The sequence below is a fragment of the Cylas formicarius genome, unplaced genomic scaffold (assembly GCF_029955315.1).
Source record: "Cylas formicarius isolate icCylForm1 unplaced genomic scaffold, icCylForm1.1 PGA_scaffold_10__41_contigs__length_53128322, whole genome shotgun sequence".
NCBI classification, from domain to species: Eukaryota; Metazoa; Arthropoda; class Insecta; order Coleoptera; family Brentidae; genus Cylas; species Cylas formicarius.
Genome location: NW_026844214.1, coordinates 33326806 through 33615163, shown reverse-complemented (window position 1 = coordinate 33615163; position 288358 = coordinate 33326806). Strand labels below are relative to the sequence as shown.

General features: G+C 33.4%; 10 protein-coding genes, 5 long non-coding RNA genes and 1 pseudogene across 16 annotated transcripts; 9 read left to right on the top strand and 7 right to left on the bottom strand.

The window, feature by feature from the left end:
- Window positions 1-4969: 4969 nt before the first annotated feature.
- Window positions 4970-11068, bottom strand: LOC132699481 (BSD domain-containing protein 1-like). Its single transcript, XM_060666230.1, has 8 exons — window positions 10930-11068; window positions 10767-10812; window positions 10600-10716; window positions 8737-8794; window positions 8489-8589; window positions 8222-8433; window positions 6122-6249; window positions 4970-5928 (listed from the first exon to the last, which is right to left on the bottom strand). Exons 1-8 carry the CDS (start codon window positions 10938-10940, stop codon window positions 5654-5656), a joined length of 948 nt encoding a protein of 315 aa, XP_060522213.1. The 5' UTR covers window positions 10941-11068; the 3' UTR covers window positions 4970-5653.
- Window positions 11069-11956: 888 nt separating this feature from the next.
- LOC132707301 (uncharacterized) lies at window positions 11957-13175 on the top strand. Its single transcript, XR_009619726.1, has 4 exons — window positions 11957-12084; window positions 12419-12558; window positions 12650-12873; window positions 12933-13175. It is a non-coding gene; the product is annotated as an uncharacterized LOC132707301 (long non-coding RNA).
- Window positions 13176-13753: 578 nt separating this feature from the next.
- Window positions 13754-15710, bottom strand: LOC132698513 (uncharacterized; annotated as a pseudogene).
- Window positions 15711-16073: 363 nt separating this feature from the next.
- LOC132707291 (U6 snRNA-associated Sm-like protein LSm6) lies at window positions 16074-16444 on the top strand. The gene is made up of 2 exons (XM_060679087.1): window positions 16074-16207; window positions 16296-16444. The coding sequence occupies exons 1-2, from the start codon at window positions 16117-16119 to the stop codon at window positions 16442-16444; spliced, it is 240 nt and encodes a 79-aa protein (XP_060535070.1). The 5' UTR covers window positions 16074-16116.
- Window positions 16445-16507: 63 nt separating this feature from the next.
- On the bottom strand, window positions 16508-18647 carry LOC132697419 (RAB6A-GEF complex partner protein 2). Its single transcript, XM_060662919.1, has 5 exons — window positions 17952-18647; window positions 17625-17899; window positions 17462-17573; window positions 17154-17369; window positions 16508-16810 (listed from the first exon to the last, which is right to left on the bottom strand). The coding sequence occupies exons 1-5, from the start codon at window positions 18295-18297 to the stop codon at window positions 16596-16598; spliced, it is 1164 nt and encodes a 387-aa protein (XP_060518902.1). The 5' UTR covers window positions 18298-18647; the 3' UTR covers window positions 16508-16595.
- A 3281-nt stretch (window positions 18648-21928) lies between these two features.
- LOC132697425 (uncharacterized) lies at window positions 21929-22614 on the top strand. The gene is made up of 3 exons (XR_009618150.1): window positions 21929-22019; window positions 22094-22403; window positions 22476-22614. It is a non-coding gene; the product is annotated as an uncharacterized LOC132697425 (long non-coding RNA).
- Window positions 22615-23699: 1085 nt separating this feature from the next.
- Window positions 23700-27730, top strand: LOC132697399 (protein-cysteine N-palmitoyltransferase Rasp). 2 transcript variants are annotated; one of them, XM_060662887.1, is made up of 6 exons: window positions 23700-23839; window positions 23901-24088; window positions 24888-25421; window positions 26139-26356; window positions 26416-26750; window positions 27511-27730. In XM_060662887.1, the coding sequence occupies exons 1-6, from the start codon at window positions 23728-23730 to the stop codon at window positions 27603-27605; spliced, it is 1482 nt and encodes a 493-aa protein (XP_060518870.1). In that variant the 5' UTR covers window positions 23700-23727; the 3' UTR covers window positions 27606-27730. The 2 variants fall into 2 exon arrangements, with proteins under 2 accessions (XP_060518870.1, XP_060518879.1); XM_060662896.1 differs by having other exon boundaries at window positions 23711-23843.
- A 135-nt stretch (window positions 27731-27865) lies between these two features.
- Window positions 27866-29622, bottom strand: LOC132697410 (uncharacterized). The gene is made up of 4 exons (XM_060662908.1): window positions 29461-29622; window positions 28419-29408; window positions 28228-28323; window positions 27866-28173 (listed from the first exon to the last, which is right to left on the bottom strand). Exons 1-4 carry the CDS (start codon window positions 29513-29515, stop codon window positions 27992-27994), a joined length of 1323 nt encoding a protein of 440 aa, XP_060518891.1. The 5' UTR covers window positions 29516-29622; the 3' UTR covers window positions 27866-27991.
- A 363-nt stretch (window positions 29623-29985) lies between these two features.
- LOC132702637 (non-structural maintenance of chromosomes element 4 homolog A-like) lies at window positions 29986-31072 on the top strand. Its single transcript, XM_060671408.1, has 2 exons — window positions 29986-30287; window positions 30341-31072. The coding sequence occupies exons 1-2, from the start codon at window positions 30083-30085 to the stop codon at window positions 31024-31026; spliced, it is 891 nt and encodes a 296-aa protein (XP_060527391.1). The 5' UTR covers window positions 29986-30082; the 3' UTR covers window positions 31027-31072.
- A 1075-nt stretch (window positions 31073-32147) lies between these two features.
- Window positions 32148-47026, top strand: LOC132705999 (enhancer of polycomb homolog 1). The gene is made up of 11 exons (XM_060677069.1): window positions 32148-32529; window positions 32820-32958; window positions 36980-37221; window positions 37321-37538; window positions 37792-38008; window positions 38073-38279; window positions 38466-38659; window positions 40661-41062; window positions 41289-41773; window positions 41946-42090; window positions 43102-47026. The coding sequence occupies exons 1-11, from the start codon at window positions 32377-32379 to the stop codon at window positions 43298-43300; spliced, it is 2601 nt and encodes an 866-aa protein (XP_060533052.1). The 5' UTR covers window positions 32148-32376; the 3' UTR covers window positions 43301-47026.
- A 126-nt stretch (window positions 47027-47152) lies between these two features.
- LOC132706070 (translin) lies at window positions 47153-51054 on the bottom strand. The gene is made up of 5 exons (XM_060677194.1): window positions 50919-51054; window positions 50737-50830; window positions 49223-49435; window positions 48218-48291; window positions 47153-47521 (listed from the first exon to the last, which is right to left on the bottom strand). The coding sequence occupies exons 1-5, from the start codon at window positions 50997-50999 to the stop codon at window positions 47267-47269; spliced, it is 717 nt and encodes a 238-aa protein (XP_060533177.1). The 5' UTR covers window positions 51000-51054; the 3' UTR covers window positions 47153-47266.
- A 1044-nt stretch (window positions 51055-52098) lies between these two features.
- Window positions 52099-61242, top strand: LOC132706135 (uncharacterized). The gene is made up of 3 exons (XR_009619553.1): window positions 52099-52229; window positions 53170-53310; window positions 60531-61242. It is a non-coding gene; the product is annotated as an uncharacterized LOC132706135 (long non-coding RNA).
- Window positions 61243-69937: 8695 nt separating this feature from the next.
- Window positions 69938-73193, bottom strand: LOC132702858 (uncharacterized). Its single transcript, XR_009618977.1, has 3 exons — window positions 72890-73193; window positions 71980-72783; window positions 69938-70054 (listed from the first exon to the last, which is right to left on the bottom strand). It is a non-coding gene; the product is annotated as an uncharacterized LOC132702858 (long non-coding RNA).
- Window positions 73194-78415: 5222 nt separating this feature from the next.
- On the bottom strand, window positions 78416-84134 carry LOC132698042 (uncharacterized). The gene is made up of 4 exons (XM_060663881.1): window positions 83894-84134; window positions 81440-81696; window positions 80498-80581; window positions 78416-78749 (listed from the first exon to the last, which is right to left on the bottom strand). Exons 2-4 carry the CDS (start codon window positions 81642-81644, stop codon window positions 78445-78447), a joined length of 594 nt encoding a protein of 197 aa, XP_060519864.1. The 5' UTR covers window positions 81645-81696; window positions 83894-84134; the 3' UTR covers window positions 78416-78444.
- Window positions 84135-88407: 4273 nt separating this feature from the next.
- Window positions 88408-209127, top strand: LOC132698450 (T-lymphocyte activation antigen CD86-like). Its single transcript, XM_060664543.1, has 5 exons — window positions 88408-88584; window positions 91101-91268; window positions 130298-130479; window positions 171593-171803; window positions 208982-209127. Exons 2-5 carry the CDS (start codon window positions 91208-91210, stop codon window positions 209125-209127), a joined length of 600 nt encoding a protein of 199 aa, XP_060520526.1. The 5' UTR covers window positions 88408-88584; window positions 91101-91207.
- A 51580-nt stretch (window positions 209128-260707) lies between these two features.
- On the top strand, window positions 260708-274542 carry LOC132698050 (uncharacterized). The gene is made up of 3 exons (XR_009618332.1): window positions 260708-260866; window positions 261193-261361; window positions 273807-274542. It is a non-coding gene; the product is annotated as an uncharacterized LOC132698050 (long non-coding RNA).
- The last annotated feature ends 13816 nt before the right edge of the window (window positions 274543-288358 follow it).

The following is a 288358-nucleotide window of genomic DNA, read 5'->3' as shown; positions in this document are numbered from 1 at the left end:
TCTAATAATTTACTTATCAATTCCAGTCGTAGAATTCCAAGAATTAATATAACGCTTTTTTATAAATATGTTGCTAAAACTAAAAAGTTCGGGGTGTTGATCGAGTCTTAGAAAATTTATGCATTCACTCTTTAAGATTAAATAGTGATGTGAAATGTATGCGAATTTTTCGCTTTGGCCATTCACCGATCACTGCAAAAGTTGCCATGCTATAAAACTCATGTTTCAGTTGTCCATAAGAACATATAGATTTAAAAGTAGAGAAGTAATTATCAAAACCACCTATATAAGCGTTATCAACATTTTTCTTATCGAGGGAAGGATAGAAACACTGGTATCTCCAACGTTACTGAAGGATAACTTATCACCGCTTTTGCAGTGGATGATGCCTTCAAGATCTGCTTTCTCAAATTTGAGGTCCACATTCCAGTGTTTTTTTTGCCCAGCATTAGACTATGTAAATGGTGGTCGAAAGCTAATTTCACATATCACAAAAATGATAAAATTGATGAACTCGACAAGATCAGAAAATTCTGAATAAACACGAATGTCGTTCACAGATTCACATTCCAGGATAGAGCTTGGTAGAAGAGTGAACAACCTTTTTACACGCGTTGATAACAACGAACAAGTCATTGTTTCAGTAAAACACGTGCGCTTACTAAATACTGTTCAAAAATTTTCAATTACACATTAGCTAAAAGGGTGAATTTAAATAAAATAAAAAACATAACAGACGTGTCGCACAGTACTTTGTTTACTGGGAGTTCTACTGAATGCAAATGCCGGACATTATCGCCTACAGTCTGTATGCACCTTGAATTTTTCGATTTATTTTGTCTTGGCACGCGAATATGTGTGGTATGAATTAACAATAACCACAGGGCAATCTAAATAAAAGGTGTTTTCAAATGAATTTTGTAATATATAGAGCATAGGTATAGATGTATCACGTACTTCGGTAGGTAAATAAATAAATATTGATACTATACAGTAGTAAATGCTGTGCTCCTCGTAGTATAACTTAAGTTTTAAGTTAGTTTTATTAAAAACATTGTTAAAAATATAAATCAAAATAACAATAATTATTATAACGCATAGAAAAACTTACTACTAATTTAAACTTCACACACGTTTGTCAAGCGTAATCTAGTACCTATGGCACACATAGGAGGGTATATATGGGGGAATGTTTTCGATTTGGATCTTTCTACAAGAGATGTTGGCTCATGACTGCAAGAGCCAAAGATATTGTTTTTTTTATGATTTCGGCCACTTTCATTACATTTCCTAAAATAAATTGAGTTTATCATGGAACATTTCGTTATCAATTTGCCTCTTCACCTTGTGTGAGTGAATATCATTTAAGCTACTAAGCGGATATAACATTTTCGTACAGTACTTGCCTGCATATAAATTTTACACTTAATTAAATTTAACTGCAATGTCCACACACTTTACACACCTCGTTTAATGGCATCGGACACGAATCACCAACGGTCATGTTGAGCGCCAACGTCCTTTATTGGTTGTAATCGAGGTTTGAAAGTAATCTCGCATGCGCACATTGAATAAATATCCTTTCTCGACAATTTTTAGTGTTGGTTACAAAAATGCCTGTATCAGCATACATAGGGAAGTCTGTCCGAATGCGCCAAAAAGCAATCCTAAATTAAACTCGTGAACATTAATGATAGTGAGCCGAATGTGCCTTAGTAAAATGTTAATCATTAGTCAGATACAGGGTGTTAAGATTGAGGTCGCGAAATTGTTATTTCGCCATGAGTCATGCAGTTTTTGACGTATAAACATGAAAATTTCGGAGTTTGTCCCTGCCATAACTTTATTGTTAGTACCATTGCGTTACTTTTTTTCGCGATATTTGCAGCTGAATACACTCACTTCCACAAGAAATCGGTCACTATAAACAAAATACAAACCACAAAATTGACTCGCAAATCGTTCGTTGAATTTGATGATCTGTTTTTTTGTAAATTGTCACAAACATTTATTCAGAATTATTTGGACATACACATTTATTTCAAATAAAATATGTTGTCCAGATATTTTCGTTGCAAATCAAATAGCTGACTGAAAAACAGTTTATAAAAATGGGTGGGCTATGGATTAGAAATCAACAGATTCACATTAACAGTAGTGCTGATCTTCATTAATGTAAATAAAAAATTCTTTAACGTTATTTTAAAATGAATATTCAAGTAATTAAAACATGCGTCAGTAAAATGTCACTCATTGAGATAATACAGGATTGCATATATGTTCAAATCAAATTCTGTATAAAAGTTGTGATATTATGGCGTTGTTTCCCAAGAATGAATTAAAAAATGACCATCAAAATCAAACGAAACGTTCACAATTTTAAAATTGAGGTCAGTTTTTAGTGCCGATTTTTTGTGGAGCTAAGTGTATAAAAATATATTAAAATCTCTAAGACGGTGTGTTTTATCGAAACAAATGTAATCGTCACTGTATCATAATCTTTAAAAAAAAAACTAAAATCGATACTAACAAGAAACTTATGGGATGAAATAGAGAGACTGTAGGAAGTAACTAGAGCCCACTACATCTTATGAGAAACAATATAATCTAATCGCCACCTAGAAAATCCCCTAAATCTAAATTTTAGTTTCATCAACTGCTTGAGCTATAGACAAATGACAACCTCGAAATAATATATTATGCAACAAGTGCGGTAAACGGCATTTGACTCACGAGTTTATTTGACACGAGCGGAGCGAGTGTTTAATAAACGAATGAGTTAAAAAAAATTTCTACGACCGTTAGTTTTATTATTTATTAGTTATATTTCCGCAAAACAACACGAATACATTCACTGACATGACTGTCAGAATTGACAAACGTCAAAATTCAAAGCGTGGGAAATATCTCCGAAAACATCCGATTCCTCCCAAACAAGTGCGGTAAAATCCCGGAAATGTCCGAAGTGGCTCGGATTCGTGGGAAACGAAACTGACGTGGTAAAGTGGTGCTTCCCGCACGCTAGATTCGTGCGTAATTAAGTATTTTACAGACGGGAGGAGAAAAACTAAATTTTAATATCCAGAATCTCAGTGACCAATATTTTACTAAGATATATCTGGCTCAATATCATTATTTTCACGCTTTTGTAAAACGTACGTTAAAATCAGTACACTAATAGTTTGTTTATATTTTATATGATTGACAAAAAAGGAATTCCGCTTTGGTTTTAAAGAAACTACTTAGCAAAAGATATATATAGTTCTTTGACGACCAAATGAACGATCAATACATTTTATATAAAGCTGCTATCCGAAAATGTTATTTGTGATATCCACAAAAACCTAGTAACCCAGAAACAAAAAGTTACATATGCCGAGTGAATATTCATTTATTGCTTCTCGGTATGACTAATTGCAAAATTTCGGCAAAATTTTATCCTTAAAAAGGATCCTATTAGTATTCAAAGGTCATCTCGGCGAAAAACAATAGGACTTGAAGTGATTGGAAAAACCTGAAATAAATGTGGTATTTTAAAATGCATATCTGACACTCGATGTAATCCGTTCGAAAGAACTATGAGAGTGCAAACTTGGTGTATATAGATATCCCCAAACGTGTTTCTCAGAAGACGTATGAGACACGCCGCCAAAAGCGTGCTAAAATTTGGTCATAGTTTATCGTCTACATATTCTTCGCTTTAATTCGACAAGAAAATGTTCCAAATAGTAGCCGAAGAGGTTAACTAACTCTAAACTCTTTCTAAAATCGTTATTAGTTTTTGGGCATTTTTTTGCAGAACAGCATGCTATACGTATCCTAAGATTGCTTTTTGATATAATAAATCTATTAACCAGGGTTTGGATTGAGATAGTTTAAAAATAAACTTTTTCTACTCCCTGCTCTAAACTATCAAATTATGCAAGGATGGTTTTGATAGTCACGTCGTACACCTTATTGAATATTTTTGTGTTTTGCAACAATGTACCCACAAACTAATGGTCGTAGAAAAAGTATAGTATGCATCATATTGATAAACTTCTTCAGCCAATCGCTTGTTAAACACTGGCTTTGCTCCGTTTGTGGCAAATCAAATTCGTGACTAAAGTGATCAATAATCAAACGTGAATAATATATTTTTTATTATAGCTCGTATACCGATATTTAATGTATATCTTATGCATGCCCATAGAAACAACAGAATTAATATGATTAATTAATTAATATGAGAATATGAGCTCGAGTTCATTATTTAATGATTTGTCGTATGAGAAGGTGCACGGACCTGCCTGACGGGCGGACATTTCCAAAATTTGTTATAGTCTACTTTTCAATTTAATATATTGTATCTAGAAAAGTCTGCATTTCCGGATCCATATCCATAAAAACTTTCTTCACATATTTTAACAAGGAATCGCCTTCTAAAATACCTTCGTCTATATTTCGAATAAAATGTCCATTAACACGCAAAATCATCCTTATTAGTCCTGAAGAAAACAATAAAATTGCCGAAATGTTGACCACATAAAATGAATTTTAATTTTCATAAACCCAACCCAAAACCCAACAATTCCTTGGTATCGAAAGGCAGGCTGTTATATTTTTCGTTTTTAAGTTTTATTCTTTTATTTTATTAATTTTATTTCTCAATAATAGAGAAAGTTTTAATAGTACAATTATAAAAATTGGTAGTTTTAAGGTTTTTTGACATGACAATTACGAATTTGAAATTTATTTAGACGTTGCTTCTATAAATCGAATCATATTTGTTTATCTGTCGAGTTTTGGTTGATGGTAGTTGTTTAGATCGTCTAAGTCTGTCGCGTTCTGACTTATTTGCATTTAAAAAGTCGAAGATATTTTTCAAATTTTTGTAAATATTTTATTTAATAAATTTTAACAATAAAAATTTTGGTAATAATAATAAAAAAAAATAAATCAAATATCTACCTCAATACAAACTAAACAATACTTTGGCGATTAATGAGAAAATCCAAAACAAACAAACAACTCAACGCGCACTATCTCCGAAACCAGCGGCAATTGTAGGAATCATGTTAATTTCAATCAATAAGTGAGAAATTCTGACTTGTTTTTCAGAAATTCTGACTTTATTTAATAGAAATTCTAACTAAAGTTAGAAATTCTTACTTATTTCTTGAAAAATTGCCTTATTAAAATAAAACTAATATTTTATTTTAGGTGGCCTTTCGGCGCTTTTGTAGTATCGTTTCATGCAGCTCAGTATTAATGTTAGACATCTTATTTTTATTTTTCAAGCAATTGTGCAACCGAAACTAATTTAGTAAATTATATATTTTTTTTCTACTTCCTATTTTAAAATACCCAACGGTACGTTTGTCAATTCTAAAGGTCACGTGTCACTTAGTTAATGTTTTACTAAAAGCCTAGCATGCAACACGTTGATAAAGTTTGTTAGTCATGGGTTTCATTTTGTACGAGCGGGGCGAGTGCTTAATAAACTAAATAAATGGCATTTATCAAACTTATTGAAAAGAAAAAAATAACTAACTAACCAACCTAACCCTATTATCTAAAATTACAATCGTGGATAGGAAAGGAAACCCATACTTCAAAACAACTCTTTAATATACTAAGAAAAAAATGGTAAAAAATCCTTAATGTTGCAGTTCTATTTCTCGACATCACTAACTCTTTCCCAATCGTCGTCAACACTCGAGTTACTACTGGGTGTATTTAAACTTAGGGTAGAATCAGTGTCATTTAACTTTTCTGACTTGTTTTCCTCACTTTTTTTTACTTTATCCACAATTTCTTTCTTAAGAAATCTCTCATCCTTAATGTCTTTTGTATTCAACTTTTTCTTCTCTTTAGTTTCGTTTTCATATTCTTCTAAAAGTTGAATTTGCTGTTCCTCTGTTAACTCAACATTTTCGGCAAAATCTTCTGCAACATAAGAATGAATCTGTACTTATTTCTTTTCCAACCAAAAATTTTCTATATCTCAGACGCGAGGGAAAACAATATACATTGCTTAAAACTGTGGTTTGGTAACCCACAGGTGTGCAATTTTCCTAATTTATCTGCGCAAACAAGTTATGAAGCCTTTGGTTTCAAAGCCAAAAATAATAAAAATTACCTTGCTCCCATGTCAAGTTTTGGTGATTTTTGTTCAGTGACTTTTCGTGATATTCCAACATCTCGCGTTTTTCTAACATTTCTTGCCTTGCCATTTCATCTTCTAATAAAGCTTTTTTGAATAGATACCTAAACAAAAATCACTGCTTATAATAATATTAAAGGCACTATAACACATAAAAAATACAATTTAATTTTGTAAGATATCTATTTATTGATTCTGTAATACACTATAACACTTGTAATAGTTTAAGAATTAAAGGAATAGGTTTTTTTCATAAACGCTTTTCGATTTTTAATTATGTGTCTATTAATAAGAACAAAAATTTTAGTCAAAGGTGCAAACTAATATAGCATATGTATCTGTAAGTAAACAAATAGAAAATATTACCAAGAATATCAGTACGGTCTGTCTGTGCAAAAAACAATCAACGAATTTTACTGGGTTTCAAATTCCCAAATTTAGATACTTTGGATTAAGTATCTCACTGAATATAAAGCAAAATTATCTACCACCTATCTATCTAAATAGACATATAGAGGGCGAGTCAATGATAGGGTAAAGCTCATTAACTAATAGGTTCCAAAAGTTATGAGAAAATGGTAAATGCGAAAGTTGTAAAGATTGTTAGGATGCACAATTTAAAATTATTTTACAGTATAAACTATACCTTTAAATTTTGTTTGAATTCATTCTGAAATTCTTCTAATTTTTTGCAATATTTTAATTTTTCTAAAAAAATACTAATTCCGCACTTGCAAAAAAAAATTTACGATAGTATTATAATATTTGGTATTAGTGTTATTCGAAGATGACGTATAAGATATATGCAACGGAATTTGAATTGAATGCTGAAGGGTAATCAAAATAAACAAACAACGAATTTTCAATTGAGAAAACTCAATTTTCTTAAATGGCATACCATATATATTATTATTTCTGAAAGATCTTACAAAAACCTACAACTTTTTTTAAGTATGTGGTATACCTATTTTTAATACTTTGCGATTTAATTTAACTTTTCCAGTATTTACCCTTCTTTTTAAAGGGTTTCAACTTGTGGTTTCAGCAAGGTGGAGCTCCTCGGCATTACTCGCAGAAATGGATCAGTAGAGGTGGATTCATTGGATGGCCTCCTCAGCTTAACACCACTCACTAGATTTATTTTTGTGGGTATATTTTAAAGGTCGTTTGGTCATGTTTATGCAAATACCCCTACAACACCAGGAGATATGGAAAATAGGATTCGGGACGCGTGCAGGAGAATAACAAATAGGAGGCCATATTTTTGAACATTCATTGCACCATAATAATTACAAATAAGATAAGTCAATTTCCTTTTTCTGTTAATTTAAAATTTAACTGTTATTTTCACCAAAATTGCTAATAACTGTCTGTTGCTTTATCTACGGCTCCAACAAAAATCTTTCTCCTATTCATTTTTGTCTTAGTCTTAGACAGAAAGAAGGGTCTATATTGGAAAAGTTAAAATAAAGTGCAAAGTATTAAAAATAAGTATACCACATACTTTACAAAAGTTGTAGGTTTTTGTAAGATCTTTTAGAAAAAATAGTAATATATAGATTTTTCAATTTAAAATGATCCAAATATATTCGATTATTTTGAACACCTTCTAGTATCAAATTCAAATTCCGTTGCATTTATCTTTTACGTTAATTTTCGAATAACGCTTATATTAAATATGGCGTTATTATATATTTTTTGCAAGTGTGAAAACTAGTTTTTTTTAGAAAAATTAAAATATTGAGAAAACTATTAGGGCTAGGTATGTATTATTAATATTATATTAATAAAATAATATAATATTAATATTAATAAAAACATTGAAGACCTTGAAAATGAATTGAAAATTAATTAAATTAATCAGACAATAAACTTTAGTATATCAATGACTCACCTTGTCTTCCTTGCTTAAAAGTTAGTAAGCTTTCAGTATATTTGAAGCATTCAGGAATTGTAATTTATCAAAATCGTCAGAACTTCATTCAAACATAAATGATCTCATTTTGTTAACAATAAACTTAAGTATCATGTAATTTAATAATAAACTGATACATCATAATTTTAATGAACATTTACCTTTTCCAAAATACATGATGCTCAATAATGTCTGGCACTAACTTTGCATATTGCTGCTTAAGAACTTCCGAACTGTTTACTTGTTTGACAATTTTGTCATCTGATAGTTGGTCATCAATAATTTCTAACCAGCAATCAAATTGTTTCTGTAGATGAGGCTCGGGATCGCAAAGGTAAGTTTCTGGATTTTTTTGCAGTTCATACAACAATTTCTGAAAAGAATCAAGGATATCAATCCCAAAAAATCAAATTTACCTATTGCTTTACCTGATACTTATTCAATTTTACTGTTTCAAAATTTTCAACCACAAGCATAGGTTCAGCATCACTATCATCAGGACTGGGATTTAGGACAGTATTCATTTGGCCTAAATGACAACAATTCGTGAAGAATTCAATTCAATCATGTGTGTATATCAGTTTTTGAAAAAAGTTGTTACTGTTTAGCATTCTTTGTGTTGGTAAATATTTCTAAGTCATTAACTTATAATAAAACTTGACTGAATTGAACTTACCTAGAAACATGCTGAAACTGCGCTTAACAGAACCAACTGCTGAGACTGGCGACTCCAGCTAAAAAGACTTGTGGTTTTATCATTTTTTATCACTATTTTGTATCATTTACACCTCATATGATCTATCTTGACGATGAAACAGTAATTGCTAGTTTCATTGGAACTTCTATTTAGTGTAGAAGGTTATGTGATTTATTTTCAATAAAATATGTGTTTATGAATAAAAACACTATAGATCAAATCAAGTTTTTCTACATTTGCAAATAAACAAAATCAATAAATTACTGAAAACATGTTTGCAAACCTCTCTCACAGTTAGGAGTAAGAAACTTCAGGTTACTGACAAAGCAAATAGATGATGCATACTCCTTGTAAAATTGGTGGCTCCCATAACTTTAAGTAAGCAAAATATTATATATTTTAAAAATTACTATTTAAAAATTTTTCGAAGAAACTTTCACAGGCTACTGTAATGCTTTTTACAAAACTTCTGGATTCCTCCGTCAGTCGGTTTTTGTTTAGTCGAAATTGCTGACGTTTCGCCAATCATCCTGTTGGCTTCTTCTTCTCCAGTTTCAGTCAAGCTCTGAAGAAGCCAACAGGATGATTGGCGAAACGTCAGCAATTTCAACCAAACAAAAACCGACGCAGGAGGAATCCAGAAGTTTTGTAAAAAGCATTAGTATTTAAAAAACATACACTCTTTAATTTAACTTTTATTTGAATCTTTTAAATATTCTTAATGACTAGGATTCGATCCTACAGCAACATGTTATGATCTTGCTACCATTTTCCAGTTAATGGGAGTGAAACCAAATACGGGATTTTGTATAGGTGCAGACACATATTTTGGTACCAAACAATGGATGGGATTTTCGTTATAGAGAATATCATCAAAATCAAAAAATGTGGTGTCGCATATTACCTATCAATATGAGATATACTTGATTTTACACTAAATTAGCGACCAGAATAGAAGCGCCGCGTTGAATTTAATGACAATGACAGATGACAATTTGCCTGAAATTTTATTAACTAAAATTCAGGCAAGACCACCTTTGTGGAACACTTAATTTTCGTCATACATGCTAGATAACTGAATTTTATAACAGAAACTCCCATGTATCGAAGGAATCTGTCATGACATATTTTCAGTTTTCAATAAAAAGTGTCAAACTTTATCTATTTCTTCTCTTACACTCCTGTTTTCTAACTTATACTGGAAATGCAATGGCAATGATCTTTTCTTAGAAAAGGAAATGCCTCTAAATTTCACACACTGCAGATCTGCTACATCTAACCAAAAACCTATCCGATTAAGAAAACTGTCAGCAGCCATGTTGATTGTTGACTGCACATGCGCAGATTGAACAGACATTTAAAAAATATACATATCCTGGCTTCCCTATACTATCAGCATAGGCAGGCCCACTTATATATTTAGAAACTCTATGGTTTCTAGGAACAAGCAAACTGCGTTCGTTGCTGACATTTTCAATACTAAAAAACTCATCATTGGTAGTACTTGATGGCTACTTCTTTGAAACCTTTAACGCAACTCTAATAAAACGCAAACGCGACGCATCACTGCTACTCTGATTGCTATTTTATAAGTAACATTGGCAAAATATGCTGACTTTGATCAGTGTACACAAGGATATTGGTAAATAACTACTTCGGAATAGATACTTAAAATTTATAAGAATTTAGACTTTTTGGAGAATATGAAAAAATAAAAAATTGCATGCAAAGTTAAGATTGTAAAAATAGAGAATAAAATAAAAAATAAACCTATTTAAGAAATTATGTTCCCAAAAACAGAAAACATCCTCTGTTTAACTAGTTTCTAAAGAGAATATTTACATTTAATGTCTTTTCCACAACTGTTCCTGCAGAAGACACAACATTTGATGCTTCATTTTTTACCACAGAGCTAAACTCCTCTAAATCCTTTTTGACAAATTCAAAAACTTCAGAGCTCTGGAAATACAACATTCAAAGTAACAATTACACCATCTGCATATTATCACCTTATCTTTTGCAGCCTTCAACCATGATCCAAACCAAGTGTCAGTTCTGAAAGAGGATAGTTATTGGGAAATCATAAATCAAATTTGAAAAAAAAAAGACAAATATGGTTCACAAAGTGGGTTATTACCACAGATTTTAGTCCGTGAATTTGTATTTACTTACTTTTCTTCCATATTCGGATAATCTAATATACCATTAAATGGAAGTACGAGAATTTTTTTCTATAATAGCCAATTTACTTTTTGTTTCGAATTGTTTATTAATCAACATCAACACCTTGTCAAATTTAAATGGTGACAACCACAGAATACTAAGGTAAGTTGTGACAATCATAGAAAGAGCCTTTCCTTAACATGGGCACGTCAACCAAGGACATTCGCCCATTTCCGACTACCGCCGAGGAATGCTCCTAAAAGTCCACACAATTTTTAAATAGGGCAGTTACATTACTCACCATGCACAATAAAGTCTATTTTAAAGTGCCACTAAGCAGTCTCAAATTTATGCACACAAGTCTATTTACAAGCGTTTATCACATGCACTAATAAAGTTACATATAGCCCTGGCAACGCGTTCCAAATTATTCACAAAAAATATAGCAGGTACCAAGGAAATAGGAGAGGGAACATGGGAATTAATCAGGTCTATATAAAGGGATTGAGAGTAATTCCGATGCTTCACACAATCAAAAAATATGTGATTGAGGTCTCCTACTTCTCCGCATTCAATCATAGAAGGAAGAACTTTCTACTTTGGGGATTTTGTCGTGAGCATTGCATATGTCGGTTTAACTTCCGTTCAATCCGGGGCCGGCAGAAACCTGTGTATTGATCCTAAAAGCTATGATATCCAATCGCTTTTGTTTTCAAAATATTTCGTGAGCGTTATGCAGTGAGTGTTGCCAGTACAGTTGTTTTTGCCAAACGCTCCGGTCAAAGGCCAACTGGTCCCGAATAATCCTTGGTGGAAACTTTTTTTTTTGCAACCACAGTACAAGCGTTAGAATATTTACTTTTTGTGTACGTGTTACTCTGTGACTAAAAGGAAAAAATAATGGGCTGATAGAAATGGGCGAATGTCCTGGGTTTAGTTGCTCAGTTCTTCTTCTTCTTCTTTTACTTCTTTTGGCCAAGACTGCTAGTTGCACAATTAAAGCGGAGTAGGAAGTCCGTCTCAATGCCCAGTAACAACAGATTCGAAGAAGACGAATTAAAACTGCAATCAGCAATCGTTCGAAACTGCCGGTGAGTGGGTGCTTATATTGCGTTCATTTTTATGGACTATTATTTTCGTTTTGGTTGCAGTATCTTTGGTAAGGTAAGGCATTTTAATGAAATAATATTATTTGCGCCAAACCGCTACAACTATATAATAATAAATTTAATAAGCCAGATAATTTACATGACCATATTTGCTAAATTTTCACAAAGATTTAATTATTAGCAGTAGTATACACGTTTTGCTTAAAATTAGGAAGTAAATATAATATGTTTTTCTTTATAAATCAATTCAAAATATAAGCCGGAACTAGTGCTTGAAGTAAATTGTAATTTTGTGACAGTTTTTTTTATTAAATTTAAGTACCTGTTCTACTTACTGAAAAGCAGTGTGCTTTATATATAAAGTGAGTAAACATAGGTTTTCTTTTTAGATTATTTCTTTAAATGTCGCCAAAGAAACTTGGAAGGAAGGGCCAAGGAGACCATAGTCAGTGAAGGAAAATTGTGGCCAATGTATCGAATTTTGGCATATGGAAGCAGAAGGATTAAGTATTCCTTTAAAAAACCAGAGGTAAATAATTTTGTTTCTTTATGTCAGATGTAATTAAAACATCCATATCTTAAAATTTGTTGGCTTAAAATAATATATGTATACTTTTCAGAGAACATAGTTTGGCAGTTACAAAGGTTTCCCCCTCTATTTACAAAGGGATTTTAAAAGAAACGTCAAAGATTGCAGACAACCTCAGTTGCTCATACAGCCCTCCACAAAAAATACGTCCCAGAGTTTCTAGAAAACTCGACTTAATTCCTAGTCAAATAAAATATATTGGGGAACTGGTTTATAATTTTTGTATAGTGGAGAAAAGAAGACTGACTCTTAAATGTAACACATTAAATTTGCTGCTATGCTTGAATGCTTAAAACTGACTGTGTTTTTTTTAGTAATCTTGGAAAAACTAGAATAGCAGTCAGTAATTCGTGAGCCCATAAGCAAAGCGTCCATTGGGAGACTATTAAGACAGATTGGATTCAGGCAATTAAGTACAAAGTTTCTCCAAGTTTGTTGTTATATCAAATTTCAAGAACTGCATTAAATTGTTTGTACTGGTAAAGAACAACTGAGAAATTTAGTTAATTCTAAAACTATTGCAAAGGCATCATCGATAATTTTATTGGGAATTGCATTGGGTAGTAAATATCAGACAACAGAATATTTTATTAGTATTCATAATATGTAAAAAAAATATATTTTCGAGGGATTGACCTTTATTCATAAAAAATGGTATTCAACTTTTTTTTTGTAGATTGAGGAAGACTGATGAATAGAATAGAAAAAACTAATGGAATCACATGACATTCAATTAAAAAGGGTCAAATTCAAAGAAGGAAGGTATATTGTCTACACTGATGAAACATACATTTATAGTGGACACACGTCTGATAAAAGGATGGTTTGATGAAAGAGATTATTTTATTAAAAACCCAATTTTAACTAATTTAAAACACATTTTAGGTTCAAAGAGTGGTGATTACCATGACGACATGAACCATGCGAATTTTATGCTGTGGGTGGAAACTAAGTTGCTTCCCCGCAATTTACCTCCTAGATCTGTCCTAGTGGTAAATAATGATTGCTATCATAATGTGACAGTCTCAAAAAATATAACTTCTGCAACGATGAAGCAGAAAATGAACCAATGGCTCCAAAAAAAAAACATTCCTTTTCACAAAAACATTAGCGAAACCCGAATTATATGATTTAATTTTCAAAAATAAGTTTAAATACCCAGCCAAATATAAACTCAATGAGGTATTGGAACTTATGCGATTACCACTGAAGTTATTATATGTCTTTCATTATGAAAATTTGCTTACTGGCCAGTAAAATTACACTTTCGGGACTTAAGTAAAATACCTATTTCCATTCGATTAAATAATTTAATATTTTTCCTGTCTTTGGTCGGTAATATACTACCCCGTTAAGCTGAAAAATCCTATCAGACTTTTGGAAAGTTTTGGAGATATTGACGACTTGTTTTATTTTTGACAATGTACCTACTTGTACATTCTTTGCAATAAATAATTCCTGGTTTTTTATGTACGGAAAAAAATCTCTATAAAAAGGAAATATTGTAGCCTTAGAAAATCTGATAATTCGAAGTGAATAAACCAAACTAGTTAAAAGTACTTTAGTTGACAAAAAAATAAATATACAAAATAACTTTAAATTACAAATAGCAGTTTGCAAAATGGTTGCTTATAATAACATTTCTAAAATCATACAATACATTCTGATGAAAGTTGGTAGCAGGTACTTTCCCTTGGTCAATTAAACATTGTAAATCCTCAGCATTTATGCCTAAAGGAGGAGGTGAAACATCATGTATTGTTAAGGCAATATTGTGCAGCACTGCTGTAGCAATCGCACTTAATGCATTATTAAGACGGTATTGAAGTCCAAAACAGACAGCTGGAAACCTTTTAATATGTACTATAATTGCTCGTTCGATGCAGTTGCTTGTAGGAATATGGGATTCATTGAACAGCTGCTCTGCATATATTAAAGGATTCCCAAATGGAGTAATTAAATATGACCTTAGTGGGTATCCACTATCACCTAGAAATCATGATAAATCATACACAAACATTATCAAGAATTTTTAAAGATAAAGATAGCTTTATTTCCATAAAACTTGAGTTACAAGTGTTGGATATTGTTAGTATAACACGAATATAAACTTACCAATTGGGGTTCCATTTCCAAATTTACCAACTTCAAATCTTGTTCTTAATCGGCTATTGTTAAAAATTGTGGCATCATGGACAAATCCTGGCCAACGCGCTACAATGTTTCTTATTGTGAAATACTTCTGCATCCTCACAACCTATAAAACAATACATATTATCAATTTAAATTTAACTGAAATAATTGCTTAATATTAAGCACTCTTTAACAAGGCTTAATTACCTGGACAACAAATTTTAATATTTGTTCCACACATCCTATAACACCAGAAAATATGCAATTTTATAAAATTAAGTTTGAACAGACAGTATTTTCTCAGGTGTGTCAGGCATTGTAATGATTTGATTTCTTAATGGTTTCCGAAACTTTGGTAATTACTCCTAATATTGTCCATAATGTCCCCAAATGTTTACTAGATGAGCACTATTTGCATAAAATAATAGTGCAGTCAAGAGTTGATTAATTGGGGACACACTATGGTTTCCAAAATTAAAGTGAAATGTTAATTATATATATATTTATATTTATATATATATATATATATATATATATATATATATATATATATATATATATATATATATATATATATATATATATATATATATATATATATATATATATATATATATATATATATATATATATATAAATTAGTTTCACAACTGGAGATAAATAACAATTGATGAGCCTTTTAGTTTGATTAATTTCCTTGTATCCCTTTTTCCAGATTTTATAAATAAGCTAAATTCTTGCACTTGAAGTACTGCACCATAATCTATACCTACAGATCATTATCAAATTCCAGCTTATTCTCTATCATTTGAAGAATGCATATAATAGCTGGTTCTGTAAATTTAAATCGGCAAAAGAAACTTAGATGATCTATCCTAATAATATGGTGTGTTGTAAATATGTCTTGGAAAACTAAAGGCCACTATATCTAAGATTTCTATGTTCAACACAAATTTCATCTTCTATTTCCATATTTATGGATTTCTTTTTTACAATTCAGTTAGCATGTGAGAACGTGACAAATGCAAATAATAAAAAAATCGGTTATGTCATCTAATAAGCCAGGCTTAAAAATCTAAGACGCCAAAATTGGGGGTTTAATTTTAAGCGAGCTTAGGTGTTCATTTACCGCCGCTGCAATAAGTTAAGCGGGCTTACTCTTTCTACAAACGACGAATATGGCCCTAATTATCCTTGGTGTTTAATTCTCTAATTTGGCCAAATGATGCTTGTAGTTTTACCCAACAGCTGTTATTCAAAAAAAAAAAAAATTGAACAACCATCTGTGGTCTGTGCCATATAGAAGATATTCATTTAAAATTTACATTAGTTGTATTTTTTTCTACCGTTGCGTTGTCAAGGACAATGAGCCGCAAAGAAGCTTTATCGTCATTCATTCAGCAAATTCACGCTAGACCTGTAGTTGTAAAGTTAAATAGTGGAGTTGATTACAGGGGTAAGTGCCACTGTGATGTTTTCTATTTATTACTCCAATATCCAAAATAAGGGAATTTTGGAATTTCAACTTGATATACCTATTTTAGGTGTACTGGCATGCCTAGATGGTTACATGAACATCGCCTTGGAGCAGACTGAAGAGTATGTAAATGGACAATTGAAAAATAAATTTGGAGATGCATTTATAAGAGGGAATAATGTATTATATATTAGCACGCAAAAAAGAAGATATTAGGCTCTTTTTTGTTGATTAACAAATAAAAATTAATTTTATAAAAAGATAATTTTTATTTTCCTTACTTTTACCACTTCTATACATTTATAAATTCGGTATAAAATTGAAATAAACAAATTTTTGACTTATACACATTTGCACAGACAAAATGTTATCTAATTATTAACTTTTGATCACCATTTCCTTGAATACTCTGTGCGACATGTATTGGAGCTGTGGAATACAATCGAATTGGCAAACTCCAAACCATTGTTTCAATTGGTACTTCTGAAGGAGCACGCCAGTAGTTGTCATCAAGGACTGGTGCATTAAGGCCTTTACTTGTACTTGTTACAAATTCAAAATGAAGCCTCCATTTTAAAGTCACTGCAAACATATGTTCTCAAGATAGAACAATCTAATACTTTTTACAAAACTTCTGTAAGTGCTTGACTCAAAAACTAAAGAAGCCAACGGAATGATTGGTGAAATGTTAGCAAGTTCGACTCAAAAACAGAGAGTTTTATAAAAAGTATTACAGTTGCTTGTGAAAGTTTCTCTGAGCAATAAATATGTGAAAAGTTGTCCCTGTATGGATCTATAAAGAGATTTCTAGTATTATAATTCACAATTAAGTGTGGTGAATAATAATAAGTAGCAGTTGTAAACAATAGTAAAGTAGAAGTTGCAAATTAGTACTTTTGTTGCCCTGGAGTATAAATTAACATACCTAAATCAGTACCAAATGCTGGAGTTACATGCAATGGGATTGGCAGAACCAATTGGGTGTACTTGTAACCAAAACAAACTTCATGATATTTGCTAAATGTAATTATTCGGATTTGTTTTGATTGTTCAGTGTTTCGAATAATTGTTTCTTCCTCACATTGTAAAGATACTGATACCTGCATGCAACTAACTGTTGCAACAGTAAAATCAAATGTACCTGAAAATAACTAATTCCCTAACAGTGCCATCATGTCATATCAGAATTGCCTTGATTGTCTTTTGTTTTAATCCTCTGTTCTTTCAACTTACCAATAATATCTTCTCCTAGCTTGTAGGCAGGTTTAAATAAACAAAATCTTGCTACTCGTCCCCATGTGTTCGAGATCATGTAAAAGTTTGGATTACGTCTGGCTGTTATGTTCTGTAAATTAAGGCAGATGTAAAATCTACATACCCCCACAATGTTTTTCACCTGCAAACTCTGCAAAGCTAGATCAATGGGTTTTTCTCTGTGGCGTATTTCCAAAAATGGATTGGTGGGGGTTAATTCTTCTATAGTTTCATTACAGAAAGCTCCTCCTTCACTCAGAACAGTTTCTGGTAAAGGTAAAACTCTAATGTGAAGTCTTGTCAACTTCACTGGACAATTTACTTTTTGAGTTCCTATTACTATTTTATATGAATATTTTACAAGTTGTCCTCTGTAAGATGGAGGTGAATCTGTTGGAATCTTTTCTTTGTAAACAACTAAAACAACCACGTGTTTAAACAAATGAAAAAAAGCACACCCTGCACTTACAAGTTTTGGTTTGACCTGGGCACAACCTCAAGTCACAAAAAAGTATTTTAGGTTTTGTGGAAAAAACAAGTTTCGCATTTTCCCCCGTTAGAGTTCCCAATGATGTATCTGCCAATGCAATTGGAGAATGCTTATTGACTCCCTTATCTTTTAGGATTTTGGTATCAGTAAAACACTGGCAGTGAATTTGAGCAGAAGCCCATGCTAAACATTCAAAAACATCTGTGTGAGACTGTGAAACTTTATGTGAGGGCGTAACTGGGTGGCTAAAGGATATGATGCACTCGATAAATTCACCCGAAAGAAAAACATGTCCTCGCAATAATTTGGCTCTAACTTCAATCATTTCGAAATATCTGCATCACTACTAATTTTAATAACAATAAAAACAAAACTATAATTCTACACTCTCAATAAATATCTCTCCCACTCATAAATAATTGTTCACTCGCTCTTCCATAGGTCTCACTCAGCGGACGTAGCAAAACACTCCCCATACGTAGCATTAGCGATTGCGATTGGGAGCGTGCTGGGCATTTAAATCATAGACAACTATATTATATTGGTTGGTATGTTTGAATTTATAACGCCGTAGCGAAAACGTCCGGTGGCACATGCGCTACAAATCCAACATGTGGAGTGGACGCCATTTTTAGTAGCAAGTTTATTTTGTGCTAGGTAACGGTAACGAAGTAACCGGTATTGGCAACCTTTGGTCTTGAAAGAGGAATTTGGTTAGTTAGTTAGTTTGGACAGTGATGGTGAATACGAAATTCCAGCATATATATATATATATATATATATATATATATATATATATATATATATATATATATATATATATATATATATATATATATATATATATATATATATATATATATATATATATATATATATATATATATATATATATACTTAAGAAATGGTTCTTGGGTTTTTTTTGGTCCTTTTTTAGTGAAATTAAAATAAGTTTCCGTTACTTGTGAAACATTTTATTTTTTGTGACGTTTCGGCCTTCAAGACCTTCTTCAGACATTTAATTTTAACCTACAAAAATGTGTTTTTAAATAAAATTATTTATAGCATTGTTTGCCTGGTCATAATTAAAACATAGATAAAAATTTGTATAGGAGTCAGCATTGAAATGATTAAAAATTACTAGTGCAAGTCAATAGAATAAACAAAGTGATTAAAAATTGCATAAAAATAGATGCACAACAATAAAACATACATAATTTTTATATTACGATTACATACATACCTTAAGCCAAAAATCAACGGTTCACTATATAGTTGTTTGGTAATTTACAGTTTTACAACATTCACAACAGATATATTGAATATGTAAATCGACAAGCCACATTGATAAGACGACGAACCAAAACAATAATGCGAAGCCCGGATGTACGTTTGTTCACAGTAGGACAACGGAGTTTTTTTTTTTTTTCTAAAGCTTTTTTTTTTGTTTGTGTGAGATTCACGGGTTAATGTGTCTCTTTATTTAATTAAGTTGTGATAAATTTTGCTGAGATTTTTTGTGTCAGTCTTAGAGTTTATAGCGTTTGGATTTTTTTGGATCTCAATCATTTCATAAAATTCCCGTCTTTTTGTGTGCCTTTCTGAGCGTAAAATTTTCACACTTTGAAAGTCAAACGAGTGCTGATTCTCCCTGGAATGGCTCGAAAGAGCAGTGTTATTTTTTTTGTCATATTTATGGCCGTTTAAGCGACTTTTTAAGTATTGACTAGTTTGTCCGATGTAGACACCGTTACAATTTTGGCACGGTATTTGGTACACCACGTGGCTTTTTTTCTCGTCAGGGATTTTTGATTTTAATTTACTAAAGTTTTGTGCTAATAGATTATAACCTTTGTGTGCCACAGTAAGGTCGTGTTGTTTGAACACATTGCACAAATTTTCCGATAGCCCTGGAACGTACGGTAATGGGAGATATTGTTTTTGAGTATTTTTCTTCTCGGATTTGTTACCAGCATTTTGATTGTAAAATTTATGTATCCGTTTATTGAAAATTTTATTTATTAATACATCCGGATAACAGTTTAATTTTAGGGCTTGTTTTGCTTTTTTAATAGCTTGCTGTCTGTACTCAGGATCGGACAGTTTAATAGCTCGGTCGGCTAAACCTATTATTACGGATTTTTTTTGGGTGATGGGATGTTGGGAGTTGAAACTTACATACCTAGATGACCAAGTATCTTTGGTGTACCATTTGGTTTTGATGTGATCTTTGCTGTGGTATAGAGTCAGGTCTAGAAAGTTAATGACGTTATTTTTTTCGATCTCTATTAAAAATTGAAGTTTGTCGTTGTATGAATTAAAATTCTCTAGAATATCATCGATTTCAGTTTTTGGGACAGCACTTACGCAGTCATCGACATAACGATAAAATAGGGGGATATGAAGATTTATATTTTTTAGTACGGATTCTTCCAAATCTTCCATTACTAACTGTGCAATAACACTGGAAATCGATGCTCCCATTGCACAACCATCGACCTACCTGTAATATTTGTCATTGAATAAGAAATAGGTTGATGTTAATGTTAATTCTACAGCTTCAAGAAAGTGATTTAACGGAATATCTGTGAAATGTTTAATTTTTGGCCATTTTTTCTTTATTATATCTTTAGCTAAAGGGATGGGAATATTTGTGTATAGAGAAATGACTTCTAACGAGATCAAAACATAGTTTTCAGGTATTCTGACATTTTTTATCTTTTCTTTAAAATCGAAAGAGTTTTTGATGTAATATTGATTTTGATTTATAACGTTTTGTAGTATATTTTTAAGGAACTTTGACAATTTTTCACAAGGGGATTGAATGCATGACACTATGGGTCTTAGAGGTACGCCAGGTTTATGTAGTTTAGGCAATCCATAGATTCTAGGAGGTAGTGCATTCTGTATTTTAAGATTTTTGGCTATATTCGGTGAAATAAAAAGTTATTTTTCCCATTTTGATACCAGATCGTTATTTATTTTTTGGAAAATGTTTGTAGGATCATTATACGAGAAAAAAAGCCACGTGGTGTACCAAATACCGTGCCAAAATTGTAACGGTGTCTACATCGGATAAACTAGTCAATACTTAAAAAGTCGCTTAAAAGGCCATAAATATGACAAAAAAAATAACACTGCTCTTTCGAGCCATTCCAGGGAGAATCAGCACTCGTTTGACTTTCAAAGTGTGAAAATTTTACGCTCAGAAAGGCACACAAAAAGACGGGAATTTTATGAAATGATTGAGATCCAAAAAAATCCAAACGCCATAAACTCTAAGACTGACACAAAAAATCTCAGCAAAATTTATCACAACTTAATTAAATAAAGAGACACATTAACCCGTGAATCTCACACAAAAAAAAAAAAGCTTTAGAAAAAAAAAAAAAACTCCGTTGTCCTACTGTGAAGAAACGTACATCCGGGCTTCGCATTATTGTTTTGGTTCGTCGTCTTATCAATGTGGCTTGTCGATTTATATATTCAATATGTCTGTTGTGAATGTTGTAAAACTGTAAATTACCAAACAACTATATAGTGAACCGTTGATTTTTGGCTTAAGGTATGTATGTAATCGTAATATAAAAATTATGTATGTTTTATTGTTGTGCATCTATTTTTATGCAATTTTTAATCACTTTGTTTATTCTATTGACTTGCACTAGTAATTTTTAATCATTTCAATGCTGACTCCTATACAAATTTGACCAGGCAAACAATGCTATAAATAATTTTATTTAAAAACACATTTTTGTAGGTTAAAATTAAATGTCTGAAGAAGGTCTTGAAGGCCGAAACGTCACAAAAAATAAAATGTTTCACAAGTAACGGAAACTTATTTTAATTTCACTAAAAAAGGACCAAAAAAAACCCAAGAACCATTTCTTAAGTATATATATATATATATATATATATATATATATATATATCTTGTTATTATTTATATTATCATAAGTATTTACAAAATTTACAACAAAAAATTGTCAGGGTACCAACGGGAAAGGTTTCTCGAAAACCCCTCGACTTTTCGAAGATGGTATCAAGGTATATCTTTTTTCACTTTTTAAACTCAAAATACACTCACAGGAAATGGAGATGCAATTTTAAGTTATTTGCAGAATGTATTTCCACTAAACTGAAGAAATATTGGATAGGAAATGCAGAAACCTGAAAAAAAACTACACAGGCATCAAAGACAAAATAGGGAAAACTGGAAGGGGTAGAATTTACTAGGAATGTTATCACCAGGTTGATGAAATACATAGGGAGGACAAAACAGTTAACCTCCCTAACCTAATAACCTTGACAGCAGTTCCTGTTATAAGGAAAGCCCCCCCTGCCAAAAATAAGAAAGGCCCACCCGCTATCCCAGTGATTTAGCACATGGAAACCACCCCAATCAGAGCAACACCTGTGTCCCCGCCACAGGTTAGGTTTCAACAATTTTTTTTATTGGTATAATTAAAAAAATCAAAGACTTGTAACATGTTTTCATTTTAGAAGTACCAAGACTAGGGGTCAAAGAGTGGAATATGTTATTTCTATGAAGAAGGCTGACAAATATTGAGGAAGCTCGAGTACAAGAAATTAACCTCTTACTAAATGATATTGAAAAAAGCAAGAATATGCAAGAGGAAAGAAATAAAATTTTGCACTTATGTGAATTAAAAAAAAAGAGCAATAATTCAAAAACATATTTTTATTTGTTAAAATGCTATTTGGATCCTCCTTATTTCCACCTTCATCTGCAATATCTACTTCCATCTGTGGTAGTTCCTTTTCTAGCACCTTTTCTAAACATATCAAATGTCTCGCTGCTACGAAACATGCTAGATGTGGTAAAGTCTAAAATAGACCTCCTTTAACCCTACAGAAGTGGCGCATTATCTTGTGTCACAATTAGTGGCGCCAAGTCTCACAGACCCATCCTGAAAAAAAATATTTAAGATATTTTTTTGACAAAAATAATAACAAATATGTATTAACTATTTATTTAAGTATAAGAAAAAAAATATTTATCTTCAACATACGAAATTAAAACATATTCCTTCAAATGCAAAAAGAATAAGAATAAAATTCACTTAAAAAAAACACTTTAAGTATGAAAATTACAAACCTAATTAGCTAAATCTACCAACATAGTTGAAATTTTGTTTTTTATTTGTTTTCCAAAGACTCGACGCAAGGAGCACACCAAGCTACGAGATGAAACAAGCATACAAATTTTTTTATAGAAAAAATATCTTTTTCGAGTTCCTGGAATAATTTCCTGTTGTGGTTGGATATTTGTCGAAGTTCCAGCATAATCCTGTATTCTGTCTCGTACAGCTCTTTATAAACACCATGAGATTGCTGTCCTACATAAACCTCTGAATTAGCGCAGTATGTCGTAGCAGCATCAACCAAGACAAAAAATCTTTATTCCATATTTATTGGGATTACTTGCTTGCTTAAGCTTACTGCTTAAACCCACAGCGTCCTCGAAGAGCCTCAAGTTAATCAGCAGCACAACATACAAACACTGAATAGGATAAACCTTCGAAAAAATCTAAATGTCAATATCAACAACACCCAACAATAATAAGACACCATAACCTCTAACCTCTACATACACGTTCCCAATCGGTACCGCTACGTATCGGGAGCCCTTCGCTACGTTCCCTGAATGCGACCAATGTGGTAAATTTTCTTTAGTGAAGAAGAGAAAAAAAAGTTCATAATTTAAATGTGTGGCTGGTTACGATGATTAATAATGTTAAGTATTTTAAGAAGGTTCGATCAAACCCGGAAAAGATTATTCCTCTTCATCTGGGTCAGTTCTGTATTTTTTGCACTCTGGCGTTTTAGCAGGGTTACACAAACTTGTAGGTATATTACGTGCTACCATATATTACAAGTGTATTTCGTTTGTGTTTTTCTTTACAGTTTTTATGAAATACACTGATGATTATGGCGATTTTGAACCAGGGTGGTTGATTTTAAATTCTCATAAAAAGGACAAATCAGATTTTGAATGGGAAACAATATCTTTTTTATTAAAAACAAATTATGTGCACATAATTGTATATTTAGTTAGTTTTGAATGTTTAAGAGTTTCCCACATTAGTGAAAAGGTAAGATATTTAATCCTGGACATGTTAATAGATAATCAATTATTTATTTACTGTTGTGCCCAATAGAAGTCATTACTAACCATCTGGTTCCTCACTGTACTATTATAAAAAAGCTTTTCAAAAATTATATCTACAGTAAATATATAAGAAGAAAACAATCACAGAAATTATTGTCTAGAAACAATACATGCACATGCAAGGAATCTTAAGTAACTTTATTGGAAACCACAATTAAAATATTCTCTTAAGGAATAGAAACTGTTTTAACTAATCAATAATTTTAAAGGGCTATACTATGGACCATATTTTGCTTATATTTGAACAGGGTGGCTCTCTAACAAATTTACATACGAAATTTATTTTATTTACCAAAGTAAGTGTATTCCTCTAAAATATATAGTTGCCCCATAGAAGAATTTAGTGTAGAAAAACTACCATTTAATTTTGAGACTCTACCTTCATATAAATTACCTAATGTAGTTCCCACCTCTAACTTAAAGGAGATTAAAATGACTGCTAATATTAAATAACTATTAGGAGAAATATGGAGTAATTCTCAAATTTAAAGATCAAAAACTGGTAGGGAATGGGTAAATGTTTTTTTTATATGCTGATTTTTTTATGTTTATTTTTATTATTATTTTTTTTAATCTAAAATTTTAAAAAATTCTAACTTATATAATCTTCAAGCATTAATAATTAACTCAACTGCAATTATTTTTAATACCTATGAAACATTGCAAGCTTGTTGGCCCTGTGTTTTAGTTGATTAAAATAATATTTATGTTATTTATTTTAGAGTCTACAATATTTCCAAATAACTTTTTCGGTGATGTATTTATTTTCGCAAATGGGCTACCTATTGACCTGGATTTTGTTGATCCAACCAATTACATTTATCATAGTTGGTGCACTGCATAGCAAATTGTGTATTTGGATTTGCAACCTGACATTCATAGGACTAAGTGCTGTCTTCAAAAAAATAAATTCAGATGAAACATTTTTAAAGCAATATAGAATTAACCACTATGAAACTTACATTAGTATATTGATATTGAGTTGGATGAATCTCAGATGTACAAGTTATTACTTAACTACTTCAAAAGAAGATATTAGAAAGTTCTTAGCATATTGTTTATACTTTCCTACAATGTGCACAGGACCATTCCTATCATTTAAACATTTTGATGGAATGTATTGCAAAAAATTTGAACCTATTGCGATACGAATAAAAAATCTGATTTTAAACATTTTGAGGTGTCTTATATGGTTTACCTTTGGAGAGATATGTTTGCATTATATTTACGTTAATGCTACAGGATTTCAACCAGAGGTAAGTTGGTAGTACATCTTCACCATCTTCATCATATTTATTTATTTATTATTAAAATTGAAAAATAGGTGGAGGCTTATAGCTTATATTATTATAGAAAAATTAACAACTTACAATACAATACAAACGGATGCCTTTGTCTATAAACATTAATTTTCTGCTTCTTACAGCTTTCTACTTCTAATATGTTAGTTCAAAATGCAAGTGCTTAGGCGAGTTACTTTGTTAAGGTGGCGCCGTTTCTGCTATCAATTGTAAATTTAATTAGAAGGACCAAAAAAAACATTCTTCAAGTTTCATCTGTCTGCCACTTTTCTTATATCACAGAGAAGTTGAGTTAATTTTGTAAACCGCATATTTGACAATATAAAACTAACTATGGTAAAATGAACCTGCTTGTTCTGAATAATAGTTTAATTATTTACTTTAATAGTTGTTTATTCTTAGTTAGAATTTGTCTTTATAAACACATCACAGGATATATCTGCGATATTTATTACCTTAATGAATTAATTATCTTATTTAATTCATTTTCAGAGAGTTGAATATCATAGTTACTTTACACAAAAGAAGGATACGTAATTATTATTACTAAATTATTTAAATATAAATATTAAATAAATAAATTATTAAATTATTATTAAATCCTAGTCTTATTTTCTGATTTTAAAATGGTATTATAAACTTGACATTTTTTTAATTGAGTGCAATTTTTAGTTTGTAAAACAATTTGATATGTGGACTCTTTGTGGGTATGGATATGCAATGGGTCAGTTTTTCCATTTAAAATATATTGTGATTTATGGGCTAAGTACAAGCATTGCTTCTTTCGAAAATATCACTACACCTAGTTTGCCTAGATGCATTGGCAGGATTCATCTGTACTCTGAAATGTGGAAATATTTTGATCCGGGATTATACGATTTTCTGAAAATGTAAGGTTTTGATATATCTCAAAAAACAGTTTTTAAAACGAAGATTTATTTTTTTTCAGGTGTATATATATCCCTTTAAGACGATTCCATCTGAACAAATTTCTGTCTTCATTGTTATGTTTTTCGTTTATATTTATCTGGCATGGAATTGCCCAACACATTTTTATTTGGGTAGTTGCAAATTTTATTGGTATCAATTTAGAATCTTTGGCAAATATTATTTATGAGTCTTGCTTAAAAAATACCGAAATTGTAAAAAGTTTAGGCTCAACCAAATTGCAAATTTTGAAAAACCTTTTAGCATCACCATTGTTAGCTGCCTCTGCCGTTTCAAATTTTTATTTTTTTGCTGGAGTTGATATAGGATATATTTTTCTTCAAAGTTTTTTAACAGGTTAGTATGTTTGGTTTGTAATATGTTTAAATTTCCGAGCTGGAGGTGGTTACTTTCAACAGTTTTTGTATGATAAATATGAAGTTATTTTTAGTCAAATTGTTGGCAAATATTATTGGATTGCGGTTAAATATTTTTATGGTTTTTTTTATCTTGCAAAAGAAATCAAATATGAGAAACATTCAAGAGACGAAAAAATGTAGGTTCAGTATCAAAATTAAATTAAAGTCAGTGGCGACATTTTTATCAATAAATTTTAAGTTTTCTCCCCACCCACCAAACACCTCTGTTTAAGTTTTATTTAGTTAGAGCCAAATCGGCCCCTTACCACTAGAAAGGACGCTGAAAAATTTAACATTAACATTAAAGAAACTGTACACCCTGTATCTTGGAAACAATGCATTTCCAGATCTATATTTATGGGATTTTTACATTTTTGAAAAACTGCACAATGTGCCGAGGTAGTACTTACCCACAGTTTAGTTGTATTGTCTTAACTATAAGTTTTGGATTGATTTTTTATATTCAACTTTTAATATAACCTATGTTTAAATCGGTTTTATATTTTGACTGTTTTATTTGTCTAAAACGCGATCAATTGTACAAAGTCTTTTTTATCTATGAGATTTTAACATAAAAACCTTCCAAAAAAATTGAAATAATAAAATTAAAATGTCAAAAGACTATTCTTAACCACTGATGATTAATGTATTTTTATAATTAACATTGTCTTGCCTCCTAATGCAAAATTTTGTTGCAGAGACTTTTTTCAACAAAATGGTGCTGTTGTCTATATTGTATTGCTGTTGTGAAGTATCCATTAGTTTGAGAGACATGAAAGCGAGAAGTTTGTAACTTAAACCGAGGTCAATAATTTTGTTTACTCAGTGTAAAAACACAAAATTATAACTATAGGACACTTTGCAATTAAAGCGAATAAAGAGAATTCATATTGTATACTTATTTTTATAGCAAGAGATGCTAGCCTTCAACATTGCTTTTGCAAAATAGTCTTGACAACGTTGTCCCTATCTAAAAAGCACTTAAGATATTCAAAGTAAAAAAGAAATTCTCAAATTAAATTGATTCGATTTTCACTTGCACCATCATAAATATTTGTTAGCTTTCATTCTGGAAACACAATGAAAACTCTACTGAACCACAAAAAAACTGTAGGGATGATAAATTTGTTCTATTGCCACAGCCAAATGGTATTATAAACTCAAATTTCAGTCTTAGATTCACAACCTTTTTGTAAGGGAACTTTTTACACTAACAGCATTTTTTTTACGACTTTGGGCCAATCTGTGCAAAGCTTCTTGCTTCTTTCTTTCAATTATTTCTTGTTGCCTTTTTGATTCTCTAATGGCAAGAGCTTGCAACCTTTTCTTCTCTACTTCTTCTGGAGAACATTTTATTGGAGCTGTAAGTACAGAATGTAATTGGTTTTCAAAATATTTAATTAAAAAATACTTACAATCAGAACACTCTTCAAATTTTTTTGTCTTTAATTTTCCTTCAGCTTCCATCCTTTTTTTCTGGATCTCATTTAACTTATCTTGCGACAAAATACCTAAAATTATCTGTATCTATATATCACAATTACATTAAAAAAATGTGAGATTCCTAATGTTATGTGTTAAATATGATCTGTTAAATCAGTCTTACCATTACAAATTTCAAAACTTTGTGTTCTGTAGAACTCAACTTTTCTCGCCGCAATATTACTTGTACTATTACGTGAGAAAAAAGTTTCAGATTGGGATGTGGGAAATACAGTTTTAGTTTTATTGATATGACTTGCTACTCTACATGAGGCTATATCAACTACTTGAGTTAATAGGTCAAGGTCTTCAATTGGTATTTGAGAAGCAACCCCTTCAAATGAATCATCAAAAATTCCATCTTCGGATTTGTTCTTGAGCACTACGCTATTCGCTACCTTACAAGAGGGTTGTTCAAGACCATTATTTGAAAATGGCTCTGCTTTTAAATTATTCTCTTTAGATAAGAGAGAAATTGGAGGAACTGCTTTAGTGTGGGGGTAATTATTTGAAGAACTTTTAGGGTCACTGTCATGACAAATTTTGTTAATTTTTTCATCTATAGTAAGATACTTAGTTTTACAATTGTCATTTATTTTTATTAATTCATTTTCAACTTGCTGGCTAAACTGGATCATTTGTTCATCCAAAGAGTCATTAAAAATGTCTTCTGGGTCACTATTGCAAGAAGTTTGGTTACTTTTAATAAGAATATCAATAGCACTGAGATTTGTCATTTCATCTTTATAGGCAGCTTCTTCCCTTGGAGACAAAATTAGACTTTCCTCATGATCTGGAGCTGCCAGTTCTTGTTTTAGTGCTGTTAAATCCTCTTTCAGTTTATCAAAATCATGTTTAAGTTGGTTATTTGACGGATATCTTTTAAAGGAGATCTGATGTGAGTTTGTCATATTTAGCCTTTTTTTATGTTTTTTTGTTTTTTGTTTGGACTGTGGTGAATTCCAGTCCCAAAGGACATCAACTTCATGTTTGATTTCTTGTGTGACACATGGAAAATATGGGCTATCCTCATCTTCAGTGGCAAATGAATCTCTAGTGGGTGTAATGCTTGATGAATTGATGCCTTGTTGATAGTTTTTAGTTACGTCTTCATCTAAAACACAAGAAAAAAACTTCTTAAACGTTTAACTAGTTGTATCACGTACCAGATTTAGTTTTTATAGAAGACAGTTTGCGTATTATTCCTTGTTTTTTGTTCATGGTACACGCAATTTAATTTTCTGTACAAAATACAGAAAACTAAGGTTATATAGTTTTTCTTCGTCTTACAATACGATTGTGAGAAGGTTATTATATTACCTTGGGGCAGTTAACCCATAAATACCGCTTTCTTTAGATTCTGGAACTACAAGTCCCCGCGACCCAAAGATTCGGGATTGCTATTCAATTTCTGTAAATGTCTGTGAAGCATATAAGTGCAATGATATTTACAAAATCATAAATGAAGATGGACTAAACTACACTCTTAATTTAAAAACTTAATTACCTCTATTTACTGTTCTTTTTACGTTTTATTGTATATAGTAATAGGGATTTAATTTTTTTTTCTTTATATGTACAGGTAAATTTTGAAAAACATAATGTTTGATTAAATGTTTCTCAAATTCTTTTACTTTCTGTGGGACTCATAGTATGTTATTAGTCGAACACTTATAACCACAGTTCAGGAATAATGTTAACATTATTTAAAAAAGATGTCTCTGCCCGTTTTGATCAATGTGGCTAAATTTTATTTGCGTTTAGTTTATTGGTAAAATAATTCAAAGAATGAATACTGACCAATACACGCGAACTACTCAAAGAAAAAGCCATTATAAAGAACTATTAAACAAAGTGGAAACCATTGAGGAAAGTAATGATGTGGGTTTAGCAGCTGTAAATGAAGTTGGAGAGATTCTAAAAGAAGCCAACATTTTGGATAATGAAATTGCAATTGAAGAGAGGGTTGGAAATGCAGATGAAACTGTTTTAGGTATTTGATATGAAATTTAAATAAAATAAAAACACAGGTTTTTTTGTTTTTAGATTGTTTAGTTCTTTCCTCTGCAAGTGGAATTTTAAAAAGATGTATTGAGGCAGTTGATGTTTTTACTTCCACTTATGATGGAAGGGACTTTGCAGACAAAATATTGCATCAAATATGTGATCAAGAGAGAGAAAATATTGACCCTACAGTTACTTTAAAATTGCTTGATGAATCTAGAAAAACCATACCCAACCTACCAGAGTATAAAACTGCATATGGATCATATGATTTAAATGCATCACCACCAGTTCCTAAACAAAGAAAAGAGAATTCGAGAGTAATAAAAGAGAAGTTGCAAAAGAAGGAGCCTGAAAAAATTAATAATTTAAATAAAGAAGAAAGTATTGAAAAGATAGTTAAGGTTTTGTTTGATGTACTGGCTGAGGCTTATATTGCAAATCAAGAAGTACCTATAAGCTATTATGATTACATAATTGACACTAGTAGCTACCCAAACACTATCGAAAACATATTTTATTTTGCATTTTTAGTACGAGATGGAAAAGTTAAATTAGATTTAGATAAGAGTGGCAGTCCAGTGATCCAGCCAATAAAAAAGAAGGACTTAAAAGCATTTCGTGATGAAGGGGGGAAAAACTCACAAATAATTTCATCTATAAACATGAATGTGTGGAAGAAATTCAAAAAAGATGGACTAATCCAGAGACACAAAACAAATGATTAAATTACAATTGTGTTATGAGTTCAGTAAAATATGCTTTTTCAAAGTTTTGTAAGACTTTTATTTCCTTGATATAATTTGGTGGTGGAGCTACATTGTGCATTTAAAATGTTGGTCAAATTTTCAATCCTAAAATTTTGACTTAAGGCTTGATCTAACTTAAAGAATAATTTATAATAATTCTTACAACAATAGCTATTTGAAAGTAATTTTTATCTCTTTTTGTGCACAACAATAATACAAAACTATTTTGACTAAACATTCAGTTATAGTCTAAAAAATAATTGAAGGACTCCTAAGTGTTTTACCTAACTTTCAATGGGTATGTAAAAAAAGTTAAAATGGCTAAAACCATAATCTACTATTAAAAAGCGTTGACATTTACTAAGTGTTACATTACAGGGCAGGTAACCAATATTTGTACTGTTTGAACCACAAAAAAAATCCGGAGAGTGGCAAATTAAATACACATTCATTACGCCACAATATATTGACTTCATATATTATTCCGTTGAAAAACCAAAGCAAAACTATTTTCCATTTTTCGTATGTAGCAACAGAAATAATAAAAAAAAACATGCATAAAATGTCTGGTTTTCAAATAAAAATTAAAATTAAATACCAACACGTGGGTACACGTCACTTCCGCACTATCCCCACTACTATTTCTGTTTATATACTTTTCTATTCTGTTTATAAACTTTGTTATATTTTACGCCCTTGTGTTCTTCAAGAAAAACATGATTTTTCTTTAGTTCGATTTACCCGTATCATTCGAATGTTGCGTTTAAAAACAAAGCAGATATAACTCGTCGGTATTTATTTATTTTCCTCGAACGCAAAAACCCAATCGGCATTTTGTGAACACTTGTTTGACGTTCTGATGTCGGTGCTAGTCAATGGAAAAACTTTCAAGCAACTGGAAATATAATTATATAATTCATTTATTACTTATATCACCTGTTTTATTCCATGCTATATTTTTCAGCTCATTGTATTTTTTTAATTAATTAATATAGCGAAAATCTTTTTAAGCCACGAAATTTTATATGAATGAATTGTCCTCCCGTCCCTTGCGTAAACGGTTCCCGCGCACTGCACGTTACTGGTAAATTTCTATGGTTCCATGGCATAGCCGCCATGATGGCTTTCTGTATTACACGCTTAACATGGAAAGTTTCAAAGTTGTTTTATTGTATTTGTGACTGAGTGCGTGTAAATAAAAACAATGGGAACGTACTAAGGAACACGAAGATTCGTTTAGTGTCCGTCTCGGACGGTCCGAGTAACAGAAATCCTGTATTCACAAGTTTTTATGTTGGCCTTGTCGTGTGTTTTGTGCTGTCAACAAATATGTCGAAGCTTTCGTTTAGGGCGCGGGCCCTGGATGCCAGCAAGCCCATGCCTATTTACATGGCAGAGGAGCTCCCGGACCTTCCGGATTTTTCAGCAATTAATCGAGCAGTTCCTCAAATGCCATCGGGAATGCAAAAAGAGGAGGAATGCGTAAGTCCTTTGATACTGACATCGGACAATCGTTGATTTAATCTGTCGCCATGTTGATTATTTTTGACGTCCAGGCACGTAGCCGGTGAAATTAATTTTGAAATTTATTTCTGAGGAATTTTGCACTCTATAGTTAAAATTCAACTAATTTTTCGAGCCAAATTCAAAGTTACGTCGGATTTTGGGTTGTCCCTGCGTCGTCATGTGTTTCCGTCATTTTTGAAAATACTGTGTTGTTATGTTCATTACATAGGTTTAATACAGTAATGCCAAATGCAAAATATTGACAGGAGCATCATCTACAAAGGGCAATATGTGCTGGACTCATCATTCCTACTCCCGAAGTCACAGATGTACCTCTCAAAGACTTCTACGACAGGGTTTATCCTTCAAACTACAAGATGCCTCGACAACTTATTCACATGCAACGTAAGACTTTTTACTGTAATGCCTTGTAAAGCATTTTAAACATTTTGTCCTAAGTGCTATTTATTCAAAAACAACAATGTTGATTTAAAAAAAAATGGTAGTAAAACTAGTATGAGATGTTCCATCTTGTCAACCACCCTTTGTTGGTTACTAAGGGTTCACATTCCATTTTCAGTTTCAAATGCTACAGAATAATGTGCCATCATGCCTGTAAAGTGTTTATATTTCAGAAATCCAGTATTATTCTCCATTTGAATTTGATATTCACATAAATACATGATTGTCTATATGTACAGAAAAAAAAAGGGAATATATTCGAGAGAGTCAAAAAAAATATTTTATAAAAACTAAGACCCAATACTAGCATCAAAGAGAAAAGTATGTAATTTAAACAAAGATTAGGGATGGTATATTTTTATTTAAAGGTGTAATTAAAAAAACAGTTATTGCATATTTGATAATAAATTTAAAAAATAGTAAACAAAATCTGTTGCTTTTAAATTCGTTCCCTGTAAGGAAAAATAAAAGTATAACAAAAAATATACTTATTATATATTATACCAGGGATCCAAAAGTATGGAAATTGGAATATATGAAATGTAAATATTGAATTTAAAAAATGTTCCCTAAAACCAAAATATTGGGGGAGGCAATTTTTTAAAGAAACTTCCACAGGCTACTGCAATACTTTTTACAAAACTTCTGGATTCCTCCTGCGTCTTTTTGCTGAGTCGAAATTGCTGACGTTTCGCCAATCATCCTGTTGGCTTCTTCAGAGCTTGTCTGAAAACTGTAAACAAGAGGAATCCAGAAGTTTTGTAAAAAGGGAGGTAGCAACTTTGACATCTGAAATCGAAACCCCCATAAAAATGACAGTTTTTATCCCAGCTCTTTTTCCATAATCTCGGTAGATGGTGTCATAATCGCAAAAGAACGATTTATCCGTTTTCTAAAGAAATACAGGGGTTAATATTATCAGACTTTGGTCTTACCATACATTCATTTTAACATACTTTTGCTACTGGCTACTGTAAAGTACCCAATTTTGCACCAATCATTTTTAAATGAGATGATCGCTCTTAACTCGTGAAGTAGTGGAAACTGACGGGTTAAAGTGAGACTTTGCGCACGATTGATTCGCACATAATTGGGTATTTTAAAATATCTTAAAACTAAGGTGTGATAACCAAGAACGCAAAGAATTTGGCATAGAATTTAGAATAAAAAATGGCAGTGGCTATTAGGTTTGGGGTAGGTTTTATATTCAATATTTAAAGCGATTTTTTTATATTTTTGATCAATTTTTAATGCTCAAGATATTCCACTCTTTCCATATTTTTTTTTGACACTTGGTATACTAGATCATATTTTAGATCTAATAAATAATTTTCAAACAATGCATTAACAGTATATTACGCCACAAGTTTAATAAACGCTATTTTAGTCCCTAGTTTTATTTGTGATATGGGGAGCGAGTGCTTAATAAACGAGTGACTGAAGAAGTTTATTAGCGTGTTGGCATTCTATATTTTTTCGACGACCATTAGTTTTTGTGCACATTTGTGAGTGACCTTTGATGTCAGTATCGACAAAGTTCAAAATAGGATCTGTGGCTAAATTTACTAAAAACATTTGACCGCTCCCAAGCCCCTTTCTAAACTACCGGAAATGTTGGAAGTGGGTCGCTACTTTGAGTGACAAAGCCGACGTCTTAAATGACAGTTTCCGCACTCTTGATGGGTACATAATTAGGCATTTAAACTATATGTGATTTGATATGTTTTCATGGCGGACTAAACTAAAAGCAATGTAATATATTATATACATGCATCTGGTGCTAAAAAATTGGTCAAACATAGAAAAAAAATCAATCAAATAAAAGAGTAAATACCTTATGCGCTTGAATATTTTTCTAAGAAACTTTCACAGGGTGCTGTAATACTATTTGCAAATCTTTATTGCTTCTGCGTCCTGCAGGAGGAATCCAAAAGATGTGTAAATATTGCGTTTAATATTTAAATGTAAGATAACTTATTTGTCTACAACATTCAAAGATCTATCTACATTTTAATTTTGTTTGTTTGGTTTTATTCTATATTCGTTTAAAAACGTGCTTCACAAATCTTCAAAAATTATATTCGCGTCTTTGGATTGCTAGGAATATTTAAAAATTATCATATGAAGTCCAAAACTAAAATCTAATTTTGAAAAAATAAGTCTATATTTTGCAATGGACTTACAAACATTGCCGGATTGCCTGATTTGAACTTGTATTAGACTTGTGAATTATTTGAATTTGCAGAATTTTAATAAGATTTCGGCCTATTTTGGGTTAGTTTTTTTGTTTAAATACTGATTCCAAGTAGTGATCAATCCCTTGTCAGTGTGCAACAAAAAAGTGCGCGGCTGCCCGAACACTGGCTGTGTACTAGCTTACTTTAACATACTCTTCAACTTAAACAACACTAGAACACCGAACTATGCTTCGGTGGTTGTAGTGAAATTTGCACTTTGTCACGTTTAATTTTTATGAATGCGAAACCGGAAATTTTCAGAGCAAAGCTTCATATGTAATATGGTAGACGGGATTGACGTTTAGGATAAACAATTTAACAGACGCCCGTTTTTTTTTGAGGATTACTCATAACGGCACCTAATAATTTAAAAATAAAGTAAATTATTGAAAATGCTTAATTTTCAGTTTTTTAAGTTTTTGAACCTACTTTCTTGGATTGATAGTTGGTTTTTCTTCCATTTTTAAAACAGATTCCAGTCAAAATCGGCTCCTCCGACACATCGAACCTAAAAGCGCATCAAAACTGCAGATATCAGCTCAAACTATCGTTTTTTGTACCAGTTACCTTTTGTTGTCAATATGTTTCAAATACTAGTCAAAATTGGCGTCTTCGGGCATTAGAGTAACGCAAACCTTTGTAAACCATTAGATATCGACGTAAAACCCCCTTTCTGAGTTGTAAATACCTTACTTTTCTAATACGTCCATATTATTCTAAATCCAAATAAAAAATAATAAAAATAGTGATCCATTAAAAATTTGGTGTAAAGGTTATCTTTTCGATAACAATGAAATAAAAAATTAGGTTTTCTGTAAAGCTGTTTTTAATGTGACAAATATTCTTCAAAACTTACCCCAAAACAGTCCACGAGTGTAAAAGTCAAGTATTATTTTAGTATGTGTTTAGTATAATATGTATCAGTTAAAAAAATTAAACGAAAAAAAATAATTATAAACATTCATTGACATTTTTTTTTATAAAGAACCAACTTTACTTTTTGTAAATATAAAAAAGTTTCCCATGTTTTACAAACTGCTATTTACAAAATTTCTGGATTCCTCCTCGTCGGTTAGTGTTGAATTTTACTTGCTGTCGTTTCGCCAATCATCCTGTTGGCTTCTTCGGAGCTTAACTTCAGAATCCGAAAGCAACCCATAATTCGCACTGTTGACCCTTAAGACTAAGACAAAAAAACTCATAGTAAATGGTGTACACAGTCATGAAACTGGTCATAAAATTCTTCTAACAAAGAAAAATCCGAGAATCTACTCCTGTCACCAATATGCCCCTTCTTTAGCTCCTTCCCGCTCAAACAGTATATAAGCAGGTACAGAGTAAATTGCGAGGCAGCTTCAGTTAAGCTCTGAAGAAGCCAAAAGGATGATTGGCGAAACGTCAGTATGTTCAATTCAACAACTGATGCAGGAGGAATCCGGAAGTTTGGTAAATAGCGGCCTGTGGAAGTTTCTTGGAAAAATATTACAAACCTTTAAGCCATACATAAAAAATTGCAAAATTTAAGCTTCAATTCAATTTTAGTTTGTGTAGATTGATTGAATTATAGAATGATTATCCGATAAATATATTTCATTATGTATATATGTTTCGGAGATTTATATTTTTACTTACAGGTGGGTTGAACTTGTGATCAGGTTAATGGCCTTATGTCATTGTAAAAAAATCATTTCTAACCATCCAATATTCTAGTAATGAATAATTTGCAGCTTTTACCATGGAACAAGACATCCCCGATTACGACATGGATTCTGATGATGAACGCTGGCTACAAACACAGGCACCGAAGTTGGATTTAAGTCCCGCTAAGTTTGAAGAAATGATGGACCGACTTGAAAAGAGTAGTGGGCAAACGGTCATTTCTCTGAATGAAGCCAAGGCTTTGCTGAAAGAGGATGATGATCTGATCATTGCAGTATTTGATTATTGGTTAAATAAACGACTTAAGACGGTATAATTTTTGATTCTTGAATGAATAAATAAATATTGTTTAGTTTTCATCATTGTTGGTTATATGTGCACAATTTATAGTGCTTTTTATTACTTGCAGAAACATCCTTTGATTTTGTCAGTTCGTAATGAACATAGAGTGGGTACTGCTCCAAGTAATCCTTACTTGGCTTTCCGACGGCGCACTGAAAAGATGCAGACACGTAAGAATAGGAAGAATGATGAGGTGTCATATGAAAAGATGTTAAAACTTAGAAGGGATCTGTACAGAGCTGTTACGTTGTTGGAATTAGTCAAAAGAAGAGAAAAAATCAAACGGTTAGAGTATTAAAAAAGTCATTTTTACCATAATTATTTGGTTTTTGTTAGTCGATGATATAAAAGTAAATAAAATTCTACATTTAAGGGGGGTAAAAGACTGGAGAAGTTTGACAAATGTACTCTTTCTTTTATTATAAAATTTAAAATTAGTTGGGCAAGGGGAACTATCAAAACTTTCTGTAACTAAGTTTGAACTTTCTTAGCTACAATTTCCGTGCTGGAAATATAATATTGGTTTTGTTCTTGTTAGGGAGTATGTGCATTTAACAGTAGAAGTTTTTGAGAAGAGGTTCCAGGCACGTGACTTCAGTGGTTCTATAGTTGCTGAGGCAGCAGCTTCTAAGCCTGCTACTCAGTCTCTGCGCCCTGCTTTTACACCTATATTTCACAATCATTACCCCAACCAGGGCTGGGCGGGTACAACGCAGGCCATTCAATCGATACCCAAGAATACAATTAAAGATGAGGCAAGCATATTTAGATCACCAGCTAATATTACCTTTGATATTAACTCTGTTATTTATTTTATAGCTGGTACCTAGACGGGAGAAGCGGCAATATAAAAAACGTAAGCACAAAAGTATGACAGGGCGCGGCCTGTCTGATAGTCTCGCTTTATCATCGGATGAAGATGAGGCGGGACCGGCCCAAGAGTCTGTTTCTTCAGAACCAGGCGAAGAGGGTGATTTAGATGGGCAGTATGCTTTCCGAAGAAACAAACTGTGTTCATACCACATGGTAAGTTAACTTAAATTTAATTATTAGTGTTAGTGAAGTTAATATCAAATAATGTCAACAAATAAGTTTTTTGTAAATTTTTCCGTAAATTAAGACCTAGTGAACCCTCAAATGGATAGATTATATAGCTGTTAATTTGGGGTCACTAAAATCCAAACAGCAAATTTAAAGTTTTTTTTGTTAAAGCCCCTTCCAACATTGGGTAACTGGCCTTGGTGTTCGCAAGGGGAGAGTGGTTTAGGCGACAAAAGGTTTCGTTTTACCTTAACTTCGCTTAGGAACCCCAAACGATGTATTGGTTTTGCTCGACGGAGAGTGGGAAGAGGTGGAAGGATTATTTTAGACAGGGTATCAACGGAGTACGATGATTTTTGGCGCGGGTGAGTACCCTAAGCTTAGTGTTTTCATTAATAAAAACATTACAACATGGCAAAACAGTAAACTCCTGGAAAACAGGAAAATTGTCAAAAAAAAGTAGTCTGAACAACATGAAAAATGAAATGAAATGAAAAAGTTTTTAACAGGTACACAAGTTTTGTACTGTTACATAGTCAAATTCTAGCTGAAATTTTAGTAAATTTCTATTGAATGTTTCAACAAACTTCTCAATTTTGCAGACGTTTAAAAGTGTCATTATTTGACATATATCTTGAGAGTTAGGTCGCATTCTCAGAACTACATAGTCTCGCAAGCTACACTGCTCAAAAAGCGGCACCAAGTGGTTCAGCGCCCCTGTTGGGGTTAGCTTTTGTGTATAAATATATTTTATACACACAGTTTATAAAAAACCTACAAGAACTATGGATAAGCCATTGAGAACAACCTTAATTGCCGTTGCTATATTAAATTGAACACAGGCGGAGAAAAAAGAAATATTTGTAAAAGGAAGTATATGTCTCATTTAAAAGTATTAGCTTTTTGCAGTTGTAGATAATATCTATTAGCGGTAGTTATATAATGCTTTAAATTAAATAATATAATGGTAATATTGAAATAAACTGCCTCTAAATTCTGGAACTTTGGTGATTGAAATCAAAAACAATCTCTACAATCAGTACCATAATTTTTTCAAATGTTGATTTGATAAGTTTTTTAAAACTTTTAAGTTCCAAGTAAAACCAAATAAAATCCAAAGCCGCTGACAGAAAAAAATGTAGCAACAACAAACAACACCTCCAGCAACAGCATAAAAAGTTAAAAATAAATGGACCTCCCATCGTGTCACTGGCGACAGAAGGGTGGGAAGAAGCAGAGGTAAAGCTGTTGATAAATGCTCAGTTCCTATTGGTAACCAAAGTGTCGCTGGCAATAGGACATAGTTCTGGAAACGAGGCTTTAGGGCGTTATTGAAATGACATCTGGTCGCCATCCTGACGCAAAATCGATATTTTGTTTTCGTTATGTGCCCAATAGATTATAGGTAATGTCACTGTCAGACTGGCAATCCAAGTTGCCAAATGATTGAATATATTTACCCCAAATATTTAATATCAATTTAGAGAAAGTGAATTTTCTTTATAAACTGCAACAATTTCAATTGACTTCAATAATTAACAAAAGGGAACAATAATTTTTTAGATGATTATTAGGTTGGATGGCAATGGCTGATGCTGATGATGTTTTCCAATACATAGATGGATAGATAGTTAATTGGTAAAATATACAAAGTCAAAGACAAACCAGTACTTGCACAAACAATTTCAAATGCAAAAATTAAATGTTGAAGTATTTAAAAAAAAAAAACTATTAAAATGTGCATAATACCAATACATTCATTGACTGAAGTTGATTAGCTCGAATCCAGTTGTAAAATTTAAATGCCAAATATCTGAGTTCCATTTGTAAACATTTTACTTATAGATTTTATTTATATGTTAATTGCCCAGATGGGACAGACTATCCTCACCTATTGGTCTCTACGCCCGGGATTATACAATGCGTTTTTGCAGTGATACATTTCCGCAAAAAATATTTGTAATTCTATGTTTTATGGTCAAAAGTGGAATTGTTATTTATGTAAATGATTTCTGCCTCACGAAAGTTGAGTAACTGGTGTTCAAGCAAATCCGACGTTTTTGAAAATGTTGTACAACTACAACCGAGCAGGCACGACGTAGTTCCCGTTCTACCGCAATATGTATAACCTCAAGACTGCCTTCCCTGAATAATCATCGCGTAAAGTTAAAAAAGAGATGAAAGCCAAAAACTCGATTGAAGGAAGCTCCCTTGTTCCATTGTTTAGGTTAATTATGTTCGCTGTTAATACAGTTTTTACAAGTTAAAAAATATAAATTTGTGCACAATGGGATTTCAAATTTTGTGGCTGTAAATTAAAGTTTGTAACCAAATTTGCTTAGGCACATAAATTTCATTATTTTTAGGTTGGATTTTACGATAACAGAACCGGCGAAGAAATTATCTGCAGTATCCAAAGAAGAGGAACATTTGCGGGATAGTGGTGTTGATCTCGGAAATGTTTCTTGGTCTCTAAAATCTAGAAGTGATTCTCAACGAACAGGGGACAGTGTTTTATTAAATTGCGGTAGTGAATCGTTCACAAGTGATTTTGTGGGGAGTAATAGTTCTAGTTGTGGCTTAAGATCAAATTCCTTATCGTCAAGTGTTAGTGGCGTTAAAGTGGAGTACAAAATGGAACATGTAGAAGAAGATGGTGTATCAAATTTGGAAGATGCAGGCGTCATAGGCAGTCTGCAGGAGAAACATGTGAATCAGGATGATAGAGACAATATGGTGGAAACGTTGAGATCAGTGAGGAGAAATTGGTATGTGGTAACATCTACTTTCCAATAATGAGACCAGGGTTTATAATTTTCTGGAAGAGAGTAATTTAATTATAACGAATCACTGAATATTATCTAGCATAATGGACTTTGATGTTTAATGATTTCCTAATTTCAAGACTAGGTATATGTTATGTTATTGATTTTTTTCCCACATCTTGTGTTAAAATTGAGGTTGCCGAAACAATGGGGTTAATTTTCTTTCCAGGTTACATTTTAGACCAAAAACCCCTTCTCCGACTTGGGAACCACCATGCTTTATGTTACCTCCCGATGATCCTCCTTTCACCTCCACATCGATACCTCCCTTTTCTATGGAAGTACAACCCTTGGACCCTTCAAGTTCAAGCCTCCTTCAAGACCAATCGCCTTTCTTTACTGATTTGTTTGATTTGGAGAGGCGGTGGGTTGATGCTGATGTAGCAGACACTGAAGGGTCTTCTTCCCCGTACAATCAAGATTTTTACCTTGATTATGCAATGGAAGATAGCAACGTGGATACTGTAGGTGTTTCAAAATTTACGCTTATTGATGCTGGCGGGATGCAAATACCAGCTTTTGAAGACAAGCCACATCGAATACAGAAAAAACTTGGTACTGAAAAAATCATGGGATCAGTGGGTACTCACCAGGCGCCAACAGAAGTTGGCAGTACAAATGGATTAATCACTCAAGTTGAGTTTCCAACTGAAGGTAAGGATTATTTAACTTCATCATGACTTGACTATCCGGAAACACCAGTTTTTCTTAAGATAAAAGTAATATTTTTTATATTTGAATAATAATATAAATCAATAATAGAACCATGTAAACAAATAATTGATGCTATTAATGGCAATATTAAATCTATACAAATTGTTTTCAGCGCCTAGTTCCAACTGTTCCAGGACTAACAAATTAACCAGTTACGCTTATAGCAACCCAGCACGAGGTTCTTCTTACTCAGACACTGCTCCAAGTATCTTAAGTTTACTCACGTCAGCACAATCAGTTACGCTTAATAGTCATAGGTAAGTTTCTTTTGTGTAAAACAATCCCAACAAACTAGTTAATCTAGAAGTATATATTGGAAATTGTCTTAGAAACGACAGTGTGGAAGTTGTCCAGTTCCATATGAGCAATGTCTTGAAATAAACGCTCCAGTATTTGCAAAGGAAAAAGTACATTATGCAACAAGTGTGGTAAATGGCATTTTGAATCAGCATAATGAGTGTTTAATAAGCGAGTGACTTAAAAAATTAACCAAACCTGTTGTATACTATACTTTTTCTACTACCATTATTTTTTGGGTACATTTTTGCAAAACAACACGAATACATTCATTGACAAGCCGTGAGGTAAAATCTCCGAAAACATCCGATTGCTCTCAAACCCAGAAATGTCCGAAGTGGCTGGGATCGGTGGGACAAGAAACCACATGGTAAAGTGACACTTCCCGCATGCTAGATCGGTGTATAATAGGGTATTTTACGGAAGGAAGTAGAAAAAAGTATTTTTACGAATATTCTTCATTGGACAAATAAGGAAAAAATGTTGAACTACATAAAGAACACTTATTTTCCATATAGTTTCTCTTACACATGGTATTCTGGTGTCTTGTTCTGTGTTTATGAAAGTCCAGACCTCTACAGATTTTTCATTTCACTAAACGCTTTTGTTTGATTCCTTTTAAAGCATTTTTTTTTGGCGCTTTATGTAGGTGGTTGCCACACCCCTTGAAAACATTTTCTACCATATTTTAAGTTTTCTTTGATTCTTTACATTCTCCCTACCTTAGGTATTCCACTTCTGCGGCATAGCACAGTTGTAAAACAATCGTATCCTGTGTGATAAACCTCATCAAACTTAACATAACATTAACATTATTCTTCTATTGCCAATTTGGGAGCAAGAGGATGAACGAACAGTTTTCATGCCTTCTACATTTAATAAATAGTTGTCAATATTTATTAACCAATTGTTTTGTTCAGACTTGAAGAACTTTTTATTAATGGGTTTTAATTTTCAAATATAACTTCTAGTGCCAACAGTTTACTAGACCTTCCCATGGATGTAGATGATTCATCCAGTGATCCGCTTACCGGCGTCAGCTCGACTGGCGTAAACCATTCATTAAGCCCCACTTCTAAAACTAACGGCGGAGCCACCGCTCCGGGCAACTCCACAAAACCGTCTCTAGTAAGAAACAACAAAAATAATATTGTAATGGAGGTGACGTGATGCAAATCGAGGGGGCGGAGCCCCGCACGGAAACGAGGTTAGTTTGTCATGATCCTAATATATGCAGTCATGCGGCCCGCTGGTGATTTTGCATAGACACAAGATAAGAATTGGTTAGAGTGGTAATAGATTTTGATTGCGGATTGTTTTGTTTCTCAGTTGATAGTTATTCCGACAACTAAAGAGAGTTAGGGAAAGCATGCAATAGGCAAAAAAACAACATAGTAATATGTAAGTAGACTGAACATTTCTCTGAAAACCATTTTGCAATTGCTTCTTTAAACGGATGTTCTTTTTAACAAAAAATACAAAAAAAAAATTTTTTTTAACAAGCGAGTATTTATAAATTGCGTTTTTGTGCCTCTATTAATGGGATTTTAAAGTTATCATATCCCCAAATATAAATCAGTTTTTGAAAAACTAAGTATTACTATGCGCATCATCTACACTTTTGTAGTTTCAGTAACTGTGTTTTTATCATACTTTAAGTTAACTGGTTTTGTTTAAGTCCATGACAGAAAAATGTGGTTTTCGTAAAATTGCTTACATTTCCCGGAACAGTTTATGGTAATTTCTTTATATCAGCACTATATCAATTCTGAAAAATTATAATGACAAAATTAGAAAAAATTAAGTTTTACACAACTTCTTCAGTCTTCTTCATTTTTCTTCTCCAAGATCTATGTATGTGAGATAAGTAATTGTGATTATTAAAATTGGAAAGTGCATATTGGCAGATTGAGATATGTTATATTTCAAAAACTTCGTTTTAAAAGTTGGGCAGGATAATAAAGCAGTCTTTTTGTTGAGTACCTCGGCTTCTATCGTACGAAAAAAAAGGAAGACTTGGTAAGGTTGAGTAATTTATTTCTGTAAACATATATATGTATATATATATATTTACATATATATAACTTTTTGTAACATAGTATACATATTTGTAATTATATTGTAGTTAATATTGTACCGTAAATTAAGAAATTCGTAAAAGGCTGTTATAAAAACTAATTTCTAGTAACTTATTAATTTTTGTAAATGAAAAATGAATAAAATGTGACATTTTTTACTAATTTGGTTTTTCTCGAGACGTGTACTTAAATCAAAGGTCCCTGGGTTTAACAACTTTGATAGATGTTGCACAATCTGAAGAAATCATAATTACATTATTGATTTAGTCATAGTTTCATCTCAATACAATAATACCTATACCAACTCAGGAGTTCTTATGAACTACTATATATATATTTGTAAACATCAAATTTGTAATATTCCATTTGAGTTGGAGTTTTAAGAATGTTTTTTTTGTTAAAGTTTTTAAAAGCCAAGCAATAGTATTAAAAAAAAATTAGATACAGGTGCAAGGATTCTACAAATATCTATTGAAATTATCTTTTTTTTTAGAAAACCACCGGCATAAATTTACATAAAATATATGTTGCAATAATGCTTAATAATTTATAAATCTACAATTAAAAACACTTGTTTATACGTTCATTCTGGAAGAATCAGAGATTTAGGACATTTTTATACCACTCACATTGTAAAATGGTTTTGCTGTTTTGGTATGCCATGTATGCCATATCTATTACTATTACCAAAAATGTGAAGTTTTAAGAAAATTTTGGCTGTGTGTATTAAGTCTTATCAAGTATGGGTTTATGTGTCTTTTTGGAAGTCACCAAAACCTTTCTAGTTTCCATGACACTGTTGATACTGAACAACCGACTTGTGTGAGGTACCTTATTTTAATACTGTTAATATGCACAACAAGATTCAGATTCAGTTTATAATGGTCGCTGTGAATAGGACTTCACATATTAGGGGATCAATAATGCAACTTTTAAAAAATTATAATGAACAAATAAAATATAAAGAGTAACAACTTACCTACTGTTTTCCAGAAGAAACTTGTATAACAAAGTGCAATTAATTTTTTGGTAACCCGGTTATTTTAAAGTAAATTTATAATCTGTTATAAATAAACATAATGTTAACAAAAATTTTAATTCTAAAAACCAAAGACGTTATATCCAAAATGTCGTTGAACTGAACAAATATTTTTTTTACTGTATTCATTACTAACAGTTACCTCTTCTCTCGCGGTTTCAATGTTTGTCAAAGTTGAAAAATAAAGTGCCTTTGATGATTTGAAGGTAACAATTCAACAGATATTGGTCAGTTTGTCCAAAATGTACACGGGATGAAAAATCTAATTCTTTTTGTAAATACATATTTTTAAAACGCTTGTTGTAAAATATATATTTTCAGTATTTTCTCATCTTTTCCTTTGTTGTTGCTTTGTAGTACTTACATGTTCCAAAAATGAACTTGTCGATTTCCAGACAAATAATTTTATCGAAATTTATTTCAGAACATTAACATTTTTTTCGAATTTTTATTGATGGGTCACATGAAAACAGATTCATTTTTGGATATCTATTAAAAGACCTGTTGGTATGTTGAAATTTTGGTCAAATCTGACTCAAATATATAAGAATCAATGGTGCAAAAATAAAGATCTAGATTTGTAAGTCACATTCCCTTTTTCTTGCAAATCAATCGTTTCTTTAAAATAAATAATGAATTTAACAGTGTAAATCTCACAAAAATATATTTGTATAATAATTAAACAAAAGTGAAATGTGATTGAACTACTAATTTTAGGTTCTTTAGTGTAATTTAAGTGTTTATACTGTTAAGTTCATTAATGCTAGGTTATATAAATTGAGGATATTGCAAATAAAATTAAATATAATTTATTCACAGCTAATGAGTAAACTATTAATATATCTGTGGTAAAGTAATAACAGTTTAATGAATAACATATGACAAGTGCTTCTCAATGTAACACCCAGTGAATATAGCAGAGTAGATATTTTTCAACGAATATTAGCACACTTCAATAAATTAGAAAGATACTATAATTGACAGTTATTTCAATTCGCCATTATGTGGGTTTTAATTTGTTTCTTGATGTTAAGTTTCTCGCTTTTGGTTAATTTTTGACTAAAAGTGCCCATTTGTCATTTGCAATATCCACAATATTACAATAAACAAAAGTTACGCTTTGAATTTGTGCTGTCGCTTCCAATTGCTGAACCTAGTCTCAGTGAAGTGGTTTATTTGATAGCTACTAATGTGTACATGGATGTTCCTCACAACTCCCTCATGTGAGCTCATACACTAGTGAAAAAAAAACTACTAGATAAAAGATTAAACACAACATGCTCTATACATCTTCAAAATCTGAAAATCTTATTGAAGTCATTTTGAATGTGCTATGTTCGGCAATTGCTAGAGAGAACATTAGATTGTGGTAATTTATCCATTATGCGATATTTCTCTATACGGGTCTTGTAAAAAAAATAAAAAAAGTGTATGCAACACTATTGTTGTGGTTTTTTCATTAGAAAATCTAAATGTGAATAACTTGTAAATATTTTAGATATGTGTAAGGAAATTCAAGAAACCGACAAAAAAAGGAAATAAAGATGCTCGCGGGGCTATTAGAAAGACCGCAATTAAATTGACTACTTTGTTTTATTTATAAAATATACACAGTTACTATTAGGAGCCACAATTGGAGTAGATAAACCTGTAAACCTGGATGTGTTTGCAAATGGCATACGTCTGCATCCTTCATTTAGTGGTCTCCATAAAAGCCTCTGGGCCTGGCATTCGTAATGTTTATACCTAATCCCTCCCCGAGTTCATATTGATCTGAATTATATTAAAGGAAACCATAGAACGAAATAACTGGCCTTACTTATGTAGGTTGTTCAGTAAAATATAAAACTAATTTTTAAATCTTCCTTTTCTGATGTCACCGCAAAAGAATCAAAGCTGAGACCATAAGTTCTAAAATATATTCGCAATGCTACATATACAGTGAATAAACAAATATATTTAATCTAGACTTGCTTTAGCAAGCAAATTATAATGTAAGAATCACTAATTTGTAGTATACTATTGCGCCACTGATTGATTATCGTTTTGGGTGCTATCTGCATCGCTAGTCTGTACAAGGCCTCTTATAGATAAATCGTAGACCACTTCTTCAATCTTCTTAACATCATACTTTAAGGCATCGAATCTCTTACGGAGCGAATCATTTTTCAAATTTAATAGTCGAAAACCAGCGTTTAACTGAGCAACAAACCTGGATATTTGTAAGGGTCTACTGTAATCGCCATATGTTACTGAATTGACAGCAAGTCTAGACTGAAACAATTGGGTTTGATAAGTATACACATTTTTTTCAGGTTATAGAAAATTCTAGGTACAAGCCTTTGTGATTTCAGTTATGTTGTTAGAATTGTTTACTTACACTGTATGGTATTGAAAGGCTAAGAACATTCTCATTTAAATGTATAAATACCCAATTGTTCGAGCCACCAAGAATTTGCCGACAACAAAAGGCTTGCACAATAAGTCGGCCATCCCGCATTTAGAACAACTTACATTAGCTCTAAATTTAAGTGTTTAGCTATTTGAGTTACAAAATTGCGCAAGAACACATTATAGTCTCACATATAGAGAATTCTGCGTTGCATTTAATATAAAGCAAACTAAATAGTTAATAGCTGTTACTAACTAATAATTGTGAGGGCGCCTATCCACATTTGGAAGGAAAAGATAAAGATTGATGTGAACATAAGTCACTTGTAAAATCTTTTAAAAAGGTGAGTATTTGTCAACTTCAACTCATTATTAACAGAGACAAATGTTAGATTACATTTTTGAAAAAAAAAAAGAACAGCCAGTAAAATATTGTTCCCTCCTTTTTTTTTTAAATTATAATTTCCATTTTCAACAGAAATGTTTTCAAACGCTTTTTGTGAAATACATATGAAAAAATTTATAAGCTTAACTACAACTAATCTTCAAAATGGCAAAAAAAAGTAAAGTGTTACTAACCAGCTCGGTTGCCAGGTTGAGCATGCCCATTAGGTAGTCCTCCAGATCTAAATGAATGTTTTGTTTCTCGTGAACTAAAATAAAAAAAACTGCATTAAGATTTTGATAATTACTATAATCAAACACGATCTTCTTTTATAACACCAATTACACCAATCGATACAATGAAAATTACATCTTAACTTAAAAATAAAAACAGTGCTTTAATGGATCAACTGATTTACTTAAAGTCTCTTTGGTTAAACCTTTACATAAGGCGACAAAACATTGATTGAAAACTCTAGAACTATCGATGTGTTACCAATATTTTTTGAAGTTTTGGTGATTGCCATGTGCACAATCCTTAATTTTTTTTATCCATGAAAACATATCACAATCAACACGCGAGTACTTTACTAAGTCTGTTGGGACTACTACATATAATTTTGTTGAGAAAATTCTAAATGGTTCAGAGGAAATGAACATTTCAATGGCAGTGTTCTTAAACTTATTAAAAGCATTGGGAGACGCCCTGCCTTAGAATGGCTCACAAGTTACATCTTCGATAGGCGCCAGAAAGCCATCATAGTGAGCAATGGAAGACAATATTTTTGAGAAGCAAGTAATCTTCAACTCTGCGACTTGGCTCAGTGTCATAGGTTCTTTACTTTTTCATGTTTTATTTATATACTATTTAGCCCAACAGCAAATCAAACTTTGAAAAATGTTGCCGACTATTCTAATTTGTTAATGATTAGAGCAACTCTTGTCAGAGCTTGTTGACATTTTTTCAGATCGGTTGACTAACCAACTGGTTTTAAATTGTTCATAAAACTAATTCTATGTGCTTCCGTACCAAATGGAATTATACTACCCTGGGTCAGAAGCAACAAATTTGTTGGTATTTAAGTTGACCATAACTTAGATTGGTCAGGTCATTTAGTGACTGTAAGACAATAAATACAGCTTGTAATCCTTAAAGAGTTTTATTAAACGAAATTCTGTTTAATTAAAATATAAACTTACCTCCAAGAATCTTTGCTGCAGTAACTTTGTCAATTAGAATCCCTTGCTCTAAAAACACAACCAGGGCAGCCAAAAAACAGAGTCTTTGGGTGGCATATCTCCAATGGTCATTATATCTATAATATTGCCCACTTGGGATGATTTTATCTAGATTATCAAACTCTCTAGTAACTTCTTCAAAAAGTTGTCGTGCTTTCAGACAAGATGTATGTACTAAAAATAATATTTACAGAATTGTCCTTCACCAACATGTTCCTAACAAAACCAGAGGAATTTATGCTGAATGAACTATCTAATCTAAAGCTGTACTTTTAAAACTAAAACCCTAAAGTAAAACTTTTAGAAAGATGTGATGAATTACTCTGTCACTGATTGTAAAATTTATTGCTGGGAGCTCTGATTTTATGCTACCTCTTAATAAATAAATAAATAAATAAATAAATATATATATATATATATATATATATATATATATATATATATATATATATATATATATGTGATGACACTATATTCCGGAATATCATCCGTTCACTCGTTGACCTCCGACTGGAATCCTGCAAATCCTGCATCCGACTGTGTTCGAAGTGTTTTCGGAGCGCGAGCATTGAAGAAGCCAAGTGAGATTTTGGCGAAACGTCTGCAGGATTCCAGTCGGATGAAGGATTTGCAGGATTCCAGTCGGAGTTAAACGAGTGAACGGATGATATCCCGGAATATAGTGTCATCACATTTTTCCATCCGTGAATCAATATGTGAGAATATATATATATATATATATATATATATATATATATATATATATATATATATATATATATATATATATATATATATATATATATATATATATATATATATATATATATATATATATATATATATATATATTATATGATATATTATATATATATTCACGTATTGATTCACGGATGGAGAAATGTGATGACACTATATTCCGGGATATCATCCGTTCGCTCGTTTAACTCCGACTGGAATCCTGCAGACGTTTCGCCAAAATCTCACTTGGCATCTTCAATGCTCGCGCAAAACACATATATATATATATATATATATATATATATATATATATATATATATATATATATATATATATATATATATATATATATATATATATATATATCCGAGTGTTCGAAGTGTTTTCGGAGCGCGAGCATTGAAGATGCCAAGTGAGATTTTGGCGAAACGTCTGCAGGATTTGCAGGATTCCAGTCGGAGTTCAACGAGCGAACGGATGATATCCCGGAGTATAGTGTCATCACATTTTTCCATCCGTGAATCAATACGTGAGAATATATATATATATATATATATATATATATATATATATATATATATATATATATATATATATATATATATATATATATATATATATATATATATATATATATATATATATATATATATATATATATATATATATATATATATATATATATAATACTATATATACTATGTATATATAATACTATCTACCTAGACAATACCTTGTGCACAATTCATTTCACAGTGAATTATTTGTAATGATGTGTGTATTTCTCTGAGAAATTTCTCAATACACTTTAATATGTTTCTAATTTCCTAAAACATTAAAATATGAATTAAATTAATAATCAAACTTTGAATATTACGCCTTTAACGATATTTACTACACACTATATTGTTTTACCTCTCGAATATCTTGTTCCGCGTTAATGTAATCTTGGAATGGAGCAAAAATGTCCGTTACAACTTTATTTGGTTGTGCCATTTTCGAATTTAATCAGGAACTATTTTCGGATATTTACATTTTCTTTATTCGAAAAATAAAGCTTAAAAAATAATGGGAATAACGCGGATGTTAAATTTGGAAGAGATAGTAAAAAAAATACTTTATAGGTTGGAATTGATTTTTCTTCTTCATTGTTGCCGGTTTTAATTTGGTTTTACAGAAAATTCTCGTGTCACCTAGGCGTCCACCAGAAGGGGGATGGCCCATTTCCGGCGTACGTGCTTTGGACTTTTTCCAGACTAGAGAGATTTCTTCATCCTCGCATAGTCATTAATAAAATGGCTCACATCGACAGCGATTTCAAGTGAACACCACAATTGATCTAATGTTCAAATGTCCAAAGACCCCGAACGGCGTTCGGTCCTGTTTCGGAAAGTCTCGGTGAGTATTCTCTCGCGAGGTATCTCGATGTAGCAGAAGGTCAAATGGTATACTTTGCAATTTGCCAGTCGATGCTAGATGTGTATAATGCGAATACATATTAGGAAAAGGGTGCTTGTCTCAAAGATACAGGACGTACATTGGGTGCTAAATCTGCACAGTACACATGAATTCCTATGTATACGGTCAATTATAGTTTCCAAAAATATATAAGTTAATTTTATTGAAGGTTGTTGCAACGAACATTTAAAAGAATATTTTTTATTAACTCGTGAGTATCTTTTGAATATTTTGTTGTCATTATTGCCCCCTATTTATTACAGCCACCGGTAGGTAGGTAGGTAGGGTTTACACCTGATGATGGGAATAAAACTGATTATAAGCTGTGCAATTTGTCCTAGCCAGTTGCGAGTGAGCTTTGGAGTAACATCCACGTAGCTATTAGATACTATAGTGGCCCTACTACGGTAAGAAGTGATGCGCCGCAGGTGGCTGTGATATTCTCATCGAGAAGGTCTGGATCTTATGCGCATGCGTCACTTGCCAACTGACTGATTTGACACGTAGCCGTAATTTTTCTGAAAAAATTGAATAATTTTTATGAGGGCCAACCTGTCTCTGAAATCCGAATATAATTGGCAACGCCGAACTAGGTAATTACTATTGTCAGAGAATACTAACAGTCTACGCCATTGTTGTTTTAACTCTTGGTGTTTGTGTTTATCTCCGTACCTTTTCCGTGTTTTTGTTGATAAAAATGCCCACCCATTGGAAAACTTGTTGTGTTTGTGGTCAAAGCTGTAAGGAAAGGAATGTGCCTATACACAGGTAAGTGTTGTCTTATGTACAAGTTAATTTAAAAGATTTAAAGGTGGTTTATAGGGAACTTGAACTCACACACTTGTATAATTTGTACTTTTAATACTTTGCTCTTTCACAAAATTACAGCAAATGTGGCAAATATGAGGATCTAATAGGATCTTAGACAAACCCAAGGATGCCTATTTATTTTTCATTTAACTGCAAAATTGACTTGCACATAATTGTTGACATGTCCGTTTACTACACAGAATTCAGTACATTTAGATAGTTACATAGGAAGGATGTTTGGGTGATATAAGAAAACAATTAAGCTGCAAGTTTTACTAGAACAAGCACAGGAAATACCCCTTGATAACCACAAAACCTTGTAAAACTTAATATGGCCTTTCAGTTGGTAAAAAATTACACAACTCATTACCGCAGAAAGGGGGAAATTACCAGAATCGGTTCGGTTGCAACAGGAAAAATTTAAACAATATTTCTTCAGGATATTTTTGAGAAGTCTGAGGGCATTACAGAAACGTTTTGGGAATTATAAGGAATTGTAGGCAACTATTTAAAATGTGGGGGTATTTCATTGGTAGGTCACCTACCTCCTTAGGGAGGTAAGTGAATACTGCAGTACATACACACACAATTTGATATTGATTAAATAGAAACAGTTCTATCAATAAATACTGATTTTGTAAATCTACTACTAAAACAAATCTTGATTAGTCTCGGATTATTTTCCCAACCCTTGCTTGGATTGAGAGTAAACTATGTAGTTCACTCGTATCACCCAGCTTCCTTGTGTGAATAACTATTTAGTACAACAAGTTGTTGGGTTATATTTTATCAGTAACTTAGGATCATTCCCAAGTTATGGGACTGATCAATGGTTCCTATTTTTGATATAATATTCGCTTATGCAGGTAGTATCATCAATTTACATTTCATTTTTTAGTTTACCAAAAGATGAATTTGTATGGAAACAATGGATAACATTCCTTGTTGAAAATAGGGCTGTCAGGGAAACTGATAACTTTGCCCAAGCATCCATATGTGGGGTCACCTCACTGCTTTAAGCTACCGGAGCTGTTTTTAGGTAGATATGTGATGAGTTATATATTGGGTTACGTGTTTTCTGGTCCTTCTAGTTGTTGATGGTACTTAACACTCCATATTTACATTGCTTAATGGTACCTTTTTTTCTATTTTTTTTTACATATTTAACTGTTTCATTTCTGGCGCATTTTGAACCAGACTGAAATTTATCAAATAATTTCTGACGTCTCAGAAATATTATTTTGTCGGTAATATGTTACTAACTTTCTTTCGGTCTAAAATATTGATATTTTTCTTGCTAATTTCAATATAAGAAAAATTTTTGTTGTTCGGGTACATTTTTGAGTTTTTTAAGTTGTTAGGTTGTTTATAGATTTCTATAGTCTCTCGGATTTTTCGCTGGTAGCAGAACGGATTACATTCAAGAATTTTAGTTTTATCGAATAAAATTTTATGTCTGGTTTCATGAGTGTGTTCGGCAACAGCTGATGAGTTTATTTATCTTAGTCGTAAGGCTCTTTCGTGTTCTCTGAGCCTAGTTGATATTTTTCATTCGGTCTCTCCAATGTATTCTTTGCCGCATATGCATGGAATGCTGTAAACTCCTAGCATCTCGAATGGAATTTTGTCTTTGATGGACCGAAGATGTTGAAAGATTTTTGAACAAGTATCATCCCAAAAGAGGAAATCATTTCAAATGTCGAGTCTATCCTAAACAAAAAAAAAATCCTTAAAAAATCTAAACCTTCTAAATCCAATATTGTATAGCCTGAACGCATCGCCTTAAAATCTGTAAAATCCAATCCAGACATCGTAATGCAGATAAAGGAAACGCTATGGTAGTCATGGACACAAATGAATATTAGGAAAGATTCTTACAGACGGATCATATTGTCAAATTAAAAAAGATCCTACGTCATCTATGGAGCGCAACCTTAAATCTGTTATTAAGGCTTTTTTTCTATCAGACTCCGTGAAAAAATCTGTTACCCCTAACGACCCTAAAATTCCTCGTCTCTACGGACTCCCAAAGATTCACAAACCAGGATTACCCCTTCGACCTATTGTCAGCACCATTGGTTCTCCAACATATTCTCTAGCAAAATATCTAGCTTCCTTATTAAAACCTCTTACAGGGAAAACTGACACTTTCGTACTTAATTCCTTTCACTTCATTGAACAATTAAAAAACATTACATTAGATACACAAGATATTCTAATTAGTTTCGAAGTAGAATCCCTCTTTACCAAAGTTCCTATTCCTGAAACTCTCCACATCATTTCAGATATATTAAAATCCGAGAATCTGGACCCAAACCTTCTCACCTTAATTGAAAAATGTTTATCGGGAACATATTATTCTTATAACGGACAAATTTTTGAACAAAAATTATGGAAACGCTACGTCGATGATACTTTTGTTATTTGGCCTCATCGTCAAGAAACCCTAGCAGATTTCTGAACTGGCGAGGTCGCCTTATCAAAATATGTTCCTAAAAACAGCAGTCAAGTCAGAATTCTAAATAACATAGAAATATCTCAAATAAAACATGACAATCTTGAGAAAGAAAATGTTGATCGTTTAATTAAATTACTAAATACTAAACAATCATGCTTTGCACAGTCTACTGTGGAATTAGGTCCAATTAATCATGTCGAATTTACTATAACTCTAAATTCTAAGCAATCAATATATTATAGACCCTACAGACTCTCAGAAAAGGAAAAGAAATTATACGTGAAAAAGTAGATGAATTATTAACTGCCGATATTATACAAACTTCACAGTCGTCATATGCAAGCCCTGTAATCTTAGTTAGATTATACGAAATTAAATGCTATTACAGTAAAAGACAAACAAATTAGGCGGAAATAAGTATTTTTCTAGTTTAGATATGAAGCACGGTTATTACCAAATTCCTTTAAATAAAGATTCGGTCGACAAAACGGCATTTATAATTCCGGACGAACAGGACAGTAGAGTTTCTTCGCTTACCATCCGGTTTATGTAACGCGCCATCAGCATTCAAAAGATGGGTAAATAATATAATGGGTCCATTACGCCATTCCGAAATATCAGTTTATTTAGATGACATTTTAAGTCCATCGAAATCTATAATATTATTTTAAATATATGCGAAGAAAAAAATTTAAAATTAAATCTAGAAAAATGTTATTTTTAAAAACTAAAATTGATTTTCTAGGTTACGAAATTAGGGCAAATGAGATAAAACCCGGTTCAAAAAAAGTAAAAGCCATACAAGATTTTAGAACCCCTTGAAACGTGCATGAAGTAAGACAGTTCTTAGGCTTAAGTTCATACTTTAGAAAATTCATTAAAAATCAGGCTGATATAGTTGCACCATTAACGAAATTACTAAGAAAATATGTAAAGTGGGAATGGGGTGAAATTCAAAATGAAGCTATTTCAAAAATTAAATCAATTTTAATCAACGAACCTATTCTAACCATTTATAACCCAAAATCTAAAACCGAACAGACGCTAGCTCAAAAGGTATCGCAGGTATTCTCTTTCAAGAATCAAATAATGGATTAAAACCAATGGCATCTATAGTAGAACAACAACCGTTTTCATCATTCATATGAATTAGAAACATTAACGGTAATCGAATCTATAAAACGATTTAGAATCTATATTCATGGTATTCATTTTAAAATAATTACGGATTGTAGCGCCGTGCGAAGTACATTTGTAAAAAAAGAATTAGTGCCCAGAATAGCACGTTGGTGGTTCGCTATCCAAGATTTTGAAATTCAACATCGGACAGGGAGCAAAATGTCGCATGTAGACGCTTTAAGTAGGAACACTGAAAATATTTTTAAAATAGGAATCAACGACTGGCCTATATGCAAATGAAAGACGAACAAATACGTATAATTTATGAAAAATTAAAATCTGGAACAGCCGATAAAGAAATAAAACTCACTTATTGTCTTAAAAGTAGTACCGGAAAATATTAAATGGTGAACTGACTTGTAGTACCGAAAATATGTAGATTTAATATAATGAGAAAATATCACGATGAAATAGGTCATATTGGTTTGAAAAGATGTGAATCTTTAATAAAAAGTAAATTTTGTTTTCCGAAAATGACCCGAAAAAAGAACGGTTTCTTTGTCCAATACCTAAATCAAATGAACCACTTTACACGAGGCATATTGACCATTTGGGACCCTTCTGTAAAACAAGCAAAAATTATGCATACGTTTTTATGATAGTTGATTCGTTTACTAAATATTGACCAACCAAGACCAACCAAGACAACAAATTCAAAAGAAGTTATTTATTGTTTAAAAGACGTATTAGTATGTTTGGAACACCCAAACGAATTATTTCAGATCGTCGCAAAGCTTTTAAATCTAAAACATTTAAAGAGTTTTGCGACGAAATGAAAATTAAATTAATTTTGAATGCAGTAGCGTCACCACTTTTCAATGGTCAAGTGGAACGTTATTACCGCACTCTCTTAGACGGTCTAAATACTAGTATGCAGGACGAAAATGAATGGTATGAAAAACTGGCAGATGTTGTTTAGGGAATGAATAACACTGTACTGGGTACACTCCACACGCATTAATGTTTGGATTTGATAAACATCGATATGGAAATTTAGACCAAAATGACATAATGCCTGAAAATAGGGAATATATTGCTGGAAAATATAGATAAAAAATGGACTTACAAAGTTAAAAAAATGAAAAAGCAGTTTGATAAAAAACGAAAACAAAGTACTAAATATCAGGTAGGAGATTTGGTACTTTGGTAGGGGGCAACGAAAAGATTCCAAAGAAGTCGGGCGTAAGACCGGAATAAAATTTGGAGGTCCTTACAAGGTATCGAAAGTGTTAGAAAACGATCGATACGAAATTATAGCTTTGAAAGGACTAAAAGGCTATCCACGGTACTCTGCAATTGTTGCTGTAGTACGTAACGAAAATACAAATCCGGTGCTCTAACCGAATCTGATACATCGTCTGATTCGGAAGTAAATAGCACCGATGAGTTAATTGATTTATTGGAGTCATAAAAAAATGGAACACCAGAATTAATATATATATATATATATATATATATATATATATATATATATATATATATATATATATATATATATATATATGCATATATATATATATATATATATATATATATATATATATATATATATATATATATATATATATATATATATATATATATATATATATATATATATATATATATATATATATATATATATATATATATATATATTTAATTCTGGTGTTCCATTTTTTTATGACTCCAATAAATCAATTAACTCATCGGTGCTATTTACTTCCGAATCAGACGATGTATCAGATTCGGTTAGAGCACCGGATTTGTATTTTCGTTACGTACTACAGCAACAATTGCAGAGTACCGTGGATAGCCTTTTAGTCCTTTCAAAGCTATAATTTCGTATCGATCGTTTTCTAACACTTTCGATACCTTGTAAGGACCTCCAAATTTTATTCCGGTCTTACGCCCGACTTCTTTGGAATCTTTTCGTTGCCCCCTACCAAAGTACCAAATCTCCTACCTGATATTTAGTACTTTGTTTTCGTTTTTTATCAAACTGCTTTTTCATTTTTTTAACTTTGTAAGTCCATTTTTTATCTATATTTTCCAGCAATATATTCCCTATTTTCAGGCATTATGTCATTTTGGTCTAAATTTCCATATCGATGTTTATCAAATCCAAACATTAATGCGTGTGGAGTGTACCCAGTACAGTGTTATTCATTCCCTAAACAACATCTGCCAGTTTTTCATACCATTCATTTTCGTCCTGCATACTAGTATTTAGACCGTCTAAGAGAGTGCGGTAATAACGTTCCACTTGACCATTGAAAAGTGGTGACGCTACTGCATTCAAAATTAATTTAATTTTCATTTCGTCGCAAAACTCTTTAAATGTTTTAGATTTAAAAGCTTTGCGACGATCTGAAATAATTCGTTTGGGTGTTCCAAACATACTAATACGTCTTTTAAACAATAAATAACTTCTTTTGAATTTGTTGTCTTGGTTGGTCTTGGTTGGTCAATATTTAGTAAACGAATCAACTATCATAAAAACGTATGCATAATTTTTGCTTGTTTTACAGAAGGGTCCCAAATGGTCAATATGCCTCGTGTAAAGTGGTTCATTTGATTTAGGTATTGGACAAAGAAACCGTTCTTTTTTCGGGTCATTTTCGGAAAACAAAATTTACTTTTTATTAAAGATTCACATCTTTTCAAACCAATATGACCTATTTCATCGTGATATTTTCTCATTATATTAAATCTACATATTTTCGGTACTACAAGTCAGTTCACCATTTAATATTTTCCGGTACTACTTTTAAGACAATAAGTGAGTTTTATTTCTTTATCGGCTGTTCCAGATTTTAATTTTTCATAAATTATACGTATTTGTTCGTCTTTCATTTGCATATAGGCCAGTCGTTGATTCCTATTTTAAAAATATTTTCAGTGTTCCTACTTAAAGCGTCTACATGCGACATTTTGCTCCCTGTCCGATGTTGAATTTCAAAATCTTGGATAGCGAACCACCAACGTGCTATTCTGGGCACTAATTCCTTTTTTACAAATGTACTTCGCACGGCGCTACAATCCGTAATTATTTTAAAATGAATACCATGAATATAGATTCTAAATCGTTTTATAGATTCGATTACCGTTAATGTTTCTAATTCATATGAATGATGAAAACGGTTGTTGTTCTACTATAGATGCCATTGGTTTTAATCCATTATTTGATTCTTGAAAGAGAATACTTGCGATATATATATATATATATATATATATATATATATATATATATATATATATATATATATATATATATATATATATATGTATGCATATATATATATATATATATATATATATATATATATATATATATATATATATATATATATATATATATATATATATATATATATATATATATGTATGCATATATATATATATATATATATATATATATATATATATATATATATATATATATATATATATATATATATATATATATATATATATGATGACACTATATTCCGGGATATCATCCGTTCGCTCGTTGAACTCCGACTGGAATCCTGCATCCGACTGGAATCCTGCAAATCTTGCATCCGACTGGAATCCTGCAGACGTTTCGCCAAAATCTCACTTGGCATCTTCAATGCTCGCGCTCCGAAAACACTTCGAACACTCGAACACTTCGGAGCGCGAGCATTGAAGATGCCAAGTGAGATTTTGGCGAAACGTCTGCAGGATTCCAGTCGGATGCAAGATTTGCAGGATTCCAGTCGGATGCAGGATTCCAGTCGGAGTTCAACGAGCGAACGGATGATATCCCGGAATATAGTGTCATCACATTTTTCCATCCGTGAATCAATACGTGAGAATATATATATATATATATATATATATATATATATATATATATATATATATATATATATATATATATATATATATATATATATATATATATATTCTCACGTATTGATTCACGGATGGAAAAATGTGATGACACTATACTCCGGGATATCATCCGTTCGCTCGTTGAACTCCGACTGGAATCCTGCATCCGACTGGAATCCTGCAAATCCTGCATCCGACTGGAATCCTGCAGACGTTTCGCCAAAATCTCACTTGGCATCTTCAATGCTCGCGCTCCGAAAACACTTCGAACACTCGGAGCGCGAGCATTGAAGATGCCAAGTGAGATTTTGGCGAAACGTCTGCAGGATTCCAGTCGGATGCAAGATTTGCAGGATTCCAGTCGGAGTTCAACCAGCGAACGGATGATATCCCGGAATATAGTGTCATCATATATATATATATATATATATATATATATATATATATATATATATATATATATATATATATATATATATATATATATATATATATATATATATATATATATATATATATATATATATATATATATATATATATATATATATATATATATATATATATATATATATATATATATATATATATATATATATATATATATATATATATATGGAATAACATACTATAATTGTAAATAGTTGCGGTTACTATAATTAAGTTAAAGACTTGAAAATGTAAAAAAAAATGTTTTTGTAGGCAATGGATCGTCCTACCTACAAAATAATAAAGTACAAAATATAAATTCTTACTGAAAGTTACTTTGTTTTATGTTCCAGCAATAAGAAGACACAGATAGATGACATCTACACGCGAGGACGCGTAGAATGACAGGATGGCCGAATGTTACCAGTTATATTTATTATATAAAATATGTAGAATATTGTAATATAAACTATTACTATTATTCTTCAATTAATATTGTTTATTTCAATGGCTTTTATAATGTGATTTATTATTTATTATAGCATTACTGTTGGACGTACCTACGTAGTTCCCAGGGTGACTCATAAATATTCATACACACGAACTAATCATCCTCGCACCACGTGTTTATTATTAAGGTGGCGTGACTAAGCGCCGACAAAGCAAAAATGCCGACGAGGGCCACAAGGGTGACAGGGGGTTTGCTTTTCGATATCATAATCTTTACGATTGGTGGTACGTTCGACACGCCCGCGATATATCGAAGTGAAAATAGACAGTTTGAGTGAATTTGACTATTATTTGGTATCCCATTAACAATATAGAACATCTTCCTTTTAGGATGTTTCACGTGAGATTTTTAAAACATTCCAAGCATTTCTGGAGAAGTAATTTTTAGTTATCTACATGCAAAGCCCGGTAGAGAAAATGCAATTTCTACATGTATTTTTAGCAGATTACAATTGCTGTTCAATATTTTTAACTGGGAATTTTTGGCGGTAGCCACCATGCAATTTTTGCGAGCAAAATGTTTTTAAATTTTGCGACAATAAACGACAATTTTGTTTTCACCACGTATACATAATAACTTGTGGGTGTATTTGAAAAATCCATAATCGCAATACTAGAAACGAAAGAAATGAAGATGCTTGTTTGAAGTGCTGAATCAAGTACAATATATACTAATTATTGACTTGTTTTACACTAGTTTTTAATTTTCTTGGTTATATTTTGCAATACCTACAGTTTGTTAACGAAATCCTGTGCGATATCTAGAACCTCAAAGTTATTTACACTTTGAGTCACATTTCGACAAGTCGACTTTATTTACATTTTCAGTATAAAAACAAACTGTTTTCGTTGATTTATGGGCACAAGTTCTGGAAAAAACAGCTGTCTATAGGGCTTGAAGAATCAAAACGCCAAATTACTTATGGAATTATACTAAGAACGCCGATCCGTATGTCCGCACTATAATAATTTTTTTAACAGCGTTTTCCACACCTTAATTCCATTTTTTGCCTGAAAATTTAATGTGATTTCGTCATATTTTGAGAAAATACTAGCATAAAAATGCAGCACCCAAACTTTGACGACCTGACAGCCGCCATGTTGGTTGTTGGAAGCCGCAAGGCCTTATGGGTCGAACATCAGAATTTGCAATTAGAGCTCCCATTCGTTAAAACGAAATTTCAAATCTCTCGCATGCGCATATTTAATGGTGTTGGCTATTAGACATATAGAGGCCCTGCCTATGCTAATTGTACAGGAACTGTGAAAGGAAATTTTGAGAAGGTCTGTTAAATATGCGCATGCGCGAGATTTGAAATTTTATTTTTAACCAATGGCACCTCTAATTGGAAATTCTGACGTTCGAACCATAAGGCCTTGCGGCTCCCAAGAACCAACATGGCCACTGCCAGTTCTTCAATGTTTGGATGTTGCATTTTTCGCCAGTATTTACTCAAAATATGTCGAAATCCCATTAAATTTTCAGGCAAAAAGGAATTAAGGTGTAGAAAGTGGACAAGGGCAGAGTTAATATTATGCTGAATTACAGCAGACGGATTGGCGTCCTTGGTATAATTTTGGTACTTTAAGCGCTATAGACACGATAGCAGCTATTTTTTTCCCGAATTTGTGCCCGTAAATCGACACAAAAAGCTTGTTTTTATAAACTTATTTCGCGAAATGTGACCCTAAAAGTGTAAATATAACTTTGAGGTACTAGATATCGCACTGGAAACATCTAAATGGAAAAAATGTTCAACAAGCACCTCATAGAGACAGAGTGCTCATTATTTCATCGCAAGTCTAGTAATTGCAGACAGTTTCGCCTCCCAAAAATATTATTATGAAAAGCACCAATGGACAATTTCATTAGATATGTAGGTATTGGAAAATATAACCAAGAAATTTAAAAACTAGTATAAAACAACTCAATAAATAATTAGCTCCAAATGTAACAGAATTAACATTACCAAACACTAAAGAGTATCGTTTATTGTCTCAATGAAAAAAAAAACATTTTGCTAACAAAAATTGCATGGTGGCTACTGCAAAAAATTCCCCCTCAAAAATATTTAACAGCAATTGTAAAATGTTAAAAGTACATGTAGAAATTGCATTGTATCTACCGGGCTTTAAGTACTAGTATTAATTCACACAATAATTTACCTATATTTTATTACCATCTGAATTCAATTGCAATAACCAAAAATTACTTTTCAAGAAATGCTCAGAATTTTTTAAAGGTGTAAGCTCACATGATAAATCCTAAAAGGAGAATTGATTTATTAAGAAATACTTTTTTCCAGATGTACACTCCAGTCCTGTTACGACGACTTATTCTTAATTATAATCACATTTTATATAGTGTTTTATTAACTCGTTTTGAAGTTCACAGAAGATATAGTTGGAGAATGAACACAATGTAAAAATATAAATGAACAAATACATGAATTATTTAATAAGGCCTTTATTGAAAAGAATGAAGTACAATGTGTTGAATGTATTAGTGCAGAACGCAGTTAATTTGCTTTGTGTTAAAATATACATGATCTGTATGGGTGTTTTAGTTATTGTCACATAGTATTGTTTTGTAATAATACTTTCTTTTGCGTACGTGACTCGAAAAAAAAAAAAACACACACACACACAGTAAAATGCCCGACCAAATAGTTTAAGTGTAGAATGAATTTTGTCAGTTTTCTTATACAAAATTCCAATATTTAATACATCCTTCTTAAATAAAACGCTTCAGTGTGTGTTATTAAACCCACATAATTCAAGAGGTTGTGGGCTAAGATTCCAGAAGCGAAGGATTGTAAAATAAGAGCTGTAAACAGTTTGGAATTTCGTACTTTTAGCTATGGCTGGAATACACAGCGATACAGTGCCAATTTTAGAAGCAAACAATTTTAATAATTGGCAATTCAAAATGGTAACTTTGCCTCGAACGGAAAACTGCCAGGAGGTCATCCAAGGTAATAAACCAGGAAAAAGTGCTACTTCGAATGAAAAGGAGGAATGGGAGAAAAATGATTATAAAGCACAGTCAATAATAGTTCAAGGTGTGTCGGACAAACACTTGGATATTATTACAAGATTGTCCTGTTGGAGAAACCTGTTAAATCTAAAAACTACCGTGAATGAAAGGCTTGAAGACCATTTTTTAAAATTTAATACAATTATCAGGGAGCTTAAAAAGCATGGATCAGACCTAAGTGAGAGTGATAAAGTTTGCTATTTACTATTGTCACTGCTAGTACAATATGATACAGCTGTAACAGCTTTGGAGACACTTTCAGATGTAAAATTTGATTTTGTTAAAGCGAGGTTATTGGACGAGGAAATAAAAATGAAATCAAAAGCTAACTGTAGCAATGAAGATAGCGAAATGGGTTCGAATGTAAGTAGCAAGAAATGTTTTGCGTGCGGTAGTCCCCAACATTTTCAAGCGCAGTGTCCACGAAAAAAAGGGAACTTTAGAGGCAGGCAACATAGAGGATTCAGAGATAACTCACGTGTTGATAGAGGAAAAGGAAGTGTACAAACGTCGGGAGATAGAAGGATAGAAGGAAAAATGCCTAGTGTGCAGGAGCTACTAAATTATGTGTCAATACATATAGCCAATGGAGAAATTTTAAGGTCCAACAAGACGAGAGTATTAAAAGCAGAGTGTCAAGGGGTCAAATTGTCAGTTGAAGGACTCATTATTCCAGGTATAAAGCACAATTTGTTGTCAGCCTCAAAGCTACAAGGGGGCATAAGAATGTAGTCCAAAGAGAAGGCACAACCATAAAGGGTAGAAATTTTGTGTCGAAGTGTGAAAACAAAAATGAACTATATGTGTTACCAATGAACAAGATAATAGAACCGTTGCCTAACCAGAGTTACATTTCAGTGGAGAATCTATGGCACAGAAGGTTAGGACATGCAGGTGGTGACTCACTTGTGCAGTTAGGTTTATCAAAATCTAACCAGGTATGCAGCAGTTGTATGGAGGGCAAGGCAAGGAGGTGTCCGTTTGAGAGAAGTAAAAGGACAACCACAGCTATAGGAGAGTTAGTACAAAGAAGTCTACATTTTCTGTATGAGTGTCTTAGTTATTGTCACATAGATAGCACTACATGTATTGTTTTGTAATAATACTTTCTTTGGCCTACGTGACTCGAAAAAAAAAACACACACGCAGTAAAATGGCAGACCAAATAGCGTAGAATGAATTTTGTCAGTTTTCTTATACAAAATTCCAATATTTAATACATCCTTCTTAAATAAAACGCTTCAGTGTGTGTTATTAAACCCACATAATTCAAGACATTGTTGCTTGTAAAATCACTTTTAAATTAACTTGTACATAAGGCAACACTTACCCGTATATAGGCACATTCTTTTCCTTACACTTTTGACCGCAAACACAATACAAAAACACGAAAAAGATAAGGAGAGAATCATAACCACCAAAAAGGTAAACAATGGCACAGGCTGTTAGTATTTTCTAGTAATAGTAATTTCTAGTTCGGCCTTGCCATTTAGATTCGGATTTCAGACTGATTTTGCGTTCTTATTAAAATTAGTTAATTTTTTCAGAAAAATTACGGCAATGTGGCAACTCAGTTATTTGGAGGTGACGCATGCGCAGAAGATCCACACCTTCTCTACGAGAATATCATAGCCACGCGGCGCATCGCGTAGTAGGGCCAGTATATTACCTAATAGCTATGTGGGTAACACATATTTATGGGCCCCTACCCCTAGCCTACTTTACAGATAAGATGGGGCATTTCCCATGGCCACATGAAAATCACATAAAAATGTACTTATGGTGATACAAAAGTACTTTCAATCTACAGCATCGTGAATCTGGCTTCTGGACTCCGGGATCCAGAGCGGCCCAGAAATGTCCCTAATGGCCCCAGCAAATCTTTTGTTGTTGCATTGGTGTAGCAGAAAATATTTATATATATATATATATATATATATATATATATATATATATATATATATATATATATATATATATAAAGATGGAGGTTACCTTTGTCATAAAAATATAAAATATTATTATTATTATAGGCTTTTACTTGGACAAGGCACTGTAGATTGTACGTCAAACACAAGCAAATGTAAATGGAAAAAAATTATTATACGATGTTTTGGGAATTATTATTAAAATGCTTGTGCTTAAAATTTTTGTTTCATTTCATCTATTTCAACAGTTTCACATCATAAAAGAGAACAATCAGTCTAAATATTTTCTGCTACACCAATGCAACAACAAAAGATTTGCTGGGGCCATTAGGGACATTTCTGGGCCGCTCTGGATCCCGGAGTCCAGAAGCCAGATTCACGATGCTGTAGATTGAAAGTACTTTTGTATCACCATAAGTACATTTTTATGTGATTTTCATGTGGCCATGGGAAATGCCCCATCTTATCTGTAAAGTAGGCTAGGGGTAGGGGCCCATAAATATGTGTTACCCACATAGCTATTAGGTAATATACTGGCCCTACTACGGTAAAAAGCGATGCGCCGCGTGGCTATGATATTCTCGTAGAGAAGGTGTGGATCTTCTGCGCATGCGTCACCTCCAAATAACTGAGTTCCCACATTGCCGCAATTTTTCTGAAAAAATTAACTAATTTTAATAAGAACGCAAAATCAGTCTGAAATCCGAATCTAAATGGCAAGGCCGAACTAGAAATTACTATTACTAGAAAATACTAACAGCCTGTGCCATTGTTTACCTTTTTGGTGGTTATGATTCTCTCCTTATCTTTTTCGTGTTTTTGTATTGTGTTTGCGGTCAAAAGTGTAAGGAAAAGAATGTGCCTATATACGGGTAAGTGTTGCCTTATGTACAAGTTAATTTAAAAGTGATTTTACAAGCAACAATGTCTTGAATTATGTGGGTTTAATAACACACACTGAAGCGTTTTATTTAAGAAGGATGTATTAAATATTGGAATTTTGTATAAGAAAACTGACAAAATTCATTCTACGCTATTTGGTCTGCCATTTTACTGCGTGTGTGTTTTTTTTTTCGAGTCACGTAGGCCAAAGAAAGTATTATTACAAAACAATACATGTAGTGCTATCTATGTGACAATAACTAAGACACTCATACAGAAAATGTAGACTTCTTTGTACTAACTCTCCTATAGCTGTGGTTGTCCTTTTACTTCTCTCAAACGGACACCTCCTTGCCTTGCCCTCCATACAACTGCTGCATACCTGGTTAGATTTTGATAAACCTAACTGCACAAGTGAGTCACCACCTGCATGTCCTAACCTTCTGTGCCATAGATTCTCCACTGAAATGTAACTCTGGTTAGGCAACGGTTCTATTATCTTGTTCATTGGTAACACATATAGTTCATTTTTGTTTTCACACTTCGACACAAAATTTCTACCCTTTATGGTTGTGCCTTCTCTTTGGACTACATTCTTATGCCCCCTTGTAGCTTTGAGGCTGACAACAAATTGTGCTTTATACCTGGAACAATGAGTCCTTCAACTGACAATTTGACCCCTTGACACTCTGCTTTTAATACTCTCGTCTTGTTGGACCTTAAAATTTCTCCATTGGCAATATGTATTGACACATAATTTGGTAGCTCCTGCACACTAGGCATTTTTCCTTGTATCCTTCTATCTCCCGACGTTTGTACACTTCCTTTTCCTCTATCAACACGTGAGTTATCTCTGAATCCTCTATGTTGCCTGCCTCTAAAGTTCCCTTTTTTTCGTGGACACTGCGCTTGAAAATGTTGGGGACTACCGCACGCAAAACATTTCTTGCTACTTACATTCGAACCCATTTCGCTATCTTCATTGCTACAGTTAGCTTTTGATTTCATTTTTATTTCCTCGTCCAATAACCTCGCTTTAACAAAATCAAATTTTACATCTGAAAGTGTCTCCAAAGCTGTTACAGCTGTATCATATTGTACTGGCAGTGACAATAGTAAATAGCAAACTTTATCACTCTCACTTAGGTCTGATCCATGCTTTTTAAGCTCCCTGATAATTGTATTAAATTTTAAAAAATGGTCTTCAAGCCTTTCATTCACGGTAGTTTTTAGATTTAACAGGTTTCTCCAACAGGACAATCTTGTAATAATATCCAAGTGTTTGTCCGACACACCTTGAACTATTATTGACTGTGCTTTATAATCATTTTTCTCCCATTCCTCCTTTTCATTCGAAGTAGCACTTTCTCCTGGTTTATTACCTTGGATGACCTCCTGGCAGTTTTCCGTTCGAGGCAAAGTTACCATTTTGAATTGCCAATTATTAAAATTGTTTGCTTCTAAAATTGGCACTGTATCGCTGTGTATTTCAGCCATAGCTAAAAGTACGAAATTCCAAATTGTTTACAGCTCTTATTTTACAATCCTTCGCTTCTGGAATCTTAGCCCACAACCTCTTGAATTATGTGGGTTTAATAACACACACTGAAGCGTTTTATTTAAGAAGGATGTATTAAATATTGGAATTTTGTATAAGAAAACTGACAAAATTCATTCTACACTTAAACTATTTGGTCGGGCATTTTACTGTGTGTGTGTGTGTTTTTTTTTTTCGAGTCACGTACGCAAAAGAAAGTATTATTACAAAACAATACTATGTGACAATAACTAAAACACCCATACAGATCATGTATATTTTAACACAAAGCAAATTAACTGCGTTCTGCACTAATACATTCAACACATTGTACTTCATTCTTTTCAATAAAGGCCTTATTAAATAATTCATGTATTTGTTCATTTATATTTTTACATTGTGTTCATTCTCCAACTATATCTTCTGTGAACTTCAAAACGAGTTAATAAAACACTATATAAAATGTGATTATAATTAAGAATAAGTCGTCGTAACAGGACTGGAGTGTGCATCTGGAAAAAAATATTTCTTAATAAATCAATTCTCCTTTTAGGATTTATCATGTGAGCTTACACCTTTAAAAAATTCTGAGCATTTCTTGAAAAGTAATTTTTGGTTATTGCAATTGAATTCAGATGGCAATAAAATATAGGTAAATTATTGTGTGAATTAATACTAGTACTTAAAGCCCGGTAGATACAATGCAATTTCTACATGTACTTTTAACATTTTACAATTGCTGTTAAATATTTTTGAGGGGGAATTTTTTGCAGTAGCCACCATGCAATTTTTGTTAGCAAAATGTTTTTTTTTTTTCATTGAGACAATAAACGATACTCTTTAGTGTTTGGTAATGTTAATTCTGTTACATTTGGAGCTAATTATTTATTGAGTTGTTTTATACTAGTTTTTAAATTTCTTGGTTATATTTTCCAATACCTACATATCTAATGAAATTGTCCATTGGTGCTTTTCATAATAATATTTTTGGGAGGCGAAACTGTCTGCAATTACTAGACTTGCGATGAAATAATGAGCACTCTGTCTCTATGAGGTGCTTGTTGAACATTTTTTCCATTTAGATGTTTCCAGTGCGATATCTAGTACCTCAAAGTTATATTTACACTTTTAGTAAGGGCCAGTATATTACCTAATAGCTATGTGGGTAACACATATTTATGGGCCCCTACCCCTAGCCTACTTTACAGATAAGATGGGGCATTTCCCATGGCCACATGAAAATCACATAAAAATGTACTTATGGTGATACAAAAGTACTTTCAATCTACAGCATCGTGAATCTGGCTTCTGGACTCCGGGATCCAGAGCGGCCCAGAAATGTCCCTAATGGCCCCAGCAAATATTTTGTTGTTGCATTGGTGTAGCAGAAAATATTTAGACTGATTGTTCTCTTTTATGATGTAAAACTGTTGAAATAGATGAAATGAAACAAAAATTTTAAGCACAAGCATTTTAATAATAATTCCCAAAACATCGTATAATAATTTTTTTCCATTTACATTTGCTTGTGTTTGACGTACAATCTACAGTGCCTTGTCCAAGTAAAAGCCTATAATAATAATAATATTTTATATTTTTATGACAAAGGTAACCTCCATCTTTATATATATATATATATATATATATATATATATATATATATATATATATATATATATATATATATATATATATATATATATATATATATATATATATATATATATATATATATATATATATATATATATATATATATATATATATATATATATATATATATATATATATATATATATATATATATATATATATATTCTCACGTATTGATTCACGGATGGAAAAATGTGATGACACTATATTCCGGGATATCATCCGTTCGCTCGTTGAACTCCGACTGGAATCCTGCATCCGACTGGAATCCTGCAAATCTTGCATCCGACTGGAATCCTGCAGACGTTTCGCCAAAATCTCACTTGGCATCTTCAATGCTCGCGCTCCGAAAACACTTCGAAGTGTTTTCGGAGCGCGAGCATTGAAGATGCCAAGTGAGATTTTGGCGAAACGTCTGCAGGATTCCAGTCGGATGCAAGATTTGCAGGATTCCAGTCGGATGCAGGATTCCAGTCGGAGTTCAACGAGCGAACGGATGATATCCCGGAATATAGTGTCATCACATTTTTCCATCCGTGAATCAATACGTGAGAATATCATACACCTTTACGGGAAGGAGATCTTTACAGCCACCAAGTGTTATGAAAAACTAAGACAAAGGCAGTGTTCGAAGTGTTTTCGGAGCGCGAGCATTGAAGATGCCAAGTGAGATTTTGGCGAAACGTCTGCAGGATTCCAGTCGGATGCAAGATTTGCAGGATTCCAGTCGGATGCAGGATTCCAGTCGGAGTTCAACGAGCGAACGGATGATATCCCGGAATATAGTGTCATCATATATATATATATATATATATATATATATATATATATATATATATATATATATATATATATATATATATATATATATATATATATATATATATATATATATATATATATATATATATATATATATATATATATATATATATATATTTCACGTATTGATTCACGGATGGAAAAATGTGATGACACTATATTCCAGGATATCATCCGTTCGCTTGTTGAACTCCGCCTGGAATCCTGTAGACGTTTCACCAAAATCTCACTTGGCATCTTCAATGCTCGCGCTCCGTGAGAGTTCGAAGTGTATATATATATATATATATATATATATATATATATATATATATATATATATCCTGCAGGATTCCAGTCTCGGATGCAGGATTTGCAGGATTCCAGTCGGAGTTCAACGAGCGAACGGATATCCCGGAATATAGTGTCATCATATTTTTCCATCCGTGAATCAATACGTGAGAATATATATATATATATATATATATATATATATATATATATATATATATATATATATATATATATATATATATATATATATATATATATATATATATATATATATATATATATATATATATATATATATATATATATATATATATATATATATATATATATATATATATATATATATATATATATATATATATATATATATATATATATATATACATACAGGGTTTTTCACTTAAAACTCCGCACGCCAATAAGTCCAAAACGAAAAGAAAAATTTAATTTATGTAAAAAGTAGTCAAAGTGTGGGGTCAAGTAGATATTTAAAGTTTAAAAAATTCGACGCCTGCAAATAGCTGGGCGTCGCGACGCGTCGATTGCAGAGACTTTGGAAATACGCGCATACAAAAGTACATATTATTTAAAAATTTTTTTGTTATTCACTCAAACTTATTTACTTTACCCGTTTCTAAGTTATACCGATTTAAAGTAAACATTTCTTGATTAATAAAAAATGTGATTAACGCTTATTTTTACAAGTATGCCATGAATGTTAGTTACTATGGCAACCATTGTTATCGCAGTTGTTTTAAGTGCAATTACAAACAATAGATTTCAACTATTTTAGTATGATTTTATTTATTACTTTTTATCGATTTAGTTCTGATAACATGATAAATAAATGAAAAAACAGTAAAATACCTACAAGTTAATAACCAAAATTATTATTGCAATTAACTACATAATAAGACATTTCAAAAATTTTGTTCAAAATTATGTCCATCTGCTCGAACACAACTATCAAAAACTTTTAACAGATGAGCTTGGGTCACTTGTAGGAGAGTCCTTCTTGTGATAGCGGCACACGCTGCACTAATTTTGTTAATGAGATCAGCTATATCTTTGATAGGTTCTTCATAGATAACGTTTTTTAGGTAGCCCCAAAGAAAATAATCTGGTGGTGTAATGTCCGGGGACCTCGCCGGTCACCTTACCGGTCCATTAGTACCAAACCATCTATTGGGATATTCTCGGTTCAAATACCTCGTTACTATTTGGGCATTATGTGCTGTAGCCACATATCCATTCTAGAGTCAAGAGGCACTTCTTCTAATAGTTCCGGAAGTGTAGTATATAATGTATAATTATTTTAATAAACGGCAAATATATTTATTTAAGACTTCAAAAATTACCAAGAAAGATCATATGCCTACTGCCACAAAATTAATGCCCATATTTGATGAAGGGCAGGTCCAACAAATTGGTTAATATCCTTTCATACAGGGCCTTGTGACAAAAATGGCTCATGCCAAGCTTTTGTGCCAAACTGTATAACCAAACTAATATCTAGGTCACTCGCTCCCAGAACTCTAGTCAAGTCTTTCAGTTCTGCAGGTACATTCAATTCCCTTCAGCTCTGCATAGAGGCACAAACTGAGTTGAACGAAGTAAGGCACCTTTGGCAGTTCCAAAAATTACGTTAACATAATTAAAATTTATTAATACTTACATAGTTTCAGTCATACAGTGTAATGTACTACACATTTCTACAAATATTTTTATTACTAATAACTTCTTTACCTTGTTGCAAGTGTATTCTTTTGGCCTCCTTTCTTACACATGCTTGCAACTCCTGTCTCCTATTTGGTCCTTCAAGTGTTCATGATTATGTTGTCCCTTCCTTAATATGAATACACCGTTCTCTTCAACTTTTCCTGATGCTTGATATTTTGTTTCTGTGCTTCTGAGATATCTTTTTGCAAAAACTCGAATATACATATATTTATTAACCTTTAATCCTATAAATTGAATAAATTGAATAATATTATAAAATACGACGTTTTTGCACTAAACATGCAAAACGAATTTTTTGTGGGCTACTATAAAATATTAAATCAATTTTACCTCGTTCCGTTACACCTTCTGCATGAATAATACATAAAGTCGTCGTGAAAAACTATTTGTTAAGGGGTTATGTTCCTGTTCTGCATTACGTTATGAATTTACTACCCACAATTAACTGAATTTCTGTTTAAAAAAGTAATAAAATGTTAACTTGATATCCCTGTATAAATCACTGGTTCTAACCTAACATTCTGTCAGTGGATCACATACACGTCACGTCTCAGCTGTTGGCGGTTTGGCTGTTACAAACCACCCCCCGCCCGAACCCGAACGCCGGACCGGATTTTCGACCATTTGATCATTCGATCATTTGCTACCATCTCGATTTCAACACTTTTAACTCCGCCTGTGGAGGGGACAAAAGTGGTTCCAATTCTAATTAGCTTAAATACAAATTATTTTTACGAGAGTTTCCAAGTAAGTTTTTTTTCTCAGAAAATAAGCAATGTCATTTAGCTAAAATAAAACTACCGCAGTAGGAATTAGATATCGGATGTCAACATCATACTTGCAATAGTGGGCAGAAATGCATTAGCAGCTGTTCATTGCCAATTGGATTAATTTTCATCTAAGACAACATTTTACTATATTATTTAGATTATTTGGCTGTTTTGCTGTTCAGGAGAAAATATTCAAAGAAGTTACTTTTATTTTGAATCTCGATTTTGAAGAAATGCTTTTATTGCCGTCTCCTAGATTGGCATTGATAAAATTAAATCAGTTTTTTCTGCTTCAAAACAGATTAATTTGATATATTCCACATAAATCTGTCTCTTTTCCACATTTTTGAAATCTGACTCTTTGGAGTATCCAACCTAAATTAGATCTCTAATCATTATTATCTTTATTACCTCTTCACTTTTAGAAGGTAACTTTTCTCATTTTTTACAAACCATTATGTTAAAAAAATGATTATTATAATAATTACTGTTTAACGAAATAATAGCAAGATATTTTGTTAATGCATATTGAGTTAAGTTTTTAATTTTCAGTGTAGAGTATATTGTTAAAAAACCTGGCAATTTTCAATACTCGCAACATTGTCTCATCCCGTCAAGTTATGTACATCACCTTAAAATGTAAACAATTGCATATCCCTTGATTATATCTATTAAATTGAAAGAAACCAAATTACTGTCAATGGAAGTACTGTTTTGATGCGTCTGACAGCCATCTTCAACCGGAAGAGCAAACACCTTTAAACAAAAAATTGTAAGCATAAGTGCAATCCCTATTTTGTTGATGCAAAAGGTCAAAGTTAACCTCAACTGGGCTATGTCCACTAATTATAGCACAGACAAAGCCTAGGAGAGGCTAGCTCTAAACTCTCTAACAATCGGTGCACCTACTAAATAATAAAATCGGAGATTGGTTGTACGGAGGGTGTTCCAGACTTAATGGGACAATAAAATTCCTTGGACAGAAATATCAATTTTTGATACAAATTCAAATTGCTTAACGCACAGTTTGCATTTTACTAACTGCAGAATAAGTATCACATTTGTATTTGTACGGTCCAGAGTCAAGAAGCAAAAATACGATTTATACATTAATTAGAAAAGAAATTGAAATTATAGTTCGTCAATATTAGACTCCATCAATCACAAATAACAATAGGACATGCCGTAGGGAATTATTAAATTGCAACATTAAGATGGTAAGCACGTAATTGTATGTAATACAGTGTTAATGCAATATACTGATATAATAAAACAATAGGACATGAATGTGACTATAAGTATTATAAATCATAAAAATGTAAAACTTATTTGAAAAAAAAATGACAACTTAATTAAGATTAATCTTGAACAACTAGCTAAAATAAACTTACTCGGCAATATTCGAAAGGAAACATACAACCTGATAAATTGTAAGCCTCATTTTTAGGTAAATTGTACAAATGATTGATTTAAAACTGAATTTTAGACATATCATGTACACGTACCCTTCTTGCACTCAAATCGACTAGGTACTGCTATTTGAAATTCGCTGACTAAATATATCCTATTAAAAATGATTGCTATTAATTCTTCCTCATACACCCCTTATTTCCGTTAATAATGTTATTAAAAACATTACTTTGATTATGTTCCACTAAAAGCACGCGGTACAGTGCCATTCTAGCCGTTGTAAAGTATGTGCCGATATACATGATGTTTTGGAATAATTGATGGATGATGTTTAATTTTTAAGTGTAAAAGGTAAATTTTATCATCAAGAATAAAAACGACATAATTGCGTTAAACTAATTAAAAATAAGCAGAATGAACGTAATTAATTTATTAGTTAATTCAAGTTTTAATTTAATAATCTGTATACGAACTATTAGGCTTAACAATAAATTGTTAAAAAATTGTTTTACTCTTATTACACTTATTTTATCTTTAGGATCTAATTTACTCTACTTGTAGGTAGATACTAACTATGTCACATATATTATTCCATGTAATTATTGTATTAAATTCATTATTTTTGAATTGGTCAGGGTTACTATAATATTCACATGCGCAATTGGAAATGGATTTCTACAATTATAATGCATAAACACAAGTTTAGTTGCATGAATATAAACACTAATAAAATGCTAAATTACTCACAAGAAATATATAGAAATTCTTTTGATATAGCGCAGCCGAATATGCAAATTGTACCAAAAAATATTATGAACTGCGGCTCGAATTATTATAACACAGATTAGTGAAAACAATCATCAAATAAACAAACCAGATTCAGGTTTTTTGGTGGTGGGAGGGCGCTCTCTTAACCCATTTTACTCTTATTCCGAAAACTTTTTTTTAGATACGATTACGTCGGCAATATTTTCCTATGCATTGCTAAAATAAAGATAACTATATTCCTGGAATCTGATTTGTTTCCTTTAAGAAATATATGGAAACCGTGTTTCGTCTCGTAACACAATAAAGACTATTACAATGATAAAAGAACTAACCAAAAAAAAAATATTTTAAGAAAATTGGATATTTGTTTTTTTAAGCTTGATAAAATTTTCGATTTTTCTTAGACCATATAATTAGTATTATATTCTCATAAAAGAAGGTATTTTGAAGATCTCAATGGACGAATTGAAGGTAAATAAGAGATACAGGACAAATACTATTAAAAATCGCAGACGCTTACTGTACTTACGGTACTAATATCAAAATTTGTGTAACGATATTATTTGCTTGATATTAATAAAGATCAGATATTTAAAAGATTCATTTCAATAAAATTGGATAATATTTCTTACAATTTTTTTTTCTTTTCTTATACTATTTTTTCTTATACTATACAGTTATTATTATAATCTTACAAACAAATTTTTGAAGGTCTACTTTAAAAATATCTGAATTTATGAGAAAATATTTACTTGATATACATAAAGATCACTGAAAAATGAGATTCATTAAAAAAATTGAATACTATTTATTTTAGATATTAATTATTAATTTTTTATAAGTTGAATAGATTTTTTAGAATTTATTTATACCACACAATTTTTATTGTATTCTCATAAAATAAAGGTCTTTGAGCATCCCAACGGAGATGTAGAAGAAATACTGTTAATAATCATAGGCGATTACTTGTTAGTACCTACTTCAAAAATATGTACCTTGTATATGAGTTTGAGGAATTATTAAATATAATAATTATTATGTAGGGAAAACATTTGTGACGTGCTGCCGCCGATCTAAAAAATGCGGAAACGAGACTGTTTTGGCAATGGGATATCTGCGAATTAGATCCGTGTTCAGGCGCCAGTCAACCGCCTCGCCGCAGCGCTATTTGAACTTTCGCAGTCGTTTTCTGTAATAAAATTGTTTTTTAGTAGCTGATTGTAGACAGCTCTCCGGCTAGTAAAGGTTGTCATTTGATTTTTAATTTTTATCATTAAGCGGTCCAAATTCGTTCGTTTCGTACATTCTGAATGAGAAGTTTACTATATTTGTAAAGTAATCAACTTTTCAGAAATTTGGAAAGTTTGAATATCTATTTTATATTTTACGAAACGTCGGGTCGGGTCGATTCCGTCCGAATGAATTTTCTATCACACTTGAAGGATCGGCCATTTACTCCTTTGGCATTTTTGAGATTCTGTTTCATCTATACAAGGAAGGTGTTCCTTAATGGTGTGTCGACACGGCAGGGGACAATTCTGAAGCTTATTTTTGCGAAAAAACTTTATGCGAACGTTCCAATGTCCCAAATCTTTAAACTTTTGAGACATCGCGTGTTGTTATTTCCGCATTTGTATTCACCATGTTGACAGACTTTTTTAAATCGATTCACCGAAAACACAACGAAAGAGATTTGACGATGAAGTTTATAAACTATAATGTATTTCAGGTTAACTAAAATAATAAAATTGTTGGTCGGTTTGGCGAAATGAAACATTTTTAATGTTATTATTTTAATTATTTTAATCTGACCAGAAAAATGCTAGAGGCGCCTTTTATACAAAATCAATAGCCATTCCAAAGAAAATATCATTTGGAAACCGTTTCTTGTACTTTAGTCATGACAGAGAATAGTTGTTTTTTCTGTGGTCATACGCTGATGCTATTTGAGCTGTTTTGCAAATATGTATCCAAAAACGTAGAAAATCCATGGTATACCACATTGAAAAATTTCTTCAAATACTTGTTTATCAAGCATTCGCTCCGCTCATGCCGAATGAACTCGTGTCATTTATAAAACTTATTGCATAATATACTTTTTAGAAAGTCAATCAAAATCTGCATCTGCTACTAGCCCTGCCTAATGCATGTCCATAACAGAGATTTAAATGTTTTTTAAACTATCAGTGCCGCCTGCGGCACATCAATTTTAACCGTAGTAGGGCCACTATAGTATCGAGGCCCTGTCTAATGTAACTAAGTAACTATGAAACAAATGTTTAAGAAGGTCCAGTCAACATGCGCATAACCGAGATTTAACTGTTTTTTAAAATATCAATGCCGCCTGCGGCGCATCAATTGTTACCGTTCATTAATATGCTTAAATTATTTTTGTAAAATTATTAGTGATCGGTACGATTCGCACGTTGCTTTTCGAATTTTACTTTTTCTTCTAAGATCCAATTAATTCTGAGGATTTACGTTTTTTTTTTTGTTGTACGCTTATGATGGATGGAATAAACACTTCTTGCTTTCACATGTACAGGTAAAAAAATAGCTTTGTAAGCTGTATACAGCGCAAAATGATTTTCTACCATCGAGAACGGTAAATCAAGAAAAAGGATTTCATAGTAGGTTGGGTTGTCTCAGTACAAATTCAATAATGGAGAAAAAAATGGGCCTATGTTACTTAGTGGTAGTGTTTTAAAACTTGAGCATTTATTCCGTTATTTGATATCAAAAATTGTTGTTTTTAGCCCTGGACCTTCGGCATTTAATAAAAGTTGGAATGGAAGAAATCGTAACCGCCATAATTTCACCGCTTCGCTATACCTACTTTTCGATGTCCCTAAAAGTCTATCCGGAACAATCCAGATTTTTGATAAAAAATTTAATAAAATGTGTAAATAGCTTTAATAATTTATATTAACAAATTAATTACTTAAAATTATTTGCCCCTTTGAAATCTTGTTCCCGAAGCTTGTTATACAAGTTGTAGAGATCACTTTTCTTCCAGTAATGTGGTCCGCGATCGCTTTTGTCGTCCCATTCTCTCAGATAACTTTCATATTCATCATGGTGACTCTTTCCTGGATTTACGTGGAAGTGAATATTTTGAGGGCTTTTTTGCTCTCCGTGTTTAGAAAATATCGTTGCGATTTTTGCCGAGGCTCCCGCTACATTCATAAATAGAAGCAACAAAAGCAGTCCGATCGTCTTTAGCGAGAACAAGGTTAAAAATCCTGTAAAGATATAACAAAGTTAACATATAATTAACCAAAACAACCCATCCAGCTTTCATCACCTAAAATGTCTAAATTATTTACTATTTTCGGATTCTTAATTTTTGTTGTTTATCCGTCAATTCGTTTCAAGTGATTTAAAGAAATTTTATATTCTAAGTGATAAATTTACTTAATAACAATTAAGATGACACTAAAGCTCATCTCATCTCAAAGAACCTACAACTTCAAATTGTCAATGTTGTTTTCATTTTACTGCGGTCTCCAATAAATTTGTGTGATAGGTTATTGATGAAATAGCTAAAAACGCAAAAGCTGTTTATTTGCGGAATAAACTTTGAGTTAAACCACTTTTTTCTTCAGTTTGAATCACCAAAGGGACAGATAAGATAATCATTTGCTTTTGTTCGTTTGCTACCGCTTTTAGGAAATTTGTCCATCATTTGTGGGAGGCCTCTCTCAGTGCGCTACAGTTACCTACACAATTGCGAAAAAATTATTCAAAATAAATACGGCGGAAAAATGTATGTAATGTATCGAAAAAATCGAAAAGAGGGAACAATAACTTTTTATGGGAGTATTACTATTATAAAAATTTCCTATTTTTTCACTTTTTTAGCATTAAAGCATTAAAGAACATTTTTTTAGAAATTTGATTTCTTTATTTGGAAAGTTTTATAATCTCACTATCAAAATTTATTTTTGTCCATATCATCGAGTAAGTTATTCCTTAAAGCTAATTTTGGTTAGTTTGTAGGGCGAGATGATGACTTTTAATATAATGTTTACTTAATCAACTAATCCTTATTTTGAGCACAGAAACGCTCTTTTTGTTGTGATTACTTGTCATTCATCCACTGTAAAAGGAGAAGAGGAAACGTTGTTGAATAGAACCTAACTTAACATGAGAGAGAGTGTTAATTTAAAATCAGTGTATTCATTACTAATAAAGTTATTTTAGTTTAATACATCCGTGTGTTGGTAAATTCACAATACTTTTTTCTATTCCCTTCTCTAAAATACCTGAATATACACCTACCGAGCGTGCGGAAAGTGTCATTTTACGATGTCAGTTTCGTTATTTCCTGGGAGCCACTTTGGTCATTTCCGGGATATTATCAACGGGTTTGAGAGCAACCGGATGTCACATGTCACTCAGTGAATGTTTTTTTGTTGTTTTGCAAAAACGTAGGTATAGTAAAAAGTAGAGTATGCAACAAGTTTGCGGACCTGAGCGTATGTTTAATATACGTGTGACGTAAATATACTATTAAGGTTTTTGCTTTTGCTTTGAATGTCGTTGATTTGAAGGGTTATTTTGACAAATGTTTTTAAAATGTGAGCTTACTCGTGGTCATGTTATTGCCACAGTTGCGATTAGCAAGTAGAAATTTGTATTTTTTTTAACTGTCTGTAAATAATTTAAAGAGAACAATAGAAAATTTGTTCAAATCGTCTCTAGATATTACCCACACTTCTAGAAAAACGTGCTGTAAAATCGTTATTTATTGCATTTTGGATAAACGCTGAAAGGGATATAATCTAGTAAAGTTTGTTTTCCATTGCATATTTCGACATCGTTCCAGATAACTACAGATTTTAAAATTTTCATTTTCAAATTAGCATAAATTATGAGTTTTCCAGAATATGATGAGGGTTATTCGTTTTATATTATTATTGGTATATTACGCGATTAAACAAGTTTGGTTGTTAATTTATCGATGCATTTGGTTATAAATAATTAATACCTAATTTCGTTACTATAACGCCCAATAACAACATTAGAATCGGAAGCAGTTGCTTTATCTTCTTGGCCACTCCGAAACAGCGACCTGCAAAACAAAAAGGTTGGTTAATATATTTTGATGTGATTAATAATTTGGATTTTCTATTCTTAAAAATGTTGTTACCAATTTTTTTGATATCGCAACTTTTTCAGTATTTAAGTAAAAATAAATACGTTCCTCTTCACCTATTTGGTAAGTGAATTGTTTCATCATGTTTTCATTGTTCACATTTACACCATTTTTTATAATTTGGAAGAAGGCGAGTATGGAACCAACCTTTATTACCAAATACCAAATATTTTTGCATATTAATCTTAGTGATAATCCAAAGATGAATTTGTTATATTATTCTAAGTACATACTATTACTACTAGCAGTGGTATTTATCAATCGTTTTATCTTTGTTGTCTTAGGTATGGGTATCATCAAAACTTATATTTATGTTCTGCCCCGTTATTAAAAACATAATAATATATCCAAATAAACAATGTGACAAAACAAACAAATAGACTAAATTAATTATAAATATTCTACTTATGCAAATAGATTCACAAGAATATAAGAAATCAAAAGAATAGGCAGTTCGATTATAATATAAGTTTTATACAGCGTGTTAAGTAAATATAGCAAAGGAACGAAAAATTACAATATATTTTCTACTCCATAATACTATATATATATATATATATATATATATATATATATATATATATATATATATATATATATATATATATATATATATATATATATATATATATATATATATATATATATATATATATATATATATATATATATATATATATATATATATATATATTTCGTAAATTATAATTTTATGGCAATATTTGGCCTATTTTTGACGAATCCAATTTTTCACCGAAGTTCAAATATATTTACCTATAAAATCACTTTGGGGATAAGCCATAATACTCGATGTAAAAAAGGAATACATTTGCTTTCTCACGTACTCCGCCGCTTCCATGTTGTTAATTGGTTCCAAGTCAGTTACTCGGAAACTCGATTCTGTTACAGTATAGGGAACTATAGTCGAGGTGACACTGGAGGAAAAGTTCGTTTTGACTAGAATATCGAGAGCAACCATTAGAGTTAAGTTGATGCAATTGGAGGAGCCAACATTATTGTGCGAGTTTAGTCTAGAATAAAAATATAAAATTAATACACTATTATTATTATTATTATTATGATAATAATAATTATTGAGTTTACAGTAGCAACTGAAAGTAGCCATAACAAACATTTTTTTCATCATCAATCATCACGAGTTCAAAAAGTTATATTATGTAGTATATGGTATATGTGTAGTGTATCATACAGGGTTTAATCAAGATGTGGCGGAGAATCGCGCTTGAGAAGGATAGAGTGGTATAGTGAAAAAGCTTTTTGCTACTAGTGTCACTTTAAGCCATCAGCTTTGTTGAATACTGTCGGGAGATACTTCTTTTTCAGGGGTTATTTGAGCGCGATCGGATGTTTTCTGCAGATTTAAACATGATATTTTAACGTTTGATAGTCCTTATTATGGTCGTAGAAAAAGTATAGTATGCAATAGTAAAGTTCATAAAACTTGTATAACATAAAATTATTGAATATGTTTATTATTATAAATGTTAGACCTTTCTAAAATAAAATGTTACTGCCATCTATTTAAGCCAATAAAGTAAACATTGAATTGATTGAAATATTTTATTTTGAAGGAGACCCCTTCAAAATCAAATATTTACATTATAAATTAAATCTGAACTCATTTATATGTGATAAAAAATGAACTGGTTTAATTAATACTTTTAGAACTCAAACATTTCCTTGAAGAAAAAATTATCTGTCCAAAATCTGTTCTGCTTTAGTTGCTCCGCCCGATATAGAAAATAATTCTTAAAATTTACAACAATAATAACAATATGTATATTCTGACAAATAAAGTTATTATTATTAATCAGCTGCAACCCATTTAGTGCTAACATGACTGCTTGCAGAATATGTACCATAAAAATTTCTTCCAAGTTATTAATGGTATGATATGAACTTAAAACTTGAACGCCCTGTAGCTTTCAAGTTGGGAGATTTGAGATTTTTTTTTCTTAAAAACGCCCTTAAGGATCACTACCCTATTCTGAAACACATTGGCTTTGAGCTCAATTGTAGATCAGCATTCCCACGAAATTCGATTGAATTTTATCAGATATTTTGCAACTATTTGTTTTCCTTGGGTCCAATTATATCGCATAAAATAAAACGTGCGAGTTTTTTGCCAAAGTTGATTTTTAACAATTCAAATTGATTTACTAATTACCAGATAAAGCAATAATTCATCATTTGTTTCGTTTTGATTCATAACGAGGGCACTTATTCAACTTTCTCCAAATATTCTCCGTTATATTTTCTCGCAAAATAAACTTAATTGTCTTTTCGACCGGAAAGGGAATCTAATTGGTGCTTGCGTGTCTCAATGACCTTCTTTCGGTGATTGGTGACGGTTTTTTTCTATGAGTATGTTTCTCTTTTTCGCCCAAAACGTACGCAAATAAAACGGATCATAATTAATATTACTATGGACATAAAAAACTCTTCGAAGGTGTTTCGCATTATTATTCCACGTGCTCGTATACTTCGTTAACAGTTATTGAGAATTATTTCAGCAATAATTACTATGGGCATTATAAAAATGACCATCAACTGTTGCTTCATTAATAAAAGCGTGTAGACAATGAAATACAAAAAAATCGAATGAACGCCAATATAATTTTAAATATAGAGACCACCAAATCTTATTATCGTGGTAACAAAAATTCTGATTACTATCAAATGCGAGTTCGATTAGTATCGAAATTTTACTCCGCATGTTGTGTCAAAAATATTCAAAAGGAACGAAATGTTGACATTTTGGCATCACAAAAGCAAAACATTCTCCAGCAGAATATATGTGAAAATATTCTTCCGAAGATTTAAGATTAAATAGTAGGCAAATAAAAATATTTTGACAATTATAAAACTAAAATAAAAATTGATTAATAACTTAATATGTTTTATGTTGGCATTTTAAATTCTAAATCTAAGCTTTGGATTGTCACAGAGCGTGTTTTATGAACGCACTGTACAATTTTACAACCATATTTTAGAAGAATGAATAACATTTTAAATATGGATTTAGTTTTATTTATTTAATTTAAGCCTTTCTTTTGTGTTCTTTGTGAATTACCTACGCGTAATCCGCATTTATAAATTTAAAAATTTAAATTAATTTCATTTTATTGGGAAATATAGTAAAATATTATTATGATAATTGGCAAATGACATACACTCTCCACGAATACACCACTAAGCTTTACTTACCAAGTCATGAAAGATAATATTTTTATTCCGTTCTGCTCAACATTTTTCCTTCATCGCGATTAGCACTCACTATATTTCTATTTAAAAATACATTAACTTTTCGAATAGAGGGGTAGAACAAAAGATTAAATTACAATTTGCTTTCAATAGTCCTTTTTGTAGGAGTTTATCCTAAATGTAGTGTGAAGACTGTTAAACGTTCAATATTTGATTTTACAGTTATGTCTTCCGCCAGTTCTTAGCTCTGCCAATCTGACCGAAGAAAGTATGGGCATAAGTGGGGAATACCGATGGTATGTTTAACGTGTTCGTTGTATCAAGCTAGTGACGTCATTTGGCAATAAATTGGGGACACCGTTGTAGTTTTGTTGATTTTGTAGGAGTGTCAAAACATGTCAGTCCCATAAAACGTTCGAGATCAATTACGAATTTTAACTAGTATAACTTCTCCCGATAACTTTGTTTAAAAAATTGATTCGATAAAATGCTAAAGGCTTTGTTATCTTTTTGATTATTAGAAAATAACTTTAGACATAGCGACGCGTTAGAAGTTATCGATTATATTTTGTATGTCTGTGTTCTGAAGAAAAATTAAGGAATATTAAGTAAACAGCGCGTAATCCTGATTATATTGCCCATCCTAAAATTTATTTAATATTTTTTGAGCATATTTATTATTTACTGATAGCTATTGCTCATATAATTGCAGTCAATAGGTAGTGTGAGTAAGTTTTTGTAAAAATCAGGATGATAATCGAATGTAAACTTTTAACCTTTTTTAACAGTTTTTGACGCTTTTCGAAAATATTTGTCTGTTAATTTTTTGACGTAAATGATCAATGTCAATGCGAACCCTGTAGGCGCTTAGCGAATCGAATTAATATTCTCTCTTTATTTTGGATCCATTTAGAAGACGTCCAGGAGAGTGTCTCTTTAAGAGAGTCACTTTAATGGAAAGGCGGGACTGAACGAATGTATCTATAGGAGTAAGGTCAAAAACAGAGTTGTTTAAAAATGGAGGGGCTCACTCTTATATCTCAGAAAAGCGCAGTCAACTAGTGATCAATGATTCTAAATTAGAATGAATACTATTTAAAGACATAAGTGTTAAACTTCACTTCTTAATTTTTCAAAGAAACTTCCACAGGCTACTGTAATGCTTTTTACAGAACTTCTGTTTTCCTCCTGCGTCGGTTTTTGCTTAGTCGAAATTGCTGACGTTTCGCTAATCATCTTGTTGGCTTGACTGAAACTGGCTACTACAGTTTCAGTCAATGATTGGCGAAATGTCAGCAATTTCGACTAAGCAAAAACCGACGAAGGAAGAATCCAGAAGTTTTGTAAAAAGCACTTCACTTCTTTTTAAAACTAGTTTTAAAACAAAATATTTTTTCACTGAAATTTTTGGTAAGGAATTTCGTAACTGTTTTTGAGACTTTTTGTGGCATTTAATTGATATAGTTCAGTTTCAGGTTTTGTTAAAAACTTGGGAGTTATGGATTATACCGCAAGTCGCCGTTACCACCCGATATATTGAGTATTGTCCTGTATCTATCTTATGTAGAACACTCTCTATACTTAACCACAGTTAGTAGTTGTGGCGACCCTGTTCTATTTAACAGACGTTAAAATCTACAAATCTAAATTAAATGACTGCAAAAGTGTTCTGCTACAGTTTCAGTCTCGCTCAATTGAGAGGTTATAAGTGTTCTTCCCTCAAAAGATTGTCAATACTCAGTAATTTTTAAACGTCAATAGTTAATTTGATTATCACAGCTTGAAGTTAGAAATAAATGCTAGTTTATTAAAAATCGCTTAGTATGTTTTGTTTGCACTGACCACAAGAGCATATTTGTTTCTGTTTACTGCCCTGCTAAATTAAATATTGATTTCCAATAAAAACCTTCAAACTTAAGTTAAGCAAATACGAACTTTTGTTTTAAACATTTTGCGTCCCCGTGCTTGTCGACGTTGTAGAAGTTTGTATGTGAATCCATGACAATTTGACGAAAAATGGATATTTTGGCAATTTTATTAACAAAGAATGTTTCATATTGGAAAAATAGACGCAGCTGCTCTAAAAAGAATGTGTTTGTGTACTTTGGGTATTGTGCAACTAAATATCTTCTTGTCCAAATTTGCTTGTATATTTTTTTACATTAATTTAATGTGTTGTTCACACAAATCTGTACTTAATTTTTAGTGTATATTTACTGTACTTTTAATTGACGCAATCAAATGTATAATATTAATGTATAAGTATTCTATTAAAAAATGTGACATGGTAGATGTAAGTATTTTTCTATAACATTTTGAACTGGGATTAACCATTTTAGATTATCGTTGTGAAAAATTTACAAATATTTTTCCTGCTCGTGTACTTTTTAGATCAATGCGTACAAAAACCCGTAGTGAGAACAACCTTAAAGGTTATAAAAAGTTTAAATATTAGTCGTTCAATTCTCTAAAATGCGCTGATATTTTCATCTACATAAATTGCAGGAAAATATTTATGCGATCAAAGCAGAAAATATGTTGTCCAAAAAATAACCGGTTCCCTTTTGTCCGCAAAAGCATGATCTGCGATTGTCTATCTATGGCGAAGCTTTTTCGTTTTTCCTTTACTGACAATCGGCTTTTGCACGGTTTTACCGTACATCGCTACGACACTAAATAGCGAACGAATAAAGTGACGCACCCACAACCATTGTGGAACAAAATATCGTTTCCTTTTTAGGATTTTATTCCAATTGTGGCATATTGCAGGTTTATTGCAGATGCTGTTTCCTGAAGAACCTCGTTACCTTTAGGATTTATTTGGTTGAGGCTTGTTACCGTCTCGCACCCTTCGCAGACTCTGTTGTTCAGAATGTTGCACTCGCTATTGACGACTTTGTTAACATAGTAAAATGTGCAGTGCTTAACGTCAACGAACAGATATCTAATTATCTATGGTGTTCCGTCAATATTCGTTACGTATGGGCAAATTTTTATTTGTGTGGTCAATATTGGCTCTGTGTTTGTTGTTTTCTTTATTATACACTAATGGTTGTAATAAGAGACTGTTTTTACATTGTTCTATTCTATTCTATTGATTCTATTTTTGGGAGTTTTGTTATTGAGTACTTCGTGACATCATTCAATCGTTTATATCCTTCTTTGAGCCAAGTGGCTGTGAAATATTTTGACTATTTTTGAGGGTGGCGATTTTGCGTATATATTATATAATTTATTTTCAGCGATGCGACATTGTCGTTTTCTCGACCGTTTCGCCTTTTATTTATGTTTATTTTAATTAAATTAATTATTTTACTTATTTCTGGTTAAAAATATAGCTTCAAATAAATCTTTAGTACAGCTATGTTTGAATACGTAGATAGCTGAAATTTTTTGTATAGTCTGCGAAGATCTCACGCAATAGTTGTATTCGCGTGGAAACAATCATAATGGATATTTCATTGCTTCAAACGGAATACCCTATATTTTATCAAATTTCCAAGAAAACCTTCAATGGATTATTTGCTTAACGTTGCCAATTACTTCGAATGAACATTTAGAAAATTTGACAGTTAATGAATTATTATTAATCGCTATATAGTGATAAATTTTGCTCAATTTGTTTATTTTCCACGAATAATGGTAAACAACATTTATTCTGATTGACAACCAATGAACGAGATGCGTGCACCAATCATAAAATAAATTCATAAATTTCCAATCAAAACTAAGTTTAGTTGCCGCGTTAAGTAACAGATACGGAGGGGAGGGGGAGAAACATAACAGTCCTAAACTGTCACTATTTCATGTGGTACTTTTTGATATTGCTACCACAAAAACTGATGGAAAAAAATGCCGTAAATGCAGTTTGCAAAACACTCATATATATTGCTGCATTGTATGTGCTGTTAGGCTTAGGATTATCTATTGTAAATTTCCAAAGAGCGCTTAATATCTCACATTCCAATAATTGATAGCTGCTATCGGGAATTATTTTCTTCCACCTGACATGGTTACCATAGCAGCTATTCATATTTACCATATAGCTATTAGATAATACAGTGGTTCTACTATGATAAAAGTTAATGCGCCGTAGGCGGCATTGATATTTTCGTATTTTTTTCATAGTTGCTCTATATCTCCAGTAGCTATAATGATATTTACGAGTGTTGACTCATCCCTTGCATCACAACAAGTCAAAGTCAAAGGGATAATTGCAATTTTTACGTAATCGAAAATAGCAATAGTATGATTCGAATCAAACTGTACAACTTTTAAAATAATTTCGTGTTTTTAGTACCGTTTACCAATAAACTAATAAATTAAGTGCGGTTTTGAGTATTACAATCGCATTTTTAGATAAAAATTGTCCTTCTCTCGATTTTCGTGAAACCAGATCCGCGAAATTCGAGGAGACTCCTCTCGGACAAAAAACTCGTCCTCGGCCGGAGGCGCACGCTCTGTGGCGTCGCATTATCAAGTGCGCCGGGACGCCGCAGTTTGTCGGCGAAGCGCGAACTTGGGGCATCCATACGTGGCGTTAGTGACGGGAAAAAAATCGCGTTCCAATTTCGAAGTTTAGCAGTCCGCTGACGAATTGAAAAAAAAGTCAACTATGACGTTTTAGAGTAAAAATTTTTTTTTTGACGTCGCTGTAGAGTGCGCGCCGGGGTGTGTAAAGAAAGTGGCGAGAGGTGGGTTTTCCGACGTGTTTGGAATTTCCAGAGATTTTATTTGTCTAGTGCACAAATTTTTTCAATTTTTTTTTGTTTTGAATTAAGTAGATATTTACGACGACAAAAATTATGAAACCTAACAATATGGGGAAAGAACTGCCCGGGATTCATGTTAAAAAACTTATATATTAACGGGAAAAAGTGCCACATCAATAAGCAAAGGAAAAAATCCCTCACCTGGAAAATTTATTGGAAATTGTTACTGAGTGTAATGTCGATCGGGAATTTTATTGATATTGTAATCTATTATTACTCTAATGTTTGAGTTGGCATTTCATATAGTCACGCCCATGATTAAACAGTTTCGATAAAACGTTTTAATGGTACTTTTAATATGCAATATCATTTTTAGTATGTATTACAAATTCGAAACTCAAGCCTAAGAGATGATTCGCTCAACAACATCGGTTATTCCGACTATTTTCCGAGTGAAATAAAAACAGGTCTATCTATCTATTTCTAATAATTTCTTATCAACCAATCATTTGTTTTTTAAATTTTTGTTTCCTTGATTATTAGTGTCAACGTTCAGAGATTAGGGACCAGATTTGTTCTCTTTCTAATATTTTGGCCTTTATCTTGGTCGAAGTTAAAAATGTTGTACGACGTTTTGATTAGATTTCTTTACCCTTGTAGTTATTTGACCGTCAATTTTTGAAAATCATCCACTCGGTGTAGATTTCATTCAACGCGTTCGAGAAAGTTCGGTCTCTCGGGAAACCTCTTCAAATGTGTACAGGGTGTTTCAAAAACCGTTCCGCTCCGTTGGTTTGGTGTCCGAAAACTCCTTCTGTGTATAAGGGGCTTCAAAAAATCGTTTTTTAAATTAAATAATTAATTATTTAAGTAATTCCGTCAGCCTTACTTGCCAAAACCTAAAATAACTTCTTTTCTATGGACATTTTTGTCAGCAGTACCTTTTACGACTCAATTAAAGGGATAAGAGTACAGGGGTAAAACCAGATTTATCCATTTAAATTAAAACGGAGAAAAGACCGTTTTCAAGTCAGATACTTACACTTAAACATGCAATAATGTGCGAAATATTCAATGTATTGGCTGTATGTACGATTTTTTTGCGGGAAATTTGATTACCGATTACCCATCTTTAGATATATTATGACGACAAACAATGGCAAAACCGATTACTTAGGCTGTTGAAAATAGATTAAAATTTACGAGTCCCAATTTGGTTGGGTTGTATGTATCAACATACCTTGTTTTTCCCATGTACGCATGGACTATCCCAGTTTTTCTTCTGTGTGGTAGAAACAAAATATATAGGAACAACTGTCCTGATTTTTGTATCTTTGAATCACATAGAATATTTGCCTACAAAATGGCACTGACATCCTGTTTTTCATATAAAAATGTGACAAACGTTATTTTTTATTATTCTATTTACCCTAGAAATTAGCGGAAAGTTTTGTGAAACACGATGTTTTGTAAAATTGTCATTTAAGGTGCGCGCTAAGTTTCTAATCAGTTAAAGCCTAGTAGACACGATGCAACTTCTACATGTATTTCTGCATGTATTTATCAGATACAAATTGCCGTTAAAAATACATGATGATAGACATGATGCAATTTTTTCGAGCAAAATTCACTTTATTATTTTGGTGAAAATTTATTTTTATAGGTTATTTTTTAATTCTGGAAAAATAGCTGCTAATTTTATCTGCCAAATTCCTTGCATTTGATAGTAGAGATGTTGCAATATTTACTTCAAAAAATATATACAGAAATACATGTAGAAATTGCATCGTGTCCACTGGGTTGTGAGTAGCGCTGCGTTAAAGCCTGTCATATATCTTCAATTCAATTATAAATTTGATACTGTAGCAACTTTTAAAGTTAATACGTTAATTTAAACAACAACAATTGCTTAAAAATGTTTTGCTTAAATTTCGGATTACGAAAGGACATGAATATTTAAGAAACATCAACTGAGTGGAAATTGTGGAAATATCAGATATACAGAATTAGATTCAGATCACAATTTGTTTGAAAATGAAAAATTTACTCTTACGAAGCACCCTCTAATGGGATTTGCAATTCTTTTTAGTCATCTGTAGTATCACTGGATATACCAACGAATCGATCGAATGGTATTTGTGTTTCTTTATACTATACATATACGATTATTAAGACTAGACACAGGATCGTTTCGAAAATTTAGTCATTTAATGTTCACGTCAGAAAGTTTGGTTCAATTTTTATGTGCAATAAAATTTAAGTGACACTCTTAGCCATAAAACGCTTCCATAAATTAGCTGTCTGGTAAACCTCTATTAAGTAAGATCTGCTTTAGTATATACTCTCCTAAAAGTACACATACGGACTTTGCGTTTGGAATAATACTTTTGCAGTTCTGTTTCCCTTTTACTGTTGTTAACTATTATGGGTCAAGCTAAACAATGTTAGATCGTATAATAACTGCTAAACTATGTATTATCAGTTGTTGTTTATTTCAGATGAAATGAACTGAAGGAATACGAATCGTCTCGTTACATCTACTGGAATAAATGTGAAAGTTAAGTGATCATTATTGCCAAAGTGTGGTGACTCATCAAAAACTGCAATGCTTCCGCCTGAGGGATTCATAATCAAAATCGTACTCATCTCCTTATTTGCATCACCAGGTAACTTCTAAACATTTAAACTGAGTTGTTCGTTTCTCTTTTCTTCTATATTATATATAGGGTTAGTGTGAATTGGTGTTTCACAAGACAATAATATTTCATTACTATACTCGTCCACTTCGGAAACGGCGACTCTAAACACGCTAAAGGTTTTATAATTCCTCGGTAGCGGACAGCGCATGACAAAATCATTAACAAATGAACCTTTTGCTTACATTTCTCTTAAAGACTAGTCAAGCGTTGCGATCATTATGATTTTGGGCCAACGTTTTTTTCTCATGAACCCATATGTTGGCGTTTCTGGAAAGGTCGCCATTTTTTACAATTAAAAAAACGCTACCCTAAAGATCTCTGCAAACAAAACTAACGAGATTATTATTAAAATTTGGTGTTATTAAAATTAATATTAGATATGAATTATATACTATTCAGAAATGTCCTTTAAATTTCATATTGTTCTACAGGCCTGTATGCTATTATTATACCCATATTTTATAATTATGTAGGGCTTATATTTCACCACAATTTTGATTAGAAAAATACAATACTATTAGAGAATACAAAGAATACCACGCCAAATAATATTATTGTCGAGATCACTGGAATCAACTTGAATTAAAAGCTATAAATGTTTCCACTGAATCCAACCAATATTTTCTGAATACTGCAATAACGCTTTAAAGAAAAATTCTGGAATTTACCTACTCTTTCAGTAAACTCGAATTTTCGAGACTTATTAAGCAAACTACTATTCGCACTAATTATCCGTCAAAGTATTAGCCAATAGTCAGCAAGTACTGCCTAGTAGACTTCCAGTCAAATTTTGTCGATTGGTCCAAATCAACAGTTAAGGGAAATAGAACAGAAAACTAAACAAAATTGCGCCAATATCAGAATTAACAATTAAAATATACCTAACGAAACAACCACTTTACAAAATTTTTGAATTTTGCTGAGTAAATTTTGCAACTATTTTTATTGAATCTTGAAAACCTGTTTCTCTCTTGTCGCTGTCATATATAGTTCTTTGAATAGGTGAGACAATGTTCAGACAGAGGGATCACTGTCCGTTAGCAATTGTAAACTAAACTAATCCTGAAGACTACTGCGGTTATGCAGGATGTTTAAAAAAATGCTCCACTATTTTTTAGAGTAAACAGAACATTAAAAATTAATGCTAGTTTGGTTAATAAACACTTTCGGAAGATCGCAACTCTGTAAAAGGGGTCCCAAAAAATAGTTTTTTAATATTTCTGAAACGGATTCGATTTTGTCATAAAGGTTTTTTTGGACATGCATAACGTTTTTTAAACATTTTTCTACAAAAAGGGTACTCTTGTCAAAGTAAAAAAATACTGGATCTGACGTAATTAAATAATTATTTCATTATTATTAATAATTCATTAATGCATAATCAATTTAATAATTGTCATTACGTGAGAATGAACTTATTTTAGGGAATAAATATTGCTTCACAAAGAACAATGATGTAAAAATTTTGCCAATTTTTATTGTTTCAGAATTATAAAAAAAAAATTCTTGTAACTCCTTATACAGCCGTGTGAATTTTTTGAAGAACCATGGCGTTATTTTTTAATATTATATCCGGTATCCCTATCGTGTAACCCGTCTATTAGTTTAAACTCTTCATCCTTGACCGAGTTTTGTGCAATCAACCATGAATCTATCCACGAAGGACGCAAGCACGCTTGCTTATATTTCTCTTTCGAGTGACCAACATGGGGGATCATTTTATGTTGTGTTGCTTGAACCAGACATGCTCTGCTAGCCCAGGTATTTGCTTTGTGTTTTTGTGTCCTTCTATATTCTACATTTTGTCTCTCTAACATACATACATTTTTTTTGTTAGTTGTCTTCATTTTTTCTTCATTTCTTTTATACATACGGAATTGTTAAGAGTAAGGTAATGTCTTCGTCATACGGAATTGTTAAGGGTAAGATAATGTCTTCGTCAGGTGCACACGAAAGGACGAAACGGATTCCCAGAGCACATTGGGTTCAAACAAGACAAGAGGCCTGTGTTGTGTGCAGAGAATCGCACAAATTTAAAAAGCTATATTCGTAGTAACTATCCCATATTAAGTTAAATAAACAATACAAAAATACTATGTCAATAATATTAATAAAGACAATGAACAAAATTCTTAATCAATTAAACATGTATGTCTGCATTTTTGTGATTTACAGCACTCTCCTTATGTCGTTCATTCTAATACTGAACTGATAATGCCATCCCATAAAGTTGCACCTTGATATTGCGGTGCGTTATTTGCAAAACGGTCGCTCAGAGAGCCTTGGTTACATAATCATATTTGTCGAGCCAACCATAATTTCGGAGTTTCGAATGTGAGTTTATAATTGAGGGCTACGGTTGCAGATAGTTAAACACAATTAATGAACTGCTTGAAAGCTATGTCGTTGCGACACTCCCAAGTAATAATGCATCCAGAGCGTTACATAGATTGAAAGAATGATTTTTTTCCTAAATGGCAATATATATTATTTGGCTTCTACATTGAGGCAGCCTGCAGAGGAAGAAATGAATTTAAAATGTCTACATTTTTATCCCGTTTTGCTAGGCCGACCAAATGTAATTCTCACTACACTACTGATATCAGAAATATGTTGTTGTAATAGGCATGCAAATTAATCGCAAAATTGATGTATCAGAGCAACCTACATAAAATAATCAACTGTAAGTATTATAGATTGTTGGGTAATCAATAGCTAGCGGAAATTCAAAATTTGTGAAAAACTTTAAATATTTCATCATGGTACCAGTAATGTTAGGCAAAGTGGTTAAGGCCTTCGTAGCCAGTTGATGAACTGTTGTCTTGGTTAGGGTCTAAAGGCTGTCGTCGCGTGGAATTCCATTCCACCAGACCACTCGTGTTAGCGAAACGTTAGGAAGCAATAGGGTACGTTCAACATCAGGAAGGTTCTCTCAAGAAGCTTGCCATTCGTGCTAGCGAAACGTTAGGAAACAATTCCATCCGACGGCAGTCTTTAGACCCGAACCAGACAACAATAATGTTATATTTAATAAGCAATATAAACACAATAAATTAGAACTAAATGTTCAGATTTTCACGAAATTATATATATTCACATGACAATTGTTTCGACAACACCGTGTCTTTATCAAATGAAAAGAAACATAAAGTTTTATTATTTTGGTACTTTATACCATTATAAAAATTTCAACATCAACATTCAAAAACATTGGCTCTCAGTTTGTTAATTCGACGAGTTTCAGTTTGGTTTGATATTTTCTGAATGCTATATTTTCAAAATGTGCTCAATTATATTTTTAATCAAACAACGAGTGTGTGTGTAGATGTCGTTGATTAAATGAAACAGTAGTGTGGAATTTATATTTATGCGTGGATCCTGGGTTAGAATTTCATAGTCCCATGAGGTCAAAGTCTGTAAACACCCTTGGTGCCCCGCAAGTACTGGGGTGTGACGTCATTCGGCGACCCAGTTCTCTTTTCAACTCCCTTTAATGGTTTTTAAAAGAAAACATTTTAAACAGACTTAATTTTGTTGCCAGTTTTTATAATGAAAGTATCCATGGGCAATTGCGCGGCCAATTTTTTCCGAATTGAGAGCACGTTTCCGCTATTCCACCAAGAATTATTATTTGAAAAGTCAATTTTCACTCCAGAACGGGTTTTCTAGATGGCGACCAACAGCTCGTACCCATTACTAGATGCGTAGGGTAACCTATTGTGTTCACGGATCATGCCATGAGGTGCGAGAATTTATTCAATTTATCCAGTAGGTATATGTTTCCTACTAAATAATAAAGGGTGATTCAATAAGGGTTTCCACATTAAAACAATAAAAAAACACGGAATAATACAAAAATATACAAACATTTTTATTTGCCATTTTAGATTACTGTATTACAATTAGGTATGAAATTACGCCCGCGACTCATGTGGCATGACGTAATTCGTTAATTGAAATTTCTTATCTCTTTTTGACACAATTCAGGTTCTATGCCGGCTATTTCGCGTCTAATCTCTTGTTTCAGCTCTGGAATAGTGTTTGGTTTATTTCTATACACTCTGTTTTTTAGATACCCCAAAAAAAAAATCTAGGGGAGTATGATCACATGATCGCGGCGGCCAATTGATGTCGCCGTTACGTGAGATAATCCGACCAGGAAACTTTCTCTGGATGTGTGACATGGCTCCATCCTGTTGGAACCACAAACCTTCCAACTGCTCCCAGAAAAAATCAGATATCATGTTTCGATAGCGAACACCGTAACAGCGTTTTCCGCATTATCCTCGAAAAAAAAGGGCCAATTATTCCTCCGCAACAAAATCCACACCAAACAGTCACTTTTTGAGGATGCATTGCTTTTTGAACAACCTGTCTGGGATTTTGTAATCCCCAAATACGAGCATGAACCACATTCCAAATTGTCCTCTCAGAAGGTCGATTTTGCGCGCCGAAAAATTCACGTAGAGCCCGAAATGCATTTTTTCTTGATCGAGCATTTTCATAATAGGCTTGCACAATTTTTACACGTTGTTCAGTCGTATATTGCTCCATGACTAATTTTGTTTATGTTTTGAGGTTAGAAATCTCATATGATAATTAACAAATACAGTGGTGTTTCAAAAATATTTCAGATTGTAATGTGGAAACTCTTATTGAATCACCCGTTAAATATCAATCAGAGCCTCTTGCGAAGAGGAGTTGAATAACCTTCTGTTAATTATAATTAAAAAGTTAATTTAAAGTCAATGAAATTGACATACCTTTAAAGATTGTCATCAACTTTTAACATCAATTAAATAGATTTTTAGTTTGATTCCAGAATTATTTTTACCCAGTCGACGGACGTCATTAGTTTCAGCATGTAAAGGTACAATCTGAAATATTAAATAAAAGTATAATATGAAAAACGTGATTTTTTTGAATTGAAATTTCCAATTTTTTAAAAATGTCGAAAAGCAACAACAAAATGAGCAAAAGCAAAATAATTGATCTTAAAAAACATTGTTAAAATAAAGTGCAGACAAAATACAAAGAACTCCCAAGCAATCCACATGATTGGAGTAAAATAAAACAATTTCCGAAATTTAGTATTGAGGCCAATTTTGGGACATTAGTCCCAACATAAACTTAAAAAGAAAATGGCAAAAAAATAATACCCACCCTTGATAAAGCAACACTAATTAAACACGAGGGTAAAATTTTAAAATTAAAAGCTACTACCATGTTACGAAGTTGATAGAATTATACCCGTAATTTTAAAAACGTATTACGTTAATTTTAGTCGAGATTACTTTATTTTTCAGTTTTCCATTTGTGTCAAAATTGTGGTTAAATATTTTATGTTTAATCCTAGAAAATACTTGTTTTGTATATCAACATTAGAAATGGAGCAAGTGCACTTTTTAAAAATACAAATCTATATGGATCGCGTTGACACTACAGTGAAATTTTGAATTGCATTTTTTGCTTATTATGAAATGTTGACATTAAACTGAAACGTGATATGTCTAATAATAAATTTTCGTCTCCCTTTTCCTAACACATTTTCTTTAATCTGTCATAATATATCATATATCACAATATGTTCAATAATCACTGAATTATAAATATTTATATTTAAAAATTAAAAAAAAAACAGGTTATATAGGAGCAAACGTATATTCCAAACAACAGCGACAAACTGTTTTTTGTTAGGTTTTAAGATTAATATGTTAATTAAAAGTTAACCATTAGTTTCGATAATTTCCTAAACGGTCTCAATATGATATAAATTATAAATTTCAGTAGATTTGATTAGAGTTGCTTTTTGAGTCTACCAAGTCGCTAAGATTCCATTTTTTTTGCATTACGGTTTTTGTTATTACAGAAATTTAAGAAGCAAATATCTAATATTCAAATTGTATGTCTTATTAGATTTTTTTGACAAAAACACGTACTTGCTTTTCATTCTCTCGCAAATATCTTGACGAACCGCAACTAGAAGTGACCTAGTGTATGTAATTGCTTACTTACATTAGTAAATTCCCTTAAAGCCAAATACGTCTATATAATGAAAATAGAAATTTTCACTTAAATTAATGAGAAAAGCAGACAGGCGAAAGGAGATACAAAAAAAGCAAGAACTTAAGAGCTCGTCACGGCTTTTACTTTGGACTGACTATCAAACTTAATGAGTTTTTTTTATATCGAAATAATGTTTTTTCGTTAATGTGGATGCCCAATCGTTAGCTTAACAACTTATTAGAAAGTTTCAGGCGAGGGGTTGGTAGGCCTGGTCCGATGTCCATTTTTTTCAAGAAATTTAGTAATCTTTCACGAAACACGGCTGCATTTAGAAACCATTGGTATTTAATTCACAGTAGAATCATTAATATATATGAATATATATATATATATATATATATATATATATATATATATATATATATATATATATAATATATATATATGAATGCATAGATAATAAAAGTTAAAATGGCAATATGGACACTAACTTAGTATTAAATAGATGAAAATTATTATTTCCATTCACGTCCCGGGGGATATTTAAATTTCCATGGGCTACTATTCTTCTTTCTTCCTCCGTCGGTTACGCCAATAATCATGTTGACTTCTTCAGAGCTTAATTGAAACGGTTTCAGGAGGAAGATTTGTAAATAGTAATATATATATTGTTTTGCATATTTTTTATATGGTTGACTAGATATATTTTAGCAGATTTTTTTTTACTCTTTGCTAAGCAATTTCTTTACATTTAACAGAAAATGCCATGCTATGTATATATAAAGCAGAAACCTTATACAGAGTGAATAATTAATAATTATAAATATTCAAACTATAAAATCTTCAGCTCAAAATATTAAAATTTTACTCAAATCATGCGTCTCCTTGGTAACTTAGAAAAAAGTATACTTTACAACTATATGTTTGACGTATCCTTGTCATACTGGGTGTAAAGTGTAAGTCAGGCTAAATAAACGTATTTACTTACTACCAGAGACGTACAACGGGGCTCGTTGACCTTCCCGAACTTCAAAGTCACTGAGTTGACTTTCCAAAACTTTATATGTAAATAACATAGCCTTTCTTTATAACGACAAAATACGAGATCTGTATTAACAAAAAGGCATAATTTTGTTTATTGCAATTTAATCCAACAAACATACGGGTTCAACTTTTAAAAACAATTTCTGGTTCTAAATGGAGCTATTTTGTTACAGTCTACATAAAAAACGATTTTAATAAGACCAATAATCAAAAAACACATTTAATCTCGATTTGGGCTAAATTAACAAATTTTGACCTCAGAATTCTACAGTTAAAATATTTAAATGTTTTATTTAATCCGAAACAAACAAATTAGTAAACATATAAAATCAAATTAATTTTTTGAAAGACGTCCCCTACCTGTTTGAACACGAAACGCAACGATCAATTACAAAGTAATAACCATTTTCGAACAAAAACACAATTTGAACGTTGGTATTAAAGAATAACATTAATCGAATATTTCCGCCCAAGTGTGACTGGTTAATTCCTGGCTTTCGTTAATTTCCTTGAGCTTATCAGGTTTAATGTTATCTCATCTTATCTGGGAGTGTTGTGTTTCTACCAAAGGGGAAGCACCGAGTAAGAACATCTAAACTTTAAAAGTAGACTGTAAAAGAATTTTCGGGTCCTACCTAAAGTAGTACCCAAGTCATGGCAACAGGTAAGGGTCCTATACTTGCCAAAAGTAGGCAGGATAATGGACCGCACTCCAAAGGCAAATAGACCCGTAAGCCTATCCTCATTTATGCTGAAAACCATGGAAAAGGTATCTCAGGGACAACGTAATACAGAATTTCCCGCTAAGCGAGCGGCAATACGCTTACCAACCGGGAAAATCAACGGATCTAGCTCTGGATGACCTAAATAGGCTGCTCTCCAAGACACTGGAAGACAAGGAGATAGCTGTGGCAACCTTTCTAGATATAGAAGGGGCGTTCAACCACGCCTCAATAAACTCGATCACAAAAGCCTTGGAAAGGCGAAGAGCTCCAAAAACGCTGTGCAAATGGGTAAAAAACAGTCTAAGGAACCTGACCATAATATGCACACAAGGACAGACCACCATAAAGGCAGCAGTGGGGAGGGGATGCCCACAAGGGGGAGTACTCTCTCCTCTGCTATGGGCCATATTGGTGGATGACCTACTGCAAAAACTCTCTGCAGAAGACTGCCTAGGATATGCAGGCGACGTAGTGATTGTGGTACGAGGAAAATTTACCAATACCCTGTCAGAGAGAAGTCAGGAGGTTATTAAAATCGTTGAAAACTGGTGCCAAAACGAGCGGCTAACAGCTAACTAACCAATAGGAAAATCTTCACAGAACTGAAACCGCCGGTGGTAGATGGAACAAGGCTACACTTCTCCAGGGAGGTAAAATATTTAGGAGTCATATTTGACCAAAAACTTACCTGGAGAGCGCACATTCAAAAGATCACGCTTAGGACAACAATTGCACTAGGTAGATGCAGAAGCATGTGTGGAAAGAACTGGGGCTTAAACCCAAAAATTACACTTTGGTTGTATCTAGCAGTAGTGAGACCAATGTTAGCGTATGGGGCGATTGTTTGGTGGACAAGAACCATGCAGGGGGAGGCGATAAGGCGACTGAGTAGCGTGCAACGACTAGCGAGTCTGTTTGCTACGGGGCCATGAGCACAACGCCCACTGCAGCGCTGGAGGTCCTAATGAACATCCCACCAATACAGATCTATATACAAGGGAAAGCAAGATCCGGCGAATATAGATTACTGCAAGGCCAGTCACATAGCACGAAACAAAACAAGCTTTACTTGGAGGTAAGGGCGGACAATGTCCTAGGGCTGCCTACGGACATCACAACACCTAAGTATTGCTTCGTTAACCACTACAGGACTCAAATCCCTGCCAGAGAAGACTGGGAAAACGGGCCACCAATCAAGGCAGAAATAACCTGGTATGCTGATGGCTCAAAAACTCAAGAAGGAGTAGGAGCCGGAATATATGAACTCAGAACGAAAAGGAAAATCTCTATTCCAATGGGTAAGCTAGCAACAGTGTTCCAAGCAGAGATCACTGCACTAGAACACTGGGCAAGAGAAATAAAAGCGAGGAAGATCTGTAACAAATCAATTGCAATTTACACCGATAGTCAAGCGGCTATAAAGGCCCTGCAATCTAATAAAATAACATCCAAGTTAGTTCTGGACTGCCATAAGGCATTAAGCAAGATAGCAAGCCAGAACAAAGTTACTCTATCATGGGTACCGGGGCACGGAGGGCATAAAGGTAATGAAGACGCAGACGACGCAGCCCGCGAAGGGTCGTCAATGCGCCTGATTGGACAAGAACCCTTTTGTGGGATGGTCAAACCCGTTGCAAAAACAGCCATCAAAGATTGGATGGACCGAGAATCCCGACGATGATGGAAGGACCTGCTGGGGCAAAGACAGGCCAAGGAATTCCTAAGGGGCCCATCGGCCAATTTTACAGCGGACCTACTAAGCTACAATAAAAAAGCCGTAAGAATAATGGTAGGTCTGCTGACGGGCCACTGCAGGCTTAAGAGGCATATAAGCCTGATGGAAGTGGAAGAAAACACAGAATGTAGATTCTGTCAGGAAGAGGAGGAAACAGCCGCACACGTACTGTGCCACTGCGAAGGCCTAGCGAGAGTGCGTTTCCATCTGCTGGGCGATACCAAACCAGAGGCAGAGAGCTATACGAGGGAGCCATTATCGAAGTTGATAAAGCCCTATAGCTATGGAGAGAGTCATAATAGATCCTCTGGGTCGCAGTGACGTACAGGCTGACTGCTAGCTCTCCCAACTGTTAATCTAATCTAATCTACCTAAAGTATATTAAGAAAACGGACATCTTTTTTCCATAGCCTAGTTATAACAAAAAACAAAAATATATGCTCCGTTGACCACAAGGACCTCAACGAATATGCTTTGGCATATACGAGCCCTAACAACTAAATGTTCGGACGATATAAAAAATGATAAAAAAGACATTTTTATATCTATTTAAAAAAAATTTTGTTTTTTCAATTGAATAATCAATTTACGCACATTACGATAGCACAGAAAGTGCTATCGTAATGAATTATTTTTTATTTCGCATGAATTACATAGCAAAATAACGGAAACATACCAAATTTGCTGACAAATAAATATTCGGACGCGAATGTTTATTGCCAAGAAATCAATGCTACTACATTGCTACTACATGCTACTAAATGAGATGTCAGTTCGGGTTGTATCTTTCAAGTTTGTATAATAGTTGATAAGAAAATGACGCGTGGTGTTGCAACAAACAAAAAAGGGTGAGAAATTATCATTTCTCAGTACTGCAGCGGTAAATCAATGCAAAATATTTCAAATAACTTGAGTATTGCAAAATCAACAGTCGGGGATATTATAAAAAAGTATGGAGAGAGAGCTATTGTTAGCGTTCGTGGTAAAAATTCAGGCCGACTACGTAAAATCACTGAAAGAGATCGTCGTATTCTGGTCAAGATTTGTAAAACTAGCAGACGAAACGTCCTACGACAAATTCAAGCCCAATGGAATCAATCAAACTTAAATGTCTCCAGGGAATGTTGTAGACAATGGATGCATAAGTCTGGTGTGAGTTTTTATAAGTAAGTTTACAATTTTTCCTGTTTCAATATAAAAATTATTAATGTTCTATGATCTACTTTTGTTAAAGGCAAAAAAAAACCATTATTAACGTCTATTCAGAAGAAAAAACGTTTGGATTGGGCAAAATCTAAAATATCTTGGACACCGGAAACGTGGAGTAACGTTATCTTCAGCGACGAATCAAAATATGCTGTGTGTGTAGACGATTCGAAAAAGGGCCTTTCACAAAGATTGTCTAAAGCGCACGGTAAAATTTCCCCAGGGTGTTATGATATGGGGGTGTATGAGTGGTAACGGGGTTGGCAACTACGAGTTCATTGATGGTACTGTAAATGCAGAAAAATACCAACAAATTTTATTAAGAAGTTTGATTCCATCAATAGAACGTACTTTTGGAAATGAAAATTTTATATTTCAACAAGACGGTGCGTCCTGCCATACTGCGAAAACAACAAAAAAGTGGTTTGGGGACCATAATATGAAAGTTTTATCGTGGCCATCAAGTAGCCCCGACTTGAATATTATTGAAACTTTATGGCATCGGATGAAAAAAACTTTGCGTAACAATCCTCAGCATACGGTTCCAGCATTAAAGGCAAAAATCACCGAAATTTGGAACACTTTCACCCCCGAATATTGCAAGACTTTGGTAGATTCCATGCCAAAACGCATAAAAGCTGTTATTGTTGTTATAGGTGATGTTACTTCTTATTATTGTTCGATTTAAAGTAAAAGATTTAAATTAGTTGTTAGAGCTCGTATTATATACACGGTCGTCGTTCGTCGTGCTTCGCATCTGAATCTGTTGGTTTCATTTTATATATCGTACCCATATAGTGGGACAGAGTTTTATCACCTGCGTAAAATCTTCCTTTTATATAAATTTACACCGATATTATCAAATATTTGTGTTCTCGTTGCTTGCATATATCGTGGCGTAGACTGTGTTTAGTGAGCGGAAACTATTTTTCATATGTGGCCGTACTTTACAATACTTCTTATTCAGAACGTGACTTCGCTCAAAATATATTTAATATATAAATACCTATTGCTAGCATAGATTGGGTGCCGTAGTCTGTTTATTTTTATGGCGGACGACTTTTTCCAATTCCACAAGGTTTTGCAACCCAACGGAAGATACTTCGATTGCTATTTGCAAAAACCCATTTGTTGTTAGATTTGAGAATTGGGCAATACTGTAATTGGTTGGTATATGAGATCCGTACAAGGATTTTGGAAGAGAAGTAACTTGTGCAAAAAAATCAAAATTTTTTCGTACAGCTAGGCAGGCAGAAGAAATCAAAATCAGCTCGGTGCTCCTTTAAAACTGTAAAATGCATACATAATGAGGTAAGCCTACATGAATACCCGGAAATGACGAATTAAATGCGAATGAAAAGGAAACATCAATAAACACAGGAAATATTGGTTGATTAGGTATATCCTAGTAATTAGCAAGGAATGCAATCGATTGCTAGAGTTTTCATGGTTGACGATGGTCGGTTACACTTGTAGAACAAAGAAAGTGCAGACAATACGCCGATGTCTCGGATTTGGCCATTTTAAATCTTAACAAATTTCGTCTTCATGTCGATCAACATTTCAATAGTAGTTTACACCTAGTTTACGGTACACGATTAATTTGCAGTAACTATGAACTCTGTAAGGTAGACCTTTTACACATCGAGGTCTATGGTAAACACTGATGCACCGCAGAGAGGTTATGACTTTCCGCGCATGCATTTTTTTGTCATTTTCTTTCTAAATAGCGATTTACACACAGTTAACTCGTTTTCCTGGAACATTTAACGAGATCTAGGCACGTTTTAAGAAAATACTGCCGTAAAATTCATATCCTAATTGAAACTTATTCACGATATCTCAGCGGCCATGTTGGTTGTTGAACGTCACTTTTATTTTTTGTTTTGCTTCTTTTTAAACGTTTTCTAAGTCCTATTAAGGAAAATTTGCCTCAGTAACTATCACCTAAATATTAACGATCCTTTAAAACGGCAGACAAAAGGACCCCCTTGACCGCACGGGCTTAAATGGCTGTTTAGGAGTCTCTAAAGTTCACTTACTGGCTTTCAAGATGCGGGAAAATGGTTTGCCCCTAATATAGGATCAATTAGCAGAGAGGATAACAATGGATTGTGTTTCGGAAAAGATCATTGAAAACAATAATAAAGTTGTTTGCAAACATTCGTCAAATCTTATTCAGTTGTTTGGCGATAATAAAAAGTGCCCATATTTTCGGATTTTGGATCTGATAACTTTGTGTTGTAACTATAACTCTTTTGAGGGGAAAGTATATAATTTTGAGTGCTGCGAAATGTATGGGTTTAATTTCTTCAGGGAACAATAACTGCTTTTCGATTGGTGGCGATAGGCTAGCATTAAGAAAAATATTGTCCATTGACCATTTTTATATTTTAGGTTAAATTTTCTCATCTGGCGTTATACTGGGTGATTCATAAACAATGGACAATCTCTGAACCGGAAATACTGGACATCAAAATATTATGATTGAGCTCAACGTGCTCAAACAAATGGAGATATCAGCGTTCAACATTTAATTCGAAATTTTCTCACTAGTTGAGAAAGTTTTTATAATATAATAATAAAAAGTGTCAGTTTTTACGTGTTTTGACATGACATGCAATTATGCGTTTGGAGGTTAATTGGACGTTGCTCTTAGAGGGCGCTAGTTTCACCGTATTGTTTAGATAAATCGAATCATTTTTTTGTCTGTCGAGTTATGATGGAAACATGATGAAAATGTTCAATTTTCCACTTCCCTTTTTTAATTTAAAAAGTTCAAGGCATTTTTTCTAATTTTTTTTATACCTACATACCCAAAAGATGGATAGGAAGAATAGAAGAAATAAAAATAACAATACTTAACAATAACAATTTTGAAATAGTAATAATAAGAACTTCAAATCAAATGTCCATCTAACTCAAAACATTTTACAATGCCACTCTCTTAAATAACTTTTCGTGTTAAACAACACTTGTCCATTATTATTTTTTGCCGCAAGTTTTGCAAGGAATTAACTTCTTCAGTGTATACCATATTCTTCAAGTAGGTGATGTCCAGATAATTTAATTCTGAAATCCTTGGTGGCCAGATTCTCCAAACCCAATCTACCGATGAGGAAACTGACCACCGACTGTGGCGTGGGGCCAAGATAATAGCAAATTGAGTATTTTGATTCGTGCTTTCATCGTCGCGTACTTTTGTAATCTGGCAAAGCGGCATTAGGGAATTTTGAGCTTGTACATCTACATAAAATAACGAAAACAAACGCGAAATAAAAATAAAAACCATACCTAATGACGTCTTGTGGATTAGCGGGTTTTGGAAATCAAAATTTTTGTAAGTAATACAAGGGAATAACTATTTTTACACCTAACAAACTAAATGATTGGAAAGTTCCCTGTTGTCGAGTTTACCATTACTAATGTGCTGGATATCAATTTGTTGTGGTAAAATTTACTAAGTTTTTGCAAGAATATACAACAGATAAAAAAAACTTAATTAAACCTCACCGAGTTATATAACTGAATAGAATTTCGAACTTTTACACTTTGTGTAATTAATTGCTTGCCCGGTATATAAAGTTTTGCGAGAGGGTTTAATTGGGACGAAATTTTATGCAAATCGACTTTATCGACGTTTTGCCGCCTCATATAGTCATGAACGACTGATGCGTGGACTTTTCTTCACACATATTTTACTCTATCATAAGTTTTAATTGCGTTTTAACTATTTGCATAATCTATGTGACTACTTTTCATAAATACAATTTAGAGCATCTGCATTTAATTGCGAAAATTTATCTCGTTCAAAGAGATTATTGCAAAGTTAAGAAGTTTTCGCTAAAACTTCTGTAAGTTGAAACGGAAGCTCTCAAGCATTTGGAATGAAATCGGAGAAGCAAGAATGAGATGAATTGATTTTACTGATATCAGCTTATCGTTAAGGAAATTGGTAACTATTGAAGCAGCTTCTTTCAAATAGGAGAACTAACATTACGAAGTTCCTCATGGTAAACACCTTGCTTATCACTTTTATTTAATATTTTCGAAAATAATGGTTCTGAATTACTGTGAAACGCTTTACGAATTTACACTGGCCTAAATGTGTAGACGATGAAACATCTTGATCTTGATACTGGCATAAAAAGTTTTAGTTTACATGTAAAAAAATGTTGTGTATGAGTCTTCTCGAAAAGTCAATGCGCATGGTTTAACAGCTTAAAAATAATTGGATTTGTTATCAATAATCAATCAGGAGGAAACGGCAAGGCAATTACCAAATTGCCGCTACCGTTGGCATAAAAAACACGGGAAAAATATTGTACATTACGTTTCGCCTTTATGCCGGTAACGTGGATATAAAACAACTAAAAAGGAGCTTCCCAATGGCTTCAATAAAACTTTTTAAGCACTGATTTTGCTTTGCTGTGAAGTGCGTGGTCGAGAATTTAAGAACTTTTAACGGTGTTTTCGAAATATCGTCGCTCGCTATAAAGTGGTTAATATATATATGACATCAAAGGAGTGGTGAGAATATTTTTTTTTACTCCCGTCTCTGAAATGCCTAATTGCTCGCCGATCTAGGGTGCGGGAAGCGTCACTTTACCATGTCAGTTTCGTTTCCCACGGATCCGAGCCACTTCGATCATTTCTGGGATAATACTGCACGGGTTTGGGAACAATCGGATGTTTTCGTAGATATTTCTCACGCTTTGAATGTCATGTCAGTGAATGTATTCGTGTTGTTTCGCCAAAATGTATCCAAAAATTAACGGGTGTAGAAAAAATATAGTATGCAACACGTTCGGTAAAATTTCACTCGTTTATTAAACACCCGCTCCGCTCGTGTCAAATAAACTCGTGAGTCAAATGCCGTTTAGCGCACTTGTTGCATAATATACTATAAATCACTCGTTTATTAAACACTCGCTCCGCTTGTTTCAAATAAACTCGTGAGTCAAGTGCCCTTTACCGCACCTGTTGCATAATAGTCTATTATTTCTTTTAAAAATACGTCTGCAAAGCGACGAAGTTGTGGAACTCTCAAGGTGAACGACTAAAAAGGTGTTGAAAGGCATTTTTAAATTTTTAAAAAGAGAGAGTGTTCTAAACTTTCACTTTGCTTCTAGCAAGTATACAAGCAAGAGCGTTTTTCGTAGTCTTTAAGTAAATACTGTTTATTCGCTTTTGGTGAATTGACCAATTAGTAGAAATGATCTGGGAAGATTCCGCCTTTGCTATTCCATTAAACTTTGAATAATTATTAGAACATATATCTTTATTTGGCCGATTTATTATCATATCATATCATTATCATATTAACCAATATGGGTCTTTATTAGGTACACTAACTGGAGATACTATTGTGTTTTTGTAAATCTGACATTTTGACTGACACAGTTGTTACACCTTACTTATTTTAACAACTGCGGGGAAAAAATAAATGTTGATTCCACACGCCGACTGTCACAGATTACCACTCCCGCTAATCCTAATCCCTACTGGTCCGTTTTTGCCATTTAAAAGCATTATGTAAATGAGCGATGTCAAAATACTGGCTCCAAACAGCTTTTCTATAAAGCCGTAAAACTAATTAATATTTTATCTTTTATCAACTACCAGCGACGGAAATTTCGTATTGTGCGCTGCAAAACTTAAGCTTGTTTCTTAGTAACATGTGGATACTCTAAATGTGCTGGCAAATGTTAGTTGCTAAAAAGACACGGTGTGTTAAAAGTGTAATTTTTAAAAAATAGCAAAAATTTGCGTAGTTGCATACAGATTTCTAAAAGATTTTTTTTATATACTGCAATCTTAAAAATTGGCAAAGACAAAAAATTTGAAAAATGTAATTTATGCTCAATAAAAAAATAGTAAATTGTACAAGAAGTTTTGAAAAAGGCTACCCGTTTCACTCGATATCATTTAGACAACTGCAGAAAATAAAAAAAATATTGTGGTGGAAAGTATGGAGACTTTTTAATGTCATGAACATAACAAATTATGACACCATTTACATGATTATTGAAGAAGATTTTGAAGAAGTTTCAAATAAAAACTGGAAATAAGTATGGAAATTTTAATTAGTCTATAGGAAAATATTTTACAAAAATATGATTTATTATTTTGCGAATTTGCGACCACCACTCAATGATATTAAAAAGTTCCTGTTGATTTTTAACATTGGGTATCGTAAGGTAACAATGGACTGGATAGTTTCAGTTTTGGGGTTCTTGTTGGATCCAAAGCAATACACCATTTTACTGAATGATTTCATTTTTTATTTACACGAGCGACTTAAAAAGTTTACCAAATGTGTTGCATACTTATACTATACTTTTTCTACGACCTTTAGTTTTTGGGTACATTTTTCCAAAACATCATTCACTGACTTGACCGTCAGAATTGACCAACTTCAAAATTCAAGCCATGCAGTAAAATGTCCGAAAACATCCGATTGCTCCCAAACCCGTGCGGTAATATCCTGAAAATGTCCGAAGTGGCTTGGATTCGCGCGACAAAAAACTCACGTGGTAAAAACGCTTTCCGCACGCTAGATCGGCGTGCAATTAGGTATTTGAGGCAATTGGGATGGTCAGTCAAGAACAGTTGTTTTTCTCTTCAAACCATTCTGTCACTAACTTGGATGCGTGTTTCGGATCAGTGTCCTGTTGGAATCGTCATCGTAATGGCATATCTTCTGCAAACGGTAACATGGTATTTTACAATACCTTTGTATTGAATTAGGCCCATTTTGTTACCCAATAAAATGATAAGCCCTGTTCCAGCTGTTCGTTTCTACATGTGTCACAGTAGGAATTTGGTACTTTGCCTTGAATCTTGTGTCAACGGGTCTTCTTACATATTGACATGACATGACATGGAATCAAGGAAAAGTCCATTTTTCTCTTGACTAATGAAATGAGCTCTCGCAAACTCCATTCGGAGCTTTCTATTCTTCTTTGAGAGAAGCGGTGTTTTCAAAGCAATTCTTCCACTTCGTTGATTAAGCAGTTTTTTTTATCGCTCCACTAGATACTTCAATACCAAACTGTTCCGAGATTTGGTTTTTAATTTGTCTGGATGATTTTCTGGATGAGGTCAAGTTTCGATATTCTTGGAAAGGTTTTATCATTCCTGGGAGTATTTGTACGAGGTCTTCCCGACTTGAACGCATTTCTTACATTATCACGACTTCCATATTATTGAGATATTTTCGTTACAGAAATAATAGAAATATTTAAAGAGTTTTCTTCCACTTTAAATAAATCTAAATATTTTTTTCTGAAATCTGAAGAAAAGTAACAGCGGCTAAGTAAATAACTATTTTTACATGATTTTGAAATATCCCCTTCTAGTGTTCGATTGTATTCCGCACCCAATATGCAACACAAAACTATATTTAGTCTTTACAGGCACATCCCGTATAATCTAAAACTTAATTGAATTCGATATGAAATCGTCCAGTGCAGGCTTTAATTCTGGCAGAGAATTCCTACACATCAAATTGCGACATTAAAAATAATGGTATCACAGCCGAAGTGGAAAATTGCATTCAGAAAAGCGCGACAATTCATATCTTCCAGGATGTTATCCTGACTTATATTAATGACGGAAAGCTTTCCGAGGTAGTGACTTGAATCTTCAAATGGTCACTGCGTTGTATGAAAACTTGATCTGTCAAGCATATGAGAAGCGTTTAGTCTATATATCTAGCCTTGGTTGTAATTTACATCAGTGGAAATCGAGTATAAGTTTGTATCGGGTCCCCTTGATCCTTCGTTATAAAGAAAAAACATTTTATTACAAAATATTTTTATTCACGCACTTAGGTAACTAAATTCAATATCTGATAAGTAATTTACAGTAAGTAATCGGAAATAATATTAGGCTGAAAGAGATCGAGTTTTCCCGAACTTTAGTTTTCAGCTATTTTACATTTATTTGGCTTGGTTTTAGTAGATAAAGTTCAGTCGATGTAATTCTGATGCTGACCTCTACAATTAGAAGAGGATACCAAAGTTATTGGGTGCAAGCCAAGATGATTCTGCGGATTCTGCGGAAGTTTACAAACCTCAGACACTGATTACCAGCGGGACTAGAAAACGGTCATACTAAGCTATGTCCATATTACCCTTCACGCACCCTCTATGATGTTCCTCTTTCTTGGCACCTAAACACCGGCGAAAAGTCAAAAGCTTGCCCGTTTTCATGTATAACGCACTGTCTGTGAAATGAATAAAGGAAAATATCTCGTCAAGCGAAATTAAAACAAAGTAACAGTGTTTCCACCAAAATGAAAACAATACTAAACAATGTTTTAATGATTAAAGACATTACACAGATATTGTTCCATGCATCTTTTTGAGTTAAACATGTCAATAATTGAACAGTGGAATTCCAAGAATCAACTAATATAAGTTAAATAATTATTGTTGCAAATAATATAATGCAAATATTTCTTAATCTGGTTCTATTATTCTACCAGCGGTTAACACAAAATGAAGCGTGTGACGTTAGATTATTGCAACCTGTAAAACAAAGGTCTCAACAAAGATAGAACAAATTATTGTTCATTGAATTTTGATTAAACTATCGACTGGATTGGCAAGAACAACATTGCGCTGCGAACATAAACACTGCGAGTAAAGTATAATGTATCCCAGATTCGCTTCTCTATACAGGGATCTTCGTTCCTATTGTGCCTACAGCAAAGGTTAAATGGGGAAAGTTTTATTGGAAAGTTAGTGCATTTGCTAGCCGACTTCAGATCCACGATCGGTCAATTGATTTAGGAAATATCGGCGAAAAACCGAAAGTGGCGGATTTTGTTTTTCGGCAATAAACCCAAAACGGTTAAATTATCAGCTGCCAAAATGTGACATTATTCAGACACTTTTTTAAGTCGAGTAAGATGGCGTATATAAAATGACTCGATCATCTTTTGTTATCTCGCAACGCGCCTTAACTTTTAGTTTTCTTATGCCTGCCATATTATATTTTTTGATATTTTGAAAAGCGTAAAACTTCCAGTTCAGTGATTTCTCACAAGTTCACATAAGATTTTGTCACAATTGGCAAAGTTGAGTCTTAATTATGTTATCATTTGTCACCTTTTTCCATCTAAGGACGGCGCTGACTTTGACGTTAAATAATTCACAGTATTATAGTTGTGTTTTAATTTTCTACTCTTTTCTCTCATTAAAATCATAAATGTAACAAACAAATGTTGAAACTTCTTGAAAATGGGCGGTATTCCCTATTCAAATGAAGGAAAATTTTACATTTTAGCGTTGTATTTGCAGTCATACAGAAACGGCAGCATTACCTCAGGAGGTATTTGGAGATGTATCGCGAACGATCTCATTAAACCCAATTTAGAAAAATCGTAGTTAATTTAATGAACCATGAGATCTTTGAAGAACCTAGAATCGCATACACTGAATCTGAAAATCGCCACAGAAACATTTTACAAGCTATCAACGAAAGCCTTAGTGCATCGGAAAACGGGAACTTCAAATTAGTGTGTCAAAATCAACGGTACAGAGAGCGTTAAATAAGAATAAAAAATTCACATATAAGCTCCAAGGACTTAAGAAAACTGATTTTCAAAAAAGAATGGGCTTCTGTGTGGAATACTAGGCAGTGTAGTGAAAATTTCGATTTTGTAAATTTGTATTTAATGTGTTCCGAATGCAGTGGCGTAGCTACCTAGGGGCTAGGCGGGGCAGCACCCCGGGGCCCTCAAGCCCAGGGGGCCCTCGAATCCTTACCAGAAATGTCGATAGAACTGAACTTTTGGAAATTTCTCCCATTTTCAAAGTAAATATGACAGGTTGCAACCCCACTTTAATCATGGCAACTCAGTTGAGAGAAATTCAAAAATTATGCCTAGGGAATTCCCCTAAATTCTTTCTGTAGGTTGGCAGTGTTACACAATTAGAACGGTTAAACAATTAATGCTGTGCCAGTAGTAAGTAACCTAATGTCAATAAACTTTTTTGTACTGATAAATATAGTGGTTCAATTTTATTTGATTTTACCATTCATATTTCTGCTAAATCTCATTGAATAACGCGAAATATTGTGAAAAAATGCAAGTCACCTGTTAGTCTAAGAGCCAGTGGGCGACTAGCTGCATGTATTTGACCAGACCTGGGTTTTTGTACATTGAGTCCAAAGCGGTGTACCCAGATACTGAGACAGGTATTGTTTTTTGGATAATTTTAAATATATTTGACCACGGCTGCTGTTTTGAAATCTTAAAATATCTTATTATTATTATTATCGAAAAATACTAATGTCAGACCATTAGCATGCGGTTGACATTATGGCAGACAGTTTTGAAAGTGCTCAAAGAATTAAAATTTTGAAAGTATTTGACCAGACCTGCCATTGAGATATATTATTCGTTAGAGTCTTAAAAACGTATACTAATAACGACAGACGTTTTTATTGGTACACCCCTCAGTAGATAACAAAATCCTTACTACTACCCGGAGAGATGTATGCATACACTGCATATAGCTATCTATTTTCTTTCTCCTATGTGTTACTATTCTACTCATTCCAGCTTATAGTATTTTATTTTATAGCTACTGCCATTTAAATAATTTAGGGTTTATACCTCAGATGGCTCTGTTATAATCTCAATCTAACGGTTTTTGTCAGATGTTTTCAGTATGTTTGTGAATCTCTATACAGATGCCTCGTGTTTAGTGAATTTAATAAAATACACAGTGTTGCTTTCTGTTATTTTTCTTTAATTAAACTATTTTCGTTAAATATCTCTGACATTATGGACAAAATTTGTGATTCTGTATATCACAGTAGTTGTTACAAAACGTTTACGGCTTTAAAAAAAATTGCAACCAATCTCAACAAAGAAGCTGTATTACAACGCATTACGTCGTCGTCTGCAACTGAGCAACCATCAACATTAGCTGATAGCTCAATAACTGATGATACAATAGTACTTGATAATCTTGTAAAAGACGTAAACGTTTCTGAGACAGATGAAGTTGTACAAAAAGATATTGGCGCTGAATTAGATCAGTCGTTGGAGGAAGGACCCTCTGTAGTACGGTGAGTACTTACAAAGCTTCGGATGTGTAAAAAAATACAAAATTTTGACGCAACCTCAATATCCCCATGTAAGAGTGAGCTCTACCAACAACTTCTGAGAGCTCATTACATTTCAACTATTTGGAAAAACGCTTACAAAAAGCAAGCTTCAACCTTGGACCCATTGGAGTATGGTTGGATTGTGCAGGACAACACATTTGTCTTTAAATGTTCGATGGAGATCAACTTCCATCTTTTGTTAGCGACTTAATTACCAATGTCCCTGGTAAGTTGATAAAAATTAATTCTTTATCAAATATATTGGGATCAATTTACTAATTATTTATATTTTACAATTTACGGTTTATTTTTACAGAGTCTGATTCAATGGATGATAAAGAAGAGTTAACCTACAACAAAAATGACTCCTACACCTTTCAAATTTTGTGTTAAATAAATAAAAAAAAATGAAATACAGATTTGAATTGTTTTTTGTTACTTGCATTATACCCCAAGATTTCAGATTATTTCGTAATATATCTACTTCATTTATCATCAAACCTATAAAGTTTAGCATATAAAGTACAAAAAAAGTACGAATTTCTATACATATACTGATAAAATTAATTATAAGTGAGTTAAATTTATGTAAAATAGCGATCGTATATCGTATAGCGATATATGTATATATATATATATATATATATATATATATATATATATATATATATATATATATATATATATATATATATATATATATTATATATATATATATATATATTACGATCGCTATTTTACATATATATATATATATATATATATATATATATATATATATATATATATATATATATATATATATATATATATATATATATATATATATATATATATATATATATATATTACGATCGCTATTTTACATATATATATATATATATATATATATATATAATATATATATATATATATATATATATATATATATATATATAATATATATATAGTATATATATATATATATATATATATATATATATATATATATATATATATATATATATATATATGTAAAATAGCGATCGTAATATATATATATATATATATATATATATATATATATATATATATATATATATAATATATATATATATATATTATATATATATATATATATATATATATATATATATATATATATATATATATATATATATATATATATATATATATATATATATATATATATATATATATATATATAGTTTTTTAGTCAGTCTTCGACAAGTAAATAATGCGGTAACTGCAGTCTTGGTTGAGAAGCCTACTGAAGAAGATTCGACAATTATTGCCGCCGATCATGTGAACGTGGATGATGTTTGCATGACACACATAAGAGCCAGCGGTTTGGAGGAACCACAGACTTCTACATTTTTCAAAAATGTGTACGACAAATCTTCTTATGACTTGGGAAACTTCACGAACAAAATATGGGGGTCTTTACAGGTTTCAGGACCTTTTCCAATAGGTGTTTTTCAAAATCGAACTACGATTCGTGTTCTAAATATGGGTCAGTTAACCGTTTTTGGTTGTGTTATTCTATAATATTAGATGTTGCGTATTGTCAACCTTGCTGGTTATTTGCTTCACAAAGGAATAATGTTTGGTGTACGGGAATTCGAGATTAGAAGCAATTATCAGAAAGAATTAAACAACACAATTGTTGAGTGGTCATTCGAAAGCATGTTCTGTGTATGAATTTTGGAAAAAAACGAAACTATTACTATCGACAAGGAACTTGAAAATGAAATTCGCAAAGAAGATCATTTTCGAAAGTGGTTCTTCAAATGTTATTCGGTATCACACTTCCCTAGCAAAGAAGTCTTTGGCTTTGAGAGGACATCAAGAAGACTTAAATGAGGAAGGATACCACGGAACTTTTCTGTCCTTTGTAGAGCTTGTCGCCTGATGTGATCACATTTTGGGGCAAGTTTTGGATATGCACAAAGGTAATAATAATTATTTCGTAAGTTTTTTTTATCGTTTTGTTTATAATTATTAACTGTTTAATATCAGGACTTGTGTGTTTTTATGTTTTTAGGATCTACAAGACATCTGAGTGCAGCAATGCAAAAGAAATGACTGAGAGCTCGGGGACCAAACTGGAAACCCATCTACTAGAACCAATTAGAGCGTCACCTGTTTTTGTCACTATAATGGATACGACACAGGATATACCGAAGGGAGATCATTTTTGTGAAGTATGCAGTAATAACCAGTTTGGAAAATTGGCAGTCAATTGATATAGAAGTAAAAGAATTGTTTCTAGGCTTTTAAGGAGCCATCAAACATGGCGCAGTAGATCAACCAAGTAACAACATTACTTATCGACAAAAATATTGATTTAAAAAAATGTGAGAAGCAAAGCTATTATGGAGCCAGATGTAATGACTGGTGTGTATAAAATGGTGTAGAAAAACATATTAACAATATCCAAGTCTAACGCGGAAAAACGTTAATTTAGATACACGTTTTATTGGTATGAGTGGTCATATATTCGATACATGTTGATGAAGCAACTTTATTACAAAAATGTGACGAATTCCAAAGAAAATATTCAGATATAACTTTTCACTTCAATTTATTAATATTTACCACCTAGTTTTACCTCAAGTAACTCAAGTACGGACTGTTCACCAATTATGTAAGGAAATAATGAGCAAATATGGAGTGCTAGAATGCGACCTAACGGAAGTATTTACAGCAATGTTATTATTCTTTACAATTCCTGTCATTTCTGCAGCAGCCGAAAGGTCATTTAGTAAATTAAAAATAATAAAACATTATTTAAGAAATAATATGGGCCAAACTCGACTCCCACATTTATCGCTAATAGCAATTGAAAACAAAACCGCATCAAGCCTGGATTTAAACGAAGTCATTGATACTACGAAAACTAAAGCTAGGAAAAAATTGTAAGTTTAATTGTAATTTAGTCAGTTGGTTTGCCAGACCTTTATATAATAAACCCTTGAATCATTTCTATTTCGTTTTATTAGCCACACCTACACCAAGTATTAATTGTAATTGTTGTTACTGTTTAATATTTTTATTACCTGCCCTGCAGTGCACAAAAAAGAGCTGAAGTAGCTTAGCATTTTTAAAGTACTTTTACATTCCAAATTTTTATTTGACAAAACCGGGGTTTCATTTTTTAATTTGCCCCAGGACCCTGGGTTACCTATCTACGCCACCGTCCGAATGAGAGTAGGTTTACGAATTGTGGAGTTTTTAATAAACACAAAACTCATCATTGGACTGTGAAAAACCCGCATCAAATGACAGAAAGACGTTTACAGACTAGATTTGGAATTAACGATTGGTATGGGATCATTAGTACTTTACTTTTTTAATTGAGCACCATCATTTCAGAAAATCGACTTATAGGGCGATTTTTGTTTGATTACAGTCTAAACGGACAGATGTACCTAGAGCTATTACGAAATCAAATTGTGCCAGCCTTACAACCTACTCTAACTGAAGATGAATTTAGAAGACCGTGGTTTCAGCAGGATGGATATCGGCTCAAAACACTATTCAAGTTAGGAACTCTTCGACTTGACGAAAGAATTATTTCATTAAATTTTCCAATGTCTGGCCTAAATAGACGTCATTTTGCAAATCTGTAAATAATGACCAGTTACCAACACATTTAGATTTCACAGTAAATGATTTGTAAGTTTGCGATTTTGTTTTTCAATTTGTATTTGTTCAAGTATTAATTAAATTAACGACGACTTTTCTGACTTTTCTTTTTTAAAAAAACACAGTTGGTAATTTGCCCAAAACATATGACCTGTTGAGAAGACGTTCTTTACGTTCATGTTCTATTGGAAATTCAATGCGTTTATGCGTTTTTTTATGTGTTACTTAATAATAATAATAATAATAATAATAATAATCATTTATTGTCTAACAGATTCTACATCTATTTACAAGACAATCTGACAAGCATATGATACATCATTTAAATACAATATAGCAAAATGTATAAACAAATTAAAGAGCTCACACTTGTACTCGTACCTTAGTGCCTATGCGTGATTTCAATTGCCTAAACAAAAAATTTTGTTTTGAGAATGTTTGATAACTGATTATAGAAGAGGTTGAAAATGTCAATATCACTACAACGGTCATTGAAAAGATACATAGCATTGTATAAGGGGGTTTTTATAAGGAAATTTGTAGATGGGGTAGGCAGGTGGAAAATCGGCGAACTGCGGACAGATCTTTGAGGAACATGGAGAGGTAATTGCATTAAGAGCTCCGAGCAGTCAATCCTGGATAGAATAATTTTGCAGATGAAGATAACCGCTAGATAGTTTCTTCGCCATTTTAAAAACGGGAGTTCAAATCTTTCCAAAAGTAATGACTGTTCAGCACCCCGCGCCGGAAACACTCCGTCAGTTTTAAATGCCAGGAATTTAACGAACTTTCTCTGTATACCCTCCAATTGGTCTATATATTTAGCGTGAATGGGGAACCAGATTGTCGCGCAGTACTCAAGCTTGGATCTGACATAGCTAAAAAACAATGTTTTAAGAGCCTGAATGTTCCGAAACTCTTTAGCGTTACGAAATATAAAGCCCATCGATCTTGTTGCATCTTTGCAAATGGTTTCAATATGAGAGGCAAAGGACAGTTTAGTGTCGTGAAAGAGGTGCATCTGGTAATTGGAGTAGTTTCCAGGCTGCAGTTAAAAACTATTGGGCGCTGTCTGTTACAAAACGTCATCACAGAACACTTATCCGGATTCAGATGAAGATTGTTTGCCACACACCAGTTATTCAACGATTCTAGGTCCCTCAGCAATGGTGTACAGTCGGCAATGCCCACCACAATCCTAAGCAGCTTCAGGTCATCGGCAAACAATAGGGCGCAGCTAGTTATGTAGTCGGCTATGTCGTTAACGAATAATAGGAAGATCAGTGGAGCCAGATTACTGCCCTGAGGTGCCCCGCTTGCACATACTGATGTCTATCCTGTAGATATGAAGCAAAAAAGTCTACCAGTTTATTGCTGAATCCCATTGCCTCAATCTTCTTCAGGAAGATAGACAGATAGGAAGAAATCTGTGTATAGTACATCAACTTGAGATTTATTATCTAGGGCCTCTCCAATATACTGAGTAAGACATGTTAGATTGCTGGCAGTACTTCTATTGGTAAAGAATCCGTGTTGTTTATGGGTATTAACATGCTTCACTTGTCCATAGATGCACTCGTACACAGAAGATTCAAAAATCTTAGCGAAGACCGATAGGATGGAAATGGGTCTGTAATTAGTAATATCGTTTACACAGCCCCTCTTGAATACAGGAGTTATTCTCGCCTCTTTCCATACTCTAGGGAAGGTGCTTGACTTGAGACAGAGGTTATATATGTAAGGTCTAAGGACAGCATTAATACAATCTCTGGCAACAAAGCATGGTACTCTATCCGGTCCCTGGGTAGCCTTATTTTTTAACTTCTTTGCTGCTCTTAAAATAGCTCCGTCCGAGAGATAGCTTATGTTAATACAGGAACTGAGTTTTGTTTTGTTCACAGAGATGTTCTCAGTGGTTGGTGCCATATAGACATCTCCAAAAAATGTGGCAACTGCGTTAACAATATCTTGTGGGTCCGAGTATTGCACACCCTCATTGGACATAACTTCAGGCAACGGCGTCGAGGAGCGCTTTGCATTAACAAAGGACCAGAATGTCTGGGGATCAGCAGCAAAGCTTGGCCACATAGTTTTTGTAGGATGTGGCAATCATAGATTTAATTTGCACACGTAAAGTACTGTATTGCGCTTTAAGATGTTGTGAGTCACTTTTTCTCATCTTCTTGAAAATTCGGTGTTTTCGTTTGATATTTAAGATAATATCTGAAGTAAACCAGGCCGGATAATTTCTCCGATGGATAACTGCCCTCGGGACACAGGTGTCAAATATAGTGTATAAAATCTGATAGAACCTGTCACAAACTAGGTTAACCTCATCTATGCCATACAGTGCTGACCAGTCAGTATTAAGAATTGTGTCATAAAGCAATAGAAAATTTGTTTTCCTGAAGTTGTATCTAGACACTTCTGCGTTAACTGGAAAGTTGCACTTCCCGCTTTTACTCAATGAGAAGGTAATGTTGAGCGTTGGATGATACTGGTCCTTCCTAACTATCGGGATGGGCTCTTTGCTAACAGAACACTCAACGTTTGACAACACCAATTCAAGTATCCTGTCATCAATATTAGAAACGACGTTGTACTGCTCTAGGCCAAGAATAGTAGTGAAGGTCATTAGGCTTGCGGCCCTTGGATCAGATTCACCGGGGTCCGTAAGTGCGGGCATATTAAAGTCGCCAATAAGGAGAACATTGCTATCGTATAAATAATAGAGCATTCCAGGAGGGATTCACTCTCCAGAAGGGTGGTATTAGGAGGGATGTAAAGAGCGAAAACGTATACAGTCGCATGATCAACGCGTAACTTACAACCGACTATATCCACCTTGGTGACGTCGCTATTTATAGACTGCAAATTGAAAGAAACTGCTCGAAATCTCTTTTTGATGGTTAGAATGATGCTACCGCCCCTTCCAACGCCCGTTCCGGTCAGATATCGATCACAGCGAAAAACAGAGTACCGATCATCAAACAGTTCACTCGACAACACATTGTCCTGCAGCCAGCTTGCGGTGATAACAATTATGTCGTAATTATTGCCGCTTATAGAGTTATAGAAATCAGTAGTTTTTGTGTTAAACCCTCTTACGTTCTGATAGACACATGATATGCCAGAGTGAAAGGATGCTGGAACGCTGTCAGACAAAGGTATTAGTTTAAATTGTTGGCTATCTTGATTATTCTTGAAGCGCCGTTGATGTATAATATCCGCAACATCTCTCGATGATTCCATGATGACTTTAAGAGGTCTAGTTTTTGTAGGGCGTTCTCGCCCAATGCAAAATACTCTGATAGAGTTTAAATTTGCTTGTGGATAGAATTTTAGGATTACATTAGAGGCCGTAGCAATATCCTGTTGAGATCTTCAGAAGGAGCAATGTCGCTCACACCAAAGATAATGAGGTTTCTCTGTCACAATTGTCTCTCACTCAACTCACGAAGAGACTCCTTAATAACATCCCCCGAATCTACAGCCGCAGGAGCACTACGAGAGGCTAATTGATGCCGTAAATCCGCAATCTCAGCTTGCATGGTATTGTTAATGTTTATTTGGTCTTCGTATTTGGCCATAGCTTCTCCATTATGTCACTTAGAGAGACTTCATTCCTGGTTTGAGCCGGACTAATTTGCGTGGGGCTATCAGTACCTGGGCCGATAGATAATAGATTTCGCGGTTGACGATGACTGGTGGTATATTTTTCATCGGTTGTGGCCCTCTGGGACTCGTGGGACATAAGTCCTCTGTGCAGAAATTGCAGCTCCAGGTCGATGAATTTGATTTTTTCCACATAGCCACATGCTTGTTGAACTCTTTGGCAGTGGGGCCAGATCAACCTTTGTGAAACCAGGACATAGGCAAATATGACAAGAGATGGCCGGCGAACTAATTCTAATGCTAACCTCACATGCTGAACATCTAGCTAATTTACTATCATTTGACGACATGGTAGCACGCGGTCTCAAGTTCACAAAAAAAAATGCTAATGTTAAATAAGTCATGCCCGATTTATAAAACAATAAGAGCTAACTTTACGAAGTGTGCGAAATATTTTGTACGCTTGTGAGATATCACTGAACTGGAAATTTTACGTTTTTCCCAAAAATCAAAAAATCCAGTATTGTGGCCATAAAAAAAAGTTAAGGCAGGTTGCGAGATAATAAAAGACGATTAAGACATATCATACACGCTCTCTTCGTCATCTTAAAAAGTGCCTGAAAAATGTCACATTTTGAGAGCTGTCAATTTAACAGTTTTGGATTTACCGGCGAAAAACGAAATCCGCCATTTTCGCGTTTTCGCCGATATATTCCAAACCAATTGACCGATGGTAAGTCTGCAGTCGGTTATCAAATGCACTAAGTTTCCTCTAAAACTCTAACTCTAAAGTCTCAAAAAACGAATCTGGGGCACTTTTTATATATATTTTATATGGACTCGAAAGGCAACGTGGAGCGAAATTATAAATAAAAACTACAGCACGGTTAGAGATAGTAACTTTTTGCGTTTGCACAATTATGCAAACAGCAAAAATAAATGTCCAAGGGAAACTGGAAACAACGATACGCTTTATTTGTGCTTCATTTTGGAGACTGAAATTTGTTGTTCTTATATGTTGGTAGCCATATTTATGTTATTAAAAATGCACCGAGACGAATGTTATAAAAAATATAAAGATGGAATGGAATATTTAACGGTAATAACGGTTTACGCACTCTACGTCGTGTGTTGTTTTTCAAAGAGACTTACGTAGACTATGGAGCTTGTAGGTACATATTTTATGTTTTTTCTGCGTCCTGTGATGACTTGATGTCGTTGACGTTTCTCCAAACATGCTGGCAAATAAATGCTCCGTGTACGCAAAGTACAGCTTAAATACTTCACTAATGAGAAACGCCGTTAAAATAAATATTACAATTAACCTTATTTTGTTAGGGGATATACAGGATTGCCGAAAAATAGTAATGAAGCAAAATATATATAAAGTGACTCACAGCTTAAATGATGCAGTCGCTATAACAAAAACTAACTGGTCTGAATGTCTCTTTATTTATTTGGCAAAAAACAACTTGAAATTAAGTTAGTAAAGAGCCTTCTAAAAAAGTGTGTACTACTTTTTGTCTTAAATATGCCTTACTTAGTTAAAAATAAAGAATTAATTAAATTATATGCAATATTAACGTCACAGCTTAAATGATGCAGATATAATAACCGGGGTAAAAAGTTATACGTTTGAAATTTACGAAGGCGGAGTAAAAGCCGTTCAGTAAAACGATTTTTTTTTTAAAATGGTCGTCGGACAACAATTTCTGAAAGAACTTTAAATATTACTCATCACAGAAATGGATACAGCCAAAGATACAGCCAAAATTGTAAATAAAAGTCACCAGCCCTAAATATATTTGAAAATTTCTGGTTGACATTCAAAAACAAAGTAAATAGTGCCCCAATATCTAACAATAATAAATTAAAAGTAAAAATTACTGGAACACAATTTCCCCGGGGTATACTAGAAAATTAGTTGAATCAATACGCAGAAGACTACAAGGCGTTATCGACTAAATATTAAATATTAGCAGTATTTCAAATTATGCAGTTTTTTTTCTCTATTGATTTAGTTATAATTTGTTTTGCTTCATTTAAGCTGAGACGTTAATATTGTATATAATTTAATTAATTCTTTATTGTTAACTAAGTAAGGCATATTTAAGACATAAAGTAATTCACTCTTTGTTAGAAGGCTCTTTACTAACTTAATTTCAATCAGTTGTTTTTTTTTTCAAATAAAGCAAGAGACTTTCAGACCAGTTTCAGTTGTTATAGCGACTGCATCATTTAAGCTGTGAGTCAAATAAATATAAAATAAATATAAATGATAAATAATAATGAAATACGGATCATCTAATGGATATGGGTAATAGGTATTCCCTCGGATAATAATTTTACCGATCATACTGATTCATTAAGTTTGACACCATTCACCGTCACACAGATATGAATAATAAACCCATCCTAACGAAGGTATATCTTTGTGGAGAGTACGGAGGCGGTGGTATTCCTGAGTGGAGAAAAAGGTGACCAATGATAATAATAGTTTTTTCAAAATGTAGCATATTCGAAAATACGACAATAATATTATACTTTTTCCGGAGACATTTATTTTAAAGAATGGCAACACCTGCCACCATTTTATATTTGTTGAGCACTGACGTGCCCACTAATATAAGGACTTGGCTCCTGGAGGAGCAGCTCGATTTCTAGGTTAATGGACTTTTAAAACTGGGACGGCTATTATCGAATAAAAGCATTATATCAAAAACCCATAAAATTAATTTTAATTTGACAAATTCTTAAATAACAAGTTCAAAGTTAAAAATTATAATTTTTAAATGATAAACATAAATTGAAATAAATATACCTATTAACATTAAGACGGCTTCTTTCTATGCTTTTAGGCACTGCTGCATATATAAGAGATGTTTTTTGCTAAAAAATCGATAGACAACTCTTACAAAAGTTTTCCTCGGAATGGTAATTTTCATTGGCTGGAGCGTAACGAAATATCCAGGGGTTAATTCTGTTAAACAGTTTGGGTTAACTTTAATACTACCTTGGAGTATTTGAGAACTGTCCTAGTTGACGAATTCATCGGAATACATCTGAAATGGCGGAGTGCCACATAAACACTTTAGAGGTTCTATGTGTGGGTTAGTTTAATTAAAGTAGTAAAATGAATTACTTTTATGGTTTATCATCCGTTTTTGTTCAAACAAAGTATCGCCCAAGCATTAACAAATTTCTTGAAGAAAATATAAGGTTGTAGGTCTTCTGGATTTCTCCTGCGTCGGGTGTTGACTTTGTCTCGATGACGTTTTGCTAAACATGCTGCTGACTTCATCAGAGAACTTTTGAAAAATCTAAATATCAAAGATGGACTACGCCATTATGTAAAAGTTCTAATATGAAATGTTTTTACGTATTTGATATGTTGTCAAACGACGGAGATACAAGGGGTTTCGTTTCACAAAATAGCAGGTCAACTTCGCGAAAATCGCAAGATTCTATCTGTATTAATAACGGAAAGCAAAATGAAACTCACTGTCCATAGACAGTGGGCGTAACAGCAAGGTTTTCACGGAAAAACTCGTTTTCTAATTAAGATAGGAGCAAAATCGACCAGTCGAAAAATGCCGAGATATAAGACCTTTTTAATGTATAAATAAGCTGTGCATATAGCTGTCAGTTTAAGTAATTGTGGACGTTTTAAAAAAGCTAACAAATTTTAATTATTATTAAATTTTTATTTCTTAAATTTAAATATTTTACAAATCTTAAGAAACACCCAGTGTTTATTTTGTACTAAGCGTGGTAAACGAAATGACGAAATACAATGATCATTAGAATACAAAGTGATACAATTTAACGTAAACATTAAATAAAAGGGGCCTAATAATGTTTTTATTTGAATCGATTTGTAAGTTCATTTTGCTACCCATATGTACTTTATAAATAGGTTTTGTTCTCTTAAAACACTACAATTACGACCACTCTGTACATGGCTGGCTGTAGCATATGCAAATTACGTACGTTTATATTTAATAGAAAATGTAGTAAAACTCGCACCAAGAACGACATTAATAATTGACGAGGATTAAAATTACTTTATGCCTTTGTATCTGCTGTGTAAATAATAGGTAAGATAGCACATGAAAGCTACGATTATTAGTGAGGTATATGAGAATTTACCATTTTGTTTGAAACTAGAGCATCCCTTGCTTGTTTAACACTATAAATAATGTTGGAAAACACCGCAGCGATTTCACTTTGAGTCAATCAGCAGGAAAAGTTGTTTTGCCTAATAAAGACTTTCCGTTTCTTTATTTGACTCGGTTAGCCTTTCGTGATGCTCTATAATAATGTAGTTTAAATAAATATTTAACTCATTTAGGTTTTTTCAAACAATCTTCCTTTGACCTTAACTGTTGCGAGTCTTTTTCAATTCTCTTACACTCAGCTCAAGACAATTAAGTACATTCATAATAAATGAAAATAAAAAATAAATAAATAAAAATGTAAAGAGATAAGAATTATATCAACCGAGGCAAATAATTGAAAATTGGAAGAATTGAAAAGCGTGTTATGGACCAACAAGCCATCCTCTTTAAAATATTATTAAGTACAAAAGCGCCCTCTAGGTTGGTTTTATACCGAATTCACTTAAATGGCTAACCACCATATTTATTGAAAATCTCCTTATTTTGTTCTGTTCCTTTATAGTGGATAAGATATAAGACACCCAATATAAATAGGTAGGCTTACGATTAACGATGTTAATTCATTGGCGGTTTCCCAGAAGGAGCTTAAATTTTAACTTCGATTTTTACTCACGATGCATATAAAGCTGTCACCTGATTATTCCACAGCATGGCTGACCAAACAACGATAACGTAGTTATATTGAGGATTAAGATAAAAAATTTGTTGTTTGTGTTGGTACCGTTCGTTAACGTGTACTTGAAACTAGAGATCGGAAAGTGTGTGTGACAAGATTGAACCTGAAGGTTGGACCTAACACGTAATAAACGTGCGACCTGAGCTTTGTACCGTGAGTTTGGGTAAACGTTATGGAAAGCTGGTTATTTTTCTTGAATAGCCTGATACGTTTCCACATCCAATTTAGGAAAAGCGATTTCTCACTTGATAAGACACTCGGCAATGAACAATTTGTTAAAGAAAATAACTTGTCTAATAATTTGCTTTATTTCATATAATAAAGAAATAGTATACTAATGCAATAACTTTTAAAAAACGACACTTTCGTTACTGGTTTGTTTAGCCACGAACGTAGTGCACTGGAGGTAGTGTTTAATAAACGAGTGTTTGAAGAGTTTATAAACTTGTTGAATATTATATTTTTTCTACGCCCATAAGTTTTAGGGTACTTTTGGTGCAAACCGGCACGAATACATTTATTGTGTCACGAGACTCTCAGAATTGACAAACGCCAAGATACCTTTGGTCTCAGAAATCTACCGAAAACATCGCTTCCAATCCGGGACAATGGTCAATGAAGCTGACACCTTAAAGTTACCCTTTGCACACGTCTGATCAGTGCATAATTTGGCATCTTTATGTAGGAAGTAGAAAAATGAATACTGGATATGTGTCACAAGAGCAGGAATGAGTTGCCCAGTCTCTGATATAAACAAGAAAAGAATCATGAGTTTAGCTGTATGTGGTAGTAACAGTTGGGTTTTCTTTGTTGGCCTTTATCCCATAATCAAGTAAAGGATCAATAATTTGAGTCGAAATGCAGAGCCAACTGTAATCAGTTAGCTAATGGTCAGTGGTTCTGTATGAGTGCCGGTTTCATCAACCGAAGCTCTACATCCCTTACTTGGATATTTATGAAGGTCAGCAAACCAGAAACTCGTCTGGCACTAAACACAAATGTACACCATCTTAAAATATATTTTTTTTAATCCAGAACGTGACCGTGTTTTAATTTATATCACCTCGATTAAGGATCTAATAAATTTCTCTTACTACGATCCGCGTCGTATCTAATTAAAAACAAACACATAGTTGCGACAGAATTGGAAAATTAAGCGACGAACCATATCCTTAATAGGCATGCATTTTAGTGCGCAATATATTCTACAAATGTGCGACTTTACTCGATAAATGACTAAGGGACCTTATTTTAATTAACATTCGCTCACTAAATATACGCTTGACTTGGGTAGCTCGGTTGTATACTACGGAAAGACAAAGTGATACCAAGAGTAAATTTACTGTAGCACTATGCGATTAAACACTTTGGGAGTCGTTGTTCACTGAAACGGACAAGGGCGACGTATAAATTAAAGTGATTTAGTTTGCATAAGATTTATTTAGGTAGATACGTAGAAAGATAAGGTTTTTGTAGCAGGTGGATTTTAAAATATGGGGGTTGAACTTTTTTATTAAAATGAATTGCTATACCCTTCAAGTATTGGAAATACAATAGTCATAAACTAACTAAGCAACAAATAAAAGGAGTTCTTAAGGACAGGTTTTTCAATCTCTATTAAACTACCTTCACCATTAAGTTAAAGTTTTTTTTAAGTGTTCTTCAATTGTCCGTTAAGAGATAATCAGATCTATTTTTTTTAAATAACAATATTGTTAAAATCTTAAATGATAGCAATATGGATATATAAAATTTTATTCCGTTTCCTTCATATTACTAGTTGTGGTTATTAAATAAGACTTGGTATTGGCGTTATTAATTCGACATACTATATAATTATGCAGTACTCAACGTCGGAGTATGTTACTGGCACTATTCCCAATGGATAGTTGGATATTTCAACTTAACTTCCATTCCGGAACGCGCTCTGTGTGTAACAATCACGTTAAGGCAATTAGAAAATGTGATCATGTAGATTAGCAAGTGATATTAGCTAACAAATATGAGATATGATTGGAAGTTTGAAAAATCTATAAATAAACTGCTGCGGAACACTCGAAATCAAAAAACAAAAACTGTGGACTGTTTCCAGAAGACAGAAAATGACAGGCCGTTAAAGCAGGCACTGAACGGGACATTTGTAGCTCATGTCAAATAAACTTTTAGTCACGTTATCGAGCTCGGCTGGTACAGCATATCTTCCTTTAATCAAAATATTTTATATTGTAAAAGGGTAATCAATTGTTACTTACAATATAAACAATGTTTCAATGCTTGACTTTATAGATATCTATTTAATTTATTAACAACTCGATTTTATTTGTTCATTTGTTAATCATTCCTTTGAATAATAATGAGATGCTATGAATATTTTTTATAACATCGAAAATATTTGATTTACTAAGTCATTGAAATTACTAGAATAACTAGAGTCGTCGTTAATATTAATAATAAGTGGAAGAATCCCTTGATTGTTCACTACTCCCTATTATACCAATCGTAAATTATTGCTTCTGTTTGTGAATTTAACTTTTCCAAATTTCAAATATTCAGATGTTTCTGTGCCACTTACCACATTTTTGTATCGTTTCTTAGAACGCGATTTCAAAACTTGTTTTTTTGATTGCTGTTGAATTAAAAAAATCCTATTTGGTCACACGATATCATTATTGATATGAATTGTCAGTATTATCGAGATCTCTTTTGAAATATTGTAACAAAGATGCGATGAGTTCTTCGCAACGACTATTAAGTTGCTTTGGCACCTTGTACAGGTCGCATTACAAGTTACTATCAAGTTGACAACTATATAATTTTAAGCTTAAAATAGCACAAAATTCATCTAAACACACACATATACACATAATACATCCTACCAAATGCAATTAGTGAACCCGTTACCGAATATTTCGATGGTTGACGATGATGGTTTTAAAGATTATTTGATATGAGTTATATATTGCAATTACAACAGAAAAGTGAGGCAGATTTTACAATAGAAAAAGACAAATACTAATGCTTTTACATTATTATTTGGTTATCAAATATATATATTATAGCATTATAATTAACGCGAAAAGAAAACAATCCGAATTGCTTCAAATAAAAAAAAACATATCAAAAACCATATCGCCGGATGTCGGTGCATTACCGTTTACAGATCCATTCCAGTTCAATTGATTGAGTTCATTGGAACCAGATGATACATACAAAAAATGTTCTTTGTATTTTAGATGCATTGCTATTGTCCTCGTGTTAAAAGTAAATTCAGACGATTTTTGATATCTTTACCAGTTTTTAATATATTAATTTACAATGTGGATATTAATTTCACCTTTTCAACAATCAATTTTATCTATTTTTTCATCTGGTTGAATTAATTTTAATTAACAAAAAACTACTACCGATTGGTATCGGTCAAGTATACTTATACCAAAATAAATTTGTTTTTCTGATATAGACGTCCGAAAAAGTTCAAAAAATGTTGTTTATCCATTTTGAGCATCCAGCAGTTCGCTTTACTGACTCCTAACTCTCTTTTTTAATTTATCTAAAATGCGAAGTTTTATTTCGGTATCAGTGTTAGTACCAAGTAGTGACATTTGTAAAGCGAGTCTTCATGATCTAGTGATAATATCAGACTTATTAGACAGACAATTTAATAATTTTTCGTCGAAATCATAGAGAAATATACTAGAAGAATCAATAACATCTTAATTACTGCTCTAAAATGTCTCATATATCTGTGAGCAGTCATCGCTCTTCCACTACAGCAAATTCTGTGCTGACATTCAATAAAATGACTAACCATACTTCCCATGGTCTAATGTTCCCTAGCAAACCTCAAAGGGGCCCCCTGATGTGCTCTGGTGAGGTGAGACACTGAGACTTAACTTATTACGTACAGTTTGGCTAATTACGCGCATATTTCGCACATTGTTTAGGTATTTTGCGGTTGTCTTAATCGCTTGTGCGGCGAGCTACTTCAAAAACAGGCCTTCTCCTGTTATTTCTAGTTACTCTTTAACTTGTAACAATAATTGACGTAATATCGTATTTTCAGAAATGTTTGCTTCTGCTTTCCGTAGGATCTGGACATTCTACATGAACAAAGGTTTTTTTTTTTAAACTAGAATTAAGTTACTTGGTTATAAGACTTGTGTTGCTTTCACCAGTCTTGGTAAAATTTGTGTTGCTTGTTATCGTTTTCCTGGGCAGCAAAACATATGTCGTTTTTTATAGTTTGCGTTCATACAATACAAACATTTTTTCTTCTCATTGGAATAATAAATTTGTTAACTTCATTAATATTTCCCTCGGTACAATATGAAACAGTACAGGTGTAGCACGCTTTATGAATATAAAATTTGCACATGATTTATCGCCAACCGGCGTTTTTCTAGTTTCCTGCAAATGGTTCCCCGAGGTATTAGTCGGAAGTTTTTATTGTACTTTTGCGACTTGTCCGCCGAAACGCAATCCTGGCCCCGTTCTTAAGGCAAAAATGTTTTTTTTCTTCTAGAGAATGGAATGAACAGCAGTGCGCAAACTTTCAAGTAAACAATTTTGTTAGGGGATGATTAGCTTTAAGTTACGTTTAAATTAAGTATATGGATAGAGAAAACGAGTCGACTACCCAAAATATCATGGGAGTATTAAAAAAATGTTACAGTTTGTGCCACTGGGCCACAAAACTCTTCCGTGTACGATTATTTTTAATAAATCACAAATTACCTTGTTTCCTATCTAGAATATTGACGTGTACATAAACTCTGGGAATCGAAAAACAAATGCTGCACATGGTACATTTGGAGAAAACAAACAATACTTAGGAAAATATGACCTAGTTTTTTCTTGTTACGTAATTTCGTTTAAATGGTTATATTCTTAATTCACAATTGTAATTTATATGATTAATTCGTAATTTTAAAATACTCTTACTCAGCTCATTTGCAACTTAGTACACGGAATGTAATTAATCTGTTAATTTAATGTGGTGTTTTTTATTTTTTGACTTTTCGTTTACCTTCTTTTAGGGCTAAGTCGGATGAAAAGGCAAGAAGATTCTGAGGGCCGGTCAGATAGTGAAAATGAAGTAGAACCTCTCATAATCGATCGAGGTCCTTACTTTGACAAAAACGTTTCGAAAAATGTTACAGCTTTAGTGGGCAAAACCGCTTACTTGGGCTGTAAAGTAAGGAATCTTGGCAATCGAACTGTAAGTATACATAATGAAAGTTTTTTGAAATATATCCTCAATTTCTTGGTTTTCTTAGCTTCTCGTATATGCGACTGACAGAGTTTGAAATCCAGGATTGTATAGAATAAATTACGTATTTTATAGAATACACAACACTGACAGACATTTTATGAAATGGACTATATTATATACACATCTTAGGTCTTTTTTAAAATACCGATTTAATAATTGATAATATATCGAATATTATGGGTAAATTTAACAGAATATGCTTATTATACTACTAGCTAGCTCCCTCAGGTAAACGGAAAAGTAGTTGATTTGTTTAATGTTAATTCGCCCTGACCTTTCATATATTCTATACGGTAAGTTCATATAGCTACCAGAGAGATCCTGGCTATGCTGATAATATAGGAACTTGTGAAGCAACTGTGTAACAAGGTCCATTCAACATTCGCATGCGCGAGATTCAAAATTTCGTTTTTAACCAATGTTATGATCTTGCGTCATTTAACAACCAACACGGCCTCGACAGAACATCAATAAATTTGGATGCGGGATTTTTGCGGCAGTATTTTCTAAAAATATGTCCAGATGCTATTAAATCTCAGGGCACAATGGAGCGAAGTGTGTGGATATCGCTGTTTGGAAAGAAAATGGCGCTGTGTGTTGGTTAGTGCGTGAAATGTAGAGCGCGGAAGATTATTTCCATCTCTACTAAAATATTATAGCCCCCTGAGGTACATCCATTTTTACTGTAATAGGTCCACTATATTATCTAATAGTTATATCCTCTGACTCACTGTACCTATTATCAGTAAAACTCGATTTCAGGCCAAAGTTTGTCCTAGGCCAATTCAATCTCCTTATACGAAACGAGAAAAGCAACAAATGTTTTTCCAACTCGAAAAGTAAATGGGGTGACAGGTTTGAATAGTTTTTGCTTCTTTCCTTCAAATTGACCAATCGATCCTTACTTATCCACCATCAAACGAGAATCCCTAACTTTAACTCTTATTTCACAGGTTTTCTAATATCACAGGACATTGTATAAAGTTCGTGCTAGGGTTGAAAAAAGAACTCAATTTTTAACTCTACAAGCGTTCATAAATACTTAAACTCTTAGAGAGATAATCACTATTAATTACTAAATTATATAGCGTGTTTTATATTTTATTTTTCCAAATTAACATAAAATAATTAACGCGATTATTTCACGAGAATCTTTAAAATAATTAGTAATTTAAATAAAAGTTACTTGTGATCTTTCTGGGCTGGGATATTTAAGTTGAATTAAAATACGAGGTAATTAAATGAAATCTAGCTAAGGATTTGATTATTGGATAGATTAGCAACTTGTGAAGGCTTTATAGAAACGAGATTACAACAATAAAATCGGCAATTAAATGGATTGCAGTGAATACAATACGTTTCCTAACCTCCCTGAAGGAAGGAAGAGAATTCTTACCTAATTTTACGATGAAAATGTAATATAATAGTATATTATGCAACAAGTGACACGAGCGGAGCGAGTTTTTAATAAACGAGTAAGTTAAAAAGTTTACCGAACGTGTTGCATACTATACTTTTTCTACGACCGCTATTTTTTGGGTCAATTTTCGCAAAACAACACGAATACATTCACTGACTTGACCGTCAGAATTGACAAACGTCAAAATTCAAAGCGTGGGAAATATCTCCTAAAACGTCCGATTGCTCCCAAATCCGTTCGGTAAAATCCCGGATATGTCCGGAGTGGCTCGGATTCATGGGAAACGAAACCGATGTGGTAAAGTGATGCTTTCCGCACGCTAGATCGGTGGGTAATTAGGTATTTTACAGACGGGAGTAGAAAAATTTTTTTGGAATGTCGTTTTGTTTTCGAAATACAGGGCGATGAAAAAATAAAAGTTTATTTGGTTTACTATTATTAAAGGCGGCAACTGGTATTACTTTGTGCTCATTTTAAACGTTTTAATTAGTTCACTGGCGGAGATATAGTTAAATTAAACAAATTTGCCACACTTTTAGAGATACTGTAAAAACCACATATGATTCCTTTGAACTTTCCTTAGAAATTTAGAATAGATAATACTTGGCAGAAATACAAAAAACATCAAAATAAGTACATGAGACATGTCATGTCATGAAATGACCCTTTAGATTTCAAATCGCCATATTTATTGTAAACTTGGCAGTATTGCTGCATTTTTGCTATCGACCTTTGCAATATCACTATCCAAAAACACCTTTTTGACATTCAACACACATTCCCACAGAAAATAATCAAAATCAATTCAAATGGATGTTCAAAACTCCCTCACTTTGTCGTGAGCGTTTATTCTAACGTGTCACATTAAAAAAAGACATTTCTTTCAAACCATATCTATATTGTTAAAAAAAGAACTATTTGTTATTTAACAAATATTAAACAAAATATTAGCAAGACATATAGTTAACGTATATTGAGTTAAGTTTCTAATTTATCTATGCATTTGAATATATAAATAATTTTTATGTGTATAGTGTATCGCTATTAAGGCTGAACATTTCAGATTTTGGTAACTTCTACTGATTGCTGAGAACCGAAACTTTGGCCATAAGTCTTTCATAAGTGAAATTGCAGTCTATAATGCGCGGTGTTTTCGAAGCGAGCAGTTTTAAATAAATGGCTTTAGATAGTTATGCCAACTTTTTAGCACTATCTAAAGTTTTTTAAACTAATTTTTTTCTTTCATCTTATTGTAAAAAAATTCGAGACTCCTCGAGACTGAACCGAACTGACGATTTCCTTAACGTATGTGACACATTAAGTCATAATCCTCAACCTTTATATTCCACTTCCTAACCTGCTACATCCACTGGAAGAGACAAGAAACCTCAACATAACGTAACGAAGCCACAATACAATTAACGTTTGGCAAAACCTTAGGCAAAGTTTTACTACGCTTGAAATGAACCGTCCTAAAGTAAAAGTTAATCCGAAAAAGTTAAACGGAACTCATGGGAGCCATTTTTCCTGGACAGAACAAGCACACATTCTGTTATCCGGGGAAATAACTAGGACGTTTGTTTGTAGAATTTAAAGAAAGTTTAAAATTTTAATTAGGCGAAGCTTGAAATTGCGGTTTTAAAAATATTTCGTTTTTGAGATCTGTGGTAGAATACTTTTCAAATTTATTTTTATGTTACATAGGTTTTCTCATAAACCCTAAAAGAGGTAAGGTTATTTTTTGAATGAAATCCTTTGTATTTTATATGAGTTCGTCCAATACTCCACAATGGGGCGCTTCATTTTCCAAATTAATGTTAATTTGTTGATTAGGAGTTTCACATACGATAAATTTTAAAAACGAATTAAGCAAGATTTTATAGAAATTAGGCGAATTTTAAAAATGAAACTCTAATGAGTAGGAAACCAAAATTTCAAATTGCTAAATAATTGCGAATGGAATAAATATAATGAAAATAATAATATATACTGTATTATATATGTCAGAAACAATTTGACATTTACTTGCAGTCAACGTATTTTAGTGGGATATTGATATAAAATAGTGACATGTGACAAGTGTGGTAAACGGTAAAACGTTTTCCAAAACTATACTTTTTCTACGGCCATTAGTTTTTGCAAAACATGACGGTTACATTCTCATTTGATTAAAAACTAAATGAGATACATTTTTTATATAAGCGAAATGATACATATTTTTTATACCATTATCCATTATATCTCAAGTAACGACAACACAAAAGTCATGAGCAAATAGCTTTTGGTGAAATAATATTTTTACCAACTACTAATGCTAAAATTTTATTTTTGTGCCCAATACATTTACATCAAGGTTATTTAGAGTTTAAAATTTAGATAAATCTTTCAATTTTATGGGAATAGTAATGCTGTCATATATCAACACTGGCCTAAAATGGGTACATGATGATGTTGGATTTACATGTGACCATAAGAAACAATGGTTATCTTCAATTTTAATATTAATAACACTTTTGTTATTTTTAATAAATGTTGGTAAATCAACATAAGTTGATGTATGTAACAATTAACGAAGAATAGAGCAAATATCGAATTTTTCTTTCAACGCTCTGAGGTTTAAATGGAGTACAGGATTTCAGCTTTAATTAAAAAACTTTTAAATGCATTTTTGAAAAAGATTGTTGCATCCTTAATTTTTGTTTATTATTTGACCCATTTTTATTCTATCATTAAAATCAGATTCTAAATCCTGCCACACAAGTCGCAAGAATGTTTAAATTATAGACAAGTATGGAATGTCTTCAACACGTTCAATTTACGCATAATATATTTCTTTAATAACAATATATTTTTTGTAATATGTATGTCCATGTTATGTTTAGATTTAATTAACGGACTCGTTTTTTCTATTCTATAACTAAGGGTTATAATAAAAAGAGAAAGAATTAGAATTTCATTTTTCCGAAGTTTTTATTTTATTTATGTTATGTTACGAAGTATATTTTAAGAATCTTTAATTTCTCTATTAATATTTTGCCAAATATGCATAAAAAATGCGTTTTTCTACTCCCATCTATAAAATGCCTAATAACGCACCGATCTAGCGTGCGGGAAGCGTCACTTTACCAGGTCAGTTTCGTTTCTCACGAATCCGAGCCCCTTCGAACATTTCCGGGATTTTACCGCACGGGTTTGGGAGAAATCGGATGTTTCCGGAGATATTTCCCATGCTTTGAATTTTGACGTTTGTCAATTCTGACGGTCAGGTCAGTGAATGTATTCCAGTTGTTTTGCGAAAAGGTACCCAAAAACTAACTTTCGTAGAAAAAGTATAGTATGCAACACGTTCGGTAGACTTTTTAAATCACTCGTTTATTAAACACTCGCTCCGCTCGTGTCAAATAAACCCGTGAGTCAAATGCCGTTTACCACACTTGTTGCATGATATACTATTATCTCGTTTATACTTATAATTAATCGGCTTGGTTATCAGATACTTCGTACAAAATCGTCCGATAAGAAATCGATCAATTTCATAGCATGTAGAAATGTTCTTTGCTTTGCGGAAAGACAAAGATAGTTCCTTTAAAAAAAAAATCTCTGTCTAGATTGGAAGTGTGTAGTTGCCTCCTCTTGGATATTTTGCTCAATTTGCAAGGTTTCAATTTGCTGTTTTATTTTTTTCTTTTCATCTTTTAACTCCTGATTTTCTCGTCATAGTTGTTGATTTTCTTCTCTTATTTTCTTTATTTCCTATTTAGTTTCTTCCTGTTCTGCTCTTATTTGTTTTTGTTCCTGAGGTGAGATCTTTGATTATTTCAATGCAATGCAAATCAAGATAAGTTTTAAAAATTGCACTTTTAGTTTACGAAGCGGAATTGATTATGCCCTTATATAACTGAATGAGGAAAGGGTTCACTAACATCGACCGACGTTCCTAAAATTTTTGAAATTTTTGTTAAATTGGAATCCGCGTCTTCAGTTTTTCGAATTTGGATCGAAAATAAAGAAGAAATCGTATATTAACATAATATCTCTAAACTGGAAATACTAGACACCAAAATTGTATGGATGCAGCTGAACCATTCTCATACGAGTGATAGTGGTTTTAGAGATACAGTTCAAATTTTAAATTTTATTCTGAATTTTCTCATTAATTGAGAAAGGTTTTACAGCATAATAATAAAAATTTGCAATTTAAGGATTTTATCCGCATTATCATATACAAATCTTTCTTCAATTCTTCTACCAACGAAAAATCCGGAAGTCTATAGAAATCTATAAACAACCTAACAATCTTTTCAGCGACTCTTTGCCTGTCACTAATATGGGAATTAGTCATCCGAGGCGGAGTTTATGCCCCTTATTTAGCTCCACCCTCCCTCAAACAACATATAAGCAGTTACAGAGTAAAATGCGAGCCAGCTTCAGTCAAGCTCTGAAGAAGCCAACAGGATGATTGGCGAAATGTTAGCAAGTTCGACTCAGCAAAAGTATTAGAGTAGGCTGTGGAAGTTTCTTTAAAAAATTAACAAATCAAACCAGACATTTTTATCTGTCCAGTTATGGTTGAAACATCTGAAAATCTGTTCAATTTTTTTAGGCAAGATATTCTTGTTTTGGACGTCTAAGACTGTCTGTTTTTTACTTATCTCCAATAATTAAATTAAATCAAAACGTTCAAGGTTACTTTTTCTGCTTTTTTTTTTAAATAGATAATTAAAAGATGAAAAAGTACGCGGAGAAATTATAACCAACATTTAATAATAACAATTTTAGTATTAGTATTAGTAGTATAAAAAAATCAAATAAAATTTTAGAATTGTCCACCATTTAACTACCGCACTCCTAGATGTACCACTCACCTTAAGATAAAATATGTGGTTACAAATTTGTTAGGAGACAATGGAGTACAATCATCTGGATTTCTCAATATGATCATTCTTGAAACTTGGTATATGTTGTCTATAAATAACAGAGTTTTGTTTTATATTCAAGGATATTTGAGTTGAATCTAGGGGGGCGCCAGAGTACTAAAAAAGCGATCTCAACTTCCCAGACACCAAGAAACACAAACAACATTTCATTTTTTTTCATTTTGCTCGGCGAGCTTCCAATTACTTGATGTTTGTAGCTCTGTCTGTTCTCTGCTATCTTATTTCATTGCTCACTGACAGACGTCCAATGTAAATGTGAGGACAGTCAACATGAAATGAAGAAAATCACCTCCTTCATGCTTGTGAGTCCAATCCACTTTAAATGTAAATGCACTGAGCTCGATGGTTTACAATTCCAACATTTGATTTGAGTTTTTTTTAATTACTATTGCCAAAATTGTTGTGTTAAATATTAGTTTTTTGTTGATTCCCGTATCATATAAGTATTTATAGAAAAAACCTCGAACTGTTTAAATGCAAATAAATCAAAACCTCACAGAGTTGTCGGCTAAATTCTATGAAAAATTGAACATTTTCATTATGTATTAACCGATGTAATTCGATGAGTAAAAGAAATTGATTCGATTTATTTAAATAACATGGTGAAACTCGCACCCTCTAGGAAAAATCTAAAACTGCCAATTTTTATTATTATACTATGATAATTTTCTCAATTTGTGAACGTATTTGTATCTCCGTAACCAGCGACATTTCTATGAATCATGTTGAGTTTAATCATATTTTGCTGTCTACTATCTCCAGTAAGATTGTTGTTCAGCTGATACAAATGTTTCAATTAAAAAAATTATCCATTGCTTCAAACAGTATGGATTTTTAGTTTACCAAATACACTTTGGTAAGTTTTTTTTGCAAAATTTGAAAATGAATAGTATACAGGAAACCTGGAAAGTTAATTGTTTCTGCATTCATAAAATATTCGATAAAACATTTAGGGGAGATATAAAAAAAACTCCGAGTAATGAGCTGTTCTGTATATGTTATGGATATAACAAATACAATACAATACATTGAATATTTTTTTAACAGTAAGCACTATAAATAAATTAATACCTGACGCAATACCTTTACAACGACATGTTCACTCCGTAAATATTGAGGGCTTGTCGAGTTTCTTTTTGATATCATGTCATTGATCTGCTGTGCAACCCTAATGAGAGCCCAGACTATACCTACCGACGCCTTCTTGCGGTTGCCGGCAATGTCAGCATCACAATAATTAAGACAACGCGACTCACTTTGATCCGGGATTAATTTCTACGCTAAGCATCTTCGTCAATTCATTAAATTTATGATAAAGTAATAAGGATAATGTAATGTAATGTTACTATTGCGATAAGCTTCTGTTGCCGGATGTCCAGAAATAAATACACTGATGTTCTAGGTTTTCTACTAAGAATGGCTCTCGTCTCTATCTCGGAAAGTTTTAGCAGGTATGGCCTTGCGAAAAGAAAATCGGATTTTTTGTTTGAACCATTCTGAATCAAATGAGCTAAATCTAGTTTAATAAAACAATAATGGACCGTAGACATTAGAGGATAAACACATACATTTTTGCTCAAAGTAAAGCAAAATAAACGTAGCTTGCTATCTTTTTCCAAACAGAAGATATTGGCAAAAGTATTCATAATATTAAATTCTTAAAACAGTTGTAGATCATGAAAATTATGAGAAAGAAACAATTAATTTACTTTGGTATTGACAAAAATACCCGAAAGTTATTTTTTATTACTTTTATTTATTGACGAAGATGTACATTTTGAATGTTTGTTAAATGCGATTATTCCTGCAAGGGTTTTCGCATGACGCAGAGTGAATCAATTAAATATGTTACTGTCGTAACACCGTCTTGCAGGAATTACTTTACAATTAATACCCTTTAAAATTTCCTTTTTCAACTCTTACGTGTTCTGGCATTTTAATCATTATTTGTTAATTCATCTTGCCTTATGGTATTTGGGTATTGTGATCGATAACAAAGTAAATTAATCTGTTTCTTATTACCGTACTTTAAAGGTGAGAAAGGTGCGACTTTATTTGAACTGAGGTGGCTTTTAAAATAAATAAGAACTAAAAGTTAAGATTTTCACGAAATTATATATTTTGACATGACAATTGTATCGACAACACCGTGTCTGTATCAAATTTAATATTTACAAACTGCCTACCGAAAAATGACCATAAAACCTTAATTAAAGTTGTTGGGAGAATTTAAGTTCAATAAAGGAGAGGTATTTGAATCTAATTGATCGTTAAGCAATACATTTGAATGTCTCATTTTGTTAATCTCCACGGCTTCCAATAAATTTAATTTTCTACTTTTTGTGGCTGTATGTAATATATCAAAATTGTCGTCAAAAATGTGTTTTTCTGTGTTTAAGTGTGTAGCATAATTAGAATCTAGACTATTGTTTTTAAACGCTCTTTTATGTTCGTTAATGCGTTTCTTGAAGCATCTACCTGTTTGTCCAATATAAATTTTAGGACAACATTTCAACCTGTAGACACCTGATTTTTGGGATTTTGGACATTTTGTTTTATTGTTTTTTAAATATTTTCCTATTGCGTTGTTAGTTCTGAAAGCTATTTTTAAACCACATTTTAACAAATGTTTTGAAACTTTCTCACTAGGTTCTCCTATGTATGTAATTGTTTTAAATTGTTCGTGTTCGGGTATTACGTTTCGGATAAATAGAGTTTACTGTTGTCTAGATGGACAGATTGTAGCGGTTGTTCAGTGCAATTTGTTTAATGATATTAAGTTCTTTGTTGTAATTTTCTGTTGAGAGTGGCGTATTAAGAAGTCTGTGTATAAAGGAGTGAAATGCAGCCATTTTGTGTGTATAAGGGTGATTTGAGCTGTTAGGTATGACTGTGTCCGTGTGTGAAGGTTTATGATATATTGAAAAATCTAATTTGTTTTGCGCTTTCGTAATAGTTAAGTCTAAAAAATTAATAGAGTTATCCTGTTCAATCTCGATAGTGAATTTTATACGATTATGACTTTATTTGTTTATTTATAAGTTATTTTTGCAAATAAAGTTTCGCTTAAAAAAGTATTAAACTGCCGCTTTTGCTGATTTTTAATTTTTATTTCTCCTTATTGTTAAATAGAATTAGAAATATTTTTGATATTCAAATTTGAGATAAAATGCGTAATATTTGATAAGTTAAAGGGTAGAATTATAGAGTAAGTGACGCTTTTTTAAACGAGGTCAAGCACGCGATAAAAACTCAATCAGAAATTTAAATAAAAACGGATATAACCATCACTATTTTAGCAGATAGCAGATTTCGTTATATTATATTATTATTATTATTTCTGTTCTGATGTTTTACACTGGTATCAGTTTTTCAATATCATTATTTTTCCCCAAATACCCAGTATATTCCAGCATTATACACTTTAATCCTCTACTACGAGAAATATGTTAAAAACAAATATTGTAGTATTGGTTAGTTTATTGGGCGCCTGTTTCTGAGCTGCAGCGTGCAAGCCAAAAAGCATTTTCAATTTTCTTGTTTACAAAACTTCGATGCTACGATCCGAATTAGGGCAGTCTAAAACTTAATCTATATATCGCGATGCATTCTATTTACCGTACGGAAATCGACCTAAAAACATTTCATTCAACCCAAAACAAAAACGAACTAACAGAGCATCCGATAAAATGGCAATAAAACAGCACCCCCGTCGAGATTTGGCCTAGCTTCTTTACTTTGCTCAAACAACAATTCTCGGATCTATCTTTCAACCTACACAAAATTAATGAAGATAAGTTTTATGGGATGTAGCAGAATTTGTCTCTCAAATGCGATGCAAACGCGTTGTCCTGCGGTAAGTGTATTAGATTCACAAAGACGAGAACGTTGCCAAGTTATTCCAAAAAAGCCGGAAAACAAAGCTCGTGCGGTGAAAAGCTAACCTACATTTTGCGCTATTTTCTTTATAGACAGCCATTTCCGTACACTTAATTCGTTTTCCTAGAACATTTAACGAGATCTAGGCATATTTTAAGAAAATGCTGCTCTAAAAATGCCGCATTTAACCTTATTGACAATTTTCCATGTTGGTTGTTAAATGCTGCAAGCTTATTAGTTAAATACTATTATGCAATTTTATGTGAGAAAATACGTCATTCTTAAATTGAATTTATTTGCCTTTGTTTTCCACTCCGCTGGTGCCAAGTAAAACTCGTGGCTAAAATGGCGTTTATTAAACGTTTCATATTCATATTCATACTGATAGGATTTTGTTTGTTTGTTTCAGCGCTAGTCAGACCGAAAGTTTTTACACTTACCAATTTGCTGTTGGGGAACTAATTTTGTTGTTCAAAAGTTTAAGATAAAATTTGGTAAATCAATAGTAAGAGTAGTTATTAAGTACAATATAGGCTTCCCCCACTCCTCTCCCTTTTTGTGGGGTGTCCTCCTTACCCACGACTCTCTAGCTCCTCCCCCTTTACCCATAATTCCTTGAAACTGGCTCCCATTGGATAAGCAAGCACCAATGGGGTTTAATCAATCTCCTCACCTCTAGTTTGCAATGGCGGCGAAGTCAATCAGAGCCCAGATATTTTCCCACCCATAAGAAAAGCAATGGCGGCAATGAGACTTGATCATATTGTTCGCGTGACCATCTGCACCCTCTAGCGGTTCGAAGATTTTCTTTAATAAGGTAACCCCACCTAGTGAATATTGACAAAAACAATTTATTTTAAAAACATATAGTTCTGCGAATGTGTACCCTCGCGGGTACAAACTGTACTTTTATTGCGCACAAAGGACAGGGGAAATAAAGACGAAAAGTGTTGGATTTCTTTTTTCGGAACTGGAAGCTGGCAGGCACCACCAATAATATCTGCAAAACAAAAACCTGGTTAAAATTTTCATTAATAAAGCAGGATATTAGAAACCATATACCTTCTTAATTTACTAAGCCATCTACCGTGCGTTAACTTCATACATATTTCCGCATGCTTCTGTTTTAAGGTATCGTGAAATATTTGACTATTTACCTGGGAAAAATTCATATGTCGAAAATATTATGTGTATGTGGCCGTGGTAGGCTTTCTTTGCTATTATAATTTTATTTTTATTATTTAATATTTACAAAATTAATTTATCTATCTTATTGATGATTTTGATTTTCTTTGCTATTTTATTATTTGTTTTTATTATTTAATATTTTCAAAATTAATTTATCTATCTTATTAATGATTTTAAGATATCGCAGTCAACTTTACTATTTCATCAATTTCTTTTATTTATTGCTGATCTTTGAGGATAGTGTACATACTTTTTTTCGTAACTTATCTGTATCTACCCTTTAATTTCCTATCAAGCCATAAAGCAAACTCGAAAGGCATCCTAACTAAAAAGTCATATACTTTAAAACTGCTGCTACTACTACATAAAAGTGTGTTTCTATGCCAATCTCAACAACAATGAAATCTGGACGCTTATACTAATTACTGCAATACTCTTCTCTGCTAACGCTCTAGGAGACGCTATTTGAACCCTGTTCAAAGAAAAACTTCTACAGCCCAAATAACCTCTCTGAACCACACTTAAGCGCATCACTCCTTCACTGTCTTGCAGCTTTCAGATTAATATTCCGTACTAACTACGAATGCCATACACGAAACGTTCTCTTTTCTAATTTTTTTCTATGCGCTACATTAACGAACAGGATCTAAACTTTTCTGTCTGTGTATTTTGTTAGCCACCTAGAGGATATTTTCCATATTTTTCACAAATGGTGACAACAATTAATGCAAGTATTATTTTTAATAATGCATCTTGCGCTATGACACGAAAACATCGATTTTTTAATTCTAACTTTTCTCATAGAGCTTCCCTTTAGTCTCTATCTGTTCTTTAACTAAATCCCCGCCTTTTTGAAAAACCAACCTCTAAAAATAGTTAATTTTCTCTAATATAAATTTGTACGTTTTCCGCAATATGTGTGAATAGTTCTGCTAGAGCATTTAGTTACTTAGTACATGTCCTAATCAATATTTTAAAAATATAATTCCAATGATACGTGTTTACGATTTGAAGATAACGAAACATTCCCCAGTTTTATAAATGAGAGCTCACTGCCAAACTACCAAACATCACAGTACAAACTACCGTACTACGCCCCCCTGGACAAAATCAGGTTAGTCAGCGTCATTAATTCTACCTGCGTTAACGAATAGCGTATTGTTAATTAAGGTTTAATACGCAGATAATTTAAGTAACAAATAATTGCAATGAAACTCACTAACATCATAAATTATTAAAAAAAAATTAGAACAGCTGGAATCTACTGGAGTAACCAATTTCGCACTAAAATGGAAATTTGCGATACTCTACTAGGTGCCTACAATAAATTTTACTATTATTTTTATTGCAGAGACACAACGATTTTCTAGTTCTGAATTTGATCAGGGGTATATGACCATAGTTTACGCCGACTCTAAAAAGCATGCAGTCTATTGTTTTTGAACGCCCCATTTTGTGTATTATGTTCAAAACAGAGACTCTCTGGGCTTACGACTACAGCTACCAGCTACTACTTTCAATAATATTAACACAAAAAAAGTAGGTGGCATTTCTATAATACGTGCAAAGTTTATGTGAAACTGACTGGAAGACAGAGTAATGCACCAATATGTTACTAAACATATTTCCATAGAATTCCGTAAGAGCTTACCTCCAAGTTTTCTCATTTAGTCAGTCAAAGCATCAAATGGGAAATTCCAATTCAACATATGTAGTGGTGGAAATATATCAATCGCCTACGTTACCGATGGTACCCGACTGAAGCTTCTGCGTCTTCTTTACCCCACATGCCTACTTAAAAAGATACTGGTCTAAGTCTCAATATTCCTGTTAAAAAAAAGAGAGGTTCTATATTGCCATAAATATGTGTTTTCAAAATTTTACCTGAATGGTTCGCGATTCCTTATATATGCAGTGTTGGCAGCAATGTGGCGACGACTACGCTGAAACTTTCCATATCTCGTGTCCCCATGACTGGTCTGTTTCATATATGAAAGCTCACCTCGCACGGGTTTGAACCTCCTTTAAAAAAAAAAACAGGCAAGACTTATACTTATCATATCAAAGTAATATGAGGAACTTATATTTTTTGCCAAAACTTATTTCATCACCTCCAAAGGGGAGTAGGGGTTTCTAAAGTATGGTAGGTACATCTCTTTCATTTTTTAATTAAAAAAGTGACACAATTACGCGACGTAACTCGATCCGGATCGTTAACGCGTCTCAAGATGGGGGGTTTAGAGATGCTGAGGTCATTAAATTGATTCACTAATACCAGTACATACTGAAACCCCTTATTTCCAAAATAAAAAAATTGTTAACTGTTAACACAAAAAAAAACTATTTTCTCACCAATTATATTTCTGGGTCGTTTTCAGAATTTGTCCAACGTAGAATCCCAAGAGGATAGGGCCGCAATTTCGAAAAATGTTCATGTCTCCCCACTATGCATTTGTACACGAAGCAGGGCCGGATTAACAGCAATTATATTCTTGTCAGTCAACATACAGCCGCCGATTGAATTCTCGGATTCTGCTTTACTAGTTGCCATGGTCTGTCAAATATGTTACTTAAAAAATTGTATATTTTTTTACAAATAATATACCTTTCCTAAAATAATTCCGCCTTTGTCAAGTTGGACAAGGGCACGTCTGTCCGCTTTGAAAAGCGCGGCGTATGTATCTTCCAAAATGATCCAAGCAGGCTCGGATTGCCAGCAAATACACAACTCGCCGATTCAATTCTGAGATGTTGCTTCACGAGTTACCATGATCTGTCAAATATTTTAATTAAAAAAAAATCTATTATTTAGCAACAATATACCTTTTATAAAAATAAGTTCGTCTTTTTCAAGTTCAACAGGACACGTGTGTTCGTTTCAGTTGGACAAGGGCACGTCTGTCCGCTTTGAAAAACTAACCAAAACTAACCAAAATGAGCCAAATTGATAACCTTTTTTTGATTCCTCGTTATGCAAATCTAAATGGAGCAGGCTCGGATTGTCAGCAAATACACAACTCGCCGATTCAATTCTGAGATGTTGCTTCACGAGTTACCATGATCTGTCAAATATTTTAATTAAAAAAAAACTATTATTTAGCAACAATATACCTTTTTAAAAATAATTTCGTCTTTTTCAAGTTCAACAGGATACGTGTGTTCAGATATTTTCAAAATTTGTCCAACGCAGCCTTCCACGCACGCACGCAGTTTCGAAATCTTTCAGGTCTTCCCGCCATGCAATTGTACACGAAGCAGGGTCGGATTGTCAGCAAACAGCACCCCCGGTCACTTTTCTTCTCGGATTCTGCTTGACGAGTTACACCGATCTGTGGAATATTTAGCGTAAAAAAAAATTATCTATTACTTTTACCAAAAATGAAGTACCTTTTTTCTTTAAAATAGTTCGTCCTTTTCGAGTTTGAAAGGTTTCGTAGCCTATAGCCCTGCCGAAAGGTCTTTGCATTTGTACACGAAGCAGGGTTGGATTGTCAGCAAACAGCACAAGCGCCACTTTTCTTGTCGGTTTCTGCTTGACAAATTACATCGATCGGTCAAATATTTAATATAAAAAATATCTATTTTACCAAAAATACGTACTCTTCTAAGATAAATTAGCTCTTTTCGAGTTTAAGAGGACACGTATTGTCAACTGTAGGATGTTTTATTATTATATTTTCCAGTGTCTATAAATTAATAAACAACAGAAGCTTCCGAATACAAAAATTTTAACATGAGTTTTTTTTCTTGAAACTTAAAAAGTTCTAACCCCTAAAGCCATATTTTTAATACGCTGGCGGACGTATGACAATCCCCAAAAATTACCATATTTAAATTGTTACTATTGATATATTTCTATTCCGAACTTAACTCAATACATGCAAAAAAAAACTAGCGAATGTTATTTATTATCTCCGATGGGTGGATGATTGAGAAACGTTTAAATAAATCTACCTTTCTGTCTCTCTTTTTCTATATAGGTAACTCATTCTCTCTATCTGTTACTTTCCACAATCCGAATTTACACTTTGTCCCCAAAAATCTTGTAAAATTTTATCTGCTTAACTTCTTCGCGTTGTTCATAAGGCTGAATTTTTTTGGGAGATATATCGTGCGTTATTTCTATTAAAATTCTGTTTCCTTTTTACCTACTTCAAAAACGTAAGCGAGCATTTTTGGTTGTTTTATTAAACAAAAATGGATACTAAAAAAGATCCGTATCTCCGACCTCAGCCTCCTTTGATCACTCCCCAATTTTTTTTTTAATTAAGTATAGAAACCTCGTCGAACATATACATAATACTAGGTCAAAATGTTACGCGTTTACTCATTAAAGTTGCAATTCCGAAAGCTTCTTACCTGTCTTTTTCCAGTCTTTTTTGTTTTATTTATCCGTATATGAAACACACAATGAACACAAAACTTAAACTCGTTGGCGATATTGCATTAAGCAACAAACGTGGATAACAGAAACGAACCCTTAACACAAACGCTTCTTTAAACTTCGACTGACACGTGAAACAACCCGCATTCCTACGAAAAGCAGGTAAACCAAGCAGGTCAAATTTTAAGCTACCCTCCAGTGTCGTCGTAGGTTGGGGCATAGTAAATAGCGAATACAACAAAGCGGTAATTTATAATAATTTAATTTGCATTTTTATTTAACTTAAGTTGTTATGTAGAAAATGAGACATTTCTACAATTAATCAATATACTACGAGTACTTTTCCGCTTAATTACTATTTTGAGAAACAAAAGCAAACGTTAGATTCCATTCAAACTTTTTCGGTTTTCATAATATCTCGCGTTTATTTAGAAGCTAATGGCCTGTGGCCTTAACCAGACGTTTCCAAAGGTGGGTTTGATATTATGTATATAAATCTTAACAAACACGAAAAATAGAGTTATATTGCCACCGAAAATCTGAATTTATGTTTAAAAATGTAACTTCCCGTATTTAAACTATTGCCTGCATTGGCGCCTATATTTTATAGTTTTTTTTTGTATCCTATTTTTTGTTTTGCTTGCAAATGTGTGTCCATTTTCGGGTACTGAATTTTTTTTCTCAAATTATTACAAATTACTCAAAACGGAGTTAAAAAGAGACGAGGAGAAAAGGGAAGAACCCTTATTTCTCCGACACTGACCTCCGATTTTTATAAAAATTGACGCCTTGACACCCTGCCCGTGAATATTTTGCAAAGCATTTTTAAAATTTAACTTCCAAATAACGCATACTCTCGCCTAGTGTCACAGTTTTGGCCCCCATTTTGCTATGGTTAGATAGGTTTATTCTTGTACATTGTCGGGACAAAAGAAGCATCTCCTTCATCCAAATTTGACTTTTTCATACCTAATACAACAGCTCCCGGGCATCATCTCGACTTAATTGTTTCTATTGAATTAATTTTAGTTACAAAAAAATTAGATGATCGTCAAAATTGGCATAAAAAGATAATCAAGATTTAATGAAACAAGAATATGCACAAAAGAAAAGAGATAAACTCCGACACGGGAAACAAGGAAATATCGCTGAAACGGCAACTGATCTAGCGCGCGCCTTTTTTTAAAAATAATAATAATTTTTCAAAAGAATTCTAGGCTAAGCTGAATACCTGGTGCAACAAAATATTGAAGGATCTTCATGATCCTACCTGTGAGCGAGTAGAAAATTATTTGCAAAGAGGATAAAGGTATATTTTAATATAAATAGTTTATAAATTATCTCACTATTGATAATATGTCCCCTTTTAAAATGGCGCATTATTTGATACGTACTTTTTTCTTGTCAGAGCTTGTCTAAAAAAAAGCGGGATGGATGGAGGTTCTCCGTCAGGTTTTTTCCTGTCGAAACAAATATATGAGGCGTTCGCTTTGGATCTGGGGAACGGGTGGGGGTTATACATATATAAGCTATAAGAAATTTTAATTTTTTATTCAGTTTCCACTCATACAATTTCGTGATAAGTGCAGAGTGAGAAAAATGTCCGAAGTCGAAAATTATCCAACGCAAGCATTGGATTCGTGGGGAAGATTTGTGGTCAATGCGGAAATAATCCGCGAACAAAAATACATTTACGAGGCAGCAATTACGCTGCCGGAATTCGGACTAGAAATTACCTCAGGTCTTAGCCCAGCAAGAATCTTCGCTCCGGCAGTGAAAGTGAGCTTTCTCCCCTACGTTTTGTCGGAGAAAAGAAGCATTTCGTTCGACGAGATAGACTTCACAGAATTAATACAACAGCTTCCACTGTTATTGTTAGCAGGTCCGTCTGGTAAAGTTATGTATTTAACCTGCTTCAAAATCAGCTGTCTACAATGTGATGGTGAAGTCTTGGTCAAGATTGAAAATAATGAGGGTATACTCTATATTTCGAAAGACTGGGTACAGGAATTAATTACCATAAGCAAATTGGTATTTAAAAGAATACGAGTACTGTCTCGTTTGAACTTTTACGAGTACTACGATAGAATATTGTATTTGACTATACATGAAAATTTGCTGGAAGACGCCAAAATCTTTCCGCATATAGAATATTTATGTTCTACAGAAGAGAGTGAGCAGAGCTACTGCATGGAGGACTACATGCGTTTTGGAAAAATGGAGATAAAACAAGATATCAACAAAAGGATAGCATGGGACATACCTGTGTTTTAATAGAAATTTACCTGTAAACTAATAATAATAAATGTTTTTTTAAAATTCAGTGTGTGTGTATGTTTTATCCTTACCCCCCCCCCCATAAAAAAAGTAAAAAAAAAAACAAGTAATTGCGTAAAATAACTTTATTAAAGAAAAAAAAATAACAACAAAATATAATCAAACAAAACATAGTACCACCGGAATGAAACCATCAGAAATTACCCCAACAACGGAGATTCTCGCATATAATTTACCAAATAGTCGATCGACTATTTGGTAGTACGGTTTTTGTAATTCGACTTCATAAAACGAAGCTTTGATTTAACGCCCCTCCATATCTTCCAAAATATACGTAAGAGCGAAGGAACCACTTACTTTAACAATCTTGAAATTTTCGGGGTGTCCAATTAATTTCATAGCTTTTGTCAAAAACGGATTTTGTGCGACTTATGCTCACTGCATCGCCAGCTTTGAACTTTGACTTTTCCACTGCAATTTTTTTTTTGGTAAATTATATGCGAGAATCTCCGTTGTTGGGGTAATTTCTGATGGTTTCATTCCGGTGGTACTATGTTTTGTTTGATTATATTTTGTTATTATTTTTTTCTTTAATAAAGTTATTTTACGCAATTACTTGTTTTTTTTTTACTTTTTTTATGGAGGGGGGGGGGGGGTAAGGATAAAACATACACACACACTGAATTTTAAAAAAACATTTATTATTATTAGTTTACAGGTAAATTTCTATTAAAACACAGGTATGTCCCATGCTATCCTTTTGTTGATATCTTGTTTTATCTGCATTTTTCCAAAACGCATGTAGTCCTCCATGCAGTAGCTCTGCTCACTCTCTTCTGTAGAACATAAATATTCTATATGCGGAAAGATTTTGGCGTCTTCCAGCAAATTTTCATGTATAGTCAAATACAATATTCTATCGTAGTACTCGTAAAAGTTCAAACGAGACAGTACTCGTATTCTTTTAAATACCAATTTGCTTATGGTAATTAATTCCTGTACCCAGTCTTTCGAAATATAGAGTATACCCTCGTTATTTTCAATCTTGACCAAGACTTCACCATCACATTGTAGACAGCTGAGTTTGAAGCAGGTTAAATACATAACTTTACCAGTCGGACCTGCTAACAATAACAGTGGAAGCTGTTGTATTAATTCTGTGAAGTCTATCTCGTCGAACGAAATGCTTCTTTTCTCCGACAAAACGTAGGGGAGAAAGCTCACTTTCACTGCCGGAGCGAAGATTCTTGCTGGGCTAAGACCTGAGGTAATTTCTAGTCCGAATTCCGGCAGCGTAATTGCTGCCTCGTAAATGTATTTTTGTTCGCGGATTATTTCCGCATTGACCACAAATCTTCCCCACGAATCCAATGCTTGCGTTGGATAATTTTCGACTTCGGACATTTTTCTCACTCTGCACTTATCACGAAATTGTATGAGTGGAAACTCAATAAAAAATTAAAATTTCTTATAGCTAATATATGTATAACCCCCACCCGTTCCCCAGATCCAAAGCGAACGCCTCACATATTTGTTTCGACAGGAAAAAACCTGACGGAGAACCTCCATCCATCCCGCTTTTTTTTAGACAAGCTCTGACAAGAAAAAAGTACGTATCAAATAATGCGCCATTTTAAAAGGGGACATATTATCAATAGTGAGATAATTTATAAACTATTTATATTAAGATATACCTTTATCCTCTTTGCAAATAATTTTCTACTCGCTCACAGGTAGGATCATGAAGATCCTTCAATATTTTGTTGCACCAGGTATTTAGCTTAGCCTAGAATTCTTTTGAAAAATTATTATTATTTTTAAAAAAAGGCGCGCGCTAGATCAGTTGCCGTTTCAGCGATATTTCCTTGTTTCCCGTGTCGGAGTTTATCTCTTTTCTTTTGTGCATATTCTTGTTTCATTAAATCTTGATTATCTTTTTATGCCAATTTTGACGATCATCTAATTTTTTTGTAACTAAAATTAATTCAATAGAAACAATTAAGTCAAGATGATGCCCGGGAGCTGTTGTATTAGGTATGAAAAAGTCAAATTTGGATGAAGGAGATGCTTCTTTTGTCCCGACAATGTACAAGAATAAACCTATCTAACCATAGCAAAATGGGGGCCAAAACTGTGACACTAGGCGAGAGTATGCGTTATTTGGAAGTTAAATTTTAAAAATGCTTTGCAAAATATTCACGGGCAGGGTGTGAAGGCGTCAATTTTTATAAAAATCGGAGGTCAGTGTCGGAGAAATAAGGGTTCTTCCCTTTTCTCCTCGTCTCTTTTTAACTCCGTTTTGAGTAATTTGTAATAATTTGAGAAAAAAAATTCAGTACTCGAAAATGGACACACATTTGCAAGCAAAACAAAAAATAGGATACAAAAAAAAAACTATAAAATATAGGCGCCAATGCAGGCAATAGTTTAAATACGGGAAGTTACATTTTTAAACATAAATTCAGATTTTCGGTGGCAATATAACTCTATTTTTCGTGTTTGTTAAGATTTATATACATAATATCAAACCCACCTTTGGAAACGTCTGGTTAAGACCACAGGCCATTAGCTTCTAAATAAACGCGAGATATTATGAAAACCGAAAAAGTTTGAATGGAATCTAACGTTTCCTTTTGTTTCTCAAAATAGTAATTAAGCGGAAAAGTACTCGTAGTATATTGATTAATTGTAGAAATGTCTCATTTTCTACATAACAACTTAAGTTAAATAAAAATGCAAATTAAATTATTATAAATTACCGCTTTGTTGTATTCGCTATTTACTATGCCCCAACCTACGACGACACTGGAGGGTAGCTTAAAATTTGACCTGCTTGGTTTACCTGCTTTTCGTAGGAATGCGGGTTGTTTCACGTGTCAGTCGAAGTTTAAAGAAGCGTTTGTGTTAAGGGTTCGTTTCTGTTATCCACGTTTGTTGCTTAATGCAATATCGCCAACGAGTTTAAGTTTTGTGTTCATTGTGTGTTTCATATACGGATAAATAAAACAAAAAAGACTGGAAAAAGACAGGTAAGAAGCTTTCGGAATTGCAACTTTAATGAGTAAACGCGTAACATTTTGACCTAGTATTATGTATATGTTCGACGAGGTTTCTATACTTAATTAAAAAAAAAAATTGGGGAGTGATCAAAGGAGGCTGAGGTCGGAGATACGGATCTTTTTTAGTATCCATTTTTGTTTAATAAAACAACCAAAAATGCTCGCTTACGTTTTTGAAGTAGGTAAAAAGGAAACAGAATTTTAATAGAAATAACGCACGATATATCTCCCAAAAAAATTCAGCCTTATGAACAACGCGAAGAAGTTAAGCAGATAAAATTTTACAAGATTTTTGGGGACAAAGTGCAAATTCGGATTGTGGAAAGTAACAGATAGAGAGAATGAGTTACCTATATAGAAAAAGAGAGACAGAAAGGTAGATTTATTTAAACGTTTCTCAATCATCCACCCATCGGAGATAATAAATAACATTCGCTAGTTTTTTTTTGCATGTATTGAGTTAAGTTCGGAATAGAAATATATCAATAGTAACAATTTAAATATGATAATTTTTGGGGATTGTCATACGTCCGCCAGCGTATTAAAAATATGGCTTTAGGGGTTAGAACTTTTTAAGTTTCAAGAAAAAAAAACTCATGTTGAAATTTTTGTATTCGGAAGCTTCTGTTGTTTATTAATTTATAGACACTGGAAAATATAATAATAAAACATCCTACAGTTGACGATACGTGTCCTCTTAAACTCGAAAAGAGCTAATTTATCTTAGAAGAGTACATATTTTTGGTAAAATAGATATTTTTTATATTAAATATTTGACCGATCGATGTAATTTGTCAAGCAGAAACCGACAAGAAAAGTGGCGCTTGTGCTGTTTGCTGACAATCCGACCCTGCTTCGTGTACAAATGCAAAGACCTTTCGGCAGGGCTATAGGCTACGAAACCTTTCAAACTCGAAAAGGACGAACTATTTTAAAGAAAAAAGGTACTTCATTTTTGGTAAAAGTAATAGATAATTTTTTTTTACGCTAAATATTCCACAGATCGGTGTAACTCGTCAAGCAGAATCCGAGAAGAAAAGTGACCGGGGGTGCTGTTTGCTGACAATCCGACCCTGCTTCGTGTACAATTGCATGGCGGGAAGACCTGAAAGATTTCGAAACTGCGTGCGTGCGTGGAAGGCTGCGTTGGACAAATTTTGAAAATATCTGAACACACGTATCCTGTTGAACTTGAAAAAGACGAAATTATTTTTAAAAAGGTATATTGTTGCTAAATAATAGTTTTTTTTTTAATTAAAATATTTGACAGATCATGGTAACTCGTGAAGCAACATCTCAGAATTGAATCGGCGAGTTGTGTATTTGCTGACAATCCGAGCCTGCTCCATTTAGATTTGCAGAACGAGAAATCAAAAAAAGGTTAACAATTTGGATCATTTTGGAAGATACATACGCCGCGCTTTTCAAAGCGGACAGACGTGCCCTTGTCCAACTGAAACGAACACACGTGTCCTGTTGAACTTGAAAAAGACGAAATTATTTTTATAAAAGGTATATTGTTGCTAAATAATAGATTTTTTTTTAATTAAAATATTTGACAGATCATGGTAACTCGTGAAGCAACATCTCAGAATTGAATCGGCGAGTTGTGTATTTGCTGGCAATCCGAGCCTGCTTGGATCATTTTGGAAGATACATACGCCGCGCTTTTCAAAGCGGACAGACGTGCCCTTGTCCAACTTGACAAAGGCGGAATTATTTTAGGAAAGGTATATTATTTGTAAAAAAATATACAATTTTTTAAGTAACATATTTGACAGACCATGGCAACTAGTAAAGCAGAATCCGAGAATTCAATCGGCGGCTGTATGTTGACTGACAAGAATATAATTGCTGTTAATCCGGCCCTGCTTCGTGTACAAATGCATAGTGGAAAGACATGAACATTTTTCGAAATTGCGGCCCTATCCTCTTGGGATTCTACGTTGGACAAATTCTGCAAACGACCCAGAAATATAATTGGTGAGAAAATATTTTTTTTTTTTGTGTTAACAGTTAACAATTTTTTAATTTTGGAAATAAGGGGTTTCAGTATGTACTGGTATTAGTGAATCAATTTAATGACCTCAGCATCTCTAAACCCCCCATCTTGAGACGCGTTAACGATCCGGATCGAGTTACGTCGCGTAATTGTGTCACTTTTTTAATTAAAAAATGAAAGAGATGTACCTACCATACTTTAGAAACCCCTACTCCCCTTTGGAGGTGATGAAATAAGTTTTGGCAAAAAATATAAGTTCCTCATATTACTTTGATATGATAAGTATAAGTCTTGCCTGTTTTTTTTTTTAAAGGAGGTTCAAACCCGTGCGAGGTGAGCTTTCATATATGAAACAGACCAGTCATGGGGACACGAGATATGGAAAGTTTCAGCGTAGTCGTCGCCACATTGCTGCCAACACTGCATATATAAGGAATCGCGAACCATTCAGGTAAAATTTTGAAAACACATATTTATGGCAATATAGAACCTCTCTTTTTTTTAACAGGAATATTGAGACTTAGACCAGTATCTTTTTAAGTAGGCATGTGGGGTAAAGAAGACGCAGAAGCTTCAGTCGGGTACCATCGGTAACGTAGGCGATTGATATATTTCCACCACTACATATGTTGAATTGGAATTTCCCATTTGATGCTTTGACTGACTAAATGAGAAAACTTGGAGGTAAGCTCTTACGGAATTCTATGGAAATATGTTTAGTAACATATTGGTGCATTACTCTGTCTTCCAGTCAGTTTCACATAAACTTTGCACGTATTATAGAAATGCCACCTACTTTTTTTGTGTTAATATTATTGAAAGTAGTAGCTGGTAGCTGTAGTCGTAAGCCCAGAGAGTCTCTGTTTTGAACATAATACACAAAATGGGGCGTTCAAAAACAATAGACTGCATGCTTTTTAGAGTCGGCGTAAACTATGGTCATATACCCCTGATCAAATTCAGAACTAGAAAATCGTTGTGTCTCTGCAATAAAAATAATAGTAAAATTTATTGTAGGCACCTAGTAGAGTATCGCAAATTTCCATTTTAGTGCGAAATTGGTTACTCCAGTAGATTCCAGCTGTTCTAATTTTTTTTTAATAATTTATGATGTTAGTGAGTTTCATTGCAATTATTTGTTACTTAAATTATCTGCGTATTAAACCTTAATTAACAATACGCTATTCGTTAACGCAGGTAGAATTAATGACGCTGACTAACCTAATTTTGTCCAGGGGGGCGTAGTACGGTAGTTTGTACTGTGATGTTTGGTAGTTTGGCAGTGAGCTCTCATTTATAAAACTGGGGAATGTTTCGTTATCTTCAAATCGTAAACACGTATCATTAGAATTATATTTTTAAAATATTGATTAGGACATGTACTAAGTAACTAAATGCTCTAGCAGAAATATTCACACATATTGCGGAAAACGTACAAATTTATATTAGAGAAAATTAACTATTTTTAGAGGTTGGTTTTTCAAAAAGGCGGGGATTTAGTTAAAGAACAGATAGAGACTAAAGGGAAGCTCTATGAGAAAAGTTAGAATTAAAAAATCGATGTTTTCGTGTCATAGCGCAAGATGGATTATTATTAAAAATAATACTTGCATTAATTGTTGTCACCATTTGTGAAAAATATGGAAAATATCCTCTAGGTTCGCATACCTTTTTTTAATTTTTTTTAAGGTGGCTAACAAAATACACAGACAGAAAAGTTTAGATCCTGTTCGTTAATGTAGCGCATAGAAAAAAATTAGAAAAGAGAACGTTTCGTGTATGGCATTCGTAGTTAGTACGGAATATTAATCTGAAAGCTGCAAGACAGTGAAAGAGTGATGCGCTTAAGTGTGGTTCAGAGAGGTTATTTGGGCTGTAGAAGTTTTTCTTTGAACAGGGTTCAAATAGCGTCTCCTAGAGCGTTAGCAGAGAAGAGTGTTACAGTAATTAGTATAAGCGTCCAGATTTCATTGTTGTTGAGATTGGCATAGAAACACACTTTTATGTAGTAGTAGCAGCAGTTTTAAAGTATATGACTTTTTAGTTAAGATGCCTTTCGAGTTTGCTTTATGGCTTGATAGGAAATTAAAGGGTAGATACAGATAAGTTACGAAAAAAAGTATGTACACTATCCTCAAAGATCAGCAATAAATAAAAGAAATTGATGAAATAGTAAAGTTGACTGCGATATCTTAAAATCATCAATAAGATAGATAAATTAATTTTGAAAATATTAAATAATAAAAACAAATAATAAAATAGCAAAGAAAATCAAAATCATCAATAAGATAGATAAATTAATTTTGTAAATATTAAATAATAAAAATAAAATTATAATAGCAAAGAAAGCCTACCACGGCCACATACACATAATATTTTCGACATATGAATTTTTCCCAGATAAATAGTCAAATATTTCACGATACCTTAAAACAGAAGCATGCGGAAATATGTATGAAGTTAACGCACGGTAGATGGCTTAGTAAATTAAGAAGGTATATGGTTTCTAATATCCTACTTTATTAATGAAAATTTTAACCAGGTTTTTGTTTTGCAGATATTATTGGTGGTGCCTGCCAGCTTCCAGTTCCGAAAAAAGAAATCCAACACTTTTCGTCTTTATTTCCCCTGTCCTTTGTGCGCAATAAAAGTACAGTTTGTACCCGCGAGGGTACACATTCGCAGAACTATATGTTTTTAAAATAAATTGTTTTTGTCAATATTCACTAGGTGGGGTTACCTTATTAAAGAAAATCTTCGAACCGCTAGAGGGTGCAGATGGTCACGCGAACAATATGATCAAGTCTCATTGCCGCCATTGCTTTTCTTAGGGGTGGGAAAATATCTGGGCTCTGATTGACTTCGCCGCCATCGCAAACTAGAGGTGGGGAGATTGATTAAACCCCATTGGTGCTTGCTTATCCAATGGGAGCCAGTTTCAAGGGATTATGGGTAAAGGGGGTGGAGCTAGAGAGTCGTGGGTAAGGAGGACACCCCACAAACAGGAAGAGGAGTGGGGGAAGCCTATATTGTACTTAATAACTACTAGTAAGTATTTAATTTTAGTAGGTACACCAATGTACAGGGAGATTCAGACTCAGATTTATTTTAAACTGCCATTTACGCTTGATAACAAGCTTAAATTCTACTTCATTGGATATTTAATATTTATTTTCTTTAAAAAAGAACAATTTTTCTAACGAAGAAGACGCTGATATGAACTCCGTAAAAAAAGTCACACCAGCCGTTATTTTATAATTTTCATTATGAATGTGTCGTAGTTCTTGTATAAACTATGTGACAAGTATGCTTACGAAAAAACATACAATATTTCAATTGGCATATAAGGTATATAATTACTTTCGAGGATTCACGCACCCGAGTTTCCAAAAAACTAACTGAATGGCAAAACTACAATATTCAATAAAATGTTATTTGAAAATTGGTTGGATTCAACCCTGTATCAAAGAACCAAGACCTCTTAGAACAATAAAAGCAATATTTATTTTTCTAACACCCTGTCACACAGTCTGTGTCTTTAAAAAATTATTGGACTATCCAAAACCAATTTGTAATATCAACTAGTTTGAAGCCAACATATTTTCAAACATTGACACCTATTATTTAAAAAGTCAACATTTCCTGTGGGAGTTCATCATTTCAACAGTTTTCCGTTTGGATGTGGCATTTTTTTAGCAGTATGTAAGGGGGATGTCATAACGTTGCGCATCAGTTTTACAGTATTAGCTTCCCTTATATTATCCAATGGTAGACAGTAATAACGGATGTACAATAGTCTATACAACAAGTGCGGTAAACGGAATTTGAGTCACGAGTTTGTTTGACACATTAATATACGAGTGACTTAGAAAAGTTTACCAAACGTGTTGCATACTATACTTTTTCTACGACCGTTAGTTCTTAGGTACATTTTTGCAAAACAACACGAATACATTCACTGGCAAGAGCGTCAGATTGACAAATGTCAAAATTTAAGCCGTCCGGCAAAATCTCCGAAACCATCCGATTGCTCCCAAACCCGTGCTTTAGATCCGGGTATAATTTGGTATTTTACAGAAGGGAGTAGAAAAATTTATAAAATTGTTTCGAGAAAACTACACACAGTCTATAATTGAAATGCATTACCGTAATTGACGTAAGATGTTTCCATAAATATTTGCTTCGGTTCACGCGATCAATCAAATCTAAATCCGCTTCACTTCTTTCTGCGACATTGAGTGAATTCCCCAAATGGAACGCAATACAGTATCAAAACCACCGTTCTAAACCTCTTAACATTTATGTAAAACGAGAATAGAAATTAATCTACACCGATACCTGTGCCTAAACCGCGAAAGACATACATTCCCTGGAAATGACGTTACTATGCATCACAACGAGGCGAAATAAATCACACCGCCAGTTCTCCGCCGATAGGCTCCCGAGCGTATCAGTATCAGCGACGTCATCGTGCGAATATTTTTCCTAATATGATAAAATAATTACTGTAATTAATTTAATTTGAAAGAAAATGATGGGTTTAGCTGAGTTTAAAGAGATTTTCTTGCTGACATTTTTTATACATACGTGAACGAGGATAATAAATATATTTTTTTTACTGTCATTAAAATTAAAAAGTAATTGGAGAAAAGCGATTGCAGCAACATTTTGGACGTGCATAATATTTACACTAAAACAATTTTAAATAAGTTTTTTGCAGTACCCACTTTGTAGGTAGAATGAAAATTAATAATTATTATAATTAACATTTTCTTAACTAAAGATTAGGGAAAAAAACAGTTCGATGGCTACAATCGAATCAAGTTACTTTATCAAGAAAAATAAGTCTAGACGCATTCTGGACGCCCTCTAGCGCGGTCTGGGGGCACAAAGGGCCCATCTGGTGGCTTAAGTGCTTGGACGTCCGCGGGGACGCCCCCCTTTAATACCAATACCAATACCAAATCTAGACCTAGTAACCCATGTAAGTTAACTGTATTTAGAATTCAAAATTAGATTTCAAGCGGTGTTTAATAACCTTCAGGCTAAAGTGACAGCAATAAAAATAAAATAAAACAATATCAAATCATTAATAAATAGCTTTAGCCAAGATACCGTCTAAAAAGTCAAAATAATGTGAGTTTTTATGTTTTGGTGCTTGAACAAATGTTGAACCTGAGTTCGTAATATAAAATGTGGAATTATGGGGCGAAAATGCATTAACAAGCCGACGTTTCTACTTGCACTTAAACAATTATGCTATAATAAACGCTGCAATTCATTTAAAACTTTGCTTAATAGAAATGAGCGTTCTCGTAATCAGTTATATTGATTTTTGCTCGGCAAATCTTTATTGAATTTGTGTTTCGCCAGACAATTTAACTGAACTCTAATGAATCTAAACTCGAAGGCATAAATTCGTTACATCATGAAGCAATTATTATAATTTTAAGGTGAGTTTGTTAGCACTTCAGTTCCAAGTGTAATTGGCAATTAAGTATTTAAGGACGTCAAAACGCCTCATTTAGTTTGCGTTATTGAACTCCAACCAGTTCAACCAAATGAGAACTGAAGGTTAATTTTGTGTTTAACGATTATTTTTTCACGAAAATTGAAAATAAAATTTCACCTTTAGCAATTGGCAGTTATATATTAGAAAACACTTAAAAGTTTTACCATAATTTGAAAAAATAGTCTTTTATTCAACATGCAGCAGGCATCCTTTAACCTTGCTTTTATTATATTTGGCTAGATTACGTTTTTCTGATTGGTATGGATTTATTTGTTCCTCTTTTACCTTTTTTCTTTGATTTTTTAAATTGATTTTTTGGTGATTCTTAAATCAGTCATAACGAATAATTGTAAACGTAGAAGCATATCAAAACGTAATAATAATTTCAGGTAATAGATAAATTTGTGTGCTTCCAGTATTATTGAAAAATGAAGATAAATAACAAAATTTTTATTTCGATTTTAAATATCATTCAGTAAACTAATTAATAAATTACCATTTTATTTGTGATTATTAGACATCAACTTAAATGCTACCCAAAATATATATTTTTTTGTTTTAAGTTCTTTTATTTATACTTCCAGTTAAGATAAAGAAATTGAGGTACGGTGTTCCCTGAGTATCTCTTAGTATCTGTCTCTGATTATGTCAGAAAATGTACACCTGGTGGCAAGCTAAGCAACCGCAATCACCTCTCTTATAACATAACATGATTGATAGTAGAATAGCTATGACAACTAGATAACGATGTGTTAAATATGTAGAAAGATGGGGTGAGATTTGAATTTTCTATAAACTTATAAATTATGTTAGTAGGGGGGTTGCGAATCTGAATTTGGAGACGCAAAATCAATAATTCGTCATGTCTATATAACCTCAAACCTTAGCTATACAGAGAGTATGACGAAAAAAGCAGATCTTTCAGATATATCGAATTCCTTAAAAGTCATCCCATCACAAACAAAACAAATTAACACGATACTAAAAGTATAGATGATCCATCACCGTCCCCTTAACATAACCTCAAACTTTAGCTATATAAAGCGGGACAATTACGTATATAAAGCAAAAGCAAATTTATTGCGCGTCTTAAAACCATGGGTGCTTCCTATTTATGAGACCTCACCTCAAACCTTAGCTGTACAGAGCAGGATAGTATGGATAGTATAACGAAAAACCTATCTTGCAGATATAGATAAAAGTGGAAGAACACTCTAACGCATATGTATGAAGACGCCGTTATTGAACAAAAAAAAACACGCAACGCCATTATTAATCGATGACACGCAAACAGATTTTGCGTCTTGAAACCAAAGGCGATCCATCTGCTCAGTAGGATATCGCGCGATCGTGCATGAATGGTCTCCTATCTAAAGGCTTGCGGTTGACATTGTAAATTAGTTCGAGTTATTCTTTAAACAAAGCCCTTTTAGAGAGGGGGAGAGGGTTGAGGGAGGAGGTGAGGGATGGGCGAACTGATGGGTATAGATGTGCTGAGCGGACCAGTTTTAGTTAATCTAAACCTTACATTTTTTTATTGGAATTTGCATGTAATAATGATCAAATTTATTCTTGATCTGTCATAGCTACTCTACTGTTGATTACCTAGGGAAAAACCCTTTTTAAGTACTCCAAGTTTATTAAAATGCGTTTAACCTTTTTGGTTTCTATTTTCGAAAATTTTCGAAGTCTTCACCACTTCCCTTTTGAAATAGAACACAGAGCATTAAACAAAACAGATTTGAATTTGTTTTTTTTTTATTAACACAGTACTTGCTCTAGTTATAAGAGTTTTGCAGAAACCGAATTTTAAAATCAACATGTTGATAGTCATGTCAAAAACTCGAAAATAATTTCTTGTGACCTCTTTGCTATTTTTTTTCCCAATATGCATACGTATTTGGTAGTTTGGCAGTCAAGAATCACACCTTACACTAAGACGATTTACCATTAGCGAATTGATACACCCTTAATTGTTTTTGCGTTTGTGTAATACTTTTCCTGGTAGCTAAATTTGGAAACTTTATTATCGAAAGCAAAAGATGAGAAAGTCTGATGCAGTGACCTAAATTAGCAAAGAAAAGTGTTCCTCTTTAAAAAATATTTAATTTTTATAGCTTTTCGAGACACGAAGTAAAATATGTAAACCTGTCGCTATACGAAAAGGTCGTAGGTATCAGTTGAGAAATAAGGGCGGTATCACACCACAGGCCTCCCGTGACAGAGAAGGCACGCGGTGCGCAATGAGCCGCTCCATCAACTTATCTTCATTAATTACGAGAAACCGCAAACGTCTTTCGTAGTTAAGGTGACTTCAAGACAGATGGGCTAAAAACCGGGATGGAGAGTAATTCATCGCCTAAGTTGGGTATTGCGGGGTAATAATTTACGAATTTAATGAGTCTGAGAACGTTCTAAGCATTTTCATCTCGAAAAATGCTTCTCATCCGGGATGAGAATGAGCGGTGGTTATGAATTGCTGTATTAATATGTTGACGTATATTTTACTCCGTTATTTATTTCTCCTAACTTTGTAAATTTTCTCTATATGCCACATGCTTTGGTCGACATTAGTAAAAAGTCTGTATATTATTTGTGGCTTTCCTGAAAACAACAACGAGTATTTATTCCATTTTATTCCATTTATCCTATTTCTAGATCAACCTGTATAAATATAGTCACGTTTTTTAATCAACTAAAATCGTTCATCCAATTTAACGGAATTAAACGTTTGTTATTAATTTCATTCGGCTACTTATTTTGAGTGCTCTAGGTATAACTTACTTATACTTACTTATAACTTACTGACTCCATGGAGAGGTGTTTGCTTTGTATAAATCGCAGCGCCTTCTTGTGATGGGTGTCGAATATTCCAGTCTACCGGTCAATTCCAGTGTTCCCGAGTCTCGAAAGCAGACTATTCTACCTAATTCAGAAAGTACTATAATTATGGTCAGAAATTGTGAATGGCAGAGGATTTAACTTTCATTTAAGGTGTTTTATTTTCAATAACTTCTTTCAATAAATATGTTGTGCAAGGAATTTCACTTGGACCAGGTATGAAAGGTTTTGGCGAAGGATAATATTGGGTTTGTTAATGCAATTCTCACCATTTGGTTCATCTCAAGAATATCTTTCAGTCACTTCGAAAGCCCAGATCCGATCGGAGAAGACAGACGTACTTAGATGGTAGAGCCTCCCAGGTTGTCAGTACGGTGATATGGAATGCATAGAGCATATACGAGAACGACAAAGGACATGACATTGTACTTCGGTAACAACTCCGTCAGCACTGAAGTGATGCTTCTTGGGCTACATGCGATAAACATGAAGTAAAAATTATGTGCGTTTTCAATGCCAAGGTCAGCAAAAGGTAGAAAATATAACTGGAAACTTCTGATCGGGAGATAAAAACAAACACGGACACTATTTCATTAGTTTTTGTCACCAACTCCACATGATACTGAGCAACACTCTCTTTAAACACCCCGCTCGGCGACTATGCATATAGAAATCACTAGCAGACACAACACAGAACAATCAAATCACTGTCCCAATAAGGTCTGAACATGATATAACCTAGTGGTCTGCAAACTCAAAATCCAATCAAAGCGTCTTAAAAAGTACACTACAGCAGAAAGAAAAGTCATAATTAGGGTTGTGGAATTGACCTGTCAAATTTCATTGTCTCAATTGACCAAACTAATTTAAAAAATACAATGAAATGGGATCGATATTTTTATTGGGATTCCCCAAATCGCTATGTATCTTATTCGGCTATTCCTTGAAGAGGGTTAAGATAATATACAATTTATTATAAAACATATATTATTATTAATAATTTTGATCGAATTTGACCAGTCAATTAAGAACTGGTAAATTGACCAGCCCCAACACTAGACATAATAAAGTTCTCCATTGACAACATTAGGCGACAAGTGTATCGTGACATACACACAAGAAGATAAGGACAAAAATTAGAGATGCAAAAGAGACTGTTGGAAAAATGTTACGAAATCAAAAATATGACAAGAAATTACCAAAATATGCATAGGATAATAAAAGAAATGACAAAGAAAAGAACAGATAATAAGGTAAGTAATCCCTTGAAAATAACAACAAAAACCTAGGTCCCGATAAAATCCACGGTGAAATATTAAAAATCTTATGTGTGGCAAAAAAAATTGAATTTCCGAGATCATTGCCAACGGAAAAGGCACATGAAGAAGAACAAGAACGTCGTTTTTTTTTGTTCTTTCTCTTTGTTGCTCTGAAAACATTGAAATATCACTGAATATATACCATCTATATCGTAGACCAGTTTTTAGAATTCTTTTGTTTTTGCGATTATTGTGCTTAACATTTTTAACATTCTGAACGTAATGTAGATAAAAATGAACAACAGTGATCAAAAGAATAGCTCTTAAAAAAGGCTTCTTAATATTAAAGTTGGATAACTGCTGCTAAAACGGGCTTTCAGGGAAGAAAAAGGAAATGAAAATGTGTAGCATTAGAAAAACGTATTACTCGTACTACGAATAAAATTACGCATCGGTAACATTACAAAATCGGTAACGTTCAAAGTTGCATTAAGCAGGGTCTTTATCTCGTCGTCTCGGACCACTGTTCCGAGCGGCAGTTGCCTTTTAATGAGATTCGGTGGCAACTAGTCCTTTGAAATTTGAAGCTAGGCCATTGTTCAAAAATAGACAGATTTTGTAACAATGTTGCGGCCCACCGAGTTGCTTACACCAGACAAACAAGATTTAAAATTCAATTTGTTGGTTTCATGACGAAGTGCCGCGCCGAATACCCTTTGAATATTTTGCTCGAGTTTTTCTTTTCATTTTATTGACATTTGCCAGAACTTTTGTTGGGTTGTCGGGTATTAAAGAAGAAAATTTAATTGAGTTATTCCAATTCGTTTTTGACATCAGTGAAATATATCTAATAAAAATTTGAAACTTTGGTATTTACTAATGTCGAAACTGGCTATAAAAACATGTTGTCAATATTGGAGTTAATCCTTTACCTTATTATATAACTAAAAATTCATATCAAATTCAATTGCCTCAAATTTGTATTATTAATTAAATTACTTTTCCATTCATATCCTAAACATTCTTTGCCATAATTATGAAACTTTAATTGAATGTGTTATAGTAAGATATTGTTTGAGACCTAATTTTTGACGATTCTGGACCAAATCGAAGTCATACAACTTTTGCTGTATCTCCTCCTGTTTTCATCTCAAATTTCGTAGACAGCTTTAAAATGCTATTGTAAACATTTTATTCAAATAACTTTTTTTTATAAAGCTGTTTCCAAAATGTAAGATTTTTAGCTAAAACTATTGTTATATTTTCCTGTTAATTAACCTAAATTTAAATACTGCCAATATCGAAACCGCTCTCTAAAGTTTACTAATATTTAATACATAATATACTTTTTCATCCTACATAAGAATCAACAACCTGCCATCATAAAATCAACGCCGTGCCACAATCTCTAAAGGTACTTTGCTCTTGTAATTTTTCAAACAAAAATTTGACACCAAAAAAAATATATACGGAGTAAATATTACTAAAATTAAAAATAAAGATCCTTTCGTTATTGCCAAAATAAACTTAAATAGCACTAAAATAGTATATTATGCAACAAGTGCGATAAACGGAATTTGACTCACGAGTTTATTTGACATGAGCGGAGCGAGTGTTTAATAAACTTAAAAAGTTTACCGATCGTGTTGCATACTATACTTTTTCTACGACCGTTAGTTTTGGGTCTATTTTCGCAAAACAACACGAATACATTCACTGACATGACCGTCAGAATTGACAAACGTTAAAATCCCGGAAATGTCCGAAGTGGCTCGGATTCGTGGGAAACGAAACTGACGTGGTAAAGTGACGCTTCACGCACGCTATATCGGTGTGTATTTAGGTATTTTACAGACGGGAGTAGACAAAAAATTTTTCATTATCCGTTCCTGTTGTTTTGTATAAAATCTATATAAATATATTAGTTTTAGTTGACAACTTCGATGGTGGCGAGATTTAAAATTTGTTTAGCAACTTATACCATCCAGTACAAAACATCCACTGATAATTTATTTGTAGATTAAATTGGTAAATTAGTAAAAAAATATTTTTTTAAGTACTAAATATAACTTCAATCTTTTAATGGATTTTTATCGAGCCGATCGATAATTGAGTTAAATTTGAAGCACCCGAAATATTGCATTCATTAAAAAAATCTAATTCGCATAGATATGACCATGATCCGTATATTATTTATTCTGGTGATCATGACCGAAGGTACTAGTATCATTTTTTAACGATCGATCACGCGATCAAACTTATCTCTATCAAAAATAAACACTTCCAAAACTTATTGTTTAAATTTATCTAGCTATAGAAACCGCACGGTTGCTTTAAAAAAAAATCGTTATATAATTTTCTTGTTCTCTACTCACCAAAAATTATATTCGAGCCCCGGAAAAGATTATTATCGAGACGGATAGTAACAAAATAAAAATAGAAGAAAGAAATGTATTCAAAGCAAAACTGAATTATGAAGTTTCGATTAAACTTGCGCAATAGCAAAGCGCTGGGTCCGCAGTTGCACGCAACTTTTATTAGATTCCCACCTAAATAGATTCATGTAAAATTCAGTAGTAGCGAATTCTTACAATAGCAAAGATTTTTGCTATCACCTAACTTACGCTTACACTAGTTTTTAAATTAAAGTACGTTTATTTCAAATTTATATTCATTTAAAAATACAAGATAATGTAAAGTTAAAATTGTCCATTAACACGGCCGAGAAAAGGCAAGCATGATATATCCTGTTATTCGGGTTACAGTGCAATAAATGTTTTATTTTTTATTTGATTTAAGTTGATTTTAGTTGTGATTTCATCATTTTATGATTTTAAATAAATTTCGAAGGTCAATTTTATTATTATCAATTTGTTTTGTCACAATATCATTACGTTACTAATAATATAACTAATTAAATCGAATTAGAAAAATAATAATAAAACTGACTAATACTTGGTTAAAGATGAGGGGGACGATCGTTCATGCTTTTATTTTTTCAAAAATTGATTTAAATTAAGTTATTATTACCACTAACTTATTACGTTATTACCTGAAAACAAATAAATAGTTTCAAAATAATCATAATAAAAAATTGAAGCACATAAAATGTCGTTATTATTACCTACGCGAAAATAATTGAAATTGTTCTTTGTTTTCAAAGTTTTTTAAGTGATAAATTTTTTTTTGTTAAATAAATCGAATATTAATAAAATAAATTGAAAAATTTTCTACACCTTTGCAGTCCACTTATCATGAAATTAGTTACATTAAAACGAAATTTTATAACAGAATATTGACTTTAAGATTATTTTCAGTATATTTCAAATTAAATCAATAAAAAATTTGTTCTTGGAGCATAGGGTATTTGATATAACAAAGTAGTCGGCGCTTTTTGCTTCTAAACAGAAGCATTCCATTTAGTTTTAGCTTTCAAATTCCCTTCGACCCACAAAGCAATGCATACAACAGACAAAAACCGTTATTATCGCTTTTTGAAATAGTAGAACTTTTTAATGTTTAACCAAAAAAAAACACACATTGTCAGCCTGTTTTGTCGTAAGGTCAGGAAAGTACTCGGAATTTTCTATCCTTGTTTCTTTAATTGAGTGAGCTACCAGTTATAATTATAACAATAATTGAAATTAAATTGCATTGAATAAAAAACAACTTTTAAAAAACTGGAGACCCTCTTTGTTTAAAAGAAAAAACTTTATAACATGTACTTAATTCTCTCTGTTGGTCACCTTTGAACCATTTAAAAAAAAATAACAATTTCATAAATTTTTATAATTTAAGAACTTGTTCGCTATAGTGGACTTATCTTGATATTAAGTTGGTATAGATGCAAATGCCAGTTCCTTCTCTCCGGTTTTGCTGGCAGCGGATGCATTTGTGCAGCAATTAACCATTCAGTATGCATGTCCAGTCTTCAGGGAAGGATATTACGGAATGGAACATTATCCTTATATGAAGAAATAATGCAAATTGGAATCTAAAAATCCGTTCAGTTTAGAGCAGGTTGTCCCGGCTAAATTATAGTATTAAGGGCAACTTAGCGTTAAGGTTATATTAAATAAAATTATATCTAACTAGCCTTTATTTTCTGTAATCTGGCAGCGTTTGGGAATTTCGGATTAGTGGATTACTATGTATGGAGTGATTCACTCCCCGTGTTGTATTAATAGTTTTTGAGAACCAACATGGGGGACGTACGGCTTTTGAAAATAATATATTTTTTTGGTAAACAAACCTATGAAATGCGAAAAATCTTTTTTGATTTTCAGGCGTTTATTCTTGCTCTAGTATGTATATGAAATGGTATAAGTTTAAATAAATGTTGTTATTATTCTTTTTCTTCCATTGCCCTCTCCGTTGAGGACTTTGGCTGTTAACATGGCTATTTTTATCTTTTTTACGGCATTTCTGAACAAGTCATTAGATGATAATCCAAACTATTGGCGCAGGTGGTGCATCGACGAATGTCGTTTCTTTCCTGGTCCTCTCCTGCCATACACCTTGCCCCGTACTGCAGACAGTAGTTATCATGCCTTATGATGTGATCGAAGTATTCGAGTTTCCGCCTGTTCACCGTGAAGATGGTCTCCTTTTCTTTTCCCAGTCTTCATATGACTTCCATATTGGTGATGCAGTCCGTCCACGATATTTTCAGAATGCGTCGGTATATCCACATTTCAGTAGGCTTCTAGTCTCATTAAAGTGGCCCCGGTTGTGGTCCAAGCCTCTACCCCGTAGAACAGAACAGAGAACATGTAACATCTGACCAGCCTCAGTTTTAGTTGCCAGGAAATATCCTTGCTGGTAAATAGCTTCGTCATGTTGTTAAACTTAGCTCGAACCTTTTCTATTCGTGCTCGTATTTCTGGCCTGGTCCCATTTCGAGTTCGTGGTTCCAAGCTATGTATATGTTTCTACTTGATCTATGTCCCGATCGTTTATTGTTAGACCCCTTGGGGGATGTTGACTTTTGCTAATTATCATCCATTTGATCTTTGATGTGTTCAGTGAGAGACCATATTCTTCACTAGCACAATTTTCTGCAAGTTTTCGTTTTTATTCGCTATTATTACTGTGTCATCAGCATATCTAATGTTGTTGACTGCTTCTCCATTTATTTTGATTCCATCTGATGTTTCGTCTAGTGCTTTTTTAAAGATTTCCTCAGAGTATATGCTCAACAAGAATGGTGACAGAATGCAACCTTCTCTCACTCCCCTTCTGTTAGCAATTTCGTTGCTAAATGAGTTACCAGCTTTACTTGACTCCAGTACATGTTAGTACATGTTATCGATGCAAGTGTTTCTGAGCACCTCGATGAGTTTTTTATTTCATTTCGTTTCGTTCGTATATGTATTTGTTCATGTCTCTGCATCTTTGGGTGAGGACCTGCAAGCTGAAAATAGCTTCCCTTGTACCCAGTGCACTACGAAAGCCGAACTGAGTCTCGGCGATGTTCATTTCACATTTTTTGTGTATTCGGTTTTGTTTATTTTTTATGAAAAATTTTGTCATATAGTTTGTCAGACTTATTAGGCGATGTTGTTCATAACATTTCGCATTTAGTGTTTTGTTATTATTAGTTATTATTATCAGTCAAAAAAAGTTTTTTTTATGGTTAGCTCACTTATGGACCTAGACATTCATTCTGTTTTATTTACAGAGTGAATATAGGTATCTAAAGAAATATCTTAAGAAATCATCGTAGGAGAGAGGCAGGCACAATAGTTACTTATGTATGATCTATTCGAATCAGCAATAAAATATAGAATATTTTATTTGAAATTCTACAGTTGCCATTTGTTTTAGGTAGAGAGCTGTCAAAATATTTATAAAACTTTTAATAGAACGCTCAACGTTTATGAGATTCAAAAACCCTGATTTCGATCAATATAATTTACTTCCATCTGGGTATCTGAACCAGCAATATTAATTAATGGCAATCGGTTAGCGTGCGCTGTTTTTAAAGTGATTACATGTACCGGACCCCTTTCAATTTAAAATTCTGACGCACATTTGCCCCTTTCAAGCCGTAATTCGTTATTCCCAACAAGCTGTATAGCAAGCAGTTCACCAAATTAAAACTGGATGCTTACAAAAACGGACCGCCATATTCTCCTAACGATTCTCTGGAAACAAACAAAAAGTCAACAATTTTTCGCTGTCCGTTTTATCCTGCTTTTATGTTGCCTCGCTTTATTTATCTTTACGACAATTTAAAGCACCTATATCACAAAACATTAAAAAAAATTGTGTCGCGACAACTTCAAAAATTGATTTGCCCAATTTAAAAAATTAAAGTTTGATTTTTAGTGTGGAGGAGAGTTGCATTTATTTCAAACATATATATTAACCAAAACTGCAATCTCAATCATAAACAAAAATCTAAAGTTTTGCGACCACAATTAGTCCTACAATAACAGTCAAACAATAGTATAGGAAATTTAACAGACTTACGACGGCATTCTTTACCCATACCGGCGACCTGGCCTGTAATCGTTGACTCACCGGTTATCACGACGGTGATAACTTATTCACCCAATTAATTAGCGGACGTAAGATTGCCTTCCATTGAAAATTTAAAACTGCCAACCTTTTCGTAAATACGACCCCTAGCAATCTAATTTCATAAATACTCAATTGATATAATTTATTTAACGGGACACAAAATAACACACCATATTATGTAAAAATATACATAAAAAATAATTATTTATTATAAGAAAAATTAATTTTAAATGTAATAAAAACAAATCATACAAAAATACAAAAACAAAATGATATTTTTAAAACAGCTGCATGCCCCCCTTGTAACAGTCTCGGGCCCCTCTAGGGGGCTCGCCCCACAGGTGCAAACCACTGCTAACCAATCACTAAAATTTACATTAAATAAATAAAAATTAATAAATAAAACCTTTAAGCATTTATTTTAAGCTTGGCGAAGGTCAGCTGAGCCGTTTCAACTGAGCATGTAACAAGTCATACAACTTAATTTGGTATATAATGGTAGTATTATATAAAGGAAAATAATTAATTATCTAGGAATTTTTCCGTAAAAGACGTTTTTTTAAAATAAAATTTAAAACCGCAAAAAAGGGGTTCTTTTTTGAAATTCATATTTAGTAAAAACATCCCAGCAGATTCCATAAACAAAATTAAAGTAATTTAAATTACTGTGCTTCACAGAGATTTTTTTAAACTTAAAGTTCAGAACAGAGTATATTTCTTCTTTTGGACTTAAAATAGATTAGTGCTGCACTTTACTCTTTACCATGCCGTCGTTTAATCAAGACTTAAATGTGGAGTCCTGTTTCGATTTTGGCAGGATTTTGCTTCTACAAAAAGATTGTAATGTAGTATTTTTGATCCTACATTGATTTGGCGTGCATGTACTGGATTCTTTTCTGTCTGTATTTAAAAATAGAATTCTGTTTATTGACCCGTTACATAAACATAATTAAGTAACTAGATATAAATGAAACCTTTTTTACCTGACAGATGTAACTTCATCTATCACCAGAAAAATGCCAACCATTCCATAATTATAATCTATGAGAGTTTTCCAGAACATATTCGTTTCATGTGCGAGACAAGAAAGAAAAGCACAATTCATAACTTTGTTTTTCATTTATTCATTCAATGAAATCTTTAGCGATAACGATCAATCTCAATTTAAGATAGTATATTGCAGATGTGTGTTTCTTATCTCGACTTCTAATTTGTAATATACAGATGAGCGTTTGAAGACTTATTTTTATTGTTCTTTTAGACTGTTTTAAACTATGCTCCATGCCATTGGCCTGTGTTTTTTTTTGTTTTTTTTTATGGTCACAATTTGGAGAAAATACACGATAAACGAACCTTTCGATTTCTATTGCCAACTACCTACTTTGTATTTTGTATTTGGGTTGTCAAGTAATAAATAAAAAATTCCTAAGATGTCAAATTAAAAATCGGGGTTCTTAATTTGAATTTTCGAAGCGCTTTAAAACAAAGATTACTTTCAGAATGAACATTTTGTACGGAGGTAAAAAATACCATGTTCATTAATTATTAAAAATTATTTGGTATTGAGATTTTGAGAAATTTGATACCCCGTATTGTGCAAAATGATACATCGTGTTTATTTGAACTTTGCGTGTGAGCCACTTAAATAATACAGTTTAAATAAAATAAAATAAAACAAAATTCAAACTTTTTTTTTTTAATTGAATTTTCAAATGTATTAAATTGATCACTTTTAGCACTCGCTACTGTGTGAATAAAGTACTCCTTAATTTTTAGGTATCTTGGATAAGACACAGAGATCTTCATTTACTCACCGTCAATCGCCAAACTTATACGTCTGATCAGAGATTTTCTGCCCTCCACAATCCACAAACAGAGGATTGGACGCTGCAAGTCCGATATCCCCAACGAAGGGATGCCGGGGTGTACGAGTGTCAAGTTGGTACAACCCCGCCGATCGGTCTTTCGATGGGATTATCCGTCGTAGGTAAGTTTTAGGCTAAGATCAAATTTTGGTTAGTTTGGTTAGTGGAGCTGTAATTAAGTTTAAATTCCAAGTCAAACTTATGAGAAAACAGATTATTAAAATTAATTTATCACATTTATCAAAATGGGTGGTTGTTAAAAACTTTCACTATATGGCGCAATTATTTTTGAAATTGTCCGAAAAGGGTCAACATTGAATATTTTTTGGATTCTATGCGTATGTTTTAAATATAATGAGCTATAATTTGTACTTTTTATATGTTTTAAAATCAATGCTGAACAGTTTTTAACTTGCAATAATATTCTCCAGTCTTTCTGAGACGCAATTCCAATAAAGGCAATCTTAGTCCAGACAAGTTTTAACAACTCGTTATTTACATTCCTTAAACAATTTACGGAGGATATTCTTTTATTAAAATGCAAATTGAAATCTGGGTAGCTAGAACGCTTTATTTTTTTAACGTCTCTCGAGTTGAGTTGTTCACTTTTTGAAAATTATTTGGGGAATTCAGGTCAACGAAAATGTTCAGGTTAGCCAAAACTTGCTTTTACAATTGCTAATTGACAAGATAATTCCATTTTCAAAGTTGGCGTCGACAATGTAGTGTTGAAATATCACACCTCATCTGAGGCTATCGTGAAAAGAGACTTTGCATGAGATAAATTCAACAATTCAACACTGTAGCGTTTAGGTATAATAAAGCTTCTTGAACTATTATTTATACCGGAGGATTCAGAAATACCTTTTACAAAACTTCTGGATTCCTCCTGCGTCGATTTTTGCTGAGTCAAACTTGCTGACATTTCACCAATCATCCTGTTGCCTTCTTCAGAGCTTGACTGAAACTGGCTCCTATTTTACTCTGTACCTGCTTATATATTGTTTGAGGGGGGCTCTGATGAGGGGCATAAGCACAGTCTCGGATGACTGATTCCCATATTGGTGACAGGTAGAGACCTGAATCGCGGTTAAGATTGTTAGGTTGGTTATAGATTTCTATAGACTCTCGGATTTTTCGTTGGTAGAAAAATTGATTGCATGCAAGAATTTTAGTTTTATAGCATAACATTTTATGTTCGGTTTCGTGATTGTGTTCGGCAACAGCTGATGACTTTATTTGTCTTAGTTGTAAGGCTCTTCTTTCGTGTTCTTTGAGCTTACTTGATATTTTTCGACCGGTCTCTCCAATGTATTATTTGCCGCATATGCATGGAATGCTGTAAACTCCTGGCACCTAAAATGGAATTTTGTCTTTGACGGACCGAAGATGTTGAGAGATTTATGGATAAGTGGTAAATCTGGTTTTGACGTTATACTTCTTTAGAACTTTTGATATGTGGTCAGTGATGTTTTGAATGTAAGGAAGGACCACAGAGGTAAGTGTAGGATTGTTTTCGGCCTCATTGCTATTGGAAGGTTGTGGTAAAGTGTATTTTTTGAGGGAATGCTTAATATCTTGAATGTGGAAATTATTAGAGAGAAGAGCAGAGGTAAGGTGATTCAGAAATTCCAATATTTGGAGTTTTATTGAAACGTTTTTTGGACAACCTCCATAATATAACAAAATCTTTTAACCTGAAGTATGGATTACATACGTCGAGAGCAGTTTTCTCATTTTTTTCGTTATTAAATAATGCGGTAAAATTATGTTTGAAGTAAGGAATTAATTTGGAAATTTCAAAAAGTTTCTTCTCTCAGGTATGAATTTTCGGAGAATTGTCTGTTGCTTAGTGGTTTGCAAACGGGAAGGGTAGTCGATTAAACGACATAGCAACGGCGAGATTATATCCGGATTAGCTTCCCCAATACCTAATATTCCATCGTTATCTTCTGTACTTTTTAAAGCGGCGACTTTAAATTATCTTTTACCTTTTAAAAAGTATTAATAAACGTATGCAAATTCGAAAATGTTTGATAAGTATTTAGACTTTTTCTTTATTTTTAGGGTAGACTGAAATATCTATATTGTAAGTTTATTTTCCTTTTTCTGGCAAGATTTCATTAAAATATCGCTAGGTTAATTTGGGATTAGTACATTAGACAATAAGTATTTGTGCTTAATAATCGACTGACTTAAAAGTTTACCAAACGTGTTGCATACTGTACTTTTTCTACTACCATTTCCAAAACAACACGAATAGATTCACTGACTGTCTGACATGACCGTCAAAATTGACAAATGTCAAAAGAGCTTCCAAACCCGTGGGTAATATCTCAGAAATGTCCGAAGCTCCTAGCACCGAAACCAAATTCATTTTTAGATCAAGTAGACGATCAGTTAGAGTTAAAGACCAAATCGACAGCAACGATTTAGTTACATAAAATTATTAAAATGAAACTAAACAATAAATTGAGGAAACGTTATTGTTAGTTTTGTTTCTTTCATTTACATTATTCTTAATTTATTGTGAGATACTAATTTTGGGGTGAATGAAAGTTTCACAAAAAAGTATAGGTCGAGCTTTCGTAAGAAAATCAGAAATAATTTTCGAATTTACTAGTTATTTCATGTTATCTGTGCTGTCCTTGATAAAAGTAGATAATAAAACTTATTTTTTTAAATGTTTGATAGTTATTCTAATTATTCAAACCAATTAGACTAATTTAGGTTACATAATATTAGAAGAAATAAATATTGAAAAGGGAAATTTCGTAGGTCACGACATAATGCAATCTGAAGTAAATGGAAAGTACCAGAATTTGTGTAATTTAATTTCCATTATTATACTATAGTGTACCGTGTTTGACAATGTTATGCAGTTCTGCGGTTTCATTTGGTTTGCTGGATAATTTAAATATATTCTTATATCTGATACCGCTTTTACCACATCTTCTTCTAAAATATGGTGAATATCCATAACCAACTAACCCACGAAATTGCACGTTCCCATTTCCCCTATTTCAAGGAACTTATTATTATTTCAGGATTGCACGGGGAATTCCCCTGAAACAACACTAAAATGTGCTAAAAAGCATTTTTTTCTCCAAAAATAAAAGATCACATTTCGACGACAGGTAATTCGATATTGCTTTCGGCGTAATACGTGCCTATTTGGCAAGGTCAGAATTAAAAGCGAATATTCGTTTATCACGAGTCGGCAGTACGGTCGGTCGGGAGTTGCTATTTGCCATTCGTACACTATAATTATCAACGGTACATCGATTGTTAAAAATCAAATTAATTAAAAAATATAAAGTGGATATTTGTAGTAATAATCAAAATTTCTTTCAAGAATTAAGGCGAAGTGTATACAAATGTAAAGTTTGTTGTTGTTTTTTAATATTTAAGCACTGAAATCGTAAAAACTCTTTTATGATTCGTTCACTCACAGTTCTTCGGCAGTAGGCAAACGTTGTTTCTGAAGTTTTCTTGTACTACTAGTCTGAGTTACTACAAGCTTATTGATAGAATCCAAGCGACAAAAACATCGAAATGATAACGAATTGTTTAGTAATTTACTAAGTAGCTTAAAAACAAATTTTCCAATTAAAATTTAAAAGTTAAAAGAATTTTTATGATAAAGTTATACTTATACTAAAATATATTTATATATATATATATATATATATATATATATATATATATATATATATATATATATATATATATATATATATATATATATATATATATATATATATATATATATATATATATATATATATATATATATATATATATAGTAATTATGAGGGGTGTTTTTTTTCGATGTATAGAACTTTAAGTTGCAATAAAACAACGATGGATTATTCGATTGACATGAATTTAATTTATCCGAAAGATAATCTTGTGGCATTACATTTTAAATATGATTTCTGGCATATGACCGCCACGGCTGGCACGGATGTAGTCCAATCTCGACGTCCAATTTTCGATGACTTTTTCCAACATTTGTGGCCGTATATCGGCAATAACACGGCGAATGTTGTCTTCCAAATGGTCAAGCGTTTGTGGCTTATCCGCATAGACCAATGACTTTACATAGCCCCACAGAAAGTAGTCTAGAGGTGTTAAATCACAAGATCTTGGAGGTCAATTCACAGGTCCAAAACGTGAAATTAGGCGGTCACCAAACGTGTCTTTCAATAAATCGATTGTGGGACGTGCTGTGTGACATGTTGCGCCGTCTTGTTGAAACCACATCTCCTGGACATCATGGTTATTCAATTAAGAAATGAAAGAGTTAGTAATCATAGCTCTATACCGATCACCATTGATTGTAACATTCTGGCCATCATCGTGTTTGAAGAAGTACGGACCAATGATTCCACCAGCCCATAAAGCGCACCAAACAGTCAGTTTTTCTGGATGGAACGGTGTTTCGACATACACTTGAGGATTAGCTTCGTTCCAAATGCGGCAGTTTTGTGTGTTGACGTAGCCATTCAACCAGAAATACGCTTCATCGCTAAACAAAATTCGCTTATGAAAATCGGGAACAATGGCAATCCCGTTTTGGGCCCGTTCGACGAATCTACGCCTTACTTGATAATCGTTTGATGAATTGCCAAACCAAATAAATCACTTGACAGCTGTTAAAACGGTTGCCATCTTGAATAGTAATGCCAACTTAAAGTTCTATACATCGAAAAAAAAAACACCCATTATATATTGTTGTTAAATATGTAAATTAAACGTCTTATCTAAACTGGAGATACCCAGAATATTATGATTTAGCTCAACAGGTCTCATTCACATATCTCGGGTTTCGGAGATGCAGGGCGTTTAAAGTTTAAATTTTATTCGGAATTTTCTTATTAATTGAGAAAGTTTTTATAGCATAATAATAAAAAATTGGCAGTTTTAGTTTTTTTTGACATGATAATTACGACTTTGAAACTTATTTGGAGTTTGCTCCTAGGTTTCACCGTGATATTAATATAAATCGATTTAATTTTTTTTATCTGCCGAGTTGTAGTTGAACGATGATGAAAATCTGCAAAAATATTCAATTATTCGTAGAAGTGCCGTCTAATTCTGTCGGATTTTTTTATTGAATACTTAAAGTAAGGAAAGGTACGAGGACCAATAACAACAATTTTGGTAATACATACATTGGGACATTTCGTTTGCAGTGCAAGAGAGGACAGTCAAGTCGTGCTTATAACTGATAAAATTAATAGTATTGGGTTGTGACTTTCCTGAAATTTGTGTATTCCAAGTGGAAATAGGAGTATCGACCAGACTTTCCGTTTTCCAAGGAAAAAATTGTAATCTAACCTCAAAATACGCTGTAATATATGTAAGCAAATAAAAGTAAAAAACAAATACATTTTCACTTGCGATGGATGTAACCACGAAATTTGTAAACAGTGTGCCAACCTAATAGCATCAGAAGTTAAAGTTCTAAAATGTTTGGAGAGTGAAACAACATCCCTGTGGAAAAAATGCTCGCTAGCAAAGAAGTAATTATCCAGGATAAAACAATGATTATCAGCCTACTACAAGAAGAAATAGAAAAACTGGAAAATAAAGAGAATCTACTTAGGACTTTTCATGTAAAATACAGTGATGCCCTTAAAAAATACAAAAATGAAGTTATCAAGCTCCAACATGTTCGATATGTGCAAATGAACATAAAGCCAAGGATTGTACGTCAGGTGATGATCATTCCTGCGTTAACTGCAAATATTCTGCAGAAGTACTAAAAATCCCAAATTCAATCTACACACATAGGGTGTACGACAAAAACTGGGAAGCATATAAAATAGTGGTCGAGCAGCTATAAGAGAAAGTAAATTACCGTGATATAAATAATATTCGAAACCGAATATAGCAAATAAATTCACAATTAATGTATCTAAATAGTCAGGGCCTCAAGTCACACAAAACTGAACTAACATGCGTAGAAAATTAATATGGACCAATCATTATTTCCTTCTCTGAGACACATATCACCAAAGATATAATGTAATATATAACACACCAGAGAGTGTATATAAGTGGGGGATACCTATTTACATCAAAAGCGGTTATAGGTATAAGGAAATTCGAAAAATTGATGATAACATGTAGACCGACAGGGACCGAAACTGTGATTGAGAAACAGAAGTTTTATACTCTGTATCACTCAACAAATTCAATGCAAAATTCTTATATAAACTCGATGACAGTATAGATGCTACATTTTTAAGTTATTGAACTTTAATATTAATCTAGAAAAAAATTATTTCTATGCTAATAAATTAACAGCTGTTATGAAGAACCGTGGTCTTTACAAATTGATTGTTAAACCTACGTGGATCACAAATACCTCTGCAACCATAATATATATTTTAATTATCAACAAAAAAGTCTTTCAAAATAAATAAGAACTAAAAGTTCAGATTTTCACGAAATTATATATTATGACATGACAATTGTTTCGACAACACCGTGTCTTTATCAAATGTACATTTGATAAAGTCACAGTGTTGTCGAAACAATTGTCATGTCATAATATATAATTTCGTGAAAATCTGAACTTTTAGTTCTTATTTATTTTGATAAATGGATTTTCATCAAGTAAAAGCCACCTCAGTTCAAAAAAGTCTTTCAATATGAGATACGACAAACCCCAAAGATAACAGACCGCTCACTAATATCTGTCAAAAGTAGGTTTAACTTGACTTAAATCATTAATTGGTGTCATTAATAAGAGCTTCCAAAAAGAAAATATTATTATACAAAAATAGATGAGCCCACCTGAAATGTGGAAACATTATAAAAGAAATACTGTTTGGAAATGTCACTGTCATGGGTAATAAACTATGTGATCATTTCAATCAATATTTCATACAGAGTATTAATAGTATATTATGCAACAAGTGTGGTAAACGGCATTTGACTCACGAGTTTATTTAACACGAGCGGTGCTAGTGTTTAAGAAACGAGTGAGTTTGCAATGAATCGAAACCGAACGTGTTCCATACTATACTTTTTCTACGACCGTTAGTTTTGGATACATTTACTCAAAACAACACGAATACATTCACTGACGTGACCGTCAGAACTGACAAACATCAAAATTCAAGGCGTGGGAAATATTTCCGAAAACATCCGATTGCTCCCAAACCCGTGCGGTTATATCCTAGAAATGTCCGAAGTGTCTCGGATCCTTGGGACAAGAAACTCAAGTGGTTAAGTGACGCAGAATTAAAAAATCTTATCTCTGCTCTTCTCTCTAATAATTTCCACATTAAAGATATTAAGCGTTCCATGACAAAATACACTTCACCGCAAATTCCAATCTCACACATGCCACTGTTGTCCTTATTTATATTCAAAACATCCCTAACCACATATCAAAATTTCTAAAGAAGTATAACGTCAAAACCAGATTTACCACTTGTCCAAAAATCTCTTAACATCTTCGATCCGCCAAAGACAAAGTTCCATTTAAGATGCCAGGAGTTTACAGCATTCCATGCATATGCGGCAAATAATACATTGGAGACGAAAAATATCAACTAGGCTCAAAGAACATGAAAGTGCCTTAGGATTAAGACAAATAAACTCATCAGCAGTTGCCGAACACAATCACGAAACCCGATATAAAATTTTATTCGATAAAACTAAAATTCTTGCATGTAATCAATTCTTCTACCAACGAAAAATACCAGAGTCTATACAAATCTATAAGCAACCTAACAATTTTAATCGCGTTTCAGGTCTCTACCTGTCACCAATGTGGGAATCAGTCATCCCAGACCGTGTTTATGCCCGCCCCTCATTTAGCTCCGCCCCTCTCAAAACAATATAAAAGCAGATACAGAGTTAAATGAGAGCCAGTTTCAGTCAAGCTCTGAAGAAACCAACAGGATGATTGGCGAAACGTTAGCTAGTTCAACTCAACAAAAGCCGACGCAGAAGTTTTGTAAAAAGTATCATAGTAGCCTGTTAGTTTCTTTGGAAAGTATTATTATGCTATTAAAATATGCATCGTAAATTTGTATTTGTTAATTAAATTAATATATTTTAGTCTTCTCAGTAAAGGAATTATTAAATAATTCATTTATATTTTTACATTATGTTGGTTCGCTAACGTGCCACTATATCTTCTTTGAATTTCAAAACGAGTTAAGAAAACACTATATAAAATGGTATTATAATTAAAGTTGCGGTATAAACCACATTCTTGTCTACAAAACCAGTCTGGAGTGGTTGTGGGAAAAAATATTTCTTAATAGGGCATCTTTCTTTTAGAATGTTTCATGAGAGCTTATACTTTTAAAAATATATAGCTAAATTATTGTGTGAATTGATACTAGTATACTAGTCAAGCACGATAGACATAATGTAATTTTTGCATGTATTTTTAGTAGACAACAATTGCGGTTAAATATTTTTAACCTAGAATTTCTTGAGGTAGCCATCATGCCATTTTTGCTAGCAAAATGTTTTTTAAATTTTGAGACAATAGACGACACTTTTTAGCGTTTGGTAATGTTAATTCTGTTACACTTAGGACTAATTGTTTATTGACTTGTTTTATTTTTTAGTTTCTAATTTTCTAGGTTACATTTTCCAATACCTACAGTTTTTTAATGAAATTGTCCAGTGGAACTTTTCATATTTATATATTTGGGAGGCGAAACTTTCTTTAATTACTGGATGAAAGAATGAACGTCCTGTCTATACATTTTTTCCACTTAGATGTTTCCAGTGCGATATCAAGTACCTCAAAGTTATATTTACACTTTTAGAGTCATATTTCGTGAATTCGACTTTATTTACATTTTCAATAGAGGTTAAACCAATAAGTTTATAAAAACAAACTGTTTGCGCCGATTTACGGGTACAAATTCGGGAAAAATTAGCTGGCATTTATAGAACCAAAACGCTAAAATACTTACAGAATTATACTAAGTGCGCCGATCCGTGTGCTGTAATTCAGCATAATATTTAACTTTGCACTTGTCAAAATTTCAAATCTCGCGGATACGCATATTGAACAGACCTTTATCAAAATTTTGTTATATAGTTGCTTCACAAGTTCCTGTACTATTAGCATAGGCAGAGCCTCTATATGTCTAGTAGCTATATGGTTTAATCATAATATTTTACTGTCTAGTATCTCCAGTTTACAGATTGACTATTTCTTATGAATCACCCTGCATATCGTAGAAAAATATGAATTAGCGTTTATCACTTTGGACTAGTGGACTCCATCTATCAAACTTTAATGATTCTGTAAATGCCACCCCATTGGTGAACTTCTTTTTATTTAGAGTGTGACAGGTAGTAATGAAGATTTTTTTTATACACTCTAATAATAATAGCAGATAACTTAATACGAGCTCGCTTACAATATTTCCGATTAGTTTATGTTTTTGATTTTGGAGATAAGCGGGTTTTTAACGGGTACGTTTATTTTTTTGCATGTTACAGGATCTGATTTTGTTTTGTTATTTTAGAACATATACATATGACGATATAAAAACGCATTAAAAATGCAAATTTTTCATCCTCTGCAACACGCGTAAAACCCTTAAAAATTATGGTGACATAATTGGCATTTCGGAACCAGATTGGTCCTCTAATTGAAAAAGATAATATATCTTTACAGGTTTCCCGTACTACAGATTTATAAATAAGATGGGATTTCAGATATTTCGTCATCAATCAAACCAAAATTTAATTTCATTTGATATCTGTGTGGACGAATGAAAACAATTTATCATTAAAATAAAATAGAAAGCAATGAAATTCCTTCAATCCTTTGAATTAATATTTATCGAAATTGGTGGTAAGTGACTTAAAATTACTTGAGGCAATAAAATTGCGTGGATTACGTGCCATTTAAATGCAAATTGAAAAACGTCACCAGAGCAGCCTAGAACGAATGAGGTATATAAATCAGTGGCATGTTGACGGGCCAACTTCATAACGTAAGGCGTTGACGCTCTAAGCCTAACCTATATGCCGCTTCATTAGTTACGATATTTTCAGCTTTATGTAGGTTATAAAAATATATGGAAGTGCGTAGCGGTTTACGTTATATTTGTAATTTTATTTATTACTTTATTAAGTCATTTGACACTTTTCGATAAAATGAAATATAAGTTAATTTAATATGAATATAATAATCTCTCTACATCACAAGAACCCCAAAATATTTAAGTAAGTATTTTAACTAACGTAAGGTATTTTTATAATAACCAATACACAAATGAAATGAACTAGACTGCAAAATATATAGGTACGCTTTTAGACAAAAAAAATTGTTGTAAGAATCAGATAGACCATGTATACTCAAAACTGAAGAAGACTTGATTTGCAAAAAACAACAAATTTTATTCAATTAAACTAAAATTCTTGCATGTAATCAATTCTTTTGTCAACGATAAATCCAAGAATCTATAGAAATCTTTAAGCAATCAAACAATGTTAACCTCGACTTAGGTCTTTACCTTTCACGAATATGGGAATCAGCCATTGGAGACAATGTTCACGACCCTCCAATAGCTTCGTCCATGAAACAATACATTAGCAGGTACAGAGTAGAAAGCGAGCCAGTGTCAGTTAACCTCTGAAGAAGGCAATAGGATGATTGGCGAAACGTCAGCAATTTCAATTCATGAACAACCGACGCAGGAGAAATCCAGAAGATTTATAAATAATGGTATCATAATATTATGGGGTGTATGTGTATGTGTAAACCGAAAACAACTTATTGTGCAATAAATAATAAAATAAATAAAATAACAAATTTCCCTGATTAGACTAATCCTTCAACTTACCACCTTCACATGCAAAGAAAAAATTATGTTTTATCGGATATCTTTTTTACAATCTACACCCACAAAATGTAACATTTCCAAAAATTATGCCATTGACACTTACAACACACAAAAGTCACCCGCAGACTATCTATTTACTAACTTATATACTAGATAATGAGGTCATAGAGAATTAAAAAAAAAGAATCATTTTGTATTCCGTCTTTGTCCTGCGCTTCTCGTAATTACTTTGCGAGTTTGTTTTGTAGACTGGAACTATCCATGGTACGGCAACATTGTTTCATCATCTGATTTACATCCCTTCGATCCGATTCACTGTAGTAGGTAACGATATTTTTAACGATTGATTTTTTGGTCTTGCAGATTATTTTTGTACCGAGTTATAAGTCCCATTATTTATTAGTTTTTTTTTTAAATCTAGTTGTAAGAAAAATTTTTGCTTGTTTAAATAAGATCTTTAGTATCTTTATTTGGATATGCCAACAACAGAGTTAAAAAAGAGACAAAATCTTAAAATATGAGTAGAAAAATCACTGGAAGTTATATTTAATAATAATATAACACCGAACAATAAAAATTATACCCAAAGTGACAATTCGACTCTTATTAACAAACGTTGTCAGGAAAAATTTACTTGTTTTTGGCGTCCTGCCAACGAATCGATGACGGATTGGTGAAGTGAATTAGGGATAAGGGAAAAATACGAAATCTCCGTTCCCTTGAGTACGAAAACAACGAATATATATTTCCCTCCTCCTCTTTAATTCCCTTAATTGATACTTAAATCAGAATCTCCGACTCTTAATTCCCCTGGAGATGAGGAATAAAGGTAACGGAAAGTATTTGGATAATTTTTTTGGGAGACGTTTCTAAATGTGATAATAACAAAGTCATAAATAAGTCTAAACGTTTTTAAACAAATAAGTTGGACCTACCTATCTATTTTTTTTCGGATTTGATGAAACTATCAAACTTGATTTCTTGGTACATGGTAACTATACAAGGTTCCCCAAACTCGATGGCCTATTAGGAGTATATGGAGAATAGATAAAGATCGGCCTTTATAGATCGGGTTGCGGCAATATTATACCTACTATAAACTCTATTTATATTTCTTAAAACGGCCCTATATACAGGGTGCTTCAAAAAAATGTATACACACTTTAAACTATTGTAGTTTTCCCGCTCTATAAGGCTAATGTTATATTTCTTCACCAGGTGCCAGCATAATCGTCCCTCTATGTTATATTATCAGTTGGAATTTGTAATATCAACATGGGGAACGTACGTTTGAGTTTTGAAGAACGTAAGCAGGTTATTAAGTGGTACTGGAAGTTTGAGAATGTAAATGAAGTTCAAAGACAGTGGAGAAGGGAGTATGATACAGAACCACCTTCAAGATTAACAATTACACGCATACGAGACAAATTCGAAGTTCATGGAACAGTGTGTGATGTGCATAAAGGTTATTCAGGTCGGCCTCGAACAGCTACAAGTGATGAGTCATCAACGGCAGTCTTGGAACTGTTTCAACGCTCTCCTAACAAATCTTCAAGGCAAGGGGCACGTGAAAGTGATGTAAGTGCTAGCAGCGTGCTACGCATTCTGAAGAGAGGCAAGTATCGTGTTTACATTCCAAGGCTGGTGCAACAGCTAAATGACGACGATCCAGATCGAAGGTTGCAATTTTGTGAATGGATTCAGGAGATGGTGATACGTGAACCGGGATTTATGGGTAGCATCATTTGGTCGGATGAAGCCCAATTCAAACTTAATGGAACTGTCAATAGGCACAATTGTGTTTACTGGGGTGAAGAAAATCCTCACATTACAATTGAAAAAGCTGTAAATTTGCCTGGTGTAAATGTGTGGTGCGGTTTGTCTTCAAGGGGACTCATTGGACTTTTTCGATTTGAAGGCACTGTAACTGGTATTAATTACCTAACAATGCTTGCTGATTGCTTGATGATTTTTATTTTCAACAAGATGGTGCTCCGCCGCACTATCACAGGGACGTACGAGCTTACCTGGATCAAAATTTGTCGGGCCGGTGGATAGGACGCAGGGGGCCGATCGAGTTTCCAGCACGCTCTCCAGACCTTACACCACTGGATTTCTTCTTGTGGGGCACAGTAAAAGATGAGGTGTACAAACGTAAACCACGTAACCTAGACATTCTTTGGAATGAGATTCAAGCAGTGTGTAGAGAAATCTCATTGGACGTTTTGATACGATGTACAGAATCAGTGGTGACTCGTACTCAGAATTGTATTGATGCTGCAGGTCACCAATTTGAACAGTATTAACATTTGTTATTTATGTTTCATTTACATTGGACTTTCAGCTTTCTATTTTCCTGAAATTTAACTTTGTAGAACGGTAAATAAATTTTGTATGGAAGTTCAAAGTGTGTATACATTTTTTGAAGCACCCCGTATTATTACATTTTTAAGTTCTATCAAAAATTCCGAAACTTTCTATGTTACATACGAGATGTGTTCAAAAAGTAAGATGACTTTTAAGTTTTAACAAAAAAGTAGCTTATGTATGTGGCAACGTTTTTTCCAATCCTCGAAGCACTTCTGTTAAGCACTTTCTGGTATAGCCTTGTGTTCTTCCAGCGATTTTTTCTTTATCTCCTCAATCGTTGCAAACCTCCTTGCTTTCATAGGTTTCTTGAGTTTTGGAAACGGGAGGCATGATTGTGGTTTTGTTTTTGGCCAAAAATCCATGAATTGTTTTCCCACAATTCTAGACATTTTCTTCGTATCGCTTCTCGCAAACAGCGCATAACTTCAGGATACTCTTTATTGACCATATGACCTTGTGATGAGAACTCTTGATGTATTTCGCAGCGATAATCAAAGAAAACACTAAGCATTTGACATTTGATCGAACTTGACTTGCTTTTTTCGGTCTTAGCCATTCTGGGTTCGTCCATTGGGACGGCTGGGCTTTTTTTTTCGATGTCATAACCATATACCTATGATTCGTCACCAATTATGACCTTTTTGAGCGTATCAGGATTGACGTCGTTAAACAGCTCTTGAGTGACGCTCCTTCGACGGTCGTTTTGCTCAAAATTAAACGCTTTCGGAACAAATTTTACTGCTACACATTTCATGCCCGGAACTTTGGAAAAAAATTGCATGGCACAATCCAATAGAGATGCCGACGTCTTCAGCCACTTCTATAATAATGATTCGAATATTCAACACCATTTGTTTCACATCCTCAACACTTTCATCAATTATTGACGTGCTGGGGCGTCCAGAGCGAGGTTCGTCATCTGCGTCTTCTGGGCCATCTTGGAACAGCTTATACTACTTATAAACATTTTTTTTTGCTTAAAGTTGGTTCACCATATGCCGTTGTCAACATTTCAAGTGTTTTGCAGCACTGTATTCTACTTTTTACACAAAATTTTGCGCAAATTTTTTATTACATTTTTTTTGACAGAAGAAAATCGCTAAGCACACAAAACACGTCTAACGCTTCTGTCTCACAAAAAAAAAGGAAACGTTCAAACTGGCTGAAACTGTGGACTGTGTGGACTGTGGATATATTGGGGACATGTGTACCAAGATAACAAAAAAATATCGAAGATCGAATGTACGTAGTCCGCCCAATTACAAAAGTCACCTTACTTTTTGGACACACGTCGTATATTATAGCTCTCTTGAGGTATTTTGGAGATCAACATATTTTTTTTAGAAAATTTGGCAAGGAACATCCATCAATTATCTATTTTAGATAAAAATCTGAAATTTTGTTTACGGCTTATCAATCGGCCGCTGTGCCGTATTATGAAATGAGATTTAAGTTGTATAGAGCGTGCAGGGTACAGATTATGCACATTTCGCAAAAATATAGAAATGTAAATTGTATTTTATTGCGGCAATAAAAAGAACGATCCAAAAGTGTTCTAATATACCATACCTATTTGCAACCGTTGTGGAATTAAGATAGTTATCAAAAAATTTTAGTTATCAAAAAAATTCTAGTTTTCCGCTCTAACTTTAAGATGGTTTTAAATGGGTATGGTATGTTATTATGGATTTAGATAAAGAATACATTGTTTATAATTTAAAATATGATCTATGATATAATAATAACATGATACCGCAGTTGAAAGTTAATAATAAAATAACTCACGAGAGCTACAGCATATGTTATATTTAAAAAAATTAAATTGGTGTCTGGTTTGAGTAGCAACTCTGCAATGTCTCTGTAATATTTTAATAATATAGATCATAGCCTCTTATTGCCGCCAATCAGTTTTTAAATGATTATCATTTTCCATTCTATGCATAGTCGAAAGTAGAAAATTAGTGGTTCAAAAGCTAAAGGAGAGAAAAAAATACATTGTCAGTTATATGCAATGTGGTTTACAAATCCCTCTAGTTGCCCATGTTTTTTTGTACCTCACCTATGAGATCAGCTAAGAAGTTTAAAATAAATACAAATAAAATGTTTGCCCGAAAACTAACAAATAGTAAACTATTTTTGAAATATGAGTGCTACGCAGTTATTACGCACGCCTGTGAAATTAAATGGCTAATTTAGATAGAGGTGGAACTGAAGTATTGCGATTAAAAATTGCAAGAAATTGGTATATTTTATAGTTAGTACTTCTTGCACTCTGAAAACTGTTAATTAAGGTTAAACAAAAATATTTATCCTTTGTTACGCTTCATATTTTTATGGTTTTATTGTTTATAGTTGTTGCAGGCCGCACTGAAGAAGAATGTGTGCTCCTTTCTGTAAAAAGGATTTTTTAATTTAAATTTAAATTAATTTAATTATAGACACTTAAAGTTAAAGTTAAAATACATTAACTTTCTGGGCACTATGTATAAGATAGGAAGTTAAACATTTTGGGTATAAAATTTGGCCTAATGAACATGTATAATAGGACACTAGCTTAAGAACTTTTTGAAAGCAATGTATTTTCTTCACAATATTCCGTGTTGTATGAGGGGAATAACCCTGTATTTATTAACAAAGTTTTTCAAACCAAACCACCCTTTTATATGTTCCATATAGTTTTCGAAATGGTAATATTGTGTTATGGGCTTTATGTATATCATAAAGTTTAGCCGAATTTTATATCCAAAAGTCTCTGAAATTGGTTTATGGGGGAAATTCTAAAAAGCTCAGATCAGCGTAAAATCTACAGCACAAGTTGATATATCTTCGGAAATCAGCAAGTATACGCCTGAGATGATTCATACATAGCACATATAAAGTTTTACGAACAACTCTTAAGTGTTTTTGCCATGAAAGTTTTACAGTCATAGGAATACTGCGATAATAAAATTAAACGACAGTACTCAAATATTAAATATTGCATTCAATAAGAAAAGTGGCATATATGTCTCTTGGATTATTGTGTGGTAAGCATTACAACCCCAACAACAAAGACAAGCCATTCACTTTTAGATTATTTTGGTGTGATTTTCATAACACGAGAGACAAATCTGTAAAGCATACTTGTTATCTAAGGCAAAACGGAAAATTTGCAATTTTTGAGCAGCTGTTGAGTCACATTTTCTCTGATACTTACTAGTTTTGTTATTAAATAAACGTATGGTTTTTAAATGGACCACCGCACATATTAAGTTTCAGTCTACAAGCCGAAAGTAAAGTATAGGTACGCTATCCAAATGGTTCAGAATTGAAATATTGAGCTCTAGGTATGTATTTTTATTGAGTTCATATCTCATGTTTTCTTGCAGTATTGAATAACCTGTTTCACCGAAAAAGTTTCTTAGGAATACATCTTTAATTTTTCAGTTATGTGGCGTTAAAATTATTATTAGGTGCAAAACGAATTGAAAAAATATATATGTATGTTTAGTATATAGAGATTAAAGAAGTTTTAAAATCTTTAAAAGAAAATTACTGACAAAAACACCAATATGCCAGATAAAGGATATTGTCAGCTGTGAATTATTGGACGACAAAAAAAAATGTATTTTTTTTCAGTCTCACCATCTTGATAGCAGTGGACAAGATATGATACACAGGAAAATATATTCCTTTTGACCAAAACCAGATTTATTTGAATAATCTGAAAAGGAAGTTAGAATAAAATCAGATAAAAGCACATTCAAATAAAAGAACACCATAATTCATGCCTGATCAGAAAAGGATTCCTTCCAAACTACTTGCTGTTGGCTGCGGAGAATATTTTGTTAATTATTGATCATTTAGTGTCTTCGTATTGTTTATTAGTACTAATGTGATTATACCTAAATAAACATAATATAATATTTAATCTGTATATTTTTCAATTACCTTAGAAACTGTCTCTAATGCTCTGTCCTAGAATACTGACTGGTTAAGTGTTTTATTCAGGTTTTTTTGATAATTGTCATCAAAAGTCAATAAGTGTATTTCTGTGTAAAAGGACAAGAGTGACAGCAAAATAATAGTTTAGAAATCCTAAAATAAAATAATAGATTAAAAATAAAAGTCACATCGAAAGAGCTTTTGGAATTTGAGATAATAAGGAGTATTTTTTGTTTTACTTTTCAAGATGTTCTATTCCGGTCTATGTCGAATCTTTTCAAATTGTACTCAATTTTTAAAGTGATTATTTTTTTTGTACTTAAATGGGTACGTAACGGATATCACATAATTTTTTATTTGAAAAAAGGAAAACTGACGAAATTCCATGAAATTTTCTGTCGTGAGCCGTAAATGGTGAAGTTCGTTAATGAAAACTTTTCATGCCGGAGTACTGAGAAATCCTTTTGGAAAATAGTAGGAAAATTGTTTTAATGTTACCGGTATAATTTTTAAAGGGGCATTTTCCGAGCTTTTCCTTTATGCGGTGTATTATTTCCCGGTATCTCAAAAGAATCAAAGAGATATTACGCGATAAAATTCTTGGTTAATTTTTGTAAAACATTTGCAGATTTTTTTTTTATTTTATTAAAGCAAAAATTGAAACTTTACTTTGCAATTTTTAAGATTGAGCAATATTTCATCCCTCTATAAATCATATTTCTAAATATAATGTCAGAAGAATTACATAGTTTTAACTCAGATGATCAGATGACATATGTCTCTTAAAAAAAGTTGAAGACTACCTACTGCTTACTGTTTCTATTCTGTTGTTGAATTATTTAATTTAAACATAAAATAAAATCTACCACAAACCTCGTCATAATTAATCATTGTTTTATATTTATCATCATTCATATTTACATACATGTTGCTTTTTATATTAGTTGTGAATTTTTACCTTGCTAAAAAAAGTTTTCATAAAACGTAGTTAATAAAGACCATATCGTATCATATTGCAAATCAAAATTAGATCTTTATACTCACACAGTCGCTATTTCAACCAGGACGTAAAAATTATCATCTGTGAATCTCTCTGTCATTCACAGTTTAGTTGCTGCGACAATGTTTACGGAAGCTGCATCGATTTTTACAATTCTAGGCGTACTCCATCAAAGCTTGTTTTTTTTTTCAAAAATATATTAAAATAAAAACAAGCTGATCATGTGTATCACGAATTAAAGTTCATCAAGTGTCCCAGACCAGACACTTTCGTGAACGCATTCTAATTTAATTAATTAAATATTCAGAGATTGTTAAGCGAATACTACTGTGTCGAATCACTGTTTTTTTTTAATATCAAATTTACGTGTCATCTCCTTTTGAGAAAATATAACAAATATGTGATATGTGATGTGTCTCATCGTCATCAGCATCCGGATTGCACTTCTGATATAATCTTGTTAGATAATATATTTACTGTTTTTCAGTTATGGAACTTTTTTTTTGTTAATCCAGTCATTTTTACTTTATGAATTAGCAACATTACCTAAAGTAAAAACATTTATACTTATTGCAAATATCCACCGGAGAATGTAATACTTTATCCAATTATGTAGGTAATGAGCAAATTATATTTGATAGCTGAAATCTCAAACCTAACCAAATGATGTACTCCGAAGACGGTAATATTTTTATTAGGATATTTTTCTTCCTTAAACTTCGTTTCGCGTACGAATTATGAGTGCAAAAGATGAAATAATGAACGCGTAGTGGTAGGTCTGTGGTAATAAATTTTATTTTCGAATTCTCCCGAAATTTAGAATATATGCTTGCCATTCATTCTGATATTAAGCACTTAAAAAACGATTTGTCATTTTCCGGCATGTTCTTTCTGAACGTGACTTGATTTACTTCGTTTTCTATTGGGTTTGATTTATAGTCAAATGTATTGAAATTTTAAAACCGACTTTATGGCGAAAATGGATTTTGTGTTCAAAATAATGAAATCCAAGCAACGTGCACAAAAATTTGCTCTGTAATATTTAGCAAAGCGATTACGCGTGACTAGAGTAATTGGGCATGGAGTTAAAGTAACATTAAGAAATGCATTGCACTCTTAACTAAAACACATTCTATCACCAATAGAGTGGATGGTTTCATAATTTCTTTGAAGGCTTAGTAAAGCCTTTGTGTATGTGACCACCGATAAATGAATTGGATATTTATCGTTGTTATGCATCGAAAAACAATATATCGTTTATTTGCACATCTTGTCTGGACCGACCAATAGATAAAAATCGAACATTTATTGCAGCGGATTTGAAGCTAACCAAGTTTAATCCAGGGTTTAATACACGTAACTAAGCAGCTGCGACCAGACATGAAAGCAATTCGAACTTCAAATCTCGTAAGGAACGACAATCACAAAACAATCAGGCATTCTGGGGGTGCACTTCAAGCAAAACTTTAAGTTCTTTTTAACAAACTCCGCAAACTTCAAAAAATCTTCCATATTTCGTTAGAGATGGCGGATTCCCTTTTGGAATGCTGAACTGGGTTACTACAGTTTTGAAAAGTTTCGAATCGCTCTTTCGCGAAATAAATGACTTCAAAAAGTTTTACAGGCATCCAAAAGATATTTTATGGCGCCAGTTGAACTTCATTTATAACTTAATGTGAAACTGCTGAGTGTAAAATAAATTATAAAAGTTTCAGTGCTACTGAACAAATAATATAGTGATAAAATGTTTCAAGTTTATATCTTATATCTTGACAACTTATTAGATATTTTGTTTGTCATTTTTTTCTATCACGAGGGTCAGAAAGTTTTGCAATTTTGTGGAAATTCACATATGGGAAATCATCCTGATGCTATTTGGCCTCTGGCACTCTTCCAAGAGATGCCTTAGATTTTGCGTGATGTTATAATATTGTATCTTGAAGCCCATCTCTTACAACTTATATCTTTAGTTTGGTTATTAGCATGATCTTGGTGGAACCGGGTGTTTGAAATCATTAAATGTTAGCAGGTTTTTCTTCATTTGGAATTATAAACAATTAGAATAAAAATTCAATTTTTTCGTAAGTTCTAAATTTCCAAATTTTATAGATGAAACTAACCGCTTTAAATAATCCTGCTGCGAAATTAAGTGTTTAGGGCCCCTTTTCAATTGTGCTGCCATTGTTTATATGGTTTTTAGTTGTTTAGTAATTAATTAGTTAGTAAATTGTTAGCTCTTTAACACTTCAGACAATTTTGAAATTAAATTTTCGGTGCCTACCAAAAAAAAAAGGAAAAAGTGTTTGACGGATCTGTAAAAAACTTAAGTAAATAGTGAAAACATAATCTCTTTTAGGAAAACCGTGACCGGCATGTAATTTGGTGCTATCAAACCCACTGTACCATTTAAACCGCGGGCGCATTCATCCGACCGCTAATGGTTATAATGGGTTCTCAAATGATGTGTCGAAATCAATACCGAATACAGCTGATATATAATGCCAACTCTGATAACTTTGTTTTGCAAAAATATAGATGAAACATTTCCGGAAATAATTAATTTAGTTGTTTGTTAATAGATATTTTCAGGAAATGAATGCTTGCTGTATGCACAGCAAATAAAATCGTATCAAAATCAGATACAACCATTAACATCATAGACCAAAAATGGTTACTATCTAACAGTGGCGGCGGGTAGGGAAAATTTTAAGGTGTTCCTCAATCCTTGTAAAAAAACTTATCTTAACCAAAAATGATAATAATTATTGATAAAATATTCTATGACACATTTTCAGGATTTTTCTGTATATTTACCCCATAAGCAGAATCTAATTGAGCCCTACTATTGGTTGACCCTAATAACGCAAATTCCTTGTAATTATGGCTTTTAGAATTTTCGTGTTTTTATTTTCTTATGATATTTTAGGACTTAAGATCGGTGACCACTATTTCCGTCCAAGCGTTATCGCCACCAAAAAGTAAGCAGGGAACACAATATAGATATTTTTTTTACATCCAAAAATCCATTCAATTTTGAGTAAATGTCTTTACTAAATTTCCGGGAATAACTTTTTACTGTACTTACACTAGCTTTTTCAATGGTAATATCTGGTAATGGCCTACATTTTGCTTTTAATTCTTTAACTCTTCTTTATACTTTTCTTCGTATAAATATTAAAATTCCAAATTAAAATCTCTTCACATTAATTAAATTAAAGACCGCCTTCTTAGTTCACGGTGAACAAAAATTCTCAAAAACATACACAAAAACAGAAGCCCACCCATTTTATTATTGTTCCTTTTACGTTCAACGCGCCGCGCCATAAAGCAGTAAACCCCAAAATTCGATACTATCAAACTCTTCTTTTAAATCACGGCTTTGGTTTAGACCGTCGCGGGTGTGAAGGTATGCTGCGCGAGTATTAAGAGCACTCTCAGTACGTTTTTATGGCCCAGCTAGATATCGACAGGGCGATTATAGCTTGGTTATTCCACTGGTTAATTTTTCCTACGCAGCCGGCGGCATTTCCATTGCTTTTTTATCATTATGAATTTTATTGTTCATCAAAGACAATATTTTAGTTACAATATTTTTTGAAGGTCTGCGCACATGCATCAGCCGTCCCTGTTATCTAATATTAACTGTTGCAAAGTTTGGTCCTGAAAAACTCATTGTAATAGTCGCCCTATGTTAAGGTATCACAAAATATCACTATTTGCAGGTCGCCAGCATACAAACAAAATTTGCTATGCGGAAAACGTTTCGTTACATCATTATTGTAAATTATAATGGGAACCTTGAGGTACCCCGGAGGTGGCAGTGTTTATCCGAGCTTTGGCCATTAATACTTTAAATTTTCTTAGAAATTAATTATTTGGGGTTTTGTTAGGAAAGATACTAAACAATATTTATTTATTTATGTATGTATTTATGTTCAAATCTAAAATAAAGTTACAAATTATTTTTATTACCTACTTAAGTTACTTAAAATTATTCACATAATATATCAGTATCACTATCGCTATCATCGCCTGTTCTAATTATTATTTGTTCTATATTATTTGCAATATGGATACACGATTGTTCTGCTTTATCTATATGTTTAACAGAATTTGCCCAACTTTGTGGAGGAATGCTAAAAACTTCGGTTTCTATAAGTTTGAGGACATTGAAGTTAACACGGGAAAAAACATTGTTACGACGAATGGCAGATTTCAGTTGGTGCCAAACATGTTCAATGGGAGTAAATATACAGTGGTAAGGTGGAAGCCTCAAAACTGTATGCCCTAGATTTTTTTACATAATTATCACAGACGTATTCCTTTTGTAGGTTCAAGCTTTGTAGAACCTCAATTAATTGCTTTTTGGTATAATCTTCGTGAAAATAAATATATGTTATACATACATACATATATACATACATATTATATACATATATATTATAGACGCAGTTTTGGATTGTTTCTTTTGTGTCACATGAGGAAGGGGTTTTATTCAACTGTCTAGTGTGATAACTTGCATTGTCCATTACAATTACGCTATTAAGCGGAATGTTTGTAACTAGTTTGTTTTTAATCCAACTTTCAAATAAATCAGCGGTGGTGTCTTCATGGTAATCCAGAGAAGAATCTTTTATATTTTTCGCAGACAGGGAAAGTCAGTTTGGAATCCAACCATCTTTAGAGCCAGCATGCAAAATAGTTATTCTTTTACCTCTTTTTGATGGCGCGTTTGTTTTACACTTATCAGTTGAGTCAATCCAACCCTTTTCCGGGGTATCATAAGTGTCGAACCAGGTTTCATTCAAGTAAATAATTGGCCTTTGTTATTCTCTGTAAATCCTAATTTTTTCTAGATATTCCAGTCGCCATTTCCGAATTCTAAAAGATTCCATTAAAACTTGCCTTTTGTCAATTTTTTTAAATCTAAAACCTATGTGTCGAATACACTTTTATAAATTAGTTCTGTCACATTTAACACCGGTTTCATCTTTTTCAAGCCTCCTAATTAAGATATCTAATGTAGGCAGGCTTTGTTCCTTGTACAACTGCTAAATTTTACGCCGTATTATATCTTGATCACTTTTATTTACACTCGAAAAAATGTTTCCTTGCTGAAATGGGATTATTCACAATTTTCCATACAGTTGGTGTGGGAATTTTCGTCAATGTGACCGTTTCTTCTAAAGATGCTTGCTTGCTGGCACCACGTTCAAATAAACATTGTTTATAACTTCCTTAGTTTCAATAGAATAGTGTTTTCTATATTTGGGCGGGAGCATCTCCTGAAATACACTAGACTCGTACATATTTTGCATAATTCGCACACGATTCAACACACGCTGTATTACACACGAAATAAGAATGACTACTAATAAACTTAAACTAAGTAGTATACCAAACCAAAGAATATTAAACACAGGTAGGTATAAAATTATTTTCTATTACGGACCACAATTTTACCTGAATTTAAATTCCGAAACTTTAGGTAATAATCTTGTTGCATTGTATGTTAATGACCACCCTTGGATAATCCATTCAAACAATTCAAAAGAAATTGGTCACTTTCTTATATCTATGAACAGACCATACTCGGTATACACAATTAGGTTACTCCCAGTTGATCGATTTGGGAAAACCATGGTGTTTCGGAATACTTTGCCTCTTCACCAAATTAAAAAAGCATGTATAACCAAGCTTCTCCAAAATTTTAGCAAATACATAAACCTTACTAATATTACTGATATTCCTGGAAAGATTAAATAATAAATGCAACGGTTCCGAGAGGCCGTTGGAGCATTCCCTTACGAAAAATGGCGGAATTCCATCTGAACCACCGCCCTTGTTACGATCAAGTCAGTTGAGTACTTCGGATACTTCACTTTTGCTAAGAGAAAGGGCTCTTAAGGCGCCATTGCACTGAGTATGAGCTGGGGTCCGGTGTCCAATGTAGGTACCCGTCGCAACAAATGTGCTCTCAAAGAACTTCGCAAACAAATTACATATCAGAAAGGTAGCATATCTCCGACTCATTGTTGGGCGGAACAAAGTAACTTTTAACTGACACAAGTTGCCAAAACTTTTTGTTATTGTGAAGCAATTTTATTTTCATTGTAGTCCACATAGCTTCGAAAATCAGAGAAGTATTCCGGGAAACCGGCCAATTTTTGACAGAGAAGAACGTAATCTTGAATTAGTTTATTAAAAATAAAGTACAATAAAGAAACATTGGCATTCACGGAGTGGCTAGAAAAGATAAACATCTTCCAACAAATATTTGATAGTCTATCGTTTAATTTGTCGAAGTTACTCTTTCTAAAACTAAAACTGCTTGGACAATTTTCCACATCTGTTTATGTAACGTAAATTCTATGGTGGGGAAGATCCTCCTTTACCAAAGGTGTGCTATATTTTTCCAAATGACGAATAACATCGTTGCACAGCACAAGGTCCAAAGGTTTATTATTCATATTTTTTATACTATTAAACTGCATGAGAACGGAAAAAATATCAACCACCTCAGAATTTTCTTTGTATGATATTGTGCGGAGTAAGGAATAAGTTTGGATCAATTTGTAGCCAGGTTATAGCAGAACAAATCATATCACCACACACTAATTCCATTTGGAGATGAAACTAGGATAAGCAAACCTATCACTAAGAGGTAAGTAAACACAACAAAAGTTAACCTTTACTCTGTCAATTTTGAAAGAAATCCATTAATCCGCCTCACTCCGTATTTCGGGTACGAGTGCTATTTTCAGTCTAGTTTGGTAGAAGCGATCTCTTTGAAACACGTCAAATGTGCGAAAATCAAATAGCTCCCTTTCCAAAACACGGCTGAGCAAACAAGCCTCAAAAATATCAGATTTCATATTCGAAGATACAACACTCAGTTTAAAATCTTGTAGCTTTTTTATAAATCAAGGATAGAAACAACTGGAGTGTGAAATTATATTTTGCTCAAAGACTCAGTATCGAAGATAGCAGTGATGTTTCGCCTTTTTGGAGGTAGATGTTGCCATTTTACACCCAGACGAACTTAAATTGCTTGTCTTTGGCAAAGCAGCTTTTTCGTTCTTGTTAAATTTTCATTAACATAAAATAGGAGCGCCTAGTCAATTCAGAAGTAAACCAGGAACCTTTCTAATTGTAGTCGAGCGAACTTTAGCTTTCACGGCGATCTTTAACTAGCCGTGATGTAAATCTAATGATTATAGGTGTAGCATATTTTGGATTTCGAGTTGGGATTCGATGACTACGCTGAATTTTGCCCCAGGGACACCCTGCATTTCTAAATTGTTTGCTCTTGCGAATTGTTCTCGGCCTTCAGTTTATCTAGCGCCTTTAAATTTTCACTGATTTTTTTTGTGAGTCTATCACTTGCTGCTGCGATTATTTCCAGAGTAGACTTATTTTGGCAAACGAAACGCTAGAACAACTTCTGAATCAATTATTTTAGTAGTGTCAGCTGGTTCAAATTTTTGTTTTGAAAATTACATATCCTTCCCTTAAGTACTTTTTGCAGTTTTGGCGTACGCTGTACTTGAAAATGAAACATTTTAGTTTTAATATATTTTGTTAAAAACGGACAATTTTGAAGCCAGTAGTAACACACTTCAAAATGCTTAAGGATTCAAACTAACTAGACAGCGCTAAAACAAATGCAATATTTAACAACCCATCTGAAACTATTTGGAAAGAAAGACTCTCGAGAAATGAATCGAATCCCAGACTTAACCCTAAAAATATTAAGGGGTTAACCTAATTTTTTATACGCTGCACCAACCATTTATTTGGCTCAATTCTTGCATGGATTTGGATGCATTCCAACAACTCATCCATTCTGTTTAAAATGTTTTTTATCATTTCAGATGAGTGCCATTACTTTTTACTTCGCCACATTGCGACCTCTTTTGTTTTCTTTATTAAGATTGCTGGTAGAAATTTATTTAATAGATTTTAATTTATTTGTTGTTACGAAAAGGATATTTAAGATTATCTAACCGAATTTAAATTAATATCTTCTTTACCTTCGAAAATTCGATAGTAAAACCTGTGCTGGTTAGTGGAAATTAACCTGTTTAGCTAGTTAGCAAATTTTTGGAAATTACCTTAAAACTTGTGCTGTCGAATTACTTCTTTCATAGTGGGCAATTGTGACGCGTCGATGTAAAATTAAATATGACGTTACGCTGATAATAATAGCAGTTTTAAAAATGGAATTTAAGTGTATTAACAAATGAAGTATTGTTCAACTAAATATTCTTCTTCACTTCTAAAACTATATTTCTACTTATTGATTTATTTATGATTGGAACTTATTTGCAGTGATGTAAATATACTTCACTATTTAATTTCATCATGCATGTTAATTTCCTTATCTCTTTGTTATTTGTCTCAAGGTGTTATGGGTTTATTTTTTTTAAACGCAATCTTTCCGTTCTAGTTTCCGTAGTTCCAAATAATGCACAAGAGTATTTAACATGAAATACACACACAACTGATAGCAACTTTTAAAATAGAAAGAAAAAAAGGAATATTACTACAATCTATGCCTAATCTAATCTCATTCCGTTAGGTTTCTAGTTTCTATCAATGATAGTATTTTCCAATTTCTAGTCACATAATCGCAATATAGAGGAAACTCGCCGCTTCAGCTAAAATATAATTATTAAGTAGTAAGTTGGGAAAAATTTCTTCTTTCGCGTACATGACAAAGAGGAAAGGAATCGTCAAACCGCAAATTACTTCGCTATTTCAGTTTTACCAATTTTATTAGCGAGTCCTCGGAATTTTTGGAGTTTGTATTTATGGTTATTGTTGTCAATATCGATTTTCGTTTCTAGAATTGAAAGTAGGGATACTCGTTGTTGAGTAGCGACCAGAAAGGTAGAAGGGAGCTTGTGGGGTTTTAAAATTAAATTTTGCCGTTTTCGGGATTTCATTCCCCAAGTATAAATCGGAAATCGATATGGGTTTTGTTTGTTTTTTGAGGTTATCGACATTTCCTCCATTCGGAATTTAATAGCCCTTCTGTCAGGTTGGCAAAACCCAACCCCTTTTTTTGGTCTACCAACGCCAAGTTCTTACTTTGTGAACCCTCAAACTGCTAGTTGACGCAAGCCGTTGTTTGTTTTTTGAGGTTATCGACATTTCCTCCATTCGGAATTTAATAGCCCTTCTGTCAGGTTGGCAAAACCCAACCCCTTTTTTCGGTCTACCAACGCCAAGTTCTTACTTTGTGAACCCTCAAACTGCTAGTTGACGCAAGCCGTTGTTTGTTTTTTGAGGTTATCGACATTTCCTCCATTCGGAATTTAATAGCCCTTCTGTCAGGTTGGCAAAACCCAACCCCTTTTTTTGGTCTACCAACGCCAAGTTCTTACTTTGTGAACCCTCAAACTGCTAGTTGACGCAAGCCGAAAATCTGCATTTCTCCCAGTTTCTATGTAGGTTTGTAGGTTTCTTTTTCTTCTCTTTTTTGTTTTACGGGACCTCTGAGATTTCGTTGAACATTATCAAGAGCTACCAACGATTTAACGCAGCGGTTTCCAATTTGGGTGGTTTAATATAGGACAAACGTGCAATTTTTCGACCTAATAAATCCAAAAAAAATGTTGAATGTGCCATTTAAAATTCAAAAGTTACCGCCGTTTCCACTCACACTGGAAATGTATCCACTGACTTCACTCAGTATCGAAAAATTGCTCGTTTATCCTATATTCCCCCAAATTTGAAATCGCTGCGTCAAATCGTTTAAAAGTTATAGAGTGTTAAGTACCACCATATGCTACCGTGCAAAGGAAGTACACATAAATGTCCACTGAGCCATAATTATTTCACGACAGTGTCGATAGAAAATATGTTAACACTGCATTAATTATTAAAGTGTGATATTTACCATATTGCCATATTAAAGTCAAATAATTGCGAGGTATACGTTTTGCTGGAATAATTTCTGGAATATAAGCCTTAAGGCATTGCACAGGGCAAAACACTAAAACAAACAAAAGGGGATATCACAAAATTATCTTATAGAAAAGTCGATCGAATACAATAAAGAACAGTACGAAAAAACTCAATGTAAATAGGGAAGTTGAGCAGAGTGATATCATTTCGCCGAAACTATGCACGAACCCGTTACGTATATGTTTAATTCTGTAAATTTCGAAAATTTTGATAACAATATATACGGTGAAAATCCCACACACTTAAGATTTGCAGATGACGCATAGTACTGGTAGCAGACCGCATTGATCACGTTATAACATGCTGCACACTGGCTCACATAAAGTCGGACTCAAAATTAATGTGTCAAAGACATTGCTCATGATTAACCTCATTCATGATGGAGATGTGCATGTGGATGGTATTCAGGTTGACGAAACTACCACATATAAGTATCTAAGGCGAATGGGCCTGACGTGGGCTGCGTTTGGAAACTTAAGGCACATATTCAAATCTGATATGTCGATCTTCTTAAAAAAGAAGGTGTTCAATCAGTTCAACACAACATGCAATGGAAAGGTCAATGCTAGGACTCACCCGCAGAGATCATATTGCATATTGCAACTGATTGACGCAGTAGAGAAAATAACAACCCTAAAATGAACCAAACATATCGTAGAGTGGGACCTAGGCAAGAGTCTTCTGGAAGTAGAGGACGACAACCAACTAGATAGTCAGATCATATTACACGTATTCAAACAAATTGGATGCGGCACAAAAGAGAAGAATGTGTGAGCGATCAAGGCAGGCCTATGATACGTTTTTGTTAGGTCTTTATCATTATTGTTATTTAGAGTGTCTGTTTTTAAACTGTATAGGGTTCCGCACTTTAGCAGAACCCTCCGTCTCATCCAAATTGTGAGACAAATGGAGATTTTGTTGGTGATATCAAGGATCAATCAAAACACATTTAAATAGACAGGAGTTGAAGAAGCATAATAAAATAATTAAACGCTACTGGATTTAAAATTTAAACAACTGGAACGCCGGTATGCCAACAATAAGTAAAGCGGTTAAAATTTCTTTTGTCTGCCCTTCGGAAACTTATGCTAAAAGAATTTCTTTAGCGCTGCGTTTTTGGTTGAAATTTAATTTCGGACGATTCTCTTTTTTAAGTATCTCCTCTGTTTTTTCGGCTTTTGAATCCAAGAATTTCAATTTAACTTTAGAATACGGATAAAGTTATCCAAGTAAATCGGATTTCGTTGAAAATTTTATTAGATGGAAGAATTCCTTACGGGTGCCTGCTGCGTTTATAAATATTAAGGCTATAGTCGGGCTTTGACTAAAGAGAGATCTAAATACATATCATTGAAGATTTTGTCAGTGTACTGTAAATTCAGTAATAGTAAGACCGTTAAATATGTTTCTATATTTAAATAAGGATTAATACGCCTAAATCAGTTTGTTCGAGTAGGGTTCTATAAAAATTAACAAATGTCAACTAAGAAATTTCGGAATACGTTTTTACCTACATAACTTAATTAAATATGTTTATTAGTTAATCTGAATTAGTTAGAATTACGGATTTATAAAAAAATAACAATAACAACTAGGAATTAATAAACATCAACTAAGCAATTTCGGCATTGATTCTTAGAAACAAACATAAGGGCAGTTTTGTAATAAATTTTGATTAGTTTTGGTTAGTTCAATAATGTGCCCTTTTCATAAATTTACAGCTGATTGCTGAAACAGCGCCATCTTAACATGAATCGGCCTGTCTAATTAGTAAATTACCTGCAACCTTCACTTTCAACTAACATTTAAATTAAGAGTATTAAGTTATTAATTCTTGGCGCTTAATTGTTTATTGTTCATTGGTGATAAACTGCTTCATTTGTTTCAATTGCGTTGTACAAAATAGGTTGTTAATTGAAACAAAGAAATGTGAGCAAATTCATGAATTTTGGAAATAAATGAAAAAAAAAACAATAAGCAAATCTAAATTGCATTGTCTAAAATTAAAAATAAATGATCAAGAAAAGCATAACAATATTAATTTTGTAAAAAATTGCAGTTTATTTTGCACTTCTGAATGTGAAATATCCTAAAAGTAATTCGTCAAAGAAACTTCCGCAGGCTACTGTAATACTATTTACGAATCTTCTCGATCATCATCCTTTTGGCTTCTTCAAAGCTTAACTGTGACTGAAACATCACCACACAAGATGTGTAAATAGCAGCATAATATTATTATTAAAATGAAATTAAATAATTAATCGTAGAAGCATCCTTTTTCATTGCGTTAAATAAATATGAGTTTTTTACAAAACTTCTGGATTCCTCCTGCGTCGGTTTTGATGATTGGCGTCAGCAATTTCTACTAAGCAGCTGACGTTTCGCCAATCATCCTGTTGGCTTCTTCAGAGCTTGACTGAAACTGATGATTGGCGAAACGTCAGCAATTTCGACTAAGCAAAAACCGACGCACGAGGAATCCAGAAGTTTTGTAAAAAGCATTACAGTAGCCTGTGGAAGTTTCTTTGAAAAATTAAATATGAGTTATTTTTAAACCACATATAAAGCTTTTTCAAAGAAACTTCCACAGGCTACTGTAATACTTTTTATAAAACTTCTGGATTCCTCCTACGTCGGTTTTTGTTGAGTCGAAATAGCTAAGGTTTTGCCAATCATCCTGTTTTTTTTTTACTCTGTACCTACTCTTATATTGTTTTAGGGGGATTAGGAGCTAAATGAAGGGCATAAACACCGTCTCGGATGACTGATTCCCATATTGGTGACGGGTAGAGACCCGAGTCGCGGTTAAGATTGTTAGGTTGCTTATAGATTTAAATAGACTCACAGATTTTTCGTTGGAAGAAGAATTGATTACATGCAAGAATTTTAGTTGTATCGAATAAAATTGTATGTCCGATTTCGTGATTGTGTTCGGCAACTGCTGATGAGTTTATTTGTCTTAGTCTTAAGGCTCTTTCATGTTTTTGAGCCTATGCCGCCTTTGCATGGAATGTTGTAAGCTCCTGGCATCTCAAACGGAATTTTGTCTTCGACGGATCAAATATGTTAAGAGATTTTTGGGCAAGTGGTAAATATGGAACGCAATCTTAAATCTATAATTAAGGCTTCTTCTCTATCAGGCTCCGTGAAAAAATCTGTCACCTCTCATGACTCTAAAATTTCTCGTCTCTACGGACTCCCAAAGATTCACAAACCAGGATTTTCCCTTCGATCTATTGTCAGCACCATTGATTCTCCAACATATTCTCTAGCAAAATATCTAGCTTCCTTATTAAAACCCTTTACAGGGAAAATATTACATTAGGTACTCAAGATATTCTGGTTAGTTTCGATGTAGAATCCCTCTTTACTAAAGTTCCTATTCCAGAAACTCTCACCATCATTCCAGATATATTGAAATCCGGAAAAATGTGGAACTAAACCTTCTCACTTTAATTGAAAAATGCTTGTCTGGAACATATTTTTCTTAGAACGGTCAAATTTTCGAACAAACTTCACTATCACCAGCCATCGCGAATATATGTATGGAAGCCTTTGAGAAGAAAGCTCTCGACACCTTCCATCAAAAACCAAAATTATGGAAACGCTACGCGGATGATACTTTTGTTATTTGGCTTCATGGTCAGCAATCCTAGTAGACATTTAAACTCTGTACACCCTAACATACGTTTTACCATTGAAATAGAATCTAATAACAACCTCCCATTCTTGGATATTCTTGTCAATAGGAAATCAGACCTAACATTGGATTATTGTGTTTACAGAAAACCTACGCACACTTACCTTAATGCATTGTAAACATCACCATCCGGCCCAAAAATCGTCGGTTATCAACTCTCTTGGTTACCGAGCCGTAAAACTATCTCAGCACGAGTCATTGAAGTCCGAATTAATTACCTCTGCTCTTCTCTCTAATAATTTCCACATTAAAGATATTAAGCGTTCCGAAAGCAATCCCACACTTGCCACTGTTGTCCTTCCTTATATTCGAAACATCACTGACCACATATCAAAAGTTCTAAAGAAGTATAACGTCAGAACCAGATTTACCACTTGTCCAAACATTTCTTAACGTCTTCGGTCCGTCAAAGACAAAATTCCATTTGAGATGCCAGGAGTTTACAGCATTCCATGCTCCAATGTATTCCAAGAATACATTGGAGCGACCGGATGAAAAATATAAACTAGGCTCAAAAACATGAAAGAGCCTTAAGGCTGAGACAAACGAACTCATCAGCAGTTGCCTAACACAATCACGAAACCGGACATACAATTTTATTCGATAAAACTAAAATTCTTGCATGTAATCAATTCTTCTATCAAGGAAAAATCCGAGAGTCTATATAAATCTATAAGCAACCTAACAATCTTATCCGCGAAAATATGGGAATCAGTCATCCGAGACGAAGTTTATGCCTCCCATTTAGTTTCTAACACCCCTAAAAAAAAATATAACGGCAGGTACAGAGTAAAATGCGAGCCAGGCTCAGTTAAGCTATGAAGCAGCCAACAGGATGATTGGCGAACAAAAACCGACGCAGGAGGAATCCAAAAGTTTTATAAAAAGCACATATAAAGCCTCAATCTTTGAAACTAACCTAAATTATCTAATATCGAGGAAAACATACCTTCTACGTCCCTTTTATGCATGATTATTACGAAAGACAATCTTGTACGAAGGAAATCTTTATTTGGTGAAAGACAGAAGCTGATGATTGTGAGTTGCTGCCAAGGACAATATACAGCGTTATTCACGCCCGATATTGTGCCCAAATTCAAAGTTTTTAAAAAGTTTTGTTTCTGTGCTATGTGGTTTATGTTATCTTTAGTTAGCTTTGGTTAGTGTAGGGTAACATTTATTATGAATATTAATATGAAAGTCATTTTAAAAAGTACAACAATATTCCGTAGTGTACAGCTTTAGAATTACAACGTCTCCAATGTCTTCTTCACTTTTCTAGATTATCTGGTTTATTAGAGTTTCGTATCTTCATATTTAATGTCGTACGACAATTCTATATTTTGCGACAAGTTTGTTAAACGCAATTTTAGTGACACCTTTAATTTGGCATGAGCGGAGTGAGTGCATAAAATAAGAATAACTGAACAAGTTTATCAACTTTTTCTACGGCCGTTAGTTCTCAGGTACATTTTTGCAAAACAGTACGAAAATACCACACGTTCAAAGTTTTTCTTCATTTTCTCTCTCAAAAACCGCGACTAAAATACCGAAATGTTGTAAATGGCTCATGAGTTAGGGTAACGAAGCTGGCACCTTAAAGTGAACCTTTCCACACGCTTGATAGGTGCATAAGTGCAATAATTTTCTCAAAAATATGTATATTATTAGTAGGTGTATAAGTATAAAAATTGAAATCGCTGTTTTTTACTATAAATTTCGCAAAGTTGGAGGGCTGTAGAGCGCTACGCCCGACAGTAATTAATCTTTGTTTCTAGTTCGTATCTTGGTTAGCCAAGTCAAATCTTTCAGGATTTGATTTTAGTTTCACCAAACTGAAAACTCGTTATAATATTCTTACAAAATGCTGCCAATTAACAAAAATTTTGAGTTGTCTCTTCTATATAAATCAATACGTCCTTCATCAAAACTCTTCGTCTCATTTTCGCACTTTCCTCACTTTGAGATGGAAATTTAAAAGGAAAACCACTCAAAGTTAACAAGCGCTTTTTCTTTGGACTTATTTTAATGGTATCGAGGTATATTTATTTCTTAGAATTTCGTTATCTAGGAAGTACAATCATATTTCTTAATAAAATTAAACTTATTGCCATGTTTGAAGAGAAGTCCCCGTGCTGCCTACCAATTTGTAACAAAATACGTGCTCCATTTGGAGACACACATTTTTGCTACCCACTATGCGTTGTCCATTTATACATATTCTCTCGCCCCAATTTCATTCTGTCCTTCGAGATGTTTGTGTTCGGCTGAATCAGAATGATGATAAGATCTCCCATGCCGGGGGAGATATAAAATCATATTATTATCTTTAATAAAATCAACACGAAGCGGAGAAAATGGAGTTGTTTAAGTTTTGTAATTTGCCAATCCGGGAAATGAGATAAATAAGAAAATGTACGGGGACTGAATATATATTTTTTAAAATTTGGTTAAAAGGCAAGTTTTTGCGAAGCTTCCATAATTCAAAATTAAATTCGGATTAGAGTAGTAGCAAGTTACTAGCACCGAATCTGAAAATTACACTACTCATAAATTGCTCGACCTTGGAAAATGGCTAAGCACAAATAGACGGGCATGTCGGACAGTTTAGAGAGAAGCAGTTGTGTGTAATATTGATAAGGAAAAAAATCATGAAATAAACCTGTTCATTAAATAAAACTACTACCAAAATCTTCAATTGATTTCCCGTGTAAAAACCCCGTAATTTTATTACCTTTCAGAGCAATTTTATTTTTATAATACCCGCCGATTTTCAACTAACCAGAAATAAGATAAAAAATATTATTTTGACATATTTTCTAAAATAAAATTAAAGAAAAAAATATCACGTCATTTTAATACAAAAACCGGGAAATTTGTGTCAAAAAATATTTGGTTGTACCTTGTAAAGCGATTTCCATCTAAATGAAACTTCGTTCGGTTAAATTAAAATAGTGAAACTCTAAAAACTTGTTTAACGCCCTTAACGAGAAAGGGAAGAAGTTTCCTTTTATTTGATTCTTTTTCTTATGAGATGCCATTGTGAAATTGGGTGGCACTTATTAAACGACGCTCTCAAGAAATTAGGTCGCCAACGGAGCATGTTGAAAATGAAACGTACAATTTTATTGTTAGGATTCCTTTGGAGTTTTCGTTGTTGATTAAATTGTGGATTGAAGTACAGGACAGGGGATAAAAAATTTTGAAAAAAATTGAGATTTCCTACAATTTTTTTTTTGTTGGAATGGAGAAACGCGAGATTAGTTGGGAACTTGAGAGTACCTATAGCCATAAAATCAAAAATAAGATTTCATTACTTTTGTGACATTGGTTACTAATTTTTAACTCTTATATGAAACTTAATGATTAAAAAAATGAAAAATGTTTTTTGAATAGTTAGTTTTGGTTTTTATATAAACCGTCTGCAAAAACTAGATAGTAATGGGGATTGTTTTTTTGTTGTACTAATGCTAATGACATATAATTTCCCTATTTTTCTAGATGTTTTTTTTTTGGAGGTAAGTAGTTTGATAACGGCGTTTATCCGTTTTTTTTAGGTAGTAAGTAAGTAGTGATATACATTGACTATATCTGATGGTGATGTATGGGAAAAAGTTACCCAAAAACTGTCATAGAAAAAGTGTTGTAACAAATATAATATATAATACACATGCTGAAATCATTCTTAAAAGGATACTACTGTAGTTTTTATTTGATTGTTATTTGTTGTTATTAACTAGTATGGTTGTCTATTCTTTGAGGGGTAAGTAGTTGGGAAATTGTTTTGTACAGTGTGATATAATTCCAAAAGAGTTCCAGGGAATTATAAGTCAGAAATTACAGTGTACACACTTCTGGGTTTCTGTGTTCTAAATTTTATTAGGTACCATGCGAGCAATTGTGAACAAATAACATGGATTATAATATTCCTTAATTCGAAAACGTATTGTTACTTCTTAAAATATTATTTATTTCAATATACAATTTCCAATATAGAATTACCTCAAAAATAAACACGACCGAACAAATGAGGTTAAGCTGAACTTAAGTTGTTAATTGTTGGCTAAACCCGGTTTTAAAATAGATTTAGATTTTACGAAAATAGAGGGATTTACTCATTTTGGTTTCGTTTTATATTGAAAATACTTGAAGCATGTACACAAAATGTTGCTTCAAGTATCTTTAGAGATTACCAAAGGGTAAAGGATACAACGTAAACCCTTTCATTTCTTGGAAATCCTTTGAATTTTCGTCGAATTCGTTGCAATAAATAATTAAATATAGTGTTTTGTCTGGTCATTTATTCAGGGTCATTTAAAGACTTTCTATTTATCAACAGAAACCACTCAATTTAGGCCTACGTGGTGGTTTGAACTGCCCATGATTACATGGTTAAAGCGTTTCAACAAGTAAAATTGTTATTTAAAAAAAAGTTTTTCCTCTCGAATATAAAATTAGTGAATGTCGAGTTTCGCTGAAGAATTATTCATTCCAAAAATTTACTTTGTTATTTCGGGTGTACTAAACATTTGGTATTTCAATATCAATCAACCCTAAAACACACAAAACTGGCGGTGGATAAACAGTAGATTCTCCAAGCTATTGCAAAATAACCACTGACAAGCGCATCGTTTGTTTATTCGTGGTCAACTATTGGTTTTTGAAAACCAAGCTAATGTTTTCAAATACTGGTTTAATGGACTAATAGGACTAATTAAATAGGATAGAAAACATAGTACGGTTTCAGGTTCGAGTATGTTATTTTGGGTTTTATTTCATCACTTATTATTTGTCCCGGGTGATACATTACGAATGGACGGAAATAACGACTAGTTTTCGACGTGCTCGACGACCAAAATGTTTTTGTAATTTGCCTCGGAAAGAAGGGATAAGCCGTCATATGTCCGATAGTAATAAATCACTCGAAATTGCGCTTAGCGACTGACAGGTGTTACGCATACAGATGCCGGATTGAGATTCTGGAAGCACTGTCAAGGTATATCGAGTCAGCATAGAAGTGGAATTCGGATGTGCCATAGAACCTGTCCAGGCGATAGTTGCCAAATTTATACTTGTCCTTACTGGGTTGTTTTTCCGAAATATTTCGGAATTCCACGCTTTATAATGTGAACGACACATTGATGTAATATTGGTATATTTCTCATATATGGCGTAACCAAGGTCTCAATACATATTCTGTTCTGTTTTAAAATCGATGGTTTCTTAATCTTGGCATTCCTCTTACGCATGTAATAGTGTAGTAGTTTTAATATAATTTTAATATAAACTGCAATAACGATAATCCTTTAAAGCAATATAGGAATATAGGTATGGCAAAAACCAAAGAGATTTGGTAAATTTTTGATTCATTGGAAAATTATTTGTATTGGATATTATATTAGAGATTTAACTCTGGGAGAGGGTTAGTCACCGTATTACCCCAGCTTTTACAAGCAGTACTTACTAATAATGATTTCTTTTTTGTTCCAGAGCCAGTAACGACCCTACTGGGCGGTCCAGAAATGTATATTAATAAAGGAAGCACTATGAACCTGACATGTATAGTCAAACATAGTCCGGAACCACCTCCCTCAATCTATTGGACACACGACCAACAAGTAAGCACGGATTTGTAGAGTCGGGAAAATGAAAGTTAAGAGAAAATACTTGGTCAATAATAACGTAATACAAAAAAATTCTTAATAATAACCTACTATAGCTCAATATAACTACTTTACCTGTGCTGATAACCTATTATCGTAACCAACATCATAACATTTACATAACTGCACGCATGAGTAACTTCAATCTAACAAAAACTAATAAGACGTCAGGAAATCGGATTACAATTGTAAACAAAAGTAGCAATCTCAAACAATTAACTTAAGAAAAGTTAAACACTCTTGAATGCACGGAGTGCAAATTGGTCTCATTAAAACTTCTTAAGCTTAAACTTTTCTATTAACGTTTATCAACATACTAAGATTATACAGAGTACTAAAAGATGGAGATGCGTCCGAAGGCAATTCTGTTAACTTTAGCGAAAGTACATAAGACAAGTTTAAAGAAGCGTAAAAAATTGTTTACTTTTTCCTGCTTCCTACTTTAAAATACCTAATTACTCATATCGCGGGCTAGTTTGAGGGTGATCGATACTGGTTGGGAGCGATCGGATATTGTCGGTAGATTGACAGGAACATTAAGTAGATTAGGTAGGAAAAAGGTACATACTTTAATAGTGTATATGTTATTCTTCAAGAAATATATTAAATTTTGCATTTTTAGTCCAATTTTTTTTTCTATAAAAAATTGATTATTGGTAGCATTTGGCTCTAAATTTCGGCAGAAACAAACAACTAGAAAAATTGATTTGTCAAACAGTATTTATTTGTTATTTGATACCAAATTTTTTGCATTTAGGAAGCTTCAAACTTGGTTTTAAGCAAACCTGTGACTAAAAAACCGAAAATATGACTCGCGACCATGTGTAATGAAGTTGAGGTCCTAAAATGACACTTTCCGCTAGCTTGATTCATGCATAATTGAGTATTTTAGAGTACTGAGTGGAGAAAAACAACCTCACATCATGTTGGCTTCAACAAACTGAAGAGTACATAGAAGAAGATCTCTAACATAAATGAGGAAGTAGTTTTTGTAAAAATAGCTTTAAACACACAAAATATGCTTATCATATTTTACGACTCTCTCAATTATTATAAAGAAAAGGTCAAATAACAAACAACTTAAGACTTAGGAGTAAGGCATTTTAATGTCAAATATATGGAAGGGCAGTGGTATGCGAGATAGTGTTTACCAAAGGATAGTAGAGGTGCGCCACTCAAAGGGACAACAGATTCTAGTGTGGCTTTTAACTGTGTATCATAAAACCTTTAAGGAGATTCTTCATCTATATCATAAATGGGGATTTACGAAAAGGTAAGTCTTTACTGCATTCAATATATACATCGCCTGGTGTAAATATATATTACCACCGTTAACCTATTCGTGCTTTTTTTCTGCTATAAAAGGAGCATCAGAAGAAAACGTAGTTCATACGTAGTGCATTGGAAGAATCGTTAACATTATTAATCTTTTAAAAACTTTTAGCAAGCACAAAAATCTGATTTTAAAACAATACAAAAATTATAATAATAATTATCTTTTCAATTGATTAATAGTTTACACATCTCGCCTTTTTGCTTGTATGTGATATCTAAAAGCATTTTGCTGTAGAAGACAACAGAAAAACACTTGATAATGATTTTTTTACTGTAGGGTTGCACGTAATCAGTTATATTGAATCATAGCATAAATATTCATGCCTTCAAGCGACATACACCGAAAGATTTTTCTTTGCTTTCCTTATTAAAAAAAATATTCGGTTTCCTTTCATTTTATGTCACACAATATTATCCGACAGCAGAAAATCTATAATTATTAAACGTGCCAATCGACTTACGGGAAACGTGACCATGAAATATGATAGCGGTACTTAATAAAAAATACAAAGGCGAAATAGATGCTACAGGTAGAAATTTAGGGGGAATTGAAAAACAGTAAAAGGGTTTGATATTTTATCCGAAAGTGCGGTCAAATATTGTGGGTTTTAGATGCCGAATTCGCTTTTATGTATTGTATAAATAATTGTAATGTCTAAACTATGTTATAGGGAGAAATTTTTGGTGATTATTTGTGCAGTACTTCTTCCCTGGTTTAGTTTAATTGATCCATGTACCACCATATTTCATGACAATTAATATCATCTTCAATTTCACTAATATTTGATTTTAATGGTGCTAGATTTACAGATGTGATAACACCAAGATATATATTTTTTATTTTATATAATAAAATTTATAGTTTCAATATTTATAAATGTATGCTGATATACCTCCCATATTTTTGGAAAGGCAATTTTAAGTTCTTTTTAATAATCCAAAAATATATAGGTTGTTCCATATAATAAATATAATAAATAATAAATTGTTTTGTGAAAATCGCCTAAATTACTTTCGTCTAATATTTCAAAAAGTATCTGAGAAACGGCTGACATTGAAAATAATTTAATAATTTAAATGATTTCGTTTTTCGTACTTTGCTACACCATGTATCCACGAATAGGGTTTCTTATGTTCTAAAGAAAATATACCACCTGGAATTTTATGGGATTGTTTGTTGTGTTATTTGACCCAAAAATATGTCTGTTTTAGGAAGCTAATAATTAAAAGTTAGATTAAATATTTAATTTTATATACTGTTTTAAAATATAGATTTTTAAAGATATTAAAAAAATATGAAATTTGGACAACAAAAATTTAAATGAAATTAAGTGAAATGTTCCTAATTTGTTAATTTAAGATTTAAACATCACACAATGATATATTCTCTGAGACTTGCCTTGCGATCTCACTATAAGATTTGTCATAGGATTTATACTTATACTATACATAAATTATTTTTCTCTAAGTCATTTAGGTAAATGGGATAATAATAATTATTGGATAACGGGAACCTACTTCACAAACAATAACGTTAACTATATCCGTCTTAGCAGGAACAAACACGAACGAAGGAAGGTTCAATTAGGTCGTGCAATATACATATACCTAATAATGCAACAAGTTTTATAAACGTCATTTTAGTGACGATTTTCATTTGGCACAAGGAAAGCGACTGCTTAATAAACGAGTGACTAAAGAATTTCATCAACATGTTGGCATACTCTACTTTTTCTACTACCAATGGATACATTTTTTCAAAACAGCATTAATTCATTCCCTGGCTGACTTGTAGTTAGAAATGACAAACATCAAAATCGCTTGATCCATGCACAATTGATATCATTCAGCTTTGCTTAAAATGTTATGTCACGATGAAACAGTTTTAGGAATTTCATTAAAGAATATTATGTTATTAATTTATAGTTTTTAAACAGAAAAATTCGAATAAAATATCATGGATATTTTACAGGCTTTTATCATACACTCATTTGTAATGGCACATTAAACAAGGGGTGGTAAAGGATACTTTGACCATGCAGGGTATTTTTACCTTACTGTAGGCGCTCTATTCAATTTAACGTTATTGATTTCCTCTCGCGTTCTCTGTCATTTAATTCGCAAGCACTGTGACTTTTTTTTTACATACTCGAATTATTGATTTTTAGAAAAAACTCCAAATACAGTTCAATAAGAATGCCAGTGACATCAAAAAATAATCAAAATAATTGTAGGTATTTTAAAAAAGTTGATTATGATTACTTAGGGACGAAATTGGATTGCAATAATTTTAAGACCATTGATAAGAGGTGAATAGTGTAAATGTAAATGTTCAATTTATTTTGAAAATAAAACGCTTTTTCAAAATTTTGGTTATGAGCACTGAAATAAAAATTTTTTCTGATGTTCGACAGTCTGCACAAAATAATAAATTTTTTGATGTTATCAGTCTCCCAGGCAGTCCCATTTTTGATAAGGAATGTTATCCATTATTTCTTTACAATTTCATCTTTCGGTACACTAAAAAATAAATTATAAATAGAATGACACTACCTTGATAGGTGATTATTATATCAAAAATAGGAAACAGACATATATGCAAGTCTACAAACAAAAATGGGATAGAAAACATGGATCAGTACTATAACTTATCCAAAAACTTGTTATACTGAATAGTACTTACGACTTACGAGTCAAGGACATAGTTTTGATTAGATCGAGCCAAGCAAGGGTTGGGAAAATAGTAGGAGACTAATTAAGATCTTTTCTTCCCAATAATATTATTCCTAATCAAGTTGTCCTGAATCCAATAAGCAGATTTATAAAATCAGTATTTATTGATAGAAATGTTTCTATTTAATCAGTGTCAAATTGTATGTACATACTGCAGTATTCATTTATTTTTTATTTATATATATATATATATATATATATATATATATATATATATATATATATATATATATATATATATATATATATATATATATATATATATATATATATATATATATATATATATATTCTCACGTATTGATTCACGGATGGAAAAATGTGATGACACTATATTCTGGGATATCATTCGTTCGCTCGTTGAACTCCGACTGGAATCCTGCAAATCCTGCATCCGACTGGAATCCTGCAGACGTTTCGCCAAAATCTCACTTGGCATCTTCAATGCTCGCGCTCCGAAAACACTTCGGATACAGGATTTGCAGGATTCCAGTCGGAGTTCAACGAGCGAACGGATGATATCCCGGAATATATATATATATATATATATATATATATATATATATATATATATATATATATATATATATATATATATATATATATATATATATATATATATATATATATATATATATATATATATATATATATATATATATATACATATCTCACTTGGCATCTTCAATGCTCGCGCTCCGAAAACACTTCGAACACTCAGAGCGCGAGCATTGAAGATGCCAAGTGAGATTTTGGCGAAACGTCTGCAGGATTCCAGACGGAGTTCAACAAGCGAACGAATGATATCCCGGAATATAGTGTCATCATATATGTATATATATATATATATATATATATATATATATATATATATATATATATATATATATATATATATATATATATATATATATATATATATATATATATATATATATATATATATATATATATATATATATATATATATATATATATATTTTCCACATTCCACAAAAATATATTTTTTTTTTTTTGGTAATATATTAGCAATTTTTTTTTGGTCTAAAATATTTAGGTTTTTCCTGCAAAATTTTTATAGTGTTAAAAATTCTACACGTGATTTGTGAATGTGAAAATTTTCCATCTTAAAAATAAAAGAAATTTTTGTTGATAAGGGGGCGTTTTTGGGCTTTATTTTCAACAAGTCTTATTAATTATTTATGTCCTAGGTAAAACTAGAGCAGACACCACCAGATCTTTAATCTTCAGTGGTAGTCAAAACAATATTACAAGTTACAGAGAAGCCTGGCTCAAAATAACAAGAGTCATCAATTTTTAATAACAACTTAAAGCACAGTAACAAACATATTGTGAACAAATAAAGTGTTTCTGATTTAATTTTTTTTGTTTCGAATTTACAGGTAATAAAATTTTTACTGTAGTTATTCTACAAACAATTAACAATAATTCAATGTGTTATGATTGAACAATTTTCATATTGCTTTCATCTTCTTTTTTGCAATTATTTAAGGTGGCGATCCTCTCAAATCAAGTAATATAAAGGTTCTTTGAAAAGGGTGACACTTATGTCGGACGTCATTATGCAAATATAAAATAAATATTATTATGCTATTAAAAAATGCAGCATATATTTTTATTTAGTTTCTCTTATTGCGTTTATAAGCAACAATATATTTTGTTCTTTTCAATAAAGGCCTTATTAAATAATTCATGTATTTATTCATTTATATTTTTACATTTTTGTTCATTTTATAACATGCCACTATATACTTTGTGAATTTCAAAAGGAGTTAATAAAACACTATATAAGATGCTATTATAATTAAATATAACTCGTAAATATTTGGTAATAGAATGTTTCATGTAAGATTGCTATAAAATATAGCTAAATTATTTCTACATGTATTATTAGCAGATAACAATTGCTGTAAAATATTTTTAACTGGGCTTTTTTTGCAGTAGTAACCATGCAATTTTTGCGAGCAAAATGTTTTCTAAATTTTGAGACAATAAACGACATTTTTTAACGTTTGTTAGTGTTAAATGGATAAACTTACCACGCATATATAATAACTTGGGGGTGTGTAAGAAAAATACATAATCCCAATACTAGAAACGAGAGAAATCAGGATGTTTGTTTGAAGTGCTGAATAAAATCCAATATATGCTAATTATATTAATTTATTAATTCTTTAAAACTAATTTCTGTGCGATTCTCTCACATCTAGGGATAATTAATTATTGACTTGTTTTATACTAGTTTTTAATTTTCTTGCTTACATTTTTCAATACCTACAGTTTTTTAACGAAATTGTTAATAAGCACTTTTCATAATTATATATTTGGGAGCCGAAACTTTCTGCAATTACTAGACTTGCGATGAAAGAATGAGAGTTCTGTTGATAGGAGCTGCTTGTTGAACATTTGTTCGACTTGGACGTTTCCTATGCGATATCTAGTAATTCAAAGTTATGTTTACACTTTTAACAGTCACACTTACGGGAACAATTTCAGTAAAAATAGCTGGTTATCGTGTCTATAGCGCTTAAAGAACCAACACACCAAATTACTTACAGAATTATCCGATCCGTGTGCTGTAATTCAGCATAATATTAACCCTGCACTTGTCGCTATTTTTTTAGCAACGCTTTCCACACCTTAATTCCTTTTTCCCTGAAAATTTAATTTAAATTAATTTGATTTCGACATATTTTGAGAAAATGCTGCCCGAAAAATGCAGCATACAAACATTGACAACCTGTCAGCGGCCATGTTAATTGTTGCTAGCCCTGTGGCTTATGGGACGAAAGTCGAAATTTGCAATTAGAGCTGCCATTGGTCAAAAATAAAATTTCAAATCTCGCACATGCGCATATTGAACAGACCTTGTCAAAATTTTGTTACATAGTTGCTTCACGAGTTCCTGTACTATTAGCATAGGCAGGGTTTTATATGTCTAGTAGCTATATGTAGGTACTACATTTAATGTGTTAAGATTTTTTGTATGTCCCCTCTATAGATTAAAGTTTAGTTCGGAAATCAATGTTTTTTGTAGATTTTAAATCGGAAAACTTAACACTTACATCCGTTGCCAGACTACATCGCATCAACATTTTTGTAATAAAATATTTGAAAACAAATATTCGGTAACTTAAAAGAAATTCGACAAAGAAGGAAACTTGTAAGTAAAATTTTATACCCTTTATTATTTTATGCCCTCTAATTTCAGGTTATTGCGTTTATATTGGTTTGAGTTTTGCGGTAAAATGTAATTAGCTTGAATCGTAAAACTTCTCTTCATTTTTTCTGGAATATCGCCTTTCATAGTGTTTCCTTTGAAGCTTGTCTACCGAATTGAAAAAACGGCACTCGAATTGCCATACCATACTCGTGAAAAAAATCGAAGTTTGGGGTTTGATTTCTTAAGGTTCACATTTTTATAGCAATTCGCGAAATTCTAACTTTTATCGGAACGTCGGCCAGCGATTTTCTCGGAAACCAACGATGGACAATTCCATACGTCATTTTCTTTTTCTTTCAGCAAAAAAAAGAACCCGACGTTCTAATACCGCCAGTTTGAAATGCGCCTTTGGGAGCTCAGGACCCGATAACTGAGAAATTCCGTCGCCTTCATTACACGCTGCCTTGTGTCATCTCTAAAAATGGGCCTTTGATCGGGTTTTGCGGATGACTACACATAACACCGCATCGATCGCAGAATTAGGGGCACTATAGCTCGACTCCAGAAAACCTAACGTCATGGGTGGCACAAATAATTTTTATACGTTTTAATTCAATAGATATCCGCTGCGTGCGGTTTTTCGTATTTTCTAATATAACTTCAAGGATTTTGTAAAGAAGTCGACTTGTCCCTTCGGGCCATTAGCACACAGTTGAAGGAGGTCGAAAAAAGAGCATGAGAACGACTTTTGTCGACATTTTCGTTTCTGGAAAGTAGCATTTTTTAACAGCTTGTCTCAATACTAGTTTCTCTGTGCAAATTAAAAATAACCCAGTAGCTGTTCCATCCATTTATTTTTTTCTGAAACATATACAGCATATATTGTTTAGCATCTTCATACCTAACGATAGGCTCAGAATGTTGATTGCTTTTCATTATGCTGACCTTTATTATTAGAACCGAAACTGCGGTATCGATGATTCGAAAAACTTTTCTTAATTTGTTTCTCAACGGACAACACAGAGCCCAAATCTCTTTCGTTCCAGAAGATGGGATTGTATGAACAGTCAATAACGACCTCAAAATGTAGGTTTCGACAAAAAGAACAACACTTTAGATCTAACTTACTCTATTTAGTTTTGCTATTTTGATAAATTATTATCTAAACAATGATACTATACGCTAAGAAAATCCAATTTTACGTTAACAAGGCGTTAATTAGCACAACGTCAAAATGCTAATCTTGTTTTCATCCACCAGAAGTAAAAATTTCAACTAACCCGATTTTGAGTATGAGTTGTTGCTGGTGGTTTTCTGATGTTTAGCATCTCCGAGAAGTGATTAATTAGTTTTCTGACGGTATTTAGTGCGACTTAAATAAAATCCCATATTTATTTGCATCAGCGACATTTTGATATTTATTATGTTTAAGACGTTTATGAGTCTTTTTGTCTTCTTTGCTGCGTTTACTAGACCAATCGAACCCGCTTCTGTCAGAAATCACCAACAAATAGCTGACCTAAAAATCAGGTTTTCAAACGGAACATGGCATAATTTGCATATTTTGATGTCAGTAATATATTGAGTGGACCGATTTGATACATTTAAATAAAAATTTCCGGAGGAGGAAGATGAAAATTGTTGTCGATGTCTTGGGCTCAATATTTGAACTTTTTTATAATTATTCAAAAATATACAGGCTGTCGATTTGTGTGGTGGTTACTATAAAACTATTTGTTTTATAAGTAGTTATTATTCGTTACTTCACCATCCCCCGTCCCCCGGGGGAAATTTTGTGATTGAAAGTTTACAGATTCCCAAGCAACCGAAAAAAAAAATTAGTTTGACCATTCTACGAGAGATATCGCCGCCCATTAAGAGCTCAGGTTTCAATCGCCAGATGTCACCCTTAATGGGGGGTAGGGGGTAGTTTTCGCGTTAGTGCCTTTTTGGCAATTTCGCCACGCTAGGGGTAGTTTTTGCGTTAGTGCCTTTTTGTCTTGACGTATTTTTGCGCGAGGCGAAAAAAGCGACCGGTGTGTCGCGCGCGGTCGGGGGATTCGAACCTCGAACCTTCGGGTGTAAACGCCGCCGACGCGCTGTTCCTATAGCCTAACTCGGCCGACACGGGGGATGTGCGTCGTTTATGCCCGGTGACCCGTTTCGCGCGCTACGTTAGTCGAGCTTAGCCGAGCCTAGCCGACGACGATTTCGCGGCGGCGGCGACGATAAGAGAATTCAACTAATAAAAGGTCGCCAAGGTCGCGTAAAATATAATAATTTATTGACATTTTTTTTGCGGATTAAATAAAATGCAACAGGGAAAAAGACGTTTAATGACACTAATATCGAACAAATTGTTTTATTAATCATATACAAAACCCCATCAGGATAGACACATATTACACATATTATTCGAACGATATGCATATATAAATAGCATATACGGACATAAATAGATACATAAATTAAACACAAATAGAAACTACAATCATCTAAAGGAATCGTAACATATTAGTTTGCCAAAAGAAATATCTGCTTGGTATGTGGTCGATCAGTCAGTGATTTTCCCACTGTCCTTTGAACCAACCAAATTTCGATGGCCCCAAGCTAGCGTGTACTCTGAGCCGGGTATAAGATGTCGTTTGTCATCCGCGTAAGACAACGCCACCTTATTTTTCAGTTCGACGTACACATCATGTAAATGTGAGCGAAACGAAGACATTTGGCGCAAGATTAGCGTGCCTTCCTCGTCGACAGCGCGCTTATAGTCGTCGAGACTAAGTTCGCGCTGGCTGACCGAGTCAGCAACGCCCTTGGCCTTTTTGGTCAACTCGTTGCTGTCCACATTTACGCAATAAGCTTTCGCTCCCGTACCCAAGAATTCCCACAACGGCCGTCCTGCGTACTCGTCCTTCATTTTACCAAGAACGGACTTGTTTACAGGAATGCCGTGTTGGTTGTTCTCCGAGTAATTAGACGTATCGAATTTGTTCAAATTTTCTTTCATATCTTCGTAGAAATTTTCGCAAAAAATTTGGACAACGAGGCTGTCGGTATCGGTGTAGAGTAAGACGGCTTTGTCGCCGTACTTAGCCTTTAGATAGCCGTAAAAAAAGTCGTATATGAGAGTCTTGGATATGTCCAAAATGCAAAATCCGGCGTAAATAGGCTTATCATATACGACTTTAGTCCTTTCCATCTGGAGAGCGACTAGATTTTTGCTAAATATGGCGACATTTTTAAAATTAGCTCTCGGGATTAACGCTTCTGCCCCCAACCTTTTCCCAATATTTTCCCAATGGGAAACGAGCCGCACGTCCACCCTTTTGTCTACATTTTCCATCGTTTTTCCAAACACAGCGTTATTCATAAGTTTGAAAAAATCTTTCTCAAACTTATTTTTAGCTGTATTACGCATCGCCGTATTCAAGTCAATGTATTGTTTTAGCCAGGGAGATTGATCGAAAGCAAGAACGCGATGGATGCGAACAAGCTTTAAGCCGTTGCTTAAAGCCTGTTGCAGATTCCTATAATGCAATACATAATTACGTTTATTGTTTAAATTTGGAATAAGTTTTTTCATTTTGGTTTTCGCGATTGGCGAAACGATGGATTCCGGGCAAAAAGGCAGTTCGTTGTGTGCGTCATGCAGCACTTCTGGATAGTCGAAATCTACTTCGAAAATATAGCCCCTGGGTGAATCGTTGGGGATACGCGTAATATCTAAATTTTGAATTTTGCCCTCCTCCAACCACTCTAAGTTTCCCGTTGGGAGGTATTGTGACATGGCCGCCCCGTATAAATTGGTAGCGTCCAAGTAAATGACGTAAGAGGTAGGTTTGGAAGGGTCGTAATTAGGTAAAATTTTATTATTAGCCGTGGCCTTTCTCACACTACACTGACTGACTCCTCCGCGGATACCGTGCTTCAAGAAGTGTATCATGTCCACGTCGGTCAACAGGTGCAGTTCGACCTTTGTCGCCTTAAGGGCGCTCGTCCATGATAGACCCGGTGTCGTATAAAACTGACTCGGGTCCAGACCGTACGTTTTCAGACAAACCTCTCTGAAGTTTTCAAAAATATCGGCTAAAAGTAAAACGTCGGATTTTAAATAAATATCTGAATATTCGCCTAAAGTTTTACATTTGAACAAATTCCACACAGTCCAGGCACGCTTGTAATCCTCCCTGGTTATGTTGCTCTTTCGCATGGAGTCATAAAAGTCCTCGTGCGATGGCAGTTTGGTTTCGTCTAATTTTGAAAAAGAATCTAGATACGTATATGGAAAAACACCCTTCTGTCGAATAAGTTGAAATTCTTGTTCATTTTTAAAAAATTTTTTGACTTCCCGACACTGACTCGTTCAAATTTCGACTCAATCTGTCCAAACTGGATGCCATAAATCGAAATGAATCTAAAAATCGGAGTTTTAAAAATACCCTTTTCCCTTTGCCTCCTTTCTCCGACTCAATGTTATACTAGGACTAGGACATGTTTCGTAATGGAAATGTAACGTTCCTTGTTTTGGGCGATGACATCGATATTTTCCCCTTCTTCAGCCATAAATTTTACAAATAGATGACTGTCGAAACCTAAATGGTGAAAAAAGACAGGGATGTACCGCGGAACTTTGAAATTCAAGTTGCAAGTGGAGTGAGCCGCACCTCGAAATTCGCCCGTCATATGACAATGATCCCTTACTTTTTCGTCCTCTGCATTAAATGGCTTCTCGCAAATGTGACAAGACGCAGCGTTTCGAAAGCCGGTCTCTTGTTCAAACGATAGAGTGGTCATGGGCACGGAAGTTTTCATGAGCTTGTTGTAGAGCGCTTTGCAGTCGCTCTCCAACCATTCAATGAAAATTTTGTGTGCGCCCCGACCTCTGTACTGTTTAAAAGTAGACTGGGAATCGTCAAAGTCACATTTGACATAGTAGGCGAAAGAGTAAGGCTCGTGAATATGAGTTTTGGCGGTAAACGATTTGTCGGGATTCGGTTCGCCTTCCACCTGTAAAGGAGTCATGACTGTTTCAAAGTCCGCGTACACAACAAAAGGCACTTTTAATTTCTTTTCAAATTCTTCAAATTTCAGCTTATTCGCGGGGACATCTTTACCGTATTTATCCTTGCGCAATTCGGTGGTCGGAAGTTTGATGGAAATGTGAGTGCAGTCGTGTTCTTTATGACGCTTTAGTTTTTCTTCGTTATAAAAATAAACCAAACACCCATCGCATAAAAACTTTGTAGTGGACCTTTTAGTTAATTGTTTTGAAACCAACCGAGACATACTTCTTATTAAACAATAATGATTTTCTCCATAGTCATTACTAATTAATAAGAGGTTTACATGTCTCTCTTTACGAGATTCAGTAAAATGCAAAGGACCAACGACCTCAACATCATTACGGACTTTGTTATAGACTCTCTCGAGGCCATAGACATTGACCGAAATTTCATTAAGTCGTTCAAAAGTGGATATGTCCTTAAGTTTAACGGGAAAATCGATACCTGTAAAATCCAGCTCGTTCTGAAACTCTACATAGTTACTGACCCTGTTAGCGTTATTTCTCCAGTGAATTGGGTGAAGAGCAGCCAAGATCGACCACATAAAGCATGGCTTCGATTTCCTTGGGCAGGCTAATGTAGGACGACGCCCTTAGGGGATTGTACTTGTTAATCCCTATTTCTAAATGGAGGAGTTCCTGCAACGCCCAGCCTGTAAAAAAGAGAAAGAAATTAGTTCGGAAATATACATTTTTATGAATCATACCGCTGTCCCTTTCCTGAAACTCGCACGCTTTGGTAGCCAAGATGTCGACGAACTGGACGTACAGCTCCTCCAGATCGGTGTTTCCGCTCACCAGCCGATATTTGGTATTGAAGGACTTGACCTCCTCTTGTTCCTTCGTCTGCAAGAGGAAGTTTCCGAATAGCTCCATACCGACTTTTACGTTGCCGTAGCGTCGGACGTTCGACTCTACCAACGTAAGGATTTTGGACCTAAGGTGGTCCAAGAAGCCCTTAACTTCGGTAGGGTTAACGGTGGACGCCAGACGGTATGTAGCTATGCGGTTACGGAAGGAGGTCTGTATCATTTCTACTCCTGGCTCCTGCACCACGCTGCATTTTTGGAGGTAAGCCAAAGTACGAAAGTGTCCTTGCCATCTCATTGCAGGAATGGTCAAGTTACACTGCGTACAATGGCGCGTGGATGATGGTGATGATGATGATGTCGAAGCTATAAAATACAATATGAGAATTGTTTGGGATTTAAAAGCAAAAATCCTTACCTTCCGGTAGGTCAAGTCTCGGGCGCTTGGGTTCGTCTGCAGCAATAGGGGCGGGCGGCGGGTCTTTTCGCCTTGGGAACCTCATGCTTCTCGCGTTTATTGCGTCGGAGAGCCCCCTCGGATTTGTATATCCCGCCGCAAACGTCACAAATTTGTACTGCTGCGCGACAATCCCCGTGCCTCGCCAGGTGGTCTTTACGGCTGAACGAGCGGTTGCAATATTCGCAGGTGAACATTTTTATATTTATTTTTTATTTTGCTGCGAGGAATAGGCGTCTCACTCTCCAACTGTTCCAGATCTCTACTTGACACTTACCTTTTTTAAGTAGTGAAACACAAACAAAAATTCAAAGAATGAAGTCTCACTATGGCGGCGGTCACTTGTTAATTAAGCCAATTTTTCTGGGGTAATGAATTTAAAATTACATTCGAGAACGTTCCTTCAGAATAATTAAGATTTGTGTTGGCGAGAATTGCGCAATATAACGCGACCCGCTGATAAAATTGGTCGTAGTTAGCGACCTAACCTAACCAAACCGTCGTCGTATGGGGCCGCTTCGCTTCGAAACTCGACCGTTGGTCGAACACTGTGTTCGAAGTGTTTTCGGAGCGCAAGATTTGCAGGATTCCAGTCGGATGCAGGATTCCAGTCGGAGTTCAACGAGCGAACGGATGATATCCCGGAATATAGTGTCATCACATTTTTCCATCCGTGAATCAATACGTGAGAATATATATATATATATATATATATATATATATATATATATATATATATATATATATATATATATATATATATATATATATATATATATATATATATATATATATATATATATATATATATATATATATATATATATATATATATATATATATATATATATATATATATATATATATATATATATAACTCTCTCGGCTACGGCAGCTTTCACGTTGCTATGTGTACTGTAGTAATTTATGTCAAACCTACCCGTCATTTTTTTAAAATAGATATTATAAAACTCTTTGCCGAGATCAGTTTGCAGATTTTGCGGCCGGCGTCCTTCTTTGAGAATTTGGGTAAACGCTTTGGTAACTTCAACACCGGTTTTTGTTTTTAACGGTCGACACCACACGTATTTTGAAATCGATCACGACTAGTATGAGTTTAAAGTTTTTATTTTGTTTCGTATATCGGTCTAGCTGAGCCAAATCCGCTTGCCACAAATCATCCAGCCCTCGTAATTTCTGCGTGCCGGCTTGTGCAGCTCTCGGACGAGTTGTGCTTTCTCACTGCTCATTACTTTGTCGATTGCCCGTCAATTTGAATTAAACACCATTTTAAATCATTCATTAGTTGTCGCTAACTGATTTATTTGGTTCAAACTCGTATTGTATTTGTTCACCCATTGTGTATATCGGTTTTGTTGTGGCAAAACTTTATTAACTTGGGAATTGATATCTGCCTGATAGCTCTTAAATGTCTTCTCAAGCTCTTCTATTTTGGATAAATGTTTTTCCAACTCCTTCATTGAATTATCGTATTTCTCGTTAAGGTGGTGATTAATGTGTGTACCAAATTTATTAATAGTCATGACAGCGGTTGTTACTCAAATAATTTTCTAACTCTCAGTCGTGCTTATTTTATAAGATAACTTTTCCCTCTCTTAGTTCTTCAATAATTGAAGCTATTTAGTTCTCATGTCCCGTGTGCCCCGCAGCAGTAGATGCCAATAACAGTCTTAATCTATCGACAAGCTCGTTAACATTATCCCAATAAATATAATCTGTATTTTCTTTATTTGATTTTAAAGTTAACCCCGTCCCAGTTATGATTGTCCTATAAGGCGGAGGCACTTTGGAAAATGCGTCAGCTAGTCGTCTCACCGGGTTTTTTGTTTTTGTTATTCCTCGCTCCTGTAAATAAGGTCCAATTATATTTATATATTTATATGATCCATTTCCTTGCACTTGTTCATTAGGATCATGGTTTCTCCGATACGCGTTTGTTCTTTTCAGTATATCCATATAATTATCTAGATCTTGCGATTTGAAACCGACCGGCACCTTCTTGAAAAGTAACTCATACAAACCCACAGTCCCAGGGTATATAATACCTTGTACCTTCACATCTTTACCGACAATTTCCACAGCTTTTTGGGTTAAGCCCAGAAAAAATTGTCGTTTTCTATGTCATGAACGATACCATAATTGTTCTAAAATATCTGACAGATTTCCCAGCGTAGTATCGCTGTCCGAAAGACCCGTACTTTCAGCTACAACATTGCTTTGTTGTTGGATCGACGGAAAGGAGGTATCAAAAAATGAGGGCAATTCTGAAGGTAAGATTGGGGTTTTTCCGGTTCTTTTCTCCTTTATTTTGGTAGGCGTCGAGGTTAACACTTCATGTTTAATATTTTCTTTTTCTTCAAACGGCTCTTGTTTGATATCCGTTTTATTTATTGATGAAATTAATTGCTGCAGAGGCTGAGTTATCGGTTTATAGGTTTGTTCGAGTTGTGTCTGGGATTCACTTGCGGCTTGTTTTAGCCTTTGATATTTTTCTCTAACTGCGTTTCTTGATTTTATTAGCTCCGTCGCTAGGCGTTTATCGATTTTGGGATATTATATATAAATGAAGGAATCGAAGTTTTTCCTATATCTGCCCTTATCTAACTCACAATCTTTGTCAATCACAAGAAAATTATAAGGTTCGTTCCAGCAGTACACACAGATATTTCTAAACTGTTCAAATGACATGTCCAACATACAGTGATCGTTATATGTATGCTTTAAACTTATCATGTCTTGCTTGAATAAAATCAGAAGGTTGGCGTTTTCCCTTATAAGTCGCTTGGGTATAGAAGAATATCCTTGAAAAATAAAGAAACAATCGGTGTTTTTATGCCTACCGTGAGTGAAATAATCTCTAATGACACTTTGGTCGTGACAAGGAATATCATCAAATATTATAACAGAATTGGGTTTAATTTCCTGAGGAGAAACGATATTCTCATCGATCTCAAACTCAAAAAAGCCAATCTCTTGTAAAGGCTTTAGCAGTTCTCTCAAATACACGTATTTTGGCTGTTGCAGGGATATGGAATATAAGTAAACACTCTCATGATTGTACATCGAAACAGGGCGAAAGGTTTAGGATTGGTAAATAAACTTATAAACAAACTTCCTCTCGAACTGCATATCCCTGGTTACCAATTCTGCGGACCGGGTACTCACAAAAGAGAATAAATAGAGGTGATTCAGGTATAAATCCCTTAGACGCTGCTTGTAAAGAGCACGATATAGCGTACTCTCAGTCTAACAATTTAAGAGACACGAAGCAGACAAGATCTTAGAAAATAAAGATTGGCAGAGGGTTAAAGCAAAGGACTCTTCGTTTGGAGAAAAAACAGCCGCTTTGGGCATAACAGGTGTAATGAAAGGAAAGCGAAAATTGGGAATGGGTGTTAAAAAAGCAAGCAAAATGAAAGCGAGCAAAAAAAAGCGTATTATAAAAACACCTAATAAAATTGGTGGATTTTTACCTCTTTTACTACCGATATTGGGAGCACTTGGCGCGCTAGGCGGAGAAGCGGCAGGTATCGCGAAAGCAGTAAACGATGCTAAAGCGGCCAAAGAGCAGTTGGCAGAACAAGAACGTCATAACAGAGCCATCGAAACCCAAGGCAAAGGACTAAAACCGTTTAAAAACAGTAGAAGTGAAGGAAAAGGTCTTTATATTAAACCATATAAGGGCGGTGTTGTGTCGAAGGAGAAAAATACCCAAAAGAGAAAAAAAAAGTCCAAATAAATTTACCCCGAAGAGCTTTGACAAATTTCGATCTGGAAAAATATGCAAAAATACTAGAAATTCTGCATTTCAGGGGCGTTTTTATGCGTGATAATTTACCGCGAAAAATTAAAATTGAAGAATGCGGAATTGTTAACTTGGATAGTGAGAAAAACCAGGAAACTCATTGGGTCAGCTACATAAAGGACAAAACTAAGGCTTTCTACTTTGATGGTTACGGAAATTTGAAACCGCCTGTAGAATTAGTTAAATATCTTAATTCTAACGGAAATGTTAGCATATATTACACTTTGAAACCAAACAAAAGTCCAGTTCTTACAATTGCGGACATCTGTCACTAAAATTTCTATATAATAACATGCCGTTAAAGTGATACGTCAGTGATTAATTTAGATTCGTAATGTCGACTACGATTTCCATAAGTGGGAAAACTTCTATATTATCCGCCGATTTCAATCCGCCAATTTATTCAGATGATTATAAGGAATACTTTTTGGGACTAGCAGATTTCGAGACGTACATGAGCATACCAAATATTGAACCCGGTAATAACAAGTTACATATAGGAGAGAAAGTTATAACTATTCCAGAGGGAACGTACGATTTAACAGATATCGAGAAATACGTCAAAAACCAAGTGAAAAAGATATTTAAAGAGAAGGTCGATTTTATTTTGGAATCAAATTCCAACACTTTAAAGAGTTCAATTTTTTGTTCTAAACGAATTGACTTTTCCTCGAATGATTCCATAGGTCGACTGCTTGGATTTAAAAAGTGAGTAGTTGAAGCATCGACTACAGAACAGTCGGATGAAGTAGTAAATATTAATAAAGTCAATGCTATTTGCGTCGATTGTAATATATGTGTTGGCTCATACAGTAATGGTAAACCGGTTCACATAATACATCAGTTTTTTCCGGCTGTAGCTCCTGGGTATAAAATAGTCGAGTCGCCCCTACCTATACTTTATTTTCCAATCAGTGTTAAGACAATTAATAATATCACTATAAAAATCATCGACCAAGACGGAGATCTTATTAATTTTAGAAACGAAACGATAACAGTGAGGTTGCATTTAAAAAACAATAATGGTTACCAGATATAACAGGACTTTTATAAGAGAACCATCAGTGTTTACAGTACAATCACAAAAAAACTATAAAAAGAGAAATATCGTTTGCAAATCCAGTGCCATTAGAAACGGCCAACGTTTAACACGTACAAACCGCACCTTTTTGAAATCATTGGGATTCCAAGTGCTCTTAAAATGACAATTTTAAATGTTAACGAAAAACTCTATATCGACAACTCCATCGTAAGTTCAGAGTTTCATACTTATCAACCATTCGTGTCTTCAAAATTCGACTATAACGACGAAATACGCATACCAATTCAGGAACTAGATTCCTTCACTTTACCCTGTGAAAGTGTGTTGTACATCGAGGGGGTCCTTACTAATGAAGATGACAAGTACACTGGAAAATTAAGGTTTATTAACAATGGAATTGCTTTTCTCTTTAGAGAGATCCGGTACGAACTTAATGGCGTCACCTTGGACGCAGTCAGGAACGTTGGTTTGGCATCAACATTAAAAGCATATCTTTCCTATAATACCAACGAAAGTATAAAACTTCAAAATGCAGGCTGGTTTCCCAATCGAAATGCAAGTGACAGAATTATGGTCGACGATCGCGGAAAATTTAACATCTCTATTCCGTTGAAAATGCTATCAGGATTTTTCGAAGATTATCAAAAAGTTGTATTGAATATGAAGCGAGAGTTAGTTTTAATACGAGCCAGCAACGATTTAGATGCGGTCCTTTTTTTAGACGACAATGAACCAAAAACCACAACTCCCGAAATACCTAAAGTTTCGCTTAAAAAGATATATTGGAAAATCCCAAAATAATGACAAATATTGCAGAACTTGTTTTAACGAAAATCATGGAGTCTAATAAAGAGATAACAATCGGTTTCAGATCTTGGGAAATTATTGAATATTCATCTCTGCCTGAAACCACAACTCACACGTGGCCCGTGAAAACAACAAATAAACTAGAAACTCCGCGTCATATCATTATCGCCTTCCACGAAAATAGGAAAGGTCGAGTAGAAAAGGATATGAGTCAATTTGATGACGTCGATTTAACTAATATAAAAGTATTTTTAAATTCGGAACGATATCCGTACCATGATTTAAACCTAAATTTTAAAGAAAACAAGTATTCGACTCTGTATGATATGTTTGCTAATTTTAGACACTCTTATTACGGGACGTCCAATGAGCCAATTTTCACACCGCAGCATTTCAAAGAAAAATGTCCCATTACACACATCGATTGTTCTCATCAAAGAGAGTCTCTACAAACTGGTTCCGTGGTAATGCGAATTGAATTTGAAACTAGCGCTAATATCAAGAAGGATACATCGGTTTATTGTCTCATTTTACATGACAAAGTATTTAGTTACAATCCGCTAACTAAAATAGTAAAACAAATGTAACGGATTTTAAAAACCCGATTCGCAGATGTTCAAAAAATTTGCCATAAATATCAGGCGAAACAGTACATTTTTGGCAGTTGTCACCATGCGGATCGTGGCACACAAGGGTTTAATCTGAAGGACGGTGAAGGTTTCGTCGCTAAAGAAATTGCAATTTACGACGGAAATCAAGTGGCCCACTACATAATGAAGCCGCCGAGAGATTTTTTAACGTTGACTCATGCTGATAAGCGAGGCGTACGTTGGCTCGAGCGTTTTCACCACGGATTAAAATATAGTACAGGTCTTATAGACTATAACTTTATCGACGAATTGGTTAGGCGTTTGGTTGAAACCGCGGACATTATATACCTCAGAGGGCAACCGAAAATTGATTTTTTGACTTCGAAGATCCAACAACTACAGCTACACCTTCTTTTGATTGTTAATATCGAAAAATTCGACGACAGTTGGCTGATACCGCTCAAATTTGAATTGGATCGACCTCAGTGCACCTTTCATATGAATGGTGGATTACGCATGTGTGCCTTACGAAACTCTGTATTATGATTCAATTGGTTATATGCTAAAATTCCTATATGAAAATGACAATAAAAAGATGTGCTTTCAAAATTTGCAATTTTATTTTGAGCGGCAACATATAAAACAGACTAACGCAAAGCGAGCAAATCAAAATTAATTCTCAAGTGTTAAGTGATGAATCGCCCCATAAGCAACGTCGATGAGCTTCCCGCGGAATACCTAATCAAATACGTGAAATCCTACGACTTGCTGGCTATGTGGCATATGTTATCCGACAAGCAGAAAAACAATTTCGACCTGCAGACTCATTTGCCTTGTGTTATTCACTATAATCCATCGGATAGTAGAACTCATATCGACGGACCCGTGCCTCCACAAAATAGATGTCCGCTTTGTTTGAGTGTTATAAAAAGTAATTCATTGATTTAAATCGCCTCAATATAGTGAGAAACATGACTTTGTTAAGTGCTCAATATGTTTTATTAACAGCGGTAGTGCAAAATATGTTCTACTTAAATAAACCCAATGGGGTTATCGAAGCGTACGTTTGTTTTAAAAATAACAATATCAGTGGCGTTTGGCCGGAAGAATGGAGTCAGCTGTATCCCATGACAGTTAACGGTAACGATAAGCTACACATTTTTGGAGCAAGGTTACCAAACGTTACCGCTCAGTATCTAAATTACAAAGTCCGTTTGGTTTTCTTTGATCGCAGTTTCGGCGACCACTGCGAATGGCAAACGATTGCTTTCAATAATAGCAGCTATCGCAGTGATAAGGAGGAAAATTTTGGGACAGACCTCCAAAAGGTTTTGATTCTACTGTATCTAGTGACGGGTGCTTGTTTCCTATTACTATCAAAGTGCTTATACAAGTTGACAAAAATTCATTGCTCCGCCCATCTTCGCAAGTAGGGATATGTGGATGTATAAATTGTTCGCATATATTCCAAAACTCTTAAATCGATTGTGATTTGAAAAGTGTACTTAACGCAGCAAAAAAAAAAAATTAAAATGGCCACTGATGTTGTTAGAATTGACGAAAATATGCTGTTTGAAATTTACAACACTGGCGTTCGTTTCACCAGCAGGGACGAACATATGGATTTTCAACTAGAAGAGTTCTTGGATTTTCTCAATTTTCTAAACGAAGAAGTAGGAGAACATCTAAAGTGGAACGACGTTTCAGCACACATCGGTGACGACATCGAGGTGATGTATTGGAACGAAGAAGAGCTTTGTGATTTGAGGCTATTAAAAAATGGACGTCGCAAATTTTTCTCGAAAGAGAAGATATTGAAAAAATTATGTCAAAAAGGCACATCCTTTTAAAGCTATGAATTTATACCGAGATGTAAATATACATAACCGAGATGTAAATATATATAATCAATAAATAATTTTATTAGTAACACGTATTTGGTTTATGTCATTTTTCATTTAATTCTTAAACATATACTGGTCTAGAATTTGTTTCTGTCTGACCACAAAACAACATACACCACCAACTTACTTTAAGTCAAAAAAGGGACCTGGCTAACTCAACTTGCCATTTGTTAGCGATATTTCAGAAAAATGTTACATCATAAATTTCATCGGTGCACATTTATTTAATTTAATTATATTTTACGCGACCTCGACGACCTTTTATTATATTTATGCGGAACCAGAACAATGCAATTTCGCACAAAGTAGCTAACCTCGGGGTCACACTTGATGAATTTAAACATTACAACATCACATTAGCAAATATGGAATATCAATGCTTTATTTACGTATAATGTTTTTTTACCGTTATCAGATACATTGTAAGTTAATAAAAATGTGTTTATCGAATTCGTAAATGTTGTTAATAAATTATTATATTTTAAGCGACCTCGACGACCTTTTATTAGTTGAATTCTCTTATCGTCGCCGCCGCCGCGAAATCGTCGTCGGCTAGGCTCGGCTAGGCTCGACTAACGTAGCGCGCGAAAAGGGTCACCGGGCATAAACGACGCACATCCCCCGTGTCGGCCGAGTTAGGCTATAGGAACAGCGCGTCGGCGGCACTTACACCCTAAGGTTCGAGGTTCGAATCCCCCTACCGCGCGCGAGACACCGGTCGCTTTTTTCACCTCGCGCAAAAATACGTCTCATTTATTCCCCCCCTCCCCGCATCACCCACCACCGTAGTGCCGAAAAGGCACTACGAAATTTCTTTTTTCTACGAACCCCTATTTTTACCGGGGGTGAGTTTGCCTAAAAGGCACTAACGCAAAAACTACCCCTAGCGGGGCGAAATTGCCAAAAAGGCACTAACGCGAAAACTACCCAATACCCCCCATTAAGGGTGACATCTGGCGACCGAAACCTGAGCTCTTAATGGGCGGCGACATCTCTCGTAGAATGGTCAAACTAATTTTTTTTTTGTTTTTTTTTTCGGTTGCTTGGGAATCTGTAAATTTTCAATCACAAAATCTCCCCCGGGGGACGGGGGATGGTGAAGTAACGAATAATAACTACTTTTATAAATATTGGAATATGAATTATAATATATAAACAAAGTTTTTCACAACAAAAACGTATAGCAATTTTTAAAAAATGCACAATTTCAGAAAACACCCTACAATAACATATCCGGTTTTCACCTTTAGTCTTTTATGAAAATGGAGCCCCACGTAATCACATTATTTTCCACCTGTCTTCTTTAGAAAGGAGAGTTTCCCGCACCAAAACTAAGACAAAAATTATAGAAACAGTTAGCGCATTTTCCCTAAGCTCGGAGCTTATTTGGATTATCTTAAATGCAAGTTTTATTAGAAAGAAACAAATCGCATTGTTAAAAACGAGATGGACAACTTTTAGCTGGTTTGGCTTGTAGGAAATTTTCCAGTACATTATCCGTTCAACAATAACCGAGCGGATAATCGGTTTATTCGGAGATGGTTAACGAAATAAAAGAAAAAAGTATAAAAATTTATAAAGCAAAGTCAGTTTCAACCTGGCTCGACATACGCCTATGCAAGGGGCCAAGCCGTTCTATCCCTTTATGTGGTTGCGAGGTTTTCGGAGTCGCACAAAATGCAATTTTATTGTTTAACTCGTATTCTGCGGAGCCAACGTACGTTCCAAATGAAATTTCGTTTACGATAACGACAATGGTTACAATTCGGCGGGCTATTTCCAAGTTTAAATTGTCAGATTTTTTTTTGGGATTGTGTTTTAAATTTACGTTTTCTATATATATATATATATATATATATATATATATATATATATATATATATATATATATATATATATATATATATATATATATATATATTGCAATTTTCTGAAAGGGAAGTCCGGAATGTGACGTTTTAATTTGGTTCTGTCCATTTCTTTGCAATACCTAAAATCTGGTAACCAGCGAGGGTGCTAGCACTATGAATATAATATTACACCTAAAGTTATTGGAAGTTTTGAAAACCAATAGAATTATATGTGTATCCCGTCCTCCGAAAGAGGTTCGATATCATAACAACTGTCATTCAGATTTCATTCTGCGCTAACCAAGGAATCTGTAGTTTGATCACTGTGTCAGAGACGTTAGCACAATAACAGTTCAGACTTTTGTTGGTAACAACACTTGTAGAGGAAAACAAGTTTGGAGCCTTTTTGGGACTACGTGAGCGAGGGCTGAAAGTGATTATTTGGAAAATAAAATAAGTACCTTGGAGAGGTAAAAAAAGTGACTTTCGGTATGCGCTGTCCTTATAGCTTGAGCCGACGACGCAAGTATCTCTAACCACGTAACCTATTTGGATCGATAAATTTGTGAAGTGGAAATCACCATATGAAAAAGGACTTGATAGACATTTTCTCTAACACTAACTAATCAATATTTTCTGAAAATTATACCTTAATGAAATAACTACTTCATTGTGTATTTTATATGTATTTGTGTATTTTATGAGTATGTATTTTATCCATTATTAAAAATTTCCCTTTTCAGCTTCTCACCAGGAATTTTCAGCCACTTAACGTCGATCCCAGTTTAAACTTCGAGAAACTTTATCTCCTAGGAATTTGATATCGTCATGCAATGCAAGGGCAATGAACGTAATTCTTAAAAAGCGCTTAAAAAAATTTCGAAGAAACTTCCATTGGCTAGTGTAATACTTTTTATAAAACTTCTGTATTTCTCCTGCGTCGGTTTTTGTTGAGTCGAACTAGCTAACGTTTCGTCAGTCATCCTGTCGGGTTCTTAAGAGCTTGACTAAAACGGACCGGACCTACTTTTATATTGTTCTTAGTATGTCATTAGTAGAATCTACACAACCTAAATGTCTGCAAGTGACTAATTGTGATTATTAATTTGACTAAAATATTAATAGTATATTATCCAACAAGTTTTATTTTAGTTACGAGTTTGATTTAGCACGAAGAGAGTGTATAGGGTTATTTAATGAACGAGTGACTGAAGAATATTTCCAAACTCCGACGTATATTAAGAATAAATAAGAAAGTATTGATCTTTCTGCAATTGCAGCTTTGTTCATATAACTCACCAAAAACAGAAAAATGCCGTGTGTCGCAGTGTCTTTTCCAAGTTCTGGCGCAATTAAGTGCAAAAAAGCTTAAACCATTATTGTGGCCTTACCAGTTCTGACTCTTTGTGTTGAATAAAACCTCGATTAAATTTTAACCGTAACAGTGCGTCGTGATTCTACAGCGAGCTTCAAATATTTACCATCCCAATTTCCGTGTTCCGATATGAACTCCTGTAAATTTTTAGGATTCGTTCCTCAGTGGTGTCCTTTTGGCTGCGTTCCAGGCTTTTCGCTTCAATTGGTATAACTATACTATGTAGCGTAACAGTGACGACTGATTTCGCTTTGTATGGCAGTTAAAAAAGTCGAATCCAAAAATGTAAAGTCAATATTTTTTTATACTGGGTTTTTATTTTTTTAAATATTAGGACATTGCAGCGTTGTCTAAATTTAATTTTATTAAATGGAATTGCCCATATATATTTACATTTTTATATATTATGTTATATTGTAATATATTATATTATAAATTGTAAAACTTTCTATATAAAACTTAACATTAAGCTATTTTGGAGATAAAAATTATTTGTTAGAAAATTTAACCAGTGAATATTTATCATGAATAATTTCTATCTTTCTTTGAACTATTTCAGATATAGTCTGAAGTTTGGTTGTTTACAGCTTGTCAGTATCGCATACAGTGTGTTTCTTCTTGATCTAAAATGTAAAAAAATATATGACTCTTTTAATAGTAAGCCATGTCGATATATTTTGACAACTGAATTAGATAGTATGGATGTAAGTATTTTATGATTTATGATTGAAACGATTTATTAATATGACAAAACAAAAGGGGGGTTTCTGTAACACAGAAGTGTGAGTTTCTGCTGTTGCATATATATTTCTTTAATTTACACGTGTAAGTCCAAATTTATATCTTTTTAAGTTTCGACTTTCTTTATATTTTAGCAAGATATGAGAGGCTCATTTGATTGATGGAATTGTAGTGTAATTTTTAGCACTGCTTATTCACGCTGGAGGATATGCAGAACGTTAAATTATATATTATAGTTGTTTAAGCTTATCGCCTGCTCTTCTTTTCATTCATTGGGGGTATAATTGAATAGAGCTCTTTGAAATTACTGCATGTCCTTGCTGTAATTTGATTGCACTTAGGAGTGATTGTAAAATGAGTATAATAAATGGAATAAATCGAAATCACATAAATTAATAAATAAAATAAATAAATACTATCTAAATGAACTGTCAAAATTGCATTATTATAGTTTTTCGCTTTTAACTTGAAAGCGGTTCAAAATTGGTATAGTATGTTAGATTAAGAATAAATCGATCTTCTTATTGCCGCAATAAAATACAGGAGTCCCACTTCCAATTCGCGTTTAATTTACATTTATCTGTGGGTAAACAAAATTTTAGATTTTTACCTAAAGGGATGAAAGTTAATTATCTTTCCAAAATGTTCCAAAAAATTGTTTTATCCCCAACATATGCTACAAATAAAGTTCCAGAATTTTTCATCGAATCCAAAAATGTAATAATATACAGGGCATTACATTTAAAAACATGAAGTTGATGTGTGGTTCAACGCTGCAATATTTAAATGGGTATCTTTTTCCATACTTCGTATACTTCTAGGTCATCGAGTATGGGGAATGTTGTGCAATTTATTAGCGATTATGTTGGCAATTTTTTACAATATGCCTTTTCTAGGCATCTGTCATATCCGTCAGAATAACTATAAAACCCATTTTGTTGATGAATATATTGATCGTGCGGAGTGGCGTGAAAAAGACTGTCTTCATGACAATTAGTAATCCATAAAATGTAATAATAAAAAAAAAACGGAACCCTTAAACGTTAAAGCAGTGTATGCTAATTTTAAGCAAAAGTTGCTACCTCGAAAATTCTGAAATATTACAGACACAAAAAATTCAAGAGTTTTATAAAAGTGCAATAATATAGGATAAAACTATCGTAATAAAAAAATCACAAATAATAGTAAAATTACAGCAGACTTTTAAATTTACCACCAAATATCCACATTGTGGTTTAATAATTTTGCGCTTTTGGATTCCAATTTGACACTTATTTTTAACGTCAAATAATTGTTTAACACGTATAGCATATAGTCGTCGTTCAGTGTATTCAAATCGATTGAACGTATTAAATGTTCAATACACCATTTGTTGTACAAATATCATCGACAATAATAGTCGTTAAATTCGTTGTCGCCACAATATTAAATAAATAAATATTTGCATTCAATTGTCGGTCGTTCATTCGCCAATAATCTGCAATCCACTGCATACGTGTTCGTTATTTTTCGGTTTTATATTGAATTATTTTGAATTATTCATACGTAAAATTATAAACTATATATTGCTGTGACATCGGGTATGCCTGATTTATGCCTGCGGACGTGATTTACTGGATATGATGGTCATTTTATTGACATCCTCTGATAAACGTTTGATACTATAGGCTTAGATGACTTTTTCCACAAATATTTATTTTTAAAACTGAACGGCAGATGAAGTAAGACACCAAAGAATTTGCCTGAATTTGACCAGATTTCTTGGTCTATGCGTGACTGGTGTAGGATATTTTAAAAATCCCTTCTCGATAAATTTGGAGAAAGTGGGGAGTCGTGCAAAGTTCTTCAAGATGTTTGATAGGTCATAGAGAGTTTTACTAAGATTTGCATATATTTCGTCTTTATTTTAAAATTAGAACACAAATAACGCAAAAACTGCATCAGGGAATACCTGTAAATAAAATGCTTAAAACCAGCGAAGTGCAAAATGGTGCAAAGTTTACTAAACGGCGCAGTTGTTCATGCTGGAGGAGGGCCAACATCATAATCAAACTTAAACTTTTTCTTCTTCTTCTTCTTCTTTTAAGACTATGTCTTGTGTTTTCAAGGCAGTAGCCTAAGTTGTGACTCCGAGGTCCAGCTCTCATACCAGCGCTTTGGTGGTCTTCCGGGAGGACTGCTTGTAGTGGTCTTTGCGATTTTCGCCAGTCGATCGTCTTCCAATCTATTGACATGATCTCTCCATGCTCTTCTTCTAGTTCTGGCCCATCTCACTATATCCGGAACGTCACACATTTTTCTAATTTCATTGCTCCTTATTCTGTCTCTTAACGTTTTCCCTGTGATTGAGCGTAATGCCTTCATCTCGGTCGTCCTAAGAATCTGTTTAATAGCTGCAGTCGCCGCCCTCGTTTCTATGGCGTATGTCATAACTGGTCTAACATAAGTTTTATATATCCGTGTTTTGCTTTCGATGCTTAAGTATTTATTCCTCCATATCACGGTTCGAAGGAATCCCGATATCCTAGATGCTACTATTGTTTGCATTTTTACTTCTTGTTTCAGGGTCCTATTGCTCGTGATGTTAACCCCTAGATACTTAAAAGACATAACCTGCTCCACACTTTTATTATAAATTGCCAGTTTGCATCTTCTGGGTTCTCTCGCTATTGTCAAGGATTGTGTCTTCTGTGTCGATATGATCATATTGAATTTTCCTGCAGCTGTTTTAAATCTGTGCAGTAGTTTTTGCAGATTATGCTCACCTTCCGATATCACAACCGCCTCATCAGCGTAGCAAATTATCTTAAGCTCATGTTTTCCCATTCTGTATCCTCTGCCTGCAGTTTTGACTTCTTTTATTATTTCGTCCATTATAATGTTGAGGAGTATTGGACTGAGGCTATCTCTTTGTCTGATCCCTGTTGATACTGCTATTTTACTGGAGAGTTCGTTGTTTACCCTTACATACGTGCTATTTCCGCTGTTCATGTCTCGAATGATGTCTATTGTCCTTTGGTTTACGTCTCGTTCTTTTGGTCTATTAATTCATTGCCACTATATTTAAGAAGCTCGTTATTAATATTATCCAGCCCTGATGATTTCCTGTTTTTCAGCTTGCGTATTGTTGCTTTAATTTTGTCTTTTGATATTAATTGTTGTTGGGTGTTTTCTCATTCCCCAGATATATTTTCCTGTTCCTGTTCTGTAGTTTGGCTTGTTATTGTGTCACCGTAGAGTTCTTGGAAATAACTCTCCCATTCTTTTAACGTTATTGTTTGCGTGTGAATGTATTCATTGATTGGCCTTTTAAGGTTCATTATCATATTCCATATATTTTTTGTCCTCCACATAAGCCGTGTTCCATGTCTGACGAGTATTTCTCCCAGAATTGTCTCTTTATAGTTTGGATTTTCATATTTGTCCTATTCCTCACGACTTTGTAATGAACATATGTGATTGTTTGACTTCTAAATTGAAGATATGCTTTCCTTTTTTCTTCTGCGAGTGATTTGATTTCGTGTGTGAACCATGGTTTCGTGTTGGGTTTTCCGTTTTGGTTCACCTTTCGCTTGCCTAATGCCTCTTCTGCAGCTGTCATTATATTAGTGCTTAATCTTTTCCATGCTAGCTCTACTGTGTCATCTTTCAAGATTTTGTTTTCACTTATTGCTTTCCTTAATCTTTGCTGGTATTTTGTGGTGTTAGCGCTAAGGCTTGCTATGTTCAGTTTTTCTAACACTCTCGGTTTGTTCTAGGTTTTGCTTTGTACGCAGTTCCGCATTATGGCTATCACCATATGGTGGTTAGTCCCTGTGTTTGCTGAGGTTAATGTTCTGACATCTGATATTTTTGAGGGATGAATGTTTCTATTTGGGATAACGTAATGTATAACCGATTTATGTCCTCTTGTGTTCTCGAACGTATACTTGCGCTGTCGTTTGTGGGGAAAAAAAGTGTTGTTAATGCGTAGTTCATTATGTGCACAGAGTATGAGTGTATGAGTTGTTCCCCATTGCTGTTGAGTGTTTCTTCATTAAACCGATTCTTAATTCCACTTATAACCTCGTTACCAATCCTTCCATTAAAATCCCCTAGTATCATAATTTCGTCTTGCTTCGGTATCTTATCTATGGTGATCTATAGTTCATCATAGCATGAGTCTGTTTCTTCTTGACTTTACTCGTATCAAGAGCATCCACGCTTAATATATGTATTTTGGTTGTTTCTGTTAATTTAAACGTGGTTTGTAGCACTCTGTCGCTTATATACTTTATGTCCATTATGTTTTTGTCATATTTCTCGTGCACTAATAAGCCTACTCCCGATGCTGCTTTTTCATCTTTTGGTTTCACACTGTATATCAGGGTATACTCCGCGATTCCAAAGTTGCCAGCTCCTTTCTTTTTCGTCTCAGACAAGGCACATATGTCTATTTTATGTTTCTTAAGCTCTATTATGGTTTCTTGGTCTTTGTTAGTAATTGATGTAACGTTCCAGATGGCTATTCGCAGTTGTTGTCGTTTCGAAAATCGTTTTTTCCTTAACTTTGCAGGGTCGTTATAAGTTTTATCAGTCCTATCCAAGGCTACTTTCTTCGTTCTCTGAGCAAATGGCTGTTTTACATGAGGTAGGTAGCTAGCCTCACCTCACAACCCTCATCTTTTATCCGGGCTTGGGATCGGCAACATGGCCGCTGAGCTACTCAATCCTCCCAGCGACCATGTTGGCAGAGTTACTTAAACTTTATATTGAATAAACTCATCACAGTTATAACAACGCCGTAACGCTTAATAAAAGTGTAAAAAATTGAAATCCTTTTTTGCGCGCCACTAGCGTTGACATTTCTCTAAAAAACTTGAGATGCTCTCGGACCCCCGAGAGTGTGTCGTGTGTTCTACGGCGGTAAATAAGGCACAAAATTTGAAAACTACCAAACTTTTACTGAACGTAACACTACAAATTTCTAAAGAAACAATAATAATCACGGGTCTTTCTTTATCCCCAGGAACTCCGTCCTGTGGAACGTCTTCCGCCCGTCTCCCGACCCTTCACGAACCGACTTTTTAATCGGGGATTGCAAATATCCCTTCTTGCCGCACATCACTTTTAATCGCGCACTACATTACCCCCCTATTAAAACTATACATATGGTTCAACAGATGCTAGAGTTTTAATACCGTTCTAGCAATTAAAATATATGACAATGTCCAAACAAAGAAAACAAATTATGATTATTATTATCGTTAAATTCTAAGTGGCTAATGAAGCAAATTTGCTTCAGGCATGGGTTTAAATTTCTTTAAATTTATGATATTATGCGGACCCAAATATTGTCCAATAAATAAGAATTTGACCCCTTCCTTTCAAACACCTTGTACGGACCTTCGTATAATAGGAAAAACATTTTAATTTCTGCATTCTCAGCTGACGAACTAAGACTAAATCCCTTTGATTAAACACAACAGATTTTTTTCCTTTATTAAAAGCTAATTCCTTGCACCTCCTTTTGGAAAGTAAGCGTTCCTTGGCTAGTATCCAAAACTGAGTCAAATCATTGCACGGGTTTTCATTGGAAAACGGGAAATTTAAAATACTCATTATATTATTGGGTTCGTGTCTACCGTTAAAGAGGAAACTAGGTGTGAAACCGGTGGCTTCGTGGACCACATTATTTATACAATGTTCTACGTTGCCCAATACAGCAGCACATTTAGTATGTTTAGCAAAACAAAATGTGCGAAGAAGACGGGCAATTTCTTTATTGACCCACTCTGTAGCGTATATATATTTGCTTAACTTGATTCCCATCAAGACAAGATTTATAACCTTGGGAATGAAATTGTGTTCCGTTATCACTTAATAACATTTTCGGCTTTTGTACTTCAGTAAAATATTTGTTCTGGAGTTTAGTCACAATAGCCTGCGCAGAGGCTTTTCTTAAAGGATATAACTTAGAATAGCGTGAAAAATTATCAACTATAACCAACAACTGGGTGGCACCAAAACAAGATGGCGGCAACGGTCCCATAAGATCTAAAGAGGCCAGATCCCCGGGCCTGTCAGTACTAATCGCGTTAAATTCTCCTATTAGTTTTTTTGAAACTTTAGCTTTCTGACAGAGTTCACAAGAGGCTACCACTTGCCGAATATGTTTAAGCATTTTTTTCCAATAAAAGGTGCACTGCATGTGCACAAATGTCTTATAACCATAATTTATAACCAGGATTAAATTCATTACCTTTCTTGAAAAGTAAATTATGATGCAGTTTATACCGCTGATGAAAACACTAATTGTTAGAATTATTACCATTTAAACCCTCTATAATCTTAAATAAGGCGGGATCCTTCATTTGATCTGATTGCAAAGTTTTAAAATCGTCCTTAATTAGTTTAAATTCTCGTGTTAAATTTAACATAAATATGTTAACTGATAGAGCACAATCTTGCCTTACGAGCCCTCTTTTTTGGCAATTGGGGCTCGCGACAAACTATCCGCTACCACATTCTCAGAACCCTTGCAATAAACTATTTGAAAATCAAATCCTTGCAAATACATGGCCCAACGTGTAATACGAGATGTTTTTAGTGAACAATGCATAATATAAGATAAAGCTTTGTGGTCGGTCACTATAAACAATGACCGCCCTACTACAAAAACTCGCCACATTCTTAAAGCATCTACAATCGCATAGGCTTCTTTTTCTGTAACCGTATAATTTAACTGCGGACCCTTCAAAGTTTTGCTATGATATGCAACAACTAAGCGCTCATTGGAATCCGACATCTGATATAAGCAAGCTCCGATAGCTTTCCCCGAACTATCCGCTTGTATATAAAATGCTTTTTTGAAATCGGGATGATTTACCATAGTAATGTTTAAATATTTATCCTTGACTAACTCAAAAACGGCATCTTGTTCATTACTCCAAGCCCACTGAGTGTTTTTGCGTAATAATTTTACAAGCGGAACTGTTAAATCGGCAAAATTTTCACAAAACCTACGATCATAGTTTACTAACCCGAGAAACCCCCTAAGTTCGCGAATATTTCGCGGCTTTGGAAAATTTTTAATAGCTTTTATTCGATTTGGATTTATTTCTATACCTTGAGGCGAAATTATATGTCCGACAAATTCAGTTTTAGATTTAGCGAATGCGGATTTTTCTCAACTTAATTGTCAAATTAGAGTCGTAAAATTTCTCAAAAATAACAGATAAATGTTTCTATTTGGGATAACGTAATGTATAACCGATTTATGTCCTCTTGTGTTCTCGAACGTATACTTGCGCTGTCGTTTGTGGGGAAAAAAAGTGTTGTTAATGCGTAGTTCATTATGTGCACAGAGTATGAGTGTATGAGTTGTTCCCCATTGCTGTTGAGTGTTTCTTCATTAAACCGATTCTTAATTCCACTTATAACCTCGTTACCAATCCTTCCATTAAAATCCCCTAGTATCATAATTTCGTCTTGCTTCGGTATCTTATCTATGGTGATCTATAGTTCATCATAGCATGAGTCTGTTTCTTCTTGACTTTACTCGTATCAAGAGCATCCACGCTTAATATATGTATTTTGGTTGTTTCTGTTAATTTAAACGTGGTTTGTAGCACTCTGTCGCTTATATACTTTATGTCCATTATGTTTTTGTCATATTTCTCGTGCACTAATAAGCCTACTCCCGATGCTGCTTTTTCATCTTTTGGTTTCACACTGTATATCAGGGTATACTCCGCGATTCCAAAGTTGCCAGCTCCTTTCTTTTTCGTCTCAGACAAGGCACATATGTCTATTTTATGTTTCTTAAGCTCTATTATGGTTTCTTGGTCTTTGTTAGTAATTGATGTAACGTTCCAGATGGCTATTCGCAGTTGTTGTCGTTTCGAAAATCGTTTTTTCCTTAACTTTGCAGGGTCGTTATAAGTTTTATCAGTCCTATCCAAGGCTACTTTCTTCGTTCTCTGAGCAAATGGCTGTTTTACATGAGGTAGGTAGCTAGCCTCACCTCACAACCCTCATCTTTTATCCGGGCTTGGGATCGGCAACATGGCCGCTGAGCTACTCAATCCTCCCAGCGACCATGTTGGCAGAGTTACTTAAACTTTATATTGAATAAACTCATCACAGTTATAACAACGCCGTAACGCTTAATAAAAGTGTAAAAAATTGAAATCCTTTTTTGCGCGCCACTAGCGTTGACATTTCTCTAAAAAACTTGAGATGCTCTCGGACCCCCGAGAGTGTGTCGTGTGTTCTACGGCGGTAAATAAGGCACAAAATTTGAAAACTACCAAACTTTTACTGAACGTAACACTACAAATTTCTAAAGAAACAATAATAATCACGGGTCTTTCTTTATCCCCAGGAACTCCGTCCTGTGGAACGTCTTCCGCCCGTCTCCCGACCCTTCACGAACCGACTTTTTAATCGGGGATTGCAAATATCCCTTCTTGCCGCACATCACTTTTAATCGCGCACTACATTACCCCCCTATTAAAACTATACATATGGTTCAACAGATGCTAGAGTTTTAATACCGTTCTAGCAATTAAAATATATGACAATGTCCAAACAAAGAAAACAAATTATGATTATTATTATCGTTAAATTCTAAGTGGCTAATGAAGCAAATTTGCTTCAGGCATGGGTTTAAATTTCTTTAAATTTATGATATTATGCGGACCCAAATATTGTCCAATAAATAAGAATTTGACCCCTTCCTTTCAAACACCTTGTACGGACCTTCGTATAATAGGAAAAACATTTTAATTTCTGCATTCTCAGCTGACGAACTAAGACTAAATCCCTTTGATTAAACACAACAGATTTTTTTCCTTTATTAAAAGCTAATTCCTTGCACCTCCTTTTGGAAAGTAAGCGTTCCTTGGCTAGTATCCAAAACTGAGTCAAATCATTGCACGGGTTTTCATTGGAAAACGGGAAATTTAAAATACTCATTATATTATTGGGTTCGTGTCTACCGTTAAAGAGGAAACTAGGTGTGAAACCGGTGGCTTCGTGGACCACATTATTTATACAATGTTCTACGTTGCCCAATACAGCAGCACATTTAGTATGTTTAGCAAAACAAAATGTGCGAAGAAGACGGGCAATTTCTTTATTGACCCACTCTGTAGCGTATATATATTTGCTTAACTTGATTCCCATCAAGACAAGATTTATAACCTTGGGAATGAAATTGTGTTCCGTTATCACTTAATAACATTTTCGGCTTTTGTACTTCAGTAAAATATTTGTTCTGGAGTTTAGTCACAATAGCCTGCGCAGAGGCTTTTCTTAAAGGATATAACTTAGAATAGCGTGAAAAATTATCAACTATAACCAACAACTGGGTGGCACCAAAACAAGATGGCGGCAACGGTCCCATAAGATCTAAAGAGGCCAGATCCCCGGGCCTGTCAGTACTAATCGCGTTAAATTCTCCTATTAGTTTTTTTGAAACTTTAGCTTTCTGACAGAGTTCACAAGAGGCTACCACTTGCCGAATATGTTTAAGCATTTTTTTCCAATAAAAGGTGCACTGCATGTGCACAAATGTCTTATAACCATAATTTATAACCAGGATTAAATTCATTACCTTTCTTGAAAAGTAAATTATGATGCAGTTTATACCGCTGATGAAAACACTAATTGTTAGAATTATTACCATTTAAACCCTCTATAATCTTAAATAAGGCGGGATCCTTCATTTGATCTGATTGCAAAGTTTTAAAATCGTCCTTAATTAGTTTAAATTCTCGTGTTAAATTTAACATAAATATGTTAACTGATAGAGCACAATCTTGCCTTACGAGCCCTCTTTTTTGGCAATTGGGGCTCGCGACAAACTATCCGCTACCACATTCTCAGAACCCTTGCAATAAACTATTTGAAAATCAAATCCTTGCAAATACATGGCCCAACGTGTAATACGAGATGTTTTTAGTGAACAATGCATAATATAAGATAAAGCTTTGTGGTCGGTCACTATAAACAATGACCGCCCTACTACAAAAACTCGCCACATTCTTAAAGCATCTACAATCGCATAGGCTTCTTTTTCTGTAACCGTATAATTTAACTGCGGACCCTTCAAAGTTTTGCTATGATATGCAACAACTAAGCGCTCATTGGAATCCGACATCTGATATAAGCAAGCTCCGATAGCTTTCCCCGAACTATCCGCTTGTATATAAAATGCTTTTTTGAAATCGGGATGATTTACCATAGTAATGTTTAAATATTTATCCTTGACTAACTCAAAAACGGCATCTTGTTCATTACTCCAAGCCCACTGAGTGTTTTTGCGTAATAATTTTACAAGCGGAACTGTTAAATCGGCAAAATTTTCACAAAACCTACGATCATAGTTTACTAACCCGAGAAACCCCCTAAGTTCGCGAATATTTCGCGGCTTTGGAAAATTTTTAATAGCTTTTATTCGATTTGGATTTATTTCTATACCTTGAGGCGAAATTATATGTCCGACAAATTCAGTTTTAGATTTAGCGAATGCGGATTTTTCTCAACTTAATTGTCAAATTAGAGTCGTAAAATTTCTCAAAAATAACAGATAAGTGTTTTAAATGAGTTTCAGTATCTGGTGAAAATATTAAAATGTCATCAACGTTAACAAGAGTAAAAGATAACACTTCGGGTCCGAGTAATTTGGACAAACCCCGTATAAAACTTGCCACCGAAGTCGATAGACCAAAAGGCAAAACATTAAAATAGTATGTTTGATTATTAAATAAAAATCCAGTAAAACACCGATGTTCCTTACGAATTGGTATTTGCCAATAAGAAGCCGTCATATCTAAAGTCGACAAAAATAGCCCACTTTGAAAACGTGACCACAATTCGTCCATTCGCGGCGGAAGAATATGAAACTTTTCCATTTTACTGTTTAAAAATCGAGCATCTAAACATATCCGAATAGATTTGTCCTTTTTTGTCACAACTGTTAAAGGCGATACATATTCTGTTTGTCCCTGTTCTATAAGGTTGTTCGGAAAGTCATTTTGTTTTTTCCCGTCAGAGGACTTAATTACGTTTTTTCGAAACCAACTTCACACTTAAGCCGCATAACCATTATATGTCTTGAGAGCTGATATTGCAAGGCTTGTGTGTGAAAAAGTTCTATTAATTCTACGCAGTAGTTTTTGGTTGGTGCCCTTTTAAATATGGAGAGCAATAAGCAGCATTTTCGTCATATTTTACTTTTTTACTTCAGAAAAGGTAAAAATGCTATCCAAGCGAGAAAAAAATTGACGGATGTGTATGGAGAAGGCGTGTTAACAGTACGCCAGTGCCAGAACTGGTTTGCAAAATTTCGATCCGGCAATTTTGATGTCGAAGATGCACCACGGTCTGGAAGGCCGGTCGAAGCTGAAAAAGATGCGATAAAGGCATTAGTTGATGCAAATCGGCGAATAACCACACGAGAGATCGGTGAGAGATTTAATTTGTCGAATTCGACTGTTTATGGCCATTTGAAAGGCATGGGCTTAACCTCGAAGCTCGATGTGTGGGTGCCCCATGTCCTTACGGAGCGAAATTTGTGTCGTCGCGTTGACGTGTGTGATTTGCTCCTCAAACGTCAAGAAAATGATCCATTTTTGAAGCGGATTATTACTGGGGACGAAAAATGGGTTGTATACAACAATGTTAAACGCAAGAGGTCATGGAGCAGAAAAGATGAACCGGCTCAAAGCGTGTCAAAAGCCAACATTCACCAAAAAAAGGTGATGCTCTCCGTTTGGTGGGATGTCAAAGGAATCGTTTTTTTTGAGCTTTTGCGGGACAATACAACGATTAATTCAGAAGTCTATTGTCATCAACTGGACAAATTGAATGATTCACTTAAAGAGAAGAGGCCCGAATTAATCAACAGAAAGGGTGGAGTGTTCCACCAGGATAATGCGAGACCTCACACAAGTTTGGTCACTCGCCAAAAACTTTTACAGCTTGAATGGGACGTACTGCAATATCCACCATATTCTCCAGATCTGGCGCCTTCCGACTACTATTTGTTCCGGTCCCTGCAAAATTTTTTGGATGGCAAAACCTTTACCTCAAATGAAGATGTCAAAAACCACCTGAACCAGTTTTTTGCCAGCAAGGACCAAAACTTTTATGAGAGGGGAATTATGTTACTGCCAGAAAGATGGCAAAAGGTGTTGGACCAGAATGGCCAATATATAATTTAATAAAATATTTATTCATTATACGAAAACTGTCTTTCATGTTCCCCAAAAAAAACGAAATGACTTTCCGAACAACCCAATATAATACCCATTTCTACCATTTCATCAATTTGACATTTTGCCTCAGCGCGGTACGCCAATGGAATTGGGTAAGAAGCTTTAAAAAATGACGTGGAGTCGCGCATTTTTATTTCGTGTTCATATTTCGTTGTTAGTCCGGGCGTGTCAGAGAAAATTTAGCTAAATTTGCTTAATAGTAAATATAATTTATCTTTATGTTCTTGATCAAATACGTCTGATTTGTTTGCTACGTCTCTTAGTTCTAATTCCGTATAACAATGTCGTTTCTTTTTCTTATCCTGCAATGAGTGAAGATGAATGTGATTTTTATTTTGGTTTTCAAATTTAATTGGTATTTGCATTGTTCGAGTACCAATGCAAATCAACATTCGGTCAAAGTCTACTTTGACCTTCTCCGCCCTCATCCAATCTGTACCTAAGATTAAATCCTGATTTAACATAGGCACTACTATACAAGAAATGTCAAATTTTTCTTTTACAATTTCAACTGGAAGTAAAACCTGAACTTTTACCTTAATACTTTTCCTCCCAAAAGCAGCAGAAATGTTCATATTAGAGATTGGTAATACTGATAAATTTTTATTACCCCCTGTAACTTTTTAAAGAAAGATTTAGATATGGTACAACACTGACTACCTGAATCAACTAATACGTCTATTTTCTGGTCAAATATCAAAGTTTCAATTATCGGAGACAACATTTCTTGTTCCTCTGCGGAGTCACTTTCATCCCCGTCACTCAAAAGCTCCTCGGACCTAGTTAAAAATCGAACATTTCGGATTCCGCTAGCGTCCCCTCTCTTATCATTTTGGAATCTCGCGGATACTCGGTGGTGAATTTCGACTTTGATAATTATTAAAACTAACATTTCTTACATTTTCCCCTGATCTACGCGACCTTTCTCCCTCAAACGTATCATCTAATTTCCTTAAACAGCATTCGACTTGATCTATTGTTTTCAAACCCGCAATAAATATCCCTCTTTGTATATCGGCTGAAAAATGTTTTACGAGATATTCTACTAATTGACCTTCGGGTAGGTTTTCAGTTAAAAACGCGGCTTGGGCTACTTATTTCAAAAAATAATCAACTCGGTTACCTGATCTGAACTTGCCATATTTAATTTCGAAGAATAACTCGCGCTCTTGATTTATTCCCCAATATCTGTTTTTAAAACAGTCACTAAACTCTTCCCAATTTTTAAACGAACTTTCCTTAGCGACCCCTCCAATCTACCGCGGAACCCCTCAAGGTCGTTAAAGCCAAAGAAACCTTACTTTCCTCCGGACTTTTGCATCGTTTAAAAATTGCATTAATTTTTTCAAAAAAAAAAAAAATTGGATGTACGCTACCATCCGGATGAAATGTCGAGTTCGAACCCCCCAATTCAGGCCACAAAGATATGTAATCTTTGTCGTTAGTCGCAACTTGCGATTTTTTAACAGAATTTGCCACCGCGTCGGCCAACTGCGCCATACTAACTTGCATTTGTTTCATGCCATCCGCTAGTTTACTCACGACATCCTCCAAATTCGATTTTGGAGTCCTGAACTCAGCCGATTCGAAATCATCGTCATCTATTTTTCGACTTTGTTGTTTATTACATTTCTTGTTATAAGGCATTTTGAAGTAAACAGTATAAAAATTTTCCTTTCAAACAACCACTTAGTTATTTATGACGCAACCCAATATGTATCTTACATAAATCATCAACGGTAAGAAAGAATCAAGTTGGTATATATAAATACCAACGTATAGATACACAATTTTCAAAACAACCGAAAAGGTTTAAATTAGTTCCACAGAAATATACTGACCAATCCCAATACTTCACGAAATCGTCTCGCCTCACCGTCTGAACTGCGCGTCGCGTCGACAGCGGTGCCTTTGATGTGCGCTATAACGCCGCCTCGCATACCCTGTCGCTGATCAACGGCGATGGAAACTTGTACCGGAACCAAAACGCTGGTGTATAAAATGTACCCACAGTTTTCAAATGCCTTCCTTTAACCACTCGTGCCACTAGTTGAGCGCCAAATGAGATGCTCTCGGACCTCCGAGAGTGTGTCGTGGGTTCTACGGCGGTAAATAAGGCAAATAAATATAATCACAGCCTGTATGAAGACCTAAGCACAGACCAAGGATTTTGGTCAAATAAATGTCAAAATTAAAGAATTTCTTGACTATCCCACTTCATTTGTACTGCAGTGGGTGCGATGGGTTTATTTGTCAAAATACGGTTTAGGACAATACGTTATACATTTTGATATATATAATATAAAAAATATTCCCAGCTAATAGAAATATCACTAGCAATTTTAATATATCTGTAGCGAAAAGTAACCATATTCGATGAGTCGCTAAGATAATACTTGAGGGATAATAATAGTTTGATTTAATCGTAATTAAAGGTCACTTGTTTAGCAGAAATTGTTTATATCGTCTCTTCAATGCTACAAGATTTTATGTTACTATATACTATACGGAATACTATTATAAAACCGGTAAATGTTGTACGAAAGCGATCTCTCACAGAAAATAGTTTTATGGACTGGCGGCAATATATATCCACGATGCCTTAAACTTAATGTATGTACATCGGTTCTGAAATGAATTCTGTAAGTGAGATACCCAGAGCGCCCAACAATAATTATATAATGGAACAGTGAAACAGAGTGCATCTCTTTTCTCTCCTCCTTTGATAACGCGTAGTTCATGGCGGCGAATACCGTAAACCAACTTCAAGCAGGATTTTTGGACGCGTTGGATTCTAGAGTTCGCCTAACGATATACCGTTTTTGCAATCTTTTATGGTTTTGACTTCGGAACGAGTTTAAGACCCGCCTGTTGTAAAGCGGAAGGGACCATTCTTTTCAGCACGTGTACCACATCCAGGGCCGTATTTAAGATGTTAGCCGACAAGAACTGTGCAGTGCGGACTGTTGTATTTTAACAGTAGGGAAATTTTCTTTGATTCAACTGTTATATTAATTTCTATTAGTGTGCTTTTCACAAAATCTTCCTAAAACAGTCCTTACTTGAGGTATCTCGATTTCAAGTTGAATTTGGAGAGGTTGATCTCTGATATTAGAAAGTCTAAACTGGTTTCCAATTTAAAGGTTTAACATAATGACTCTAAAATATTTTCCTAGAAAAGCAATACAAAATCTTATGTAGATAATTGATTTATAATGGATGTGTTCCCAGTTTGCTATTGGTTGATTTTTGGAGGTTTATGAAATCGTAGTATGCTGCCAATTTTATGAAACAGTACGTTCTTAGCCGTCGAAACTTTGGAGTTATTTCTATTCGGTCTTGTGTTTGTTATAAGCAATTACCAAATTATTGTTATTCAATTGTTTTTCAAGACTCAGTGTGTCATTTTTATTTAGGTACCACATATATTTTATTACAATTTATTTCTTACCAAGTACTAACATTATTCAATTTTGTTAGTCACATGCGATATCCAGCGACGAAGAAGTTGATATTGTGGTTTATGACGTAATAATCGTTGATGGATCAAAGACTTGGACACATTTGCCGGTTGTTGCCAAAATTATAATTTTAAATGTGTTTCTGTTTCTGAAATCGAAATCTGGGAAAAGTGCAGCCATAAAATTAAAGTGCGAAATGACTAAAAGACCGTATGCGGCAGTACGCGGCATAGTTGTGAATGGTGCCAAGAAAGAAAAACGCGAAAAGATCGTGGGGTCCCAATGCACCATGGTGGAATAGTCAGATGGTTGATATATGATGCGTATCAGAAGCTTTAAAGCAATTAAAACTTTACATGAAGAGTTGCGTAGTGTTTAGAACATTGGCTGTTGCCAAGAGACTTTGCATGCGTTCGTACGAAGAATGGATTTTTATCACAAAACCATCAATAAGAGACAAGGTCTAATAATAATCGAAAAATCTCACCGATGGAACTCTACACAAATCCGTCAGTTTTCAGCATTTGTATGCACGAAGTACCAAAGTACGGTTCTGGAACGTCATTGTGAAATTGCGAATCTATTTATTTAGGGTTACAAAGAGAAACCCAAGCGAATTTACCAAAGTTAAATACCGAATTGGTCGTAAAAACGGTAAATCTTTGAGCCAACTCTATCTCTATCAGTTCTATCGAAACAACGGCCATAGACACCGCCGCAAAGTTAAAACGACTGAGAACTAAAGTATCCAACAGTTGTAACATCTGAGACTTTGATAAAACGTGCCGATACAGGTGATTTTTTTTAAGTTTACGTAAGCGTATGCTTTTTTATATGAGGTTTAAATCTTAAATCAGAGTCAAATATTAAACCCAAATTCCGACAAGAATTCAAGTGAGGAACGTCATCTGTTCCGACTTTAAGATAAATGTTTTTGTGTGGAAATAGGTTATTTTATTATTTATATTAGTAAATTATGTTTGTTCGAGAACTTCACTATACGGTTTAAGTCTTCATTAATCTTTTTGTGTGCATCATGCACGTCTAGTGGCATCAAAGGATTTATAAAGTTGTGTGTGGTCAGCATAAAGATGAGCTTTGCAGTACCTGACGCATCTGATATTATTGCTTGTATAAATTGAGAATAGAAGTGGTCCCAATATTGAAGTCTGCGGGACGCCACCGCGGAATGCTGACGAGACATTATCAAGGCAACTACTTATAAAAGACAGAGCTCATTTGCTAAACTCTATATAAAGGAAAATTGATAATAATAGTTTGTGATTCAGCTTATCAAACGCTTTACTAAAGTCTAGTAAAACTAATACAGTAGCCTGATAATATCATCGGTTATATTCAATAAGGCCGTGATACAGCTATAGCATAATCAGAACCCTGACTGACACTCGGGTAATACGTCAAATAGTTGCAGATGCTCTATGATTTGTACGTTTACAATTTTTTTAACTACATCTGATAATACCGACAAAAGGCTTGGGGGAGAAACTTTTCCCTTTGTGTTTGTTGAGGGTGTGGACTGTATTCGTATAGGGCTCGTTTATTTTTAAATGATAACCGTTTAACACAACACAAACTATATTCAGTTACAATGCGACGACGGTACAAGACGTTAAACAAATCGGTTTAACTGTCGTTAATCACAAACACACAACTTGCGTTAAAACAAAAATTTGAGAGGCGATTCCAAACAGGACACCGACTTATACAGAAATATATTAATAGTGAAAAGGGCTTAAAGGGGGGTTTAGTGGTAGGACGATTTTCACGTGCCTGCTTGCTTTTCGCGACGCATATCTGGAAAACACGCGCCGTCGGGGCGGCTAGTCACGTCTATAAATCGTGATCAAGGGAGGCAATCGACTTTGCCACCTCTAATGCTATGCTAGCGTCTTAGGGTATTAGGTGGTTACATCAACAACGCTTATTGGTCTCAAATCATTAACTATTTAGCTGCTGCTTTTTAATAATGAGAGACTTACTCTAGACACTTTCCAACAGTCAGGACAAGCATTTTCCAGTATAGAATTGACGATGTTTGTTAATATTGGAAGAATTCTTACTAAACAAAGCATTAACATATCAATACTTATTTCATCTGTCCCGGTGTTTCGCGATTTTATATGAAACAAAGCATCCCTAACATTGTTTTCGGAAACGGTATGGAATGAGAAAGAAGATATTACTTCAGGTTTCAGGTTATTATTGTAGAAATCTAGAAGTTTGTGGTCTATCAAGTTGTTACTGCTCCTGACATTCATAAAATATTTATTCATTACATTTTGGATTATTTCTAGCTGAAGGAATATTGTTGTGTTTTTCGATAGAGTAGATGTTTTCAGCTTTTTGATATGTACCGCTTTTTTTCCTGACGTATTGCTATGTTGTGTTGATTTTTTATCTGCTTAAAAAATACCCAATTTACATAATTTTTATTTTGCTGATATTTTTTGCAAGCTTTATCTTTAACTTAATCGTGTTTGTGATGTAAGTCAAAATGGCCTTTTTCTTTCTAAGTTCTATTTTATTTAAAGGTGCAAGAATGTCAATAATGCTTAATGGAACATTTCTTACCACTGAAACTTTCACTCACAGATTCTAAATAAAGGAGTAATTTTTAAAAAATAGTTAGAAGGCTATCAACATTTTTAAAATGTCTTAACTTCATAGATTTAGGATTATGTGGAATGCTCCGACATATATTGCAATACGTTAAAAAATGATCTGACATTCTTAAATCTAACTGCAAAATCGAAACTTAGTCTCCCCACTCCTTGCTCTAAATTTAAAGATTTATGAGGTTCTGATAAAAGTTTCACAAAAATATTTTAAAAAATCTGATACTACTTCTCCTACACTGACTATATATTTTTGATTTAACAATGTTGTTTCAACCCATATTTTTTCTAAAACGTTATCTGAACTAGCATAACTAAGGGTAAATGACAAGTTACTTTTTATATAGATGATCAATGAAGCTCTTAAATTCAGAAAAATAGGGTACAAGTAACCTTATATTAAGAAAAGCAAGACCAATAATTTTCATATATCAACCAACTGAGTGAGGTATTAGATAGTAAATAAATTAGTTTTTCCTACAAAGGAAAAAAAAACAAGTAAACTAAACTAACACTATGCCATTGGGTGTATGTAGAAGATATTTGGAGTTGTTTCCGGCATCCGGCCTTATTGTATTAAGCTTACAACTTCAACTTCTCTCTTCAGTCAAATCTTCTTATTATCAACATTTGCAAAATTTTGCCGTTCACTGGCCATACTTTGTTTTTTTTTTTCTCCAGTTTTGCTTTAGCTAATCTTTGTTAATTCCTCAACAATCAATATCCTGCTTTCCTTCAGTTTTTTCTTACCACGAAATATGTCATTTCTTCGTTGTATGCTATCATAGCCAACAACAGTATCCTTATTATTTTTGTAAGGGTCAATGCGATAAGAATATAAAGGCGTTATATCATTTCGTCCCAATTTTAATTCAAACATTTGTGTAACCTGCTCTTTAACGTTATTATTTTTACTATCATTGTATATTTTCTTCAGTGAAGCACTCTGTGATTTTAGATTATCCATTGCAGATTAAATGTTCTCAGTGGAGTCGTTAATACTCTTTGTAACTTTTTCAAAAAAAATTTCTACTAATGCGTTTACAAATATCTGATCGCTGATAGTATTTTTTACAATATCCATAACGATATCGGCTGTCAAGTTCATTGAAGTAATATTGTTAACAACTGTACTTGCGTATTTGCGAAAAAGCAGTCAATATCTTTCAAATGCTAGTTAGAAATGGGCGTCTTTAAGCATTATAGTCGAGAAAATCTTTATAAACCATTAGATATCAGTGTAAAACCAACTTTCTGAGTCAAATAGTTTGCCGATTTCGATAAGATATCAGTCAGAATCTGCTTTATCGCGGATTATTTTACCCAAATCTACTTTAGAAAAGCAGATATGTACTTAAAACCCCTCTTTTTGGGACAAACAATTGGTTTTCGATATTGATTTAGAGCAGATTATAGTCAAAACCAGCATTTTCATAACTTTCCGGACTGAAATCCCCTTTAACACTGCACATAACTAGTTAAAAGCCCACTTTCTTTAGTTGATAGTAGGTTTTTCTTCCATTATTCAAACAGATTCCAGTCAAAATCGGCTCCTCCGGCACATTTCGTACCTAAAACCACCTGAATCACTAAATAACTTTACTTTTACCGGAGCCACTGAGAACACATCTAGTTGCTGTGGATACATTCTCTCTAGATCTAGATCTCTCTGCATTTTTATTTGGGATTCTTTAAAATGTTTAACATTTTCGACTATTCAGCGAATTTGAAAAGTTTGGTCGACTATGGTGGTAGAAATAGTTAAGTATTTTTTTGGTTATTTTCTTTTCAAATTTATCAAAGTTCTGTAACACCTGTGCAGGAAACACACAATACGTGAAATTTATGATTCTCCTGGGTTGTATTATTGCCGTTTGTTCTCGAAAGATTGAAATGATAGTATCTCTACTTGCAAGGTTCAAATAAAATTTCCGATAGTTGCTATAAAGCTGGTTGGCCATAGTGTGGTCCATGAACTTTTCAATACATTTCGAAATATGACTCTCTTTTTTGCACACAAACACATACTGCGATGCAAACGAATAAATTTCGTTCATTCGTTTCTCGTATTTGCTGCCACCACAGCTGTGTGTAATACATATTAAAATCGGGATATCATTCAAATAAACGCTTCCACACAGATTTTGAACGTATTGCACGCCGAAAATATAAAGCGCACAAAGCACAAGAGACAGACTTCAACAACTTTTACACACGGGAAAATTAAAATTCTCTGGGCGTTGTGGTAATTTTTTTCTTCCTTTTGTCAAAGCGAGAAAATATTTAAACTGCGCTGTATAATTTAAAATTAAAATACACGATGGATTTGTTATTTTTGACATTCAATTGTTAAATGGTGTAACCAGTCAAAGGAAATAATACTTATTAATTTCACAATACATGTTCGTATTTTTTGTAGATTGTATGCCATTTTTCTTGTGTAATTCTTTTTTCGTTTCGCATTTTTTTTTTCAAAGTCTTAGTGTCTGCAATTATGTGCGGCCATATAATCTATTGTAGCTCTACTGGAAATAATTTACAATAATAAATGCAATTTCTGCGTCTCTTATGTCACTACAATCATGCAAACTTTAAATTATTGAATTGAAAAAATTGAATATTAAAATTTTTATATTATTATAAAAAAAACTATAGCTCTTTTATCTTATCAATTCGTAAAGTATTTAATCTTAAACTGTCCAGTGTTTTACAAAATTCGTTGTCCTCTATAGGGTATATTTTTAAGAACCATTAAAGGTATATATTTATATTTCATATAGTGATTAGTGTCATTCCTTAGTTTATAATGTATTTCTCCTGACATGTGTTCGGAACAAGAAATATCACTGAAAAATCTGAAAAGTTGCTTCATCTAAAAGGCTTTATATTATTTATAATTACAATATCTTTTGAATACTGCGTACTTTTAAGTACAGAAAAATAAATATTTCATCCATAGTGGCAAGTTTATCCTAGTTTCATTACGATGAAGAATATTGATAATTTTAGATGTGTTTAGTGCAATAAAAGATATGGATTAAATTTAATGGCATAAAAATATGGTGGTCCGTTGAGAAAATGTATATTGGAATTTTAACTTTAAACCTGTAAACTTGAAAAAAAATTGTGTCGAGATACAGAGTTAGTTGAAATTAGTTTGAACTTGCTCCGAAACTTGCAAAATTGTGAAAATATTCAAATTCATTAAATTTCTTAGTGATAAGTAGAGATATCCATGTTAGAAAGCTTTAATGTTATGGTGATATAAGTTTTATCTTTTACGTGCTATCTTGATTTCAATTGATGAAACAAGAAACTTAAAATTAAAAACATCTTCCTCCAAAATTTGAAATCGATGTTAGATATTTCTGAAGTCTTCAGAAAGAAACGCAAAATGAGAAAAAAAATTAGTTGATCTTGACGGATTTCTGCAATTTTCGACAGGCTCAGATAAAAGGAACCATTTTTCAACCCCCTACTCACTACGGCCGAGGACAGAACAAATAACAGATAGGAAAATTTACTTTTTCGCTTTTACTTTGATCTATACGTTAGCCGAAGTCGTCCTACGCACATTTCCGGAGATTTGGAGTCTTGAAAAGATTTTCTTTGTCGCAGCAAAAATGCGCCAAGTCTCGCCTGAGCATCAAAATATAACCAAAATTGGAGATTGAAATTCGTTCTTGCGGGTTTATTACTACCTATATAATATTCAAACCAAAATTATTTATCATTGATTGGGTTCACAATAAAAATAATCTGCCTGCCTGACATGTCTGATATTTTTCATATTTCCAATCAGGTGGGCCCGCCTTTGCTCTAGGCTTTAAATTGACTGAGACATCTGAACTTGTAAATGTTTTAGAACTTTTATTTAGCGTTCCTTTTTTTATGAAATGCTCAAAATGTTCTACCCAATGACGTTATCCTTTTTACTTGTAACTTTTACTTTAACTAGAACAACTAGATCTCTAGAATTCTAGGAATATTGAAAATTTTAGGACATTTACTTATAATGATTATTTAATACATTAATTAATTAATATCTAACTTTAGTCCTACCAATGATATATAGAGCTATTTAAAAGAGAATGGGTCGTCAGGCGTAAAGTTTACGATAAGGTAAAGATAGTTTTCAGGAGAGGATGCGAAACAAATTAAATATTACTTATATCGTATTCAATTTTAGATCATGTCTAATAAATTATGTTGCTGGTCAATTCAATACAATTCAATTCAATGATCTAACCCTACAGAAATTGACAAATTAAAAAATCGTTTTGAGGACTTGAAATTCTCCAAAATTAATTTTGCATGGAACATGACACTACGCTTGCTGGTCCATCGTAAAAGAAGGTATTGTTATGTATACTGCCCTATTGTTGCAACCATCCGATTTTTCAAAGCTCCAGTTTCTCAACAATCTGCTTTTCTAAGAAGATAATTTCATGTCAGAGACCGTTGCAAATATGCTCGATAATCTTACCTCATTACACACCATAAGCTGTGCTTCTATGATTGGCAAGGTGCCTAATTTATCTTGAATTGAAGATATGTAGAATATAATGGATACCATCGTGAGTGTTTCAATAATATTATGTGTAAATTAACATTAAAGAACAGGTCTAACTTGGGTGTGTGTTTGTGTGTGTCAAAAAATTCTTTAAAAAATCTAATACATACATACTGTGAAATTTTAAGCAGTTCTGATGTGACGTAGTCAACATTGTTTTCTTCAGATATCCTTCACGATTTTCGTAATCTTTCTTCTTTCCTAGCCATAATCACCTAAGCTATCTTCCTCCTAGATTTTCAGTTGTCATTAATCTAGCAAAGCTTTATACCAACTTCCGCACCTGGTGGCTATCAATTAATGAATATTACATTCCATCAGAAAAGTTTAAGAAGCTTGATTAGAAGTTCATTTAATAATTTATAACCCGGTTTGTTGGTTTAGTCTAGGAGAAAAACTCCCCTAATTTAATAGTTGTTTAAAAGTTGCCAATTGATCAAACAGACGTGTTTTTGTGGATTCGGTTACTTTCGCACTTTTCAGAAATCGGTACGTTTTAAATATGGGTACTTTTGTGGAAACATCACATTAGTTTCCGATTTCGAAGTTACACGGCACGTAAAAATCTTCAATTCAGTTAAAGTCAACCTCGGTTTATTCCAAGGATTTTCGCTATTTTTATGATGTTCGAGGCGTTAAGGTCCATAAATACTTCGCAGCAAAATGGAGCAATGATACCATTCTCATGTTTGTCAATCCTGGTTCTGCGGCAAAACATTAGGACGAAGTCGCGTCGGCGTCGGTTAGAATAAAGCGGAGGCAAACAGAAGTTCAGAAAGTTACGCCTTGTCGCGTTGCTTTTCGTTGCCTTTTTGTGACGAACTAATTTGATACAAGCGTTTGTTTTTGTTGTTAGCAGTTTGTTAGGTGTGATTTTTGCTTTTGTAGCATAATGGAACCAATTTTTTCTAGCGATATTGGTCCGATCTATTTTCTTCACTTCGCAGCTCCATTAAAAAATAGTGGGACGTGTATGGTGGCTTCTTGTGAAAGCGCTGAAAATAATAGGTTTAAGTTTAATAAGGCAAATTTTTGGGGAATCAGTCAAAATTTTTAACTTGAATTAGAATTTTTAAAAATTAAGTTAGAATTTCTGAAAAATAGGTCAAAATTTCTGAAAAAAACAAGTAAGAATTTCTAGAAAACAAATCAAACTTTCTGGCATAAGTTTATCGTAACAGACAGTGTCAATTGAAACATCAGATATACAGGGCGAATCATAAAGGTTGAGTGATCTCTAAAATGGGCGTCAAATTATTATGATTGTGCTCGACACATCTCATACAAATGTTTCGGAAATACAAGGCGTTGAAAGATTAAAACTTTCTCATTATTTAAGAAAGTTTTTATAATATAATAATAAAAATTGGCAGGGGAGCAATAAAAAACCAAAATTTAACATTAACCTTTTAGGAAATAGTAATAAAAAAAATTATAATTAAGTTTTGGAATTGCATACTCTGGTGTCTAGTATAGAGATTGCCTATTTTTTACGAATCACCCTGTATATCTGATGTTTCCACGTTACGAGATGTAACGAAAAATTTCAGTTTAAAGATTCTAACATGTTTTTCGGGAGTTCTGACTTATTTTACAGAAATTTTTAGTAATGTCTCAAAAATTCAGACTAAACTGATAAATTTTGCCTTATTTTTCAGAAATTCTGACTTACTGTTTAGAAAATCCGACTTAAGTTAGAAATTTTGACTTATTCCTTAAATTATTAAAATGAAATCTATGTTTTATTTTTGGTGACTTTTCAGCGCTTTCCTAGTTTTTATAGTGTTTCAGTTTATGGAATTTTAGGGTACAGGGACAGGTCTAATATTTAATTGTTTAAATTAGCATAGAAAATCGTCAGTTAACTGAGGTGAAGCTATATAAAAGCGAAGACAGGTCAAAAGATAGTTGAATACACTTTATTAAAGACTCTGAATCAAAGCAAAAGCGAATATGAAATACTTAACGAATCAGTCAGTCTCTTATATGAGTAACAATAAGAACTTAAAATTTGTAGGTTTTATTACTTGGTGAATGTCAGTCAACAACGGATTTTTCTCTATTAATTCTTGAGACATACCAACGACGTCCCTAATTGGAAAATATAGTAGTATTACGAATGATAGTTCTATTTTGGCTCAACAAACTGGAAATTTACGACCATAAAATGATTTTCTGTTTTATTAGAAATATTATTGTTCTATGGTGGTGATTTTAATATCACTCCAAACACCAAGAGAGAAATGAGCGGTTGCAGTCATTAAAACTAAAATTTAAATAATTGTATCCATTACGTTTTTGTGAAACTATATTTGAAAAAATGGTTGTAAATTATCTGATACGAGCCATTTACTCTTGATGGAATAATTTTCATAAAACCGCCTTTTTCCAGCTTTCTTTATTTGAGTGTTATCACACATCCAATAAAAGTAACGGTTCCCAACATGAAAATCCGGAATTTATTTTTTGGCGTTGTTCCTGCGGAAAACGTAAAAATTTCACAAGGCGTTGTGACTTTATCAGTAATATGGGACTATTTTGTTGTATTCGAATGCAGGAAAAGAAATGAAATAAGGTTTGGGAAATATATTAGGATAATATGTCTATTTCTCTTTCTTTTTTACGCCATAACGGTTTCAATAGAACGGGCAAATCTTTGTAGCGTTTGTTGATGGTATTTTTGGATATTTTTTATGTTTCCATTTGGTATATTAGGCACATACATATATAGTACACAACGCAGTATTTAGAAACTCGCCCAACTTTGTATAGCGTGTCCACAGGCAATTAGTACAAAAAATAACACAATGGAACATGGAAAATCAAGTTTTAATTCCCGGTTTTAATGCATGTCGGGGTCCGGATATAATTAAATGGATGTTGTCAACGGCAAGTTGCTACGTCGAACACCGCAGTAGATATAGCGTGGAGCAACAAAGATGGGCCGCAGGTTTACGTACGCCTGAACCGAGTAGTATTTATAAAACGATTTTTTCTACTTTCTGCACTGAAATACCCAGTTATGCATGAATTCGGCGTGCGCAAAGTATCACTTTAAAACGTGAGTGTTTTGTAAAAATATATGAGGATAAAATATACGAAAATGTCGTTCATAAAACTCCTTCGATGTTTGATATACATCTATTATAAAAATACTTTCATTATACGGGGTAGTGCCAAAAATTCGCAGCACGTCACTTTCTTTTCTTAAATGGGAACAATCGGGTCTTCAAGTTAAAAACTATTTCAATTTTTTTTGTGATAATTAAGTACGTCCATAAATAACATAATAGTAATATAAATTGATTTTTATATAGGTATGGCTTGAATCTTATAAAACCCACTTTTTTTGCAAATAAAATGTTAGCTAAAGGGTTGCTGTTTCAGGAAATCAACTACGATTCGCCTAGAGGTGGCGTTTCCGTTATCACCGAAAAAGGTGACGTCACAGTATCTTACTTGCTAATTCAACGTGCAAATGAAAAGGATTCAGGGCGGTACACGTGCCACCCATCCAATGCCAATCCCAAGGCTCTGATAGTTCACGTGCTTAACGGTAAGTTCATAACATTTTTCGGTAACTTTTTTTTGTTTGATAAATTTATGCGGTTATTTTTGCGCACTCAAATAAAATTTGATTGTATTTGTTTATTAAGCAGAATATATTATTAATTATTATCTAATATCAAGGGGGTGATTATTGAGGACCATTTTAAGAAGAAACTTCAGTGGATTTTCCAAACTTTTGAGATACGGATTATAACATTTTCTTACAATGAAAATAGATTGTTGGAATCCTTATTGATTCACTAGAAGATAAATCTCATAATATATGATATGAAATCGCCTTTTGTTTCCCGCTTGTTAGCAATAATCGTCGTGTACCAACTTTTAACTAACATTGACATTGATGTTTTTTAAAAAGAGTTGTTGAAACTATTTGTTTGGACTTTTATTACCTTTATTTTAAATTATATCTCAACCCGTCGGGTGTCATGTTTCAAGACAATAATGATAAAATTCTTAAAACTGCGAGCTTAAATATAGTTATGTGTGCACCCGTGTCAATGCTGAGAGGTGCACATTGGGGAAACCTGTAGACTTTGGAAATTCGTATTAAAGAGCACCGGAATAATGTACAGCGAAGCCAAACAACAAAGTTTTTAATTGTACCGCAATCATGGGAGAAACAACACTGAATCCTTCCATCAGATGCAATTACAGAGCAATACTGGTACAAGAGGAAATTGAATTCACGAAGCAGTTTTTGTTAAGAAAAAAAAAAGAGGTGTTCAGCAAACCATCAGTTGACGTAAACAGGCTATGGATACCACTAGCTACAGGTAACAAGGACCACCACCAAAAATATCACACATACATCAACCATCAGCAACCACACCCGATGTAGGCAGGACTAAATTAAGACTATATTAAGTACGGTGTTTTAAGAATTTAGGTATTTTCTAGATAACGGTCGGGAGATACGTTGAGATATAATTTGAAATATAGACAATGGAACAAATAACAATAAATAGGAATGAAATTTTTGTTTTGCCAAAATGTTTAGCGACAAATTTAAGCGCTAGATACAAAAATGGAGACGGAATCAAACCGTTTGTAAAATACCTAATTACCCACCGATTTAACTTGCGGGAAGCGTCACTTTACCACGTCAGTTTCCTTTCCCATGAATCCGGGCCACTTCGGACATTTCCGGGATTTTACCGCACGGATTTGGGAGCAATCGGATGTTTTCGGAGATATTTCCCACGCTTTGAATTTTGACGTTTGTCAATTCTGACGGTCATGTCAGTGAATGTATTCGTGTTGTTTTGCGAAAATGTACCCAAAAACTAACTGTCATAGAAAAAGTATAGTATGCAACACGTTCGGTAAACTTTTTAACTCACTCGTTTATTACTCACTCGTTTATTACAAATCTCGTGAGTCAAATGCCGTTTACGGCACTTGCTGCATAATATACTATTTTTTTACTTGTGACTAACCTTTAGTTGAAACTAAATGAGTGTGATGTTTTGTACATAGTATTTACTCCTTCCTCTTGGAACTGTTTACTTTGTAGGCTATCATTAATATATTCGCTTTTGTTAGGGTGTTTGTAAATGGTGTTTTTGTTTATTTGATTTACTTTTACTTTTTAGAAAGAGTAAAATCATTAAAAAATTCCATTTTCTTGAGAAGATAATCAATCAATCCTAGCTGAAAATCACTTTTTCTAACGTGGAAATGCTCATTCTCATATAGTTTGGACATATAATTTCCTGCATGTTCTTCTGAAATCTATGAAAAACTGTGTATGTTTTATAGGTGTACGGATATACGACGTAATACTCCGCAGCTGGCTATAAAAGCTATGAATTTAACACACTCGCCGTTCGGCTGCCAGAAGCCAGTAAAGAATCGAAATTATGTGAAAAGTTTATCACTGTCCGTCAATTTTAAATTAATAGTCGTGTTTCGTCATATTCCAACAAAAGGAATGCTACGTATGATTAAATAACACCGAAGAAAAATGGCTATAAGCCTGTTCTAATAGAATTTTCTTTTCTGCCCTGAACCTTTTATGAACGGATTCCAAAAACTAGGAAATAGAAACAGGACCGATAAATCACTGACTACTGTCATTAAGTTCTGTGTATGTCAGTAGGTCGTAACTCATTTAGGACAAAGTTGACACATTCTTTAAACGACGCGACGTCGCTATCGAAAGAGCGCTACAAGCAAGCGGAAGCAATTGCGTGCGATAACATAAATGTTTATTATTCAGGGTGATTCATTAATAATTTGAGACTGTTGAATCCTAAGCTAAAAATTTTAGAATTTAACCCAAATCACTTAGAAAAAATGTTAAAAACAGGAACGTATAATAAAAAAAGATTTTGATTTTGGTTTTGGTTTTGGTTAAATGTTAATATTATGCAGCCCATTATTCTACAATAGAAATATTCGCAATTAGTAATGAATCAATTAGTATATACAGGCTTTTTACTTTTATATGTGTACAGGTAGGTAACCCTCAGCATTAGATAAAGTAATAAATTATTTAATATTTTTAATTAGAATATTTATATTTCCAAAAAAAAACTAAAAAATTACTTAGTTGGCAACATTCAGCTTGAGTGTGCTTTAAATGAAATACAAATGCACTTTCAAATTTTTGGAACGATCTGTTTGGTAGTCTCAAGATATTGACCGGTCAAACTTACCTACCGGACTTTTTCGCATTTTGTGAGACAACAATAAAAAACGTTATTATCCGAAAGATGGCGTTCGAAGGTTTCGGGACTTAAAAGTATTTTTTAAAAATCACACACCTTTTGATCTAATCTCCTGTATTTTTTTAAGAGAGCGAATAATATTGTCCTCCTGGTAAGACTTCTTATCTACTCGCGGATATTTTAACAGACTCGTGGGATCACATTTTTTGCTTTTAAGGCTTCGTTCGAAGTAATAAAGATATGATATAATGTTATCGCCGACAGCAGTGTATGGCAAGCAAAATGCGATTTAACAAGTGATAGAATTGGTATGTCTGAAGAAATTTGTTTTCGAATATCATTTTGGTTAATAGAATTCACTATTCACTATTAAAATTTTTGAAATATCTTGAAACATTAAACGCTTTTAAGCGGCCTGTTCTTTTTCAAATTGGCAATATGGACGAAGGTTTCAGTTTAATAGATATTGGCGGGATAAAATATCCCCTAGAGCGTAGAAACCTTAATCATTAATAGGGCGATTCGAAATTACAGTATATCTTACTAATAATGTTGGTTCAATTAATTTTTGTTTTAATCTTTTAAAACATTAACTCGAGGCTTTAATATGATACTTGTTTTATTTGAGATTTTCGCATTCGGAGTATAAATTCTTCTAATCTTTTTTGAAATTATAATTTCTCGTCTACTTAAACTGCTGTCTTTTTCTAATATGTATATACTTGTTTATTATGTTTGTTAATTGTTTAATAATTTTTCTGCTTCGCTTATTTCATTTTGTTTTATAATTCTATTAAAATCACCCTTTTTAATTACTAATTAATTATGAAACTTATGGTTTTAAAATTTTCCTTGGTATACAAATAACGATAAACTGCAATAAATATTTGTAGTTACACTGAACTACAAACACTTTCACACATTCATACCATAATATAGGAACAATTCAACTCATCCATCCTTAGAGGAGATCGAAGACCTTGCATGCGAGGATATAATAAATTAAAAGTTACTTTTGTGTTGCATTTATTGTAAAGTTTAGGACTATTTGCACATGTTTGATTTAAACCAAAAAACGTTTGTTTATTTTTGCCTTAATCTCTGAGAAATAGGCCATAATACAAAGAACACCCGGTACACACAATTACAATGTGTAGAGATGTCATGGAAAATAGCCACCTAGAAATTAAATCCTGATTGTCAATATGCGCGGAAATCACTGCCAAGGATACTAGAGCCCACTAAGGAAAGTGGATTTCGTACCCTAGAAAAACCAAAAACCAATACTGCGATGTTGATGACGGAAGTAAAACTTGAAATATATCAAATAAATTTTAAGATCTATGATCACCCAAGCATCAAATAAAATTTTATTTAATTTATTTTGTTCGGATTACATTCGTTTTTATTTATTTCATGGTGACCTAGCAAGCTCGATTTTATGTTTGAATTATACATATATTATTTTTCTCTTTCTCTAGGTTACTTAATTGTTTTTACTGTTAGTTTGTTATGTTTATTAATATACTATTCCTTTTCCGAATATATAGGATCAAATCTTTAATTGTATTCTTGTCAGTTCTAGAAATATAGGTTGTATAGATATGTAAAATCGTGGGAATAGCCTCTCTATATCCAATCAAATGAACTAGATAATATAATATAGATCAAGTCAGCCCCAATTATTTTATATTACAAAATAAAAAAAAACAGTAAAAGTATTACATGAAATTGAAATATTGTTTTCATAAAATAAGAGTATTTTTGCCTGTTGCTTCAGACTTCTTTACAGACCTTGACAACTCCGATACCACATTTTTAAAAAGGCAAAAATAAAGACAACAATTCGAAACATAATAATAATTGCAAAAATTATATTGGTTGCTAAACTCGTTATGTATTGCTTTAAGGTGTACTTTTAAATATTAATTGTTATACATAAGTTAAATGACAATTGATTGGCTAGTTTACAATATATTAGGTTACCATATACGAGGGCTGCCTTTTATATTTCGGGATTTTCTTAAACTAGTCCGCCCATCTGGCGACTAACATATTTATAGGAAGTTTGACGTTTTCGGGTTAGGTTTACTCGGTTAGGTTTTGGCAAAAGAGTGTTGTTTGTGCTTTTTTGTGATAGATTAAAAAAATTGTGACGGTTAAAAATGGAACTTAATCGCGAGCATTTTCTTGCAATATTTTTTTACAACTTTAGACGTGGACTAACTCAACAACAATGTGTCGATGAACTTAATTCGACTTTTGAAATTGAAGCACAATCGAGGACTACTATTTATAGCTGGTTTTCAGACTTCCGTCGTGGTCGTAGTGAATTTCGTGAAAGTCGTCCAAAATCGGTGGTTGTCCAAGAAAACATTGATGCAGTGCGGAAATTGATTTTGCAGGATCCTCATGTGACCATAAGATTGAGGTATCATTGGGTATTAGTGCATAAATATTTGGCCACTAAAAAAGTTTGTTCGCGTTGGATTCCACACAATTTGCCATCAGCTCAAAAAAAGGCTCGTGTTGGTTGGTCGAAGGGAATATTAAAAAAATACGATCGCGGTGCCTCCAATGATATCGTGACAGGTGATGAATAATGGATCTATGCATATGAACCTGAAAGTACGCAGCAGTCGATTGTATGGGTCTTTCAGAATGGGACAAAGCCTACAAAAGTTGTTTGTGCGCGAAGCACCTCGATACAAATGGTAGCCTGTTTTTGGAGGAATACTGGCCACGTTGAAACTGTCGTGATAGGTAAAACAGTCAATTCTGAATGGTACACAAGCATTTGTTTCCCGAAAATCTTCAAAGAAATTAGAAAAACCAACCGCCGAATACGAATCACTCTTCACGACGACGACAACCCTAGGTCGCACCGATCAGTTCAAACAACTTTTTGAGCATTAAAAACATTGATTTGATGAGCCATCCACCATATAGTCCTAATTTAGCACCTAATGACTTCTTTTTGTTCCCTTGCATTAAGAATAATTTACGTGGGCAACGATTTTTGGAAGCATGTTTTGGAGGTGTCCGAATCAATGTAGGAAAAGTGTTTTGATGATTGGGTTTATCGAATGCAAAAGCGTATTGATCATCAGGATGAATATTTTAAGAAACAACAAAGTCATATTTGTTGGTAGCTTATAGCTTATATAAAAGATCGCCCTCGTATAGGTTAATCCCCCGAAATATAATGCAGCTGGAACGGGCAGAGACAATTGTATTAAGGACGCCAACAATGGATGTAGAAACTTTCCCGTCTGTAAGGAAATTCGAAGAGAGCAGGAGAGCGAGAGTTAGTACGCGGAAACACACCAATGCCATATAATGGCGGCTGTCTCTTACAATCACGCAATTTGGCTAACGTCTACTTTATTGTTCAAAACTATGTAAACAATTTTAGAATTAATTCTCTTCTTAGTATTTTCTTATTCACAATTCACAATAATAACGGGAACCATTGAATTTTAAAATGGGGATCAAACTGAGGTGGCTTTTACTTTAGAAAAAAAGTTTACAGATTTTCAAATAATCAAATCAAATTCAAAAATATGTCAATCTTTTGACATCTATGAGTGAGATTTTGGCGAAAGAAATAAATAAATGTATATATATATATATATATATATATATATATATATATATATATATATATATATATATATATATATATATATATATATATATATATATATATATATGGCCTCTCGTATAATCCTAGTCTTAAAATCAGGAATATTAGCTATTTATTTGCAAGTACCGAAATCAATTTTATGGCCTGTGTGATGTTGGTGCTGAAACAAAGTAGATGTTGTTTGTTTGTTTCTTATGGCTAAACGATGTTCCTCGAGCCTGGCTGAAATCCTTCTGTTGGTCTGTCCCACATACGTCAGGCTGCACGATTCGCATGCTACATTGTATACTCCTTGGTTTTCCAGAGTAGTTTTTTGTTTTGGGTTTCTTAATATTGCTCCGATGGTATGATCAGGTTTGTATGCCGTTGATATGTCGTGTTTCCGTAATATTCGGCGGATTTTGTCAGTAACCCCTTTGATGTATGGCAGGACGGCGATCGATCTTCGTTGGGTCTCGTCCTGCACTCTCTGCTGCGGCTGTTGTTGTTTACCGATTGCATTGCTGATGATGCGCCTTTGGTATCCGTTTTGTCGAAGACAGGTACTAAATTTTTTCAGTTCTTCATCTTTGTTCCTCTCGTTAGTGAGCTTGAAGGACCGAGCAATTAATGTATTTGCCACTGCCTGTATCTGTGATGGGTGGTGATGAGATTTAGCGTTCAGATATTTATTAGTGTGTGTTGGTTTTCTATAGACAGTGTGTTCCAAATGTCCATCTTCGGTCCTTGTGATGTGCACATCTAAACAGGGCAAACTGTTATCCTCTTCAAGTTCTATTGTAAATTGAATCCTTGGGTGAATGGAATTCAGATGATCTAGGAATTTCAAAAGCTCCTCCTTGCCAAATACAACAAATACGTCATCAACGTATCTTGTCCATAGTTTTGGCTTCAGATTTGCCTTCTCTATTGCTTTCTTTTCGAAGTAAATCATGAAGAGGTTGGCAATCACAGGTGAGAGAGATGATCCCATTGCTGCTCCATCTATTTGTCGGTAAATTTTCCCGTTGTACATAAAGTAAGCGTTTTTCAGGCAATGTCTTGACAGATCTATTATGTATGGCGGAAGATCTTCGTTTTCTTCTATAAGCAAGAGTGCCTCTTCTACTGGAATGCTCGGGTAGAGGAATTTGACATTGAAACTTGCCATAATGTCGTCCTTGTCCATCCTGAGAGAACCTAAAATCTGAGAGAAATGTTCTGAGTTTTTAATATAGGAATCTGCCTTTTCCACTATGGGCTGAAGTGCACTGGCCAGATGTTTTTCCAGCTTGCATAATGGTGAGTTAAAGGCGCTTACGATTAGACGCAGGGGAACCCCGTCCTTATGGATCTTTGGGAGCCAGTAGAATTTTGGGCAACGACTCGATTTTTCCCTCGGAATAACTTTCTTCAGCCTGACGTATGTGGGACAGACCAACAGAAGGATTTCAGCCAGGCTCGAGGAACATCGTTTAGCCATAAGAAACAAACAAACAACATCTGCTTTGTTTCAGCACCAACATCAGACAGGCCATAAAATTGATTTCGGTACTTGCAAACAAATAGCTAATATTCCTGATTTTAAGACTAGGATTATACTAGAGGCCATCGAGATAGAAAAGTCCCGATACCTGAATAAGTAGTAGATCCCTCTTTTTGGTTTCTCTTACCCTGCGTACTACTACTCCCAGTTCATTGGGGTTCAGTGAGCTTTTGATCGCTTTTAGAAATTCATTATATTTAGTATCATTCCTTTTAATGAGAATGGCCTCCTGTTTTGGTCCTTGGGATTTACGCCCAGTTTCAGCTCTTGCTGTTGTAGCGTACGTAGCGTTTCTGCGGGTTCCCTGGTATTTTAAGATTTCTACTCCATAGTCGCCGAAAATATATTAGGTGATTCTAGAGATGAAACCCTGTGATTATTGGGTAATAGATGGTGTGCTGTTATTGAACATGCCATTCTCGTTGGAAAACCCTAGACTATGATGCATTTGTGTCAGTTCTCCTGCAGATTTCTTCCGTTTTAGAATGTCACTCTTACAGCCAAGAGTGGTTATCGCCTTGCTTATTTCCCGGTCGTCGCTGTCGATTGATTCGTTGCAGGGTATGATGACGTGACAATCTAGGGGTGCTTCCCAGATTGGGTCTTTCTTACTTAGGGCTCTTGGGACGATTTCGGCTTTCCACTCTTCCTCCGTTATTTTTTGATAGTTGCCAAAGCAGTAGCTTTGGACAAGTTCTTGCCATCTAGCACATTTCTTTGCTTCCAGTTTACAATTTTCACACTGGCTTTGGAACATTTTACTGGCGTTTTTTGCTAGCTCGTCTTCGTGTTTGGACAACAGCTTTTTCAGACTGTGCATTAGTGGACTTTTCAGCCAACAATTTCCAACAAACCATTCCGATTCGGCGTACCCTCTTGGGGTAATGCATTCTTAAGTTTCGACATTTCATTTTTTTTGCCATTTCCCTATTAGCCGCCTAGGTGCATTGGTGGCGTTGCCCGCCTCTCTGTGTGCCGGACGTAGGGTTGGTCTTTTGAGAATCAAATCTGCAAAACATTCAGCAGCCTTCTTCTTTGTGATATCCTTAAAAAGAAATGTCGTATCTTGTTGACAAAACAACAATAACAACAAAAATTCATAACCGCAATCTAAAGTGTGGGCATATTTATTGCAATATTGTCAACAATAGTTTATTTCTTTACACCACCATCTCTTTGAAACAGAATTAAAACAAAACTGTGTCAATCGAAGTTCTATAAATATAATTTTGTCTTATAATTGACTTTTCTTTTTTTATATTTTGATTTTTATTAGTAGGAAATAGTTTTGGTTAGTTTTGGTTAGTTTTAAGTTGGTCCTTTCTTCTGATACGACGTCAGACTCTTTTTATTATTGTTTGAAAGCGAACTCTCTTTTTCATCTTTCCTCTCACGAGCGTTGAATTTTTTACTTTTACTTTTAAGTTTACTGACGTCGATAGTGAAATTTAATGATTTATATACGGATATTCAATACTTGTCGAATACATAGTTTGAGACCTATGAAACCAAATAAGCACATTCTAGGTCTTTTTAAACACATTGAATAGGTTATGTTTAAATTTTATAAAATTATAAAAATATTAGCAAAGGGAGCAAGAATTCTGTCGAATGCGAGGTTCGATTCGATGTGCAGACCTAGTGAATTTCGTGGATCGATTATAAAATTTTCCAGTAGAAATATTTTGTAGCCGCTCGGTTGACTTCCATATCGTGATTAATTTAATTAACTGGCAAACAAAGCAAGCTATTTTGTTTGCCTTATTTGACGTTGCACACATGGTGTCCCAATTTTTCTTTTTTCAAATGTCTTATATCAGGTCCAAACTAGGCAAACTAGACGCTTGTTAAAAATTTCTTGTCGCTGTTCCTAAATTTCTGTCGTCGTCTGTAAATAGAAATCGGTTGAATGTAGAAAAAGGAAAATAGGATTTTCTTTCGCTCTACAAATATCGTATGCATAGATTTTACCTACGACGTTTTGTTTCCAAGAAACTATTAACAATTTCAATTTGTTAAATAAGGAGTTCCATTTTTTTAAATAATAATAATGATAATACATTTATTTGCTTCTTCAAAGGTAAAGCAACACATTAAAATGATCCAAGTTCCAGACCCCTAAATCTCGTAACTTAAAAACTAAAAAACTTAATATAACAGGGGAGAGATTTTTTTACAAGAAAATTAAAGAGTTTAATTATTAAAAGAAGGATCAATTAGAATGAGGTACGGGAATCTATTTTTCATTAAGCAGTAGTTCCTTTAGTTGCCTTTTAAATCTTTGTTTGTTTAGTTTTTTTAGTATTAGGGGAAGTTCATTGTACAGGCTACACACGTTGTAAGAGAAGCTTCTTCTAAACAATGTAGTAGAGTGTTGTGGTGGGATTATAAGACCTCGAAATCTCCTAGCTATATTTGATACGATTCGACAAATACTGAGGCGTTCCACCTTATGTTCCATGTCAAGCCACCCTGCATCCCTTAACTTATGCGAGATATGAAGGGATTTTCTGATGCCATAAACGAATCTCAAACAGGATTTTTAAACTTTCTGGATTCTCTTTTTATCGTTCTGATCCAAACATGGACTACATAAACTACATCTGAAAAATTGAAATGGTTTAAAACAAACAAATTTTAGGTCAGTGTCCAGCATGAGTCTCAGGTCTCTAGCACATTCAGAAACTGGCAGGGAGTCTCCCGCGATTGGCAGGTTCATTGTGTTATTGAGAGTCTGATTGCCCCTACCGAAAAAATGAACAGTGGATTTGGTGAGACTAATCATGAAATTATGTCTTTCTGAGAATAACACCAGTCGCTGCAGATCGCCCTCAATTATATTTTTAGCCTCTTTTCACTCGTTAAAATAAAAACATTACGAAATCTTGCTGTCATCCACGTATTGATGACTCTGGCAATGGCGTAAACATGTTGTCATATTGCAAGTATACAAGGGGAAAATCAGCGGCGCTAAAATTGCCCCTTCTTAATTTGTTTCCGCTGAGACCGAACCTGCGCAGTTTCGACGAACTGAAATCTACCTTAACTAAGTAACTCTCCATTAACGCAATTGACTCCGTGGAAAATCCTGTATAATTTAAAATTGTAAGAAGTTGGTAACTCAGAGTGTCACGCGCTTTCTAATAATTCAGTAAAATCAGTGCGGTGTTCTTCCCCTCAACAGTTGCTTGAAATATTTCGCCTGTTACAGTTGCTAACGCCGTTGTACAACTCAATCCCGGTCTAAATTCAGACTAATGCCCTGGTAGAATCTGGTACCTGTCTAAATATTCGCGCCAGAAGGGATACTAACAGGTCGCGAATCATTGCGTTCTTCTGCTTTATTCTTCTTCGGCAGTTGGTTGACCTTTGCTACTACAGGAGTTTATAAAATTCGTAATGTATGGTTTTAAACTAGCCAAAACTATATCGTTCTACAGTTTTCCATAAATGGTTATAAAAACCAGATCCGTATTTAAGAAAATTAATCAAATCAAAATATTTACCTAGTTTGGGAGATTTTCGTGTAAGTGGAATTCTGTTTTCCTTTTGTACTCCCTACTCTAAAATATCCATATGCACTAACAAAAGTACGGAAAGTATCGCTTTAAGACCACTTCGAAAATTTTCGGTACTTTAATAACAGGTCTGAGAGTTATGTGATGTTTTCGGTATATTGTAATTCCGTTTGGCAATTCTGATTGTCACGTCACAGGTCACTCACTGAATGTATTCGTACTGATTTCCGAAAATATATTCAATAACTAACGGTTGTGCAAAAAGTACAGTATCAACCAATAAACATTACTATCCAGTATTGCTCTATTGCAGTATTGGCTCAATAAACATTGAAATAGGTTTATTAAATTTTTGGACAAACGTACACAAAAAAATTTAGAAGTTTTTGTAACACCCGAATTTATAAGAAAATCGTTTTTATGTCAAAATATTTGTTCATATTTTTGAAATTTGAATTTTGAAATTTGTATATGTATGTACATGTCAATTAAATGACACAAAATGAATAAAATATAATGGGTATGTCTTTTCTTAGCCATTATTTTATAATATAATTTTATATATAAGTTTTTATAATTTTTCAACTAAAACAACAACTATACAAGTCGGAAACACAATTAATAGCGGCTAATGAGAATAAATCTTAACTCAGCCCCACCTATAAAAATATAATTGATTAAAGGTAAATTTGGCCAAACATTAATTAGATTTGAATCTATCGATATAAACTTTTTAATGTAAAATCTTTATGAAAATTGTTGTAATATTCTTCAGGATCACAACATTAATATAATATTATTAGATACCGGTTTTCAATAGAAAAGATAAACTACATAGGTAGTTAGTAGTTAGTAGAGGAGTTATTTAAATAGTAAAAATGAACTGTATTTTACAATACAAATATTTTGTAGTTCATTCGTTCTCCTCAAACAAAACTCCATTTTTCATTTTACATTAATTGTATAGTTGACAACTCTATTTTATGCTTTTGCATACGATTTTAGCATAGTGTTTTCAATTTAGTTTTTGTTCCGGTGATACATGTGAACTTGATTGGGCTTATTATTTTCAGGTGAACATCCTGCTGCCATGCAACACGGCGGACAACTCCGTCTAAAATACCCATTTTCGGTGGTTCTACTCAGCATTTTTATCACATTAGTCGGACCTTGAGGCTAATGAGGTAAATGGGACCTGACCATGTAAATATATCCCAATACTGGCTATCTATTTAAGTGTACATATATCTGTAAAAATAGCATTTAAGGGGAATCTTTAAGTACGCATGATATTACTTTCCCAGAGAAAGATTTGTCGGTGAGGAATTAATAAAAAAAACCTGCTGAAAACAAACTATATCTACCGGTATAACGGTGATCGATGTTACGGAGGTGCCCCAGTGGTTTAATGAAAATGTATTTTCAAAGAGTTCAAATTATTGACTGAGTCTATGGAACGTCGTAACAAATTTGTTGTTTTAATTATCTAAATGAATATATGTAATGGAAACAAGTATTTTTTGAAATGTCTAGCATCAGAACAACATTGGAGAATAAAATACGTTTGAGATGTGGCTACGTATTACATTAAGTATTTTCCATTATTTTTTAAAATATAAAATGATTAACACTATCATAGAAGATGAAATAAAAGTGATATACAACAAAGTTTTTTTTTTCATTTGGTTGATATAATACTTTATTATTATATACTACTTCAATGTTTACGTCGTCACATATCGATTTAAATTAGCATAATTTGTTAAATATCGTTTGTAACCCAGAAATGACTAATAAATTTTTTTCTATTAAACTTGACTCTTTTTGATAAGACAGATTAATATTTCTTAATATTAGCCCCGTTAAGGTGATTGTTACACATATTGTAGAATTGATTATATTACATTTTGTTATTGGCTGTCAGGCCTTCCAGCTTCCAGGATAAACATCTAGTTTTCAGAGTTCAAGTTTAGCCATCCTCGGGAAAAGCTTTGTAAACATATCTGGTGTTTAAAGACCTTCATATAAATCGTGGATAATTAGCTTAACATCTGAATATCCGTTTTATTCCACAATTCTAACCAGAAAGTTATTTCAGAATTTATTTGGGGTACTGTGTAGTACCTTGTAGATATTTTATATTCTTACTTTTAAAGGCTTTCATGCACCGAGTTTTAAAACAATATTTTCATATAATAATTGGAGCACAACCTCACAATCAACAAATTTCGTGTATGCTGTCTAAAATCAGATTCTATTCCGTCATGCATAGGGCAGCAGGATAAATCTACGTTATATTCGTTAGTCATCTTTTGATAAATACAGTCCGTATATACAGGGTAGCTCACTAATATGAGATTTTTCATATCTCCATAAGTGTTTTATTACAAGTTGTATGTATGAAATTGCTGCATGCAATGATAATAGTTGCCATTATACTAGTAAATCTTACACAGCATCTAACTTTCTAGCGAGTTTGTATATACAGGTGTAGAGTAGAGTAATTCTGCTATAGAGTCATGGAGTGGAAAATCCAAGGATTACAAATCGGGTGGCCTGAATGGATGGTTTGACATAAATAAAACTAGCATTTGTCCAAATCAATGATGATCAGTGATAGGTACAATCGATCGATGTAAAATTAAATAATGGTTCGTTGCTTGATGTAAGCAATAAATCAATTATCAATGTTAATTTCTATAGGGTAAGTCTGGTGTTTCCGAATACCACACATGCGCGTTGTTCAAACAAATATTATCTTTAAAAATTTCTAAAATAGTTACACTTGAAGAAACCTAGCCTGCCAATGCTGAAAATAGGAAGCGACGGTTAGAAAAATTTATGGGGATGAGTCATTTAAAATGCACATGTCTAGTTATTTCAAATCTTGTTTGCAACCAGTAACGCTAGCTAAAGAACAACATGGCCTCTGACAGCTTGTCAACTAGACAGGTTTCAGTTTTTTTGTGCCCAGACCTCGTTAAATATTTCGGGAAACGAGTTAAGTGTTAAGTTAAGCTGATTAGAAGGTTCTACTATATTATCTAATGCTAGGTTATTTTATGAAATAAAACTCCGTCTTAAAAAACAAATTGGATTAAACGTTCAAAGACCATTTTGTTCAATGCATTTCGACATTTTATGATGCACATTTAAATTGTTAAAATGTTAAAATTGATCTTCTAGTGCCTGCGCACACTTGCAACACCACGGTTCTCTAAATAACTTATTTTTTGTCAGCTAATCAGAATTTAAATATGCTAATATTTCGGTTATTTTTTATTTTAAGCCAATATTATATGTTCAGATTTGGAAATATTATAATTAACTGGCACTACAGGGTATTCCACTTTTCAAATATTCGAAATGTTTATATTTTTTTCATAAATGAGATATTCATCATGAAAGGCACTACCACTTTGCAAATTTAACCGACTTTGTAGCTCTAATAATAAAAAAGATAGCAATAGTGGGCACTTAATTTTGTAAACCGTGTTATATATTGTTATAGTATAGAAAAATGCCGTTAAATTTGAATTATAATCGTAATTTTGAAACCGTCAGTGTACAATTTAACCAACAACAAGCCTCTGGATAAATAAATAATAGTGAATAAATAATAATTATGAAATGATTCAGAAATCAATTGCTTTGTAGTGTACTTTGAACAATGGGTAAAAAGAAATTTGATTAAGATTGTAAAAATCAAGTAATTACTTCAAATGGTTAGTTTCAATTCTACAGCAAAATATTTGTTTTATATTGTATTTGTTCTTATTAGAATCTTTTTTTGGGACACATTAAAAACAAAAAGAGATGCCACTTTCAATATTTGCGTAGTGCAGTTATACAAAAATGTCGACACTGTAAAACACTAACACCCTGGAGCGATAAATGGAGATACGTTAACGTTTCGCAAAATCGCTCCCCAGAGTAAAACGAGGTACGCTAACGTTGTTATTGTTACGTTATGTTTGGAATGGTAGTAAAGACAAGAGGGAATCCACGAAGAAAGCTTAATGGGAAAGTAAAAAGAAAAATTGATGGGATATCGCGAGAAAATAGAGAAATTGTTTGCGGTTATCTGGTGAGTTATTTCCAGTGGGAGAAGTAAAATGTGCCGAAAATTTCCCGCATAAAGTGTAACGTGGAACAGAGCTTCAATTTTTTTAGCTATCAGGTCAATTTGATTTTTTATGATTTTATGACTTTTATTGTGCGCAAAAACAACTAATTTGTAAATATAAACTTTACCAAAACTTCTAACATTTAATTAATTAATTAATTAGTGACGGTTGACTAAACCAGATTTATAATTGAAAAGTGGCAATTGTAAATGTTGCAATGCGAACAGGTAAGAATATTAAAACGTATGAGTAATGTCAGTTGTCCTTAAAAGGATTTGTAAAGAAATAGTAAAGATAAATGACGTAAGTTTACTGCTATTGTAAATGTTATTTAACCTTAATAATAAATTAGCATTTCATTCATTGGGGATAATCGAATTAATTAAAATTAAAATTTTATTTTGAGTTTTAGTTTCTTTTGTTCAGTTTTATACAAATACTTAAAAGGTTTTTCTCCATAAATAGTTTTAGTTAGTTTTGGCAGTCCCAGTCCTCATTTTTCTCAACACCTAGCGCTTAAATTCCTAATAATTTTTATTGAATCTATGAAGCAAAATGTTTGGAATTTTTAATATTATTCTTGCGAGAGAAAATTAAAATGTTTAATTTGACTATAATTGAATTATGTTTTATCAACAAAAATTAGCTGAAATTAACTGTCGGCTTCCATTTTCCGTAATGTCAAGCCAAATTAATGTGATCAAGCGGGTGAGTAAGCTCTGAAAATGAGAAAACAACTTTCCAATATTTTACTTCGTTATTCACTTTGTGAGGGTTTAAGGGTTGCGATTCGGAAGACGAAATATATATATATATATATATATATATATATATATATATATATATATATATATGATGACACTATATTCCGGGATATCATCCGTTCGCTCGTTGAACTCCGACTGGAATCCTGCAAATCCTGCATCCGACTGGAGCAGACGTTTCGCCAAAATCTCACTTGGCATCTTCAATGCTCGCGCTCCGAAAACATATATATATATATATATATATATATATATATATATATATATATATATATATATATATATATATATATATATATATATATATATATATACATAATTATCAATTAATTATTGATTAATTAATTATTTTGATCATTTTTGTTCACAAAACCAGGCAAATAATGTATATTTCTTTTTTTTTTTATTGATAACTCTTCTTTTGCAAAAACATAAATATTATGTTCAGTACCATATTTTGAGTTAAACTTCTGCTGATGAGGCTAACTTAGTGTCTAATTAATTTTCTACTTCTTCAATGCTCGCGCTCCGAAAACACTTCGAACACTTGAGTGATCGATCTTTCTGTTGTTCAGTTCTATCAAAATAAAAATAGGGTCACAAACATTTGGGTAACTATAAGTTAACCGCCGTCATAGTTAACTCGCAATTATAATGGAACATAAGAGTCTCATATCCGAAAATTAAAACCTGTAGTAGAAAATTAATTAGACATTAAGTTAGCCTCATCAGCAGATGTTTATTTAACTCAAAATATATTACTGAACATAATATTTATGTTTTTGCAAAAGAAGAGTTATCAATAAAAAAAATATATATACATTATTAGCCTTGTTTTTTGGACAAAAATAATCAAAATAATTAAGTTTTCGAACATCACTAGAGGAGGTAAAAAATAATTACAAATCGTGACCTAAAGATAAATATGAAATTTAAATGTACAATAAATACATATCGCATCCGAACTATCGTCGATTGGAGAGATATTTTTGGTAACCTTACCAAAACTAACATCATTACGTGAAAGTTTATTTACTAATATTCCAATATAATGTGTGGTAGTTTAACGAGTATATAAAAAATGCTGTAAAAGTTGTTAGAGAAATACGGCAGCGCGGCAATATTGCTCACTCCTTTTGGCGATATATTAGATCGATCTTGACTATTTTTAACCGAAAGCCAATTAAAAGGACGCTTTTAATAGGTTTCGTAACGAGCACCCCGATAATTAATATCAACAAATGAAACGAAATTCGGAAATGCACGGCGAGCCAATCGAATTTCATTTTTGGCTTTTTGTGTCCTTTATTCCCGGTAATTGGTTAGAGTGGTTGTGTAACAAATTATTTTATTTTGAATAAACGGATGACTGCCTAAAACAAATCAGAATTTCCGTTGTTTCGCAATTGAGGGATACTAACAAAATTTAAGCGAAACTTGCGAAGAACTTCGTTCGCTTAAGGTAATGATTGTGTCGTGATGAAATAAATATACTGGGTGACATAGAAAGCGCAACACCCAGTAAATATATTTTAGTAATATCTTTGAAAGTAGTCGGAATAAATCAATATCAACTCCGTAGAGTTGGTTACCAATATTATAATTCAAGCGAACGCATATTAATTAACTTTTAACTTGACTGACTTTTCCTTGATAACAACCTCTGAAGGGTCTGGTTCTCTTGCCTGACTGCTTATCTTAAGGATTCCGTCTCTCTTAACTGACTGTGGGAGTCGCCTCGCCCTTGGGTTCCCGACTCCCACCCTGAAGATCCGGCATAGATTTCCACCTCCAGAAACTACGCACCCAATTATGGAAAACATTTCAAACAAATTTATTAAAAATAATTCTTAAAAATTCAATAGAGGTTTTATATCTAGCATACACTTATGAAGAAGAAGAGTAAGTCGGTTGTAACACTTTACAACCGACTCACTCTTCTACCTATCATATCCCATTCATTTTTAATAGGCAATAAGTCTATGAGTCACGGATGATGGTTTGTATTTATGTATAAAAACGACAGAGCTTGATGCTGTTATGGCAAAATCATAACGCCCCCTAGTAAGCTCAGTTTCCTGGTATTGACGACGACTCGATTCCACTCTTGATTACACTGGAGCCAGTTTCATGTTTATTCTTCTAATTCTTCGATACCTTCCCTTCGTGTTCGATTGTGCTGGATTTGCTGAAACCATCTTTAGGGAGCGGTTAGATAACATCTCTCCAGCTACTTGGTGTTTCTCGATAATCTCATAGCTCTTGCAGTGTTTTTGTCCTTAATTCTTCATTTATCACCTTGATTTTAATTAAATGGAATCAACTTCTTCGTAGTTTATTTTTGAACTCTGTGTCCAATATTATTTTCATTTGATAGGAACTATTCATAAAAATAGGAGCCATTTGAAAAAATTCAGTTGTTTAGTACTATTTCTCAAAAATACAAATCGCTAAATTTTAAATAAAATAGTTGTTGTGAGTAACGCAGTTTGATATTAAAAGCTCCATTACCAACAACTAAGGGCCTCTTATACAGAGACACAGTTCCCAGTAGAATATCCCAATGACTTCTTCCTTATATTACTATAGAGGGACTCTTTATCAGCATTTATTTATTATAGCCCTATAACAAAATATTAATTTTAGTTTACATTGATGTCGTCGTGGTTTCTGTCATGTTTTGCTGCTGACAATGGTTATTTAAGTAAACCAGCTAACAGTTAAAAAGTTCTTTTTTCTACTCCTCTCTCTAAAATACCCAATTATACACCGATCTAAGTTTCGTTTCCCACGGATCCGAGCAAGTTAGGTCAAATCCAGCATATTACGGGTTTGGGAGCAATCGAATATTTTCTGAGATGTTTTCCACGGCTTGAATTTTGAAGTTTGTCAATTCTGACAAAAAACGGTACATAGAGATTTTGGCTGCAGGTTATGAATATTTTGGGTAATGCCAGAGTAAAATCTTCTGCTGTGTACGTTTAACATCTTATAGCAAACTGTTTGTTAACTTGACGGACTAAGCAATAGCCAGATTGGCGAGAAAAGTGGACTTTATAATTTCTACGAAATCGAAGAATTGAGGCCGTACCTTAGTACGTGTTTCACCGCAACTTATAGTTCCAGATTATTCGGGGAATCGGCCAGCTGAGGAGGTTGGAACAGTTTAAATTGCCACTGACAGATAATAGGTAAAGAGAGAAGTCACGAGCAACGAATTAAAACGTCGTTTTTTGCTGCAACGTTCTACCTAGGACCGATAGATCAATACTCCTTGAATCCAAAAAACGGAAACCACAACTTGCGTCTTGCACTTACCTATATGCCTCAAAACGGACCGCGAAATTAAAATAAACTTTAATAGTAATATTAGGATAACTAACATTTGAAAAATGACTAAACTAAAAATCTAAATATTTTGACATACGAGGGTGACTGAAGATGAGGCACTTTACCAAAAGCTACTGAACGTAATTGTGCACCTCTTGATAGTTACTCACCAAAATTCCAGCCATTTTAGACGCGTGGTTTTTAGTTGAGAGTCGTTTGAGTGAGTCGATGTAGAAAATTGAGTATAAAGCTTTTATAAAATAATTGTTTCTGAAAGGCGCCTATGAAAATTATTGTTGAGTATATTAGGATTCCACACCGTCATTCACCACAGTGAAATTTTTGGCAGCTTAATTTAAACGTGGCCGTAAGAGCTTAGGAGATGATGAACAATCGGGACGTCTAAAAACTGTAACTACTAATGATAATATTGCTAAAGTTCATCAAATGGGGTTAAACAATTGTACGAATTAAAATGAGAGAGTTAGTAGAGGTTATTAAAATGTTCGAATAAAATGTTAGTGTAACATTTTAAATCAAGGTTTAGGCATGGGAAAGTTATCAGCAGGTTGGGTGCTACGTTTACTCACGTTAGAACAAAAACGTATTCGAGTTGTGTTGGAGCCCATTAATTACTGTAGATAAAACTTGGATACACCCCACATGAATCAAAAATACAAAAAGGCAACTGTTTTTTCGGCTGGGAAAGTAATGGCAACTATTTTTTGGGATAGCCATCTTAGTCATCTTCAAAAAGGAAAAACCATTACAGGAGCATAGCACGCATCATTACTTGACAAGTTGAAAACAAAAATTGAGGAAAAACGAACACATTTACAAAAAAAAACTGTTTCACCAAGACAACCATACCTCATACTTCGGCGGTTGCCATAGCGAAAATCCACGAATTACGGTTTCAACTGCTTAACCATCCGTCTTACTGAAAACTGTATTTGGAGGACAAAGATTTTCGTCAATTGAGGAGGCAATCACCTTCGTGAACAATTAGTTTGCGCAGGAAAACGCTGGGTACTATTTGGACGGGTTAGAGTAATGGGAGCATCGCTGGGAGAGTTACAAGGAGACAATTCAGAAAAATTAAAAAAGTTAGAAAGAAAAAATTGTATCATTGTTAGGTCAAGTAATCCTCATATTTATAAAAGTCAACCAGCCATACACCCACCTACGTTCCATTTTCTCAGAACATCGAATGTCACATCAACTGCGAGACACCCTGTATACATAATACGGTTTCATATTAAGCGAGAGTGTTTTGGATAAATAACGCATAGGTAAATTCTGTTTCCAGCATGCAGTATTCATTACTCGACGTTGCAATATAAACAAATAAAAACGAAAGGCGAAGTGAATCCACCCCCTTCTGTTTCCGATCTTTCTATTGTCCTCGTTTAAAATCTGTTAAATCACGAAAAATGCCAACTGACATAAAATTGCAATAAAACTGGATCTCGAATAAACTCGGCTGGCAAATTGATTCCATTACTGGCATAAATAGATTCCGGGCGATCCGGAAAAAAGCTGAAGGCAAAATCGATAACGGCGCCATCTGCGTTTTAGGGCATACTCTTGGCGAATTAATTATTAATAAAGAAGGTAAAATTTACCCATTCAAATTGCCGTATCGCAGATTGGGTTGGCTTTTCGCAACGCGACTTAAAACTGGCAATGTGAGGTTTTCGCACTATCGACAAATTGTTCATTATTTGTTCTTTTCACACAGCAATTAGTCAGCCAGCTTTGACTAACAATCACGCAAACGCTTGATTTGAAAATGTGCAAGAATACGTTTTACTAAATTCCAATAGAACTTTGCACACTTTTATTTTTCAACGACAACAGAATATTAAATAATAAACCAATTATACTATATTTATGTAAACAGTTTATCTGGCTTATTTCAATATTGGCTGACCGAAATACCGACAAACTACTTTTGAAAAAAATCGGGATATGTGTATGTGAAAGAGGATCGCCTACACCACAGCACCCAGGCCACAGCAGACCCATCCCAAGAGGGAGCACTCTTGGACAGAACACTCAGCTTTACATCAAGCTTAGTGACTTGTAGGCGATGAAACCTTAATTACCATAGAACAGGAATCTGCAAACTATGCTTCGCGGCCCGTTATTTGTACCCATTAAACCAGCAAATTAAGCTAGAGAATGATTCGTCAAAGAAAGTACTTGATGCCTAGTATAGAAATTATGAATAATTACAGAAAGATTTTTGGCTCTTGGAACTTACTGGAAAGTTTGGAGACCCCTGCCCTAAGGAATGGATATGATCCGTCAAGCATGTACTCACGCTTAAATGAGAGGTTAGGATATTTGCACAAAACGTGTTCGATCGTCTCGTCTTCCTGTTCGTACATCCTACTTAATCCTAACCTGAACCGTAAAATATTTAGCTACTGTAGAAGTTGTCGAGTACTTTTTATAAAACTTCTGGATTCCTTCTGCGTCGGTTTTGTTTTGCGAGAAATTAGCAAGTCCGACTCAACAAAAACCTACGCAGGAAGAATCCAGAAGTTTCATAAAAAGTATTACAGTATTCTGTGGAAAATGGATAGAGACTCATTCAATTTTTTTGTATGGGGATATTTCAAATATTATGTTTACCAGCGAGTTGTTGAGACTGAGAGTCAACTAAAAAGACTAGTTCTTGAAGCCTTTTAAAATACAACTAATAAGGAATTGTTTTAAGTTCTACAGTACAACGGTCAAAAAATAATGGTCACTTGTTGGAACATTCTTTGTAATTCTACCTATTTATCTATGTCTCTTCTTTTATTTATCATGTCAGCGCCTACTACACCAAAACATTGATAATTTAATAAAAATCCTTTTTTAAGATTTAAACGATGAAAAATCATATTGTGTCGACATCGTTGTATTCGTTATAGAAAATACTAATTGTTCAAAGGAACGTCGACAAACTACTGTAATACTTTTTACAAAATTTCTGGATTCATCCTGCGTTAGTTTTTGTTGAGTCGAACTAGCTAACATTTCGCCAATCATTCTGTTTGCTTCTTCAGAGCTTCAGTTTCAGTCATGCTCTGAAGAAGCCAACAGGATGATAGTCGAACTTGCTAACGTTTCGCCAATCATCCGTTGTTTTGGCGACCGGTTTCTATATTAAATGGCGTTAAACTTCATTTACCTTTTTGGTTTCCACTTTTTGAGTTCTACAAGATAGCGTTGAGAGATTTTAAGTACGACGTTTCGTATCGGCAAAGTCATCATCGACTTTATTTTTTCATATGGTCGGTGAAAAAGCTATTTATGTATTAAATAGCATTTTCTTCTTAGAAAACTTCTGGATTCCTTCTGTGTCGTTTGTCGTTGAATCGAACTTGCTGACGTTTCACCTGTTTCACCTGTTGGCTTCTTCAGAGGTTAACTGAAACTGAAGCTCTGGAGAAGCCAAGTATGAGTATGATTTTCGAAACGTTAGTTTATTCGACTCAACAAAAACCGACGCAGGAGGAATCCAGAAGTTTTATAAAAAGTCTTACAGTAACCTGTGGAAATTTCTCTGAAAAATCGCCTATAAAAGTGGAAACGAGTGGATTTCGCCCGGCTGCATTCCCTGCAATGAACATGATAACCAACGTCGCGGAGACGCACATCAAAACCACCTCGCCCATATAAATGTTGAGAGGTTTACATTATCTTCAGACCCTTGGTTAGAGTGCTTTTCATAGCCCCTGTAATAGCCAGGCATGCGATCCTTTGAAACTGTTCCAAATTCCGGCAGTATTTTGTTTTACCTTGTGACCCTAGACCAGATCGCGCCGAAGGTTAGTATGAGTCTTACGATGTTCGTATAGATGCACATGGCGTATGGCAACCTTTGGGAATAGTCCCCATTTGTCGTCTATGTTCTGTTTTTTAATCCTGTTTGGAATGCCACATTAACTTGCTATCGAGTGTCACCTCTTGGTATTTTACCTCATTAGTGAACCTTAGTTTAATAATTCTCTGGTGCGACCAAGTCGCCTAGTTTCTTTTTGAGAAGAACGATTTTGGTCTTGTTGGCATAGACAGACAAAGCGTGCTGTGTACACCGTTCTTTGTTGTTTGCATACGTTCGCAGAGCGTGCACTCGGATTTTAACGATTGTCTAGAACCACGTTCCACTGGAGCTATAATGAAACTCCTCCGTGTGAATTTTTATAACTCCTTTGGAGAGCATATTAAATATCCACCCAGACACTTGCAACCGGTGCGCCTCTTTGATTGCCTGACTTATTAGTAAAGATCTCTGCTATTCCGCTCATATAGCCGCTCTAAAGTTAAAGAAAAAACGATGTAGCTCTATGGGCGGTTAGATTTGGGAGTAGAGTAATCTAACTTTTCTGGTTTTGGTAGGAGCGCCACCTTTACTTCTCTCCGGGACAGATGGAACTTTCCTCAAAAATAGAAATATTTACGGCATTATGTAAATATAAATTTTTAAATTAATTTATTAAAATGTACTACACTTCAATATTCGGTTGCCAGCTCCTTGAAAAATTAAAATAAAAAAAGTATACAACTTTTTTTGCCATAAATGAAATATATGCTTCGCTGGAGCTAGTGCAAGAATTTTATAAAAACTTCATAATTGAATTGAGCCCTCCGAAAAATTTCGTCATTCTTAAATAAAATGTGAGTGAGGCAAAAGAGTAGCACCACACTTATTAACAGAATTTGTCCACTTTTTAAATGAAAATTTCCGAAAAAGCTGGTTTCATTAAAATTGTTAGTTTGGTTGGTAGTGAGATACATTAAAGCCGCTTTAATTTAAATTTCCCAGTTAAAACGAAAGATAAAAAATATAACTCGTACCTAATGATTTATTAATATTTTTTGAACGGTACGGCGCATACAGTAGACGAAACAAACCGACTGGAAACTGAAACGGAAATTCAGTTCTTCGAAATGAAAGTGTGGAGGTTTCGAATAGTCCCATAATAAAAAGTCATGTCGCTGAAACTGGCAGACTAGGAATTGCATTTGCCCCAGTTCCATGTCAGAAAAATAAATTAGGATAATGTCGATTACTGGAACGATCGATATGCTACATTACGTTATTGACATATTACATAACATTAATCTTATCGCTTTTATTACAGTAGATCGGCCAAGAGAAAATGAGTTCCCCGTCTTGGGATCAAATTATTTCAACATTAGCGTTGCGGTTTCTTGGTTGTCGACAAATTTGATCTAAGAGTTAAACTCAATAAGTGAAGAACCAGAAAAGAAGAAAATTTTGAGTGGTTTTTCTGATGGGTCTTACTTAAAATTTCTCCAATATTAAATTAAACACACTGTGCAGTGGTTTACTTTTTGATTCTGTTTAGTATTATAAACCGGTAGAATTAAACGGAAACTAACAACATCAACAAGCACTATCACTATAGAAACTCTTAATACACTTTTCGCGGAACTAACTTATTCTACTACATAATTATTTTTTTAGAATTAAATGTGTATTTGCCGCTGTGCAAATGTGCGACTCAATATATATCGGTTACAGTATTTATTATAAACAAAACAATAACGTGGACTAGAGCTAATGTTACATAAGATTGAGGTAAGATAATATATTTCTTGCAGAGAGAAAGTGTCACTTTAAGACATTTTGGGTATTTTAGTCACGGTTCACGATCAGAAATTGGATGTTTTCCGTACACTTTAGCCACCAATACCATTTTGACATTTGTAAATTCGGATAGTCACGTTACATGTTACTTAGTGAATAGTGAATAGTGAATGTGCTGTTTTGCAAAAATGTATCCAGACTAATGGTTGTCACTCATTTTCTACCGTTACTCTTCGTTCGGGCTAAATCAAACTCGCAACACAATTAGCGTTTATGAAACTTGTTGCATAATATACCATAAAAAAAAAACAAAAAACAAGTTATCAATAGCAAAAATACTGAAAATAGAAATAACGTAAATAAAAAATGTGTAGCGGTTTTCCTAAAAAACTAAGATCTAACTGGATATTTAAGTAAACAATAAAAATTTGTAAATACATATATACAATATTATACATTTTAACACTGTAATGTGTGAAACCTTTTTGTAAAATGACTCAGAAAGCAATTAAAAAAAAACTGGATCGATATGTAATTCATCAATTGAACAGAAGGACTAGAAAAGTAATATATTATTAAATTAGAATATCAGTGAATTAAGCCATGTTTCAGACAAGTTTAAAGGATGCTTAGTAGGAGCATGTACTTGTTTTCGAAGCTTTAAACACTTGTGTGAGTGTGAGTTATTGGATTATTTGACCAGATTTGCTTCACCATGCAAAACATGAAACTTTTACCATACTCTCACAACAAGGATATAAAATATTTTGAAACTGCAAAATTTTATGGATCAATATTTTTTTAAATTTTATTATGTTATAAATTTTTAATGATCCGATTCAATACTTCCACTTTTATTACCTTCCTATTTGACCAAACCAGCAGCAGACTATTGCGTGCTGTTAATATCCGTGTATTTGTTCAATGTTAAATTTTTAATTCCTACTATCCGAAATTGAAATAAATTATCCGTCGATCGTGTCATGTACTTTTTATCTAATATCAATAATTTTTGCAGTAAATAAATTTCCAATTTATGTTATCATTTAAAAAATAATTAATGAATGGTAACCTGTTCCGTTGCACTTTATATCGACTTCGACTGTAGACATTCACATAACTATAAAACGAAGTACGAACGTTTTCTGAATATTCGTCCGTCCATGTTTCTACTATTCTAATTAATTTGTAGTGATATCCCCATCCCCATTTCTTCTTTGTTGATTGTTTAAACTGTTTCGTTAGCCGGTTTATTATTTCTTGATAACTACAACAACCAATAATATAAATTAGCTCTATTTATATACACGTGGGGATATATTTGGCATTCATATAAATGATGTAACTACCAAGAGGCGTGTGGGTAAAAAATTATGGCAACTCAGATAAAATAAATAGGAAGGATTTTATTTATAATTGTATAGTTATTTTCTTGCAATGAGGTCTTTTTTCATACATATTAATTTACCTTCATAGATACGCAACACTATATATGGTTAAAGACTATGTAGATACTTTTGCACCAGCTCAACATACTGCATCTCAAAGAAAACCATGTTTACAACGCAATTAGCTATTGCGTCGTAAAACTTTGCTCATCTAATATGCACCACGTATCAGAAATTTTGATGATTATTCCAGCAGTCCATTACGAAGGTAATGCCGTTGCTTCAGGTGCATTTCGCTCGAAACAATATTAACCTGGGTAATTCTACACATAATGGCGATCTGACGCAAATTCAACCTTCTCGGTGAGATTTAAACTACAATTTCCACTTAAGCTTCTTATTTAT

Excerpts from the sequence above, each read along its gene's own strand:
- LOC132699481 (XM_060666230.1), bottom strand. Across the intron at positions 10,717-10,766 it reads TGAAGGCTGCAAAAGATAAG|AGCTCTGAAGTTTTTGAATT; the intron begins GTGATAATATGC and ends TTGTATTTCCAG. Across the intron at positions 5,929-6,121 it reads AAACTTGACATGGGAGCAAG|AAGATTTTGCCGAAAATGTT; the intron begins GTAATTTTTATT and ends CTTATGTTGCAG.
- LOC132698042 (XM_060663881.1), bottom strand. The coding sequence starts at position 81,644 with ATGGTTGCTCTCGATATTCTAGTCAAAACGAACTTTTCCTCCAGTGTC. Across the intron at positions 80,582-81,439 it reads TCCCCAAAGTGATTTTATAG|GTCGCTGTTTCGGAGTGGCC; the intron begins GTAAATATATTT and ends TTTGTTTTGCAG. Across the intron at positions 78,750-80,497 it reads CGTTATAGTAACGAAATTAG|GATTTTTAACCTTGTTCTCG; the intron begins GTATTAATTATT and ends ATATCTTTACAG.
- LOC132697419 (XM_060662919.1), bottom strand. The coding sequence starts at position 18,297 with ATGATTGAAGTTAGAGCCAAATTATTGCGAGGACATGTTTTTCTTTCG. Across the intron at positions 17,900-17,951 it reads CCCAGGTCAAACCAAAACTT|TTGTTTACAAAGAAAAGATT; the intron begins GTAAGTGCAGGG and ends TGGTTGTTTTAG. Across the intron at positions 17,370-17,461 it reads GCTAGGAGAAGATATTATTG|GTACATTTGATTTTACTGTT; the intron begins GTAAGTTGAAAG and ends AGTTATTTTCAG.
- LOC132705999 (XM_060677069.1), top strand. The coding sequence starts at position 32,377 with ATGTCGAAGCTTTCGTTTAGGGCGCGGGCCCTGGATGCCAGCAAGCCC. Across the intron at positions 32,530-32,819 it reads TGCAAAAAGAGGAGGAATGC|GAGCATCATCTACAAAGGGC; the intron begins GTAAGTCCTTTG and ends AAATATTGACAG. Across the intron at positions 42,091-43,101 it reads GTTACGCTTAATAGTCATAG|TGCCAACAGTTTACTAGACC; the intron begins GTAAGTTTCTTT and ends TATAACTTCTAG.
- LOC132697399 (XM_060662887.1), top strand. The coding sequence starts at position 23,728 with ATGTTAAGTATTTTAAGAAGGTTCGATCAAACCCGGAAAAGATTATTC. Across the intron at positions 26,357-26,415 it reads TTATACGATTTTCTGAAAAT|GTGTATATATATCCCTTTAA; the intron begins GTAAGGTTTTGA and ends ATTTTTTTTCAG. Across the intron at positions 26,751-27,510 it reads TCTTCAAAGTTTTTTAACAG|AGACTTTTTTCAACAAAATG; the intron begins GTTAGTATGTTT and ends ATTTTGTTGCAG.
- LOC132706070 (XM_060677194.1), bottom strand. The coding sequence starts at position 50,999 with ATGGCACAACCAAATAAAGTTGTAACGGACATTTTTGCTCCATTCCAA. Across the intron at positions 50,831-50,918 it reads CGGAACAAGATATTCGAGAG|GAAATTAGAAACATATTAAA; the intron begins GTAAAACAATAT and ends TTAATGTTTTAG. Across the intron at positions 47,522-48,217 it reads TCAACCTGGCAACCGAGCTG|TCTAGACTTGCTGTCAATTC; the intron begins GTTAGTAACACT and ends CAATTGTTTCAG.
- LOC132697410 (XM_060662908.1), bottom strand. The coding sequence starts at position 29,515 with ATGAACAAAAAACAAGGAATAATACGCAAACTGTCTTCTATAAAAACT. Across the intron at positions 29,409-29,460 it reads TTCTATAAAAACTAAATCTG|ATGAAGACGTAACTAAAAAC; the intron begins GTACGTGATACA and ends CTTGTGTTTTAG. Across the intron at positions 28,324-28,418 it reads AAGTTTTGAAATTTGTAATG|GTATTTTGTCGCAAGATAAG; the intron begins GTAAGACTGATT and ends AGATAATTTTAG.
- LOC132702637 (XM_060671408.1), top strand. The coding sequence starts at position 30,083 with ATGAATACTGACCAATACACGCGAACTACTCAAAGAAAAAGCCATTAT. Across the intron at positions 30,288-30,340 it reads TGCAGATGAAACTGTTTTAG|ATTGTTTAGTTCTTTCCTCT; the intron begins GTATTTGATATG and ends TTTTGTTTTTAG.
- LOC132698450 (XM_060664543.1), top strand. The coding sequence starts at position 91,208 with ATGCTTCCGCCTGAGGGATTCATAATCAAAATCGTACTCATCTCCTTA. Across the intron at positions 130,480-171,592 it reads GGAATCTTGGCAATCGAACT|GTATCTTGGATAAGACACAG; the intron begins GTAAGTATACAT and ends CTTAATTTTTAG. Across the intron at positions 171,804-208,981 it reads GATGGGATTATCCGTCGTAG|AGCCAGTAACGACCCTACTG; the intron begins GTAAGTTTTAGG and ends TTTTTGTTCCAG.
- LOC132707291 (XM_060679087.1), top strand. The coding sequence starts at position 16,117 with ATGAGCCGCAAAGAAGCTTTATCGTCATTCATTCAGCAAATTCACGCT. Across the intron at positions 16,208-16,295 it reads TAGTGGAGTTGATTACAGGG|GTGTACTGGCATGCCTAGAT; the intron begins GTAAGTGCCACT and ends TACCTATTTTAG.